Raw genomic sequence first — 288,358 nt, 5'->3', positions numbered from 1 at the left:
AACAGATCTATTTCAGCAAACCTTCCATTTTCTGCCATATGTCTTATAACTGAAGTCCCTATTTAGATTTTCGTTTCTGTACACCCAGATTTAATTTAAAGCCCTCCTAACCAAGCTTGTAGCCCTTTGCCCCAAAACATTTTTAGTCTTTGTGAGGTGCAACCCATTTGATTCTTAGTAGTTCATCACATAACACAAACCAGGATCCCAGCAACTAGATTTCTCCCATAGACCCCATTTGTGTAGGCAGTCATTGATTAGCAGTGTTCTTATTTCCCTTTTAGGTCCTCTTTCATGGACTAGAAAGATGGATGAAAATCCTATCTGTATTCCCAGGCTATTGAACATTAGTTCAAGATTTTCAAGCCTACATTGATATCGTTATCGATGTTCTTTGCAATATTTTTAGTTTCATATGTGTTAGCAATGAAGGGATAATTGTCAAAGGACATGATAAATCTTGAAAATTATGTCAACATCCCTTCTCCTATTTTTTCATTTTATCACTCAATGAATCTGGTCAGCATACATTTGCTTCAGTTCCTTTTAGAAGTGAGTTGTGGATTATCACAACTCTTCCTTTTGTTTGTTATAGCACTCAGTTGTATTCTTTTGCCCTGTAGGAATCCATTGTCCTTTTTCATTCAGCAGCATTTCTTTTTCTTCTCTGAGCACTCAGAGCTAGTTTTATCAGAGTCTGAAAATTGTTTTTCAGTTCCAAGGATGTAAAATATCTTCTATGCCTCTTGCTTCTAGTTATTACTCTCAACTGTTAGGCTTGCTGCTCTATCTGACTGTTTTCCCTACAGAGAGTTGTGTCTACCGACAGCTTCTGTGATAGATCTTTCTTTGTTTGAATTGATAAACTTTTGTTCTTTCTTACCAGCTGAAGTATATCTATTTGCTGCTCCAATCTTTGAATTTTTGTTTAAGGACTGCTACAAATTTCATTATAAATATATCCCAAAATCACCTTCAGACAGAAAAACAAACTTACTATAGGCCTTGCAAGTTACATCTGCTGATGTACTTTCACAAGCTAAAGTTGAATTAAACAGAGAAATAGAAGCCTCAGATTTTCAGATGAGTCAATCATCAAATCTTGAGGGGGAAAAAACAGAGATTTATTTTTAAACTTTTCCAACAAACTCTTGCTTGCTTACTCTCTTTGCTTACTTAGTGAGTTACTCCCTCAGACCTGGCTGTTTTATATTATTCTTTCAGGCTCTGAAAGTCAGAAGTTCCTTCATTTTCAGTGTTAGTTTTGAGACCTTAAAAATCCAAGACAACTTCCATCTTGAACATTGTTTTGTTTTTTTTAAAATCCCATTCAACTTGCCCTTTGAATGATCTCTGCTCCCAGTCAGTGTTAAAAACTAAGAAAATCCTACATGATTGTCATGACCAATACACACAGAAAAGCCCACTTTATCTGTAATATGTGACATTCTCATATATGGTTATCTCAGCCAGTTTACTCAACCCAGTTTTCTGGATGCACATAATATACTTATCACAGGTTAATCATAAGAATTTAAGAAAAACTCTTACCCAATCAAGCCACTAGTCCAGGGGTGTCAAACTTGTGGCCTGTGGACCAGATGCGTCACATGCTGGCCACCGCCATCCCCGGCTTAGCGAAGTGGAAAAAAGTCATTATACATCACATGATGACATGACACCACAAATTTGACACCCCTGCACTAGTCCATCTATTTTTGGTATTCTATGTCAGGGATCCCCAACCTTTTCGGCGCCGCGCCCGGTTCCGACATCAGCTGGGCGCCGCGCCCGGTACCGGCGTCAACTGGGCGCCGCCATCTTTTTATGACGAAAAGCTTCCAGTGACGTCACCGGGCGCTGTTTCGTCATAAAAAGATGGCGGCGCCAGCGCTTCTGGTGAGCTTTTTCGGGTAGAAATGGCTTTCTACCTGGAAAAGCTCACCGGAGCGCTAGCGCCGCCATCTTTTTATGACGAAACAGCGCTTCCGGTGAGCTTTCTACCCGGAAAAGCTCACCAGAAGCGCTTTTTACCAAAAAGATGGCGGCGCCCAGCAACCAGCGGCCCGGTAAGGCTTGTTCGCGACCCGGTACCGGTCCGCGGACCGGCGGTTGGGGGACCCCTGTTCTATGTCATATGGTGGCCATCTGGATGTTTTGGAGAAACTTACAAAGCTGGCTTGGAAAATTATATCCACCCATAAAATGTCTCCCAACAGCCAGTATTTAAGACATACTGCTGTGAAGAACAGCCATAACATTTTAGCAATTGCCAGATAAATCCTCCACAAACTTGTCCATTTACAAACCAAATTGACAAACATTACTGCAGTTATTCGCAACAAAGTCCACAATTGAACAATGTAGTTATGTGAAAATAGCATTTCCATCTGACTGCCCTGGACCTCCTATGACTCTACTGATGGGGCTGGGTTTGGATAACATGTAAGCTAAACTATGTTTGACTAGTTTGTGGCTTGTGCAAAGACAACCATTATTTCTTAAACCAAGAGCCAAGAATAGGAGGAAGATGAGAGATGTACATCACTATTTTTGAACAGAAGTGTTTTTTCCCTTCACATCTGACTCTGCATGTGAGTTTTTATGGTCGTTATCTCATTTCTTTCAGTCCAGGTAGGCTAAGTGCAAAGCAATTTAGTCACATCTCAGGAAAGGGCAAGTTGGCTAAGAATGCCAATGTGATTTTACATGGTGAAAGTTCACAGAGCTGTTAAGGATGGATGCCACTCTAGCCTTTTTTCCCTTATAATCATCCATATTTCACTTCAAATCCTGCAAGGGCATATGACATTATTAATGTTTTTAAACAATCCAGGTGGGTGATATAGCCAAGAAATAAAGTGTTAATGTGGGAAATCATATCTATATGCTTGTTTGCATGGTTGAGTCCTCTGAAACTGATTTCAAAAACTGAGTCCTGCAAACACTCATTTATTCAAACAAATGTGTTATTTACTTTCAAAAGGGAGAGGAAAAAGAGAGATGATGGTTATTTAAATTTTCTGTCTGAAAGCATTGTGTAAAGTAAATCTCCCTTGACTTGTTACTGTCAGTTGCCAATCTCATTATTTTAAGCTCAGACTGCTGAACTCCTGCTGTGGCATGATGAGTGCTAGGAGAGATATTAGGAAAATAAAAGGAAGAGTACAAAAGTCAGCAGGAATCCCAATTCGAGAAGCGTTCAGAGAAACTCCATCTGGTCTCTGCAGCCACAGCTTCAAACCCTGATAGTAGGTTTATAGCACCTCTCTGTGGCCTCTTGTTGAGCTGCCACTTTTATTATGAAATGAAAATATTGGATCTTTTCCTTCCTTTTCTTTAGGAAACAATGTATGTTTTTTTTAAAATCCAGAGGGAAGACTCCTACTCCATCTCAATTTGACTAATGATTTTTATTTAGGGAGGAAGGAAGGAAGGAAGGAAGGAAGGAAGGAAGGAAGGAAGGAAGGAAGGAAGGAAGGAAGGAAGGAAGGAAGGAAGGAAGGAAGGAAGGAAGGAAGGAAGAGATAATGTAACATAGCAAAGCGAGAGAAGATAGTGGGTGTTGTGTTGCTGTATAACTTACTGTCATTGGTTAACTGCACACATTAATGAAAGCAGAGAATAAATCTTTTTTGTCAGGAGACAATGGATGTGTTTTTATCATTATATGATCTTTATCTCCCTGTGCTTTTTCCTTTAGTTATCTATACCAGCGGTCGCCAACTGGTGGGCCACTGCCCACTGGTGGGCTGCAAGAAAATTTTGATGGGTCACAGAGAAATCTCACCCCAGAGCACCCCCGCCAAAAGCAATTAATCCAGGTTGCACAGAAACACAAGGCTGCGCTGCCCACATGGCCCGTGGGAACCCTCCCCGCCCACTCACTCCTTACCTGGCAAACTTGCCTGTTAAATTGCTATTTTTCTGACCATCAGCTGTGCTGCTGTGCCAGGAGATTTAGATTAGCGAGGAAGCAGGAAATGGTTCGATTTCTTGCTTTCTAGCTAGTCTTTAGATTTTTGGCTCTGATTTTAAGCACAGCCGAACCTCCCTTAGGTCTGAAGGTTCTATTATTCAGTGCAGACTCACAGCAAGCAAATTTTATGTGACAGACTGAGCTAGCCAATGGCAGATAGGTAGATCTCTGAATGAATCTATGATTCTGTGAGTAACTCAATCTGCCTGCCTATTTTGCCTGATTTTGGGTAAAAGTTGCTCTTTTTTATTAAAAAATTCAATATTTACATAAATATTTATAATATTTACATACAAGCCATGCCCAGCCAGTCACATGACCACCAAGCCACACCCACAAATTAGGCCACATCCACAGAACCAGTTAGTGGTCCCTGGGATTTAAAATTATGAGTTTGGTGGTCCCTGAAGTCCAAAAGGTTGGCAACCCCTGGTCTATACAGTCTGGCGTGCTGATATGGAATAGACTATTCAGGTTGTGTGATAAAGCCTTGAGTAACAGCCTTATATAGGACTGATAGAAATTGCAGCTAATGGGAATATTCTGGAAATGGCCAAATGCACTCTAGAACTCAATATGGAAAGAGTAGTTTCATGACAAAATCTCTAATGCTAACCATCATGCTCCAAGTACCATCAATACCCTTGCTCTAAGGCAGCTTAAATTATTATGACCAGGAGGAAGTTGGATGGCACAATTTGCTGGGAACAGAACAACAACTTTGATCCTTAAACATCATGGCCAAGGAGGTTCAATACCTCCATTAGATTGAAATGTCCAACCCATCACAGCCCCATGGACAACATTCCTCCAGGCCTTCCTCTCATCTACTGTCCTCTGGAGTCCATTTAAACTTACTTACACCTACTGATTCAGTCACTCCATCCAGCTGCTTCATTCTCTGTCATCCTCTTCTTCTTTTGCCCTCAATCTTTCCCAGCATTAGGCTCTTCTCCAGTGAGTCCTTCTCATTAGGTGGCCAAAGTATTTGAGTTTCATCTTCAGGGTCTGGCCTTCTAAAGAATAGTCAGGGTTGATCTCCTCTAGGACTGACCTGTTTGATTGCCTTGCAGTCCAAGGGACCCTCAGGAGTCTTCTCCAGCACCGTAGTTCAAATGCCTCGATTCTTTGGCACTCAGCCTTTTTTATGGTCCAGCTTTCTAGATTGAAATAGAATGCTCCTAATTGGTCCAGCTCGAAACAATGGATTTTTAAAGATTATGCTGTGTAATTCTAATACTGCAACTCAAATTTGAAGTCTTCCAGAAACTATTCCACATTAGGTCACCTCAACTGAATTCAGAAATAAATAGAGTTGGCATTTTATATTCAGCTATGTTTTTTTCAAAAATTGCACTTGTCTAGCTTCATGTGACATATCATAAGTATAGCTTACCAACCACAATGGCTGAATCCACTCAACTTTGGATAGTTAGGCACCATTAATCTGACTTGAATCCTAACACCTAAGAAATGGACAAATATTTGTCATTTCAATCTGCTACAGCAATAGCCTATAGCTCCTCCAAGGATATTTCAATAACATCTTTGATCCCTTATATTCAACTTATTCATTTCTTGTCCCTACTATCCTTAATCTTGCCAAACATAATATTTTTCTCTAAACCATTATGTGCTCAATGTATGTGACTTTTGTTTGCTTCAGGGAAGCAATCAGTCCCGCTTTGGTCCACAACTGACTGATTAATTCATCTTGCTGTCCATGGTATTCTTAAAAACTATTTCCAGATCCATAATTCAAGATCATAATTCCAGATCCATAATTCCAGATTTTCTCAATCTTATTACTTAATTTTCCTATAACTATCACTGCATGAGCTATACTGAACTTGTTATCAGTGAAATATCCTTTATGTTATTGTTTAAGCTTGTTATTGCCTTCTTTCTTAAGATTAATCTCCTCTTTAATTCTCTAACACACTTCCAGCTTTATTCTTGAGCTCCAGGAAATAAAATTTTCTACAACCATCATTTCTTTATCATCAATTCTATATCACTAAGCATGCAGGCTGATATGAACTTGGATTTTTTTTTCAGTTTCCAGTTTCATAATGAGTTGCTTTTAATTCTTCTTTGCTGCTAATTAATGGTGGTATTATCTGCATACTATCTCAGATTGTTAATAGAATTTTGATTTCAGCATTTCTTTCAATCCTATCATTTTTATAATGTTTCCAATATAAACTATATAAGTACAGAAGCCAAGTGCCATCATGTCCCACTTCCTTTTCTATTGCTATTTTAGATTCTTCACATTTTATATCTCATAAGTTTAACATTATTGGAATGAGCATAATTTTTCTAATCTTATGCCAATCTATAATCAGAATAAGATTTGAACTCTAAACTACTTTGTTTTTCAACATTAAGTTGTTACAGATACTTCTTATTCATTCTACAGAAGAATTCATATAATATACTATGACAAAAACGAAAGAAATCACTGATTATTCAGCACAAAATGTGAAGTAGGTCAACATGAAGTGATGAAATTGGGAAATAACCTCTAGAAAGGGTTTATTTGAAATTTTTGAAATGGTTTCTGAGAATGCCCTAGGGAATCATGTCAAAGGACAAGGAATATATTAAGTACAGGAAGACTATTATGTTTTGTTCACTGTAGTTCTTCAGACAATGAAAACTCCAGAGGTACAAACATTTCACCCAGGGGTTAATTTCCTAGAATTGAGTTACTGAAAGCTTATGTTATTAAAAACTCTATCATTTATTTATACAGGGGTTCTCTCCCTCTCTCTCTCTCTCTCTGTTTAAGAAACTGTAGTTGGTTTTTTGGTATTGAATTTATTGTATTGTAAGCCACCCAGAGTTACTTTGGATTGTGAGGTGGGTGGCATATAAATTTAATAATGTTGGAGAGAGACTGGCCAAGCCAGAGGAAAGAGTCAAATGAGGAATTAGTTTGGAATCCCTATGTGGCCACAAGAGGACAATATCTGACCTTCCCTTGAATGCCACAAAACTTATCTAACCTTACCCAGATGCAAACTGTCAGTCTGAGAAGATTCCTATCCATACTCTTCAGTAATAAAACAGCTAATCAAACTTTTTATATGTGGATCTGGTTGTTTGAACCTAACAAATAAACAAACAACTTTAGGCTTTGTACTAGAACATTTGACTAGATGAGAATACAGATGGGCAAAAAGATGTCCATTCAAATATTGCTTGTGAGTTATTTATGAATCATTTTTGTAACACAATGAGCTATCTGCACTGCTAAACTTTTTTCAACCAGTTTAGGTTACTATTGCTCCTAGATCTTTTACAATCAGATGTCTCAAATTTCTTTGAAAATTCAATATCAGTAATTTGATCAGGATAAAATTGTCCTTATTGTGATAATTATTGTGATTTAATGCAGCCTATCCCAACCTGATAGCTTCCACATTTATTTCTGGCTTGGAATTAACAAAGTTGCAGGTCCAACATACGGAGAAGTAAATGAATGTTTAGATTATGCCCAGTACTGGGCTTCTTTGAAGTAATGCTTCTTACTTCTTATTAGTACATCTAACTCTTTCTTTGTCATATGCCTTTTCAAAAAGAAGATGATACATGGCGGCTATCTCTAAGTAAGCATTACTGCCTCTACTGACATTTACTAGGAACAATTTATGACAGAATCTGAATAAGGACTTAATGCATAGAAAATAGAGTAGAAGTAATATCTGGAATTGTTTAATAATCCTTCCTTCCATCCTACCTGCCTTCCTTCTTCTATATAGTATGAGTACCATCTTGTAATTGTCAAAATTCAAATGAGTTTAATATTGTAAGAAACAGCACCAAACTGGATCTTTGTGTATATATAAAAATTATACTCAACAAAGTTAAAATAATTCACTTTAAAAGTTCATATGTTCATGATTAATTTAAAAAGAAAACCTCCTGGAATTTCAAGATTATAAAGTTAAATAGTTCAGAATATGTCAAGGACCATTAAGAAAAGCTCCCTCACCTTGAGTTTAAAAAGATTATACAGAAACCTTTGTACAAAGACAAGGAGCATAGGTCAGTGACCTCAAAGACCCCAAGTCCTTTTTCTAATAATGAAACATTCCTACTGAAAGTTCCTGCAATTCTGATGAAAAATTATCGTTTTAAATGCTCAGAAGTTCCACTAATTTAGTAGAATTAGTTCTAACTCTTATGAGTTCTTTTTTGCCTGCCACCTCTAGTTTCCTCTGTTTCTGCAGAGGTCACTCTTCAAGGAGTATAGCAAATGACTACTGTAATATGAACAGATAAGAGATTTTTGTATTTATTTTAAAGCTGAAATCAGCTTCTCCATTCTTTGAACTGTAAGCTCCTTTATGAATTTCATCCAGACAATTTATGTTAGAATGACTTATAAAAGCAAAGAGCTGTGATATGACCATAGAATCCAAATGGTATTTACTGCCCATTGGGAATTTTCTGAATGGTATGGTGGAGGGGAGAGAAGACTTCAGCTTAATAAGTCATTCTAAAAACGGATTGTAGGATAAGCTGTTTCCTAGTTTTATTGGTACTGTACTTCTTTTATCTAGAAACAAAGTCCTTGATATGTTCCATTTTTTACCAAGGACTAGGACTGGAGACTAATTTTAATTCTCTAAGGCAAGTGAGTGACAATGAGTATTGAAACATTAAGCCAAATGTTGCATCTTCCTTCCTACAGAATGTCCTTGTTGCCCTGGAAATGTGGTATATAAGAAGCTAAACCATTAAGGAGTTATCTCAGCTTGCCAAGGCTCAATCCTTCCCTATGTTAAATGGTTTTCTTTTCCCTTAGCAATCTAAATCAAATGCTTAAAAGCAGTTATTGGAGAATGCTAACCAAAATGTAAGTGAGCCATGTAAGACAGATTGATGATACCTCAGTGCAATTGTGCAAATAACCATAAGCAAATGGCCTCATTTGAGGAGACACAAAAAATTTAAAATGTTACTCTATTCTTTGCAAAAAATACCATGGGAAAAGTTTTAATTTTCTTTGTAAGCAACTGACAGAATCTTTGTTTTTCAATCTAAAGTTACAGTACAGTAGGAAGAAGGTTATCTTGACCTGCTTAAAAGATAGAAATATCAAGTAAGTCAGGGCAAAGGTGAAGAGAAGGAGCTAGAAGTCAATAAAGAGTTAGCTAGAATGGAGCAAGGAAGGATTATTTTGCATCACGGTTGTAAGAAAAAAATACGTCTCTATTAAAGTTTTGTGAGAGAAGCAGAAGTTTAAAAGAGGACATAGGAAAAATAGAGAACTAATTGAAGAGATCCTTTTCTAGCCATAAGACAGTGGCCCTAGGAGTAAAAAAAGATGTAACTAGAACAGATCTAAGAATTTACCTGCATAACCAAGAATGTCAGCCCCCTCATCCCAATCCAGAAAGGCACGTTTTGGATATGGGATAGCTTTAGAAAGATGGCAGAAATTATGGTCTCGAAACTATAAATTAACAATGTTGACAGCATATAAAGAGAATTTGTATAAGATGTTTTACAGGTAGCATCTACCCCCAGCAAGAATAGCAAGGATGTTCAAGGATAAATCGGTGAAATGTTGGAAATGTCATCAGATACCTGGATCATATTACCATATGTGGTGGACATGTGTGGAAGTCAAAAGATGACTGGACTACAATTCATACATGGCTGGAAAAAATGACAAAACAGCATATAGACTTGAAACCAGATATATTTTTATTGGGTATCTTACCTGAAGGATACAGTAGAGAATTGATATATTTGATTATTAATGTTTTAACAGCAGCTAGAATTGCATTTGCTCAAAACTGGAAAAATGAAAAAATTCCGATAGAAGAGGAGGAGTTGAAGAAAATAATGGAATGTGCAGAGATGAGTAGATTGACATTGGCAATTAGAGAGCAAGAAGAAAAAGAATATTATAAAATATGGGATTTATTTTATCAATGGTTAGATAGAAAAATAGGAAAATGAAATATATTATAAATATAATATAATAGTAAATATAATACAATAATAATGATATGTTATAATTGATTGTTATAGAAGGAATTATAATATGAATTAGAACTTGTAAAAATTGAAGTTTACTCGAAAAGAATGTGAATTTGCAATTAAAGTCTAATGATGATGTAATAATAGTATAATATGACATGGAAAGTTGATTAATATAATATGAATATAAATTTAAATTTAAGAGTGAAAGACTATTGATGTTGTGCACAAGAAAAATATACCAACTGACACACTGTACAACTGAAAGAGGGTTTTATTTGTTGTTTTGTGTTTGTGTTTGTGTGAGTGACATGCATGCATGCCCACTGGTCTTGCATGCGCACCAGCCCACTACTCATGTGGCCCAGTTTTGAATAGGCCACAGCCTGGTAGTGGGCCGTGGTCCACAAGTTGGGGACCCCTGGTCTAGATAGCCTCTCTCTGCAGTTAGTCACATTTTTCCTAAGATCCTAGTGCAGCTGTGGAGGTCAGAGGGGATCAACATATTCTCCAAAGCACCTGAAAGCAGGACAAGAAGCAACTAATCAAGGAGTGAACCAACCTACAACTAAGAAGACATTTCATGACAAACATTTAATCATGAAAGAATTTGTCTCCAGAAACTTCCAACAGTATAGGTTTTTAAGAAGAGATTGGACAACCATTTGTCTGAAATGATATATGGGTTTCTGTTTGAGCTGGGGGTTGAAGGCCTCCAAGGTCCCTTCAAACACTGTTATTCTGTCTTCTCTGTGATCCTTGGACAAGACACAGTTGTTTTAGCAATTTGTAGGAAGGTGTTACCTGTGTACTACCACACACTCCAAAGCATCCTATTTACCCTCCAAAGTGCTACATAAATCTGAAATAATTTCTCTTGGAGGATGGAATAAACAAATTGTATATCCAGCAACTCCATTTATTTAGGGAACTTTTGGAAATGTTCCTTAGAAATTAGAGATGAATGAAATAATATGCATGCACATTGGGCTTTTACTTACCTAATATAAAATAGTATTCAGCTAAGCAAAATCTAAATTTATCCAGTGTAGCCTTTCTGTAGTTATAACTTATTATTATACCGCACCTCCATCATTTCCGGGGGGTGGGGGAGAATACCTTTGTATAGTTGGGCTTAGAAAAAGGAAGTATGTGCTAGACATTTCCAAGAACATCATAGCCGTGCTCAGTTCATTGTACCTCATTACCTGTATATTTTAATGTTTTGTTCCCAAAATGCTGAAGCAGCATGCAACTTTCCATCTGACCTTTTAGCTACATCTGCTAATTAAGTGCTCTTTGGGGATATTTTTATGACAATATCTTTCTGTGTGCAAAGCTAAAAGATCTTGGCTGTTCACATATTGATTGTGAGCTATAATCTTCATTTGCCAAAACAGGTTTTTCTGAAGTGTGATTTTCCCCCCTCAAGAGTTACGGGGGGTGGGGGGGGATGGAATCCTCAATAATGAAAATTGTCTAGTATCATGGTTAATATTCTGGGTCGAAGCACATAGAAATCAGAATGAAGCATTGTTAGCTCTTCTACTGTAATATGTTGTTGCAAAGGGGCTGGGTTCATACACAACTGAATTGCACAGAAGGCGTGGGGAATGAAGGCTGCCTTAATATACCTCAGGGCTATCTTTTGTTCCTTTTCTTAGATTCAAGGACATGATATATAAAGAAATAACTCTAATGCTCTTTCCCATAATTTAAGCAGCCTATATAACAGTACCTGTGCTTCAGTTTCAGAGACTAAACAAAACCAAGAGGTGCTTGAGGAAATATCTCAATTTGCTCCAGATCACTCCAGAGGCAGTCTTGTTTAATTCAGTGCTTGAACCAGGAATATGATTGGGAAAAATTGAGCTTTGTTCTGCTATAATCTGGCACGAAGGAAAAGGAAGAGACTACTTTCCAGCACAACTGAATCATATTTGCAGGCAAATTAGAACTTTTAGTGAGATAAAACTATAAAATTGTTTTTCATCCTAGGAGAATTTTTCCACCCAAAGCCAAGAGTTCTCTTTTTCTCCAAAGTGAGATTAAGTTACAAATGATGCTAGGATCAGATGCTAGAATTACTTTGGTTTAACGACAGTTCACTCACTGCTAGAACCAAGAACATCACCACAACTACCACTACCACCATCACATTTTCCTTCAGTGGATTTCTTTTACATGACTACGCCAAAATTTACCAACAGGGACTTTCTAAGGGGATGAAGTAACAGACATGAGGTCTTCCTAATCTTTTCAACTAGAGCAGGGGTGTAAAACTCGTGTCGTCACAGAGGCGTCAAATGACATATCAGGACTTTTTTCCCCTTTGCTAAACTGGGTGTGGGCGTGGCCAGCGTGTGACACATCCAGCCTACGGGCTGGGAGTTTGACACCCCTGATCTAGGGTCTTGAACTTGTTTCTGTCTGGAAACTGACTCATGTTTATTGTTTCCACTAACTTGCCTGAGTAGTTTCAGATCACATTTACAATAGTCCTCTTTTCTAAGCATGCCTTTTCTCTGTTGCCTTGAATTCTAAAGATATAGAACAATTCTTTAAGAATAATTCTAAGAAAATTCTAGGCATTTTCATTTCTTTTTGCAAGAAAAAGTATATTTAATTGTTAAAAATATATATTATACAAACGCTATTCCCAAAACATGTTTAACTTGACCACTGCAAAAGGGCTTTAGCTTGCTGTGGGAGTACATTTGACTTATGCTACTAAGTCCCAGGGCTTACATATAGCATAAAACAGATTCTGTCTTGCTTAGAGTTAGTAAAATTCATTGCGTTATAGAAATACCAAATCCCAACCTGCTATTCTGTGTAGACTACCTAGTCCTACAAGAAAAGGGTCTTGAAAGTAAAAACCAGATGAAAAAGCAAATGTCTCATTATATTTTTATTATATCCCACATTTATTCTTTTCATAAATAATACATATAATGCTGCTGCTTCCTTCTGTTTTTCCTAAGGAGGAACTATAACTCACCGCCTCCTGGTTTCTAGCCTGGAAACTGGCTCATAGTGAAGCTGTTGGGAAGGAACGAGAAATGCAGTGAAGACATGCACTTTTTCTGGATTAAGGAATCATGGGATGGATACTAAGCAGTTTCCTGGTAAAAGTGGATGAAGGTTTTATTCTCCAAAAGGTAATAAAGCAGATTTTATCAGGTTACCAACCTGGCTTGCTAAATGTTTGATGAGAATATAGCCACAGAGTTGAGGGATGTTTAAAAAATACATTGAATCAATAAGAGCTTCCAAGCTTAATGAGGTTTTCTACGCACATACAAGGTGGCAGTGCATCGGCATATCAATAATCCAGCAAGCAGCATCACACGCATGGGTAAGCTTCATATGGAATTAAAGGAATTGCAAATTATCACACTTAAAACAGAGTACTAAATCATTCAGAATTAATTCTTCTGATACAGCAATCATTTTGTTCTTCCTATTGCCCCCAACCTCCTTATTCTGAAGAAATTAAAACTATAGAGATATTTTTAAATAGAGTATAGATTTTATTAATGGGTTCCATCCCTCCCGTCCCCACTCCAAGTATTATAAATGTTTTTAAGAAGAATGCTTGTTATAGAAATGATAAGGAGAAGTAAAGAATAAGTCATGCTGGTTGGTGCTCTCCTTAAAACTAATTACCATAAGCTGCAGAGTACAGGTAGCCTTGACTTATGGTCATACATTTAGTTGACTGCTTAAAGTTACCACAGTGCTGAAAAAAGCAACTTATGACTAATCCTTGTAGTTATGAGTGTCACAACACCTCCGTGGGGACGCATAGGGGCCACGGTGGTGCAGTTGTTAGAATGCAGTACTGCAAACTACTTCTGCTGACTGCCAGCTGCCTGCAGCCTTCCATCCTTTCAAGGTCAGTGAAACGAGGACCCATTGTTAGTGGTATATGTCTAACACAACAAAAAAGGTTGCAAAGTCAGGGACAACTCCCTTAACAGACACCTTGCTTAGTGATGGATATCCATCAGTACCAGTCTATCACTTGTGGTAATTGTGGTAATAAGCTGAGAACTACCCGTATTGTTGCTGCTACAAAATCGGTAGAATCAGGCTTGACTACTGATGACTTCACGAATACGTCTGTGCAATATTCTTAACCCAGAAAGCATTTGTCATTGTTGTCTCCAAGAATATTTTTAAACCTTGAGCCTAGCCACAAACTTTGGTACTTCTTGAAACTCACCAATCCAAATATTAATCATATCTGACTCTGCTTAGTTTCCATATCCAGAAAATGTCAGCCATATACAACTGCCTGCTGAGGTTGCTGCAGATATGGATTAATGTATTTTTTTCCTGGACAGATTACTTTTGCTTATTTTTATTTATTATTCCATTTCTTTCCATTTCATTTCATTTTCTGCATTAATTTGTGATTTTAAAAAGAGCCTCTCAATATAGCATTTCAGTTCATGGTATAAAAACTTATCAAGATTGCTATCTCTAACCTGAAGAGGTTCTCCTGACTACTAATATGTACTAATGTTCATCAGCTTGAGATCACAGGTCTACCTGAATCTCTCAAATATGCATACAACTCCATTATAAAGATAAGCCATTTTGAAAACATGGATTCCATGTTAATCGGTGTTTGAAATTTCACTGCAGGTATTGGAGCGAAGGTTCAAGATTCTAAATGAAATGCATTAGTTTATTGATTCACAATGTTCAATAGAGAGAACAGAAACAGTTTTAGGTCTAAAGGAACAAAGAACATAAAGGACAATATATACAGGCAGTACAGTGGAAAAATCAACAGTTCAGAGCAGTTTTCTTAACCTTGGCCACTTTAAGATGTACGGACCTCTACTTCTGGCGGGAGAATTCTGGAAATTGAAGTTCTACACATCTTTAACTGGCTAAGTTTGAGAAACACTGACCTAGAGGTATAACAAATGAATAGAAAAACATTACTGCAACAATGTGAATTAGAAAATCAGCATAAGAATGGCATAAGAACACAAGCTAAACAGCTAATAAAAGCTAGAAGAATATATTTATGTTCTATGCTATCACACCTTCTGCTGCCTGTTACTATTAAATATGTCCAGCCCAATTAATTCAATGTATCCTAAACTGCCTATGTTGTTCTAATAATATATCACTTTACTATTAAGCCCAAATAAATTCATAACTGTTTGATCAGTGTCACTTGAACAGGAGGCCCCATGGACTATGTAGGCTGGAGCACTTTTGTCTTCTGTTATGTCAGTGTAGCACTTAACAGATAACAGATAATCAGAGTTGGAAGGGACCTTGTAGGTCATCTAGTCCAATCCCCTGCCCAAGTGGGAGACCCTACACCATTTCTGACAAATGGCAGTCCAATCTCTTCTTGAAAGTCTCAAGTGATAGTGCTCCCACAACTTCTGAGGGCAAGCTGTTCCATTGGTTGATTGTTCTGTCAGAAAGTTTCTCTATATTTCCAGGTTAAATATCTCCTTGTTCAATTTCCATCCATTATTCCTTGTCTGGCCTACAGGTGCTTTAGAAAATAGCTTGACCCCTTCCTCCCTTTGGCAGCCCCTCAAATATTGGAAGACCATGTTTCCCCTGGTCCTTCTCTTTACTCGACTAGCCAAGCCCAGTTCCTGCAATCGTTCATTGTATGTTTTAGCCTCCAGTCCCCTAATCATCCTGGTTGCTCTTCTCTGTACTTTTTCTAGAGTCTCAACATCTTTTTTATAATGTGGTGAACAAAACTGAATGCAGTACTCTAGGTGTGGTCTTACTAAAGCTTTATAGACTGGTATTAGTACTTCTCTTGATCTTGACTGTATCCATCTGTTAATACAACTTAGGATTGCATTAGCTTTTTTGGCTGCTGCTGCACACTGCTGGCTCATATTTAGCTGGTTGTCCACTAGGACTCTAAGATCCCTCTCACAGTTACTGCTATTGTGCCTGGTTTCACCCAGTCTATATGTGTACTTTTGGTTTTTCTTGCCTAAGTGAAGGATTTTTCTTTTTTCTACATTGAATTTCATTTTGTTAGATACGACCCAGTGTTCTAGTTTGTCAAGATCCATCTGACAAATTGAGCCTATCTTCTTGGGTGTTAGCTATTCCTGCCAGCTTAGTATCATCTGCAAATTTGGTAAGTTCCCCTTCTATTCTCTCATCTAAGTTGTTAATCAAGATATTGAAGAGTACTGGGCCTGACACAGAACCCTGTGGCACCCCACTGCTTACTTCCCTCCATGTAGACTTAGACCCATTAAGGACTACTCGTTGAGTGCGGTTTGCCAGCCAGTTGTGAGTCCATCTAGTGGTGGTGCTATCTATTCCATTTTTTTCTAGCTTACTAAGAAGTAGGTTGTGGTCTACTTTGTCGAATGCTTTGCTGAACTCTAAATATATTATGTCCACAGTATTTTGCTGGTCTCCTAATTTAGTCACTGTGTTGAAGAATGAAATAAGATTGGTTTGGCATGATCTGTTCTTAACAAACCCATGCTGACTGCTAGTTATTACTTTACTTGTTTCTAGATGTTGGCAGATCTGTTTTTTTATTATCTTTTCCAGTATCTTCCTGGGTATTGATGTTAGGCTGATTGATCTATAGTTTCCTGGGTCTGTTTTTTTTCCCCTTTTTTAAAGATGGGAACTACATCAGCTTTTTTCCAATCCTCTGGTAGTTCTCCGGTGCTCCAGGATTTTTGAAAGATATGGTGCAGTGGTTCTGAGATGACCTCTGCCAGCTCCTTTAAAACTCTGGGATGTAATCCATCAGGCTCCAGTGATTTGTTTTCATCAAGATCAGACAGGTGTTCTCTTTCTATTTTTTTGCTTATTTGAACTTTTATTTCTGGTCTGTCTTTTACAGTTATGTTTTTGGTGGGTTGAGCTATAGTTTCTTTTTGCATAAAGACGGATGCAAAGAATGAGTTAAGCAGTTCTGCTTTCTTTCTGTTGCTTGTTACTTCCTTGCCATCTTCTCTCTTTAGTGGACCAACTGTTTCCTTGATTTTTTTCTTGTTATTGATATGTTGGAAGAAACTTTTATTATTATTTTTGACTTTTATTGCAAGTCTTTGTTTGTTCTGAGCCTTTGCTATCCTGACTTCGTCTTTGCAGATTCTGGCTATCTGCTGATATTCTGCCTTAGTTGTATGTCCTTCATTCCATTTTTTGTACTTGTCCTTTTTTTCTTTCAATTTGCCAGAGAGATCTTTGTGCAGCCATGCTGGTTTCTTCTTGGATTTCTTGTTTTTCTTTCTTAGTGGTATTGTGCTGGTCTGGACTTCTGTTATCATACTTTTTAGAGTTTCAAAAGATTCTTGAGTTGTTTTCCCCTTCAGGATTTTCATCTATGGAATCTTTCCCAAGTTCTCTCTGAGTTTATTGAAATCAGCTCTTTTAAAATCCAAGACTCTGGTGTCATTATGTTCTGTTGCTTGTGTTTATGTTATGTTGAATTCTAGTATGACATGGTCACTCTCACTCTGCAGTTTCAACTCCCTTTATCACTTCTTCTCTGTTTGTAAGAATTAAGTCCAGTATGACTGTCCCTCTAGTTTCACCTTCTACCTTTTGGAGAACAAAGTTGTCAGCTAGGTTGGTTAGGAACTTATTTGATTTCTCACTTGGTGCAGAATTAGTTTTCCAATTGATATCAGGATAATTGAAGTCTCCCATTACTATTGTTGTGTGTTTCCTGCATATATTTGTTAGTTGGCTGGCAAAAAGGACATCTATTTTTTCTGCTTGATTGGGTGGCCTATAATATACATCTATGGCCATGTCATTCTTTTTTTTTCTTTTATATTGACCCATATGCATTCTAGGAGGTTTTCATCTTTGGTTTCATGATTTCTGTAGCAATATAGTGGTCCTTTACATACAGTGCAACTCTACCTCCTCTTTTATTGGGTCTGTTTTGTTTTTTGTTCTTTTGTTACAAAAATATGCAGGGACACAGCAGTTGCAGCCTGCTTATCTTATTGAACAAAAGGGTTTATAAAAGATTCTTCCCAGGATTAAAAGCAGATATCAGTTAGCAAAAGATGGCAATTGAATTGAAGCTTTCAGCTGATGTAATAAACCTCAAAGGAGGTGGAGGCAAGATGGTACAAGTCAGCAAAACCCACAAATTTAATTACTGTCAAGTAATTGCAAGAAGAACCATGCATTCTTTCCAATATACTGGAAAGAGAAAGTTCATAGCCTTAAACTATTTATGGCAAGTAATAGACTTTTCATTAGGTCTGAGAAATGAAACGGGTATCTTCAGTCTTTTCAAAATAATCAAAGCAACATAAATGTGGAACACAAACATTAGTAGGGAAGGATTATGTAATAGATTATTCTTTTCTTATTCTTACACAAAACATTTAGCACTGATAACTAAACTTAAGAAGAAAGTGCCATGATCAAAAACAAAACAAATGTTACTTATCCCTTTCTCCTATCCCTCTTCTTGTTTACTTTTTGAAGGCTACAAAAATGCAGAAGGAATAACTTGATATATTTTCTAAGTCAACAGACTTCTGTTCTGTTCACAAGGGGAGAGTAACAGGGAAGACACAAGTAGTAAAGAGGATCGCTCTAGTCTATTAAGCAAATAAAACAAAATTTAATTTAACCAGATCTCTACTAGAGAGCTAAGATTTGAGAATGATTTTGATCAAATGAGGTCCCTGAGATCCCAGTAAAAAGCGAAGACATTGTCACCACACACAGTCCTTGTTCAACAACTGGTCACTTAGCAACTGTTCAAAGTTATAGTGGACCTCCCTGTAGCTACTTATGACTCATTTGACTGCAATTTTTGGTGTATCCTGCATGTTTCTGGTATTTGATTCCAACTTCCAGGGAAAAAAACCCACTTATTGGAGAAAACAGGTTTGCTTAACAACCACCATATTCATGTGGTGACCCACTTACAGACTGCCACAATACACATCATAACTCTGGGTTCAATTATGATCATAATTCGAGGATTACCTGTACCTGAAAACACTGCAGATGGGATTTGGTTTGTAGTATAACTATTCAGTCAAAGGAAATGGAACCCAAAGATCTAGCATCCCACACATAGCATATTGTTTGTTAGATGACTTCTTCTCTATTTGTAAATATGAATTAGACTAATATTTTTTTTCTAATTTCCATGTTCGTATTAGGATTTTTGTAAACTAGTGCATAGTTTTCCCATTCCTATTCCCATTAGAAATAATTTTGGGCTCTCATAAAGATATATATTTTGATAGAGAATTCCACTGAACAATATGCAACTTGACTTTCACTTGCTGTCCTTTCAGCTTTTGGCATCCTGCACAGACCCGATTGAGGATTTACTTGAAAGAATCTCCAATCCTCTGGAGCAGATATGGAGTCTTCCAAGGGAATCTATTTGACCTACAGTGCCTGATCTTGTCCAGATAGTCACAATTGGACACATATTCACTAATCATCCTGGCTCCCAAATGATGCCCATTTTTTTTTTATCTTTCAAGGTAACCCATTCTGCTTTTAAAAGTAGAGATGGAGCCAGAGTTCTCTGCTGGTGTATGTTATTTGCAACCATTAATTATTTTCTGTAGAGATATGAAAGGTAGTAATCTGCCTTCAAGGATTAATGTAAGGATTTTTAAAAATTTGCTTTTGAATCACATTTTATATAATATTTTGCTCAATGTGACAAGTATGATCAGCATATATGCCCATCATGTTATCCCTTCTAATCTTCTTGGCTAAACAAATTGAAGAAGTGGAAAAGTAAAGAAAAAAGGCATAAAATAAGAAGAAAAAATACAACTTAATCTAGTTTATACCAATACCATTCCCTATACACCACTATAAGCTTTAGCCATTAAAATGATTCTTGCTTCTTCTATGTTCAAATATCATTTCAGATATTTTCTTATGTTCTTTTCATTTCTTACTTCTCTCTTTTTGAGGATTTCATAAATTCCATCCAGCACAACTTTCTCTTCTGTGTCCTCTCACCCTCTGCATTAATTCTTCATGTATTTATTTTGGGAGTCATTTCTCCTTTGTTTTCTGACAACCTCTGTACTGTATATATCTTTCATTCTGGTTACTCATTTTGATATTCAGTTCACATTTTCTCAACACCCATTCATTCTTGACCCTATCTCTTCTTGTTTAATTTCAGGGAGACCCCAAAGAATGTTAGGCATAGATCATCATGTTAAAAATCTATCTATGTGGTCTCTAGGAGGTGAAAACAACTTGATGGAACATAATCCATCATATCTACCAATTTGGTGCTGTACTGATACTCAGATCAATATAGGTGTAACATAAGGGATGAGTGATTACAAACATATAAAGCTAACAGACAGGATACAAATCTAGTAAGTAAATAAAAATTCCCCCTTCCCAGCAAGATCAGTTAATGGCCAGAAGCATCCCATAAAAACTCAGATAAGTACCAGACAAGGTTAGATCCAAATTATAGAAGCAATATACTGAATATGAAACACTTTTGAACATTTGAATTTCAGTGGACAAATGTGAACCAGGATTAGCATTACTCAATGGCAGTGGGTAGGAGAGAGACTAGTGACCCAGCAGTATCAGAGTTTGCAAAAGATAAATTGGAGAAATGATTTGTAGCTATGAAGTTGGATGTCTTTCAAAAAAGCATAATAAAGAAATGGAAGGCATCCTAATGAGAAACCTGCAGGTAAAAAAGAGAAAAAGCAGCATCCCAAGACCTTATAATTACCAACTTTGACAATATGCTCCTTTAGACTCTCTCTTCCATATAAAAAGATGGTTCTCCTTTACTGCTTCCTTTATTGTTGTGATTGCCTATATTTATTATTCAAGAATGGCTGCCAAAAATACTCTCCTCCTCCCCCTCTCCCCGCCACTGCCATTTTTAAAAAAGAAAGAGAGAAATGGCCAAGAAACTTAGAATGGTTTAGTTTCATTCATAGTTTGTTTGGAAGAAGTGGGAAGAAAAATTGCATTTGTTTGGTCCTGTCTTATAACTATGAAAACTGGTGTTCATAATACCTAATCGCATGAGTAGCACTCCAAAATATGGTGTCAGTAAACACCATGCAAATTATTTGCATGCGTGAAGGTATTGCAGCTCCTGAACGTTTGTGTCATAACTATTAGGATTTTGGGAGAATTGTTTAAAAATGAGATAAAAATAGAATATTATAATGAGTTGCTTTGTTTAGCTAGTATTATTTATCCTCAGGAACATGTCCCAGTTTCCCCAAAAAGGAATAGGTATTGTAGGCACCTTAATTCTTGAGCAAAATGAAATAAAACTCAACTGAAATTACTTATTGTTTCATATATGTCTTGTTTAAAGAAAACATTTGCTCCCATTTATATTAAGGAAGAGGTGAAAATGGTTTAGCTTTTTTTTTTTAAGTGACCTAAATCCTAATTCCAGAGCCTATGTATATGACTTGGTACCTAATTAAATGACTCTTAAAATTAAATTAAATTCTGCTCTTTAAAAAAAGTATAATGTGTTCATATCTTTAAAATGTGTATGTGAGGGGGAAATGTGAAATTTCCAGTAACAGTTTTTTTTTCTTTAAAAATATCTATCACCATTATAGAACAGTGTTTCTTAATCCTGCAAGATTTAAGATTTGTGGACTTCAGTCCCCAAAATTCCCAAACCAGCATGCTGACTGTGAAATGCTAGGAATTGAAGCCGCCACTTCTTGAAATTCCCAAGGTTGATTTAAACACTGATATAGAATATAATCTAGAAAACATCTGTGTGAACTTTGAATTTTTTCAGCCCAAGGGTGCCGTTTGTCTTTGTGTTCTGCCAAAAGGTAGGTGGCATAACTGATGACTTGACAACATCATTAGAATATAGATAGGATTACAGTGAGAAAAAAAACCCATATTGATGTATACCGGATGCATCAAAGAATATTCTAGAGGGCTTCAATTATGCAATTTCATTCACTACTTTGATTTTTTTGAACCCCTAGAACATTTCTAGTTAGCTACAATACTCTACTGCAGAAGAAATAACTTATAAGTAGGAACTCCAACCTGAATAGATGAATCTTCTCCTATTGCTGCATTTTAGGATCACATTGGCATGGTTTCCTCATCTGTTGACTAGCAGTTACGCTTTAAGATACTGGTTATATCTCCAGTATTTGGAATAATCCAAATAATAGGTTTTAAAGCATGAGATTAACAAAAACAATGAAAGAGAAGTTTACACTTCATTTGCAATCATGATTGTTGATATATGTTGTTTGTCAGTACTTGAAATAAGGTTTGGGGGGGAGTGTTTGTTTTTGTTTTGCTTTTTGATAAAGGAACAATGAGGAAGACTTTTGAGCAACATGGCTAAGATTTTTTAGATTTTTACACACACACATGCATACATAATTACCAAACCCTTTTCCTTTTTTCCTTTTTTAAATAATTGCTAGTCCTAACCAATTCTGAGATTGTATTGATAGATAGATGATAGATAATAGATGATAGATGTCCCAAACATGCTTTTTTTTTTCAAAAGGCAACTGAACTTTCTAGTTTCACTTCTCAAGCAAGAATCTTCTTCAGCTCTGACTGGATGGTGGGCAATGGAAGGATTTATACTCCTTGCAGACAGCTGGTCATTTGCACTCTTTCAAAGTCATTAAGGCTACCTGAAGGTTTATCTCTGTCATCAGGATCACCTGTTGGGTGTGGAGCCTTCTTGGAACTGTTGAAAGGGCTGTCTTGTAGACTGGAGATGGATGTTGTCATATTCCCCACCCCCCCCCCCCCCCCCACCCCCGTTGAGAGATGGCTGTTCAATTTTGACATAGATGGCCTCTTTTACCCCTCTTTCAAACCAGTGGTCCTTTCTATCCAAAATGTGGACTTTGCTGTCTTCAAAAGATGATAGATAGATAGATAGATAGATAGATAGATAGATAGATAGATAGATAGATAGATAGATAGATAGACAGACAGACAGACAGACAGACAGAACACAAATAGGCATGGTATATTTATATGTTTATTTTGTTGATTAGTTTAGTATAATACAATAAAAGTTTTTTTTACAAAAAGAACAGAGTTGAGAAAAGCAGCTTATTTTTTACAAATTCCAAAGAAAAACATTATCAAAAGAATCAGCTGTAAATTTCTAGGACTCTTTCCATGAAAGGGATGCTTCATGTAATTGGACAAAGAGAAATAAATGCTGAGTACTGAGGAGTTTGAGGAACATTTGCCCCTAGGAATGAAGAAAAGCAAGATGGTGATCTGTGCAAAACAAAGATCAGCCATCGATTTTCAGACGCTGTGACATTTTCAACCGTTTAACCTATTGCATCTCTCAACTCTGTGTCACATAAATAACATAGGTTATTAGTACAGAGGCAGAGAAAGGAAAAGGAAGCACATGATGCAATTTATAAACGATTATCTGATGTGACCAAATGATGATTTTCTGAAGGGTTAGTGCTGCATGGAAATCAATGAAATAAGAGGTTTCTGTATGCGCTTGAGAATTGGATTTTGAGCTGATTAATTTTAAATGGGCAGAGGGCAATCTATAAACATATAGGAGATCATTTGTTTGCCTAATCAACATTTCCAAAGCAAAAATGCAAGCCAAAGCATAGTGATACCAGAATCTCCCCATGAATTTCTCAATCTGAAAATTGATGGCTACAAAAAATTGTACAGCATGTATACATTCAGAATGTCCATAAAAAAGACTGCATGTGCACGTTTGACTGTTAGCTGAGCCCACTATCATTGTAATTCATTACTATAACTCATCTTCTTCTGTTTCCTTCCACCTTTACCAATATTAGATCCTTCTCCAGAGAGCTAGGTCTTTGCGTATTATATTCAAAATAGTATAACTTAAACCTGGTCACTCTAGGTTGATTTTTTTTCAGTGGTCCATTTTTTGTTTTCTTGGCTATCCACAATATTCTCAGGAATCTTCTCCAACACCATTCTTCAAAAGCATCAAGATTCTTCCTATTCTTGCTTATACGAAGTCCAAGTTTTGATTCCTCTGAGTATTAAAAGGAATACTATGGCTTGCACAACTCTCATGTTTATAAGTATCTGAATATCTTTTCCAAGGCCTATCAATAGCTAATCCATGGTGTATTTCTTGATTGCTCATTCCTTTACTGTTAATCATGAGACACAATTAAGTTGCAGTTGAAAAATGAGTAAAGAAAGAGAAACAGAGCAAAGCCAATACAGATAGATTTATCCATCATCAGTGATTGTATGCTCCTAACATAAGAAATTTCAGAATTACAAGCGCAGTGGCTAGGGAACTGTGATAAATGAAATAGGTTAGGTTTGCAACATTTGATGTGCATTGAATAATAAGAATAATAACCATTATTCAATGCACTGTGTCCTCTATATGCAGAAAACTATGCATGTGACACACAAGAACTGAAGAAGCCATAAAGTGTCTGGCAGAAAGTGAAACACTACAATATTTAGAAACTAGAGAATCATACACATTAAGGTAAAAATTACTTTAAAATGGCCAAAATTAGGATTGAGGTATGTGAAATAACATGATAAGGAAAATGAAGTTGGCATTAGTCCTTTATAATTGCTAACCAAAATCAAATCAACAGTCAAGCAAAACAGCAACAGCAAGAGAATCGACTGTCTTGGCATTGCAAAGAGAGGGGGTGGGAAGAGGAAGAGGAAGAGAAGAGATGACAAGACAAGACAAACTTGAGTTTAGATCTTTGCTCTATGGTAAAGTAAATCATTCATGGTAGAAACCTTAAGATCCTACAACTTAGTATTTAGTGATATGTTCCAAATTGCTCACCCAGCATGTCTATGTTCCCACCCAGCACAAATCTTTTCCAAAGCCAATAGGTACTGCAGCTTCAAGGGAACATAATATCTGTGATACCATTTTTGTAGACATCATTGTCAAATAAGGCAGTAAATTTGGTTTCAAGACAGTGGAGCAGAGTGGAGAAATGCCACTATGGGACAGATATGTACACAATATTATGATAAATGATCTCACTTGTAAGCCAATGAGGAACAAGAAGAAACCTTACAGAGTTACACAGCATCATGGAAACATGAAGATGACTTTTTGATATTTAATCTAGTTTTATTTTCTCTATTTCTCAGAGATTCTCAAAGTGCTCAACCAGAGACTTTTCCCATTATTGTTTCATTTTGTTTTTAAGTGGACTTACCAAAGGTTGAACTTGAGACTTTCTGAAGAAAAGCATAGATTCTGTGTCATAACTATGACCATTTTTCTACCTAATTTGAATGTCTCTTTATGTCTTCTAAGTCCACAAAGTTTATAGACCTTACACAATTTTGCCAGTTGCTTCAGTTTACTCAGCTCTTATGTATATAAGTCCATGTACTTTTATTTTTATTGTCCAACCATCCATCCTTGCACTAATTTTAAAAACAAAATAAGCACTGTCACTTATTAACCTTCATTTCATATAGAATCTTAAAAACCAAGGTTGCATTTTTAAAATTTAATGCCTCCCTTTCATACATACTCCTAAATAGAATTCCACTCATTCCACTAGAATTCTAATATGAAATCTCATGGTACACTATTATAATTACATTGTAATGACCTCTGAGGGGCCTTTATTCTGATTTCCCCAGTAGAGAAAAAAGAATGATTCTGTGCAGTTTGTGTATGGCTAATAAACACTCAGCTGCTGGGAACATATTTTGTTGGTATTTAGTGTGGACATTATTTTAGCAAAATTAATTGTGATATCTTGTTTTGCATGAGACTATCACTGATTGAAGATAGAGGGAGAAAATCCATGCATACCTTCACCAAAGCCACAGTTACTGAATCGCATCAAATACCGGTATATATGCAATACTTGCAAAGCAAGAGTTTCTCCACTAGAGGGAGGTTATATGTACAATCTTTACATTTTGTCTATGTACAGAAGAAGCTTACTTGAAACAGATCACACTTCTTAAGTGAGCTCTTAAAACTACAGTAAATATATTCAGGGTTGGTATCAAATTTAAATGGACAACACAGACCTAGTTTTGGTTGCCTTATTGCTGCTTCACACATACCAACAAATTTCTGCTATGGAGTCCTATGGTTCTATGATTACTGTTTCAAGTGTCCACCACTACCTGGGTGTCCAGTAATAAAGGTCCCGCCTCATCATTTGCAGTCACATCACTCTGCACACTGAAATATTTCAGCTATTTAGCTATATATCATCTATCTATCTATCTATCTATCTATCTATCTATCTATCTATCTATCTATCTATCTATCTATCTATCTATCTATCTATCCTGTCATCTACTTATCTATTCAATTTATATATAGTTGATCTCACCTTTGTGACTTTGGATAGTTTACAATTGAAAAAGAGTAGCAAAACAAAACAAAACAAAAACCCCTCAATACAAACTGTTAAAAGAATTAAAAATAATTAAAAACCAAACAATGCAGAAACTGGAACAGCATAGACATTTAACAAGAGTACAGCCATTATATTATAACATCTATCCCATTGTAATTCTATGCCACCATAGTATGGTGATTTTATTATAGTTTTATCTTAATATATTATGTCCTTGTATTGTTTTGAATTGCATTGCATTGCATTGTGTATGTATATATGCTGACACTTTAAACTAAATCTGTATATTAATGATTGCATGTCCCCTGTAGACACCATATAATACATACATACATACATACATACAAACACACACACACACACACACACATACATACATACATACATACATATGCAAGCAAGCAAGCTCCATGCCACATTCTAATTCCCAGGTGAGATGGCAAAGCCAGTCTTTAGAAGGGCAGTAAAATCAGACTAAGCCTGACCTTGAGGGGAATGATGTTCCATAGGGCAAGTGCAGCAGCAGAAAAGGCCTTCCCCATAGACCCCATCAGTTGACACTCGCTAATTGACAGCCTAATGGGATAAATAGCTGTCACCAGGGAGAGGCAGTTCCTTAAATTTCACCCCATGTTATGCAGAACTTTATATTATCACCAGCACCATGAATTGAACCCAGAAGCAAATTGGTAGCCAATGTAGCTTGAAGAGCAGAGCTGTTGTAGGTGCACATCCGAAGGAATATTATGGTTGGTGGTATCAAAGGCTGCTGAGAGGTCAAGAAGAAAACAAATTTATGCGCCATCCTCACCCCACACCCCCACCCCACCCACTATAGGTCATCAAAAAGTATGATCAATGCTGTATTATCATGCTGGATACCATCTTAGTTTTCAGTCTCTAAGGCACTTTAAAATAAATACTTTAACATAGCACACAAGAATGTATCCAAAAGAGCCTTATATTCACAAGATTACTGCAACACCTTCCTCTTTCTTTCTCAGAAGGACCATCGTAACCCCACTCTTCAGTCTTTAGAAGCTCAATAGAAAAACAGCTTTGTAACAGCCTTCCTAAAATCTACCCTGGGGCATTCTCTTCTCAGGACATTCAAAAAAGTAGAGCCATCCTATCCAATAATTCGTTCAGAATTTCTTCCTGTGTTACCTCTCCCTGCTAGATCATACATGATGGGCAAATTCCACCTAGACCAGAAAACACTCAGGCCTGAGGCTTAGTGCATTTTATAACCAGCATCTTGAATTGTATCGAGAAAAAAAACCTGACAGATGTAGCAGCTCTCTCAACTGAGGTGTTATATGGATGAAACAACTCTCACAATCAGTTAAAAGGCCGAGAAAAACAGAAGCAAGAGATTGTTTTTTTAAAAAAAATCCTTGTGAACAAATCTTGGTGCTGTTGCACCTCACAATCCCTGTATTTTGAGTTCAGCAACGTGCATGCCATCTGTGAAGATTGCTTTGTGTGTGCTGCAATGGCTGACAATTCTCTTGAACCATCCAAGTACAGTTTCAGATTCTGAATCTACACTGCTCAAAAAAATAAAGGGAACACTTAAACAACACAATGTAACTTCAAGTCAATCATACTTCGGTGAAATCAAACTTAGGTAGCAACACTGATTGACAATCAATTTCACATGCTGTTGTGCAAATGGAATAGACAACAGGTGGAAAGCATAGGCAGTTAGCAAGACATCCCTAATAAAGGAGTGGTTCTGCAGGTGGTGACCACAGACCACTTCTCAGTTCCTATGCTTTCTGGCTGATGGTTTGGTCACTTTTGAATGCTGGCGGTGCTTTCACTCTAGTGGTAGCATGAGACGGAGTCTACAACCCACACAAGTGGCTCAGGTAGTGCAGCTCATCCAGGATGGCACATCAATGCGAGCTGTGGCAAGAAGGTTTGCTGTGTCTTTCAGCGTAGTGTCAAGAGCATGGAGGCACTACCAGGAGAAAGGCCAGTACATCAGGAGACGTGGAGGAGGCCATAGGAGGGCAACAACATCAGGACCGCTATCTCCACCTTTGTGCAAGGAGGGACAGGAAGAGCACTGCCAGAGCCCTGCAAAATGACCTCCAGCAGACCACAAATGTGCATGTGGCTGCTCAAACGGTCAGAAACAGAATCCATGAGGGTGGTATGAGGGCCCGACATCCACAGGTGGGGGTTGTGCTTACAGCCCAACACCGTGCAGGACATTTGGCATTTGCCAAAGAATACCAAGATTGGCAAATTTGCCACTGGCGCCCTGTGCTCTTCACAGATGAAAGCAGGTTCACACTGAGCACATGTGACAGACGTGACAGGGTCTGGAGATGCCGTGGAGAACGTTCTGCTGCCTGCAACATGACCGGTTTGGCAGTGGGTCAGTAATGGTATGGGGTGGCATTTCTTTAGGGGGCCGCACAGCCCTCCATGTGCTCGCCAGAGGTAGCCAGACTGCCATTAGGTACCGAGATGAGATCCTCAGACCCCTTATGAGACCATATGCTGGTGCGGTTGGCCCTAGGTTCCTCCTAATGCAAGACAATGCTAGACCTCATGTGGCTGGAGTGTATCAGCAGTTCCTGCAAGATGAAGGCATTGATGCTATGGACTGGTCCGCCCGTTCCCCAGACCTGAATCCAATTGAGCACATCTGGGACATCATGTCTCGCTCCATCCACCAATGCCATGTTGCACCACAGACTGTCAAGGAGTTGGGGGATGCTTTAGTCCAGGTGTGGGAGGAGATCCCTCAGGAGACCATCTGCCACCTCATCAGGAGCATGCCCAGGTGTTGTAGGGAGGTCATACAGGCACGTGGAGGCCACACACACTACTGAGCCACATTTTGACTTGTTTTAAGGACATTACATCAAAGTTGGATCAGCCTGTAGTGTTTTTTCCACTTTAATTTTGAGTGTAACTCCAAATCCAGACCTCCATGGGTTGCTAAATTTGATTTCCATTGATAATTTTTGTGTGATTTTGTTGTCAGCACATTCAACTATGTAATGAACAAAGTATTTAATAAGAATATTTCATTCATTCAGATCTAGGATGTCTTATTTTTGTGTTCCCTTTATTTTTTTGAGCAGTATATTTGGCCTTTGTGGTTCTAGTGTCTGCAGGACTTAAACTCTGATGAGAGGCTGACAGACTTTTAGATGATTCTTTAACTGTAACTTTTGCTGGATGTTGATTGTCTAGAAGAGGTGTCTGCCTATTCAGCTTAAAATAGATTTTAGTTTTATGAAGGGCAGCTCTGCGAATGTTTTAAATAAGTAAATAAAATGACATTTGCCTCAACTATATTGAGCCCACTGGCTGAGGCAGGAGGACCAATGACCTTAATGACTGAGTAATAATTGAACAGTGGCAGATATGAATCAAATTATATGGAAATTAAACTCAAATGAAAATGTAACATTTTAGTAATCAACATGGGATACCATTTCATTCAATTAGCACTGCTGTGTGTATACAGGGTATCCATTTGGAATTCCATAGACACAAATACCCTTTCCAAAGCTCATCTTTTAATGTAGAATGTTCATATCCTTGAGTCAAGATAAGGAATAGAATAGAATAGAACAGCAGAGTTGGAGGCCTTCTAGTCCAACCCTGCTCATTTCAGACAAATGGTTGTCCAATCTCTTCTTAAAAACTTCTATTGTTGGAGCATTCACAACTTCTGGAGGCAAGTTGTTCCACTGATAGGTTGCTTCTCTCCTTGATTAGTTTCCACCCATTGTCTTGCCCATTGTCCTGCCTTCAGGTGCTTTGGAGAATAGCTTGACTTCCTCTTCTTTGTGGCAGCACCTGAGATAGTGGAACACTGCTATCATGTCAGTCCTAACCCTTCTTTTCATTAAACTAGATATAGCCTAATAGCAACCATTATTTATATGCTTTAGCCTCCATTCTCCTCTTTCTAGAGTCTCAATATCTTTTTTATATCGCGGTGACCACAACTGGATGTAATATTCCAAGTGTGGTCTTAGCAAAGCATTCTAAAGTGATATTAATACTTCTCGTGATCCTGATTCTATCCTTCTGTTAATGCAGTCTAGAACTGTGTTGGCTTTTTTGGCAGCTACAGCATACTGCTGGCTCATATTTAAGTGATTTTCCACTAGGATTCCAAGATCCCTCTTAAAGGAAAAGACTTTCACTTGGTCTTTCCAAGGAACACAGATGTTCCCAGCCTCTGCTCAACTTTATCTTCCTTACCTTCCCTGGGAGGTGAAGCTGATGAGGAAGAGGAGAATCTACTGACATATTTTCCAAAGATTCCCCAGATTTGGAGCTAATGATATTTTTCATTGCTCTTGTGGCCTTCTTACAAGTTGCTCAAAGTTGAATCTAAGTTTTTCTCTAATACTTTGCAAAGAAATTTTCTTGAACCCATTTTTAGTTCCTTCTATCTGATTAACAAACATAGCACTCCTAAAAGATCCAATAACCTGAGAAACAGAAAAAGGAAAATCAAGATCAAAATCAAAATTGTCCTATGGGTTCTTAATCTTGGAACACTGAGGTATAAATATGGAAAGTATCTGAAGAGTTTGAAAAATGTAATCTCTGTCTCTGAGATTCTTTAGGCGAAAGAATTAGGCATTATTTCCAGACAGATCTAAATTCCAGATGATAGCTTTTATTTGAAGATATGGTTGTGGAATAAAGATGTTTTTCCACTAGAGGGAACTAAAACCCTTTCTTTAGCAATATTGAAGCTCTTTCTGAATAAATAAAAAAATCCTATTTCCTTTTTTATCCAAGTCCAAAGTTATGGACAGTCTTTACAAGCAGAAATCAAGCAGAAACATGAAGTACATAGCAGATTTTACACTTTTAAAGAAACAGGTGAATTTAGTGTAGTTTCAATAAGCCCAGATCTGACACAAAAAGATCAGTCCATCTCTCAGGTGAAGCAAGGGTGCCCACCTGTAGATCTGTATAAATGGTTAATGCTCCAAATTTATTTGAACCAGTTCAGTTGCTTTCAGTGCAAGCAGGGCTGCAGTTTAAAGATCCAGATCAAAATTGGTTGGCATGGAATTTCAGTTCAAATTGAATCAGATCTCCATATCCAATTGATTTTCTAAATTGATTAGATCTTGCAGGAGTAACTAATGTAGCCCATTTGAATGGAACTGAGCATGGTTTGTAAACGCCTCTGCTCTTCTCAGTCAAATGAAGTGTAGTGCGAACTGAATGGATGGTGCTTGAAAAGCACATTTGTTGTTAGCCAAATTCAGTTTATTAAAAATATTATTCCTCTTTGAATAAATTTAGAAGTTTATCCTTCTATCATAATAACATGATAAAAATAGTTTGAGACTTTTTGGGGACAGAGGTGACAGCTCCATGCATTTCTTTTTTAAAAAAAAAAAAAAAAAGTATTTTTGCAATGGGAACCAGTTTGGTTTATAGAGTAAGGCATAGGCTGAAAATTAGGAGACTGTAAATTCTAGTCCTGATTTAGGCCCAAGGTGACTTTGGGCCAATCACTCTCTTTCAACCCTAGGAAGAAGGCAATGGCAAACCACTTCCAAAATCGTGCCAAGAAAACTGCAGGGACTTGTCCAGGAAGTCACCAAGAATTAACACCAATATTGTAGAAAGATAGCACCCATCCCTCTCCTAGAAGAATGAAATGTTTGTGAGAAATATTAAAAAGGTAGAATGTTATATTTCTCTGGATGAGAAATGGAGAAAAATGTTCTTGGAAAGCAGCCCCCACCTTTCTTAATAGCCCTCAGCAAATGTCAGCACTTAAGAGATAAAGAGATAGCTAGCTCTATTCATAAGCAAATACCCTCACCCAAGATCCAACAAGGGTAGGATTAGCCCTCAACCACAATAGGAATTGCCCAAAGCCTCTTCATTACATCATCTCAGTTGCACCAACCCAGCAGTTCAAACTTCAACCAAACTTAGCTCAGACCAACCCCTAGGATTTGTACATGGCCTCATGGAAGTCTGACAACAGCCAATAGAATACATGTTCTTGCATAGGAACAGGAAGTTCAAGTGCAAAGCCCAATAGAAGGTATAAATACCCTCCACTCTCAATTCCATGTGGTCAGTTGCACCAAAACTACAAACAATAAATGGACTCTTTTTCAAATCAGCCTCCAGCCTCCATTTTGTCTACAGTGCCTTTCTCCCAGCTTGGAACTGAACCAGATGGATATTTATTCCAACAATTGATATATACAGATGTCTGTCTGTCTTCTACCATCTCTTCTAAGTATTAGAATCCACTGATCCTTTATTTCAGAAATCTACATAAGGCTTCCAACTTCTAGATCAGTGGTTCCCAAACTTTTTCAGTCCACTGCCCCCTTTGTGTTACAAACTCATCTTCGTCGCCCCCCCGCACCCAGGGGTGGGATTTAAATTTCTATGGGCATGGCCTAATTTGAGGGTGTGGCTTGCTGGTCACATGACTGGGTGGGCGTGGCTCGCTGGTCATGTGACCGGATGGGTGTGGTTTGGTGGTCATGTGACTGGGTGGGCGAGGCCAGGTGACTGGCAAACCAAATACAAGTAGTCCTCACTTAATGGCCAGTTGTTTAGCAAGTGTTCTAATTTATGACTGGCCTCCCCAAAGATATTTCACCTGTTTTTGGAGTTTTGACAGCCATGCACACACATACACACATACTCCCTTCCAATCCTGCTGGAGTAGGTCATTGGACTAGAATCGGCAAAGCATCTCTGATTAGATTCTACTAGTGAATAGAATCTAATCAGAGATGCTTTGCCGATTCTTGTTGATTTGTTTTATTTTTATTTCTTTATTTGATGTTGCTGAATTGCATTGACATGTGTGTCCCTTCTTGTGCACAACCCAGAAGCTTTTGTGATTCTTTGCAGCAAAAATTACCAACCTCTGGCTTTGCTCGACTTTTCAAACGTGCCACCACTGCCGCATTTTAGGTGCCAGCCCTGCAGGTCCACCCCATTGAGCACGCTGCACCGGAGGGACCTGCCAAGCAAGTCCGAGTGAAGCAGTGCACCAAATCAATGGGGTGAGCCTGAGAGAGGGGAAAAGAGAGAGAGAAAAGAAAGAGAGAGAGAAAGAGAGAAGAAAAGAAAGAGAAAAGGGAAAGAAAGAAAAAGGGACAGATGAAGAAAGGGGGGGTGGAAGGAAGGGACAGAAAGAAAAAGAAATAAAGAAGGAGGGGGGAGGGAGGGAGGAGGAAGATAATGAGATATCTATTCTAGTCCAATCACCTGCTCCAGTAGGGTTAGAAGGGAGTGTGTGTGTGTGTGTGTGTGTGTGTGTGTGTGTGTGTGTGTGTGTGTTCTCGTAATTTACCAGTACATTTTGGTTTTGCCTTCTTCAGAATTGGCACTTTAAAATATTGGGGAAAAGTAATTTTTAGGGTGGAGATCTGGTCCAATGGATCCTGTTTAAAACATCAACAAAATGTGAGAGCTTCCTGATAGTCTTGACCATGTTTCATCCACAAAACCTTTAATAGAAGCCAAAGATGTTTCAATGTGCTGGCAAAGATGTTTCAATGTGGAAAAGGGCCTCAGTCTAAAGTAGGCCTCATTTCAATCTGAAGCATCAGGTCTCTCTCTCTCTCTCCCTCCCCTCCCTCCCTTCCTCCCCCCCAGACTGGCTTTGCTCTACTTTCCCAATGTGCCTGTGGGGCCGGAGCTTCGAACATGGATGGATGTATGGATGGATGGATGGATGGATGGATGGATGGATGGATGGATGGATGGATGGATGGATAGAGAGAGAGAGACAGAGAGAGATAGGTAGGTAGGTAGGTAAGTAGGTAGGTAGGTAGGCAGGCAGGAAGACAGACAGACAGATCTTTTGGATGGATGGATGGATGGATGGATGGATGGATGGATGGATGGATGGATGGATGGATGGATGGATGGATGGATGGATGGATAGGTAGATAGATAGGTAGGTAGATAGATATATTGGTAGATAGCTAGCTAGGTAGGTAGGCATGCAGGCAAGCAGGCAGGAAGACAGACAGACAGACAGACCTTTTGGATGGATGGATAGGTAGGTAGGTAGACAGGTAGATAAGTAGGTAGGTAGGTAGATAGATATATAGATAGATATTGATAGATAGATGGATAGGTAGGTAGGTAGACAGAAAGACAGGCAGGTAGGCAGGAAGGCAGGCAGACAGACAAACAGACCTTTTGGATGGATGGATGGACGGACGGACAGACAGACAGAACACAACAGCGGTGGCACTTTGGGAAAGTAAAGCAAAGCCGCCGTCACCGCATTTGAGGTGCTGGCTCCGGAGCAGTGCAACAGTCAATGGGGTGACCCTGCAGTGCTGGTGCCTCGAATGCCCCTCTGCTGCCTTTCAGCGCCCCTCTGCCAGCCCTTTTGGGGCTGCTAAGAGGCGGCAGGGGGGCGTTCGAGGCGCGGGCACTGCAGGCTCACCCCATTGACTGTTGTACCGGAGAGGTGCAAGGGGCTCAATGGGGTGAGCCTGCGGAGCCGGCACATTGAACGCAGCAGCAGCACATTGCGAAAGTAGAGTAAAGCTGCCTGCCCTGCCTTCCTCAACCCTGCCCTACTCCAGGAAGGAGGGAACAGCACCATCCTCTATGACATGAGTGCCCCGAGGGGGGGCAGCTTGGGAGGCTGATCTTTGGCAGGAGGGGCACCCTGTGAACTTGCTGTCAGGCATGGCAAATACAAAGGGGGACAGGCTTGGCTGAGCAGGATCCTGGATATTGGGCATGTGGTCAAAGCCCCCCTTTCTCTGCCTTCAGGACTTCGAACGCCACCTGCCACCTCTTAGCACCCCCCTGCCGCCCCCCTAGCCTCTTAGCACCCCCCTAAGTCATCCCACCACTGCCCAGGTGGCGGTACCGCTCACTTTGGGAATCACTGTTCTAGATCTTCCCCAATTTGTTTCCCATCATCTTGTGCAGCTCAACAACAGGAATCACAGTTCTAAAGTTTGGAAGGACCTCAGGTTAGAGAAGGTACCTTACACTGTAAATGTATGCCTGGCTGAATATTAACCACCAAAACTAGTGTGGAACTTACATAAACCTGAAAACAGTGTATAATAATCTGCAGAATCAAAATGCTGTACTGCTGATTGTATAAAAGGATGATAGAAGGTGGGTCTTGATTAAAACATTCTTCTGTACATACAGAGCAGAGGTGATATCCAGCAGGTTCTGACTGGTTCTGGAGAACCCTAGCAGACATTTTGGGTAGTTCAGAGAACCAGCAAATACCACATCTGAATGGCCCCGCCCCCATCTATTCTCTGCCTCCCGAGTCCCAGCTGGTTGGCTGGGTCTTTTGTTGCTCTGCACAGGAGAATGGAACTGGAAAGCAGGTTAGTGGGGTGGGGAGGGAATGGGGATTTTACAGTATCCTTCCCCTGCCACGCCCACCAAGCCACGCCATGCCCACCAAGTCACACCCACAGAACCGGTAGTAAAAAAATTTGAATCCCACCACTGATACAGAGAAGTGTTTGCCAGAGTTTGATGTGTAGCAAGAAAGCAAGAAAAAGGGAGAGACCAGAAGAGATGTACATAAGCATTTTTAAAGAGAATTTGGAATGTTGGCATTTTTCAGTAATGCTTCAAGGCTTTGTGTCATATTCAAATTCTAACAAATATCCATTCCAAAACTTGGTAGAAATGAGAATATTAAAATGAAAAAAGTACCGCATATACAACACATAATGGTCAAATTGGTTGAAAACAAGCTAACTATTTAAAAACAAATAAAATATACATTCATTCATTCATTCATGTAATAAATAATCAGTAATATGTAATAGTAACAATAAGACTTTTTTATTATCATCAATTATTCCAGACCAGTTTATATTGAGGAGGAAGAGGAGGAGGAGGAGGAGGAGGAGGAGGAAGAGGAGGAGGAGGAGACTGGTGATTGTTATTTTAAATGGACTAACTATCACAAAATCCTTTGAAAGAACCTGAATTCCTGCTAACAATGCCTATTCATTCTCCCAGTGCTACTGTGCCAAACCTGTTATGGGACCAACATTTTAAAAGCAATTTATTTTTTGTTGCATTTTTAAAAGCAATTTACTTTTAGTTCTGAAACAACCTGCAGGTTCTGTTTTTTTTTCTTCCAGATTAAAATGAAGGGCTGGCATTTAAAGCAAATTAACAAAGCAGTATGTTCTGTGATAAAGTAGGAAAGGGAAGCCTAACATTCCGTTGTTCCCTGCGAAGCTAGTTAGAAGAAACGTCTCAGAAGAGTTCATCAGACCAGGCACAGCCATATTGTGTAATGCTATCTAAACTTTTCCTTAAAATAAATATCTGGCATCTGTGATAGGTTTTGTAGGCATCACTCTAGCATCCTTTCTAATCTGTATATTGCTATGAGCAAAGGGATGCTAAATGCAATAAACTCCTAATGCTAAGTTTTGAAAATCTCAATGGTTATGGGAGAAAACAGCAGCAAAAGACTTTCCAAACTTTATCAAGACAGAATTAAGAAGGAGTAACTATGTCAAGGAATTATCTTTTGGTGACTAACTGATTATTTAAATCTCTGATTGTAAATGCATGCCAATATACAAATAATAGCATTTTGAGAATTAGTAGGCACAGATAGAATTTGCTTCTTTAAAAAAATCCTTGGGTCTAACTGCAAAGCTGCAAGATCAATCTAATCAGCCTAGTAACTACCATTCCCCCTCCCCAATAACCTTCTAGCTTTCTAAAATATGTACTACAATAAATGGAGAAGTATTTCTTTTCCCCATTCCTTGACCGTGCTGTGATTATGTATCCAAATATTAACAAATGGTATGTTTCAGCAAAGACAATTAAGGGCATTAACTCAAATATTTACCAGAATTCCAGAAATAGCAAAGATTGTAAAGTACTTGGAATGACAAAACATAGCCAAAGGAACCTGAAACATTTTGATTAAGAAAGCTAAGAGAGTAACTCCGGAGACTGCAATCATGATAAAAATATATCTCCCTTCCCTGGAGCCTGCACATAAGTGATTTCACCTTTAAAGAAAATTAATCACTCCTCAGTTCCTTAAATGTTTCCAGTGATAAATCAGACCAAGATCAAATTAGTGAGTGGGATAGAACAGCTCTTTATATGGACTGAGCATTGCAATGTTTAGTTTTCTTGGATAATATCACATTTCCCTGAAACCAGTGGTGGGCTGCTGCCAGTTTGGGCCAGTTCGGACCGGTTCATCCGTACCGGTAGTTACAACCACCGGCTGGGCCCACCCACCCAGGCGCTATACCGTCCTATAAATCTCATGTTTTTGCTTGTTTGCCCTGCCCTTGCAGCCCAGCTGCTTTCCACACCTTGCCCTAACTACTCACCCTGGCTTCCATGCGCAGGAAATCCCCTTGTTTTTGCAGCCGTGTGCAAGAGTGAAGGGGGCGTGCATGCTTACATTGTTAGTTCTACACTAGGTGAAACGGTTGTTAAAGTATGTGCAGCCCACCTCTGCCTGAAACCTTTCTTCACCAATTCAAAAGTGTTCATCCACCACTGAATTTGTCTATTGGAAATGTTTATGGACAGTTTAACATGCTTCCCACTGAGTATTTGAATGAAAATACTCAAAAGACAACAACCTCTAGGTTTTAAGATGCTCACTTTAAAGTCCAGGGTGATTACAGAAAAGGGAGGTGCCCTTTGTCATTTTTATTAGCATCTGTATTTAATTTCTGTTAGAGCAAAACAGTCACAACTGCACAAACTGCAGCCCTGACTTTCATCTTCAGCCAAAAATGAGGTGCGGAGTGCAAGGGGAAGTGAAGGATCCTTATGCACATTCCAGTGCAGTTATGCACATTTGTAGATGTGAAGTAGCATTTTCACAAATTGTTATGCAAACGTAAATGCGTAAATGTAACTCATGAGCTGGCACCCATGTCAAGATAATCATATTTTATGTGAAGTTTTGGTATCAGCCACACAGGCAAGCTAGGACCCAGATTATACGCCTGCATAATATACAACCATGACATGGGCAAATGTCATCACTGTATTATTAGAGATTTCTAAAATGAATAATATCCTGAATTTGTGCTAAACACTCACTCTCACTCCCCCTCCCCCCCTCTCCCTCTCTGTGTGCATCATTTTATTAACAGTGTTACTGGTTCCCTTTGCTTTGTTTTAGTATGTTTTTTCTTCATCAACAGAAAATTGGGTTGGCCCTTGCTCAGGCCAACCCAATTTAGCTTCTAATGAGCTCAAATCATGAGGGTGTTTTAATGTATCAGTGTAGTATATATGCAGATCCAAGCAGAGTGGCCTTTTGTAACTGACAGGTGGGATTTCATCAGTGTCAGTGTGCCCTATCTCACAATATTTTAATTTGCTGCTGATTTTTTTTTACTACTTTTTCAATTCAGTGTTCCCACCAATTTTTCATTATTGGCACATGATGATTTTCATACATGTTCCAATCAGTCATTTTGGTGATTGTGTTATGTCATTGTTTGTAATCACTTATCATTGTTGTGGTGGTTGGTCACACGATCAGACATTTAAATTGGATTTGTCATTTTTATCCACCTAGCGAGTCCTTCTCAAGAATCTAGAATGGGGAGATGTTTTGTCATTATGTTGGAGGTATCGTCACAGTCTGTAAGCTGTTTCAAATAAAGCTGCCTTTTGTAGTTGACTCATTGTGATTCTGTCAATACCAATAATGGTCAGGTAGTGCTCCAGATGTTTTGGTACTACCTTCACTTTCTTTTGCCACAATCATTCTACTCCTATTGGCAGGTCTTTATATTGTGTGACTTTCTCCAGTTCTTTCTCTTTTTTTCTGCTGTCTCCAAGTATTGTAATATCTACCATCCAGAGTTTTTTATTTTTCTTATCAATAATTGTTAAGTCTGGAGTGTTTTGCAGCATGTATTTGTCTATTTGAATTCTAAGGTAATTATGACTATTTTCATTATTATTACATACCTACCATGACAACCTTCTGAAAACAGGTGAAAATGAAGCTGTTCCAGAGGGATTTTTAGCAATAACACTTAAAATTGTATACCACTTCACAGTGCTTTACAGCCCTCTCTAAGTAGTTTACAGAGTCAGCATATTGACCCAACAATCTGAGTCCGAATTTTACCAACCTTAGAAGGATGGAAGGCTGAATCAGCCTTGATCCGGGGAGACTCAAAGTACTGAATTGCTGGAAGCTGGCAGTCAGCAAAAGTAACCTGCAGTACTGCATTCTAACCACTGCGCCACCATAGTTCAGGTTACTTAGAACATCATAAGAATTGCATTGTTGTATGCCTTGCTTTCCTAGTTTATTTATTTATGCCACTGTGGCAATCCCTGCAGTTTTCTTGGCAACATCTTTCAGAGTAGATTGCAGTTTTCTTCCTAAGTTAGAATAATTAACCAAAAGTCACAAAGCTAACTTCATGCATAAGGCAAGACTACCAATCACAGTCCTCATTTTATGACATTCTTAAACCAAGCACATTTAATTTCCTGTCAATATATTTTTAAAAACATCTGTTTTAAATGTTAACAATGACTATAATGCACCATACTTGTTTTCAATTTATTCTTGTATGCTGGCTACAATGACTGGGAGACAACTTTTCTAAATAAATAAACTTCTGAGAACTCATATGATTGAAACAGCCTAGAAATCTAATAAAGAAAGAAACAGCATGGGTAGCAGAGCCAAGTCCCAGGGCATGTGTGTGTGTGAGTGTGTGTGTGTGTGTGTGTGTGTGTGTGTGTGTGTGTGTAGATAGATAGATAGATAGATAGATAGATAGATAGATAGATAGATAGATGATAGATAGATAGAGTTACAGATACAGATACAGATACATAGATATAGATATAGATATAGATATAGATATAGATATAGATATAGATATAGATATAGATATAGATATAGATATAGATATAGATATAGATAGATAGTAGGTGCCATGACCCTGGTGGAGACTGACTCTGAGGAAGAGGAGGAACAGCCAACAGGGAGTGGGAGTGTGGCTCCAGAGGTGGTAGAGGAGGCTGGGGAAGGGCAGAGGCTGGCTGAGCAGTCAGAGGAGGATCAGGCCCATCCCCTATCCATCCTAGGTCATGCAGGGAGGAGAGGATCAGGGAAAAGCGAGGTCTACTCAAGAGGAGATTACCATGATCCTCCTTGTGGCTTGCAGCTGGGAGCTATGTATATAAGTTTGTAACTGCGCAGTCAGAATTGCTGGAGTCAAAGTTTAGAATTTTCTTTGAAAGAGGTTTATCTTTGCTGGAGTTCTTCCCATGGACTCTCCTCGGTTATTTCCTGGAGTTTAATGATTAGTTATCTTGGAACTCTCGTCAATGCGGTTTGTTTTGGTTTTCTTTTTGCCTCATTATTTACTTTTGTGACTTTAAACTGTGCCTAATAAAACAGTGAAGTTAAGTTGAAGGCATTACCAGACTTTAATGTTTGTTTTGGGTTATTTTGAGAGACTACGGGTCATCACAGTAGGACACAATTTACCACTTAAGAAATAATAACAATAATAATATTAATAATATAAAATATATATATATATATATATATATATATATATATATATATATATATATATATATATATATATATATATATATATATATATATATATATTTGTTTTCTGAGGTTCTCGCGGGTATTTGTATGTGGATCTTTGGTTATTCGGGTTTCTCCCGCGTAAGATTGGAAGTATCTAGGCAGCGTTTGATGAAGTCTCATTCATCATCTTCAGGCTTCTGTCTTCAGCTCTGTGCTTCTCAGAGTGATGTGAGCTTGCAGCTGCTTCTTCCTTTTAACTGCTAGTGGGGTGTGACTTGATTGGTTGGGGGCTTGGCTGTGTTCTGATTGGGTGGGGGTGTTTCTCATTGGTTGGGGTTTGGCTGTGTTCTGATTGGTTGGGGGTTGGCCATGTTCTGATTGGCTGGAGGTGTGTTCTGTTCAGGTGGGGGCTTGGTTGTGCTCAGGTTGGTCTTAGTTACTGGGGATTTGAGCTGGTGAGCTGTGATCTTGCTGTTTGGCTTGAGTTTGTGGTGGTGCTGCATCTTCATGGTGGGGGTCAGTTCGCTTCATGTATGGCTCAGGGGGTTGAAGTGGGTAGTGATGCAGCTGCAGTGCGGCTTCTGGTCTGTGGTCGTGTCTCATCTTCTGTGTGGGTGTGAGTCTGCTTTTTACGTGGAAGTGTGGTGGTGGCATCTTGTGTGGCCCTCGTGGGTGTGGGTCTGGTGTCATTCATCATGTTAGGTACTCGTCTGTTCATGAGGCGGGTTTCCAAATGGCTGGTAAGCGGGAGGTGTCATCTCTTTTATTCATGCTGTGTGGGCGTTTTTCTATCTCTATGGCTTCTCTGATTATTCTGTTGTTGAAGTGTTCGGTTTTGGCGATAGTTCTGGTATTTTTAAAGTCAATCTCATGTCCTGTGGCTTTGAGGTGTTGGACCAGGGAAGAGGTCGGTTCTTCTTTTTGATCGAGTTCTTATGTTCTTCAACGCGTGCACTTATTCTCCTGTTAGTTTGTCCAATGTATGTGGTGGGGCAGGCGGTGCAAGGGATTTCGTATACTCCTTGGTTTTCTAACTCGATTTTGTCTTTAGGGTTTCTTAGGATGGTGGATATTTTTCTGTTTGTGCAGAATGCTGTTTTAATGTTGTGTTTTTGGAGGATCTTGCTGATTTTGTCTGTAGTGCCTTTTATATATGGGAGGAGGGCTTTGCCGTTCTCTTTGTTCTCTGTCTTGGATTTTGGTTGGGGTTTCTTTTTGGATTAGGTGGGGAATCTTCTTTCTTTGGAATCCATTGGCTGTTATACGTTGGTGAGAGTGTTTAGTTCGGTTTTTAGGTGTTGTTCATCAGCTAAGCATTTTGTTCTGGAGATGAGTGTCTCAGCTACGGAATTGATCTGTGCTGGGTGGTGGTGTGAGAGTGCATGTAGATAGCGGTTTGTATGTGTTTTATTCGGGTAGATGGTGTGTCCTAGGGAGCCATTGGGTTTTTGTATACCAAGACATCTAGGAAGGGAAGTTGATTGTTAGCTTCTGTTTCCATGGTGAATTGTATTTTGGGGTGTAGGCTGTTGAGGTGTGTGAGGAAGTTGTTCAGTTTTTCTTTCCCGTGTGGCCAGATTATGAAGGTGTCATCTACTTATCTGAGCCAGAGTTTGGGTTTGTGATCATATTTTTCTAGAGCTTGTGTTTCAAAGTGTTCCATGTAGAGGTTTGCGATGACAGGTGAGAGGGGTGATCCCATGGGTGCTCCTTCTATTTGTTTGTATTTTTGTCCATTGTAGGTGAAGTATGTATTGGATAGACAGTGGTTGGTCAGATCTAGGATGTGCTGAGGGGGTTGTATTTGTTTTGGATGGCTGTCAAGGCTTCTTTTATTGGCACTTGGGTGAAGAGGGATATGACATCGAAGCTCACTAGTAGGTCGCTGGGTTGTAAGTTTTGTTTCTTTATGATCTCGATGAACTGGAATGAGTTTCTTACATGAGAGTTGATAGATTCTGCATAGGGCTGTAGTTGTTTGGCGAGAAATTTGGCTAGGTTTTGTAGAGGTGAGCCTATGGAGCTGACTATTGGTCGAAGTGGAGTTCCTTCTTTGTGTATCTTGGGAGACCATAAAGCTTCGGGCATCTGGATGATTTCTCTCTGGGTATGATTCTTTGCTGGATTTCTTCACTGATGGGGAAGGCTTTTATTTTGGATCTGGTGGTTTTTTCTAGGTAGGTGGTGGGGTCTGTCTTTAGGGGTTTGTATGTGGGGTCTAGGAGTAGGTTGGTTAACTTGGTTTGGTAGTCAGATGTGTTCATAACCACTGTCGCGTTGCCCTTGTCTGCTGGTAGGATTATTATGCTGGTGTCTTCTTTCAGGTTACGTAGTGCAGTTTGTTCTTCTTTGGATAAGTTGCTTTTGGGTGGTTTGCTAGTGCAGAGGATGTTGGTGATTTCGAGTCTGATTCTATTAGCATCATCAGGGTTGGTTTTGGTCAGGCTGGTTTCAACTCCGCATATGATGGTTTCTGTGGGGATGTGTTTGGGAGCGACAGGAAAGTTGAATCCTTTTGAAAGGACCTTGGTTTCGGCTTCGGTGAGGATCTTGTCTGAGATGTTGTGCACTGTTTGTTTCATGTGTGGCTGTGAGGGGAGGAGTTGGTTTCTGGCGTTGTTGTAGTTTTCTGAGTTTGTTGGTGTGTGTGTCTGTCTTGAGGGTGGTCTGTGTTTCGGCTCTCCAGACAGCGAGTTGTTGGATTTGTCCCAAAGTAAGGGGTGAATCTTGTTGCTGAGTCTGAGGTGAAGTGTGAGGAGATCTTTGTTGATTTGGTCTAGGAGACACCTAAAAACCGAACTAAACACTCTCACCAACGTACTAACAGCCAATGGATTCCAAAGAAAGAAGATTCCCCACCTAATCCAAAAAGAAACCCCAACCAAAATCCAAGACAGAGAACAAGAGAACGGCAAAGCCCTCCTCCCATATATAAAAGGCACTACAGACAAAATCAGCAAGATCCTCCAAAACACAACATTAAAACAGCATTCTGCACAAACAGAAAATATCCACCATCCTAAGAAACCCTAAAGACAAAATCGAGTTAGAAAACCAAGGAGTATACGAAATCCCTTGCACCGCCTGCCCCACCACATACATTGGACAAACTAACAGGAGAATAAGTGCACGCGTTGAAGAACATAAGAACTCGATCAAAAAGAAGAACCGACCTCTTCCCTGGTCCAACACCTCAAAGCCACAGGACATGAGATTGACTTTAAAAATACCAGAACTATCGCCAAAACCGAACACTTCAACAACAGAATAATCAGAGAAGCCATAGAGATAGAAAAACGCCCACACAGCATGAATAAAAGAGATGACACCTCCCGCTTACCAGCCATTTGGAAACCCGCCCTCATGAACAGACGAGTACCTAACATGATGAATGACACCAGACCCACACCCACGAGGGCCACACAAGATGCCACCACCACACTTCCACGTAAAAAGCAGACTCACACCCACACAGAAGATGAGACACGACCACAGACCAGAAGCCGCACTGCAGCTGCATCACTACCCACTTCAACCCCCTGAGCCATACATGAAGCGAACTGACCCCCACCATGAAGATGCAGCACGACCACAAACTCGAAGCCAAACAGCAAGATCACAGCTCACCAGCTCAAATCCCCAGTAACTAAGACCAACCTGAGCACAACCAAGCCCCCACCTGAACAGAACACACCTCCAGCCAATCAGAACATGGCCAACCCCCAACCAATCAGAACACAGCCAAACCCCCAACCAATGAGAACACACTCCCACCCAATCAGAACACAGCCAAGCCCCCAACCAATCAAGTCACACCCCACTAGCAGTTAAAAGGAAGAAGCAGCTGCAAGCTCACATCACTCTGAGAAGCACAGAGCTGAAGACAGAAGCCTGAAGATGATGAATGAGACTTCATCGAAACGTTGCCTAGATACTTCCAATCTTACGTGGGAGAAAACCCGAATAACCAAAGATCCATATATATATATATATATATATATATATATATATATATATATATATATATATATATATATATATATATATATATATATATATATATCTTAAGTTTTCACGGGTATTTATATGTATGGTATTCAGCTTTGTTTGGGTATTTTTCCACATCATTATAGTTGTGCTTTTAAAGTTGTAGCGATGTTTAAAGTTGTAGCGACGTTTCGGCAGAATCTCATCTGCCATCATCAGGCTTGTGTATTGTGTTCGTCTGTGAGTCAGACTTTCACAGCCGTTTCTGTTTTAAATTTGATGCTAGCCTACTGCTGTGCCAGAATGGTTTTTTCTTCATCCTGATTAATTTGGGAGTCTTGGACTGTGTTTATTGGTCTTGGAGTTTGCTTTGTTCTGCTTGAACAGAAGTTTGCTTTGAGTTTGCTGTGTTCTGCATGATTGGTGTTTCTAATATCTTCTGTATGTTTTTTGGAGGTTTTTTTGTCTTGATTGGCTGGCAACATTGTGTTTCCTGTATTGGAGGCTTTTAGTGCGGCTTGGCTTTGGGTAAACAGATGGCTATCATTTATTAGGAAGCTAGGTTTCATCTGGGTGCCTGGTTGGGGTGTATTTGAGCTGGAGGTATCAGTGGGGGTCTGTTTGTGCCCAGGTGGTTGCTTGGCTTGTGGTGTGGAGATTTTTTTGTTTGTGAGTGCAGGCTTCCAGATAATTCACAGTTTGGTGGAGTCATCTCTTCTATTCATGCTTTCAGGTCTTTTTTTCAATCTCTATGGCTTCTCTGATAATTCTGTAGCTGCGGTTTTCTATAGTGGCTAGGGTTTTAGTGCCATTGAAGTCGATGCTATGACCTGTGGCTTTCATGTGTTGGACTAGTGAGGAAGTGTGTTCCAGCTTTTTTACTGCATTTTTGTGTTCATCCAGGCGGGTACTTATTCTTCTATTCTTCAGGCGGGTCCTTATTCTTCTGTCCAATGTATGTGGCAGGGCATGATGCACAGGGGACTTCATATATGCCTTGGTTTTCCAGGTCAATTTTATCTTTGGGCTTTCTTGGGATGGCTGCTATTTTTCTGTCTGTTTTGAAGGCAGTTTTGATGTGATGCCTGTGTAGTATCTTGCTGATTTTGTCTGTCGTACCTCTTATGTAGGGCAGGACAGCTGTTCCATAGGTCTGTTCATCTTCTAGGTCTCCATTATGTCTCAGTGTATTTTTGTGGTACAGGCCTGTGATTTTGCTTTTGTGGAAGCTGTTGGCTGTCAGTACTTTAGTCAGGGTACATAGTTCAGTCTTTATGTGTGTCCTGTCTGCCAGGCATTTGGTTCTGGCAATTAGTGTTTTGGCCATGGAGTTTATCTGTGCTGGGTGGTGGTGGGATTGGACATTGAGGTAGTGGTTGGTGTGTGTTTTCTTCTGGTATATGGTGTGTCCTAGTGTGCCATCTGTTTTTTTTTTTTTTTTTGTAGATTAGTACATCTAGGAATGGTAGTTGTTTGTTTGTTTCCATTTCCATTTCCATGGTGAATTTGATTTTGGGGTGTGTATTGTTTAGGTGTGTTAGGGAATTGTTTAGGTTTTCTTTTCCAAGGGGCCAAATAACAAATGTGTAATCGATGTATCTTAACCATAGTTTGGGTTTGTGGGTGGCATTGGCTAGGGCTCTGGATTCGAATTCTTCCATGAACAGGTTTGCAATAATGGGTGACAGTAGTGATCCCATAGGGGCTCCTTCAATTTGCTTCTATCTTTGTCCTTTGTATATGAAATATGTGTTGGTTAAGCAGTGTTCTGCTAGTTCCATGAGGTGTTTGGGTGGTTGGTATTTATTTTTGATGATTTCAAGAGTTTCTTTTATCAGGACTTGAGTGAATAGTGAAACCACGTCAAAACTTACAAGCAGATCTTTTTGTTCCATGTGTAGATCTTTGATCATTTCCAAGAGGTGGTATGAGTTTTGTACATGTATAAAATGTTGGAATAAATTGTTTAGTCATGAATGATTAATAACTGATACATATATAAGCACATGTTAGTTTGAGAATGTGAAAATTGACATAAATTGTGAGTAAATTACTACAAAAGGATAGCACAAAAGATTTGCAACCAACTGACACACTGTATGTATATAAAATGGAAGATGGTTTTATGTTTTTATGTTTTGTATGTGTATGCTTGTTTTTAAAAATAAAAATTCTTTATAATAAAAAAAAAATCATACATTGCAATGTCCTATCTGTCAATGAATACTTCAGCTTGAACCATAGCAATACAAGAGCACACAATTGATACAAACTCAAGGTAAACCGCACCAAACTTGATTGCAGGAAATACGACTTCAGCAACAGAGTGGTCAATGTCTGGAATACTCTACCTGACTCTGTGGTTGCTTCCCCAAACCCCAAAAACTGTAACCTTAGACTGTCTATTATTGACCTCAACCCCCTTCCTAAGAGGTCTGTAGGGGGCTTGCATAAGCGCACCAACCTGCCTACCGTCCCTGTCCTATTGTTTCTTTTTTATTTTTCTTATATGTATCCATTTCATGGATTCATAACTGTTTATACTTATACCTATTATCTTGTAAGCAATTGACAAATCAAACAAATAAATAAATAAATTAGATATTTATTTGTATTTAATTACAACCACAAGTTTTTAGTTATATCTGCATTTAATGATAAGTCTATTTGTACAAGCCAGTGAAATGGTAGTACCTAAGTATAGAAGTACATTTTTAAAAATAAAAATAGGAAACTAGCACACCAAGAGAAAAATAGAAATACGTTTGGGATCTGAAAGATGAGATGGTTTGCCTTATAAGGGAACATTTATTGGTTATGATATTTTTTTAAAGTTGTTTTTGTTGATTAAATGCTATTTTCCATTTTTATTGTTGAAGTTGAAACTTTTTAACCTGCATAAGATATATGTGCCACTTAATGATATATAAACCTAGTAAATAAACTGAAGTATACCTTAAATGGTCAGTGACATCTGCAAGGGTGTCAACAAAATTGAGACGGAGCTATGCTCATGTAATCAAAGTGATGCTTCTTTTTTACATCTGTTGTAAGAGCAACATAAAAACATCAGCATAAACATTTAAAAGGGATGGGAATTCAATCCCAAGGTCATGGATGCTACTTTGATGTTTTTAACAGCCTTGCCAATGGATGATGCTGACAGTGACCTTGACAATTTCAGCACCTAACAACCTACCGACTGCAAAATTAAGGATTGCCTTTGTGTCTCCTTTTTTATATCTTTCCCTTTAAGATTGCTAACCCCAAATTCTTGCTTTCTGGCCAATCTTCTAGTAGGATGCAATTGCGTAGGTTCACATGGGCCTATTCCTTTCCTGTATTTCCTTAAATAAATCTTCTTTGTGTTATAGTTATATAACCTCACTATTCATCGCTCAGGATAGATGCCTACTAACCAGAACATTCATCCCCGTGTACAAAGGCTTCTCTCCAACTCCAAAAGCTGGCTATTTGCAGACATTTGATTATAGGGAACCATTTTGAAATGTGACCTTCACTTTCTCAACCCACAGTATTTTAATCTTTTTTCTTTTTTGCAAAGTAAGAGATCAGGGAGCTCTCTGATCAAGGCATTGATCATGTCTACAAAGTGGTACTTTCAACATTGTTATAAGCACTGTGTACTACTGAGCTGTTCACAGCCTCTTCTTGTCTTTCATCTTCTTCTTTACATTAGCAAAAAGAAGAATTAATTGCTTGAACTTTTGCTTTTCCAAATAAAGGTGTAATGAAGTGATGCCTTACAACATATATTTTTCCCTTTGTGGTCAAATTCGTGCATATAAATTGCCTATTTATATTCACCTATTTATAATGCCTACATTATTCATTATTGTAAGTAATTAACCTGAAAAAGGGAAATGAGTCAAACTTTCCTTAGAGCCCAAAGTTCCCCAAATAAGGTTCTGATTGCTCAGAACATACTATGACCATTTTTTTCCTTGTATAATAACATAGATTAATAGATTCTTTCTTCATATGAATAATAATGAGAAGAGGGTTTTTCCCCTTTTTCTCCATGCTTTTCCAGTACTGTTTAGGAACCAAGTATGCTTAGCAAGGAGAACATGCTCTTTATTAGACTGGAATCAAAAATTACATGTGGAGTCCATGCATTATGGGGAGAACTGGCAATTTTGGCTGTACTTTTCTCTACGTAGTATTGGCATTGTGGAAAATGAGATTGACAAGATTTCAGTCCCCCGATATAGGTTACTGTCAAGCCAGGATCATTATGTATAATGCCAGGACTCCACTCAACAGAATAAGCAGAACTATCCAAAAATCAAGGCAGAAGAAAGTCAAGACCCATTCTCTATCGTTCCAGAAAACAGAACAATGGAACAATGGCATTAGATTATATGCCATCAAATCCTTTTTGACTCTCAGAAAGCACACAGATAAATTTTCTCCTTGATGAGCTGTCCCTGACAGTGCCCTCATCTTCACTGTAACTGAATCCATTCATCTTGCTGCTGATCATCCTGTTCTTCTCTTTCCTTCCACTTTTCCCAGTATTAGAACCTTCTTTAGAGAGCTGGGTGTCACACAGGGGGTTAAGGGGACAATGCGTTTTGTTAATTGTATTTTTCAGGATGTGATTTTTTTCAAGGGGGGACGCCTGTCAGCTTTGGAAGTCATATTGAGACCAGACACTTCCACTCTGCCACATTCTTGAGCCTGGGCAAATAGGACGGGGAAATTTCTTGGAGTGTATGTGGTTAGACATAATAGCATTCTTCTTCTAAGTCAAGGTCATGTTATTTTGCACCTGGGTGAAGGGATGTCTCAAGTTGGGACAGATGGTGATTGGGGCATGGGATGCAATGATGGGTGCAGGGGGTGGATTTGTAGCTTTTACTTATTGCAAGGAAACCCAGAACTTTCAGATTCGGGATTCCCCAGATGTGCCAATTTACTAATCCAGATAAAATGGAACTTTTGAGAAGATGTCAGTCTCAGAGTTATTGTTTGGAGTGGAGGTTTTCTGGAATGCTGACACTGGGTCTTTGCATAATGTACCTGAAGTAGGATAATTAGAGCTGATCTTGTGTGCTTCTAGATCAATTTGTGTGATGATCCATAGGTTGCTTTCTTGGCTGTCCTGATGTTCTCAGGATACCTCTTCAATGCTAAAATATTCAAAGATAGCAATACTCTTCCTGTCCTACTACTCTAAAGTCCAATTTTCATACATGATTTGTTTTTCATTTTAATTGCCAAAGAAATATTTCCTTCTTTTCCTAATCATTGGGCAGATGCTATGATAAATACCTTCTGCTGACAGTTTTTTTCCCCTTTAATCATTTTTATTTCAATTTTTATTTTAGCATATGTGATTTTCCTGGTGGTATTCAAACTTTTGTTCTTTTCATTTTGGGTGATAGATTTTTTTTGGCTTTTGATCTTTTTTCAGGCCACTGCAGGGCCCTGATTGGTGTTTATAACAAAATGTCGTTGGTGCAAATACAACAGAGTTTATCTAAAAAGGTTCTTATTTTTATTTTTGCCTCTTTAAACTTGTTCTGATTTTATAACTTAAACTATTTTCCTAATTAAATTAGAGAGGAAGGTGGATAGGCAGTAAATATTTTTTTACTGTTTTCCTATTTTATCTTCTTTACTAATTGGCAACAGAATTATTAGAATCTACTATGAATCAGGAAAATTGCCTTTCTCTTTTATGAGACTTATATAAATTTTAAAATCCAGTAAGGTTCTAAATTTGGTACAAGGTACATTTTTTTTTTGAACAGATTTTATTAATTTTTAAAGACATACAAAACATAAAACATAAGAACATAAAACCTCTTTTCTGAAAGTTATTTATAAATTTTAAACAAATAAAACATTTTATACATCATTAACACATCTCCTTATAAACACATAAATATCCTTTCAAATTCCTCATTATTTCTCCCTATACTTTTATTATATTACAGTTATATTTCTTTTCTATATTTATCTATTTTATATGTTTTTATTCACTATACTTATTTTCCCTTTCTGGCTTGCTTTATTCTCTTCTATTTTTTATTCTCCATTGTCCTTTTCTAACATTCCTCCAAGGTTTTATTAGCTCAATCAATCATAAACACACAAAAACACAAAACATAAAAACATTAAAAAAAAAACTCTTTTCTGGAAGTTGCTTAGTCCCGGGTTAAAACTCTTTGTACAGACACAAATTCAAATTCATATTCATTTTATATACCATTCCATATCTTATTAGCATTTTCAATTTTCTATATAGCTTCTCCTCTCTTTTAAATTTTCTTAATTTTATTTTATTTATCTCATCTCAATTCAAATCATAATATTTATTATTCTTTGTCTGTTCTATTTCCAGCTATCCATTTATCTTTCTTCTTTGAAAAAAACTTCTCCTGTACACTAATTGGAGTATGACGCCTTTATCTCTTTCCCCTACATTTATAATACTTAATATAGAATACATAGCTTACATTGGGATTCTGTTTGGTACATTCTAAAATTATACAATATTATCAATACCAATACAAATCTATTCATTAATATTAATATTCATTTATATCTTAAACACTTAGCACTACTTTTCAATGAAATCGCATACTTTTATGGGAGCACCTACTTTCCATAGTTATTCCCCCCCATCACATATTTTAAATCATTATTTCATTAGAATGTTCCCCCTTCTCCTACTCCAAATCTCTCATTTCACAAAAAAATTCACTAGGGTAACATAGTCTAATCATTAATATTAACAATCATTTATATCTTAAACATTTTACCCATTTCAGTTAAATATCATGCCTTTATGGGAACACTTATGCTTTCCATAATTATTCCCCCCCCCCCACATCACATATCTTAAATCATTGTTTCATTAAAGTGTTCCCCTTTTCTTGACAAAAATTTCAGTAAATTATACTAAATATTTTATCACATTTTAAATTGCATATTGTTTCCAATTTTCTATGATTATTTCTAAGTACAAATGTGAAAATACAATCTTGTGTACCTTTCCAGAATCCCTTTTTCAATAAATTTTACCCATTATCTTTAAAAGACTTTTGTTTCTTTGCATCTTGCTCCCCACCATTGAGGCTTCTCGTCCCTTCCTTTCTCCCTTGCTTATTCTTCTCCTTGTCCTCTTTACCCCCTTGTCTCTCCCCCTCCCTTTTATTCTGCTTTCCTCCTTTCTGTTGTTTTCTAGCATAGTATCCCCTTTTCACCTTATTCTTCTCTTTTTTGGTTATTTTTCCAAGTCTTAAAGTCTTCTTTTCCTTTTTCTCTTTCTCCTTTCCTTCCCCAACCAAAGTCACTTGTTCATCAAAAATGGCTTCTTCTTTGTCCCAGTCATCCTGTTGCGCATTCAGCTTTACATAAGTACAAACCGCCATTTCTAAAAATTGAAAAAGAGTGCCAAGAGAATCCTTCCTTTCTTGCTTTTCTTTTTCATATTTTTGGTATACAAGTTTCAATCCATCCACAAGTGATGCCATTGTAGAGAGAAAAAGTTTTTCCAAACAACCACCCAAGTGCTTTTAATCAGAGATAATTCTCAGAAGTTCCAAAATCACCAAACAATCCAAACAAGCTGTTTCTTTTAAATACTTTCTCCTTCTTCACTTTCTCTTTCTGGGGTTAAAGTTTAGTCACAAAGTTCCATTTAAAATATATCTTTTAGAAGTCTTATTAATGTTTAATAACTCTTTAGAGTTCTAGGCAGTCTTCTCCTTATTTTCAAGTTCTGCTCCAATTTTTTTTCCTCTCCCTTCCCACTCACAGCAAAAAAGATTCTTTTTTTTTTAAATGTTCAGAAATCCTTATCCCTTCAGCATTTAATTACCTCCAATGCAGGTTTTCCGATTTCTCTTATGGTTCCATCTGCTGTCACGTTAGGAAGGAGAGTGAAAAGAAAAAGAAAAAACTTTCCCTTTTAGAGTTCCATTCACCGCTTGTAACTCTCTCTGGAAACAATGTGTTTTTAGCAACTTTCAAAATTCCAGGGTACTTTCACTTGCTTTGTCTCGGTCAAAAACCACTTTCACAGCTCTTCCGACTTTCTTCCTCCTGCACAATCTTGTCCAGCTGCAGGTTGCTTCGTGGCGGCCATTGCTGACCGCCGCTCCTCCGCCTTGGGAAAAGGGGGTTTTGCCGGCTGGGGAGGGGGTCTGCGACACCCCCAAACCCCTATCCGGATCCCCCCTATCTTCAGCTGCCTCTACGGGGCAGCTATATCCCCCAAATCCAAGCGGATCGGGGGAACCTTGGCAGCGAGCGCAGCAGGGATCGCGCAGTATCATGAATCCCTGCCGCCGCCGAAGCCTTGCAAACTGGAAGACAGTACAAGGTACACTTTTCTAGATAAAGTTGGTATTAAACTGTTAACTTCTCTATTGGCTAAGAAAATGCAGTGTTACCATTAATATCAGTCTCACTCTGGATTTATTAAAACTATGGAAGCATCGGCAAATACATGTTACTGAAAAAGAGGAGTATTTGTAGCTCAGGGTTGAAATTGAGGGGTCCTTGGTGGTCTCTGATCTCATGGAGCACTAAGGACTCCTCAAACACGTTAAAATCCAAATGCTGCAGTCCTTAAAAATTGGGGCTTGAGCTATCTAAGAGGAGCTGAACATCAATCCCCAAACGTAAAAAAAAAAAAATACAACTGGATTTAATTCCAATGTACTCTTCCTTATCTACTGAACTTAGACAATATTTTAAAACAACTGATTGCTTTCTTTGGTGTTATATAATATGGAACAACAGAGCTAAGACAGTATCGTCAGTTAAACATCATTATACTGATTATTGCTAAGGTTACATCTCTTAGGACAAGGATAGAGTCAAACTCAATTTCATTGAGGGCGTCATCAGGGTTGTGACTGACCTCAGAGGGGGCAGGTTATGTGGCCAAGGTGGTTATGGCCAGCTCAATGTCTGTTTTTAGCTGCAACAGCCTCTTGCAACCCTCTGCCAGTGAAAACTGAGCTCGGGAGGGCTGCGTGCGGCTCTCCCAAGCTCCATTTTTGACTGTGACAGCCTCCTGCAGCCCTCTGCCAGTGAAAACAGAGCTCGGGGGGGGACGGATGCCAGTTCTTTGTTGTTTCCAGGGCGGCCCTGTGAGCCAGATCTAAACACCCTGTACCCACGGACCTTGAATTTGACGCTCCTGTCTTAGAAGTTGAAATCCATGTCAAGATGGATTCATTCGATCTTGTCAGCATGGAACAATGCAGATTCCTAGAACAATGTTCTGGTTCCCACCCATGGAGGCAATACCAAGTATGTCCCAACCTGTATGCAGACCTACTGAGGGAGCACCATCACTGGCAACTTGATTCTCTTGTTTAGATTGCAATATAAAAGTAAGGGAACTCAGTCATTAGTCTGTTCTCCTTTCCTCTAAACCAGGGGTCCCCAACCGCCGGTCCGCAGACCGGTACCGGTCCGCGGAACAAGTCTTACCGGGCCGCTGGTTGCTGGCGCCGCCATCTTTTTGGTAAAAAGTGCTTCCGGTGAGCTTTTCCGGGTAGAAAGCTCACCGGAAGCACTTTTTCATCAAAAAGATGGCGGCGCTACTGTCTCGATGAGCTTTTCCGGTAGAAAGCCATTTCTACCGAAAAGCTCACGAGCATGCGCCGCCATCTTTTTGACGAAAAAGTGCTTCCGGTGAGGTCACCGGAAGCACTTTTTCGTCAAAAAAAGATGGCGGCGCCCAGTTGATGCCGGTACCGGGCCGCGGCGCCCAGCTGATGCCGGTACCGGGCCGCGGTGTCAAAAAGGTTGGGGATCACTGCTCTAAACCACCAGGTTGCACTTTTCTTTCATATTTATCTCTGCTGTTTACAGTATTTCTGCCCATATTAATTCCCATTCTCCACTTCCACAATTTTCTGATAGATGTTTTAATGATAGGCCACAACCCATTAGAGACTAAACATAAGGTCCTTTGTTAAGAGATTTTAGCTAAAGCAGGAATCAAAGAAAAACATTGCTGAGCCACAATAAAGAGTTTTCTCAATATGTTACTCTTACTAATCAGTGTGTGCAGCAGTCACAATTTAAAATCTATATTTTTCTTTGATGTTTACCACTAATAGTTCCATTAATACTACATCTCTAAAGCTAAATACTTTCACATCCCTATGACAAATTCCAAGGAGCTGATGAACCTGTATGTATCCTTCTTTTGCATCTGTTCACTATCACCCACAAACAAAACATCCTGTTTCTTTTCCATGATTTAATCTCTTCATTCATACATCTATGTACAAATGTAATTAGATTCCAAAAGCAACATTTAATTAGATTGCTTGCTGCTTGTCTCCAGATAAACAATATTTTTTAATTTCCTCTGATTTGCATAGGTGTCTACTGGTTACTTTCTTAAGGTAAACTCATTTAAGAAAGATACTCAGACTTTTTTCCTGTAAAATCTAATTAGGCAGAGCAGAAAAATTTCCCCTGCTAAGCTATTCATTTAGCCTCTAAATTAATATCCAGTAATTTTATTAATGTTTTTGTGTAAAACTCTTTGGCTTCACGTTTTTAGATGAGACAAACTCATTCCTACCAAAGTTGATTTATTTGTATATTTGTTTATCCTCAGGTCCACATTTCAAATAAACTGGAAATCAGCAATGGCCAACTACCGTATTTGCCGGCGTATAAGACGACTGGGCGTATAAGACGACCCCCAACATTTCCACTCAAAATATAGAGTTTGTTATATACTCGCCGTATAAGACTACCCCTCTTCCGCACACCTTCCACATACCAAATAAAAGGTAAAAGAACATCAGATTTGATTTCAACATGTTAATTTATATTCAAATGCTTATGACATGCAGGAAAACTCACAAGGCTGTGAAAGTATGCCAAATAATAGAACATAAGTAATTTTCCGATTCAGAGCAGGTTATAGTTCATAGTTTTATAAAATGTGTGTGTGTGCCTAAATTTCAAATTACCCATTTACCATGACTTGTCATGGACAGGCAACTTTATTAAAAGAATTCTATTTCAGCTAAGCCGGAAAGACACAAATATGGCCTGCAGAAGCATAATTTTCACTCTGATATTAATTGTGGCAATGTTGCATTTAAACTAGCCATGATTAATTATATCCAAATTTTCACTCCCACACTCCCCTTCCTTTAGCTTTCTGAAAACCCCACATTTGCAGATCCCATTTTAGCAATGCATCTAAGATTTGACTTGCCAGCCACTATCATTAAATTATGCTTGCTAAAATATGAACTGAAATATGAACTGAAATATGAACTACCCTGCAAAGCTGCCCATAATGAAGATAAGTTGATCTTGATGTGAATCCTCCTCAGCCTTTCACTTGTCTTTTACTTGATACCGCTGCCAAACCTGCTTTTCCATCGATACCAGAGTAAAAAGGTGACATTGCTCCCCGCAGCAAGAGAAGACAATGTGGGATGTGAGAAAGAGGAGAAATCGCAGTGAAATTAAGGAAATTAGGCGTTTGTGTTTTTTCCTTTCCCCCTTCGGGACTGGATCTAGAAAGTTGTCATTTTAACATGATCGCTCCCTTCTTCTCTTCCCACCCCCAACCTCTGTTTCGTCTTTAAAGAGAAAAAAGACACCCATTCTGCTTTATTGTATCTGACATAGTGGGCTTTAGTTCAGAAGCTGATGTCACTCAACGGGCAAGTCCTTTCGAAAACGCCAGGCCCTGCCTGGTCTTACCTACGCTGCTTGCCAGGGATCTGGCAGGAAAGAAGGAGTTCCAGATCCTTTTTCTTTCTAGCCTCTCCACCTGCCTTTCCCGAGTCCATCCAAGGACGCGCCTGAAAACCAGGTTGATTCTGGGTAACGTCTAAGCCCCAGAGGCGGGGTCCAATCAGTCCCTTCGCCCAGCTCCACAAAAGGTGAAATCGCCAGCGAAGCAAAACAAACGGAAGGAAGAAACCGAGCAAGCCGGGTCAAGAGCTGCGCTACCTCTAGCTGAGCCTTAGCGGTAGTAGGGACCCACATCCCACCTCCGCCCCACCTCAGCGAGAGGGAGCCGGCCGGATTGCGGGCGTAATCCCTCCCTGGCAGAGCTACGGGTAACCCGCGCTCAAGGCTACAACTGAATGCAAAGTCCCGCTCTGAGATCTGCAGCTAATTTACGAGGAACCCTTTGCAATTCGCCAGCGCCTGCTATGACCTCAAGGAGAGGGAGAATCGAGCCTCCTCACCAACAAGGCGAAGAATATACCCGTGTTGCCGGCGTATAAGCGACCCCCCACTTGGAGGCATGTTTTTCAGGGCAAAAAGTCGTCTTATCCGGCAAATACGGTAATCTTTGCACTGGACTACAGCCAATCACACTGTTGCACTATTTAGAGCAGGGATGGGAAACTATGGCCATTCTATGACTTGCTCAGCAATTCTGGGAGTTGAAGTCCACAAGTCATAAAGGGACCATATTTTCCCACCTCTGATTTAGAGAAAAGCACTTTATTGAAACAAGTATCTGCTGCATTCATTCTTTATTCATTTATCCATATTATGTTTACCTAAATTAGAAACATAGTGCCATGTTCCAAATAAATTCTTGGGTTATCTTTTTTTATCTTTATTAAATAGTACATGGGTGTCAAACTTGCCACGTCACGTTGCTACCATGTGGTTTTCGTAATGTTTTCCCATTTGCAGAGCTGGGGTGGGTGTAGCCTGCATGTGATACATCCACCCTGCAGGTTTCCAGTTTGACAACCCTGAAATAGGAATTTGTATGAGTAATTGTGAGAAGACATGACAATTTTTAAGAAGCCATATTCAATATTTCAGTCCAAGAATATATTTCCATTGATAATTTAATATTGTTGGTTAATAAAAATGGTGAATAAAAATAAGAAAATTGTCACTAAAGGATTCTTTGAGGCATTTGCTATTGTGTTAACCTTGGGAGAAAGAGCACAGACAAGGGAACTGACAGATAAAAACAGCTGCGCCTACAGTAGCACTGTGGGAGGGCAAAAGACTTAGAACAGGCACTCTCAGAAACATCTGCAAGATAGCAACCAAGTTCAGAGAGCACCAAACACCTCACTGCATCTTTTGAGCTACAAATATTATCCTCGATTGAAACCTTCCCTAGTTTCTTAGATTGCAATGGAGATGGCAGCGAGAGAGAGACTTGCAAGATTCTGCTAATGTAGCATTAAAATAAAAGAGAATTAGCTTATCTTGTCATGTTCCTGTCTGATCTACCCTATCAGCCAGGCAATCTGGTACTGATTAACAACAACAAATCATTTTGAACCATTTAATGAGCTTTAGGGGAAATGATTACTCTAATTATACAAGTTTGGGGAATTTTTCTAATTTCCTCAAACTTTCAATCAAAAGCTAGATGAACTAAATGATTTATAATCATGGGGGATAGTATCAATTCAATTCAGATTGCTCCAACATAGTTATTTATTTTATTTTATTTATTTATTTGATTTGTTAATCATTTACAAGATAATAGATATAAGTATAAACATGAGTAAGAATGCAGGAAATAGGTACGAATAAATGGGAACAATAGGACAGGGATGGTAGGCACAATTGTGCACTTATGCACGCCTAGGAAGATTTTGATAAATATAATTTTAAAGGGTGCATGTACCAGTGGTGGGATTCAAAAATTTTTACTACAGGTTCTGTGGACGTGGCTTGGTGGGCGTGGCAGGGGAAGGATACTGTAAAATATCTAGTCAGAGGTGGTATTTGCTGGTTCTCTGAACTACTCAAAATTTCCGCTACCAGTTTTCTAGAACTGGTCAGAACCTGCTGAATACCACCTCTGGTGTGTACCATCTATGGATTGTTTTTAATATTCTATTCTTGCTTAGCCAATATGAATGAAGTTTCATACCATGAAATGTTTGAGGCTGATGTATCAAGTTCAAATCCTAAGGTTTCCTCTAATGCTTTTGAAAGATTGTTAAGAGAACGTGTTCCATCTGATAATGAAATAACCATACTCATGTCATTTGAAATGTTTCCAGCAGCATAAATTAAAGTCCACAGATTGTAAAATTAAGAGTAATATTTCATAATTCTATCCTACACAGTTGAAGTAGAAATGGGAAAATCAAGGAGCTTTAATTCCAATTATTTTACCAAACTGTTTTATAATTTTGAGCTAAGCATGCTGATCCTGTCACATAAATGGCTGCAAGGATAACTTTGGAGACTAGGTTCCAAGCCCCCTGAAGTTGAACCTTAATAAATAAATGCATTTCCCAGAGAATACTAAATTAATTATGTCTGCATGCTCATTCACTTATTCTTCTATGGATGCCTGACATACCCCTTTGTCCAACTGTATTGTCACCAGGGACCACAACATAAAACATAGCTAAAGAAATTGAGTGATTCTAACAGTATATATGAGAACCAATTTAGTTTCTGATTAAAGGCACTGGTCTAGAAAACAAAAGACTGTGAGTTCTAGTTTTGCCTTGGACACGAATGCAATTGGCTGACTTTGAGCTAGTCTCTCTCTCTCTCCCTCCTCTCCCTCTCTCTCTCTGCCCAAGGAAAAAGACATTGGTAAACTGCTTCTAGAATATATTGCAAATTGTCCAGGCACTCACCAGCAATTATTCACTTGACTCGAAAGCACAAAATAAAAATAGTGTAGTTTTCCCAGACAAATTTGAAAAGCCTATACATTTTGATCTCTGTTATCTTTCATGAGGCAAAATTCATATCCTGTTCACTGAGATGACAAATAGAATTGCATGACACAATACATTTAAAAGAGTTCATTTTGCACTTTCAGTCTCTGCAGGAAACTATAAAATCTATCCTTATTGTGACTGAAGAAATACATGGTAAACGCAAATCCATTGTGTGTAACAACTGCAAGTCAATTGCTTTAAATATGTGTTTTTATAGTTTAGTGACTGATTCTTACTTGACCACTTTATAACAATTCTCTGGTGCTATTTGTTAGGTATGAAACTTGAAACTTAAACTTTATTATAGCCAAAGATCAGCATAGAATAATATAATATAAAAATCAGATAATAAAATCCAGGAAAATGTACAAAAACAGGTAGGATATAACCAAACCTGCCACAGTTGGTACTAAAAATGAAAATCATAAAAAGTCAAAGCTATAGGAATATATAATAGGCAGACAAATCCTAGAGAAATATAAAATGAATAAAATATGCCACCACAATGCATAAAACAGGAAAATATTACTGTATGAAATAAATGAGTCCGCAAATCCCTGACCAAAAATAAAAAGCATATATGTGAATAGCAATTAATTATTCCCAAAAAGTGACTCAAAGGAGCTTAGAAATAAAAAAGGAGGGGAAAGCAAAAACAGTTATTGGTAACATTTTTGAGGAACTAAATTCTTTCAGATTGTCTATGCCACCATACAAAATTGTGCCATGTTGTATGCTGTTGTAGATAGAATTTCCATATAAATACTTGGGATGACCTAGAAATGGAACTGGTTGATATAAATACTTTCTATGTGTCATGCCCCTGGTGGAGACTGACTCTGAGGAAGAGAAGGAACAGCCAACAGGGAGTGTGAGTGTGGCTCCAGAGGTGGTGGAGGAAGCTGGGGAAGGACAGAGGCTGGCAGAGCAGTCAGAGGAGGATACAGGCCCATCCCCTATCCATCCTAGTTCACGCAGGGAGGAGAGGATCAGGGAAAAGTGAGGTCTACTCAAGAGGAGATTACCATGATCCTCCTCATGGCTTGCAGCTGGGAGCTATGTATATAAGTTTGTAACTACGAGTTAGAATTGCTGGAGTCAAAGTTTAGTGTTTACTTTGAAAGAGGTTTATCTTTGCTGGCATTCTTCCCATGGAGTCTCCTCGGTTATTTTCATGGAGTTTATGATTAGTTATCTTGGAACTCTCGTCAATGCGGTTTGTTTTGGTTTTCTTTTTGCCTCATTATTTACTTTTGTGACTTTAAACTGTGCCTAATAAAATAGTGAAGTTAAATTGAAGGCCTTACTGGACTTTAATGTATGTTTTGGGTTATTTTGAGAGACTATGGGTCATCACACTATGTGGCTATAAAATCAAGAAGCAAGTAGCACAAACTCAGTTGTATCTACTCCCCTCCGCCCCCATCCACATAGACATTCTGGATAAGAAATTCCCTATCATCCATCCATCCATCCACCCATCCATCCATCCATCCATCCATCCATCCATCCATCTATCATCTACAATATCTATCTACCTATTTGTCTATCTAGCTCCTCTTTAGCAACACTGAAGAAAGGGCATCACCTTGTTAGGGTAAAGAATGTACCTTATATGTATATTATGAGCTTGTCTAAATCACCTTGGTACTCCGCATAGTATAATTAACATATTGTCTAATAAGTGCCATTGCCTAATCATGGCCTCTTTTTATTAGTTCTTAAAGTGGGAGACTTTTCAGAGCTGTAGAACTGATTCTGAAGCATTGTTCAAAAATTGTAAATATTTCCAACTCCTCTTTTTAGTGATGTGGTTAATGGGTCAACCATTAATGCAGTGAAGAGAAAGGAGGTAACAAAGAACTTAATCTTCCATATACATCTAATAACTGTAAGTAACTGCACTGTCTTTATTACAATTGCACATGTAGGAGAAGGAGTGGCAGAACTGAGAGGTCAAAAGAGGGATCAACTCTAGAATCCCTACATAGTCAAAAGAGAACTAAGTTCAACCTCCCTTGAATTCTGTTGGTCCTTATCTAACTCCAAGTAGGTGTAATTAGTTGAGAAGATTCCTGCTTATAGGCATGATTAGCAATAAATTAGCTTAATTGAACCTCCACTAGTGGATCTAATGTTTCACACCAGACAGCATAGCCAAGTCCCATTGCACTCTATTTTCAGATTATGCTGATAATTCTTATTAAAGGTTTTTTTTTTAGAAAAGCTGAATATTCAAAATATTTGTTGGTGTAATGTTAATGTAATAAACACAATAAGTACTGTGCTGTGTTCAACAGGCCATAAAATAACAATTGAATTTGAGAGAGAAGAGAAAGAGAGAGAATGGTTTATAACTTGAATATTAAAATGAATTATTTTTATTATCTTAGGTAATAACATTAATCTTTTTCACATGTTTCCAAGACAACAAATGTTACATGCATACTCCATTGACTTTTAAAAGTATAACACACTATAATACATTTCATTGTCTTAAATTAGTTGATCTACATTAAACAGCAAGGATAGGCAAGTGTTTTTTATATATTAGAAATGTAACAATAGAAGATACTGAAGAATTGAAGGAAAAATGTAAGAGGTATTAGATAAAACATCAAGAAAGGATGAAGAACTCTTAGTAACTGTTTGGAATGCAAAACATGAAGATTCAGAGAAATCTGGAATTACACAAACATTTTGTCAGAATATGTATGAAGGAGATATGTAGGTTATTAAAGTTTTTCAGAGAGAATTGTTTATTATCTGTTTCAAACTTTATAGAAGCAAATTCCTCTCAGTGATATTTCTATATTTTTTTAAAATCAGAATTACTGCATACTACATTAAAGAAGGTAAAGAAGAATATTTCTATCGGCCAAGATACTTTAACTACAGATTGTGGAAAAGACTGAATTATTTATGTCAATTACCCAAGCTAATTATACAAAATTAAAAAAAGGTAAGTGTGCCCCCCAAAATGGACCAGTAATATGTGCAGGCAGAATTTAAGAACAATGTAAGGAACAGATTTAATATACAGTATATTTAGCTTATGCAAAAAAAAGAGCTTAAGGAGCTTTTTAAAAGGAAATTGTTTGAGTGACCTTCAAAACAACATTCTATAACTTCACAATTAAGAATATCAAGAAACAAGAAAATAACAAGAAAATGAAAAAAAATTCCAGTGGTTATGCGTTTTTGAGCCAGTAGATCATAATCTAATTATTTGGTATCCTGATGTTTTGCCAGCAATTGTGACTGATATCTTCAGATGTTGTTGCTTAAGTAATTAGAACATGGTCTATTAACCTGGAAGCTCATCACCATGGCACTAATGGTGGCTGTGAAAAATATGTATATCAACAAATGTTGCATCCAACAAGTGTTTGGACTAGATGATCTCATAAGTTTGTTCCAATGTTGTGATTCCAAGTTCAGAGAACTTACAGGAAAAGTTCTCAAAATGTACTCAGACGTAATCTCAGAAGAGCTCTAACAGAAGGAAATGAAGTTAAACGTTGATAAAAGACTATATTCCAATCTTTTACAACTGGGATCACAAAATGTGGAAATATTTTCAGAGAAAAAGTACACTCATGAGTGCAATTTTAAAAAGTGACAGCTGTCAATAGGAAAACATCAAATACAAATGAAACATCAATTGAACTGTGTAAAGCTACAGGAGGAAAGGTGGCTCTTTGGATTCTACCTCATTTGTGGGTCCTTGGAACTCTCTGAGCTTGCTGGTTTTCTTGAAAACATTTCATTACTAAACTAGCTAACATCACCAGTGCTATGTTACCTAGTTTAGTAATGAAATGCCTTCAAGAAAACCAGCAAACTCAGATAGTTCCAAAGTCCTCACAGTTCAACGAGCTACAAATATTGTCTTCTACTTGTTCCCCATTTACCTTCTTTGCAGCACAAACATCTGGTCAAATCTTTTCTGACTGGGTCCCCATTAGATTGTCCTTATCTCATCTCCAACCCATAGGTAAAAGGACAACCTAGGCATATATAAAATCAGTTTGATTTTGCCACCCAGTATTTCAGACAAAAATCAAATGATTGCAGTCACTTAACAACAGGCAACAGAAGCAAGATCAGGATTGGCAATGGAGACATCAGATTTCATGCCAGTATAGTTTTCAAGGATGGGTGAATAACATTAGCTCGGTGATGAGGAAAGCTTGCATGTCAACAATATGGTATGGGAAAGACTATAGCCAAGACAAAAATCAGAGTATAGAAAGAAAGGAAATGCAAGGATATTTCCTTAGTAAGTAATAGACTTCTTGAACTACTTCCCCACACAGCAACACTTTGCTTAATAGGTAACAGTAAAGACCTATACATGGAAATAGTAATGTAAGATCAATAGACAGGAACATAAGATCAGAAGGCAAACTTAAGAGGTAAACTAAGGAGGAAATTTACTTTTGTTTTACTACAATAACCATAGCAAGGCTAATGCTACAATAGGAATATATTTGTTTTTTTAAATCAAAATTAATTTCTCACAATAAATCACATACTATCTATCACATTTTGCTTGCATTTTCATTATTAAGAGTTCTCTATTTTACCACTGTTATAAACATTTTACTAAGATACACAAAAATCATGTACTTGCTTTAATGTTTCATCATTTATGTATAACTCCATTCTGTTTATTAAATAGAAATACCATATTCTTAGATGCCCACTACTTACTGTATCTTAGTCTTTCAAACATTTGCTGAAAATCATCCAAGATCTTAGCAAATAATATAATACAGGTTGTCCTCAATTTACAACTCTAATTGACTCCAGAATTATGGTTGTAAGTTTTGGTCATTAAGTGGGTGATCACAGGCCCTTACCTGATTTTATAACTTATTTTGCAGTGGTCATTAAACAAATGCCATTGTTATTAAATGAATCCATTGTCTGTAATGAAAAACCAGAAATAAATACCCGTTTCTAGCAAAAGAAATCACAAATCATGGTCATGAATGTCCAAAATATGATAATGTGATGGGGGGGGAGGTAGTTGTCATAAGTTTGAATTCAGATTATAAGTAACCCCAGGGAGGTCCATCATATTTTCAAATGCTCATTAATGGTTGCACCCTAATCTGTCATAAGATGAGGTATATCTGTGTCAGAGGTAGTATTCAGCAGGTTCTGACCAGTTCTGGAGAACCGGTAGTGGAAATTTTGAGTAGTTCAAAGAACTGGCCAATACCACCTCTGACTGGAGATTTTACAGTATCCTTCCCTTGCCACGCCCACCAAGCCACTCCCACAGAACCGGTAGTAAAAAAAATTGAATCCCACCACTGATCTGCACATAAAAGCATAAAAACTATACATTCCTGATCAACACAATTGTAACCTCACTACAAGAGTTCCTTACACACTTATCCAGAAACACATGAAGCAAGTGTGAAAACATCATATAAGAGCCATGATGGTGCAGTGATTAGAATGCAGTGTTGCACTAAATCCTAACGGGCTCAAGGTTGACTCAGCCTTTCATCCTTCTGTTGGTAAAATGAAGACCCAGACTGTTGGGGGGCAATACATTGACTCTATAAACTGCTTTAAAGCACTGTAAAGCACTGTGAACCAGTATATAAGTCTAAGTGCTATTGGTAAGTGCTATATATCATTATTTTATTTCCTGATCTATGTTGAAACACTCAAATATTTTCATCTATGCTTTACTTACATTGCCTTTCCCAATCAGCAAACAGCCTCCAACTCAAAGATTATTCCAAAGCTGAATCCCATTTGTTTTATCCTATGCTTTCACAAGATCAAGAAACATGCAACAACCTTTCTTTCTCTTTTTTATCCAGGCCCATCCCCTATCCATCCTAGGTCACACAGGGAGGAGAGGATCAGGGAAAAGCATAGTCTACTCGGGAGGAGAGGGCCATGATCCTCCTCATGGGTTGCAGCTGTGAGCTCTGTATAAGAGTTTGGAACTGCGTGTTCACAGACGCTGGAGTCAAAGTAGTGCTTTCCTTGGATGAGGTTTATCTTTGTTGGTGTTCTTCCCATGGTCTCTCCCCGGTTATCTTCCTGGAATGTGTGATTAATTATCTTGGTATGCCTTGGAACTCTCATCAATGTGGTTTGTTTTTGGTTTCCTTTTGCTTCATTATCTGCTTTTTGAATTTAAACTGTGACTAATAATACAGCAAATCTAAGTTGAAGGTTTTACAAGACCTTGATTCATGTTTTAGTTTTTGTGTTATTTTTGAGACACTACGGGTCATCACAGTTATGGGATTCTTCTAATCATTAGACAAGATGCAGTTTTCACACACAGGCACTCTATTGGCAAAGCAGATCCATATTTTAACATTCCTCCAGGCACTGACATCTGAAGCCTTATCATTTTTCAAAATTATTATGACATATTTTCTGTTCATCAACCATTCCTTGCAAGCTTACATTTATTGCATTGTTTCAGTTCCATTCGCTGCCACTGTGCAAATCTCTAAAATACTTCTTCCAGTATTCTCCCTTATTATAGAATAATAATTAATTTGTCTCATATAATTAATTCAGATTTACTCTTAATTACGTTCACTGTGCTGGAAGTCCCTTGTTAGCCCTCCCAACTTTACACAATTTTCTATTTCCATCAAAATCACTTTGCATTTTCTGTATGTCTTTTAACCTCATTTGTTTCTTGACCCATATCTTCAATTTATGGCTCACCTTATATAGCAAATATACCCATATTATTAAAATTGTAAGAGATGGTGTAAGAGATGAGAGGTAAATTAAAACGGGAGGAAAACATTAATAATATGAGATACAGCAGTAAAAACTGAGTAACAATACTTTGTAGAAAATGAAGATATGTAAAAGTTTTTATTAAAATAAGAATGGAAAGCTTAATCTCAAGCTTAATTTTAAATAGTAAAATGACGGGCTTAATGAATTTATAGTTGATTATGAAGCAGCAAAGGTGATGGATTATTTTATTTTTTTGGTTCAAGAATAAGTAAAGATGGACAGTAGAAAGAAATTAATCCTAGAGATGAAGGGATGACAAATTTGGACAAGATTATGAAAAATAAGGATACTTCTATGACAATAAAGATAGAATTAGACTGTTCTTTTTTACCTTAGTGGTAATGTATCACTTTGACAGTTGGATACAGAAAGTACAAGGGAAAGGCAATAGATGCTTTTGAATTATAGATGTGGAGGTGGTTACAATGACTATCACAGATGGCAAAAAGAGGTAATCAATCCAGGACTAGGCTATGCAGAGCCTCTGATTCAAAGGAAAGAGCTGCACTCAGGTCTTTCTGCCAAAGCTATATTTTCTTGGGATCACAAAGAAGCTTCTGAGGAAAGCTGAATAGCTATAATCAAGACTTACTGCTCCCTTGTGGCAATGAACACAAAGCAGGGAGTCACATATTTCAAGTGGCTTAGATAATGAATGAGAAATAAAGATGGATTTGGAAAATAAGACAGGCTAAGTAAGTGAGTGTGCACCCATACAGTCATTAGCCATTGAACTCAGCTGAGCGGCATTTAATGACCTAACTCGATATGTGCTGGATGAACATTAAATATTTGGTTGCTTATCAGCCAGTAATGAAATTTTAATCCAACCTGATGCTTTCTAAATATGTTTGGATTACTACTCAAAAAATTCTCAGTCAATATAGCCATTCTGAGTATTATGCCAAATTTTAATTATACCCCCCAACCCCCATACAGATATACATAGCACACACACACACACACACACACACAAACATCATTCTGATTGGTCTAAAGGGAAACCCATTTCTTTCCATTTATTTTTCCAAAGGAAAGCATTTCAGCAAACATTTTGTGGTGGAATATGGAAAATACTGAAAGATTCTTATATAAATGAAATAACACAAAGGAAAGTTTTTGAATATTGGAACAGAAATCTAAACATTGGGGGGGGTTAAGAGTCCAAACTGTCTAATATTAGAGAAATCCCATGAATATTCTAGAATAGTTTCCATTAGAATTATGACACCAAGAACGATTATCCTTTTATAACATTTGAGCACAATTATAAATTTTCAATTTGGCTTATATAGGGTAGTGATGTTTATAATTTTTAACATTTAACTGATTTCCAGTGTCCAATACTACTTTTTCAGAGCTCTAGAGCAACTAGAAAAAATTCACAGCCACAGATGATTCTGGTTTTATTTATTTTGATTTTCAAGCTGCCAAACTAAGCCTTTCTAACCACCTAACTTGAATAGTATCTTACTGATAAAAGGAAGGGAGACACAAGCCATCTTCTAAAAAAGCCCATTCTTACTTTTGTAATAGCATTAATACACATTCATCAAGCTCAGTTTACATTTTCTTGGGGCCATTTTTATGAACATTTATTAACATGATATTTCTCCCAGTAATTGCCTTCTGACCCTACTCATCGAAAATTTTATTCACTATTACGTAGAATCATTTCAATAAAGTACACTTTTTAAATTATCTTATAATTTACTTATTTATTTTATGTATTTGTTGGATTTATCTCCACTACAATTGAAAAGACCCCAGTTTACATTGATAAATTCCATCCATCAGTGCAAAAGGAATAAACTGCCCATTGTAAAAATAAATCAAATGATACAATAAATAAACTAGCCCTAATATGTTACATCTGATGTTGTGAGCTCATTTTTCAGACTTACTGAACAAGAATCCTGTTTTTAGTGACTTAGATGATGTAAGGTCAGCTCAAATTCCAAAATTAATGGGTACGTATCACGAAAAATAGTCACTTATGTTACCCTAAAGTGATTGAATGTAGGCTTAGTAAAATAGGTTAGCATTTTTACTTCCACATCACCAATGAGTTGCTCAAACTAAGAGATAATCCCTCAGCACAGAATACTACCACTGTATAGTTCATGATCAAAATGAATAAAGTCTTCCATTTTACAAGTCATTTGTATTGGCTGCATGTTGATACAGGATTTATCTGTAAGAAAATGGGTTTTACCTATTTTACCTAAATGCATACCACATTTAGTTGCTTTCCAATTCTGTCCAACTCTATACTTAACTGAATGTTCAAATTAAAATGGTCTCCTCTGGCCACCATTACCTATTCAGTCTGTTTCTGACTGAGACTAGCTGGATAGGAGAGTTTCCCAATTATTTCAGGTTTCCTGTGGATTAGCATTTTGCTCCTTGCCCTATCCTCAGTGAAAGATGCGAACAATAGCTTCTTTTCATTCTCCCTTTTTGACATACCTTTACAGATCTGAAAAAATGCTGGGTATTATTTTTCCCAGCCTTCTGTCTTTTGAGCAAAAATACTTTTGCTTCAGCCTCCTTAGTATGTCAATATATGGTACTTTTGTGAGAGAACAAATTCTGACATAATATTTCTTCCTATTTGTATAGGAAACCTATATGAATCTCTGCATTAGAATAGAGAATCAATTTGGTCCAATAAGAAAGTCTTCACGGCTAATCTTTCACAGTGCATAAAAGAAAAGAAGTTAGAGATAGTTTATCTGCACTATTATAGAGGCCTGTGTACATATCAAGGAAGCTTATCCTATAAAATATAATCAATTATATTTTAATGGCATCGTCTATTAAATCCAGAGCAGTCTTGATGATGCTAGAAGTAGGTATAATGGCTCCAAGATTAAATATTTCTCATCGTGTCTTTTCTGACTTCAAGAATTCATCCTTTATCAAAATACTATAAAAATGATATCAACGCAGTTCCTTCTCTCTACAGGATTAATAACATTCTGGAGGAGTCCATTTGGATTACTTTACAAAGATTTATGGAAAAAGCTCTTTTTAAGGACAAGACAAAGATCAATAGAGGGAATCAGATTTTGCTTTTTAATGAAAAGACCCCATGTACAATCCTTGGCATCTCCATGCTGGAGTCAGAAAGATCTCTTGTCTGATACTTTAAAACTCAGGGAGTTGCTATCAGCTGCTGTAGAAAATCACATTGAATGTGTCAAGTAAATCACTGCCCTCCTCAAATACACTTTGGGGGGGGGGGAAATGCTGCTAGTTCATCCATAAAACTTTTAGACACAAAGAATGTTAAATGTTGAAAGGCTGCTAGAAAATAACATCTAGAGAAAATAACATATTGAAGCAACTTTTCTCAGAGAAGACAGCCTTTGTTTAAATCAGTAAGCTATTGTAGTACCACCCACATTATTATCCTGAGCCCAACCTCATTATGCTGCTATAACCTATCAATTAGTCTGCAGTACAGATTATATGAATATTGCAATTAGCACAAATCTATCTAATAACGGGATTACAACCCCACCCCTCCTTAGGTTAGCCTCACCTGCTTCTGGTGCCATAATTAAACAATTTGTGCATGAGTGAAAAAGTGGGTTTGATCCCCATTATAAAACAATTTCTCCTACATGCTATACAAATGATAGTATAGACCAGCGGTCTCCAACCTTTCCAGCTCAGGGGACCAGTGGAGGCAGTAGCAACAGTTGGGGGGGGGGATGGTTTTATATGTATGCACCTATTTCACAAATGCAGCTTCACGTGCACACACTCATCCACCACTTCTGCAACCCAGTTCCAAACAGGTTGTAGTCCAGCACCGGGCCACAGACCAGGGTTTGAGGATCCCTGGTATAAATTATAAGTCTGTAAACTATACAGGCTTCAACACTGAGATATACTTGCAGATAAAACATTGCAATGTTTTAATTGTAAATTAAAAATAACTTCAAATAATAATATCAGGTGGCAGCAGAGACTGTAATGTGTGCCGGTAGAAATATTCATGGGCATTGTATTGCTTTTTGCTATGCTATTAAAAAAAATTGGATTGTTTGTTTAGCTGTTTAGCAACTGTTTGAAGTTATGACGATGCTGAAAAAGGAACTTTTCAACTAGTTCCAGCACTCATGACCTTTACAGCACACCCATAGCAATAAGATTCAGGTGTTTTACAACTGACAGGTGTTCACAACCATCCCAGTGTTCTGTGGTCACCTGATCACTGTTTGTGCATTCCACATTCAGGTTCTGATAAGCAATGGAGAAGCTGGCAGTAAAATTATAAGTCACAGTCATATAATGTCCCATTATGATAACTGTGGCAGAAGGTCCACTGAAATCATGTGATATCTTGCTAACAGCCATGTCACTTAACAATGGGTTTCCAGTCCCAATCCTCACAGTTAAAGGAGGACTACCCAAATAGAATAGGATAGGAAGAAAATAGGTAGAAGCTTCCTCCTCGACTCCCGCCTTTGATTTTTTCCCTCTACCACATATTTCCCCGTCTTTCATTCTCTCAGCCTTCCAATCTGTACATATACCATACTCTGTGATCACACAATCTGATCTACAGCCATCTCCATTAATACCCATTCCTTGAATGCAAAATGTAAAACTTCCTCCTCTGCCATGAGCCACCATGTATTACTGTAAACTCTTCCACAGTTCAACTGATCAGCAGAAGACTATTGCCAAGAAAATCAGAAATATATTTGAAACAATGCTCTCTGCTTCTTACTGCTCAGATGTTTCTGCTGATTAATGTGGAAGATTCAATGAGGAATAAAATTTTCATCTGAGTGGCAGAATTTTACGACCATGCCTTCTTTTTCTGCCAAGGATTTGGGGCTAGATTATTTCAAAGACCATCCTTTTCCCAGTTACATCTACTTGACCAATCAGAACAGGGAGGCAAGATACGTTATGGGTTCCTCCCTCTCCCCCCGCCCCAAATTAAGGAAGTCCTTCTAATGAGACAAGAAAAAGGACCTTCTCCATGGTAGCTCCCTTCTGTGGGACATCATCCTCACAGAGATCAGGCTGGCCACCACCATAATAACCTTTCTAAAGGCCCTGAAGTCATGATTTTGCCAGAGGCCTGAGGACACCAGGATGATATGGAACAGATCAAGTGGTTTGTCTGATTGTTGTTAACAAGAGATGAGAATTGATCGTATTTTGCATTGGAGTTTTATTTCTGGAAGCTGTGCAGAGTTCCCATGAGTGAGTTGGATGGCCATATATATTTTCTTAATGAATGAATAATAAATAAAAGTTGTCCAAATCTATGAACTGAGAAGCAACTTGTGTGGGGAGATTATCTCCTCCTGCTCCACTGATTGGCAGGAAGTCTAGAACAGGGGTCTTCAGACTTGACAGCTTTAAGGCTTGTGGACTTCAACTCCCAGAATTCCTCCTCCAGTCATGTTAGCTTATGAATTCTGGGAGTTGAAGTCCACAAGTCTTAAACTTGCCAAGTTTGAAGACCCTTGGTCTAGAACAAAGAGACTTTGGACCACATGATCAGCCCAGGAGTTGCTGGTTTCTCAACTCTGCTTAAAAACAACTTGCAGTTAGAGAAACAATCTGAATTACCGTTCACAGGTTTCACATGTAACTGACAACAAACTTTATATAAAAAGACAGACCCAGTAATGCCTGCCATGCTGGCTATCAAAGAATGATTCTGCCACTATGAGACACAGACTGGAGGTTTTGTTGCCATCCATCCCTCCAGGTTCTTATTCAAATGTAAGGAATAATGTGAAAGCAACTGTTTTAGTACTAGCAGTATCTTGTCCTTAGCATGTTTTTTTTTCTTTCCTGTTTTTGAAAGATTGGATTAACTCATTATACAGCAAAACAGAGGCATTGATTGTGACTCTTGCAAATATTCAAGAACTTGATTCTTACTCAGACAGTACCCCTGGAGTTAGACAGCCAACACTGTCTTTGGCAATAGATAACTAGTAATTACTTTTTCCAGAAACCATATTAATGTCCTAAATAATGCAGCAGTTTCTGTGTTAAAATTTCATGAGGTTGGTTGTAATTATTATTCAGTATGTGACACTCTGTGGTGCTTTAGCATATTATTCCTTAAAATGAGCTCTATAACATTCTAAAAATAACTTCAGCTGTGCCTATGCTTTTTTCCTTTTCCCTTTTTTTAATTCAGTACTAAAAGGACAGAAATATGGATGCTGAATCCAATTTAAACACTATTAAAAAGTCCTCAGTTCTGCTACTAACAGCAGTTTATTTAATTCAGTCCATGCACAGCCAATGAAAAGAGCTTTTACCAATGTTACCCACTGTTGCAAATAATATTTCATTAGAAATATTAATAATAAAAGAGACAACATTTGCTATATTATGATGGTTGTCATTGCTATGCAATATACGACAAAGAATAAAAGAATCCACCTTCCCCCCAAAAAAACTGGGCCACAATTCCAAAATAGATACAGAAGAAATGAGAGTGGAACAAAAGGAGAAAGGACAAACAAGGAAAGCTTGTTTAGTCAGGTTCAATTAAAGTTAGTGATTAGGTTTATGGCTGCTAATTGTAATGGATGATGCTGATGATGATATCTGCATATTTTTATTTTTTGTGCTTCAAGTCCGTTGCCTTCTGGTGACTGCTTGGACTTGTCCTTGCAATTTTTTGGCAAGGTTTCAAAAGTGGTTTGGCCTTGCCTTTTCTCTAACAGTGAGTCTAAGTGACTGATCAAAGGTCACAGATCTGGTTCTATACCTAAGGCAGGAGTACAACTCTTGGTGTCCTGGTTTCTAGGCCAATGTCTTAACCGCTACACCAAACTGGTTCTCAAGAAGATTTAGCAGTTGACTAAAAAAGGCAATACTGCACTCATTAATCCTTTTGATGTCATAATTGCCTTCCTAGCCAAAATGATTTAATCATCAGCAACAATAAAAGCATTTTTCTGGCTTGGATACTCTGTCCTAGAAAATATGCAATATTATCTGTTTCTTTAAAATCATGGAATATGAAATAACTAAAGGGAGAATATAAAATGTAAGGGGAAAGACTATTGGGGTGGTTGTAGGTATTAAGGCTAAAGAGAGTTCAGGAATGAGAAAAGTTTCTTAATTTATAGAAATTTTAAAAACTGGAAGTACTTGAAGTTGCTGAAATTGAATGCAATCCACACAGCACTTCTCGTATGTTAAAGATTAATAGTTTAATTGTACTACATTTTTTTCATGGATTACAATCTATCAGATTTATAACAGTTTTTCCTTAGCAGGCATGTACATATTCATATTCATTTTTGGTATGGCACCTAGGGTACCTATAACCACTGTGACTACCATGACATTGGTGTATGTATTTCTTTTTTAAGCAAAATAAAATGTGTGATATCTAACATTTATTTTTACCCAGAAAGAAAAAGTGGAAAATATGGTGCTATTTTCTGCCAGCTTTGGTAACATAACAGCTTGGTGGGCCAGAAGGATGCAAAAAAATGGCTCTGGAAAATAGCATGCAATCTATGGGGCAGAGAATGCCCACATACACACACACACATTTAAAAAGCTGGGCCTTATTAAAAGGCAAAAGGCAAGTTATTGATAAAGTTACATCTCACTTGCTGATCAAAATGTTTCAAAAGCAACTTCATTAACTATTCATTATTAGGAATGAAATTCCCTGTCTACAAAGGTTTTTTTTTTCTTTTTCTACTGACATTCAATTCTGTCCGATTCTTAGAGACTGCCTGAACATGTCCCTGAAGGTTTTTCAGAAGTGGTTTGCCATTGCCTCTTTCCTAGGCTGGGAGAGAATGACTGGCCCAAAGTCACCCAGCTGGTTTGTGCCCATGGAGAGGACTAGAACTCAAGGTCTGCCAGTTTTTAGTTTGGTGAACCACTGTACTAAACTGTCTCTTTAAAAAGTTTAGCCTGCATTAAATTAATGCAAGTCAAACCATCCAGCTAACACCATTTATCATTCTTCATTAATTATGACAAGTTTGAATTTTTAAGGATTTTTTGGTATCTTCTTCATGCTGTGCTTATTCAACACTGCAGTACTAAAGAATTACTTTCCCCTGAAATGGCTTATTAGATATTCCCAATAACTAGTCAAAATTCTATTACAGTATTTACATTCCAATACCTGCTGCTTACCATTTTTATTGCTTACTTTTCTGCCTGTTACATTTCAGATGACAGGTATATTTTACCTAGAGGTAAATGGAGGAGAATATTTGTAATCCGGGGTTGCTATCTAGGAAAATTCTATGGTTTAAGTTCTTTGCACTTTTTTTACTTGTCGGTACTCTACACTCCAATATCAACTCTTCTGCTAATGACAGCTTATGCCAGAAATGAAACTAATACTGCATGGATTTCTTCAGAGAAGTCCAGCTCTTTTCACATTACCTAGCAAGGGAAAATCAACACCAAAGGATTCCCATATAACCTAGATAGCAAAAGAGCTAGGCCCATATTGTTGTATATAGATTGTACTATGGGAGATTTATTACTATAGTAGGATCTTCTGAGCTTGGTTGTTTTCTTGCAGACATTTCATTACCTTGCTAAGTAGCATCATCAGTGCCAGAAGGATTTGCTCTCATTTTATATCCTAGTAATATTAATCTTATTGGTTCCTTGATTAGGCTGTTGTTTACTGTTAGCTTCAGGGGTGGTATTCAGCAGGTTCTGACTAGTTCTGGAGAACCGGTAGTGGAAATTTTGAGTAGTTTGGAGAACCAGCAAATACCACCTCTGACTGGAGATTTTACAGTATCCTTCCCCTGCCATGTCTACCAAGCCACAGAACCGGTAGTAAAAAACTTTGAATTCCACCACTAGTTAGCTTGTCTGACTCTGTTGGCAGTTCCTTGATAGCATCTTGATAGTTAGTCTAATGTTAATCTTGAGGTCAATATCTGTTCAACTGAATGTTGATTGCTCATGAGGAAGTGTTTTGGTCTTTCTGTTTCCTTTTTGGCTTTTGAATGATATGTAGATGTTGTTTAACTTTATGTGCCTGTTGATGGCTGATTTGTCTGAGTGCCAAATTTCTCAGTAGACAAGCACTCTGTAGAGTTGTAGAAGCCTATTTCTTATAATAAGATAGTACCAAACAAAAATATATTACTAGAAGATCGTTTAATCAGAAACACAGAAAAAAATAAATCTGTTTTGTTTTCAAGTTGAAATGAATGTTTCAGAAAAGCATTTAGTTACCAATAACCAGGAATGTATACACAGATTTCATTTTGATAAAGAACAAAATATATAATTAAAACTTTAATTGCATTAAACTTCTATATGCGAGGAGTCTACTCTGTGCCACTTTCTTACATCACATTTTCAATGTGCAATTTACACATTTCTGGAAAATATAAAGGACCATCCATTTGTTCCATCCCAATATCTTTATCTTAAAAAGTTGCCATTCAGGAATAGTTACTATATCATAAAAATCATTGAATTGAAAGGAGCTATTTCAGTTATTAACTCTAATCCCATTCAGCAAAGAAAACAAATTAAAATATATCAGACAGATAGCTATCTAACTGCCACTTCAACACGTCTAATGAAGAGGAGTACACTACTGTCACATTAATTTCATTGTTATAAATATTTTTTTTCTAGCCTTTTCTCTTTGTAACCAAAATCCATTATTCTGTATTCTTTACTTTGGAAGAACAAAGAGTGCTGACCTTTTTTTTTCTTTTTCTTTTTTTGATATCTTTCCAGATATTTTAAGAATACGATCTTGTCCCCACTCAGCTGTTTTTCTGAAGATTAAAAAATTCTTACTTCCTTCATCTCTCTTCATACTAGATGTTCATCTCTTTCCTATAACTACAATATAAGAAACTGGAAATAAATAGTAGCTTTTCACTGTTGAAACTTGTCGCAAAACTAAATACATTAATTGATAGTAATTTATTCTAAATGGATTGACGTTAACTGTTATTTACTGAAGAGTAACTTACTGTATATGTCCTATATAAAGCTCAGTTCAAATGTTTTTACTCAACAATCACAATAAGACTATTTATATTTCTGAGTAATACACTGAAAAATAGGTTAGACACCTCTTCTTCAATCTAGTGCCATCCAAATATATTAAAATTACCACTCCAATGATGATTTAATTTTAGTGTAATGATTTTAATTTTAATTTGAGAGCCAGTTTGATCTAGTAATTAAGGCACCAGGAGATTGTGTGTTCTAATTCTGCCTTTGTCATGAAGGACTCCTGGATCACTTTGGGCCAGTCATTCTGTCTTAGCCCATGATGTCAAGCTTGGCTTGGGTGACAAGAAGATTAGTCAATTCCTATTGTAACCAAATATCTGAAGGATCCAAAACTGGGAAAATTTGAGTTGGACAATTTGAAAATATCATTGCTTTATTACATTTAGAAAGAATTATACATTATGTTGTGGTCCATCCACATCTATGTACTGATGGGACTTCAAAATAAATCTTGCTTACTTGTAATTACTAAAGGAAGAAGACTGGATTGTTATATATTGGAAAGTATATTGATATATAAATAATTCATTTTGAAATGAGTTTATTTTATGCTTACCAATTTTACTAATTTGCAAACTGTTGATCCTCCTTTCTGTATTTCTCTACTTAGAAATAAACTCCATTGAAAACTGTGGCCCTTATTTTCAAACAACTATATTACTTTTTAAAATAGATTTTTTTTCTATGTTTTGTAATTCATTGATTTTTACAGCCTTCCACTTACATTGTTTACTAGTTGGTGCTAGAGTCTATTGATATTATATTTTCATAAATGGGGCATAAGATTGTAATACAAAATGAATTTGAATGATACAAGTTACAATCTGAATAAGTGAGCATTCTTCTATGTTTCTTTTAAATTCTTTTAAATCTATTTTTATACCATACACTCATTTCTGTGCTGGTCTCTGTTAGCTTTTGCTGAGTATATTCCTGTCCTCTTGCTTATTGTATTTTAATAGTGACAGACCTTTTAATACTGAGATATACTCAAATTCAACTCAAATTTGTAACAGTGGGATCTAATGAATAGTAATGATAATCTTTTTCTCAGGTTATGTTCCATACTATGCTCATTAATCTTAGTCAAAGACTTGATAATTCCACTTCATATTCTAGTACAAAAGTAATCTTCTAGACAGAATTATGAACCTGAATTTGAAAATGAATAACAGAAATGCTGCCATGGATTTCCACTGTATTTGGTTTCAATAAAATTAATTTAAGGGTCTTGTATGTTTTCTCCAGGCAGGAGGAATCTCTATGCTAATAGCGCGTATCACCATTCATTTATTTCATACTCACTTACATTTGCAACATTCTGGTTTGTTAGAATGTGATGATTTAATTATAGTCAGATGAAACTTTATGTAAGGTAATATTTCTGTACAAGGTCTAAGTTGGTGGAATGCATTCAGTCACAGATCTACTTGTGGATTGCACTAGGTCTCACTTTTGTCTGATAAATTAGACTCAATTTTTTGACTCAAAAATACTTTTCAGAATTTTCATACAAATACATATTTCTTTTTAGGTTTATATTAACTTGATGGGAAATGATGTTGATGTTCCTAAGTGTTAAAATATTGTAAAATATGGAATAAGGATCACACTAATCTGTTAACTTAGCTTTTCCTGTCCTAAAGTAGAGGCATGTTTCAGGCAAGCTGTGCTAGTTGCATAGCTCACTGCTGTCAATATGCCTAATCTTTGTAGGATAAAGTGGTACAAACCTATCATAGATATCTAATAATTTATTTTCACAAGGTAATAAACACCAAGGTGTTCTATATATTCCTTGTATTGCCTAGAATGCAACAAGATTAAAAGCTTTATGAATAATTAAATCAGTGTGAATTGAATTTTATATAGAATCAGGCACAAAGTTCCTCCTATCTTCTATAACACACTAAGCCAGGGGTGTCAAACTCAATTTCGTTGAGGGCTGCATCAGGGTTGTGTTTTATCTTGGGGGGGGGGCATGGCCAGGGTGGGCATGGCCAGCTCAACCTCGTGTCAGGGACACCTGTGGTGGTCCGAGTGCTTTGCCAGCAAAACGGGCTCCAATGCTCCATTTTCAGCTGTGATGGCCTCCTACAATCCTCTGCCAGTGAAAACAGAGCTCAAGAGGGCTGCAAGTGACCCTCCTGAGTGACATTTTTGCTAGCAGAGGCACTGTGGGTTAGTCCTTCCCTGTTTCCAGGGTAGCCCTGCAGACCACATTTAACCATCTCGCAGGCTGGATCCGGCCCACAGGCCTTGAGTGACACCCCTGCACTAACCTATAGCGAGCATATATTCATCTTCATGTATCTAAAAAAAAGATTAGTAATGATGCCTTTCACTGCATAGAAGTTTTGATGGATATAGGTAGTTCTCAATTTACAATCATTTATTTAGTGACTAGTTGAAGTTATGATAGCACTGGAAAAAGTGACTTACAACCAGTTTTTACACTCATGACCATTGCACAAAACCCATGATCATGTGATTAAAATTAGGTACCTGGCAACTGGTGTGTATTTATGACAGTTGCACTGTCCTGGTGTCATGTAATCACAATTTGTCAACTTCCAACAAGCAAAATCTAGAAGACTGAGCATCTATACTGAGCATCTCTTAAGTGAAGAGAGTGACACATCTAGGTGTCTATGGAGATTCTCAGTCATCTAGGTTGTCCCCAAAGGTGCTTTTCAAAAGGCAACTGGACTTTCTTGTTTTTTTCCATTAAAAACATTTCATTTCTCATCCAAAAAACTTCTTCAGTTCTGAACTGAACTGGAAAAAGCTTCTTAGATAAGAAGTGAAACTTTTTCAAAGAAAAAAAAACAAGTAAGTTCAGGTGCCTTTTGAAAAGCACCTTTCGATATCACATCCAGGAATCTACTTACTAATTTTCCAAAAAATTGCTTCCGTAGTATTTATTTATCTTCTCAGACTGAGATATTAACAAAAGTATACATGTTTCATAGACATCCAGATCTTAAAATTATTTTATTTCTTGTTGTAAAATATGAGGATTATTCAAATTAAAGTGATTGGAGAGATAATATGGAAGTAAAAATAAAAAAGATATCCATTATAAATTTATAAGACTCTTTATCTAAAACCCTTTATAAGAATTTCTATTTCTTCATCTTTTATTAGAAATATAAATTTATATTTTAAATCATCCCTTGCATTGATATCTCTTGAAATTACCCTTTAGATCTGTTTAGTTTCTATTCTGCCTTTAAGTTAATTCTGCATTTCTCATGGTTTATATAATCTTTTTTTTTTAAACTGGGTATCACCGGTCCAGCGGGTCTTTGGACTGAAGAGCAATAATGGATAAGAAATAAATATGAACCTTCCTGCATGAAGAGTGATTTAAAAGAAAAGTTCCAAATATGGAAATCAAATGGGAGAAGCTGGGGTATTCATTGGTGGAGATACTGCTGATGTCACAAAGCATCCAGTTCTCATATACTGTCCTGATACATCAGTATGTCTCTTCATCTAGATAACAATGGTGCTGCATTACTGAAGTTGAAGGAAAGAAGAAATTATGTCAGTCACTGCAACATGTGAATATCACATCTGAGGTAATATTATGAGCCAAGTAGCATATTATATTAAGTCTACAACTTTGAGACTACATTAACTCAAACAATCATTAGATATGAGCAGTGATGGGATCCGACCGGCATAACTACCAGTTCTGTCGCTCTGCGAGTTGCACGAGTGCAATTTACGACCCGCTGAGCTACCCAGACAGCTGAGCAGCGCTGCGTGCAAGTGCGCAGCGGTTGGAAAAGCCCTTTTTTCCTGCTTTTTCAACTGCAGCTATGTTGCGCAAAGCAGCTGCAGTTGAAAAAGCAGGAAATAAAGGTCAGGAAAGAACCAAGGCGGGCAGGTGGGCCAAAACAGCAGCAAACATAGAACCAGTTCTATGTATGCTCTCTGTTTGCTGCTCTTCAGAGCAACCGGTTCTACAGAAGTGGACAGAACCGGTAGAATCCCACCCCTGGGTATGAGTAAAAAGCTACAGAAAACTATCTCTTTGCTACCTTCTAATAGTCATTCACATGTTTATACCCAGATATGGTAACCCTTTCCCAAATATGTAATAAGTCAGACTGTAAAACTATGTATATTTATTTTGGAGATTATTACTTTTAAATTCTGAAAAGTTACATTCATTTTTTTCTTAAGCAGGAAAACACTAAGATCAGATCATTCCATTTTCTTAAGCTCTTTAAGATGAGTAAAATAACTATGTTATGCTGCAAACAAATGTATTAATTATCTGAATGACCACAGACAAAAAAAATTAAAGATAAGGAGTAACTAAACAATAATTAAGAAAAAGATGTATAATGTGTTGTGTTTTATAGGCAACATACATTGGAGGCTAAATATGGTATGAAACAAGCCTAACAAAAACTAATACAGATTTTTATGGCTAACAAATTGTTCTACAAAGGGTAATATAAGAAACTGATACAAAATGGTAAAGATAGTAAATGAAGGACTTGCTCAACATTCCTCCATTATAGATAATAAGTTGCCTCATGTGTCCCATAAATGTAATTCAACACTGGACTGCAAACAGAAGATGACAGTAATGAAGCCATCATTCCTAGCATCAATTTTTGAATATTTCTTATTAATCGAATCAATATGATCGATATACATAATAATCCAATGCTGTAAAATCCAACACAATACTGTAAGATATCTATTGCACTTAAAATGTTAAATGCAATAGATATCTTACAGTATTGTGTTGCATTACTTAAAGTGTCAGTGCATGGTTGAGGGCTCTCAATTCAACAAATGGAAGAAAGTGGTAGCACTAGAAAGCTGGTTGGACAGCCTCATAGCACCTGTAATGAATGCACAACAATATCAGAAGTAAGTCAGTCTATTCACTCTTCTCAAAGCCAGAGACCAGAGTCTGAACATCCAGCCATGGAATCTTCTTTGCTGCCCCAAGGACCCATAGGTGAAAATCCAAATGGAGAGCGGGTCCAATATTCTGCAAGAGGAGAACCAGCAATACACATTTCAGCACCCACTCAAGATTCAACACTTGCAACTTGTCAGTACATTGCTGGCCTCCTCGGGAGGATCACTGAACAACGTAAGTATTAGATGATTGAATCGGATATAACACAAATTGTCCTCCATGTCTACTGCTGCTTTGTTGAGGTTTTGCAGCAAAGACAGAGGTGGTATTCAACCGTTCTCACTGGTTCTGGAGAACCTGTGTGGGTGATTGGGCATGGGTCGCGGAACCGTTAGTAACTTCTGGCTGGCCATGCCCCTGAACCGGTTCTCTGGTTGCTGGTCACTCAGTTGCCCCACCCACCTGATGCTTGCTCATGCTGCTCGCCCGCCCACCCTCAACTGAGCAGCCCTGATCTGCCTGCCCTGCTCACAAGTAAGACTGTGAGTCATGCTAGGCCCTCACCCACTGCGCAGGGCCTTTCTGTGCCTCCCCACCACTACCAGGGACCTTTCTGGGTGGGAGGAGGCCAAGGTGGAGTGCCAGGCCAGTCCAGAGGATGGGGGGCAGCGGTGGCGGCAGCACGGCTATGGGAAGCAGCCCCAGGAATTCCTGGCTTCCCTTTCGGGGTGCGTCTGCTGCCCTCCTAGCCCAGCAGAGCAGGGAAAGCAGAGGAAAAGCAAAGGGAAAGATTTTGCTTTCCCCCTCCCTTTCGGGGCACGTCCGCCACCCTCCTAGCCCAGCAGAGCAGAGAAAGCAGAGGAAAAGCAAAGGGAAAGGTTTTGCTTTTCCCTCCCTTTGGCACGTCTGCCGCCCTCCTAGCCCAGCAGAGCAGAGAAAGCAGAGGAAAAGCAAAGGGAAAGGTTTTGCTTTTCCCCTCCCTTTCAGGCACATCCGCCTGCCCTCCCAGCCCAGCAGAGCAGGAAAAGCAGAGGAAAAGCAAAGGGAAAGCTTTTGCGGATTTGAAACAGGGGACAAAGAATTAGCAAGACCAGCTCCACTTTTTGATGCAAAGCACCTCAAGCATCCAGTAACATGATCATGCAGTTGATAGGTGACCATCTCCAAGCAGATTGCATCATCTAGTAACCCAGACCCTACAGGAGTCTTCTAACTAAGAGTCTTACCAAGAGTCTTCTTGGTAAGGTGATTTTGGCTCAATTCACAGCATGCCAAACCAACATTCACATTGTCCCCCCGCTCGCTGCTCATAAGTTCTTCCCAGAAAAGGAAGGAAGGGAAGGGAGGGAGGGAGGGAGGAAGGAAGGAAGCAAGAAGGAAAGAGAAGAAAGGAAGAAAGAGTAAGAAAGAAAGAGGAAGAGAGAGAAAGAAATGAAGAGGAAAAAAGAAAGAGGAAGAAAGAAAAAAGGAAGAAAGAAAAAAAGAGAAAGGGAGGAAGGGCAAGAAGGAAAGAGAAAGAAAGAAAGAAAGAAAGAAAGAAAGAAAGAAAGAAAGAAAGAAAGAAAGAAAGAAAGAAAGAAAGAAAGAAAGAAAGAAAGAAAGAAAGAGGAAGAAAGAAAGAAAGAAAGAAAGAAAGAAAGAGGAAGGGAGAGAAAGGAGAAAGAAAGAAAGAGAAAGGAAAGAAAGAAAAAAAAAGGAAGAAGGGGGGAGAGAGAATACTCTGTAGTATTATTTTTAATTGTTCCATTATTTATCATATATTAATATTTTGCACTGTCCCTACACCTAAAGTGATTTTACTGCCTTTCTTTTGCCAAGGTATTTTTCAGGGTTTACATGTCAATAGTCCAGAGAATAAATACAAGTGGTTTAACAGAGTTGAAAGGGACTATGGAGGTCTTCTAGTCCAACCCCCTGCTCAGGCAGGAAAACTCTGAGGAATCCAAAATCTGAATAGAGGTCCTGGGAAAGGTGTCAGAATAACATAATAACACTTAGAAAGGGACCTTGGGGGAACTCTATACCATTTCAGAGAAATGGCTGTCCAGTCTTTTGTTAAAAACGTCCAGTGTTGGAGCACCCAGAACTTCTGGTGGCAAGCAATTCCACTGGTTAATTGTTCTCACTGTCAGGAAGTTTCTCCTTACTTTTAGGTTGCTTCTCTCTTTGTTCAGTTTCCATCCTTCTGGTGCTTTGGAAAATACATTGCCCCCCCCCCTCTTTCTGGCAGCCCCCTAAAAGCCTGTTGCCTATCATCCTCTTGGGCAAAGCATGTGAGCCATTTCCTCCTTTCAGGGGTCCATGAAAGTACATCTATAGATAGATAATAAAGTCAAAAAAAGGTGAACAACATTTTTACAGAACTATAGATACGTTGAGGCTGGGTGTGACAAGGAATGGCTGGGAGGGGAGGGGCCAGGTGAGGCACCCCTTGATGTGAGTGACATTGAGTTGGCCACACCCACCCAGTCACATGACCACCCAGTCACATGACCATCCTAGTCACATGTCCACCAAGCCACAGCTGTCCAGTCATGTGACCCTAAGCCATGCCCACCAAATAAGCCATGGCCACAGAACTGGTAGTAAAAAAATTTGAATTCCACCACTGAGCAAAGAGATATCACAAATTGCTAAAAAAAATTATAGAAAATGGGTGAATGACTTATGTTGAGGTAATTCCCCGTTAGGAGAATGAGCGCATACAGGGAGACGTAGTGAGAGTAGGGAAGAATAACACACACACAGCACACAGATACACTGTACAGTAAATGTACAGTAAACGCTTAAGCAAAGTCCAGAACAAGCAGTCCAAGTCATTCACAGGTAAAGCAGTCAGTTGTCAGTTCAGGGATAATCCAAATATCAAAGTCCAGTATCTAAAAACAGTTCAGTAACAGACTTACATCAACAATCAGTAACAGTCATTAGGAGGAACGGCAACTCTCTCCAACAGAAAGGAACAGATACTCACTGAGACACACACTCTTCTGAGACTAAACAACCCAGGTTTCTGGCTCCATCTTATGGCCGTTTGAGAAACCACAATAATTACAGTTTTAGGATTCTCTTAAAGACATAGTATTAAAATGTCTATCCTAGTTTATATATTTCCAACCCAAATAACTGTTAGGTGACTTACATTCCTAACATTCTCCCCTTTGGGTAGGACAATATAAACAACCTTACATTCTAAGTCCATAATCACAGCTAACCTTATGCTTTATAGAGCCTTGGGCCTTTGTAAAATGATCTGCTATATTGTTTTCTGACATACAGTATTCCAGCTTAATCATTTTATTTTGCACATATTGTCTCACATTTAAATATCTTAAATCTGTGTGTTTAGTTCTTGTTTTAACAGCAATATTTGAAGCCATCTGTATTGCTGATTGATTATCTTTGTAAACAACAATAGAATCTGTTACATCAATTCCCATGTCAATTAGTAGTTGCTTATACAAAACTAAATCTGTACAGAATAAAGACAAGCATGAGAATTCAGCCTTCATTGTTGACAAACTTAGATGTTTCTGTCTAATAGACCTCCATCCAATCAACACCTTTCCAAATAATACAACAATACCCGATGTAGATTTACGTGTATTTATGGCTGTAGCAAAACTTGCATCGGCATATGCAGTTAAACTCAGTTCATCTTAACACACATTTAGCAGCTTGCCAGTGCCTCTCAGTCAGCTCAGCGTAAAATCTCGCTAATTGATTAACACTGTATGCTATATCTGGCCTTGACCAATTACTGAGATAAGATAAACTACCAATCAAGGACTGATAAATGTTCTTATCAAAAATAGGACTTTGAACATCACTATGGCTAAACTCCTGGCTCATCAGTGTTTTAGCTGGCTTACAAAGTTCCATTTTAAAACTTTTTAGTAATTGGTTAATTTTACCTGCCTGCGAGATTTTGTACCCTCCCCTAGTTCTATCTATCTTTAAACCAAGATATTGTTTGATTTCTCCTAACTGTTTTATCTCAAATTTCTTCTCTAACATTGAGATTATTTTAGTAGCTTCTTGTTCAGTTTTGGTGATTAATGCTATGTCATCAGTAAACAATAGCAACAATGAAATTACACCATTACTTTCTTTTTTAAACAAACATGGATCAGCTATGACAGCTACAAAACCTATCTTAGTTAATTCTTTAACTATATATTGGTTCCACTCATATCCTGATTGCTTCAAACCATAAAGACTCTTTTTCAATCTCCAGCAATCAGTTGTATTATCATGTTTTATACCTAAAGGTTTCTTTAAATATATAGTGTGTTGCAACGGTGCATGCAGATATGCTGTCTCTACATCCAAATGATTTACAATATATTTCTCCTTAGCTGCCCACACTAATGCTGCTCTTAATGTAGTTGCCTTCAGACTAGGTGCAAACACCTCATCGTAGTCATTTGCTGTCTGATTGAACCCTTGTGCTATTAACCTGGCTTTATGGGTAACAGTCCCATCTACACCTGTCTTTAGCTTATATATCCATTTACATCCTATGGCATGTTTACCTGGTGGTAACTTAACATTTTCGTATACCTCCAACTTTTTTAATGATTCCAGTTCCTTATCCATTGCTTTCTGCCAAGCAGCCTGATCCTTAGCAGGATACAATTTCAGTTCACTATAGTTACTTGGAACTGTATTCACTTGGCATACAACACTAGCCTGATATCTATCAGGTGGTTGTGTTACTCGGGTTGAATGTCTTGGTAACACAGGGCTTACTGGTGGACTTACCTGTGCCACCTGCTCCTGTTCTTCTACCTCCTCCTGTGCCTGTTCTACTACTTCCTCCTGTGCCTGTTCTTCCTCTTTAATGGCTATTCGTGGTTTACTTATTTCATCTTTAGGGACTATTTGGGTGTCAATAATAATATCATTGCTGGATTCCTGTTCCAGTTTATCCCACCCAATGTGCTCAAGAAATTTTGCACTAGCACTACAATAAACATGAGCTGTGCCTTGATCCCAGAATCTAAACGATCTATGGTTGGCTTCGTAACCTACAAAAAATAACTTCTTAGCTCTATGTTGCCCTTTCAGTCTTACTTGTGAGGGAATATGCACCCATTCTGGAGCTCCAAATGTGTGTAGGTAACTTAAATTTGGTTTTCTGCCATGCCAATGAGTGAATGGCAATTCTCCAGTTGTTGTGTTAACTACATTGTTTAAAACATGGTTGCTACACATTATGGCCTCACCCCACAGTGTTTCAGGCAAACCTGAATCAGACAACATAGTGCGAGCCATGGCTTGTAATGTTCGCCCTCTTCGTTCTACAAACAAGTTATGTTGTGGTCTGTAAGGTGCAGAATGTTTATGCTCAACACCAGCCAATTTCAACATTGTTTGGAATCTCTTGTTAACAAACTCAGTACCATTATCAGTAACTAAAGCAATTACTTTACTCCTCATTTTTCTCTCAGCAAACCTTAGCCAGTTAAAGAAATGTTGGAATGTTTCTGTTTTGTTTTTCATGAGATAGCAGAAACCGTATCGTGAGTAATGGTCCATTGTACTCAAAACATAGCAGGCACCTCCCAAACTGGGTTTTTTAGGACCAATTATGTCAACAAACACAACCTCTAAAGGTTCTTTGGTCTTGGCTACAGGCATTACAGTTTAAATACTTGCTACAGGGTTTTAATTTTACTCCCTCTGCCAATTTAATAGTTTGTTTGAGCATTTTGAAATTAATGTGCCCCAGACATCTATGCAGTAAATGTATGCATTCATCATGTGGTATAACATTGTTATAAACTGAGTTAGCCATCTTCAACTGGTCATCATGTATCACATATAAATCGTTCTCTAAATTAGCAGTAACACTTTTACTCTCTTTCTCTATTATACAGTTATCTCCTCTAAAGGTTACTACATAACAAAGATTAACTAAAGCCCTTACTGATAACAAATTAAATTTCAGTTTAGGTACATATAACATAGTTAAATGCTCGTTTATACAAGAACAATATGCAATACCTTTACCAGAAGCTTTCATCTTCCATCCATTTGCCAATGATACATGTTGTTTACTCGTAGACATCTTTATAAACCTCTCCCTATTTTTAGTAATGCATTGCGATGCTCCACTATCAACAACCCACAAATCATGTTTTACAGTTGAATTGCTAGACATAACTAAACTAACACTCTTCTTAGCCTTCTGGTGACTACCAGTATTCTGTCTTTTTCTCTTCTTACAGAATCTAGCTATATATCCCCTAGCACCGCAAGAAAAACATTTCCTAACAGTATAGGCAGTTGAAGACAAATCCTCTTCTTGTGGTTGTTCCTTTCTCAGTTGGTCCCTAACCAGCCGTCTTCTTGCTTCTTCTAACAACCTTCTGGTTATGTCAGTCAATGTCAGTTTATCTCTGGGCAGGACTTCCAGTGAAGATACATAATCATCATAACTTTCATCCAATGAGGAAAGAATGATGTAAACTTGATGCAACTCTGAAAATATCAGTTCCTTTTCATGTAGCTCTTGAAAAGTTCTTTTCATGAAGTTCAAATGAGCTAACGTATCTCCACCTTTCAGGAGACGTGCTCTAAACAGTTTACGTGTAAGATGTATGTGTGCATCTACACTGTCACGAACATAAATCCTCTTCAAATTCTTCCAACACCTAGCAGCAGACTCTTCTCCACGAGAATGGACTAGCTGCTGGTCACTCAATGTTAGTCCAATTATACAAAGAGCTCGTTCGTTGTTCTGTTTAAAGTCAGCAAGCTTCTTGGCATCATCCTCATTTTCTGGATCCCAAGCATTTACATCTGGTGGATCTTGAACTGCATTCCATAAACCTTCTCTACACAGAAGTAGACTGCATTTCATAGACCAGGAAACATAGTTTGTTCCATCCAACCAGGTTATCAGTGATAGACTTGTTGAAGGGTCTTGTGCCATCTTTACCAGGATAGTAACCCACAATTAAACAGTAAACATCTGTCTGTATACGGTACTGTGCATTCACACTAACTCTCAGTTATCTGAGCCTGGTATGGCCTGGGTCCATAACCAATGTTGAGGTAATTCCCCGTTAGAAGAATGACCGCATACAGGGAGATGTAGTGAGAGTAGGGAAGAATAACACACACACAACACACAGATACACTGTACAGTAAATGTAGGTTTTTACTTCCAATAAACATTTAAGCAAAGTCCAGAATGGTCCAAGTCATTCATAGGTAAAGCAAATATCAAAGTCCAGTGTCAAAAAACAGTTCAGTAACAGACTTACATCAACAATCAGTAACAGTCATTAGGAGGAACAGCAACTCTCTCCAACAGAAAGGAACAGATACTCACTGAGACACACTCTCTTCTGAGACTAAACAACCCAGGTTTCTGGCTCCATCTTATGGCCGTTTGAGAAACCACACCCAATTACAGTTTTAGGATTCTCTTAAAGACATAGTATTAAAATGTCTATCCTAGTTGATATATTTCCAATCCAAATAACTGTTAGGTGACTTACATTCCTAATAGGGTGCAAATTCTACACTGAGCCCTGCAAACTCCTGTGAGAATCCTCAAAAATAAGCAGAAGTAGAGGGATTTCTATACATGAATTATCCATGCATACTTTTAGATTTATCTATTCACAACACACATGAAAAAGATGAGCAGGAAGGGTTTTCACTCCCTGTTCAACACAGGGAAATCAATGGAAACAGATGAATTTAAAGCCACTTTACCCTCCCCAAGAACATATAGTTCTATTTCCCTGTTGCTAATTGTATTGGAGAAACAACCTAGCCCTGTTTATCGGAGATCACTGGAGGAGATGTTTAACTACATCCATTTCTAAAGCTACAGTATATTGGGGAACTAGGCATTTAGGATGACATTCTACATATATCAATAGCAATAGAAATAGCACATAGACTTATATACTGCCCCATAGTCCTTTACAGCACTCTCTAGGCAGTTTACAGTGTAAGCATTATTTGCATATTGCCCTCAACAATTTGGGTCCTCATTTTACCAATCTTAGAAGGATGGATGGTTGAGTCAACCCTGAGCCCCATCAGGATTGAACTCCAGGTTGTGGGTAGCGTTTGCCCACAATACTACTATGCCACCATAGCTTCTACTAACCCTCTAATTAGCAAAATTGTACTACAAAGAGCCTATAGAAAGCTGTATCTTTATGGCAATATTACTGGAGAAGAGAGTCTCAAGGAGAATAATCATTTATACCCTCTTTTCCAAGCCAATAAATATACAGCAAGTGCTTCACAGAGCCATTCACAGTGGGCCCCATCAGACAGGTACACTGCAGCCTGCTTTTTTTTCCATACAGGTTTCATATAAGCCACAAACTGGCAGAAAGCACACAACATGTAAAATGGGAAGTAGTCTTTGTACTGTGCCCTCAACCACTAGCCTCCATGCTTTATTTGGTGCACCTATAAGTAGGGCATGAAATAGAGATATGAAATGAAATGCTGCTCTATTCTACTGGGATCTTTTTACTACCACTTCTCAGCCAACTGAATGAGCTGAATTTATTATGCTATATATTTCTTTTTGACAGAAGATGGCATCATGCGAGAACTACGGGCAATGCGCAGAGAAATGAGGCTTATGAAAGGTGAACAGCGCCGGACTAATGCCAGAGTGATCTCTTTGGCACAGGAACTTGTAGCGTTCAAGGAATGTTAACAGTGGCAATAAAAGTTGACGTCATTCCTCCTTCTCACCAGGACACTTTCTGTCAGTGTTTGTGTTCCACCTTGGGAATAGTTGTCTGTTTCTAATGAAGTGTTCCCACATAAGCTACAGTCCATCCACATTACATTTCAGCCAGATAGTCAAAATAGCAATAGCACTTAGTGCTTTATAGCACTCTCTCAGCGGTTTACAGATCCAGCCTATTGCCCCCAACAATCTGGGTCCTCGTTTTACCAACTTCGAAAGGATGGAAGGCTGAGTCAACCTTGAGCCGGTCAAGACTGAACTCCTAGCAATGGACAGTTTGCCTGCAATACTGCATTCTAACCACTGTGCCACCACAGCTCTTTCAAGAGTCACAAGAGTGTGCATCTCTGTTTGTAGATGAATTAGATGGATCAAGCTGGTGGCCCATGGGCTGGATACATCACATGAAGGCCATGGCTCCACAAAGGCAAAAAACCATCATGATACATCATGATCCATCCCATTATGCAATCAAGTTTGACACCCATGGGATGGATGGATGTATATATAGACAGATGAAAATTTTAATTACCCGAATTTGGGGTTTTCATATGGTTCTTTTTCTATCAAGATAGGAATGGCCAGCATGTCCATTTTTTAACATTTCTGCTAAAGATATTGGGTAGTTTGACAGTAAACCAGAGGGAGAGCAATATCTGAAATGTTTTTTATATAATTTGCCATATTTAAATGTTCTACCATACATTCCCTAATTATTTTTAAAGGACCAGCAAAATTATTTTATTTTATACCAGGCAAAATAGATGCATTCAAAATTTATTTGCTTCATTTGTTTCAGATCTTTGCACTCTTGATTTTGTCCACATTTCTGCAAGAAAGGATATAATCTTGAAAGCATTTTTTTAAAATAAATTTTGATGGGGAGATGCACAGAAACAACTCTGTTATTCTATTCTATTCTATTCTATTCTATTCTATTCTATTCTATTCTATTCTATTCTATTCTATTCTATTCTATTCTAACTTCTTTTAATATCCCTCTGGAGAGTAAGTTCCTGACAGGTTAGTAATATAATATACTTGTTCTAGGCAATTCAGAACAACTGTTGTATCTGCAGAGACTCTGATTAAGTATCAGTAGCTCTAGATATCTCTTCTGTAATTGGAAGATATAAACATTGGATTCTTTTCAAAGATTTATTATGTTCATTAAAATGAACACAGAAAGCTTTGTTACATTTGACATTAAAATTAAAAATGTTTTACAAATAGCTACTTAGTGCTCACAGATAGTATATTAATATTTAATGGGCAAGAAAAGTGGGGGGAAATATATATCAGGCTCCTAGCCTTTGCTAATAGTCTCACACTGGGACAGTTTGAAACAGTATGTTTAAATATCTTATTTATTTTGATATATAGTCCCCTAAACCAACAGAGACAATCTGTGGGTGCAAACTGATGTCATTTTAGGTTGTGATTCTATTGTGGTTAGTACAGTTTCTTAGAGAAACCCCTGAGTTCAATAAGGGAGGTTTAAGGAGAGATTCATCCTTGAGCAGCAGCAGCTACTGACTGGGCCTCCATTGAAAATAACATTATGAAGTGGACATAGTATAGCTGCATTAAGTTAGGCTTTGAGTTTATAAAATTCATAGTTCACCCATGACTTCAATTCAGTCTCCCAATCCTCCAACCCATGTGTGATGGAAGAGAGCTTCCCAACTCCAGAGGAACTATTCTTTTCACCCTAGGGGGAGGATAATTTTTCTTTAACCTCCCCCCTTTTGGTGTGTGTGTGTATGTATGTAAATTGTTAAATGGTGTCCAAGATTGGCTTAAAAAGTATAATGATATTTTGGAGGGTAATGCTATAGTTATGGGCTTGCTATGAGACTAATTCTTAATTATTTTAATTTTTGAGTAACCAACAACTTTGCATTTGATTTTTAAGTTTCATAAGAGAGAAAGAGAGAATTGAAAAAAAACCTATTTTTGTCTCAGATGTAAATTATCAAGAAAACCACTAAGAAATGTTCCTATCAATATTTCCTATACTTTGAACCTTCCAGGGAGAAAGTAGAACTTCTATAAGAAGTAATGAGAATGTCCTCACTCTTTTCTTGTAAGAATAGTGGCAGTTTTAATCTGAGTCTTACATTTACTCTAAATCCAATTAAGACCTATGAATATCTACTTTAATAAGGAATCAAAGCATTTGGAGATAGATGAAGCAAAATATCTTTTATTGATATGTACAATTACAGTGATCACTTGGTTCCCAGCCCAAAGAATGCAAAAGAATCACGAACTAAACAAAATTAGTAATATATTCGTATGTATGTATGTATCTCTCACACACATACATATATACACGTGTGTGTGTGTGTGTGTATATATATATATATATATATATATATATATATATATATATATATATATATATATATATATATATATATATGGATCTTTGGTTATTCGGGTTTTCTCCCGCGTAAGATTGGAAGTATCTAGGCAACGTTTCGATGAAGTCTCATTCATCATCTTCAGGCTTCTGTCTTCAGCTCTGTGCTTCTCAGAGTGATGTGAGCTTGCAGCTGCTTCTTCCTTTTAACTGCTAGTGGGGGTGTGACTTGATTGGGTGGGGGCTTGGCTGTGTTCTGATTGGGTGGGGGTGTGTTCTCATTGGTTGGGGGTTTGGCTGTGTTCTGATTGGTTGGAGGGTTGGCCATGTTCTGATTGGCTGGAGGTGTGTTCTGTTCAGGTGGGGGCTTGGTTGTGCTCAGGTTGGTCTTAGTTACTGGGGATTTGAGCTGGTGAGCTGTGAGCTTGCTGTTTGGCTTCGAGTTCGTGGTCGTGCTGCATCTTCGTGGTGGGGGTCAGTTCGCCGTGTATGGCTCAGGGGGTTTGAAGTGGGTAGTGATGCAGCTGCAGTGCGGCTTCTGGTCTGTGGTCGTGTCTCATCTTCTGTGTGGGGGTGAGTCTGCTTTTTACGTGGAAGTGTGGTAGTGGCATCTTGTGTGGCCCTCGTGGGTGTGGGTCTGGTGTCATTCATCATGTTAGGTACTTGTCTGTTCATGAGGGCGGGTTTCCAAATGGCTGGTAAGCGGGAGGTGTCATCTCTTTTATTCATGCTGTGTGGGCGTTTTTCTATCTCTATGGCTTCTCTGATTATTCTGTTGTTGAAGTGTTCAGTTTTGGCGATAGTTCTGGTATTTTTAAAGTCAATCTCATGTCCTGTGGCTTTGAGGTGTTGGACCAGGGAAGAGGTCGGTTCTTCTTTTTGATTGAGTTCTTATGTTCTTCAACGCGTGCACTTATTCTCCTGTTAGTTTGTCCAATGTATGTGGTGGGGCAGGCGGTGCAAGGGATTTTGTATACTCCTTGGTTTTCTAACTCGATTTTGTCTTTAGGGTTTCTTAGGATGGTGGATATTTTTCTGTTTGTGCAGAATGCTGTTTTAATGTTGTGTTTTTGGAGGATCTTGCTGATTTTGTCTGTAGTGCCTTTTATATATGGGAGGAGGGCTTTGCCATTCTCTTGTTCTCTGTCTTGGATTTTGGTTGGGGTTTCTTTTTGGATTAGGTGGGTAATCTTCTTTCTTTGGAATCCATTGGCTGTTAGTACGTTGGTGAGAGTGTTTAGTTCGGTTTTTAGGTGTTGTTCATCAGCTAAGCATTTTGTTCTGGAGATAAGTGTCTCAGCTACGGAATTGATCTGTGCTGGGTGGTGGTGTGAGAGTGCATGTAGATAGCGGTTTGTATGTGTTTTCTTCTCGTAGATGGTGTGTCCTAGGGAGCCATTGGGTTTTTTATATACCAAGACATCTAGGAAGGGAAGTTGATTGTTAGCTTCTGTTTCCATGGTGAATTGTATTTTGGGGTGTAGGCTGTTGAGGTGTGTGAGGAAGTTGTTCAGTTTTTCTTTCCCGTGTGGCCAGATTATGAAGGTGTCATCTACGTATCTGAGCCAGAGTTTGGGTTTGTGATCATATTTTTCTAGAGCTTGTGTTTCAAAGTGTTCCATGTAGAGGTTTGCGATGACAGGTGAGAGGGGTGATCCCATGGGTGCTCCTTCTATTTGTTTGTATTTTTGTCCGTTGTAGGTGAAGTATGTATTGGATAGACAGTGGTTGGTCAGATCTAGGATGTGCTGAGGGGGTTGTATTTGTTTTGGATGGCTGTCAAGGCTTCTTTTATTGGCACTTGGGTGAAGAGGATATGACATCGAAGCTCACTAGTAGGTCGCTGGGTTGTAACTTTTGTTTCTTTATGATCTCGATGAACTGGAATGAGTTTCTTATATGTGAGTTGATGGATTCTGCATAGGGCTGTAGTTGTTTGGCGAGAAATTTGGCTAGGTTTTGTAGAGGTGAGCCTATGGAGCTGACTATTGGTCTAAGTGGAGTTCCTTCTTTGTGTATCTTGGGGAGACCATAAAGCTTCGGGCATCTGGATGATTTCTCTCTGGGTATGATTCTTTGCTGGATTTCTTCACTTATGGGGAGGCTTTTATTTTGGATCTGGTGGTTTTTTTCTAGGTAGGTGGTGGGGTCTGTCTTTAGGGGTTTGTATGTGGGGTCTAGGAGTAGGTTGGTTAACTTGGTTTGGTAGTCAGATGTGTTCATAACCACTGTCGTGTTGCCCTTGTCTGCTGGTAGGATTATTATGCTGGTGTCTTCTTTCAGGTTACGTAGTGCAGTTTGTTCTTCTTTGGATAAGTTGCTTTTGGGTGGTTTGCTAGTGCAGAGGATGTTGGTGATTTCGAGTCTGATTCTATTAGCATCCTCAGGGTTGGTTCTGGTCAGGCTGGTTTCAACTCCGCATATGATGGTTTCTGTGGGGATGTGTTTGGGAGCGACAGCAAAGTTGAATCCCAAATTTAAATCTGAAACCACTGTAAAAGTCTGACTCACAGACGGACACAATACAGAAGCCTGATGATGGCAGATGAGATTCTGCTGAAAGCGTTGCTACAACTTTAAAAGCACCACTACTATGACGTGGGAAAATACCGAACAAAGCTGAAGGCCATACATGTAAGTACCGCGAAACTTAAGAAAATATATATATATATATATATATATATATATATATATATATATATATATATATATATAAAGTTTTCGCGGTACTTACATGTATGGTATTCAGCTTTGTTCGGGTATTTTCCCATGTCATTATAGTTGTGCTTTTAAAGTTGTAGCAACGTTCGGCAGAATCTCATCTGCCATCATCAGGCTTCTATTGTGTTCGTCTGTGAGTCAGACTTCCACAGCCGTTCTGTTTTAAATTTGGGGCTAGCCTATTGCTGTGCCAGAATGGTTTTTTCTTCATCCTGATTGGTTGGGAGTCTTGGTCTGTGTTTATTGGTCTTGGAGTTTGCTGTGTTCTGCTTGATTGGTGTTTCTAATATCTTCTGTCTGTTTTGTAGCTTTTTTTGTCTTGATTGGCTGGCAACATTGTGTTTCCTGTATTGGAGGCTTTTAGTGCGGAGCCAAGCTGCCTGATGATGGCAGATGAGATTCTGCCGAAACGTTGCTACAACTTTAAAAGCACAACTATAATGACATGGGAAAATACCCGAACAAAGCTGAATACCATACATACATACACATACATACATACATACATACACACACACACACACACACATACATATACGTATACGTATACGTATACATATACATATATACACATACATACATACATACACTCACATACACGTATATAATCCTTCCTCCAAAAAATATTACATAGGAATGGTGTAAATCATACTACAACCTTATAAATACTGAGAGTATTTACACGAAGACAAATTCCTTGTGTGTCCAATCACACTTGGCCAATAAAGTATTCTATTCTATTCTATTCTATTCTATTCTATTCTATTCTATTCTATTCTATTCTATTCTACTCTACTCTACTCTACTCTACTCTATTCTATTCTATTCTATTCTTCACAGTTGAGATGTAACATCTGATAACATTGTAAAATCTTACTATGGTTATCTCAGGAACTCTACATTCTTTTGTATGTACTAATGGGATTTTAACTTGGTCGAATTGCAGATACTTACACTACATTCCATAAATAGTGGTATTCATTGTGCCCATACACTGTCCTCCTTCAAATAAACAAGAGATAAGGGTCTGTTTCTATGACTTGTCTCCTTTCTCTCCAGGATCATTGGGTAGCTTTGGTTTTCCTCCTTTGTATTTCAGAGCTTTTTCTCATGTTTATATCATGAACAAGCCATCATACATGATAATCCTCCACACCAAGAAGGTTCAATCAAATGTTATTTACTTCTTTATAGAGGCTAAAGTAGTTAGGAATTCTTCCTAATTACATATAAAGAAGTATTCTTCAGCCACTAGATGGCAGGGCAGTTTTCACAGATTAGTGATTTCATTTCAGATCTGGCTTCACTCAAACTACCTAACAATTCATACTACAATTAGATTTTTGTTGTATAATTATAATGAAGTTAGAGGACTTATATGCCTTGTTTCTGTCTCTGAAGACAGCCCTAATTATTAGAGATCTATTTGACAAAAATACAGGTAGTCCTCACTTTATGACCACAACTGAGCCCAAAATTTATGTTGTTAAGTAAGAAATTTGTTAAGTAAGTTTTGCCCCATTTTACGACGTTTCTTGCCACATTTATTAAGTGGATCACTGCAATTGTTAAATTAGTAACACGGTTGTTAAGTGAATCTGGTTTCCTCATTGACTTTTCTTATCAGAAGGCTGCAAAAGGGAATAACATGACTCTGGGACACTACAACTGTCATAAATGTGAGTCAGTTGTCAAGCATATGAATGTAAATCACATGACCATGGAGATGCTACAGCAGTCATAAGTCACTTTTTTCCAGTGCTGTTGTTACTTTGAACAGTCGCTAAACAAACTATTGTAAGTTGAGGACTACCTGTATGCATCTTCTACATAAGATCAAATTGAGATTTTTAAGCCATGATTTGTTGAATAAATCTTACCTAATCCTCATATATAACCTTGAGATGTAATAGGAATTTCACACATGATACTAGGTCAAAAGTTGAGTGTTAGAAAATGAATGTTCCTGATGTCTTTCTTCAGGCTGGTATTATTGTCGAGAGTGATTGGCAGCTATGTGCCTCTTCAACTTGTCATTGAGTACAGGGGGGGGAGGTGTTGATTACGAATAGGTTAATTGGCAAAACGAAACGTCTATAGTTCCACTGAAGCTTGTGAGAGTCTGAAAACTTTTCAAGGATATATCAACAGGTGTGAAGACGAAGGCAGATGGTTCCCATAACAGAGAACTTGTTTACATGATCAACATGGAAGCCTGGGGGTTGGGCTGGGAACCTAACCATAACCTTTATTAATCTGAAACTCAATGAACAGTTATTCATATAATTTATTGAATTTTAATTTCATTTCTATGGTGTGCCCCTCCATGGGAGAGAAACTGCGCTCCCAGCCTGCCCTGTGCATGTGCCACTCTGCCCTGCCACCTCTATGGCACACCGCTCTCTGTGGAAGAGGGCGCTCCTGGCCTGCCCCATGTGCACGGCCAGGCCCGGCCTTGCCAGTGCCATGAAGACCCCGGCTGAGGAGGTGGCTGTGCCACCACCCTCAGGTGGGTGCTCCTGGCCATATTAGTCTTGTTCCAGCACTTAATAATCCTCTTGGCGGCCCTGTTAACAATGATAGATTATGAAGAAGTTCCAAATGGACTATCTAAGACCTTTTGTGATTTGTGGAGAATTTTGAATATGTGGCATCACCTTTAAACATAACATCACATATAGAAAAATCTCAGCTTATGTGCAATAATATTTATTTGGATAATGTTTTCATTAGAATTGTAACTGTTTACTGATGTAACAACATATAGTCTATCTTTTTATTTTGTTTTTCCCCCGCATATATAACTTTTAAAAGCATTTGTTATATATATTTAGTTTATATTTTTGTGTTTTGTTCTTTTTTATTTTTCTGATTTTACAAGCAATTAAAAATAAATAAATAAATAATGTTCGTGCCTGAAAAATCGGCATAGGATTGGCCATTATTTAAAAAGCAAACAATCTGAAATGTGCATATAAATAAATGATGCTCTTCCTATGGTGAAAAATAAATATGGCATCTAACCATTTAAAGGGTAGCCAATTAAACATTTCAAATATAAAAGGAGGTATTAAATATTTGATGTTTAGTGCGGCACAGCATGAAAAAAATTATAATTTTCATGGTCCAACAATTAAGAATAGAAGACTAAAAGGCTTCATTTATTACGTGTTAAATTTAAAAAGCAGACAAAGCTCCACATATAATTTTGATTAATATTTAATCATTAGGACTATTAGTGTAGTTTAAAATACTGAAAAATTTCACGCTCCCAAAAAATGTTTCATGCCCCAACAATTTAGAATAGAAGACTAAAAGAACACTTCATGTATTACATGTTAAATTTAAAAAGCAAACCCAAGCTCCTAATATAATTTTTGTTAATATTTAATCATGGTTATGTTGTATTTTAAAAATATTGAAAAATACATGGGTTTATTTGCTAAATTGTCTAATTGGCTCTAGTGGTTATTTTTTCTCTCTAAGCACCTTGCGTTATTTTTTTTTTCAACAACAGATCAGCATCAGCTGTATTATGCCATCTTGATTAGTTATGTAAATTAACTTCCAAATTCAGAGAATGAAGAAAAGGAAAATAATACACCCTCTGAGGATTCCATTTTAATATTCATAACATATTTTCACTTTAATCAAAAGATAAGTTGCTTCAGCTTGCTAAAAATGGAATCTTTGTAATTCAAGAGCAGTATACCTGAAGGTTATTGGTCTCCACAAATACTTAAAGATATTTTTCAATCACTTTGAGAAATATTTTTTGCTAGCACCCCTCTTGAGCTAAATTCATTGAAGAACAACCAAGAAGATAACCTTTTAAATGTGTGAAAAGCCTGATAAAGATGGTATCAGTTTGGAAGGTAACCAAGTTCAGCATTTCTGTAACTTGATGGGACTTTTTTCAAGAGCTAAAGAAGCTTCTTGTATGACAAGCAAAATGACAAGCAGAAATGACAAGTGGTGCCTCTTTTACAACTTTCTGGCACGCAAAGTCAATGGGGCAGCCAGATTCACTTAACAACCATGTTACTAACTTAACTGCAATGATTCACTTAACAACTGTGGCAAGAAAAGTGGTAAAATAGGGCAAAAATCACTTAACAACATAAATTCTGGACTCAGTTGTGATTGTAAGTCAAAGACTAGCTGTATTCTATTGACCTCCTATTCATTTCCAAAGGATCAAACTATAATTCAAGAGTATACAGATCTATAAAAACCAGTGTGTCCTCTATCACAAAAGCACTAAGTAAAATAACTTCCACCCAAAAGGTAGCTATTGTGGTATAAGGCCACATAATAGGAACCAATACTGTACTTTGAAAATATATTTGAAAAAATTAAATGTAGCCACCAATTTCTCTCTTTAAAAGATGTCAAATACATATAGAAATATTTTAGCTGACTTAATTGTAATTTTAAATTGTGATGTAAATTCCAGAAAACTCTTGCACTGGAGTTCATGTACCAAATAGTTTGGGTCTTTTATTTTCTATTCCCCTAAATCCCCAAACACTTAACTGAGCATTTCCTAAACTTCTGCTCCTGTATTAATGTTATATAACTAGGCTGTTGTCAGTATTCAAGACTGTGTTTGTTAAGTCCTGAGCATGGGCGCAAGGAACGGAGACGAGGCATTGAACTGTGACTTCAACTCTTTATTAGTGACTTCAGAACAGAGCAAAATATTTGGGCAGCAGCAGCTCTTTTATAGAGCTGGCTGCTGTCAAAACAACCAATGATTTGAGTTTACCGCTCTAAGAAACGTCCAATCAGAGTCGACCCGCTGTCAGCCAATCAGATCAGCCAGAAACGACCAATCACGACTCGCTATTCGCGGGCCAATCAGAAGTGCAGGATTACGAGCCTGCTGTTGAAGTAAAACTATTAGGGTTGTTAATAACGCGTTAGCTTAGTTTGTAACACCCCTCCCCCTAGGTTCCGTCTTAGGGGTGGGGTGACGTATTCTCGCAAGTAGGCAGGTCGCTTCACCTGTCTGCTTGACCTGCGCTGTTCCACCGGTTTCTCTGGTTCCGTGGGCTGCTTGCTGAGCTGGATGGCGAAGACGGTCCCGCTGCTCCGTTGTGTGACTCGGGGCTGTCCTCACCACTCTCGCCAATGCTGTCATCGGGGTTCCTTGGATTCGCTTGCATTGCGGTGCTGCTACATGGTGAGGCAATCACCCGGTTCGGTTCTCCTTCTGGAGGTGAGTATCCCATGGTTGTTTGTGTAGGCTGCTGAGTTCCAATTGTTAGGTCGTCTGCTATTTCTTCTTCGGCCTCCTCGATGTCCCTTCCCCCCGCCCAGTTTGAGATTCAGGGGACGAGATGGACGTAGGTGCCAGTCTGGAGCGAAGCTGGTCTATGTGGTGCTTCCATAATTTTCCATCATCAGTTAGCAAACGGTAGGATCTGGGCCCGGTGAGTTGAGTTATGGTAGCAGGGACCCATAGTGGATCACCTGAGAAGTTTTTGCAAAGACTAAGTCGCCTACCTTGAACGCATCGACACTTGCTGCTGGATCCCAAAGGCTTTTCTGGCGTGTAGGTAGGGTGTGGCGATCAAGGTGTGAGCGAAGTTTCCGGCCCATCAGGAGTTCGGCCGGAGTTCTGTTGGTGGTGCTATGTGGGGTGATGTGCTGGAGGAGAAGCATTCTGGTTATCTTGTCGTCAATGTCCCCATGTTCCATTTTGTGTAAGGTCTTCTTCACGAATTGGACCATTCGCTCAGCCCTGCCATTGGCCACAGGGTGAGCTGGCGATGTTAAAGCGTGGCGGATGCCCCTGTCTGCTAGATACTGTTCAAATGCCAGGGCAGTGAACTGGGGGCCGTTATCTGAGACTAAACGTCCGGCAATCCGTGCGTAGCAAATAATTTATTCAATTTTTAATGACTGCTTCTGTGGTGGTGCTCTTCATTTTGTGGACCTCGAGCCAGTTGGAATAGGCATCCACTGTTATAAGAAAAGTGTGCCCTTTTGTGGGTCCCGCAAAATCGATGTGGATGCGGGACCAGGGACGCGAGGTGCTTCCCACTCAGTTGGAGTTGCTTTTGGTGGGGCAGCGCGAATTTCCTGGCACTTGCTACATGTGGCCAGCCAGGCTTCTATCTGCTTATCTATACCTGGCCACTATGCATAGCTTCGCACGATGCCTGGATGACCATTGTGCAATAGTTTTAAAACTTTATGTTGTAGCTTCTCTGGGATGATGACTCTGTCTCCCCACAAAATGCAGCTCTTTTGAGAGAATAGTTCTGTCTGCCGATGTTTGAAAGGCGCAAAGGTGTCATTGAACTCGTTGTCAGGCCAACCTCGTTCTACCCAGCTGAGGACTCGTGCCAATACAGGATCCCATTTTGTTTCTGTGGCGATGTCTCGTGCAGTCAGCGGTGGTGAGGAAGAGTTTCAATTTGGAGTGCAGTTAAGGTTGGAGCTGGATCGTCGATGGCTTCAGGTAGCGGGAGCGACTCAAAGCGTCAGCGTGGGGAATGGCTTTCCCGGGCGGTGTCGCAGTTGATAATCGTATGCAGCTAGAAACTCTGACCAACGTGTCATTCTTGGCGATAAAATGTGGGGAGTTGGTTTGTCTCCACTAAAATGCCAAGCAATGGTTTGTGATCGGTGATTATAGTAAATGGTCTTCCATATACATACTCATGGAAACGCTTAATGGCAGACACAATAGCGAGAGCCTCTTTATCGAGTTGGCTATAGTTTCTTTCAGTCTTTGATAAGGTCCTTGAGAAAAATGCAATAGGTGCCTCATTGCCGTTTGGCAGGACGTGGCTCAAGATGGCTCCCACTCCAAATGGTGAGGCATCGCAGGTGACAGTTAAAGGCAAAGTCTCGTTATACTGCATTAATACAGCATCTGAGGTTAAGAGGTCTTTTACTTGTTGGAATGCTCATTCTTCCCGATGTCCCCAGACCCAGGAAGCCTTCCTGTCGAGTAGCCTGTGTAGGGGCTCAGCTACAGTCGCCTTCTGGGGCAAGAAGATGTTATAAAAGTTAATGAGTCCCAGGAAGGCTTGGAGGTCTGTCTTATTTCTAGGTCTTGGGGCGTTTTTGATAGCAGTTAGTTTTTTTCAGTGGGGTGGATTCCCTGTCTGTCAAGAAGGTATCCAAGGAACTCCACCCTCTCCGTACAAAGTTGACACTTGTCTTTTTTTACCTTCAGGCCAGCGTCTTTAAATTTTTGGAGAACCATTCTGAGTCGTTTTTCTAATACTTCTCTAGTAGGGGCAGCTATTAAGGCGTCATCAAAATAAGGCACGACCCCTTTTATGCCTTGTAATAGTCTCTCCATCAGACTTTGGAAAATGCCCAGTGCCACGCTTACTCCGAATTGAGTCTATTGCACTTAAAGGCACCTCTGTGTGTGACTATAGTCTGGGCTTCTGCAGTCTTCGGCGTCTACGGGTAGCTGTTGGTACGCCTGAGCTAAGTCCAATTTCGCAAATATTTTTCCGCCACCCAGGGAGTGAAGAAGGTGTTGAACCACAGGTACCGGGTAAGCGCTCTGCTGAAGCGTGTGATTTAGGGTGGCCTGGTAATCCCCACAAATTCTTAACGATCCATCTGGCTTTATGGGTGTTACTATTGGTGTCTCCCATCGGGCGTGGTCAATCGGTTCCAACACACCCTGGGCTATTAATTTGTCCAGTTGCTCATCAATCGTTGGCTTGAGTGCAAAGGGCACCCGACGAGGCTTAAGGCGGATAGGAGCTACATCGGGGCTGAGGTTAAATGATATAGGGGTCCCCTGTACTTGCCTAGCTTCTCTGTGAAAACGTCCTGGAATTCCTGGACGAGGGCCTCTTCCCAGTCATCGCTTCCGGTTTGGTGGATGCCAGCTAGTTCAATTCCGAGTGGGGTGAACCACTGTAACCCTAGCAAACTGGGCGGTCACGATCAACGACGGTCAGAGGTAGCGATGCGGTGCGGTCTTTGAAGGATACTTGGATGTGGCTGGAGCCAACAACCGAATTCTGTTTCCTTGGTAGTCCTTTAGTATGATTTTTTGAGTGCTGAGGTCCTGGCGACGGATGGCAGGGATCAGCTGTTTGAGGGTTTTCCAGGAGACCATCGATAGGGACGACCCAGTCGACTTCCATCACGCAAGGTCGATTCTCAATAGCGACCTTTACTCGGATCTTCCTTGCATCCAGGGACGAAGCGTGGCCGATGGTGATGGTTTGGTGTGCCTCTTCTTGTCTAGTTGAAGCGGCAGGTGCTCGATTTCTGTAGTAGTGGTGGTTCAGGCGTTCCCGATTTACAGGTGGGTTGCCTGTAGCCTGGCGGAGATTATTCTCCCTCCTGATTGGACTGGACCCTCGCTTGCTTCTACAGACCTTTGCGATGTGGCCTCTCTTTCCACAGGAACGGCAGAGTGCGTCGAGGAATTTGCAGTCTGATCGCGGGTGGTTTGCCCTGCAACCAGCGCATTGGCACGGCAGTCTTTGGTTCCGTTGGTCTCGTTGGTCGCATTCGGACCGGAGTCGATTGACTTCCTCTTCCTCGCTGTCTGATGAGAATTCGAGGTCTTCATGATGGGCGGTAGTAGTGTGCCTCTCAGAGGAAGGCGTACTGTCCCTCGCGAGTTGGCGGGCGGTGCGTTCGCTCGGCGCATTCGAGCGGCTGACTTCCTGGTTGCTTCTGCTACAGTAGCGCGGTGATGACATCTGTGAGGCTGATGTCTCCCTTCGCCATAATCTTGCTCTGTACCGTGTGGTCATGTAATCCCAGAACTATTCGGTCTCTCATGGCTTCCTCGAGGTTTGCGAAACCGCAGAGTCCTCCCAGGTTCCGGAGGTCCGCGATAAAGTCTCCAACACTCTCATTTTTCCGTTGGTCCCTCTGGTAAAACTCGTGTCTTCGTATGAGTGTTGGCACCGCGGGTGCATAATGGGCCCGGAGGATCGGCGCGAGGGTATCCCAATCCATTGTCTTCACCTCCGCGGGTTTTGCAAGCGCCTTAGCCATTTTAAAAACGGCGGGCTCGCAATGGGTCAGGAATACTGCTCGTTTCTTGCCAGGCGTAGCGTCTTTCAGATTGTTGGTCTCCAGGAACATCTGGAAATGGTCCATATACGAGTCCCAGTCTTCGTTTGCCGGGTCAAATGGAGCGGGTGGTATGGCGCCGCTGGTCATCCTGCCATTTGTTGCTTGCGCCCTTAGCCACGTGCTCTGTATTGTTCGATGAGTGCTCAGTCAGCTCTATCGTCTCCATATCCCATCCTCATCGCCAGTGTTAAGTCCTGAGCATGGGCGCAAGGAACGGAGACGAGGCATTGAACTGTGACTTCAACTCTTTATTAGTGACTTCAGAACAGAGCAAAATACTTGGGCAGCAGCAGCTCTTTTATAGAGCTGGCTGCTGTCAAAACAACCAATGATTTGAGTTTACCGCTCTAAGAAACGTCCAATCAGAGTCGACCCGCTGTCAGCCAATCAGATCAGCCAGAAATGACCAATCACGACTCGCTATTCGCGGGCCAATCAGAAGTGCAGGATTACGCGCCTGCTGTTGAAGTAAAACTATTAGGGTTGTTAATAACGCATTAGCTTAGTTCGTAACAGTGTTCATTTTTAAATTCAGTGTAAATATCTGAAAAAGATCTATAAGCATCCTTAGTGCAGAATGTTATTGTCTCTGAACACCCTTAATATTGTTCATATAAATCTGGTTTTGAAAACATAGCCACCCAAAGTCTTCTGGTCAGATGAAGATCATCTTATGTACTTAAAGTTCCAAAACCATCAATTTTATGAAAGGTGATCTAAAAAAATTAAACTATCTATAAATACTACGATAACATGTGCATACAGGACGTTTTATATTCTCTATCTATTACGTCAAACAATTAAACTCATTGCTCTAATTGTATTATGGGAGAAAAGATGCATAGCGAAGATAATGCTTTCATCCTTCTTCTCCCATTGCCTTTTAAAAGTCCTGACCTTCTCTTGTTTGGCATGTCATCCTTTTTTTTTAAAGGTCTCATTGAAGAAAAAAATGGGGTGATGAAACAAAGAAGAATGGTGGCATCAAGAAGAGCTGAGGAAGGGAAGCAGAATAAATTAGGAGAAGATGAACAACAGGCTGAGAAGCACAGAAGAACAAAGAAAGACTCCAAAAAAGAGCTAAAGGCAACTGGAGGAGGGGGGGTGGGGAGAGAAGGAGAGGGAGGGGGAGGAGGAGAGGGAGGGAGAAGCAGAGGAGGAGACAACTGGAACTTATAGGAACAGCATTCTTTTCTCCTCCTTGTCATTCAATTGAAAATTTCTGTAGAACTGACATTGTCAAAAACCCAGTTTAATTAATTGTGATATTTTGTTACCAAACATTCATTATATAGTGCCTCATAGGTTGGAATATTATAGTGCAACTGAATATGACTAAGGGAGGATATGTGAAGACAGCAACAGATCCTGGAAACAGAGATAGAAAAGAACCATAACAAATGTGCTAAACCTTAAAATCTTGGTATTTAACGAACAATAATGTGCCATCTGTCCGTGCATAGCCAGAGACAATTTGAACATCAAACATCAAATGCCTTCATGGTTAACAGTTAGGTATAGCGAATATGATTTAGCTTTTTGATGCTGTGATCTTTCATTCAGTTCATTTTATACTTTCCGGGATCTAGCATATGATTTTTTTTCCCCCACTTACTTTATAGAGGCAAAGAAATGTTCACACACATTTTAGAAAGTGTGTGATGAGAATGGAAGATGAAGACCTTGGGCTGAGAGAATCTACTGCATAAATTCTAAGGATAAGGGAATTATATAGGAAGAAGCAAAATACCAGAAATATTATGATATTATATTTCTTGAGACAGCCAGTTTGAAGTAGTGGTTAAGACATCTGGCTAGAAACTAGGAGTGGGAGTTCTATTCCCACTTTAGGCACAAAACCAGCTGGGTGCCCTTTATTCAGTCAGTCACTCTCAACCCTGGGATACCGGCAATGGCAAACCATTTCTGAACTTTGGTTAAAAAAAACTGCAGTGATTCGAAGCCATAAAAAAATAAGCATATTTTGAAACCCTGGCTTAAGGGCTGATTTCCAGAACTGGAAAAATTCCTAGAACCAGACAATGAAGCTTGGTTTTAAGAATGTGACATAGCCCACCCATGACCTAGCAAGGGAATCAGCGGTGAACCAGGGTGTGTGGACATAGTGTCAGAAGGAACAGTTCTTTAGGAACAGTTGCTTAGTAAGCTATTATTCCCCCCTCCCCAAGTATCCATTTACAATAACCACCCTGGTTAGAGTGCAGTGCCTTTATTTCTCAAGCTTACTTGCAATCCCAAATTCACTTCTAGAGTAAGCATGTATAGGATACTTATTCAGACAGATAAACCTGTCTTCCTCCATTAATATTGCTTTATATTGCAATTCTGCATTCCCAGAAGGAAGTCAAGGACATCTAAATTTTGACAGAGACTGGCAGGGATTATCCTAAACAAGGCTAGGCTAAGCACTGTATATGTGATAAGAACAGAATAAGCACCACTAACAGAATGCTAAAATACATTTCATTTTTTTCAATTCCTGTTACTGAATAGCAATTAATAAAAGCTGCATTAAAGGAGATTTTGGTAGCTCAGTGTCTAATTCCTATGCAGAAGTCATGCAAAGTTATGATAATGTCATAAACATTAATGCCTAAGTACATTTCTCTTGTATGAATCATGGTCTTTAACTGACTTTGAAACACAGCTATGGTCATAATACAGTACAGACCCTTTTCAGTTCTTTTCTTTTTGGAATTTTTACTTAGTATTGTTTCTTTTTCAAAGTAGTTCATTACCAAAGTTAAAAGAAACCATATAATGACAGAGTTTAATATCTGTAGGTATGCAGGAAAAGAGTTAGAAAAAAATTGAGAGAGACAAAGGTGTAAGAACTAGTTTAAGCCAGTTTTCTGGGGCTATCAGATTTTATGTTCTTTTCACTGAAGTTAAGATATGATCTGCTATATTTCTATACAATCTGACACATTTATGAATAACTTAGTCTGGAGTGAATACAGTTGTGACAGGTTCTGCAGTCTGAATCTAGTTAATTTTAAATTGCCCTGCTCCTCAATTCCACAAATACACAAGGAGAACAAGAGGAGGAAAAGAGAGTGATTTTCTCTTGAGGAATTACTATCCATTAAACTCACCATGGCATCTTTCAGAGTCACAGTGTCATACTTGCTAGTATTGCAGCAATTCTAAACATTCAAGTGTACCAAACTTACAATGAGGTGAAAATGCAATTTTTTAAAACAAACAAACAAACAAAAATAGTTAGAAACAAATCAAAAGAAGAAACCTAATTGCATTTGTGTGGTGCTTCATACATATATGGTTGTAATGATTTACCGGTATTTTTTCAATACTGTAGCCCCACATTGGTTGTGATGCATTTTAATTCTTAAAAATAACTAGACAGTTCTGTTTTCATATATCCTACTTTGTACAACTCTCTAATTCACAAAGTCCCCAACACGAAAGACTCTTTGCTTTAAGATGTGATCTTAGGAATATAATAGATTTAGAAGCTATCTAGGCCAATTGTTTATGCAGGAGTTTATTTATATCTCTACATTATACTTGCACACACTTTTGTTGATCTATTGCTTTTTATTATTATTAATTCCTAGAAACCCCCTTAATAATGCAGAAATCCACTTATTGCAATGGGTCATTTTTAACTCTTAAACCTTTAAAGTTATTGTCATTCCTTATATTCTCTCCTATTTTATACTCTGCCCTTATAGTTCTTATAAGTAGAATATTGATATTGAATATAGTTTAGCAGTACATTTTGATGATATATGATTTCATATTTTATTTTAGCTATTTTTATTTATCTTCAGTTACTATTCTATAGTTTCGCCCAAATTGTAAAAATCATTTTTACATTTACTTTGGTTTTAAATCCTTAAACTTACAATCTTAAGTGATTTTGGTTTTGCAATATTAATGTTTGTGTTAATTATCAACATTTTAATCATTTTATAATCTACACTGATGGCTAGACTATTACCACAGTGGGACAGCTGTAATTTTATTCTTAATATTCAGCTATGCTGGTATTGAATGAAATAAAGAGATTTGCTATTTGAGCTATCAAGAGACACCCCCTCCTCAGTGCAGATGTCTAGATAAAAGTATCTAGCTTCCAACAGCTGGTGATGAGAAGCCTACCATTTCTCTATATAATTCATTCTACTGACAAACCACTGTTAATACTAGGAAGTTTTTCTGAACAATCTGTCAGAATCTACTTTCTTACAACTTAAATCGATTAGTCTGCATAATGGACTCTAGAGCAATCTTCTTTGTTATATCCATACAGATATATGAACCATTCTATCAAATATCCCATTCATTTTCTTTTCTCAGAAATAAATATTCATAGTTCCCTCAGTCTTTCTTTTCATAAGACTTCATAAGTACATTTATTGGCCTTTTAAAAAAATTACATTTTGTCTCAGTCTTTCTAAAAGGATGATATCCAGAATTGGGCATAATACTTAAGGTGAGGATCTAATAGATGCAGAACATACTCACCATGATTTAAAAACTATACAACCTAAATAAGGATTAAGATTTTTCTATTTTCAATGCCATACAAAATGTCATGCAAGCATCAAGATACCTCGTCTAATTAGGATATCTATGAACAAACACTTCTGCCTTTTGCCAAACATACATAAAAGCTCTGTCAGGTTTTTCTGATCCTCTGATATTGGCTCAGCTGAATCAGTGAAATATCAGCCACAGCAGACACCAAGCCAGTAATCACTCAAGAATGATCATACACAGGCACTATCAGAACAGCTGGAGCAGTCCCAGCCTTCACCCTTGGACTTGGTATTGCAGAGAGTAAAGCTCGGTGAGGATACTTGCTAAGCAAGGGAGTAATCATCCTAATTAAAGATAACCAGCTATCACCTGACTTAAGAGGCACCCTTGGCCCATTTCTCTAGAAATGACCATCTAATGGTGTGACAAATTGAAGGTGGCTCTGCGAAAGTGGAGGTGATGACTGCAGCACAGACCAAGGAAGTAGTGAGTAGACCAGTTCCTTGGAACCTCTACAGATAAGAGAATGGATCCCAGATGTGCTCCAGATATCTGCTTGTCATGAGAAGAATGTAAGACAACGGTTTTCCCTCAGGTTTGAGACCTGTGAAATGACAAGATTAGCCAACTTGCTCATGGTTGTGGAGCCTAAATTAGAACTAAGTGGAGACAAGTTAGACACTACGTTTAGCAACCTCACTTTCTATCACTTTGGAAATTGCTGATTAACTATTTCTAACTTATTATACTCCTTCAGACTGACAAGTTTGAAAATGCTGGATGGGTCTGCCTATAATCCTGAAATGAAAGAAAATTTTATTAATAAGCCTAAAATTTAAAAGTATCTGGACAGCAAAACAGCAAAAAGCTAAACTGGATGTAAATCTTATAAAGTAAATGGTCCTGATAAAATTGGAATATTAAAACTTTTACAATAATGGAATGAATTATAAAGTACAAACAGCTTCTCATGGGAAATAGACTTTTTTTGGTTTTTAAAAGACAAAAGTTAAGGAATTGCCTGATTCCAAACTGAACACTAAAAAGGAATAGAATGTTTAGGAAGAGGAAAGATTTATAAGCCTGTAAAATGTTGCAAAGTAGTATGACAATAAAAAGGAGACACTGAGACTTTTGGAGAATGGAATCAGGAAATAGTAGCAATAATATCAACAATCCCAGTAATTATGTCTGCTTCCATTGATAGATTGTGTCCCAAAGAAATTATTGAAGAAATGACAAATATAGAATAAATTTTATTTAACAAAATAGAGATGGTATTCAATGTGGATTTACAATTGACAGTGTAAAATAATGATTTAGAAAAAATGTTTCATTGGAGCTGCAAAAAGGAACTGGCTGAGATTTTAAAATTAAACAGGAAATACAAATAGCATCCTAAGAGAGTGACCTGGATACTTTTTTCCTACTAGATTTACAAAAGAGGTTTCTAAAAGCCTTGAACAACTCTGTATGATGAGAAATGGGGGGAAAGAGGGGAAATCAAATCCCATGAGAATACTTGAATGAATTAAAGATAAAAACTTAGAACTAAAAGGAACAAAAAGAAAGTTGGTTTATTTGATCCAGGTTAAAACAAATTATGTTGTTACTTCTGATAATCCTTTATGGACTTTCTGCTGACACTAGGACTGAAGTTTATTTATTTATTTATTTATTTGATTTGCCAATTGTTTACAAGATAATAAGTATAAGTGTATACATAGTTGTGAATACATGAAATGGGTACATATAAGAAAAATAAAAGAAGAATAAGAGAAACAATAGGACAGGGACGGTAGGCACGTTGGTGCGCTTATGCACGCCCCCTACAGACCTCTTAGGAAAGGGGTGAGGTCAATAGTAGTCTAAGGTTAAAGTTTTTGGGGTTTGGGGAAGAAACTACAGAGTCGGGTAGAGTATTCCAGACATTGACCACTCTATTGCTGAAGTCGTATTTCCTGCAATCAAGTTTGGTGCGGTTAACTTTGAGTTTGTATCTATTGTGTGCTCTTGTGTTGTTATGGTTGAAGCTGAAGTATTCATTGACAGGACATTGGAATGTATGATTTTATATACCATGCTTAAATCAGACCGAAGACGGCGTAATTCAAGGTTTTCTAGTTCTAGAATTTCAAGTCTGGTGGCATAAGGTATTCTACAACGAGTAGAGGAGTGGAGAACTCTTCTTGTGAAATATTTCTGGACTTTCTCAATTGTGCTAATATCAGATACGTAATGTGGGTTCCAGACTGATGAACTGTATTCGAGTATTGGTCTAGCAAATGTTTTGTATGCTCTGGTTAGTAGTGTGATATTACCAGAGAAAAAGCTACGTAGGATTAGGTTAACAACTCTTAATGCCTTTTTGGCTATGTAGTTGCAGTGGGCTCTAGCACTTAGATCATTAGAGGTGAGTATTCCAAGGTCCTTTACAGAGCTTGGGTCATCAACAAGATCTTGACTATTCAGCTTGTATTTTATTTTCTGATTTTTTTTTGCCAATATGTAAGACAGAGCATTTATTTGTTGAGATTTGAAGTTGCCATTTGTTTGACCATTCTGATACATAGTCAAGATCTTTTTGTAGGGTAGCAGTATTGTCTGTGGTATTGAACAATATTTTATTTGCAAAAATTAACACATTTATCTAGCTATTATACAGTATATTCCCACAGCCTACTGTAAGATCATGGATTTAAAAATTGTGATACAGTTAATCTAATAAGACTTTTGTGTCTAAGAAATGTAAGCCAAGTGATGTAATTACCATCATGTTTTTAAAGTACTTAAAATGATAGGCACATTTTCCCTTTTTTAGGTCAAATTCTTTCAGATTTCTCAAAGATACAGGTAGTCCTTGACTTAGGATCATTTCTTTAATCAATGTAATCAATGGATGACTACTTGAAACTTTTCATTGCTACTATTACTTCCTATGCCTGCAACTACAAATTGATACTATATATTAGGAGAGGTAGAAAAGCCAAGAAGATTGGAAAAGAGAAGAATACAGAAGTTCATAATAGTCTGCAGAGTGACATTTTTAAAAATAGTTCCACCTTTCTATCTCATACATACATAAACACACATCATTTTATATTGGTTCTGGTGAATGATATTCTTTTCTTACAGTGCAGGATACAGTAATTTATGCTTTTAAAATAATATAACTGTACCAACTTGAGTAATGTTTCCATTGGGAAAGTCAGTGAAAAATATAGCTACAGTTTTTATCTGTGTAATAATTGCACCATGTCTTTCTTTTATACTCCCATGGTGATACATAATTAAAAAGTAAAAAATTAATCACTTTTGGAAAACATAAGCTTTTATCGAAGAACCATTTTGTGCATTCACCCCCTTGCCCCTTCCTTTCTTTTTAAAGGAACTGATAGTATATTACAAGACTATTTTTAAAAAAATAAGATAAATCCTCAACTATTTTCTAATGAAGGTTATGATTTTAGAGGACAACTTGTGTTGAACCATGCAGCAGATTGGAATTTCTTTGGTCTAACAATTTTGTTATTTTATGAATGAGTGCTAAGATATCAACCCTTCAAGATTGTCCTGACCAGGAATGCATTCTTGCACAGATTAAAGCAACATGGATTAGGGTTTCATTTGTTTAATTTTTGTTAATTTTAAGCTTTATTGTAGGATCTAGATTTGGAATAATTAAATCATTGAGATGCACTCTTAATAATGGGGATAGTGCAGGGGTGGAATTCTACCAGTTCTATCCAGTTCTATAGAACCCCTTGTTAACTTTCTAAGTAGTTTGGAGAACTGGTAGTTAGAAGCAATCTCCCTTTGTTTCCCCACCCCCCACCCCCATTACATTCTTGGCAGACAGTCTAGACTTCCTGTCTCCGGAGCTTCTGAGACTTTCTTAAAGGGGAAGGGTTGTTTTAAGATTTTTACGCTGCTGTTGGGAGGAAATACTTCCCTGGACAATCAGCACTTTGAAGAAATAATTGAATAATGAAGCAAAGCTTTTAGTGACAGGGAATCAAGAAGAGTGACATTCAGCAAGGCTACTTGGCTAGCTAGAGGGATTGACATTCAAATGTGAGTTTACATATTCTTTCTGAGTTTTGGTCTAAAACTGTTTTTTGGTGAAGGTTAATTCTGTGCTTGATGAAGTTTAATCCTGTGTTAATTGATGGGATAATTTTCCCTATTGAGCTTCAACAAGCAACAGCTACTGTTGTGATTTTAATTATTTGTATTGTGTTTGAATTTTTTCTTGCCTCATGGTTTCTTTTCCTATTTGGGGAGGGAGGTCTTCACTCACTGCTTTAATACTATTTGGCACTGTCCTTTTGGGGCACAAGACCAGTTTTTCTGGTCTGCCTGCTTTAATTTAATTGACTGACCCTAGTTCTTATTTCAGGCATAATTTCTGTTTTCCATTTTCTCCACATTGCCCTAGTCTAGCTACATCAGCTCTTCACATATTAGGCAGATCTTACCATTTCCTTCCTTCTCCCTGTTGAACAGCAGTGGAAAGCAGGTCAAAATGAAGTGATGATCACCACTTTTTTGCCAACATCCTAAGATACCTTTAAGAATCATGGAATCCAGAGGCAAAGGATATCAGACAGGTACAGATCAAGAATTTGTTTCTAAAATCGGGCATTTCCTTTATTAATACATTATAGGCACAGGGAGCGATATAATAGGGCAGCAGCCTCTGTGTTTTCATTCTCAGAAATTTTAAAAGAAAACTCTTGGATTTATTGTCCTTATAAGCTTTATTTTTTGAACACCCAACCCTTGTTGAGTTCTTGATGTTGAGCTTAGTCATTTTCTTGCAGAGCTTTCATTGCCAGGCTAGGTAACATCAATGCAATGCAATGAAGAACCTGATAGTCAACCCCGAGCGACATATATATTCCCTACTATTGAAACAGCTCTTTAGTACAAAGACAGAGGAATATAAGTAAGTGCCCTGAAATAAGTCAAAAACATTGAACATACCAGGAAACAAGGGATTGAATCTTTGCTAATTTACATGTAAAGTAGTTCATCAGTTCTATTGATCTGAGAATGGAATGAAATTGATCATGCCAAATATTTTGATACATGTTGATTTTCTATGGAAAAAAATATTCAAATCCCTATTGGATTGGAAGTTCCATCTATAATTGTTCTTTGTGCTAAATGAAAAAAAATACTTGTCAAGAAGTCATTCTTGTAATTTCCTTTACTCAGTTCTGATTGCTGACTAAAGAAATGTTCTTTAAAATAAGCAATATTATTGCATATTATCAGTAATTTTTGGCAGCACGTTATAAATGGTCTGTAAGCAAAATTCAGAAACATCAAATAAACGCATTTAATTGCCATTGCAATTAATTAATAATTAATATCAATTGACAATGATATAATAATGAAGCTGTAGGGTAGAGTTACTTATTGAAAGTGTTGCTATTTACAGTATGAATATTATCTATCTTTTCTGGCATCTAATTAAGACTACTGTAACCCAGAAGCACTGTTCTGAGTGCTTTACATGGTAACTGCAATTGTTTTTTGGAGATTTTGTTTTGTTTCTCTTGAGATTAGTAGAACATTTTGTTCTATATTAGAACCCTCTGAAAAGCATTCTCTTTAAATGGATGTTTGTGTATGCAACAGTTGCTAATTTTGGTCCCTCAATATCAGTTCTGAACATGAAGGTGCACATTTTTAAAAGCCCAAATAAACAGCCCAACACACAAACAACTGCAAACTTCTGCATGGTTCAGAAAGCAAGGACTGAATTTTGCACCTGGCAGTGAAGAAAAATGATTACCAATCTTGATAAAAATCCTATTATATTTGATTTTATTTTTAATTTAAATTAAAAAAAATGTTTTTATCTTGACCATTACTGTTGCTTTCTTACTTTGATACCACTCAAAGGCCACTGACATTCCTTATCTCCACCCCCCCCCATCACCATGTGGAGGAGATGGGCAACATAAAAGTTAGATAGATAAATAAATAAATAAATAAATAAATAAATAAATCATACATACATACATACATACATACATACATACATACATACATACACACACACACACACACACACACACACACACAAGATTTTCCCCAAGGATTGTTTTTGATTTCTCATAGAAAGGCTGCTTGAAGTGATATGTTCTACCATTTGGCTATTTCATCAGCACCTAATTTGCCTTGTAATTTCTAGGTAAGGATATTTGGGGGGATGGACGGTCCATTTGAGTCTTGACTGCTAGCAATTGCCTGTAGTGGTATGTTGGAAAGATCTGGGAGACTGGGCCAAGAGACCTGACTATGGGAACTGCTAGGTAAAAGACATCATAGCATGCTGTTGGATAGTGGGCAGGGCAAGGACTCAGAAGATTTTGTCAAAGTAGTCTTACAATAAAGTAGAATTATCTCATCTGGTTATGATTCTCATCAGCTTTGCTCTGCTATGCTGACATTCCCAGTTTTTCTTGGCAAGACCTCAGAAGTAGCTTGCCATTGCTTTCTTCCTGGGATTGAGAAAGGCTGATCACCCATTAGCTTTTTGCCAAACTATATCCCAGTTTCTAGCCTGATGCCTTAACCACTGCTTCAAAGTGGGTAGGTTATCAGAAACATCTTAATGTCACAAATAGCTTCATATCATAAATATTTAGAGAAGTACATTGTAAGATGAAATAACATTGTTGGATGCTTCAGAGATGGAGAGTTGTATGGGCCATTGGTGGCTTCACAACTGCAGCTGGTCCTGGGGGAAGCAGATTATCTTGTTCTATTCCAAACATAGTTCAGATAAGTTTTGTGGTCCAGGTTGCCTTGGTTAACTGAAGGATGATCTTTATCTAGGGTTCAACAAATAAAGAGCATGCCTGTCAGTAGACTGAAAGTATTATTGAAGGTCATAAGGGGAACAAGAGGTCCCAGAGGTGGGATATATCACATTTTACAATGGTCAAAGCTTCACCTTGGGTGAAAATGGACATGGAAGAAATGGAAAGAAGAAATTATTACTGTAATAGAATGAACAGAATGTGAAGCAGCTACTTAAAGAAGAACAATGAATGGTGTTGGTATAACTTAGATTTAGTTATGTTTCCTGTTTTTTTTTTATTTCATACATTTAAGTTCTTTGGCTTCCTATTCCTTCTTCTTTTTTGATCTGCATAAAGTTGCTTGCCCAAAGAAAATAGCATGATGTACTATTTATTGGCTAGATAGATGGATAGAAATGTACAGGTTCGCATACAGAAATGTGGTCAACTTTCTCATCATTATAAAAGCAAGTTATTCTGAGAATATCTTTAAAACACTAAAAATACCCAGGTTTCTATGCTGGTAAATGCTAACTTAGACACATTAGATTGGTCCGATCTAAGTATAATATATAAAATCATACATTGCAATGTCCTACCTGTCAATGAATACTTCAACTTCAACCATAACAACACTAGAGCAAACAATAGGTACAAACTCAAGGTTAATTGCACCAAACTTGATTGCAGGAAATACGACTTCAGCAACAGAGTGGTCAATGTCTGGAATACTCTACCTAACTCCATGGTTTTTTCCCCAAACCCCAAAACCTTTAACCTTAGACTTTCTACTATTGACCTCACCCCTTTCCTAAGAGGTCTGTAGGGGGCGTGCATAAGCACACCAACGTGCCTACCGTCCCTATCCTACTGTTTCTTTTATTTTATTTTTCTTATATGTATCCATGTATTCATAACTATGTTTTTACTTATACCTATTATCTTGTAAGCAATTGACAAATAAAAATAAATAAAATAAATAAAACATTAAGTTACATTTATCGGAAAATAAGATGGAGAACAAGTGATAGCACTAAGCATACCTACAGCTGCTGAAAATGGGCAACAAAGCTAAAATGCAAATGCCTTGCAAACTCAAATGCCTTGCCTGGCCAATATTTTAACAATGGTCTACTTAAACTGCACAGTTATCTCTATAAAAGGGATAGTGTAGGAGGACATGACTCACTGCTTCTATATTTCACATCCCACAAAAGCAGCAATGTTGGACAACTGAGAAGTTATGGTGATCTGCCCATCAACAGTGCTGAAGGAGAGATGTTTTACAGGGCCAACATGAAAGCTTGGAATTGTTCCAATGCTGCCATATTATAAAAGTATGCAAGCAATTGTTAAATTTTAACACACTGCAGAAAAATAGCTGTGGGACAAACTTGTATCTGTTAGTAAATCCATGTTGCAATTAAATTTGTATAAAACTGTGTGATGATGTACTGGAGTTTAATGTACACAGTTAAATTTGTATTAAACTGTGTGACAATGTACTGGAGAGACAAACCATAGAACTGATATAATTTCCCCACAATCTCCTTCCAGTATTAATGAGGCCAAATCTACCAGTAAAAGAATGAGATTTGGCTCTAGATTGGAAAAAAGAAAACCCTAGATTTCACCAAAAGTAGCCTTTTTTCTTTTTAAAAGTAGTATTACCTCTATACCCCATTCCCGTGAAATATCACCCAAGATTTGTATGACCCTAACTTTGATGGCCTTTTCTAAAGCATTAAAAACTTGTCTTTTCCCCCAAGATTTGGGCTTTACAGCATTATAGTCAGTATGCATTGTACAGTGCCTAACCTGTTTTTTTTCCTCTCCTTGCAGAGAAATTGGAGAGGAAAGGATTACAAAGAGTAACCTGGCACACAGTGAGGAATGCACATTGAAAGCAATGAACTGAACTGGCAGCCATGAGCACACTATGCTAACAGTCAGGTGCATTTCTCATTATATGTTTCTTTACTCTCTTGTAATTCCTCCTTTCCAATCTCTCTGTGGGAGGGAGAAAAAAATCAAGTAACTTCGGTAGGCAAACTCCTCTCTATATGATTCAGTTTTTCTCCCCCTATGCCCCCATTGACCAGAGAGATTGGAGTGGAAGGGATTAATAGAGAATAAGCAGGCAGTCAATGAGGAATGCATCGGACTGTTTGTGTAACACACGAGTTGCAAGTGCTGCCACATTGCTTTTTACATTCTATCTCCAATGAATGTAAATGCAAGCATTAATTCTCTTATTGCCTATTATTCTGGTGTTGAAGTTGTCAGCCCCAACTGTGGTCGTGAAACAAAAACTACCTTTATAGATCTTTATATTGTTAATACAGAATTAGGCTTTTATTTTAGTAGCTTAAAGGTTATAATGTTTTCTCCTTGTCTTAGTAAAATAACACTTGTGTAGAATAATTGTTCACATCTTCAGTATTCCTTAACCTTGGGATGGTCTCATCATGATAAACAAATGCTCATCAGTTGTGGAAGGCTCTCAACTTTGGCATGAGTAGGTGAAACATCCCAAGAGCATGAAAAGATAAACTTCTCTTTGTCCTTGGTGAAACCAAGTGAGATGAAGTCATTGGAAAGAGGTGAGATTAATTATGATGTGGAGTTTAATTAAGCTGGTTAGACAACCCCATGAGATGGGGCTTTAATGCAGACCCAGCCTATTGTCTTTAAAGTGGTGTACTTACCATCAAATGTGACTTTAGCAGAAGGTTATAAAGTCTTTTTCTTTTTCTTACTTTTATTCTTTAGTGTTTCTGAATGCTATATTATTTTTAGTGCTTCTGAATGTTATTCTGTTATTCTTTCATAGAACCTTGGAATAAAGCCTTAAGTACTCATTTTGATGTGATCACTACTTCTAGATCCAAAAATACTTGTAACCCAGCCAGGTTGGAGGGCAAAGTAATACACTTATTCAACAGGGTTCCAATTTATTGCCACATAGAAAATATATTTTCCCTTAAACTTACAGTTTTGGTCTTTCACTAACTAACCAAACTTTACAATAAGTGGAAAGTGCACACAAAGTTCTTTTGACATCAACTACTTTAGAGTAGGCTTTAAGCTTTAGAGAAGCTTACATTTTTGTCCATATCTTGAGCAGACACACGCAAAAGAAAACATTCAAAGCCTAAAATTTAAATTATATAGAAATGCTTTTGCTACTCTTAAGGAAAAATATTTTAAAAGCTTATTGACAGGGTACTACAGAAAATAGGCTTTTCAATAAGTTTTTTTCCCCTGCAACAGAGGACTTGGATATACTGACTCTCTATTCAGATGTATTTTGATGGGGTGTTTTCTGTCAGCAAAATATGTAAATGTTGTTTTGAAAAAGGCAATTCAACTAGCAGTAATTTGAAGAAATTACCAGGAAGAAAAATATGATTGCTACTGTCCATGTACTGTATCTCTACTGTTGGGTGAATTAAGATGTGATTTACACTGCTTTTCAAAAAACTAAAATTTGTAAACTTTTCAAACCTTTCGATCTTTAATTCTGACAAAACAATTCTTCCCACTTGCTTCTAAGTGTTGTGACGGGGAATGCCACCAATTGAGAGATCTCCGGATTTGTGGCGGGAGTGGGACCTTGATGGATGAGTGGCTGGTTCCTGCTCGTTGGTAGGGAAGCAGGAACCACTGGAGGGGTCGGGAGTGGAGCCGAGCCCACGGGACGATGCCAATACAGGAGAAAGGATGCCTGATAAACCATTTATCAGATAGTAAATTTCTAGTTAGTAATTTTCTGCCTGTATTTACTCATGGAATAACTTAATATCTCATTAAATAATTCTGGGTTGCAGGTCTAAGTAGATTTTATAGTGGTGAATAGCCACTGGTGGTCTGGAGAAAAAGCAATGGCTTCATCTTTTGTGATTTAAACAATGTGCAATAAGTAATATAGAGTAATATTTTAATTGCATACAGTCTCTTCCACAACATATGGAAATAACACATTGTCAAAACATTATGTACAGTATTTGCACATTATTACATTAGCAGGTATTAGCATAAATATTATGTTAACAGTAACAGAAGAATGCTATGTGTAGCAGTAAAGGCAAAGAGTGCTGATTCCATTTTTAACAGCAGCCTGTATCACGCATAATGCCACTCTTCATATGTGATTTTCCCTTAGATTATTGCCAATAAATAAATAAACTCCAGATTCTTTTCTTATGTTGACCAAGAAAGTAATCTGCTAAAAGTTCTGTCTTTTGAACTCTAATGCTCCGGCACCTTAAGTATTTGCATTCATATAGCTTTCCTTTGAAGATGCACAAACCAAAATCCAGACCTCTACAGTACATTTTCTGTAACCTGTAAAGGAACATTAGAGTCAAAAAGATATTTTGCAACTCTTTAAAAGTTTTACCAATATTAATAGCAGCACAAGAACTCCCCTTTTATAAATTCTCTTTTAATTCAACCTTGACTATGTCTATGATTTAGAGGGGACATGTTTAATTAATTCCCTTAGAACTATCATCACTGCACAGACTGACTTAAGATTAAATATTTTGACTTTCAGGAGTTTTGAAGTTCACAAGCCTTTTTTAGGTAGTAAATGTAATTATAAAGCTGCAGTGTAAACTGGAACAAGTGAAAGGACAGTGTTTCTTTTGTTTTAATATACTATTTCTCTGCTATCAAAATCAGATGAACTTGGGCAAATTGCAATAAATAAACACAAACAGAACTGCAATAAAATAATAAAATATGCAACACTTAGTTAATAAGACATAGTAGTACAAGTTGTTCTTGGCTTATTATAGCAATTGGGACAGGAATTCTGTTTCTAAGTGATGTGGTCTCAGTTTTTTTCCTTGTAAAGGGCCAGCAATTGCCAGCATGCTAAAGTTTGTGAAACAGTTCTCCAATTCTCTGGTGCATGTTTTGCAGTTCATGTTGGAAGCAACTGATTGTTTGTGATGTTTTGCAGGTTGAGCTGAAAATAAACAGAGGGCCTGCAGGTAGGCTGGTTTTCCAGGAATGCTTTTAGTACCAGCTATAGAGTATACACTGTGCCTCTAGGAAGATCGTGTCTTTCCATTTCTTCTAGTTCTGCTGTCATTCCAAACAATGGCTCTTACTCAACTTCTACCTTTGCCTAAGGAGCTGCCATTAACTCTCTCCCCCCCACTCAGTGACTGAGAACACTATGCCTTGCTGTTTCACTGACTTCTCCTCAGCCTGGCCTGGCAAACTCCCTTCAGCAGATAAGGTGCCGTTCTTGCAAAGTTAATAATAATAGGAGCTGCCCTTTTTTTGGAATGTTGCATAAGCAATAAACATCTAGACCTCCAAAGTAAAAGCTGAAGACAAAGTGGGGCAGAGGAAACCCCATAGGAATAGTTCCAAAACAGCAGGCAAGGAATCATTTTATATCTGCAAGTAAATTAATTATTTTCAAATGCCTGCATGTTGCATCTTGTATTCTTATGAGCTCTCTCTTGCTTAATTAATATTAGTAGACATTTGAATTTTAGAGTTAGCTGGTTTTATTCTAGGCCCATGAGTGTGAGCTGTAATGTTTTCAGATGTTCCAGCTCTTCTGAAAACTTAACAATTCAGGTCTGAATTATCACAAAGGGATTTCAAATTGCTATCCACACTAATTATGTTCTTATCCAATATATTACCCATTTCTTTATGAATAATAACTATCTTTCGGGGGGGGGGGGGGGGCTCTCCAGGGGGGGGGGGGGGGGGGGGGGGGGGGGGGGGGGGGGGGGGGGGGGGGGGGGGGGGGGGGGGGGGGGGGGGGGGGGGGGGGGGGGGGGGGGGGGCCGGGGGGGGGGGGGGGGGGGGGGGGGGGGCTGGGGGCCGGGGGGGGGGGGCGGGGGGGGGGGGGGGGGGGGGGGGGGGGGGGGGGCCCCCGGGGGGGGGGGCGGGGGGGGGGGGGGGGGGGTGGGGGGGGGGGGGGGGGGGGGGGGGGGGGGGGGGGCGCCCCGGGGGGCCCCCCCCGGGGGTCGGGGGGGGCCTCCGCGGGGGGGGGGGGGGGGGGGGGGGGGCTGGTGCTGTGGTGGGGGGGGGCCGGGCCGGGGGGGGGGGCCGGCCTTTTGGGGGGGGGGCGGGGGGGGGGGGGCCCCCCCGGGGGACGGGGCCCCCCAAATTTTGCCATGATTTTGGCTCAATTAGATTGCACAAAGATTGCAATTTCACCATCATCTGGATTACAAACTGCTCCTTAGTAGAATCCACTTGAATATTTTCTTAGATTTTTCCAACTGGGTATCAAAAATGTCTGCTGCAGAAACATCATTTTCCTTTAGAAACTTAGCAGACTGAATTAGTTCTTTTATAAGGTATAGAGTAGCTTAATGTACATCATATGAGACTTTTTTGTCTTCTCGATAAAGATTAGGTATAATTAATCCTTTTTCAAGATGGAGGAATCTAACATAGCTTAAAACTATTCAACTACAAACTCATCAAAATTCGATCCAATTACAGTGAGAGCATTCACCAGAAAATAAAGAAAAAGTACAAAACGGATATCTAACTATGTCTCTATTTTACCAGGTTGTGTTTTTTTTTGCTAAGTTCAAATGTACTATCCAAATATCTTAAATACAGATTTAAATACAAAACAACTCTTTAATATGGCAGTTATCCAAATTTATTTCCATTAAGTGATGAAGATGTGAAAGTTGATGAGTTTTTCAGTTAAGTTCAGTCTCTAATCAACAAACAAGATGGACTGCTTGTGGTTGGCTAATGGAATGCTAAAATTGGAAATAGCAAAGATAAAAATGTAATTGCCTTGTATGGCCCAGAGAGTAAAAATGAAGTAGGAGAATGACTTATACTTTTCTGCCATTACAATCGTATTATTGCCAACAATCTTCAAATCAAAATCTCCAATATATACTGTATATGGACATCACCAAATGGAAGATACAGATATATTATTGCTATAAGGAAGTGGATGAACTCAGTTATAACAGCAAAAACATAATTAGGGACTAAAAACGGAACAGTTCATACTCTTAATCAAGCTAAAGCAAAAGAACAAAGCCAATCAGTTTCCTCAATATGATCTTACACATATATATAGCATTTTCAAGATCTGTATCAATTTCAAGTCCTGCACTTCATTGACATAGGTCAGAGGAACTGTGGAAAGAAATCCAAGAAACTGTTAAGAATGAATGTGAAAAGAGACAGCCAAATATCAAGAAACGGAAGAAAGCAAATTGGATGTCATAACAAACAGTGAAAATTGCAAAGAAGAGAAGAGGAGCCACAGCCAAGAAAGACAAAAAATGTGAAGAGATTCTTAATCAAGAATTTCTGGTAGCTGTTAGAAGGAACAAGAAGCAATATTACAAATATACTTAAAATGCAAAAGCAATACAATCAATGTATACCATACATAGTTACAATCACAAGAAGAATACTTATACATTTATAAAATCCTAAATCTACTTATCAGTTAATTTTGCCAATAAGAATTAGAAAATATCCATTCAGCAACTGCTCACAATCACTTCTACTAATTGGTCAATTTCATTTAATAAAATAGTTTTCAAATCTTTCTTATATGCATTCCAATACTATAGTTCATGCCAACGCTTGTGATGAGATAAAAGATTAATGCAAGCATACCCAGTTATATGCACAAATGTAGGCACTGTTAGACAAATTGTACATTCCAATGAATCTCTAAACGAATTGAATATTACCTCTATCTGGTATAAATACTGTCTCTTTGAATACATTCTTACTATTTATTGCAGTTGTTTGCAGATACAAAATATGAAATGGGTAAGCCTGCAGGGCCGGCTGGTGCCTCAAATGCCCCCCTGCCGCCTCTTTGCACCCCTCTGCCGGCCCTCTTGGGGATGCTAAGAGGTGGCAGGGGGTGGCACGTCGAATGCAGCTGCACATAACATGCCACAGCTTCCACATTGGAGGCGCCGACTCCAGAGCATTATGAGTCAGTGGGTGAACCTGCAGGGCCGGCACCTCAAACACCCCCCTGCCACCTCTTAATGTCCCCAAGGGGGCCAGCATAGGGGCACTAAGAGGCAGCAGGGGGCGGCGCATCAAATGCAGCTGTGGCGGCACATGTGCCACCGCTTTCGCATTGGAGGTGCTGGCTCCAGAGCGGTGCTACAGTCAATGGGTGAACCTGCAGGGCCAGCGCCTTGAATGCCCCCCTGCTGCCTCTTAGTGTCCCCAAGGGGCCAGCAGACGGGCGCTAAGAGGGGGTGGTGCATCAAACGCGGCAGCATGTAACGTGCCACCGCTTCCGCATTGGAGGCTCCGGCTCCGGAGCACTGCTAGTCAATGGGTGAACCTGTAGGGCCTGCGCCTCGAACACCCCCCCCCTTGCCTCTTAGCACCCCCCCCTGCCAGCCCCCTTGCCTCTTAGTGCCCCCCTAAAGCATCCCACCGCCCCCCAGGGGGCAGTACCATCCACTTTGGGAACCACTACTGTAAATTCTGTTCATTTGAGAATTCATGTAATATGATCTGAGAAGTGTAATGGAGTCTGGGTGGCATTATCAAGAGGAGCATTTTTGTCCATTTCTATTGCTGATATGTTTTTAAAAAACATACTTGGGTAACAAATGGGTCAGCATATCAAAGGACTGGCTAAACCAGTTGTTGGCTGAAACATGTTTCATTAACTGAATCTGCCATGGAAAAATGGTCCTTGAAGAGAAACAACATTTCTCAATTAGCGATGGGACTATATATATTTTCTTTTGAAATTTCACCCTAAAGTTAAATGTATTTTCTGTGTGCTACAAAACCCAACAGTTCCAGTTATCTGGATGCAGCTAAGAAAAATATACCAGATAGGCAGCTTTCACACATTCTACCACTATTTCAATTTTTGGTAAGCTATAATGTGCAAAACACTGACATTACCAAAATGTATATTGATTTGTATTACGTTAAAGATGTGCTACGAGCCTGAGGAAGAGAGAAAGCTGAAGTGCTAAACCAGGCTGTCTTGTTTTTTACATCCCACAGCCTCGGATATCTCCAATAAACATCCATCAGAGGGCTTTATTCTTAGTCACATAGATATCCCCAGTTCCTTTCTCTACTAGAGAAAAATAGGCTGGTCTTTTGAGAACAAAGCACAGCTGCATTGAGAAGAGGGTGGGAGAAGGAGTCTAGACAATAGTAGTGTATTCCTATGTCCTCGGCAACCCAATTAAAGTGAAATGCCATTCCCCCCCCCCCAGCATTCCAGATAAATGAACCAAATTTTTGCTTCAGAAAACTGATGGTGGTTGTTGTTGTTTTGCAAAGATAGCCAGGAACTATCCACTAGATTCTTGATCTGATGTCATATAAGATTCTTTTTTTTTTTCTGTACAAATTATGTATTAAGTATATCCTGTACTTCAGCCTTGACTTCCATTGTTCAGATTGGGCAGGAAGAAATTACTTTTATTTATGCTTTTGGGGGAATCTATGTCATATCAAAATGCAGTCTTCCCTTCTCAGTGGGAGAAAACACTCACTGATAGCATCTTGTGGTCTGGCTGAAACACATCTACTTTAAAGTGTATCTTCAAAAAAAACCAAACCCCTAACGTTTAATTTGGTTTTTCTTGTGAAATTGACCTATTACCCAAGAGGGTTGAACTCTTTAGCCATACATCTCTAACCTTCATGATTAAGTTGTGAAATTATTTCATTCCTGCTCTCTGTGATAGTTAACTTTTAAGAGCCAGAAAAGTAACATGTGGTGATGGCCTTAATGTATTTCTCTGCACCAGATGCGTCCCCTGGAAGGTAGGTAGTGTCAGCAAGAACAATCAAGCTGCCACCCAAGGCGGGAAAGAGGACTTTGTCCTCAAAAGAAATCAGAATTTCTTGAAAAGAGGTTTGAGACCTCTAGACTACCACCCACAGGTTCAGTTGAGAGTCTGATACACAAAGGGAGATTCCATCTTTCTGTAGTGGGTTATTTTCAGATTGGGACTTATCAGCTGCTCTTTCAAAATATCAAGCAAGAGTCTGATAAGGCAATCCCTTGGTTTACAAAAACCCCTCCAAGGATAAACATGGCTTCAAAATGACACAGAAACCTTGGTTTTGAATCAAGGGCTTGCTTAAGCTTGGGATAATTAAGTTATTTCTATGACACTTTTAGGATTACCAGTATGTCCTGAAAAAACTGTGAGGCTTGCTGACTTGGTTCCGTTGTATTGGTCTAGACGGACACACCAGGCAGACACAGGAGCTGAAGAATAACGTTTCTTTATTTGAAGCAGTAACAGATTAATGTGGCTGCCCAGCTGGGCTGGCAGCCGGCTGGCTGGAGCCGGAGCCCCAACTGCCCCAGCTGATGCCGTTTGACAGCTCCTTATATAGTCTGCTGTCAAACGGCACCAACCAATGGGAACAGTAAGATGGTCCCGCTCAAAATGCGGACCAGGTTGAAGACTTAGCTAGTCAGGGACACAACACCCCTTTCCCCTAGCTAAGGACATGCGCTGCCCAGCCTTTTGGGAATACAATGGTATAACCAGGAAATTGAACTAGTGAGGAAATTGAACTAGTGGCCAGGGAAGAGCACCTGGCCTGGGAAGGAGACCCTGACAAACGTGGCAAGCAACCCTGCCCAGGTGACCTCCCGCCTGTGGCGGAGTAGGGCCCCACATCCCAAGGGTTGTGGGTCAAATACTGACAGCTGCCTGCCTTGGAACCAACGCTGCAGAGATGGCAGGTCTAGCTGTGGCTTGCACAAAAATTGGCACCCCACCTGTCACAAGGCAGGAGCCTGAGAAGGGGAACCAGATAAGATGGTGAATAAACCTGTCTGGTGACTGCCTGCATGGGGTAGGGCAGAGGTGCCTGAACCCTAAGGCTGGAGGCTCGTTGTGCTCTCCTGGCCCCCCTTGGGACAAGAACATCCAACCTCCCACCTACCTAGCTTTCGCCCCCCCTGGGGAGTGTAGTGCTAATGACAAGGGAGACAAGCCAAGGTGGGAGAGACCCTGGAGGTGGGTGCATGGAACCTCCTTGTTCAACGCCTGACACCCCCCTCCCCCTAAATACCGGATCCATCCCCCCAGAGCCATTGGAAAGGGGGGGGGGGCAGAGAGAATTTTTATTTAACAACCCGACAGAACGAAGAAAAGGACTCAACAGTTCAGTGAATCATGGAAACGCACACCAGCCATGCTCAACCCCGGAGGGGCTGCATCTCTGCAGAGCCAGTGGCTGCACCCAGTCCACAATGGTGAAAAGCTGCACCGGCAGTGGCCCATCGCTCGGCAGCCGGTGGGAGTCGGGCGCTCGGGCTGTCGGCGGCCACGGCGGGCGGCGGCGGCGGCCGGGACGGGAGGCGACTGCAGCGGAGGTCGCGCGGCGGCTGCGGAGAGAGGCGACACTGCGGAGGCGCGGCGGCGGCGGCAGAAGAAACGGAGGCGCGGGCGGCGCGCTGGCGGGCCGCAGTAGCGGCAGAAGAACGGAGGCCGCGGCGGCGGCAGCGAAGGCCGCAGCGGCGCAGAAGAACGGAGGCCGCGGGCGGCGGGCGAGCCGCAGTGGCGGCAGAAGAACGGAGGCAGCGGCAGCGGCAGCGGAGCGCGCGCGGCGGAGGCGGCGGCGGCTGCGGAGGCCGCGGAGGCTCGGCGGCGGCGAAGAAACGGAGGCGCGGCGGCAGCAGCGAAGCGGCGGCAGAACGGAGGCGCGCGGCTGAAGAGCGGAGGCGCGGCGGCGGCAGAAGAGCGGAGGCGCGGCGGCGGCGGTAGCGGAGGCCGCAGCGGCGGCGAAGCGGAGGCGCGGCGGCGCTCAAGCGGAGGCGCGGCGGCGCTGAAGAGCGGAGGCGCGGCGGCGGCAGCGGAGGCACGCAGCGGCTGAAGAGCGGAGGCCGCGGCGAAGGCGGCGGCAGAACGGAGGCGCGGCGGCGGCTGAAAGCGGAGGCGCGGCGGCGGCAGAAGAGCGGAGGCGCGGCGGCGGCAGCGGAGGCACGCAGCGGCGGCTGAAGCGGAGGCCGCCGCGGCGGCAGCGGAGGCGCGGCAGCGGCTGAAGCGGAGGCCGCAGCGGCGGCTGAAGAGCGAGGCGCGGGCGGCGGCAGAAGCGGAGGCCGCGGCGCGCGTAGCGGAGGCCGCGTGGCGGCTGAAGAGCGGAGGCGCGCGGCGGCTGAAGAAGGAGGCAGCGGAGGCTGCAGCGGCGTCCTCGGCGGGAACGGCTGCAGCGAGGCGCTCGGCGTCCTTGGCGGGAGCGGCTGTCGGGGTCGCGCGGCGGCGGCAGCGAGCGTAACGCGGCCGGATCGGTGTGGGGGTGGAAGTGTAGTCTCGCCGGCCTTCACGGCCTTGAGGCGAAGTCTGGACCTCTGCTAGAGGCTGTAGGCTTTTGCGCTCTTGTAGCGCCCACGGGTGGGGGTTTTTCGCCAGCCTTCACGGGCCTTGAGGCGACGTCAGTTCCTCGACTGGGGGGCTTTTCAGACTTCTGCGCTTTGGTAGCGCCAACGGGGTTTCGCCAGCCTTCACGGGCCTTGAGGCGACGTCTGTTCCTCGACTGGGAGGCTTTTCAGACTTCTGCGCTTTTGGTAGCGCTAACAGGGGTGCCTTTCGCACGGAGGCTAGAGTGCCTGTCAGGCAGTAACTTTCTCCTCAGCTCAGGGAGACTTTCTTTTCCTCAGCTCAGAGAGACTTTTCCTCAGCTCAGAGAGACTTTTTCTCCTCAGCTCAGGAGACTTCTTTCCTCAGCTCAGGAGACTTTCTTCTCAGCTCAGGGAGACTTCTTTTCCTCAGCTCAGGGAGACTTCTTTTCCTCAGCTCAGGAGGCTCTTTAAATTTGGCGCGCGCAGAGACTGTCTGCGGCTCCAGACATTCTGTGGCTTCAGCTCTTTCTTCAGTGACTTAGCTTCTTGCCTGGGTGTCTCTTCTGACATCCCACCCTCGTCGCCAGTGTTGTATTAGTCTAGACGGACACACCAGGCAGACACAGGAGCTGAAGAATAACGTTTCTTTATTTGAAGCAGTAACAGATTAACGTGGCTGCCCAGCTGGGCTGGCAGCCGGCTGGCTGGAGCCGGGCCCCAACTGCCCCCAGCTGATGCCGTTTGACAGCTCCTTATATAGTCTGCTGTCAAACGGCACCAACCAATGGGAACAGTAAGATGGTCCCGCTCAAAATGCGGACCAGGTTGAAGACTTAGCTAGTCAGGGACACAACAGTTCCGTTAAACAGAGAAAATTCACCTGCATGTTTCTTTAGATACATCCAGTAGAATTGAATACTTAAAAAAGCAGCATGATGATTTAAATTTAAAAGAAAAAAAAGTACATTGTTAAATACTGGTTTTCGCTGAAGGGAACTGACTTCTCTATCTGCAAATACAGGATTGTATTAGAAATGAAGGTAATTCCAAGAGATACTTGGACTATTTATGCACAAATAAGCAAAATGTTCTAATTTTTAAAAGACACTGGACTAGAATAATAAACGCTTCCTATTATAATGTAGCCTCTCAATAAATTATTCATTATCGGTTTGGGATTTTGGAATATGAATCTTCACAGCCAAAACTGGACAAAAATATCTAATAACGGGGCTATTGTGGGCAAATATTCTTATGAAGTCATGCTGCCTTGGGCCAATACTGTGGCTTTAAATCGATGTCCTATATTATGTGCTGTAATGAAGTTTAAACTGAGTACTAATAACAAGTAATTGGCCATGAACACGGCATTAATTAGTACATGAAGAGCAGGATTAATTACTATCTTGTCGTGTCACACCATGCACCAAAGGAGAAGCAGCTGATATCCAAGTGAGCCCTATTAATGAAGGATATTGATATAACTTCAAAGATCTTAATATGATTCATATTCAGGACTGTCAGATCGCTAAGAGGTGTTGTTCAATGATAGGAAAGTTTAATTTATAGCTAAGAACATTTTCTGTAGCTGAGGGAATATGTTACCCTTCAGGAGTTGCAGCTAACTTTGCTTCTCATATTTTGAAGTGCATTTTGTGCCAGTATCACAAGAGAGGTTATAAAAGCTTTACATAACACTCTAGATAGCAACATAGTTCCATGCACATCCTTTCAACGCCAATAAACGCACATTCTATCCTGTTAACAGAGCTTGCCTGCTGCTAAGTGCTTAGGGAGTTTATTATTTATTTAGTCCATTTAGTCCATTTATATGCCACTGTGTGTGTGTGTGTGTGTGTGTGTAAGTGTAAGTGTAAGTGTAAAAGAAAGGAAGGTCAAAGCACAATTATCTCACTATGCACTGAAGTATATCTAGAGGTGAATTTCCTTCTTTGGAAAATGGGGAAAGAATGGAGAATGGGAGACAGGAAATTTTTCCCACATAATTAGTTTATTACAAATTATAAGCATTTTCATAATGAAGACATACAGGAGATCAAAAATGGAAACAGAAACAAAAGAGTAAAACATATATACAAATAAATACAGTAATCAGTTTAAAACCAAATTTAACCTTCTACGTAGTTTCTGGCTACATTTTCATATCAGAAATTTAGCTACTGCTTCTGAGTATCCTTTTCATTGTCCAACAGATGTTTTCAATATTACTTCAAAAAAACTGCCAGGTTGTTTTGCTGTAATCAGAGCTATGAAGCTGGCACATTTATTCTTGCAAAAGTTACAAAAAAAATGCAAATGAATTATTGCACTCTAATTCTCTACAAGAGCAGATGTTCTGTTCTGGGTATGTCTACTGTACCTTGCCTGCAGATGGCAGAATATTATATTGGGGCCTAGTGAAAAGATCTTATAATTGTGTACTGTATAAAGTGATTTTTCAAATAGCTAGGACATCCAACATAGATAATAAATAATCGAGCTTTGCTGTTCTTCAAGAGATCTTCACTTCTACAAAGGTTCAAGCAAAACATCCCCCAAAACAACACGAAATTGTAAAGCAACATGTCCCGCCCGATCCTACTTGTTCTGTTTTATATCTATGATATTCTCTTGCAATTGCTAAAATAATTTTTGTATTAGAATGTGTGTGTGTGTGTGTGTGTGTGTGTGTGTGTGTGTAATAAACAAATACAATATATAGTTTGCATTGCTTCTTCACTTTGATGGGGAAAGTGCTTCACTGGGAAGAATCAAAGCTGTTTTGCACAGGTGTACAAATCCAAAACAAACAGATTAAACTGACTGCACCACCATCACATGGAAAAAAATCAAATACCATGGCAAAGTATCAGTTATTCACGCATTCCTGAGCACATTTTCTTAAAAATAATTCAAACAGTTATTACTAACCTCAGGCGGGACTTCTTAGAACTAAAAACCAGTCTTGCATGTTAATATAAGCTCCCCAAAGTGCATCTGAACTTCTGGATGATTACTGTCATAGCTCATTTAAAGGCCCGCAGAAAAATATTTAGCTCTGCTAAAGATATGACATCCCCATCCTCCTAAATAACAGACACACAGAGTAGAAAAGTGAAAGTATGGTTATTAAAATATACACTAGCTAGAGTTTGATTTGTAGAACAGCAATATTATTAATGATCCACCAAGTCTTCCAGCATTTTTCCAAGTGGTCTGTGAAATAAAATTGAGCTGAGTTATTTTCTCAAATGACTATGTGACATTATCTATTACTTTCCATGGGATTCAATGAGCCACATTCAAATAAGACAATTCTCAACTTTATAGTCTAATGTATTAGTTTGCTTTAAAAGAGTAATACTGTCTGTGATGGAAAAAAATATGTTCATTAACATGCCATATCATTAAAATTAAATACTAGGAAAGAGAAATAATGTTTAAAAGAACATTATTTCATAGTAATTGGGATTGAGTGTTATCAAGTAAGATCAATGCCTAATTTCTATCTGGTCCTTTCTCCTGGAAATCTGTAGAAAGTATCACACAGGCCAGAATATATTATATGTACCAGGATTCTCTGATGTGAAGAAAACCCAGAACTACAGTCTCATCCTGACTAGAAAGGGAAAATGGGATACTCAAATACAGGTGAATTTCTGAACACAAGGACTTAATCAAGTTGAAGCTTCAAGTAAAATGTCTGCTAATTTGGGAGAGAAAGTAATTAGGTAAAGCGTGATTTCCATATTTAATATACAGAAAACTACCCTCTGGTTATATCAAAAGGTTGCGACTGCTCTCATTGTACCTATTTATATATTACTCTACCCTGCTTGCTTCTTTGCCTAAACAGAAAAAACCCTTCTCTGATTATTGTCTGAGGTAGTTTTATTGGACAGTGTGATATTTACATTTTATTGATGATATTGCTAGCTGTGACAAATGTGAGTCCACAATATACCTATAGGAAGAAAGGTACAAAGGAGTTAAGACACACTGAGAGACACTCCATAAAAGTGGGGTGTAAATGTAACTATCTAAGCCAAATGCAGAAGTAATGAACTATGAAATGTGAATATAAATGGAAACACTAATAAAAATTAATTTGAAATTATATAAGCACAAAATAAACACTGAAGTTGACTTTGTGTGTTGAGTTCTTGATTCTGGAATTTTCACTGATGTTGCATATAAATGAATACAGCTAAACCTTACAGACCTCTTAGGAATGGGGTGAGATCAATAGAGGTTAGTTTGAGAGTATGGGAGTGAGGATTTAAGCATGTCACAACAGAGTCTAGACATTGACCACTTTGTTGCTGAAATCGTACTTCCTGCAATCAAGTTTGGAGTGGTTTACATTAAGTTTATATCTGTTGTGTGCTCTTGTGCTGTGGTTAAAGCTGAAATATTCATTAACTGGTAAGACGTAACAGATAATTTTATGTACTATGCTTAAATCCAATCTTAGCCGGCATAGTCCAAGGTTGTCTAAGCCTAGAATCTCAAGTCTGGTAGTGTAGAGTATTCAGTTGCGAACAGAGGAGTGTAGTACTCTTCTTGTATTCTCAGCAATGTACATCCTAATATTTGTACATTAACTAAAATCAAAATACAATAATACCCAAACAAATCTATACAATACAATATAGAATGATTTTGTAAAGTGAATTACAATAAGAATGAATGCCATAGAGTAGACAAATGACCTGCCGGTCAGTTTTCTAGTGCAAATGATGTCCATTCATACCTCCATTCATATTAACCAGAAAACATCCATTTCAAAATTGTGTTTGCTATATATTGCAATTCTGGTTTGAATAACAGATTGTAGCTGCACAGGAACACTTTTGCAGAATTAGAGATATGTGGGCATCTTCTAATGCATGATTGTTTCCCCAAAGAGGCCTGATTATAGGGGAAACTACAGGCCTTTAATATTATGTGATGCTGAAAGAATAGGAAACAACAGAAAATCCAGAGTACTGAAATGTATTAAAGCAAATGTACAGCAGTAGTAAATGAATTATCTTTCCCCTTCATTTAAGTATCTTTTTGATTGAACTGGACAGAAACACTATATTCTTTGGAATAGCAAAAAATAGTTAAGGATAAACTTGATCAAAAATAATCTATTTCTCTGTGAGTTAAGTTTTTCATGAAGTGAATAGGTTGAATGAACAACACTAGCTATATCAGACTGTCAGCTCTTGCCTTCAAAAGCTAAAATTAGATCTTTTACGTTTGCAAACAAACAGTATCCTGAGTATTTCAACAAATTCAACGTGTTTCATAGGGCAATATTATGGTGTCCTGCAAAGCGTATGTATTTTTAGTCAATCTATTTCAGATGGGTTTTGTTGAGGTGTTAATTTTTAAAAAATTCTCTTTTAAGTCACTCTAAATTCCTGAAGGAAAGGTGGGATATGCTATTTACTCACAAGGTTTAGAGCAGTGATGGCTAACCTTGTTGTCACATGCTGAAAGCGCACACATGTGCCTGCACCCATAATGCAATGTGCATGCACCCTCTCCCCCTCCGCATGAATGCACGACCTCCCCACACTCCCCAGCACATGCCCGCGCAACCATGTGCGTCCCACGCCTCTGCACATGTGCGCACATCTCCCCCGCATGCCCCACCCCCTGTGCATATGCGGCAGATACCCGACAATCAGCTGGCTGGCAGGAGGCACATGCACATGTGCAGTGAATCTGATCTGGGGCGACAGCTCGTGTGCTGGCAGAAATGGCTCTGTGTGCCACTTCTAGCACACATGGCATAGATTCGCCATCATGGGTTTTGAGGCTGTTCCAATCATAATTGAATTTGAGAAGTATACCTCTTTCATAAAAAAAATACAACCAATGTATCAAATTTGTTTGATGGAAATCTAATAAACAGAAAATCAAATTTGACATTTGCTTAATATTAATTATTGTACATATTACTTTAATTAATAGTTAAGAATTATGCTTTAAACATTTGTTAACAGATGGCATTGGTTTCCAATTGAATAACAGAGTAAGAGAGTTGGAAGGGACCTTCTAGTCCAACTCGCTGCTCAAGCAATAAACCCTATACCATTTCAGACAAATGGTTGTTCAATCTCTTCTTTAAAAACCTCTAGTGTTGGAGTACCCACAACTTCTGGAGGCAAGTTGTTCCATTGATTAATTGTTCTCACTTCTCTCCTTTATTAGTTTCTATCCATTGCTTGTCTTGCCAGATGCTTTGGAGAATGGGCGTTGGTAAATTTACCTGTGAATTGCCCTTTCTATCTATGCTGCAAGAGAGCCCAGGATGGGTAGACTCCCTCTTATGATGTCATTAAGCTGAGCCTGTTCTTGTATATAGAAGCCACCTCTGGGAGTATCCCCAGCTTTAGCGAAGATACTTGACAGGCTGAAGAAGTGTCTCTGAAAGCAAACAATCTATTACATTAACATGTCTTACCATCTCCGGACGAACCAAGGGAGGCACTGGACTCTCTTGCAGCATAGCTAGAAAGGGTGTTCACAGGTAAATTTACCAACGCCCATTCTCCTCCATGCTGCAGCGAGAGCCCAGGATGGGACATACCAAAGCTTGCATGTCAACGGGTCTTTGTCCGGCCAATCACTCTGACTGTGGAACCACTCACTGAAGTACCCGTCTGCTGAAGGCCATAGTCGCCGAGGCAAAGGAATCCAGACGGTAGTGTCTGATGAAGGGAGACAGGGATGTTCACGTGGCCGCTCTGCAAATCTCTTCCAAGGATGCCTGGGTGGCCCAGGCAGCTGAAGTGGCTGCACTTCTGGTAGAGTGCGCCGTTAGACCACGGGGTACAAGAAGAGCCACCGCTTTATAGGCTTGTGCGATGCACATCCTGACCCATATGCTAATAGTAGGGGAAGAGGCCTTGCTCCCCAAGTGAGAAGGGGAAAAGGAGACAAACATGGCTTCTGTCTTTCTAAAAGAGGAAATGCGCTTGATGTAAATTCTAAGAGCCCTTCTGACATCTAGAGTGTGCCACTTGTACTCTAAATCATGGTGCGGAAGGGGACAGAAATCAGGCAACACCATGTCCTGGGATCGGTGGAACCAGGTGTTAACCTTTGGGATAAAGGAGGGGTCGAAACGGAGAACTACCCTATCATTGTGAAAGGTGCAGAGATCCTGCCTGATTGAAAGAGCGGCCAGCTCTGACATCCTTCTGGCCGAAGTGATAGAAACGAGAAAAACTACCTTTAGAGTTAAGAATTGGAGAGACACTGTTCGAAGGGGTTCAAAGGGGGCTTTGTAAGGTCCCATGAAGGTCCCATGAAGGATACCTGTGTACCACAGGTGGGTGTAGGTTGGAAGCCCCTTTCAAAAAACTCCTGACTGAAGGGTGATGGAACAAGGATAGAAACGATCCCCATGAAAGAACTGAGAGAGCTACTACCTGGTGACGTAAGGTGTTGGGGGCCAAACCTTTCTCCAAGCCATCCTGAAGGAATCTAAGAACCTCTGCTAACTGGGCTGAGGAAGGAGAGAGACCCTCCTTGATGCACCATTGGCAGAAAACCCTCCAGGTGGCATCATAGATGTGCCTCGTCAATGGCTTACAAGACGCCTGGATAGTGAGAATAACCCTCTCTGGGAGATTAGCCTCCCCTAGCCATTGCCACTCAAGCACCACATGGTCAGCTTGAGCCACTGGGGATCTGGATGGATCAGGGTCCCCCTGATGCAGAGAGATCAGATGGGCTGGGATCCTCCAAGGAGTGGCCACAGACAGATTGACCAGGTCTGCAAACCACGGGTCTCCGTGGCCAATAGGATGTAAGGAGAATTAGCTCTGCTCATTCCTCCAACAACTTCCGTATGACAGCCAGAATGATGGGAAGAGAGGGAAAGGCATAGAGGAGACCTGTGGGCCATCTGCACCGAAGAGCACTGGTCCCCTCCACTCCCTGGCAAGAAAACCTGGTGAAAAATCTGTTGACTTGGGCATTTTGAGGGGTGGAGAAGAGATCCACCTCCGGAGTTCCAAATCCGAGGGAAAGACTCCTGAATAGGGACGGGTGAATGGACCATTCTGCCTGGTCGACTGAACTCCTACTTAGCCAGTCGGCTTGGGAGTTGTCAACTCCAGAGATGTGATCTACTGAGATCAACAACAAGTGTTTCTCTGCCCATAGCCCCACACATTCTGCCTCCTCATAAGTGCCTTGGATCTCGTCCTCCCCTGCCTGTTGACGTGTGCCTTCGTGGACATATTGTCAATCAACACGAGAACATGGGAGATGGTCACCGAGGTTCTGAAATGCCTGAGAGCCAGGGATATAGCTCTGAGCTCTAACCAATTTATGGGACGGGTTCTGTCTAACTTGGACCAAACCCCTTGAGCTATCTGACCCTCCATATGGGAGCCCCAACCCCTAGAAGGCTGGCATCTGTGATTACTAGCCTGTCTGGTTCCTTGAACTGGAGCCCCTTCCAGAGGGATGGAGAGACCCACCAATTGAGGGACCACCGGGCCTGTGAAGAGAGCAGGACCCTGATTGACGAGTGGCTGGTTCCTGCTCGTTGAAAGGGGAGCAGGAACCATTGGGGCGATTGGGAGTGAAGCCGTGCCCAGGGGATGATGCTGATACAGGAGACCATCTTTCCCAATAGTATGGACAGCAGCAACAGGGGAACAGTTTGTTGCTGTTGAATCTGGTTGATGATCTCTGCAAGGCTTTTTCCATGATCTGGAGAGAGGAAAACCTGGCACAAAACCTGGTTGTATTGATAACTGCTCCCAAGTGCAGCAATTTGGTCATGGGCGAGAGATGGCTCTTGGTGTTGATGGAAAAGCCGTGGCTTTGGAGGCAGGACAGGATAACCTGTAGATCTCGATGGTCAGAGTGGATGGAGGAGGACAGTATTAACATGTCATCCAAGTAGCATTGGATCCTCACTGGAACAGAACATAGCGAAGCCACCAACGCTGCTAGAATCTTTGTGAAGACCCTTGGAGCCGAGGAGAGGCCGAAGGGAAGGGCTCAATACTGGTAGTGGGCATTCTGATAAAATGGAGAAACTGGCAATGATGAGGCCAGATGGGAATGTGGAGGTAAGCCTCCGTGCGATCAATGGAAGAGAGGAGGTCATCCTCCCGAACGCTCTCGAGAATAGAATGCAGTGTCTGCATTTTAAAACACCCCCCTGAGGCTTTGGGAACAATGAAAAGTCGAGAGTAAAATCCATGTTCCCATTGTAAGGTGGGGACTGGTTGGATAGCCCTTATGTCGACTAGGTGTTGAATGGCTGAATTCATAAGGGCTCTCTTTGAAGTGTCCCGTGAAATGGGGCAAATCAAAAAAAATTCTGGGAGTGACGATAGAAATTCCAATTGTAGCCCTGACCTAACAGTGTTGAGCATCCAGGCGTCTGTCATTGACACCTCCCATGTGGAGATGAAGAAGGCTAAACAACCTACGATGGGTGGGGAGAACGAGATATTACTTAGAGCGACGGAAGGAACAACCACCTCCCCCCCGAAAGGGCCGTTTGCCAGCAGAAGGTTGTTGTTTGCCAGGTGCTTCTGGGCATTGTTCTTGGCATTGAAAATACGCCCTCTGTGGCCGAGTAAAGTGGAAGGTGGTCTCTTCCCGGAAAGGAGGTGGGCAATAAGGAGCTGGGAGATAGTCACTTTTTTCCCCGAGGAGGAAAGAATTTTCTGTTTATCTCTGGTCTCAATGAGATACAGCTCTAGAGCCTCGCTGAAAAGCTTGTCTTCTGCGCAGGGGGCAGAAGCCAGCTTCCATTTTCTGCGTCACAAAAGCCTTCTCGCCGCCACCAAAGATGCCATGGCCTTTGATGAAAATTTGGTGGAATTGGAATCTGCAGTGAATTCCGCAGCTGCTATAATTTTGTTAAGGTCCTGATGAGACCTGACGTCAGAGGCTGGCAATTGGTCCTGCAGTTGGTGCAGCCATTGTACAGAATGCCCTCGTGAAAAATGATGCAGCGGTCAAAGCCCGGACAGCCCACACAGCTGCTTGGTGGTTGCGTTTGAGGGTCTGTTCGGAATGCTTATCTTCTGCTTTAAGTACATCTTCTGGCTTGGTGGGAGTGCCAGAAGAGAGTGAGGTCACAACCGGAGTGTCTACAGAGGGCACTGCAAGGGCACTGGCTAGGGATGTGCTGACATTGTAGAACCGCTTGTCGAGAGATGATGGGCGAGGACCTGCCGAAGGGGAGGAGCACTGCTCCTTGATCATATCGAGAAACAAAAGGAGGGAAGGTAAAACCTCCGTGTGTACTACAGGCTTGGAGAAGAGGGAGTCTCCTTGCCCGGAGGGTTCTCCTTGTGGTTCAGGAGCCACTTCCTCGGGTGACAGCTTGGCAGTGATCAGGGCCTTACTGAGTAAGGGTTTAAAGAGGGCTGGTTTAAAGACCAGCACAGAGGAAGGCTGATCTGGATGAGTCTTCTTCCTCTGAAAGATTGCAATCACAGATTTCGCCCTCTTCACGCTCTGAACGAGGAGCAACTGTGTTCAGATGGGGAGGCAACCTCTTTCCCTTCATAATCCTCCCATTCATCCTGTGAAGAATGGGCCCTGAGGTCCTGAGGCCTGTGGAAATCTCACTGAGGAGGTAAGGAGCCTATGGACTGAGGAGGGAGAAGGGCCTGAACCCTTTCCAGAGGCTGAAGAATCTGTTGAAACCCTTCAGCCAATCCCTGTCTAATGGCCAAGGAAATGACATATTGGATCTCCCTGGGCCTGTTAGCAAAGGTAGGGTTGGAGGGCTGAAGGCCAGTTGCCGTGGGTGTGAAGGTAGCTTCCGGCTTGATTTGGGAGGAGGCCTGAACTCTAGAGTGAAGAGAGGGGGCATAGGGCCCAGAGGCTTGCTGGAAATAGGACCCAGATCTTCCTCAAATTCCTCAGGAGACTGGGGGGGGGGGGGTGTCCAAAGACTCCATGAATAACTTCCCCTCCCCCTGGGGGGGCTTCCCTGGGAACCCTGATGTTCACCTGGTTGGGAAGCTTGTTGCAGTTTCCCTCTCATTTGTTGAATTGTTTTGTTAAATTGCTTCTCTAGAGCCGCATGTCTGCGTTTCTCTGTCCTCAACTCAGCCTGAGTTGTCTTCTTTGGGGCTAGAGCCTTAGCTCTGAGTTTTGCAGCCACTTCCCTCTGAGTAGTACGCTGTCTGCGTCTTTTCCTTTTAGTGGGTTGGAGGGTCTGTTCCACTGACGGAGAAAGCTCCGCATGAGCCTTGTCCAGATCCATATTAATATATGAAAAGCTCAAGCGTAGTGAGAATGGCTCTCAAATTGAGCTTAAGGCTGGCAGAAAGTCCAATTGAGTCTTTTTTGGCCTGAAAATGGCCGCCAGGCCACTTAAAATGGCCGCTCACCTCATGGTCTGAAGAATCTGCACTCCAAATTGGCCACTGCGTGCGTCAAGGGCTCCAAAAGGCGATGTCGCTCCTTAGGCTATTGCGAGCCCTGAACGATAGTATCAGTTGGAGAAGGTAACAAGCTGCCACCTGAACGATCACCTGGCTGGCACTGTTATCGGTTTGCTGATCGGATTTACGATCACGCAAATCGCAGGCTATGGGGAAGGTAGCTCAGACGCTTCCCAGCTTGCCTTCACAGCACGTGGGCAACGTTGATCCCAACATTGCAGGAGAATGGAGCCCCGTTCTCCTGAAGGTGCAGCTACCCGGATCCCCAGGAGCTGATTGAAGCAAGGATAGCTTTGTTTGAAAATTGCTGAAACTAATCACTAATGCTTTCAGAGACCCAGCTTGTGACTTAAAGAAGCTGAGTCAAAGCTGGGGATACTCCCGGGGGCTGGCTTTTATATACAAGAACAGACCCAGCTTAATGATGTCATAAGGAGTCTACCCATCCTGGGCTCTCGCTGCAGCATGGAGGAGAATAGGTTGACCTCCTCTTCTTTGTGTCACCCCCACAGATAATGGAACACTGCTATTGTATCACTCCCAATCCTTCTTTTTATTAAACCAGACAACCTAATTCCTGCAAACATTCTTCATGTTTTAGCTCCAATCCCATAGTCATCTTTGTTGCTCTTCTGTGCACTCTTTCCAGAGTCTCAACATTTTTTATATAGTGGCAAATAAAAATGGGTGCAATATTCTAAGTGTGGTCTTACTAAGGAAGCAGCATTCCTGAATTGTATTTCATGCAGAGAGTATGTAATAGCATTTCCAGCATAACAGAGCAACTCAATGCATCTTTTCTCAAAAGTAAAATGCATAATTATGAGATTGCAACCAATATTGAATGGTAATATTGAATGACAGATCATGGGGCTTTTGCTTACACCTTCCTTGGGAACACTTTTGTTTTTTCAGGTTATAAAGGACACTTCTTTATTGCCAACCATTAACCAATTTTAAGAGCTGTCCTACGAGCATGACTTTTAAGAAATTGATTTTCTCTCTCTATAGTGAGCCAAATATTGCCAAGACTGGAGTAGCATTGCTTTAGCTGAATGAGTAAACAAATATAAAATTTCAATCATCCCACCATCATGGCATATAGTAGCCTGTAATTGATAAAATAGATTTTGATTATAGTTTTTCAAATTAAGTAAGTATTCACAAATAATGGTTTTATGGTCAAATGCTCAAAACATTGTTTGAATTTGAATATTTCATCTGAACTAGCCTATTTTAGCTGATGTCTTCACTAGTGTAGCTTTTTTCATCTTACTTTAAAAATAACTAAGGGCAGACCGATGTATATATGATCAAGCTGGACTGTTATCACAATATAAGCAATATAATACAATAGTCTTGCTGATGGATATGAAACATTCAAAAGAATATCATCTCAAAAGTGAAAAAAGGGTGCTTACTACTGGAAGGATATTAAAACATAATGTAAGCTTGATTCTTGGTAAATCACGTAGTTTGCCACAGCATAGCAATGATGTTCCATTGCATTCTTTGCAGAAGTTTTTTTTCCCTATTTTTCAGTCTAGCCTATAATTCTGGGATATCCCATCTAACAACTGAATTTACTCATATCTTGCTTAGTTTTTATGCATGTTGTTCAATGTAGTTATATTTAATGTGCAGATTTTAATTTTACAAATAGTATAATTACAATACTGTGAGTTGGTAATTATTGGGAGTCCGGTAGGTATAAGCAGGAAATTTAATAAAAACTTTCCCAGAAAAAAAGTATAATTTGTCACTAATAAAGATTCTCCTAGAAAGCAAAAGGTTTCTAAAGAACAAAAAACATTTATTTCATGGCTACTAGAGTTGAAATTTACTTTTGCCATTCTGATAATTATTACTTTATCTTTCCAGTGGATGTTACTTGCATTGTTTAAAAAACATGTTCCTTGCAAATATACATTTAATTTCAACACTGTTTGTACTGGAGATCTTCCTAACAGATTGTTCTCAATTATTAATTTTTGCTTTTAAAAATAAGTAGGGACCTGACCCGTTCTTTTTAAATTCAACAGAATAAAATATGTGTTTGGATTGTGACACATGATATTCTTGAGCTGTCACTCAATTAGCAGGATCTCTTGAACCTATGTTGTCTGTTTTTCCTTCCTTCCTTTCTCCTGCTGACTGCAGCATGGAGTGTTAATGAACTGCAAACATGCAGAAGCTTAAACAAAGACAAAAATCTTTCAGTCAGCCATTTGTTTTCTTTACAATTCTAAAGGGCATAAATGCCATTTAATATCTGGAGACTGTGTATGTGAACTCTATTCACTTAAAATTGAGGTATTACTTAACTATTATTGAACTTAACTTTAGAAGACACATTAGTTATATTGGACTATGGTTATACAGTACATATTTTAAAATACTAATGAAGATTAGAATTAAGTTCAACAAAATGTTCTACGAAAAAAAAGTGTGGCACATTGTGATATCTTTTGTAACAAATGCAAACTGTTTTCTTACTTATGGTTTATTTCAATAGATAAACGTCTATAACAAACTTTTCTTTGAAAACATTACATAATCAGTACCAAAATCTACTCCAGGACTCAGACTTCCTAGGTTAAATAGAATCTGACTGTTTGATGGAATACATTTTTTCCATACAATTTATATTGTTAATGAATGATTTAAACTGCATTCACCAAATCTCTTTCCAATCTCTGTTTCAATTTTTCCATGACTCTCTAGAAAGACTGGGTTGGGAGGCAACCCCACATTCTCTTCAGTATGCATATAACAGTATGTATATTAACAGTATGCAAAATCTATATAAGCCTTGTGCATTTTGGCTTCCCTACCCACTCATATATAATGGGCAACCCTGGAATACTAATTCAGGTTCAAGCACTGCCTTCTCAAGATTTGAGATCCTGGTTTACAGAAAATGCATCAATTAGCTTAAATGGCATAGCAAAACAACCTAGTTTACCAAAACTGCAAGTTTTCAATTAAGGAAGTAAAAAGAAAATGGAGTTGTGGGCACATGTATCAATTGTGTAAGTAATGTATCAATTATACATTACTTTAACATTACGTATTTATTACCACTTGCTGTTCTGACGCAGGTCACATAGGCACATGCAGGCACCAATAAAGTGTTTTATTGCATTGCTAAACCATAAATGTGTTGGTAAACCTCCACTCCACCTTTCCCCACAAAACAACCACTCACAGTCAATGTAACCCAGCACCAGCTGGTCCACTAGTCACCAGAACCAACTCCCCCAAACAGAAAGAAAGTCTAAGTCCACAAACCAGATGCAGAGTTTGCAAAACAAGCCAAAATCCAGAGTCGGAAACTGCAAAGCAAAGTATGCAAATCCAAAGGCTGAAATTCAAGTCAAAGTCCACAAGTTAAGTTTTCCAAAAGTCAGGGAAGCATTGCCAAGACAAATGGTTGTTCCTAATGAACACCCTCTCCAATTTCTGGTTAAATCATCCTGAACCAGGTGTTTCTTATGAGAAGGGGTGAGGCAGCCTCCTTGCAAGCAGCTTCACAGTCATCCTCTGTGCTTCCCTCTGTGCCCATGGATTGGATGGGGGAGACAAATGTTTCTCATCAGGGGAATTCTCCTCCATGCTGCATCGAGAGCCCAGGATGGGTTGACTCCTTCCTATGACATCATTTAGCTGAGTCTGTACTAAGATATAAAAGCCAGCCCCCAGGACAGACACCAGCTTTTGACTCAGCTCCTTTCAGTCCGTAGCTGTGTCTCTGAAAGCATTCTGTTAGAGTGCACTCACCAGCGATCTTCAGTATTTTTTCCTCGCTTCAAGCAGCTCCCAGGGATCTGGGCAGCTGCTCTTCCAGGAGGGCAGGGCTCTCTCTCCTGCAACGTTGGGAGCAGTGTTACCAGAGCTCTATGCAGGCAAGCTGGGCAGCATCTGTAGACCTCCCCCATGCCTGCAGTTTGGAGTGATCGTAAAAGCAATCGGCAAACTGATAAGAGCACAAGTCAGATGATCGTGTGGCTGGTTGCTGCGTTTTTCCCTTGCTGACTTCGCTCGGGGCTCTGTATAGCCTAAGGAGCGATTCTTCAATCTTGGAGCCTGTTTTCCTGTAGTCAGAGGCCATCTTGGATTCAAGCCTTCCACCATGAGGTGAGCGGCCATTTTGTAAGCCCGGGGGCCATTTATACCCTAAGGGGCTTAATAGAAAAATTTCTAAACAGCTTCCTTCCCACGCAAGAGCCTTTATTCTACAAATGGAGCAAGATAAGGCTCAGGCAGAGCTTTCCCCCCCAGTGGAACAGTCTCTTAAGCCCAATAAGAGAAAAAGACGTAGGCAACACACCCAATCAGTCGAGAGGGAGGTGGCTGCTAAAATCAAAGCTAAGGCTCTAGCCCCTAAGAAGGCAACTCAGGCTGAGTTGAGGGCAGAGAAGCACAGACATGCAGCCCTAGAGAGGCAGTTCAACAGAACTATTCAACAGAAGGGAGTGCAACTACAGCATGTTTCAGGTGATACTCGTGGGCCCCAACCAAGCCCTCCCAGGGGAGGAGAAGTTATCTATGAGCCTTTCCATCCTCCATCCTGGTCTCCTGAGGCTCTTGCAGTACAATCAGATCCTCAGGATCTAAGCAGATTTGGGCCTTATTTCCAACAGGCTTCTGGGCCCTATGCTCCTCCCCCTCCCTCCAGGCCTCGAACCTTTCCTCAATCTGGGCCTGAAGCCACCTTCACTCCCACAGCAGTGGGCCTTCAGCCTCTACCTTTAAGCATAGACCAGGGGATATCCAAGATGTTATCTCATTGGCCATTAGGCAGGGATTGGCTGAAGGCTTCAAGCAAATTCTTCAACCTCTGGAAAGGGTTCAGCCCTTCTCCCTTCTCAATCTATCGGTTCCTTGCCTCATCACCCTGATTTACACAGGCCCCAGGGCCTCAGGGTCCATTCTTCTCTACCAGAGGAGGTTGATGAGGAAGGAAGGGCTTCATCATCTGAACACAGTTACTCTTCTCATTCAGAGCGTGAAGAGGGCGAGATTTTTGACCAAAATCTTTCAGAGGAAGAGGATTCTCGCCCAGAGCAGACATCCTCTGCATTGGTCTTCAAACCTACTCTCTTCAGGCCACTACTCAGCAAGGCGTTGGTCACTGCCAACCTGTCGCCAGAGGAAGTGGCTCCTGAGCCACAAGGAAATCCCTCTAGCCAAGGGGATTCGCTCTTCTCCAAGCCTGTAGTGCATGCAGAGGTTTTGCCTTCTCCCATTTTGTTCCTGGACATGGTCAAGGAACAGTGCACTTCTCCTTTGGCAGGTCCTTGCCCATCTTCTCTGGATAAGCATTTCTACAATGTCAGCACAGCTCTGGACAATGCCCTGGCAGTGCCTTCTGTTGACATTCCGGTTCTGGCCTCGTTCTCATCTTCTGGCACTCCCACAGAGCCAGAAGATATACTGAAACTGGATGATAAATGTTCCAAACAGACCCTCAAGCGCAATCACCAGGCCGCTGCTTGGGCTGTTCGGGCTTCAACAGCAGCATCCTTTTTCACGAGGGCATCCATACGGTGGCTGCGCCAACTCCAGAATAGATTGCCTGTTTCTGACCTTTGGTCTCATCAAGACCTTAATAAGATTATCGCAGTGGCGGAATTCACTGTGGATGCCACTCTCAATTCCACCAAATTTGCATCCAAGGCCATTGCATTTTCTGTAGCAGCAAGAAGACTTTTATGGATCCGAAATTGGCAGGCGGAGTCATGCCGAAAATGGAAGCTGGAGTCAGTCCCATTCGCAGGCGATAAGCTTTTTGGCGATGCTCAAAAAGAAACCAGAGATAAACGTAAAATTCTCTCTTCTTCTGGGAAGAAAGCCAACAATCGCCCTGCTCATTATCGCCCTCCTGCCTTCCAAGTGGAGACCTCATCTCGCTTCCCCCACTCTCAAAGGCCATACTCCCAACACCAAGACCAATGGGCAGAAGCATCTGGCAGGCAACAACCTTCTACTGGTAAATGGCCCTTTCGGGGGGGAGGGGGTCGTTCCTTCCATCGCTCTAAGTAATCCCTCATTCTCTCCACCCATCTAGCCTTCTTTGCCTCCAAATGGGAGGAGTCAACGACGGACGCCTGGGTGCTCAGCACTATTAGGTCAGGGTTACAAGTGGACTTCCTAACGCCACACCCCAAAATTTTTTTTGTCTGTCTCTCGGGACATTTCAAGGCAAGCCCTCATGAATCAGGCCATTCAGCACCTTCTTGAAATCAGGGCTATTCAACCTGTTCCCCCTTCTCAACAGGGACGTGGGTTTTACTCTCGCCTTTTCATTGTTCCCAAAGCCTCAGGGGGGTGGCGAGCCATCCTTGATCTAAAATTTCTCAACCAATTTGTAAAATACCGGCGATTTAAAATGCAGACTCTGCATTCTATTTTAGAGAGCGTTCGGGAGGGCGACCTCCTCTCTTCCATTGATCTCACTGAGGCTTACCTCCACATCCCAATTTGGCCTCATCATCACCAGTTTCTCCGTTTCTGTTATCAGAATACCCATTACCAGAATCGAGCACTTCCCTTCGGCCTTTCATCGGCTCCAAGGGTCTTTACAAAGGTTCTGGCAGCATTGATGGCATCTCTGCATTCTATTCCATGAGGATCCAATGCTACTTGGATGACATTTTGATTCTGTCCTCTTCCATCCATGCGGCCCATCGGGATCTGCAAATTACCCTGTCATATCTCCAGAGCCACGGATTTTCCATCAACACCAAAAAGAGCCAGCTCTCTCCCACAACCAAATTGCAACACTTGGGAGCAGTCATCGATTGTGCCAGGTTTTCCTGCCCCCAGCTCGTGGAAAGAGCCTGGCAGAGATCATCAGCCAGGTCCAGCAACATCAAATTGTCCCCCTGTCACTGTTGTCCAAACAGTGTCTGGGGAAGATAGTCTCCTGTATTGGCATTGTCCCGTGGGCTCGGTTCCACTCCTGACCCCTCCAATGGTTCCTGCTTCCCTACCAATGAGCAGGAACCAGCCACTCATCCATCAAGGTCCCGCTCCCACCACAAATCCAGAGATCTCTCAATTGGTGGCATTCCCCGTCAATCTGGAGGGGACTCCTGTTCAGAGACCCAGGCAGGCTAGTGATAACCACTGATGCCAGCCTCCTGGGTTGGGGTTCCCATATGCAGGGCCAGATAGCTCATGGCATTTGGTCCAGATCAGAGCAGACCCTTCCCATAAATTGGCTAGAGCTCAGAGCCATTTTTCTGGCTCTCAAGCATTTCAGGCAATCAGTGACTGGCTCTCATGTTCTAGTCCTGACAGACAACATGGCCGCAAAGGCTCATGTCAACCATCAAGGGGGGACGAGATCCAAAGCCCTCATGAGAGAGACTCTACGGTTGGGGTTATGGGCAGAGAAACACCTGTTGTTGATCTTGGCGGATCACATCTCCGGGGTCGACAACTTCCAGGCCGACTGGCTCAGCAGGAGCCTAGTTGACCAGGCAGAATGGTCCATTCCTCCGTCTCTATTCAGGGACCTTTCCCTCAGATTCGGAACACCGGAGGTGGATCTCTTCTCCACTCCTCAAAATGCCCAAGTCTTCACCAGATTTCCTTGCCAGGGAGCAGAGGGGACCAATGCTCTTCGGTGCAGATGGCCCAAGGGTCTCCTCTACGCCTTTCCCCTGCTTCCCATCATTCCGGCAGTAATTCGGAAGATGTTGGAGGAATGAGCGGAGCTCCTCCTCCTGGCACCCTATTGGCCAAGGAGGACCTGGTCAACCTATTGGTGGCTTCAACTTGGAGGATCCCAGCCCATCTAATCTCCCTTCACCAAGGGGCCCTGCTCCACCCAGAGCCCCAGTGGTTCAAGCTGATCATGTGGCACTTGAGCGGCAGTGGCTAGAGGAGACTGATCTTCCAGAAAGGGTCATCCTCACTATCCTGGCTTCTCGCAAACCTTCTACAAGGTGCATCTATGATGCCACCTGGAAGGCTTTTTCCCGATGGTGCCTCAGGGAGGGTCTTTCCCCTGCTTCAGCCCAGTTGGCAGAAGTTCTTAGCTTCCTTCAGCATGGGCTGGAGAAAGGTTTGGCCCCCAACACCTTATGCAGGCAGGTTGCGGGCCTCTCCTCGGTCCTTTCATGGGGTTCACTTCCTTCCTTATGCCATCACCCTTCAGTCAGGAGGCTTTTGAAAGGGGCTTCCAACCTGCACCCTCCGGTGGTTCACAGGTATCCTTCCTGGGACCTTCATATGGTCTTTAATGCCCTTACAAAGCCCCCCTTTGATCCCCTTAGAACAGTGTCTCTCTGTTTCCTGACTCTGAAGGTAGTGTTCCTTGTTGCCATCACTTCTGCCAGGAGGGTTTCTGAGCTTGCTGCTCTTTCCATCAGACAGGACCTTTGTACCTTTCACGATGATAGGGTTGTTCTTCGTCTGGACCCATTTATTCTGAAGGTTAACACCTGGTTTCACAGGTCCCAGGACATTGTTTTGCCTGACTTCTGTCCTCTCCCGCACCATGACTTAGAGAGGCAGTGGCACACGCTAGACATAAGAAGGGCTCTTAGAATATACATTAGCGCACTTCCTCCTTCAGAAAGTCGGAAGCCATGTTTGTTTCCTTTTTCCCTTCTCACTTGGAGCACAAGGCCTCTTCTCCTACTATTAGCAGGTCGGTCAGGTCTTGCATTGAACAGGCCTATAAAGCTGCGGCCCTTCCGGTTCCCCGAGGTCTGATGGCACACTCTACCAGAAGCGCGGCCACTTCTGCTGCCTGGGCGACCCAAGCATCCTTGGAAGAGATTTGTCATGCGGCCACGTGGACATCCCCATCTCCTTTCATCAGACACTACCGTCTGGATGCCTTTGCCTTGGCGACTGCAGCCTTCGGAAGATGGGTGCTTCAACAAGTGGTTCCATAGTCGGTGTGATGAGCCGGACGAGGACCCGCCCGTGGACATGCAAGCTTTGGTATGTCCCATCCTGGGCTCTTGATGCAGCATGGAGGAGAATGGGCATTGGTAGAAGTTACCGTGAACGCCCTTTCTATCTATGCTGCAAGAGAGCCCAGCCCCTCCCTTGATTCGTCCGGAGAGGGTAAGACATATTTCTGTATTCATTTTGGGCTTTCAAAAACACCTTTCAGTCTGTCAAGTATCTTCGCCAAAGCTGGGGTCTCTCCTGGGGGCTGGCTTTTATATCTTAGTACAGACTCAGCTACATGACGTCATAGGAAGGAGTCAACCCATCCTGGGCTCTCTTGCAGCATAGATAGAAAGGGCGTTCATGGTAACTTCTACCAACACCCAATCTGTTACCTCTCATCACAGCTGCCCATCTGCAACCAATCTTCCCCTGCATCTGTGAAGGCACAAGGCTCCCTGTCCGGCTGACTACTTTCTCCAATGCCATAGGGGTCTGGGACAGCATCGTTTCCTCAGCCCCTGGGCTCTCTGAACATTTCAGGGGAGATGTGCCAATCTGTATCAGATAGTTCTAGTTCCAACTCCTCCTCCTCTGAATTGGGATCTGATGGAGCCATGACACTTGGTTCCTGGTTGCAATTCAACCTGTATATTCAAGATCATAATTTTTATGTCTCTGCATAGCTCTGGATCTGGTTATCTGAGGGGTAGCCTTTGCTACCTCTGTTCATCCAATGAAATCAAGTAGCATTAATTCTTTCCAATTTCTGTGTCTATGGGATTCTCACCTGACAGAGCTTCAAAAATAAGCATTTTCAGTAGCTGCCCTCCGCCTTTGGAACCCACTACCAGTAGAGACCTGATAAGTTTTACCTACTTTGGACTTCAGAAAAATGTTGAAGACTTGGCAAAGAAGGTTTCTATTACTTAAGGTAAGATTCACAGCTGCCTGACAATTTGCATTCTTCAATTTAACATATTTATTTTTTTAGAATACTTTGTATTTTGGATTACTTTGTTTTATTTCCCCCCTTGAGACTCTGGGGGAATTGGTAGTATACAAAAATAAAATAAAATAAAAATAGGAAATAAGTATATGTTTCCTGGTCCAACCAAGCCTGGTTCTGACGCATAAATTTTTTTATACCTTTGGTCCCTTTGAATAACATCTCTTCTGAAGTTATTCCAGTGTCATGAGAGAAGTCAGAGGAATGTGGACCAGGAAACAATCTATTCTGTGATAGCCCCAATGCTGTGGAATGTCACAATTCCAGAGGTTTAATCAGTGCCTTCTTTATGTGCTTTTCAAAAGGCTATCAAGGAAAATTGTACATTTGTGGGGCTAATAAATTGATTCAGTTTCATAAAAGATGTGTTTATTGGGTTTTTATTGCAATTAGGTTTAAGTATTGCAAACCTCTTAAATCCTGAGCTCCCACAGAGTACTGGCTCCTACAGAGCAAAACCTGGCAGGACAGTGATAATCCTATAATTCCTTTTTTCAAACTCGCATTGAAGAATTGGATAGAAAGTTTAACTTGATTTCAAATATTTGCAACCATAGTTTTAGTAAAACCATAGTTTAATTTTTTATGTATCCCTTCTTTTAGGCACACAGGTTTAACTGAACACTATTTAGAATAACTTAATGATATACTGAAATGCTACTTTATCTTTTTCTTAGCTGGCATCCTCCAGATGTCTGGGACTTCCTGTCATTGTAGCCACTAATCACACTGTCTGGGATACACAGTCCCAGCACACCTGCAGTATGCTGATTGGAGAAGGTTGCTATAGGCTGTTATAAAGGAACAAATTCAATTTACACCTGAATAAATATGCAAATAACTAATTAAATATTTCAACTTCTTTGACATTTATCTACTTTCCTACCACTTCTGTGGATGGATGGAAGATTTCTATTTCCAATTCAGTAGTTTGTTCCCTGCTGCCTTTAACATGCAAACATAGAACTTTCTGAAAAGTTGAAAAATCTATTCACAATGGCTCCCAGCTGAAATTAGTTAAAAGAAAATTGTGGATAGAACTGCCTTTTTTTTCACTAATTCATACTTTTTGTGAGCAAAAGGTCTTGCCTCTAAGACAGAACCCTGGAGAGAAAATTAATGAGCCCTTAGCAGTCCCTGAGTGTAAATGGCAATATTTTTCAGCTATTCATCTTTGTTACAAAGGACTGCAAAAAAAGAAACTTTAGAAATTATGGTCATGTAATTTAAGCATAATTTGGCCAGGAAAGTCTTTGATCATCTAAAAAGATAGATACCCAGGGGAATTCTTGGAATTCTGATATATAAATGACTTTGATGTTTCCAGATTTCAGACTATACATATAGCTTTTCAATTCTAATTAGTCTGCAATTATTTTTTCCTGCTAATACTGAACCCAGGAATCCAATTATGCAATATAGTTCAATCAAACAGTAAACTACCAATGACAGTGACCAGGCAAACCATGGTATAGAAACAGAGAGCAAGCCCCACTCTCTTTTAGCACTGTAGATGTTACCTTGCTGGGTGATGAAATATGTACAGGAAAATAACCAATCTCGGAGAGCACCAAGGACTTCTCATTTTTACCCTGAGCTACATATATTATCTTCTATTCAAAGAACAACTTATCAAGCTATGTAAAAGCTTGAAAATAAAAGTCTGAAACCCTTGGATAAGTAACCCAAAATAGAATCCTTTTTTGCAGAACTTCTGGACCTCAGGGAGAAATTTCAGCCCATTGTCACTATATTGGTTTGGGACTTAAAAAAAAAAAGCATATACACACACCTAAGCAAAAATGGGAACTCACTCCACTAAGGCCTACATAACTGATGACCCAGGCAAATTGTACTATTCACTATTAGAAGTCTGAAACTTCCCACTTTATAATCCCATAAGGGAAAAGCAGAATATTATGTAGTTCATTTTAACTTACTACAGATGTCCTTTCAATTATGCGACAATCTCTCCATCGTCCTTCTTTCTACATCACTAATTGAAGACTATTACTGCATGTCAGGAATACATTTCCATTCCATTTAAGCCAACCTTTGTAAACTGTCTGACCTAGTTTTAAGCTTTTCCTTAAACTCAAGATAATTACATTTTATATACACTGCTCAAAAAAAAGGGAACACAAAAATAAGGCATCCTAGATCTGAATGAATGAAATATTCTTATTAAATACTTTGTTCATTACATAGTTGAATGTGCTGACAACATATTCACACAAAAATTATCAATGGAAATCAAATTTAGCAACCCATAGAGGTCTGGATTTGGAGTTACACTCAAAATTAAAGTGGAAAAAAACACTACAAGCTGATCCAACTTTGATGTAATATCCTTAAAACAAGTCAAAATGAGGCTCAGTAGTGTGTGTGGCCTCCATGTGCCTGTATGACCTCCCTACAACACCTGGGCATGCTCCTGATGAGGTGGTGGATGGTCTCCTGAAGGATCTCCTCCCACAATGGGATTAAAGCATCCCCCAACTCCTGGACAGTCTGTGGTGCAATGTGGCGTTGGTGGATGTTGGTGATGTCCCAGATGTGCTCAGTTGGTTTCAGGTCTGGGGAATGGGCGGGCCAGTCCATAGCATCAATGCCTTCGTCTTGCAGGAACTGCTGACACACTCCAGCCACATGAGGTCTAGCATTGTCTTGCATTAGGAGGAACCCAGGGCCAACCGCACCAGCATATGGTCTCACAAGGGGTCTGAGAATCTCATCTCGGTACCTAATGGTAGTCAGGCTACCTCTGGCGAGCACATGGAGGACTGTGCGGCCCCCTAAAGAAATGCCACCCCACACCCACTGCCAAAAGAAATGCCACCCCACTGACCCACTGCCAAACCGGTCATGCTGGAGGATGTTGCAGGCAGCAGAACGTTCTCCATGGCGTCTCCAGACCCTGTCACGTCTGTCACATGTGCTCAGTGTGAACCTGCTTTCATCTGTGAAGAGCACAGGGCACCAGTGGCAAATTTGCCAATCTTGGTGTTCTCTGGCAAATGCCAAACATCCTGCATGGTGTTGGGCTGTAAGCTCAACCCCCACCTGTGGAGGTTGGGCCCTCATACCACCCTCATGGAGTCTGTTTCTGACCGTTTGAGCAGCCACATGCACATTTGTGGCCTGCTGGAGGTCATTTTGCAGGGCTCTGGCAGTGCTCCTCCTGTCCCTCCTTGCACAAAGGTGGAGGTAGCGGTCCTGATGCTGGGTTGTTGCCCTCCTATGGCCTCCTCCACGTCTCCTGATGTACTGGCCTGTCTCCTGGTAGCGCCTCCATGCTCTGGACACTACGCTGACAGACACAGCAAGCCTTCTTGCCACAGCTCGTATTGATGTGCCATCTTGGATGAGCTGCACTACCTGAGCCACTTGTGTGGGTTGTAGACTCCGTCTCATGCTACGACTAGAGTGAAAGCACTGCCAGCATTCAAAAGTGACCAAACCATCAGTCAGAAAGCATAGGAACTGAGAAGTGGTCTGTGGTCACCACAGAACCACTCCTTTATTGGGGATGTCTGGCTAACTGCCTATGCTTTCCACCTGTTGCATACTCCATTTGCACAACAGCATGTGAAATTGATTGTCAATCAGCTACCTAAGTGGACAGTTTGATTTCACAGAAGTGTGATTGACTTGGAGTTACATTGTGTTGTTTAAGTGTTCCCTTTATTTTGAGCAGTGTAGTTCTCTATAAGCTCTTATGTAACTAAAACAGCATTCTTGAAAGAGAAGTTACATCTCCTATATGCGACATAATGAATAGATGACAACTATGGCAAAACATCTATTATATATGAAGCTTTTAAAGTTATTACAGTTCAAAAACACCATTTTCCAATTCTCTTTAAAATATATTTTATAATAATCTGGAAATTTATCTAACTTTACTCCGTATGTTAGATCAGTCAAACCCAACTTGCAGTATTATCTAGCTAGTAGGTCCCCAAAATTCCCACCACTATGGCTGTTCTCACTGGGAATTCTGGGAATTGTACTCCAACACATCAGTAGAGGACTCGGCAGAGAGAGCTGTGTTAAATGAACATTTTTCCCCTTTTCTTCCCACTTAAAGCTTTATACTTCTTTGAGATTTTACCTATCAGGGCTGTTTTTAGGACTTTGAGCTAATTTAACAGGTAATGATATATAATTTATTACACAATATGCTTACCTTTTAAGCATGAACTGATAATTGCCTTATTTATATGACTAATATAAGAACTATTGATTCTAATATAACTGGCTGTAATTAACAATGTAGATGGACAAATAGCACATGATGTTTTATGTTGTGCTTCCTTGTTTTATTACGGATCACATTTGAATTTATGTGGTCAGGTCAGGTTGGCATTAGTCACACCCAAAGTAAATGCAGCCCCTTCAGCTGTGAATTGTGATCTTTTCAATTACAGAACAAATGTTCCTTCACCCTGCATTTTTAATTCTGTAATGCTAGGCAGGAAGTAAAACCAAACTTATTAAGCCTCATTTGCTGCTAACACACCACATTCCTTCAATGGTTAAAAAATATGGCTTAATCTTAAGAAGGTATAATTGTCACTGCAGTAATAAGAAAATGCTGAAAAACCATAACAAAGGGTATGGAATTTAATATCTAGGTATTAAATACCTAAACAGAATTTAATACCTAGGTATTTAACACCTAAACAGACTTTGGATCTGACGTGGACTGAAGAAGCACTTCAAGCATCCTCTGAATATGCCTCCCCTGTCCACTGAAGAAATCTAAAAAAATTAGGCTCCGCATGGATATGAAAAATATTTCTGCTGGTTTAAGAAATCCCATCATTAAAGGCATTACAGCTTTTGAAAGCAGTCACACCTTTTTCAGGCTTCTGCAGACACATCTGAAAAAAAAATCAACCTGTAGTCCTCGACTTATGATCACAACTGAGCCCGAATTTATCTTGCTAAATGAGGCAGTTGTTAAGTGAAATTTGCCCCACGTTATGACCTTTCTTGCCATAGTTGTTAAATGAATCACTGCAGTTGTTCAGTTAGTAACATGGTTGTTAAGTGAATATGGCTTCCTCATGGACTTTGCTTGTTAGAAGGTTGCAAAAGATGATTACGTGACCCTGGGACACTGCAACTACCATAAATATGAACCAGTTGCCAAGCATCTGAATTTTGATCACATGACCATGGGGATGCTGCAGCAGTCATGTGAAAAACGGTCATAAATCATTTTTTTTCAGTGCCACTGTAACTTCGAACAGTCACTAAATCAACTGCTATAAATCGAGTACCACCCACACGTTAATAAATAGCAGAGATGTGCTGTGTTTACACAAAATCCAAATCACTTCTTCAAAATAATTTTCAAGTATCAAATGGTTGGAATGAAATATAACTGAGCAATTTGCTTTGCTAGTTTTTTGAACAGCAAAGAAATTATAAAACAAAACTTGATTACATCCAGCTGCCAGCTATTTGCCACAATTCTCCCAGGTCCATACCCCTATGGAAGTTTTATTTTCAGAGTTTTCATCTGTAAGACTGTCAAAGACTTATAAAGAGTTTTGTATAGCCATGTCAGCAGTTTATAAGGAACTACATCACTCTAAAACAAAGGATAAAGTGTGCATCTGCAACCAATATCCAGGTGTCTCAGTATATCACCTACTCGCTGCATTGAACATTGAGTTGGTTCTGTCTTTTCCTGCTGAATATTTAAATTGGAAAACATTTTTTTTTATTTCAAGACATAATATTTTTGTATTTTATCTCACTTTTGTAGTAGTTTGTATAACCACGGAAAGACCACTAGAAGTGGAATATCGGTAGCAGTAATGATAAAAGAGAAAAGCACTCCCTTGCTAGGTGAGAGTCTACAAATTCAGCACTATTTTCTTCCTGGGCTACCTGGTCAACCCTGAAAAATATTCAGTCACATATTCAGTCAAGAAAAGGACAACTGTCCAACCAAGGAGACATAATGTTACAAACCTGAGGGAAAGATGAATCTCTGCCCCATAATATTTTTGTATGAGAGTACAAATTTAAAAAAAATTACCAAAATACCCCCAAAGAAAACCCAAAAGAAAAATAGCTTCCTTCATTTCAAAAAAATATTTTAGGAAAAGCTCTACTTTTAAGTTCCGTCATCTGTCCACTGTTTCTTTTTGAAAATGTTTAAACCGCCAGCCAAGAGTATCTCAATTTCTAAACACACAAGAGACTTTTTAGGTGGACTCGGAGGAAAGATATTGTGGCAGTGATTTACCATCACGAAAAGACAAAACAAATAAACATTTGAGTTATAATTGTATTTCTTTATATGCTCCATGAATACCTTAGGAAAAAAAACAATTGTATCTCAAATGTTCTTAGGTATATTAAACTTTTGTTGAGACTGAAAATTACTTTAAGCTACTGTTTTATTATGCTGTCATGGTAGATTCCCTCATGAACAAGAGTTTTGTTTTACATGGCTGTTTATTGGTTACTGACTCTGATTCAGAACTGAACAAAATGCCTTTTGTTATATTATAACATGTTTGTGAATATGTCTCCTTTAGGTGTCACTTCCTGAAATAATAAAACTGAGAGGATAAGGCTGCAGTGCATTTGCATAGAAATAATCTGAGAAATTTATTAAACTTCTTTGCAGAATAGATATGATGCAGCCACAGCGATGTATTTGTGCAATGATATATTATTGGTTTTAGTTGGGATTTAGTGCAAGCCACATGAGTGCAGAAGCATAACTTTTGATATGCACTTCCTACCCTTGCTAATGAACAGTATACAATGTTGGAACTATAAAGCCCAGTAAAGATAAGGTTAAAACTAGAACAGGATCCTTTCAGCTTACGTTTGAAAAAAATAGGATAAGTCTTTGAATATTCATTACTATGACATTTAAATTTTGAAGTCAATAACAAGTATTCTGAATAAAAAGAATCTGTTGTATTACTAAACTTTGATCTTAGCACCAGGGCCAAAGAAGATAACTCCTTCTTGCATAAAAGTCTGTGCTGACCAATTGGCCCCCATCTTCACCCGAATCTTCAATAGATCACTAGAGATGTGCTATGTTCCTTCCTGCTTCAAACGTTTTACCATCATCCCAATGCCAAAGAAGCTCTCCATCAAGGAACTGAATTACTACAAACCAGTTGCTCTAACATCTGTAGTTATGAAAACCTTTGAATGGCTAGTGCTGTTCCACCTGAAAACCATCACGGATCCGCTGTTAGATCCCATGCAGTTTGCACACCGAGCAAATAGATCAACAGATGATGTTGTTAATATGGCTCTGCATTACATCCTACAACACCTTGAATGTCCAAATACCTACGTAAGGGTCCTCTTGGTAGACTTCAGTTCAGCATTCAATACCATCATTCCAGACATTTTTCTAACTAAATTAAACCAACTAGCGGTACCTGAACACACTTATAAGTGGATCATAAGCTTCCTAACAGACAGGAAGCAGCAGGTGAAGCTAGGCAGAATCACATCTGATACCTGTACAATTAGCACAGCCCCCCCCCAAGGCTGTGTGCTTTCTCCACTTCTCTTCTCCCTATATACCAATGACTGTATCTCAAACGATCCATCTGTTAAAATACTGAAGCTTGCAGATGACACAACAATGATTGCTCATTCGAGACAACAACAAATCTGCATAGACACCACTTGCCTCGTGGTGTAACTGGAACAATCTGGAACTGAACACACTCACAAGCGTAGAAATGGTGGTAGACTTTAGAAGAAACCATCCCATAATACCACCTCTTACAATACTAGACAACACATTATCAACAGTAGAGATCTTCAAATTTCTAGGTTCTACTATATCACATGACTTAAAATGGACACCTAACATCAAAAACGTCATCAAAAAAGCACAACAAAGAATGTTCTTTCTGTGCCAACTTAGGAAGCTCAAACCGCCCAAGGAGCTGCTGATACAGTTCTACAGAGGAATTACTGAGTCTGTCATCTGCACCTCTATAACTGTCTGGTTTGGTTCTGCAACCCAACAGGACAGACCCAGACTTCAGAGGATAATTAGGACTGCAGAAAAAACAATTACTACCTGCCTTCAATCGAGGACCTGTATACTGCACAAGTCAAAAAGAGGGCTGTGATAATATTTACAGACCCCTCATATCCCAGATATAAACTGTTTCAACTCCTACCCTCAAAACGATGCTAGAGCACTGCACATCAGAACTAGACACAATAACAGTTTTCCCCAAAAGCCATCACTCTGCTAAACAAATAATTCTCTCAACACTGTTCAACTATTTACAAAGTCTGCACTATTACTATTAATCTTCTAATCACTCCTTATCACCCACCCCCTCCCACTTGTGACTATATGACTGTAAGTTTGTCACTTGTACCCTTAGAATTTATATTGACCTTTTCCTAGTATGATGATTGCTTATTGTACGCTATATTATTATTAAGTGTTGTACCTTATGATTCTTGACTCTTGACAAATGTATCTTTTCTTTTATGTATACTGAGCATTTGCACCAAGACAAATTCCTTGTGTGTCCAATCATACTTGGCCAATAAAGAATTCTATTCTATTCTATTTCAAAACAAGCAAGTAAATAATATTAAGGTAGCCTTGTCTCACTTACAGGTAGTTCTCCACTTATGACAATAGAGCCCCAAATTCTGTTGCTAATCAAGGCAGCTGTCGAGTGAGTTGTGCCTCATTTTACAATGTTTTTTGCCACAGTTGTTAAATGAATCATTGTAGTTAAGTGAATCATGTACTCATTAAATGAATCTGTTTTCCCCCATTGACTTTGCTTGTTGAAAGCTGGCTGGGAAGGTTAAAAATGGTAATCACATGAGTCTGGGACAATGCAAGTGTCATAAGTACATGCCAGTTGCCAAGCACCCAAGCTATGATCACGTGACTATAAGGATACTGCAATTTTTTTTCAGAGCTGTTGTAACTTTGAATGGTCACTAAATAAATGGTTATAAGTTGATGACTACCTGTATTCTAAATATCAGTAAATCTAGCAAAAAAGAAAAAGAGTCTCTTGTAATACCAAAATGCCATGCCTTTGAATAAAAGCAAACAACAAAACAGTTATAGTTTTTCAGTGTGTACAATAATTCTATTTTTGTAATTATACAAATGATAAGTTAGTAAAGTCAAATCTCTATAAAATCTTGGAAATAATCCTCTTTTTCTCATTACTCAATATTAGTTACATTTTAAGATGTAACATGTAGGCAATATATGAACAATAATCTTAATTCCTATCTAAATCACAGTTTGGGATGTTCTTTCTAAGAAATATTATTTAGCTTATTAGCTCTTATCTGCAAATTACTATATTTTCACTATACGGCTATCTTAAAAACAAAAATGTTCCTTTTAATGATTATAGAGAATACTATTGGTATATAATATAGTGACACTAATATAAATGGATTATACAAGGTTTCCAAATATTCATATCTTAGTAACACCTGGAATTAAACTTGATCCATAGTAATTATATGGCAATGTTCTTCAAACTTGAAAATGTTTAAGATGTGTGTGGACTTCAGTTCCCAGAATTCTCCACCAAGCAGGTCTACATGCTTAAGTTGTTACATAGCATGGTTGTGTTTTAATTAACCATATACAGGTAGTCTTAGAGCCATTTATTTAGTGACCATTCAAAGATACAAAAGCACTGAAAAAAGTAACTCATGAACCATTTTTCACACTTACAACTGTTGCAACATCCTCATGGTGGTGTGATCAAAGTTCAGACACTTGGCAACTGGCATGTATTTATAGTGGTTGCATGTATTTATAGTGGTTGGGCTCTTGGGTCACCCTTTGCAAACTTCTGAAAAGCCAAGTCAATGGGGAAGCCAGATTTACTTAACCTAGGCCTATCAAACTGGCAGCCCACGGGCCGTATAGGGCCCAGGCAGGCCATGCCCAACCTGCTTCACGAAGGCAAAAAACTTCAGATATGTCACAATCTGGCATGTGATACGATTGAGTTTGACACCCCTGACTTAACCATTTCACTAACTTAACTGCTGTGATTCATTTTAGAACTATGGCGACAAAGGTTGTAAACTGGGGAAACTGTCTTGCTTAGCAAAGAATAGAATAGAATACTTTATTGGCCAAGTGTGATTGGACACACAAGGAATTTGTCTTGGTGTAAATACTCTCAGTATACATAAAGAAAAGGTACATTCGTTAAGAATCAAGAATCATAACGTACAACACTTAATGATAGTCGTAGGGTATAATCAACAACCAAATCATACTAGGAAACAGTCAATATAAATCGTAAGGATACAAGCAACAATGTTACAGTCCTACAATCACAAGTGGGAGGGGATGGGTGATAAGAAGTGATGAGAAGATTAACAGTAATAATAGTGTACACTTTGTAAATAGTTGAACAGTGTTGAGGGAATTATTTGTTTAGTAGAGTTATGGCTTTCGGGGAAAAACTGTTCTTGTGTCTAGTTGTTCTGGTGTACAGTGCTCTATAGCGTCATTTTGAGGGAAAATGTTGGGTTCCATTGTGGTCATACATTGAGGACTATCTTTAAAGCATTTTGCCTTTGTTTTATTCTGATAAGTTCCACCCCTCAAGTTATTACAATAGTTGAGCCTACAATCCTAAAATTTCCTAATGAACTCCCATTCAAGTATTCACTAAATCCAACTTTACTTAGCTTTTTCAAGATCAAAATTGGTACTATGGCTTCTATGTATAATACAAAGCAAAATTAACCAAACAGCATAACAAATTCCATGAAACTAAAATAAACTACCAATAAATATCTTATTTAGCAATAGAGGCTGGATATTTGTTTGGAAGTATAGATATATATATAGAATTTTTGAGAGAAATCCCTGGAGCATAGTCTAAAGCTATAAAGAGTTATCACACTGTTATAGTTGGATGACTATTATATTTAAAAGGATATTTCCCTACGTATCTATACTTGCATATATAGAATCTAACTAAACAGATTTGCAGAAACTAAAGTCTGGCAGATTTTAGCTAACTCGGTTTAGTATCCTAACTATAAATGTGTTCCTTGGAAGTTGGAATTGTTCTAATGTGCAAGCAATTTTTTAAGTTTTCCCAGTCTTTTGACATATTTTACCTATGTATATCACTTTTATCCTGTCTTGCAGGGGTTTATTTTCCTCTGCAAATTGATTTTTACTCCATTTTAGAATAGTACCATTTAATGCTGTTTTAACTTTCTGCCTTTATAATTTGTATTCATTATAAGATTTTCTGAATTATTTCTAGATTTTATTTTATCTTTGTATTTTATAACCCTCACGTGAAACATGTTGTTCTTCAGTTAATCAATTATTTAATAATTTATTTCATATCTCAAAGCCTAGAATACTTTTCACAAGCTATATTTTTATGAATAAAACTAGATACACAGACTAGATACATGAGAATAGAAAAACTACTTAGCCACAATAAGCATCACACATTTGAGAACTGAGCAGGTCTGCATTTCTGCTATTAATAAACAATATTTTCAGAGTTTTCTGAAAAACTCTTAATGTTGTGCAGGTTTATGTGACATGCCAAGTAGTAAATGATTAACAAGATCACCATATTAAGTCTGCCCAATTGCCTTTAATATTACTATTGTTGGTTACATAAGCTTTGTGTCAAGTCCACTTGGAAACCTGACACTTTTTACACAAACCTGGAACAGCAACCAGTCGCTATCAGTACCAAGCAGAATTTGAAATCTTAATTTCTTAACAGAAATATACACTAAGTTATATTGTGTAAATTGTGTTAGAAGGTTTTATTTAAAGTGAGTGACTTACATGTACAGGTAGTCCTCAATTTACAATAATTCATTTAGTGACCATTCAAAGTTACAACAGCATTGAAAAAAGTGATTTATGACCGCTTTTCACACAACCGTTGTAAGCATCCTTATGACATGATCAAAATTCAGCTGCTTGGCAACGGATTAGTATTGATGACAGTTGCAGTGTCCCAGGGCTATGTGATCACCTTTTGTGACCTTTTTACAAGCAGAGTCAATGGGGAAGCTAGGTTCACTCAACTGTGTTACTTAATAACTGCATTTTTCACTTAACTGTGGCAAGAAAAGTCATAAAATGGAGCAAAATTGATTTAACAAATGTTTCACTTAGTAACATAAATGTTGGGCTCAACAACAACTACACCTGTATAAAAGTCAGGTAATTTTCATTCTTATGCCTTCTTTTCACCTACAATTAAAATTGCCCAACTTCCCCCCATCAGAGAAGAATCTTGCAAATCCGGTTTGTGGACAGAGTAAGGAGCTGCCCCATTTGCAACTCTTTGAAGAGCCTTCTCCTCACCTACTCATTTCAACACACACTTGATAGGGAAGTAGTAGTACTTCAAGCAGGCTTGCAGTAGTAGAACTCCAATCTTCACGCACTCCTATATTTTAAGTAAATTAAAGATACATAATGAGGCATAAAGCCAGAATTGCAGCAAACTCCTACAATTTGAATATGATAATATGCCAAAAGATTTTGGCGTTCACAAACAATCTAGTACTCCTCAGGTGGGGCGGACCGCAACTTCTCTTAATTCCCAGACCTTTGATCACACACTGGAAATCACATAAACTTCTTCCCTCCCTTTCTTAACCCACCCTCCATTCACCTCCTCTTCCACCTCCTTTCTTGTTCCAAGGGTCCTTCTCACTCGCGAGGAGAACCAACCACCCGCAACAACTCCCGCGGATATTGCTAACTCATCCCACACTTCCTCCTCCTCCTCCAGGTCGGTGCCCAAACCTGAACTTAAGCTGTCGAGGTTGATCACATGGGACGGCAGAAGAAGGGCAGGGCAGAGCTAGGAAGGTTCCGCGGCTGCCTCTTTCCATTGGCTCCGCGCAGGCACGTGGCGCTCCTCTTCCCACCGCTGGCTCACAGCTGGGTAGCCCCACTCTGCTGGCAGGGAAAGAGCAATAAGAAGCCGCTCCCGCTAAAGTGCCTTAAGAGGAGCGTTGAAGAAGAGGAGGAGGAGGAGGAAGAAGAAGGCGGCGGCAAAGAGTTTTTTTTCCCCTGCTCATGGGTCTGACTGATTAATTACTGTTTGTTTTGTGGGCGAGCCCCTCGTGTGCTGGTCTCGTCGTTTCCCTTGGAACCATAGAAGGCAAGAGTCCGGAGCTGCGGAACGGGGCGTTGGGAAGGTAGGTCTCGCTGAAGGTAGTTTCGACATACGGCGGTTTCTCTTCCCCCGCTGGTGGAGCCTTTCTGTTCTTTTCCCGCGCAACTCGCCCCCAAGTTGGGAGCTGGTGCCGAAAGAACCGGGCTAGGTTCGCCGAGGCGGGGAACTGCGAGCATTAGGTGGGCGAGACGTGCCCGCGTCTCCTTCGGCGACTTTTCCGTTCGCTTCTCCGGGGCCGGTTCTCTCGTGGAGCGAGTGAAGAGAGCGCGGGTTTTGGAGTAAGACCGACCGTGGGCTGTCGACGCGCGGAGAAAAGGGAGGGGAGTGTCTTGCGTCTGAAGCCTGGCGCGAAAGCTCGTCCCGTCGCCTCCTGAGAAGGAGAGACCTGCACGGGATGATACTCTGGAGGAGGGAGAGATCTAATCGTTTTCCCGGGTTTGCTTTATTATACTGGTGCATAAAGACATTCATACACGCATCTGTGCTGCATCGGAATCTCAATACATTTTGCGTTGGGGGAGAAAAAAAACAAAGTTCACCGGGCATGGCACACATTCATTAAATAGCTTTCAAATGGCCGGAGAGATGTTCGGTTCCGTACTGCGTAAAATATGAGTTGCACGGCGATGGAGGAGGAGAAGGTAAAACAAAAACAAACAAAAAAAACCCTCCAGGACTGAAGCTTGAATCGCCTCCATTTTACTAAGCGCTCGGGGCAAACTCAGCGGAGGCTGCCTTCGGAAAGACTAAACAGCGAGCGGCTTCATCGCCGGATTGGAAAACGGGGCAGCTCATGCCCTGGACGCGCCTCTTGGCGCTTCGCCTCTTCTCCTTCCCTTCCGACTTCTTCGTTTATTGCAGAGCGCTGCTGAATTGAACAGTTTGGCCACGCGAGCTTCATTCAGTTTAATGGGAGAAGTTGCACTCCTTTCTGTCTTGTCCGCATTGTTTCTGTCCCCTGGCTCTCTCTTTCGTCCTTCTCCAAAAATCTATTAGCCAGTTTGCCTGATGCTGGACTTGTGGGGTTTAAAAGCCTGTATAGTGGGAAATGGTCCAAGCGTTCTTATGCAGTCCAGAAATGGATGCTCCTTGCACCCACTCGCTCCTCTAGTGGCTAGATTTTTCATTCTTGTAATGTTTTATTTTAAGCCCGAGATCAAAACACACTTAACTTGATGGAAGCAGTAGAATTTGTTTTGAAATAATAATCAAGATGGGGTAGAAATCCATCAGTAATTCTAGTACTCCAAAGCCTATGCTTCAATTCTTCTAATGACTGCAGTTGTAATTAGTGCTAGCAGATACATCCTAATGTGTTAACTATAAATGTCCATTTTTTAAATATATCCCATCATGGCACAGTTAACAGTCAAGAGTAATTTGGCCATAGATTGCACTTAAATATTTTTTCAAAGATTTAAAAAAAGCATATACATTGAAAAGCAGAAAAGCTCTGGTAGCTTTTCTATCAAAACAGAATTTATCATCATGAATCTCTCAGTCTTAAGTTTTCAGTTTTTTTACAATTTAATTCTTTTACTTCCCTCAGTAACAGGTTGCTATTATTTTATAATTTTTTATTCAAATATATATTTCTTAAAATTTTCCCAAGAATTCTAGTTGAAGTGCGAGAATAATCCTGAGAATATTTCCTGACATATAGTTTCTTTGCTTTAGTATGAAGATTGGATCTCCCTAAAATTGTGTGTGTGTGTGTGTATCTGTTTTTCTTATCAAAGCCTAGTCAGCAACTATAAAAGTAATTTATTTTAATAATATTAAATATATATTTAGATAGAACTTTAGAATATTTAAGCTCTATCAACATACAAGAGTTGCAATGAGTATCTTGAAGTTAATAGTAAAAATCATACCCAATGATTTCGATCCATCAATAAAAGGATAACAGATTAAAGTCTTGAACTTTTTAATGATTTTTTTTTCTTGTCTGACAAGTTTCAGATCTATTGCCTGTGGATTCTTGAAAATAATTTCAGCAACTGATTGCCATTTGATGTAATTACCAATTGCTATCATTTTCCCCTAATTTTCTGTGTATTGTTTTCTATTGCTTAAACAGGCAAATCAGTTTTGTACCCCTAATCTATTCCACCCTTATGGTTGTATTTCATATTTCTTAAGTCAGCATCTTAGCTGGGAAACCTTTAAAAAAGGCTGTTATTTTTTTAAAAATTTACAAGTTTCTTAAGAAAAAAAAACAAGTACACATTTTAGGAAGGTAGCCTCTAAAAGATCAAAAAAAGTTCCAGTTAAAGTACAGGAAAAGGCCTCTTTTCAATGCATTCAATTGTTAATACAGTTGGAATTTAGCCTAAACTGTGCAAACCTTTTGCAGGAAAACTTTGTATTTTCCTATTCTCAGGCAATGTTTATTTTAATACAAAAAAGAACCAATAGTTGGTGGAAAGTCTATGGCCTATATTTCTACATCAATATTATTTAGTAATTTTAGGAGCCCTAAAGGTTCTATGAATATCTCATGATGTAAACTTTGTGAGTTGCATCCAGTTAGTATTGTATCAGTAGGTGCAGGAACAATTTACTATCCAAACCCTGCTGGGAAATCATCCAGAGCACATCTGGGAAATAAAGGAAGGGAAAAGTCCTCTGCACGGGCAGACATCTGTTCAATATGGTTAGATTTTAGTCTGTATTTGGTTCTTCAGATAAAATAGTTCTAGTGGAATGTGACTATTGATTTTTCATGTGGTTGAGAAACATTTGAACGTTTAAAATATAAGTGAATACCTAGAAGGCTGTATGCATAAGGTATAGTTGACATTTTTAAAGTGATTTGAATAATGGTGCATTTTCCTTGATCAGACCTTGTGTTGAGTGCTGTGAGTTTATTCTAGATAATGGCTGTTCTAGCACAAAAGTTGCATCAGACTCTTTCTGTTGTGTTTTGTTTATCCTCCATTCAAACCAATCCTAACATTGTTGGAAATGTTTTATTGTTGCTTTTATAAATTTTTTTTTAAAAAAAGTTTATTTGTTTGCATTTCAGTTAATCTGCCTTCTGAAACTAGCCATTTGACAGTATTCTTACAGTTTAGTATTATAACTATGCCATGTTCCATATTCAATTCCAAAAATATGCTTTGGAGTGTATGATAATGTGAAACCAATACTTGTCATAATTATTTTTAAAATAATTACATAACAAGTTTGAAGCAATGCATAGGCCTCTGAAGTCCCATAAGCTGAGCTAACCAAATCAGCACTATAAAATCATCTGCCAAATTATAGGTGCACTGTACTGTATTTGTTACAGACAATTGATAAGCAACTCTTAAACACACTCACACACACACTTTAGAACCATCCTAGGGCAAGAACAATAGAAGCACTGTTGAGAGGTAGTGAAAGAGAAGAATAACATGCACACCTTTTAAAATATATTTTGTTGTATCCTCCTGGCATGTTCTCCTTTGTAGTTAGAAAGTCCTAGAGTTTTATACAATTCTAATTCTTGAGCATTTCAAGGGTAGGAGCAGACAGGAGGTCCTAGACAGCAATAGCTTCTTCCATTTTAGGTTGTTCCTGGAATGAATTTAGAACAGCCCCCTTTCCCCCTCCTTCCCTTCCTCCATTTCTATCTTTCTGTATGTGTGTGAAATATAGTATCATACCTACTATGTTTCTGGACTGATCAATTTTCCTTTTGAAGTGTTAGATTTGGGAACTGTTTTGTTGCTTGGAAGGAATTATTTGTATGGCGTAGTCTTGTAATGGTTTTTGTGTTAATACATCTCAAAGCAGTTTACAATATATCAGCCACAACTATAAAAACAAATTGTTTGCCCCTGGAATTTTATGTTGTCAGTCTGGATTAGTATGTTGTGTAAACTCAGTCAGAAACCTTATATCAAGTTGTACATTTCAACCATGTTTTTATGCTTTTGATTAGAGAAACTATTTTAATTCATATAAATCATAACATTTGGAGCAAGCTGGTATCTTGGAAGACTTTATAAATCCCACTTAATATCTCCTGAATGTTATCTAATTTAATTTAATTCGGATATTATTGATAGTAAGTTTATGCTTCTAGTAAATCTGCAAATCCATGCCTTTTGATCAGACAAAGAAAAGGTATTTTGGATATAAAGCAGTCACCACTTAAACAGGACAAAATCAGAATAATTTGCTATGTTGTGATGTCAGAAGCTCCAACATTATACTGCAGCAGGATAGATGAACACGTGATTTCCTGTCCTCAAAGGATTGCAAGGAATGTTAATTACTTTTAATTTCCTTGTTTTATAAAATCTCATGGTATTCAGTCACTGTCTCAATACTCCCATCATGCACCTGAGCAAAAAAAAAAATATTTGTACAGTATTTAATTTGACACTAGCAAATAACTAATTTTTAAATGAAGTCAGCTTCTTGATTTATGCAAGATACAAATTCTTAGTCTTCACTTTAATCTTTTTGATAACTTTTCTCTTACAGTATGGAAAGCCTTCATTCTGAGTTATGGGGAAAAAAGCTTATTGAATGTGCTAATATCTTAGACAGCCAATAGTGATGCTTACTTTTTTACTATTAAATAAAAATATTTAATTTTCTATGGGATTTCTGATGTGATGCATGGTCATAATTATGCTGTATGGGTAACTTTCAATTAGACTGAATGGTGGTATTATTTTTTTCAACCTGAAAGTCATTGATATTTTTAACCTTTTCTTTTTTACCAATATTGCCTAATTCAGTACAATAAAACTTCTAATTTGGAAGCATAAAGTTGTTAAGTTTGTATTTCTCTTACATCTTGGAAAACTTAAGTGTAGCCAATTATTCTTTCTTGCTTTTCTGCAGAAGCTCCCAAAGTATTGTATAAAGATCTAGGCAGTATCTGTACCTTTAGTATCTGTCCCCTTATCAGGTAGACCAGACAAGCAACATAACCAGATAAGCAAATTCGACTTTATTGTAAAGCTACATTAACAGAATCTTCCAAGTCTTGGCAATACTAAATTTATTTAAATGATAAATTAAATAACTTAATTATTTAATAAAGGTAGTTTCCCTTGCACATACATGCTTGTCATTTCCAGCTCTAGGGGGTGGTGCTCATCTCCTTTACAAAGCCAAAGAACCCATGCTGTCCGAAGATGTCTCTGTGATCATGTGGCCAGCATGACTAAATGCCGAAGGCTCATGGAACGCTGTTACCTTTCCACCAAAGGGAAATGGTCCCTATTTTTCTACTTGCATTTTTACATGTTTTCGAACTGCTAGGTTGGCAGAAGCTGGGACAAGTAACAGCTCACTCCGTTACACAGCGCTAGGGATTCAAACCTTCGAACTAATCGTTAATGTTTAATAATATTTAATAATAATAATCCTCTGATATCCTTTACAATCAGAGAAGCTAAGGAGAGTCCTTTCTGAACCTCTTTCTCCATCCATTATCCAGCTCTGGGCCATGCCTTCTTTTATCTGACCTTTCCCTGGCAGTATTTCTTTAACCCATCTCCCAAGGTCTTTCTCACATAGCATTATAGTTTCCTAGGATTTAGTTCATCTGGCCCTGGATATTTAAATTCATTCAGAGTAAGTATTCCAAAAATTTGCTTCTATTACCTTAGTCCTTGCTGCTTTATCCAGCTCTTTACAGTTGCCTGGGATAACACAGGCTCTTTGTGAAGAGCTTAGTTTTTCCGATTATCTTAGTAATAACGGGTTACCTAAATGTTTTTGGAGATCTGATATATTCTTTATTAATATATGACTTTTATTAAAACTTTTAAAGAGAAAGATAAAAATTAAAACAAAGGAATATACACTAAGGAAGAAAGATGAAAAAGGGAAAGCAAAGAAAGCAAAAAGTGCAAGGAAAAAACACTAAAGAAAAAGAAAAAACAAAGAAGTGATTTCCAATATTCTTCTGCGGAGTTATAAGTATAATTATATTTTAACCACCTCTTAATTTCATGCTCCTGTTTGTATAATCTGTCTTATCTAATCATCAAAATCATATTCATTTTTTTAATTTTACACAAAAGCTGTAAAGGGTTAATGGTTCCAATAAATGTAAATGATGAGAGTTTTTTTCCTAATCAACAAAATTGTTTTATTCATCCTGGCAAGATCTGTCAATTTCACCAACCATTCCTCCATAGTGTATAGTGCCAAATTTCCTTTTGTGCATATAATCCAACCACAGTAGTCATATATTGAAATAATCTATCATTATGTTGTATTTGTTATGATTATATATTTTTATTCTATAAGAAAAAGTCTGACTTCAATTGAATATTAATCTTTAAAATCTTCTGTATCAATGTATTATTTGAATCTAAATTTTTCTAGTTGCTCTACCTGGCATACTAAAAATTTCCTGGTTCACATTTCCATTATACATTTGAATTGCCTTTATACATTCCAGATAATTCTCTAGCACATGGACCAATAATATATTGTTTTATAATAATTATCTTTGAGGTAACAAAAATTAAATTTCAACACTTTTAGCCATATTTTTCTCATTAATCCATCTGTATATTATAACCAAAAGAAACCCCTCTTAGCCTACTTTATCATAGATTCTTTAACAAATTCTTTCTGTTTCAAATTTCAAACAAAGTTAGCATTTTTAGCTACAACAAAAAAAGTTAGCAATTGTATGTTCATCATGAATGTACAATTGTACTTCAAATTCTTACTTTGTTCTATACTATAAATCTTTTTGTCCATTCTGGATCTTACCCCTGGCTTCATGTAGATGCCAAAAAGAAGCAGAGAAAACACTGAACCCTATGGTACCACAAAGCAGGGGCCACAGAATGGACCTCTTTGCCCCAGTCAACAGTGATTGATCACAAAACCATACCCCCCAGCTCCTGAAGACAAGACAAAAGAATATGATGTGTTATCTCCACCTCACTCTTCTCAGAGGTAATTCAAAAGCGTCATCAATGCTGTTTTTATCCCATATTCCTGCCTGAAATCTGAGTGGAAGGAGTCCAGATAATTACGTTATCCAGGATTCAGTAGAGTAGGGGTCCCCCAATCTCTGGCCATGGCCACATTCACAAAGTGCTACTTGCATGAGCGGCAAGCATGCATGAAGTGTTATTCGTGCAAGCAGAGGATGTACTTGCCGGTAGCTTGCACAAATGGAACTGTGCACCCGCCTGCCATTCTCTCTCTCACACACACACCGGCATGCTGAGCCACCAAGCTGGGAAGGTTAGGGACTGCTACTCTAGAACCATAGAATGACTTATCTCACTTCTAGAAAGGGGAGATGGGTGACTGGATGAAAATTACCGTATTTGCGGATAAGGCGACCCGGCGATAAGAGGCGAAGGGAGAGCAGGGGCGAGGCCAGGGCCGTGGGAAGGCAGGAGGCTGCAGCCTCGGGCGAGCGAGGCGGGGGATGAAGCAAGGAGGGGATCCGGGCCAGGGCGCCTGCGGCAAAGCATCCAAGCCGGTGGATATACCGGGGACGACCCCCACTTGGAGGCTGGGGCAAAAGTGCCTTGAAACGGTATCCAGAACAGTGGAGTCCAGAAATGACTTCTTGAGAAAAGGGCACACCAGTACCTCTTTAAATAGTGCTAGAAATACCCCCTCTCTCAAGATCAATTGACCATTACTAGGACCCACCCACATGCCACTTCCTAGGTGCCTTGACTCTGTTCACACTTCCTTGGGTCCAACAGGATCAAAATGTTCCCAGATAACTGGGTAAGTTCTGCTCTCCAGACACCCTTGAAGGACCTGCAACATGCTTGGTCTCCAACTAAGAACAGATCTGAGCAATTTTATTTGTTAGACGAACGTAATTGTTGCTCTAGGGTTATTGAAATAAGTTCTTTGAAGTTTAAGATACATATTTGACTATACAATATTCAGTTTTATTTTCCCTTAAAATCAAGAATTCTAGCACTGTATGTACTCATCTAAAGTCCAAGGATCAATAAGTTCAATTCCCATTAGAGGGTTTGAATCTATAAACTAATATCTGGCTATCCAAATCTGAGAAATCCCAATTCATATAGTGCTTTTTGGTGGTATAACCCAAAATACTTGTGTAAAATAGAGAAATTCTCCTCAAGAATGGGATGCTGAATGTCATATAAAACCCTGTATACATGACATAATGCAATATCCATACCTCCTTGCTCTGAGGCTATAAGGGAAAGTAGGCTGGTACATGGATAAAGTTTTTAAGAAATGAATAATATACTTTATAAGTACAGTGTATAACAGTAATAGAACCTAGTAAGATTTGAAGTTTTGTAGTAATCAACTACTTAAAGTTTCAAGCTTTCAGTAGTGTAACTATGGGGCTATAAATGTGTCAGGCTATTTACTTTTAAATATAAACTGGTTTTTAAGTTCAGTATTATGGTTCAGTGATTATGATGTTTTTAGAGGTTGATGGTTTGGGCTTTTTGACCAGTTATGGTACTATTGGCCTACTTTAGTCAAGGCTTTAATGTTAATTTTTGTAGGGCAGTGATTTGGTAGCTCAGAACTAAACTTTCAATATTCACCAGGCCAAAATGGTTATATCAAGATAATTGGAATTGTGACTCATTCATTTATTTTCTAAAGCTATCCAGTTGCTTATATCTTTGGGCAACTTATTAGGGGTTTAAACATTTGGCCTAGCATGATGTCTGAATATAGTCAAAGGTAAGCAGAAACTTTTAACATGCAATCACATGTTCTGTTTTGAGAATCTTGGAAACCAAACAGCATTAATTATCTAGCAATTCTCTAAAGTTTCACAGTAATATGAGCAATGTTTTCTCCATAATAATTAAACATTATTGCTTTGTGTTTATGTTTTACTTTGTTCCTATCCAGACTTCTTTTACGGCTTTCACATATTTGCTATTATATTTTTATGTGATAGTGTATGAAATGAACTATTTGAGATGTCAAAAATATTCTCCTTTTTGCTTCTGCAATAATTAGAATTATGATTCCAGTATAGAAAACAGCCATCAAGCCATCAAATGGCATTAATATATGCATGACATTAATATATGCGTACATTGTATATAGATTCACATGTGCACCTTTCCATAATGGAAATTATGGTTACACATTCTGTAACTGCGTATTTTGAATGTGCTTCTCAATACTTAAAAAAAATAGAATTGTTTCTTTATTTTGAATTTAGCTAATAAAAATATTGCCACAAGGCATGTTAGGAAAGGAGGAATGCTAAAGTTGTATTACAAAGGTTCAGGTACAATTCACCAGGTTTGTTCAACAGCCAATTCTACACTAAGATAAAATGTGTCTTGTTTTAAAATTCCTGTGTTGGCTTGCTGTCTCATCTGAGTTGAAGGATGGTAGTGTTAGCTTTACATATTTATTTATTTATTTATTTGATTTGCCAATTGTTTACAAGATAATAAGTATAAGTGTATACATAGTTGTGAATACATGAAATGGGTACATATAAGAAAAATAAAAGAATAAGAGAAACAATAGGACAGGGACGGTAGGCACGTTGGTGCTCTTATGCACGCCCCCTACAGACCTCTTAGGAAAGGGGTGAGGTCAATAGTAGACAGTCTAAGGTTAAAGTTTTTGGGGTTTGGGGAAGAAACTACAGAGTCAGGTAGAGTATTCCAGACATTGACCACTCTATTGCTGAAGTCGTATTTCCTGCAATCAAGTTTGGTGCGGTTTACTTTGAGTTTGTATCTATTGTGTGCTCTTGTGTTGTTATGGTTGAAGCTGAAGTATTCACTGACAGGTAGGACATTGCAATGTATGATTTTATATACCATGCTTAAGTCAGACCGAAGACGGCGTAATTCAAGGTTTTCTAGTTCTAGAATTTCAAGTCTGGTGGCATAAGGTATTCTACAACGTAGAGGAGTGGAGAACTCTTCTTGTGAAATATTTCTGGACTTTCTCAATTGTGCTAATATCAGATACGTAATGTGGATTCCAGACTGATGAACTGTATTCGAGTATTGGTCTAGCAAATGTTTTGTATGCTCTGGTTAGTAGTGTGATATTACCAGAGAAAAAGCTACGTAGGATTAGGTTAACAACTCTTAATGCCTTTTTGGCTATGTAGTTGCAGTGGGCTCTAGCACTTAGATCATTAGAGGTGAGTATTCCAAGGTCCTTTACAGAGCTTGGGTCATCAACAAGTTCTTGACTATTCAGCTTGTATTTTATTTTCTGATTTTTTTTGCCAATATGTAAGACAGAGCATTTATTTGTTGAGATTTGAAGTTGCCATTTGTTTGACCATTCTGATACATAGTCAAGATCTTTTTGTAGGGTAGCAGTATTGTCTGTGGTATTGAACAGCTTTACGTCATCAGCGAAGAGAACGCAATTGCTCTTAATATGATCACAGAGGTCGTTTATGTAGAGTATGAAGAGAGTTGGTCCTAGAACACTGCCTTGGGGGACACCACTATTGACAGGTACTGGATTTGATAGGACGCTCCCGATTTTGACCATTTGTTGTCTGTTTGACAGGAATGCTTCTATCCAGCTTCTATTCAGTTGTCCAGAGATACCATAGGATTTTATTTTTAGGAGTAGTTTATCGTGTACCACTGAATCAAAGGCTTTACAGAAGTCTATGTAGATTGCGTCTATTGCTTTGCCCTGGTCGAGTTGTGTTGTCCATATGTTTTTGCAGTGTAAGAGTTGTAGATTACAGGATAGTTTTTTTCTGAAACCAAATTGTTTATTGGAGAGTAGGTTATTTGTCTCTAAGTGGAGGATGATGGATTGGTTAATAATTGATTCCATGACTTTACAGGTGACGCAGCATAAGGAGATTGGCCTGTAATTTTCAACTAGGCTTGGGTCTCCCTTTTTGAAGATGGGGATGACTGTGGCTTGTGACCATAGGTTAGGCAAGGAGCTGGTCCTGAAAGATTTTTCAAAGATTATGCTTAGAGGTTTGGCTATTGCAGTGGATAGCTTTCTTAAGAAGTAGGCACATATTCCATCCGGTCCAATAGATAGAGATGGTTTTAGATTGCGTAGTGATTTTTCAACATTGTCTTCTGTGAAATCGATATGTATTAGATCATTATTGTTATCTGTGGTACGGCTAGGAAACATTGGGCATGATCCATTGCTGTTTACAAATACTGAGCCGAAGAATGTGTTAAAGATGTTGGCTTTAATGGTGTCGTCGTTGCAGTCTTTACCATCAGGTCCTAACAAGGGAGGGATGGACCTTGAGTCTTTTAGTTTGTTGTTTACAAAATTGTAAAAAGCACGGGTGGAATTGGTGCTTAGAAGGTTTTCCTCTTGTTTAATGTGATAATTGGTGCATTCGGTCTTTATCTGGTGGCATAAATTTTTGTATCGGTTTTTGAAATTGGCAACGTGACCAGATTTGTTTTTCCTCCAGAGTGATCTCTTTTTGGATTGAAGTTTCCTTATTGATATGGGTAATCTGCTTTTTTTTTTTTTTTTATGTTAGATCAGCTTGGCTGTTTTTTGTTCATTTTGTCAAGGTATATCTTTTAATGAAAAGTAAATGGCAGTTCAATCCTTGGTTCTGAAAGACAGGACTTACTATTATATAATCAAAACTTTTGACTTACGTTCTTTAATAATACCCATTCACCTTCATGTTGCTTCACCATATAATTGTTACCTTTACAGGAATTTGTTAATAATTTCATATTCCAAAATAAGCTTTCTAATAAATCTAGTTATGTGTCAAGAAATGCTGTTGAGCACAAATATTCTTAAAAGAATAACCGTGTGATCTCATATTTATTTTTATAATTTTTAAAAATACCCTTTGTAACTTTTCAAGCTAGGGAAACACAAACACACACACACACACACACACATTTTCTCTCTCTCTCTCTCTCTCTCTCTCTCTCTCTCTGTGTGTGTGTGTGTGTAGTAATAATGTTAAAGATAAGTCATCTTTATTCAATGGGACCCAGGCAAGCCAATGCATTAGAGACTTTATTGCAGTAGAATTGAAATCTTTACTTCTGCAAGTGCTTAAATTTAGACTACTGTGTTTCTTTCTTCTAGAATGCTAGCACATTCTTAAATCAATATGTGAATCCAGAGATTATATGAAGGTTTTGAAATTTTTTTGGGGACTGGCAGAATCCTTTAGCTTTTCTTTTGAACAATCTAAATGTTGATTCAAAAAGGCTCTAAGTAGTTAAGAAAACAGTATCTTAAAAAACAAGTTGATTGATGTATTATTTCCTGGAACATTTTTTTACAACATCATCAAACTAGTTGTGGAGAGGAGAGATGGGGGGAAAATACAAGGATGTTGATTTATGTTTCATCTGTTAGCATGCTTATAGTTTAATGTTTCACCACATGAGGTAAGGAAAACCTAGTATATAATTATTCACAAGGTTCTACTTAATTTAATAGCCTACTTTAAGAATAAAACAAAGAACAGCATGGATTCCTCAGACTTCTGTTTTTTTCCAACAACAACTAAGCTGTACATGTGAAAACAAAAAGAAGAAATTACACCAATATTTTGTTCCAATATGTGGAGTATATTTCCTCATAAAAGGAAACTTGTCACAGTCTCACCAAGAAAAACCTGACAATGTCAATTGTCTTCCTTCTTTTCTTTCTGCTTAGCTTCCATTGTACAGTTTGCCTTTTGGAAATGAAAAGGAGAGCTGATAGAGAAAACATTCCTTCTAGCAGTTCATATTATACTCGATAATATTAAGAAACATTTCCTGATTTAGCTAATTGTGCAATATTTTTCTGCAGAAGTAGCTGATCTCTACAGCAGCCTGGCTCATTTTTCATTTTAACACCTATGTATGTTAAGATGGGATAACCAGACATTGTTTTTTTGCAACTGCTTACTATTTAGAATTTGACAGGTGCCTTATATATTGCTTCTAAATAAATATGATTTAATTAGTATGTGATTGCTTTCCGAGACTGGATTTTTGGAGTTAAATCAGATGAAGTTACCCTTACTGAGAGTAATGGAGAACTGTATAGCAACTTGAATTAGATTTTCAATCAAGTGGGATACTGAACGTATTTTGAATTCTTTGGTCATTAAGAACTCATTTTCAAAATAAAAAAGATTTGTGTGCATTAACAGTGTTTAGTGATACTGAAAATATGCAGTTATTGCATACAGGTATAACAGAAAACTTAGAATTACAACTTGTAATTTTTCTCTTCACACATCCTCCTTTAGAAAACAGTTTAACATGTTGTCTATTTGTTGTTTCAGCTTTAGTGTTTAATTGGTTTTTAAAAACAAGCCTATATTTTATTCAGAGACGTCTAAGTTGAATATGAGGAAGCTATATGTCACAGTAGCTGCATCTGATATATCCATGAAATGTCAGTGTCTGTATCTGACATCTCCATGAAATGTCACAGTTGGCACATTATTTATGTATTAACCAGATATCTTCCTTGCCGCAATCCAGTGTCTCTCAGTGCCTTGCATAAAGCATAATACCAAATACAAATCAGTGTAATTTAACAACAAAATAATCCAAAACAAACAAGAAAACCTTTGTAGCTTCAGACTACTTCTATGTTGAGCAAACATGTTGAAATTCTTTAATTTTTTATTTGAATCTGTAAACCACTAAATTTCTCCTTCTTTTCCTCTCTCACAGACACATGCACAGCCAGTACTAGACACCAGTTGGATGTCTTCCAAAGTATGACCTCACACTTAATTCATATGAAGTTTTGGACAATAAAGTATATCTTCCCAAAAGATTATTTTCAAAAGATGTTGTTGTACACTGAGACATTGATTTTTATCAGACAATGGATCTTTCTGCCTTCTATGGAATAGCTTCTAGATTTCTGTGCCTATTCATTTAATATATGTACATATAGTACTAAGATAAAAAGGAATTAAAATAATTTTCTTCCTTTGCAGTTAGCAAATCATGTAATGCATCTGCTCTTCTTTTAGGCATTTGGGAAGCATAGTGGTCACTATGTTCGTGCTCTTATTCAAGATCAGTTACGCATGATTATTGAAAATTCATATTTTACTTCAGTGATGCGCAACCTTTGCAGCTTGGAAGCCCAGCTGGGGGGGAGGAGAGGAATTGGGCTCTGCGAGTGGTGGGCTGATGCATGCATGTGATACAGCCTTTGCATGAGGGGTGGGTTGACGTGCATGCACCCAGCTCAATTTGTACAAGCGGTGGGCTGGTGTGTGAAGTGCCCACTACCACGCCGCTCATGCAAGTTGAGCTGCATGCACATGCATGCATGTTCCAGCCAGCCACTCACATGGGCCAATATTCTGAATAGTCCATGGCCTGGTAGTAGCTAGTGGCCCAGGGGTGACTGATCTGTGAAGTTGCAGCTGGCACAGTCTCCCCACACCTGGTTCTGATCTGGATGCTCAGGCACCTGGCTTGTGATTACAGTGTCACAGTGAATTGCAATCATGTGATTGCCATTTATGCCATTGCAACCTTCTTTGTCAGCTTCCCACAAGCAAAGTCAATGACAAGGTTGACAAGACGGAAAGTCACAAGTCTGCGCCTCTAAGTCTGTTGCAAATATCTCATACTCTATAGTGTGAACCTGCCCTCAGTACTCCATAGTGTCCATCCATCCAGATATACTCATATAGTATTGCAGCAACCCCTTCACTTGCTCACTTCCCTTTCCAGCCAATCCATTCTTCCCACCAGCCTGCCTGCCTGCAGTACCCTCCCATCCCTGCCCACAAGCTCTTTAACCTGGGACTTCTGCCTCTTACCATTTAATAATGTGTTACAATGACAGACAGAACTGTTGGGATTGTTATTTCTAAGCAATGCATTCATATGATATTGTGCTTTATGATAGCATCACTTAGCGACAGCAATCCTTGTACCAATTGCTGTTGTAATCTGAGGATTATCATAAGCCAATAAAACCTTGGTTTTTTTAAAAAAGTATCAAATTTTCTTAGGTCGATTGGCTTCTTGTTTGTTGCAGTTTGCATTCTGATGTAGGACCATTTTGGAAAGAGTTTAAGAAGTCACAGCAAAAACTGCTTTGGATAATAAAGCAAGATGATGGCTTCATGCTTCTAATATTTACTTAGTGAATTATGCTCATGTGCTAATCTGTCATCATTTATTAGTCTTTCTCAATTGTTTGTATGAACTATTACTTCTGACCTACTGAATTCAGCTTCTGTGTCATACACTGTATGTGACTTGAGAAATAGCTGGATGCATTGTATCCACATGAAATCATATTCATTACTCATCAAAATATGCTGCAAGCAAAATACATCTACCTCATGACTGATGCAACAGAATGACCAAATATTCTGTAAACAATGTGTAAGTTAACAGCAGCTAAATCTAAGTATTGTATGGTCAGGCTTCCATTCCAACTTCATCTTCTTTAGAAGGATTTATTAACACCACTGTAGATAAAAGACATTCTGAGCCCTTTATTTAAAAATGAATAAGTTTAATGTCAATTGATTGCTGTCACCATAAATTCATGGAACGAAATAAGAATATTGTCTTCCCATGCTCATTGGGTTTCTTTAAACCGTTCCCTACCCTCATCCTTCAGAATAAGGAGATGCTTGAATTCTGTGTTGCAGTTGGGTTTTCCCCCATGTTTGGCTTCCTGCCATTTCTAGAAACTGAGATATTGGTGTTTTATCTCAGTTTCATGCTTGGGATGTTGGGAGAAAGCCAAGTAAATGCCATGGCTGTGATGCTTTAGTAGCATCTCACAAAGCAGTAATAGAAAAGGTACTTGCTCGTTATTCATTCTGCAGTGAAGAATCTTTCACACCATAGGAATAATATCTGTAATATAAAATGGTCTTTATTACATATGTGAACAATTATTCCTTTTTTTGCACATTATCCGTTTAAGTAATGGAATGATTTATAGATGATTCTATAAGTCCTCTTTTTAGTAACTTTACATTCTACGTTTATGTCCTGATCCTCTTAGTTTGTCTTGAAATACCTTTAACTGAAACTGAGCTTGGATGTGACTAGATAGATAAAAAAGAAACAGCTGCTATCTTTACTCTTGTTACTTCTTTAAATGTATTAGCCTTACAAAACACCCATAAAGGCATAAATAAAAATCCAGATACATGAAAAAACACATTTTATTATAGTGTCAGATGGTTCTCATGAAGCAGCTAAAATTCCTTTGGCTGTTCATTCCTTACTGCATTGTGTGAAAGAAGTAGCCTAGCTCATAAAGCAGAGATGGGTATGTATACATGTTTCAATATTCTTATAATTGTGTTGCACATTTCATGATATGAATTACATTTCATAAAGTTTTATTGTAAGAGTTAAGGTTATATCTGGCCACTATTGACTATCTTAACGAGAGAAATTTCTCATGCCTGAAATAAAATCTACAAGCAACGTGGAATCTTATTTGCTACATAATTCAATTTCTGATAAATATAGAATAGTTTTTCTTTAATGCAAAAATCTTACACTGTTAATAATTGTTCTTGATTGTATTTAACATTGCCTCTTATTTTGGAAACTGCTCTTATTCCACTATGTTCTTCCTTATTATGCTCACACAAAAATATCAGGGTTTTTAAATCAAAGCTTACTGCAAAAGTTATGATGGCCTACTTTGTATATACTATTAACATACAGTTGAACAATTGACATCCTGCACTACTTGAAAACAAATTTTTGGTAAAGCTGTCAACCAGGGTGGATAAAAATGATGATATTTTTTTTTGAAAAAATATCAGATTTTTTTAAAATTTAAACGTTATTTTTATCAAATTTATTTTAATATAGTTTTCTATTTAAGATACATTGATAATTTAGTTTATTCAGCATGAAATGGAGCTTAGTTATGTGGCTGCAATATTTACATTTTTGGTAAACTCATTCAGTGAATCCAAGCTCTGCAAGCTGAGATAACATGCACTGAATTGATGCATTCACACAATTTCACAGTAACCATGAGATAAATCATAAAACAAAGTTCAGGAATATTCCTTTATCCCATCGTTTTGCAAATCTATGTACATTACAAACTGTATGATTGTTTGAAGAGAGATGCATCTGTACCACCAGGCTCTAACTGTGAGGAGGAAGGGCAAGCAGTAAAAATGAAGGTGAAACCTTCTAAGCAGCTTATAAATAAAATATCAAAAAGCACCTTTCATTTCAGATCCATAATGGAAGCACCTGTTAGTGGGCATCCACTCATCTGCTGCCTGCCATGTCCCTCACCTTGTTGCGTCGCTACTGCATCACTAGCTATCCCATTAAAGTGAATGGGACTATTGGTGAACTGCAAGTCAGAGGAGGAACCACTGTGGGACAGAGATGATAGTTGCTCTTTAAAAATTATGATTTAAATCAAGTTGATTTAAATCAAGCCTTTTTACTAGTGATTTAAATCATAATTTAATGCAAGGGTCTTCAAATTTGGCAAGTTAAAGAGTTGCGGACTTCAACTCCAGAATTTCTGAGCTAACATGACTGGAGGAAGAATTCTGGGAATTGAAGTCCACAAGTCTTAAAGCTGTCAAGTTTGAAGCCCCCTGCTTTAATGGAACGGCTGATGATGTGGTAGTGTTACAACAAGGTGAGGGATGTGCTTTTCTAAAAAAAAATGTATTTAGCAAATTTATATGGCCGTCTAACTCACTGGACATGATTCTGGGCGATGAACAACTAGTAACAATTAAAACAACTATACTGCTGTGTAATTGAAACTATAATGTTTCTGTGAATTGCCTTGTTATCAGTTTGCAAAAGCAACAATGAACTGGCATCTTTGTGACTTTTAATATAGTGAGAATGTTTATATAAGACAAGAAATACAGTATGTAAATAGTTTTTGTGTGTGAAATGCTGATGGAGCTGCTGATGAAACATTTTCCAAGGTTTTAATGGTTAACCTTGCACTATGAATACTTTTTTTTCCTGTTTAAGTTCAAAACCATGGATTACAGCAACTTTCCTTACATTGTGTTAATGACTTTTCTTGCATAATAATGCAAGAGTACCACAATATTTCACCTTTTCCTGCATTTTGTAAAACCAGCTAGTAAAAAATGCAGTTTTATACAGTGGTGAATTATTGCTTTGTATTATGAAAGCTGCAATCTTATAAATTCTCTTTGAAACCCTCTTAGCAAATCCATTGTGGATGTAGGTAAAATAATGGTGTATGATCTGGGAGAGTCAGGTTTCAATCCAGCCACAGAAGCTCACTCAGAAATCTTTTGTGGAAATGATAATCACTTACTATATTGTCCATTACAGTACAGGTGGCAACTTCAGGGCATGCTGGGATATGTCCAGCTGAAAGTAGTGCAGCTGGTGATGACAAACTGCACTCAGTGAACTGTATCTATTCATGCTGCTTTGATCCAGCACTTTATATCCCATGTCACCCATCCAATTGAATCTAAAAACAGTATATGCCATGGTCAATTGGACTATGCAAAACCATTCATAAGGATTTATGAAGCAGGTAGAGTGCTCCTCTGAACATGTTTAAAGTTTAGAACCTCTGTCTAATAAAGACTTGGAAAAAACTGTTTTGAGCAGCTTAGCGCATTGGCCAGGTATATGTGAATATACAGATGGCAAACAGAAGTTCTCAAAGTAGCTGCTCCAAAACTTTGAGAGAATGTGGCTGCTGAACACTTTGATCCTCAGTGGGTGGGGGGATAGGGAAAAAAGCCTCCCTTGAAGGTTGTGCACACCTGCAATGACATGTGCCTGTTGCTATATTGACTAGGGTGAGAAAAAGTTGCAATAAATCATGGCCTAAGCACAAACCACAGAACAGCTCAATGGCAGATCTTAGAACCAGGTGAAGTTTTCAAGATGAAATCGCTGTATTTTTGTTCTAATTTTAATGCTAAATTCCTAGAACTTGTGTATTTTGTTTCAAACTTGTGGTTGAAACATTTGTAGATCCATACAGATTTCTGTATCATGGCAGGTAACTGATAATTAGATATTGTTGTCTTAAAAAAACCTAAGTAGGGTCAGACTTGGTTAGTACTTGGAAGGAGATATTCCTTGGCTATTAGGTATAAATCAGATAAAAAGTTAAAATCTTATCTGAGTTCAAGTGAGACATTGAGCAATTAAAAGAACCCTAATTTAAACATTGCATTGAAGACTTTCTGCACATGCCATAATTGTCACATTGGACAATTATAAATTGTCCAAATACTGGATTACAAGGAACTTTAAATATACTATATATCTGGATTGTTGCATCATTTGTATTTTTCAAAAACCCATAATAACAACAGTAACAGAATAAAATAAGAAAAGAAACAACAATAATAAAATCATCCCAGGGCTACAAGTTAAAAAAAAAAAAAGATCCTGAAGGTATAGCAACCATTTCCATTTAGTTGCCCAGAAAACTACAGGTACCACTAAGAGCCAAGGATGACTTCATATTCTACCTTTTTGTGTTCTATAATTTCTCAGAAGTAAGAGTTTAAGAAAAATTATTTGCAATCAAGTATATATAGGATTGTAACATGAGGCCAACATTTATATGATGTGCTTTATTATAGACTTAGTGAGTAAAACCGCTTTTCATAGATTTAATGCATCTTTTTTTTAATTCCCTCCCTCCTCCCAACCCCCTCAATTGCTGGTCTCTTTGGTACTTAATGTTAGGGATAACATTGTTTACCCTAACTGGTTTGGGTAAAAATAATAAATAAGTTATCATGTTTGTTGGTTGAAGTGTGTGTAACTTTAACTACAAGAATGTAATTAAGGGTGTGGTAGTAAAAGCACCATAAAAGAAGCAAGTCAATTGCAGCTCTCTCTCTCTGGCTTAATGCTCCCTAATTACTGGATGGATTGATGACTGCGTTTTTCCTTACTGGAACGGAGGAGAGAAAAGAGTGTTTATTTCTCAACGGAGAGAAGAGAAAATACGGACTGATTTATTGTAAGTGAACTGACATTGGCTATTCAACATGGACTTTGTAAATTGAGTGTCCTCGACTGGACGGACTGAAATGATACATGACTAATGGACCATTTATTTTGACTATGCTATAATTCCTAATGGAATAAACTATATTTTTGATAGCACAAGCGTATCTGCTTTTTACTGCGTGTTAACTAAAATACAAACTTATCTCACACATTTACCTGTCTGCCTATCTGACTACGCTACACATTCTGTTTAGTTTGTTTTCCTTAACACTCGTTGGGGAATTCAGGCTTAACACTGGTTATGGGCCCAGAGACTGCAAAGTCAGTTTAACTAGGATAAAAAACAGGTTTATGTAAAAAGTGAGATTTTGTGTTGTTACACGTTACAGTAAACAGACAGCTGTGTTTTTATTAATTATAGTTTTATATCCATATATTGAAACATGGCACAAGTCAGTCTACAAAGTTTGTCCCTTATATCCAAGCTGGATGGAACAAACTATGTTTCATGGTCTATGAAATGTAGTCTACTTCTATGAAAAGAAGGTCTGTGGAACATAATTGAAAACCCACCAAACGTAGAGGAATGGGATCCTGAAAAAGAGGAAGATAATCAAAAGATAGAAGACTTTAAACAGAAAAATGAACAAGCTCTTTGCATCATAGGACTAACACTATCTGATCAGCAACTTGTTCATATACAGGAGAGCAAACAGCTGTTGGGTGTTGGCAAAAACTGAAGAGGATTTATGTCCGAGATAACGTTGGTGCTCACATAAATCTAACACGGAAGCTTTTCCAGACGCATCTCCAAAAGAATGGTGATATGCTGAGTCATTTGAATACTATGAAAAGAATTTTTCAAGAACTGCACGAGAAGGAGCTTATTTTCTCTGAACTACACCAGGTCTACATAATTCTATCTTCATTAGACGAAAGTTTTGATGACTACGTAACTTCCCTTGAAATTTTACCTAAAGAAAGCCTAACTTTAACTGATATCACTGGCAGATTGATTGAAGAGGCCAGAAGAAGGCTTGAAAGAGATCAGTTAAGGAGGGAGCAACCTCAAAAGGAAGATAATGAACCTACTGCATACGCAATTAAAAAGTGTTTTAATTGTGGAGGAAGAGGACATTTGGCAAGATTTTGTAAGAAAGCAAAGCGCCAGATTGCAAGTCAGAATACTGGAAGTCATCAAAGAAAAAAATGAAAATTTTGAGTTAGCCATGTATAGTAATGGAGTTGTAAAAAATAATTTATGGGTGGTTGACAGTGGAGCATCCCGCTGTATAACAAATGATAACAAAAAAATTGTAAAAATGTCCATGAGTTCACAGCATATCTCATTGGCAAACGGATGGAAAATGAAAGCAAAAGGTGAAGGTATTGCACATTGTTCTTATATAAAAGAGAACATAAAAATGTTATATGTACCTCAACTTAAATTTAATTTGCTTTCAGTTAGAATGTTGGTTAGATTAGGATACGTAGTTACCTTTAGGGGAGACACTTGCTTAATTGAAAAATAAGGTAAGAAAATTACTGCATCTTTAAGAGGTGAATTGTATGTGTTAAATGATAATGGTTTAGAGATGGCTAACACGGTTTATGATAATAAGAAACCTCATGATGAATGTATTCACTTGTTACACCGATGGCTAGGTCATTTAAATTTTAAAATGATTAAGAGAACTGTTCAACTATCTAAAGGAATAAGTTTGAAACCTTGTAATAAGTATTTGCAATGTTCTGCTTGCAATCAAAGCAAAAGCAAAGTCATACCGGCAAATAGAGTTGATGGATTTACTACCAAAGAGCCTTTAGAGGTAGTATTTGCCGATATAATAGGTCCTAAAAAACCAAGTGTAGGTGGTGCTAGATACATATTAAGCATAATGGACCACTATTCTAGGTATGGTTTCTGTTTTCTAATGAAGAGAAAAACTGAAACGTATCTAAATTTCTTTAATTGGTTAAAATTTGCAGAGAGGAAAACTAAAAAGAAATTAGTAACTCTTATAACAGATAATGGTGCGGAATTTACAAATAATAAATTCCAGAGTAGACTTAGGATGGCAGGTATTCAACATAAAAAGTCTGCACCATATAGGCCTCAACATAATGCCTTTATAGAGAGACGAGGCCAAACACTGCAATCAATGGGACGGACTATGTTGTCTGATTCAGGATTACCTGACAATTTGTGGGGAGAAGCTATAATGTGTGGTAATCACATATTAAATAATGTTATTAATTCAACAACAGGTGAATTACCATTCACACTGTGGCATGGTAGGAAACCTGATTTAAGTTACATTCACACATTTGGTGCACCAGCATGGGTGCATATCCCTACACAACTCAGAAACAAAGGACAGCATAGAGCTAAAAGATTATTTTTTGGTGGATATCAATCAAACCATAGATCTTATAGATTCTGGGAACCAGGTACATCTAAAGTATACTGCAGTGCTAGTGCACAATTCCTAGAACATATAGGATGGAATAGATTAGAGCAAGATTCAGATAATGATGTAATTATAGAACCCTACAAGAGGCAGAAAGAAAAGACTAGTTATAAGAAAAGTCCAATTAAAGAAGAAGTCCACGAAGAGCAAATAGAACCAGAAGAAGAGGAAATAATTGATCAAGAAGAGATAGATAATCAAGAACAGGAAATAAAGGAAAGTCCACCTGTAAGTCCTGTAATACCTAGACGCACAACACGTATAACCAGACCACCTGAAAGGTATCAGGCAAGTATAGTTTGCCAAGTAAATAAAGTTCCTAATAGTATAGATGAACTTAGGATGTATCCTGTAAAGGATCAGGAGAATTTGGCAAAAGGCAATGGAAAAAGAGTTAAATTCATTAAAGGAAATGAAAGTATATGAAGATACTAAATTACCTCCAGGAGAAAAATCCATTGGGTGCAAATGGATATTCAAAGTAAAGACTGGAAATAATGGGACAGTTACTTATAAGGCTAGGTTAGTAGCTCAAGGATTTAATCAAAATGCATTTGATTATGATGAGGTATTTGCACCAAATTTAAAGGCTACAACTTTAAGAGCAGCATTAGTGTGGGCAGCTAAGAAGAATTATATAGTTAACCATTTAGACGTAGAAACTGCCTATCTACATGCACCATTGCAGCATACAATATATTTGAAAAAACCAGTTGGTATAAATGATAATAAAGCAAATAGCAATGATTGTTGGAAACTCAAAAAGAGTCTATATGGATTGAAACAATCTGGCTATGAATGGAACCAATATATTGTGAAAGAATTAAACAATATAGGGTTTAAATCTGGTTTAGCAGATCCATGTATGTTTAAAAGAGAAAATAATGGAACGGTGTCATTATTGTTATTATTTACAGATGATATTGCTTTGATTACTAAGACCAATAATGAAGCTACTGAGATTATTTCATTATTAGCCAAAAAGATAAAATTAAAGCATTTAGGTGAAATTAAAAAGTATCTAGGATTGACAATTAACAAAACCACTAATGGATTTAAGATATCTCAAGAAGATAAAATTTGCCAATTAATTAAAATGTATAAAATGGAACTTTGTAAGCCGGCAAAGACTCCAATGAGTCAGGAAGTTTGCCAAACTGATGCTCAAAGTCCCAAATTCAATAAGACCATCTATCAATCTTTGATTGGTAGCTTATCATATATAAGCAATTGGTCAAGGCCAGATATTGCTTATAGTGTTAATCAACTGGCACGATTTAATAATGATCCACATCAATGTCATTGGCAAGCATTAAAGAGAATTTTAAGATATCTTAAAGGAACAATGCACCATGCATTGTATCTAGAGCCAAAAGGTGATTTGATTCTTAGTGCCTATGCAGATGCAAGTTTTGCAACTGACATAAACACTAAAAAATCAACATCTGGGATGGCTATATTATTTGGTAAGACACTAATAGGGTGGAGGTCAATCAGACAACAGCATATCAGCTTGTCCACGATAGAAGCAGAATTTTCATGTCTGTCATTACTATGCACTGAGTTAATTCTGTACAAACAGTTATTATTAGACATGGGTATAACTGTTAAAGATTCCATTATTGTGTACGAGGACAACCAGGCAGCCATACAGTTAGCTACTAATATTGCTGTAAAGACTAGATCAAAGCATACTGATTTAAGATACTTAAATGTTAGAGAATCTGTGAAAAATGGTCTAATTAAACTAGAGTACTGCATGACGGAAGAAAACATTGCAGACCAGTTTACAAAAGCTCAAGGTGTAGTAAAATTTAAAGAGAGTTGTAACAATTATGATTTAAAGGTGTAAATGGTTATATTATTATAATATTATTATTATTACCCAAAAGGGGAGAATGTTAGGGATAACATTGTTTACCCTAACTGGTTTGGGTAAAAATAATAAATAAGTTATCATGGTTTGTTGGTTGAAGTGTGTGTAACTTTAACTACAAGAATGTAATTAAGGGTGTGGTAGTAAAAGCACCATAAAAGAAGCAAGTCAATTGCAGCTCTCTCTCTCTGGCTTAATGATCCCTAATTACTGGATGGATTGATGACTGCGTTTTTCCTTACTGGAACGGAGGAGAGAAAAGAGTGTTTATTTCTCAACGGAGAGAAGAGAAAATACGGACTGATTTATTGTAAGTGAACTGACATTGGCTATTCAACACGGACTTTGTAAATTGAGTATCCTCGACTGGACTGACTGAAATGATACATGACTAATGGACCGTTTATTTTGACTATGCTATAATTCCTAATGGAATAAACTATATTTTTGATAGCACAAGCGTATCTGCTTTTTACTGCGTGTTAACTAAAATACAAACTTATCTCACACATTTACCTGTCTGCCTATCTGACTACGCTACACATTCTGTTTAGTTTGTTTTCCTTAACACTCGTTGGGGAATTCAGGCTTAACACTTATGACATATGTAATGCCTTAAAACATATGTACTTAAGCAATTGTTTCCTGAAATGCTTAAAATATCTGGATGTTTACATACCCATGATTTTGAATGCATTGTGTTTACTTTCCAGTGGGAAAAAAAAGGGTTGGCTGAAATGCAAACATCTGGGCTTTCCTGGAAAGATATCAAGAGATAAGAGGAAAAAAGAGCAATGTATTTAAAACCAGTTGAATACTTTTTTGATACCACTGGAAGTGTAGCTTACTTCTTGTATATTTGTATGTTTCTTGCTGAGAAATGCCATGCTGTATTAAGGTTGCTATTGTAATTAGGTAGAACTTTATCTTTTCCATCAGCATGTGATGTACTTCCAAAAAGAGTCATTTGAAACAAATCAGTGGTGAATGAAAGGAAGGAAGGAAGGAAGGAAGGAAGGAAGGAAGGAAGGAAGGAAGGAAGGAAAGAAAGAAAGAAAGAAAGAAAGAAAGAAAGAAAGAAAGAAAGAAAGAAAGAAAGAAAGAAAGAAAGATAGATGATAGATAGATGATAGATAGATAGATAGATAGATATAAAGGGAGGACCCACTTTTGATAAAGCCATTCTGGGCAACAAAGTATTATGTCTAGAACAAGAAGCACCTGAGTAGCAATAAACTGGTTTTTTGTGCTGCTGTATCAAAAAATAAACAGATTCATAATGAAATTAATAAACTTTTTATGATTATTTTCATATCCTATGGCACTTTGCAAGCTTTCTAAAACAGGGGTCTCCAACCTTGGCAACTTTAAGCTTGGCAGACTTCAACTCCCAGAATTTCCCAGCCAGCTTTGGGGAATTCTGGGAGTTGAAGTGTGCCAGGCTTAAAGTTGCCAAGGTTGGAGACCCCTGTCCTAAAAGATGTATGTCAACTCGTAAAGCATTCCTAGCCAGTTCTTGAGATGCCATAGGCAGGAGGGAACAGAACTGATGGAGAAGCTCAGTTGCTATGACCAGAAGCACATTCCATGCATATTGCATGTATCCCATGTTACTAGAGCAAGCCGGAGAGGTGTGTTTTCTACAACCTGCAAAAGTGCTCCGTTGGCAAATGTGATTTATGACACACCCTCAGAGGAGGGGGGAAACAAGGTCATAGGTGGGCAGTAAATTATGTGGGGCAGAGCGAACTGCACTTGGGAAAGTGCCAACATGTTGCTCCTAATAAATAATTGGATTTCTTTTTAAACTTGGCTCGAGGCTCATGAATTAATTAGGGCATCCATCGGAACCCTGACAATGTATTTGGTTAACCTAGCTATCTAATAATATTTATGATTTGAGTGCTGTTACATTTCAAGGTGATCAATGGTTTCATTGCTAGGCACATCTGTTTAAATGTTGATAACAAATGAAAGAATGACCCAACATATTAGTAAAATAGGCAATACAGGTTGCTTAGAATGGAAGTGTGACTACAGTTTTGGATCAAATTGTACCAGAATAGCCTCTCCATGCCCATAGTTCCCACAACTCTTATGTTATGTGAAAGGGCTGAAGGAACTAAAAAGGTCTAAGAGATGGTAGAGAACTACTAGCAAAAGACAGGAGTTGAAAATGATTGAACAGCTGCTAGAACTGCTATTAGAGCCTGTCTCATGATGATAAGGGGGCAAAATGTAATTGTGCCTCCACAGATAGTGACTCAATGAATGTTTCAGATGACTTGATTCTTCCTTGAAAGAAATTATACTGAGATTGGGGGAGGGGGAGTCTCTGTAAGGAATATGCTGTCCATCTAGCAGATAAAGTTGCTCATATTTGGTCTAGATTGACCTTTGGCAGAACCAGTAGAGGTTATGGGAGCTAAGGCTGCCATACTTTGAGGGGAGTTTGATCTTGTTGGACCTAAGGAAATGAACAAGCAGTTGCAACTGCTAGCTCAGCCACATCTGTGTTAGATTTCTGCTCTTCCTGGCTGGTTAAGGCTGCCTGCATGATTGGGTCTGGTTAGTGATTAATTCTTTCTGAGGGAGAAAGTGGTCTTACTGGCTCTTAAGGAGGCCTTGATGAACCCTCTCCTCAAGGAACTTGACCTATCTCTCCTCAAGGAACTTGACCTATCTAATCAGGACAGTTTTTATCTGATCTCCAACCTTCCCTTTTTAAGGAAAGTTGTGGAGAAAGTAATCACTTCGTAGCTTCAAAAAACCCTGAATGAAGCAAATTATCTGGACTCTTTCAATCAGGATTTAAGATGTATTATGGAAAGACAGCAACATTGATTTCATTTTTAGATGCATTCTGGTGGGAGCTGTCTAGGAGTAATGCCATTCATTCTTATTCTTTCTGACCTCTCAGAGCCTTTGATACCATCAGTGATCATATCCTTCTGAATCAGTTCTAGGAGTTGGGCAGCACTGTATTCCATTGATTCTCCTGCTTCTTCAACTATTTATTCATGGTAACAGCTGTACCATGTTTCTTGCAATGCTTGTACATAGAATGGAATAGTTCACACACTTTTCTCTGGTACCATAGCCATTACCTCATGCTGGTGATTGCAATTTTGATAATTCTGATTTCTTGGTCATAGAAAACTTTAATATGGGGCTGTTTTCTAAATTACCCTATTCTGAAGCTCTAACTGTGGAAGCAAACTTACTGGAAGGAAATGTTTATGAAAACTTCTGTAATTGATGTTTTGTGCTGAGAAAGACCTGAATTTAATTAAAAATTAAAAGCCAATTAAAAAAAAAATTTGTTGTGCCATAATCAACCTCCTCATCTTGTCAGGAATTGCTAATTCCAGTTGAAGCCAGCCCTGAAAATTCTCCTCACTGTTCCCCAACAAATGTACCTATATATGGGGCAAGAGTAGTGCAAAGAACCTTTGAATATTGAATACTTGTTTATTAGTTTACTTTATCCCTTTTTATTATTTTTTATAAATAATTTTGTAAATAATCCAAGATAGACAATATACCTAATATTTCTTCATTCTGTTTTCCCTATAACAACAATCCTATGAGGTGGCTTGGGTTGAGAGAGTGTGACTGGCTCAGTGGCCCAAAATTACTCAGCCAGTTTTCATGCCTAAGGTGGGACTAGAATTCTAGCCTGGTGCCTTAATCAATATATCAAACTGATTCTGAAGATCCATATTGTAAGCAATGGAACATTCTTCTGTATATTAAGTATTTCAGCTTTCTTGAAAATCTACAAATAATCTAGGTGATGGTTTGAGTTTTCAACTTTATGAATCATGTTGAACACTTTTCAGTATAGTTCTTTAAAATCTATTTCAAATAACCATCAATAAAAGGCGATAAAGATAATATATACATGGCACTATACCTCAGTGAGTTGTAAACAGATTGGCACATATAACCATCTTGGGTCATAATGACCAATTTAGTCTTTTAGGTTAAATGTTTTAAAGCATTAGAAAAGTCACCACTCTTTCATCATGAATCCTTTTGGCTTAATGCTCATGTTCCCTAAGTCACATAGATTGATGCATCAGTAAAAATCAATAATTATGGTTTTTGCTAGGTCCCAGATTTGTCATTGTATTACAATAGAAAATCAAAGTATAGTTTCACAGAACCAGTGGTATTTCGAAGTGTACAAATTGTTCTGAGAAATTAATACCAAATAACAAAACCCCTGTTTAAGAGTTCCTTTCATGTATTCAGCTCAACATGAAAGGAACAGGGACAGGAAGGAAGAAAGCAGAGAAGGAAAGAAATGCAAATTAACAAACATCTCTTGGAAAGAAAGCTGGCTTGATTGATTTCACTTTCAACAGGACAGGCAGAAGAGTAATCAAACTTCAGTCCAAAGTTCAGAGTCGGGTTTGTCAGCCAGTCACAGATCAGAGTTCTGCAGGAATGCCACACCCCAAAGCAGGAAACAGTTGCTTTCAATAAAGAAGTATGGCTCCAGGCTGCTTTTTAAATCAGGCTGCAGCCAGCTGCCTTTAATCAAGAGAGCTACTCCTTTACTTGGCAAGGAGCTTCATTGAGTATCTTTGATCTATTCACTGGATACAAGGGGTTTGGAGGCCTTATCTCATCATCTGACTGCTCCAGCTGTTCTGATAGAGCCTGTGTTAGATTACTCTCAAGTGATTCATGACTTGATATCTCTTGAGGTGGACATTCCACTGGGTTAGTTGTATCAGGATTTTGGGGAGGATTTGCATTCCGGGCCATGACACTGGGTCTCATCAGGCTCACATGAGAATTTGACTCCTGAAATATTGGAAAAGGCTAATGTCAGAGGTCCAAGTAGTCCTCCCAACAATTTTACCTCCTCTGCAGAAAAGAATATCCTTGGATGTCTTCCTTTCAGTCAATCTCTGCTATTGATTGGATCAGAAAAATGTATATGGTAGAGCTCAAGAGTCCTTGAGCTGGATCTGCAGAAAGACAGATCCAAGGTATGAAATTATTATGAAAGCTTCTGTAGCTCTTTCTGGGTTTTCCATCATTCTCTCTGTTGCACATAAGAAGTGCCTCCACTGACAATCTTTAGTGCTTTACCTTCAAACATTTTGGAAGGGAGGCTGAGCAACAAGCTATACTTGGAGCACCACTATCCATGCATGGACATGGCTATCAAGATAGGTCTACCTCTTTTTCTGTTCTTCTTGTAGACATATTTTGCACTTTGTGCTTTTAATTAATATTTTTACTAAATACGCAGAGTAGCCTGAAATGAAATTTGATGCTTTTTACCAGTGGATCAGCCTACCAAGATTTCTATGAAGTTGCTCAGTTATGATTGTTCAAAGGTATTACATCTGAATTCACTTCATGTTTAGATACTCTGGAGGGGTTTATGCCATGTGTGAATGTTCAACATTTATTGCTAATATCTGGCCCTCTAATTTGCTAATTTCTCATATCATTGAATTGAAAACCCTTATTGCTTCATCTTTTACTGTAAACTATTTATTTTTTAAAAAAGGCCCTTCCCTTCAATATTAGCACTTACTTTCATCCTTTCATATTGAAGATAATAACCATCCAGGCAAGTTGTTCAAGCTGACTCTGAAGCTCTTTCTGTTGTTTAAAATGGCAGATTATTATAGACTTAAATAAGTTATTTGCTATTTTGGTTCTATGTGTGAATGCAAGTATGTACTTTTATTAGGGGGAGGGACAGAAAGCCAGTTTGTTATATAAATATTTCTTCAAAAATATAATACTTGCTGTACAAATTCATTTTAGGAACATCTTCCATCTGTATCTGATTTATAATGAGTGCCAAATCTGCTATCAATAAAGAGATTTTTGCACCACATGATGAAAGGATGCTGGGTGCAGTCCAAGTAAAAAGGAGAACGAAGAAAAAGATTCCTTTCCTGGCAACTGGGGGTCAGGGTGAATACTTAACCTACATTTGCTTGTCAGGTATGCAAATCATTTTGAAATCCAGCTATGCTTTCAGTTTGTTTGTAAAAATTGATTGATGTTGTCTGGATAAAAATAATGTGGCATCTTGAATTTTAATTAGACAATTAGATGAAAAATCAGAGCATAAACTTTCAGTATTCCTATATTTAAATTATAAAGGGAACGTATGGACAGAGTTATGTCATGTGATGGAGTCAGTAATATATTTATAGACTTTAAAATATTTCTCAATATTTGGCCATATTCTTCACAAGATCTATTCTTTCAGGCGTTAATGTGGCCTGAAAAGCCCTGGAACCACAGTGGTTAAAAGTGTAGTATTGCAAGCAAATTTGCCCACAGTCTGAAGTTCAATACTGACAGGGCTCAAGGTTGACTCAGTCTTCCATCCTTCCAAGGTTGGTAAAATGAAGAGCCAGATTGTTGGGGGGCAATATGGTATAAAGCACTATGAGGCTATACATAAGGCCAATTGTCATTGCTAATGTGCCAGTGAAAGAATGGACCTAGATTTTTGGTATTGCATAAAGAAATTTCTGTATGTATATTTCCTATGTTCTTAAAGGAGACATGATCATACAACATACCTGTAGATCAACCAAGAATTTTGGGTGCCTAAATAGACAAAAAAATGAGTTCATCCTATCTGCATGAATAGATGGCACAGGTATTCCTCAACCTACGACCATAATTGAGCCCAAAATTTCCATAATGGAAATAACCAATTTTCATAATGGTTATAAAGCAGGCCATCATGTGACTGGATAGGCACCTCTTTTGTGGCGGTTGTTAAGCAAATGCCATAGCCATTAAGCGAATCCATTGTTTGCTATGGGACATGTGTTGCTGGAAACTGGAAGTAAGGAACAGTTTCTGGCAAAAAACGTGTTGTAAATTGTGATCATCTGACCACAAGGCACTGCAAAGGCACCAAAAGGGATTGAGTTTGTAGATTGTATAGTAGGCAAATTCAAATGACCCAATGCAGTGTGCTGTTGAGATTTCCAGATTATAAATGATAAATTCCAACATTGTATTGTTGATTTTGTTTGTGTGTGTGCTAGTGTGCAACCTTTAAGCAACCGGACCATTACAGTATGTTCCACAGTATATTTAAATACATAGAGTACTCTATTGTATTGGTTTTGTTGGCTTGTTGAGTTTTAGTAAGTATGTGTTGTACATGGTTTCTACATGGTCTTTTTTGTTGTTGATAACTGGGTTTTTCTAGGTAGATTTGCAAGTTAAGAGTAGCTGACAATAGATGAAATTATCACTTTTGGAAAAAGCAAAGAAAGAATATTGCTTATCCTAATTCAAAAAGAGTGCAGGCAGTTTACTCTGATTTTTCCATATATTTCTAAGCTGTGAGGTTTACTGAATTGTCCATATCAAGGATATTTTCCTACCTTAAAGATGGAATTTTCTCCTCTGGCCCCTTTGCTATTGTTGAAATATGTATGTATTGAAGTTGTTAAAGCTCACTAACTTGTAAAACTATAATGGTAGAAGATTCTCCTCTACTTTTCTATACCAGTAATATTGAAAACTAAAATTTATATCTAAGCATACATTTAGGTAGTTAATAACATTTCATGCATTTGCTGCTCTGATGAATATCACTTCATTCCATTGCATCAGTGCTTATGTTGCTTGTAGTTTAAGCCTCATTGCTTTTTCCTAATCAATTTGTATTTAATCTTTCAAAAGCTTGGGGCTGCTAAATGTTTTTGGGAGACTTGGCTACCAAAGCAAAACAAAATCAAAGTTACCTTATCTACTTGTATACCCGTCAGCTTGACATCTGTGTACCAGGCAAGTCCTCATATTATTTTTCAGCACTTCTGGAAACTCTCAGATGTAGTTGCTTCAATTAAAAAGAGCCAATAAGAGTGATTTGCAAACAAATGATGCAGAACCAACTTTATCTTCTTCAGATTAATTTAATATATCAAGGGAATGAGATAGACAGTGTAACTGTATCTCAGAAAAGTCTTGGAGATATCTTATGTATCGTGATATCATCCTTAGCAAAACAAAAAAATACATGCCGGATCCTAGATGAACTTACAGTTGGCTGAATGACTATTCCAAATAAAGCTTGTTAATGGTTTCATTTCAGCACAATGGGACATAACAAGTAGAAGTCATTTTAGCAATGATTTTGATGAGAACGTGGAGGAAATATTTAACAAATTTGCAGATTACACAGCAAGAACAGAAAAATCTAGATAGGCTTCAGCAATGGACTGAAATTAACAGGGATAGAATTTAACAAGAAGAAATATAATGTTCTACATCAGGCAAGGAAGAATATATGTATACAATGGAATTAAAGGATGGAGAGTACCTGCCTTGGCAGATGTATATAGTTAAAGGGACTTTGGAGTTCTTGTTGTCCACATATTAACCAAGAGCCAGTATTGTTATGCATTAATTGTTCCACTTTACTCTGTCTTCAGGTCAGATCCTACTTGTAATATTGTGTTCATTTCTAGATGCCACCGCCATTCAGAAAGGAGAATTAGAGAAGTCACTCCCCAAGGTGGGCAGTCTGGAAACAAAGCCAATGAGAACCAGTTAAAGGATCTGGTGGATATATCTAACCTACAAAATATGATAACAGTCTTTAGCTATCTAAAGGGCAGTCATAAAGAAATGATTTTCTATTGTCCTGGAAGGCAGGACTAGAATAAGTGGGTTGTAACTACAAAGAGGGTGAGATTACAGGTCTAAAGAAACTTCTTAATGTATGAATTGTCAGTCAGAGGAATTGACTTCTGGACAGAGTGGTGGTGAGTTCTCTTTTGCTGAAGATCTTCAAACAGAAACTGCATGTCATTTGTTAGATATATTCTGGTAAATCCTAAACTGATTGGGGAACTTAAATAACAGCAAGGTCATTTCCAGATCTATGATTCTTTGATAGAATCTGCTCTGCTCTTAAGAACTCTGGCTCTTGACTAATTTTTCACCCAGTTTATGTTATGATCTTTTTTTAAATGACACTTCATTTTTATAAGCTCCTTTGTAGACTCACTTGAAGAGAAAAGAAATACCTTAAATGTAAAAATAATAGTATAAGTATAAACAATACATTAAATGGATACATATAAGAAAAATAAAAAGAATCAATAGGACAGGGACGGTAGGCACGATGGTGCGCTTATGCATGCCCCCTATAGACCTCTTAGGAAAGGGGTGAGGTCAATAGTAGACAGTCTAAGGTTAAAGTTTTTGGGGGTTTGGGGAAGAAACCACAGAGTTAGGTAGAATATTCCAGACATTGACTACTTAGTATGCTAATTGTTTCAAATTATATAGATTTATAGATTGTGTACCCAGTTCTAAGACAGGAGATTAACCCTAAAAAAGAACAAGTTGCCAAAGGTCTCTGTATTTAATGTGTATGTTTTCCACAAAAAAATATAGTGGTGCAATCTGTTGCATAAATTCTTTTACTTTATTTTATAGTGCTCATAATCTTCCCCAGTTACGAAGTACTTTGAATGGTATACACTACAGCATCAACAAACAGAAACTCAAAGACATAATAACAAAGAAGGCAGTCAGAATAATCATGGAAACAAAAACAGCAAATATAAAAGCCAAATAAAAGCCAAGATAGATAGCCACAGTTAGTCAGCTAGGACTGAAAGTGCTTTTAAATAAAACTATTTCAACAGGTTTCTGGGATTGCAACAAAGTGTGAGCTGTACTTTCTTCTGGAAAGAGTGTGCTGTTGTACAGAAGACTTGCCGTTTCATTCATGCTCTGGGACCTTAAAGATTAGAGGGAATTTTCAGCAGATGTGCTCTCCATGATCAGAATAGACATGCCAATTCAATTCTAGCACGGCATTGCCTGATGTATCCTGATGCTATTCTTTTTAGGGCATTAAAAATAATAGCCAGCACTTGGTCTTAGAAGCCTAGTGTCAGCTGGTGCTCCATTCAAAATCCAAGAAAGAAATACTTAGACTCCTTTGATCAGAGAAAAGATATCTTTTACTGGAAATCAAGTGGTAGCAACAAAAGAATTCTGAATCTGAGAAAATGGGCGCGTAAATCACATATACAAAGTAATGGCAACTTTCCCACCCCCAATAGTTCAAATGGTTCATCCAATTAAAAGTTGTGTATATCATCATGTGGGCATCTCCAGGTGGTGATGAGGCTTCTGTCCGTTGACCTTGACATAGTTTGATAAAAAGTTGCAGCTGCGCATAGCATAGAATAGAAACCTAAGCAAGAATGTACCCCCCAGTTTATACAGTTCTAGTTTGTAACACCTCCGGCTCACTTCCCATAACCATTCTCCCCATCCTCCCCCCCGTTACTTATGACAGCCAAAAGATGCAAAGCAAAAGGAGAAAATCTTGAAGGCTGACACCTAGTGGCAAACTAATGCCACAGCTTTAATATTAGTGATAATTCTTTAATCGACAGGGCTGTCTTACCTATGATCTCGTTTACCATGTTTTGTATCAGCTGCAGCTTCTAGGTTGTCCCCAAAACCAGTTTTGGTGACCTTCCAATATTTTAGTTGTAGTTTTTCTAATGGAAAGTAAACAGTAGTAGGATAAAAGAGGAAAGTTTATGATCAAGGAGAAAAAAAATATATGAGGAGGGAGAAAAGTTACTAAGCCATTTTTTTATCTTGATCGTGGCTGATTCTGGAAAAAGATTGGAAAGCTCTGGATCTGCAATTGTGAAATCTTATCACTTTCTAGGAAAGAAATTTGGAAAACCAGAGAAGACTAAAGCTTTACTTTTTAACTTATAAATTCATATTCTGCAGTTGAGCATTTGCCTTTTAAATATTTTTATAAATTTATTTTGGACATAGAGTTTGCTTTAGAAATCACCGCTACATGGTGAAAAAAAAAAATTAGATTTTGTTTTGCCATTTTGAAATGGTGCCCACAATTATGCATATATAATTTGTTAGTTATCAAATCAGTAGAGTAGCTTTTTTAATGCAAAAACTTAGCTGTCTCTCACCTATTAATTGGTTTCAGTCATAACATGAGTCATGAAAAACTAGCAGTATTCTATTCATGCTGTGAGCAGTATCTAGTTCAGTAGAGGTGGACTTAAGAACAGCAGAAAGAGACTGACTGCTGCTTGGAGGCACGTCAATCAAAACCTGTAGCACTTGCCAAAAAAATTTCTGTCATCATCATCCACTCTCACAGCTGATTAGCAGCAGGATATTCATTCACTGTTTAAGTATGCCTATTCTTAATTTGTCCTTACTGCGAAATTTAATTTTCTACTTCCCATTTGTCATGCTTATTAGAGGAAAGGAAATCTACATCTACAAAGATCAGGATCATGTAGGGAATGTTTTTTTGGGGGGGGGCGGGCGCTTGGACAATCTAGGAAGTGAAAGTTAGACTTTTGAAAAAAAAAAAAAAAAAAAGGACAAATAGAAAATTCAGGAGAATATTATCAATAATTAAAAAAACAAACAGATGGTTCGGAGAACAGTTGAGTCCAGAATTCCCAGCCAAGGCACAAAGCCTCTCATAACTTCTGGACACATTTTGCAAAGATCTAGCTCTTTGGAGAAATCTATGATGCTGAGAAAACTGGAAAAATTGAGCAGGATACTGGGCAGGAAGGTGGATGGACAGTTGTTCTGTCTCGCCTTTCCTCTTTCCCAAAAGATGAAAGAGTACAAACTCACCCAAACATAGGCAGGCAAGCTGGCTCGGACTTCACAGAGTTAATTCTTTGGAACTGATAATATTCTTGGCATTCCAACACGTCCTGCCTGCCAAGTCCGAACTGATAGCAAATAAAATTTTACTCACAGAAAATCACAAGGCAGTCCACAAAGAAAATCTGAAGTAAGGTTAAACTTTGTCCCGTGCAAAGTTTAAGGAGAAAACACCCCCCCCTTTTATCCCCTGTGGGGTGTGGCTCAATGACTCAGCTCACTCCCTGACCCTCCCATGCCTCCTACGTTGCTGCTCACGTTTCTCCCTACGACGCTGCTTAGGATCGAGCCAACACTCTTCCTCTTTACTCCCTGTCAGGGGCTGCTCCGATATGCCTTCCTCCTGATTAATCTCAGGCTGTTCCTCTTGGTTGTCTGGTGGAACCTGAGGCATTACCAGGGAGGAAGGTCCTGGGGAGGAAGGCATTCCCAGTTCCTCCTCCTCATCTTCCAGGTCCTCTTCCTCTGACAGCATAGGCTCGGGAATCGGGGCCACAACAGACAGTCATGAGTGGACTTGAAAGACCTGAAGGGCTGGATTTGGGATAGATCATCCTGGAGAAGGTCTACTATGTGACTTCTAAGAGTCAGAACTGACTTAATAGCGCATAATCTAAAGAAAATGAAATTCAAGTTTCAGTTTTGTGAAAATGCTGAGTTAGTCATCTTAAAGTCCAACTGTTTTTATAAGTTAATTCAGGTAAGTATGAAGCAAATACCTATGAATAATTGTCAAGGAATTTGGCCACATCCCTTGACTTGGAAGAAAGCAAAGTGCTATCCACTACACCTGAAACAGTTATGCTTTTCAAGCCAGTACAGAGGCTATTTTATTTGTAGACCCTGTATAAATTGGACTTTATGTGGTTATTTCTTGTGACCTAAAATTTAATACCCCTTTGTTTGATATTCAATAACTAGGATGGATCCCAATTTGGATCCTAGAAATAGCATATATGGCTCTGAATGTATGGGATAACCTTGTTTTTAATATCAGACTTGCCTCAGTTGTGATGGCCTTTTCATCACAATGTTTCATCAGAGTTCCGTGAAAAGCCTTCCCAGGATCATTTAAAAATTTCTCTTGAAATCTTGCATTTGCTCTGACTACCATTTTCTTTATAATAGTGATTTTAGTAAATATTTTGTTTAATGACTGAATTGCCTATCACAATTGTGATTGCTAAAAGAGGACTATCTACTATAAATAAATTCCCATATATCCTTCCTTCCTCCCTCCCTCCCTTTTCAAATGTCCCTCATACTCAGGCCTGTTTTTTCCATTATCACCATTCACTGAAGCATAACATGTAACTATAACCAACCTGTGGATTCCTATTTTTACACACACCAAGAACAGCCTAAGTGACATAGATTAATAACTTCTGACATATAGTTTAGTTATTCAGAATTAAATCTACAGCTTTAGTTCATGTATGTCTTCCACAATTACACTCCTGAAGATCAGGCCATTTCCATTCAGTTTTATTATAGCCTGCTGTTTTATTTTAGCTTCACAATCACAAAATATATGTTTTCTTTCATTCATTCCATTTGTTAATTCATGATCTGTACTATTTACGTTTTGTATAGTTCAAGTTTTAGATGTAAAGAATCTAAACCTAGGACTTGGCTTAATCAGCCTCTGTCCTGGTATCTATTAATCTTTAAATGGAAAGACATGAAATACTATCCATAAAGTAAAAAACTTAGATTTATTGAAAATCTGTTGTATAGCCAATCTCAGTTATCTGAGATGAAAATTTCTCTCAAATCTCCTTCCTTTCATAGACAAAATTAAGAATAGTTTGGTGTAATTTCTCCAATATTTTTTCAACCAGTATTTCTACCTATTATCTAATTTTCAGTAGCTTATGTCATTACCAATATTTCTGAGATTGTATTTACTCTGAATTACAATATTGTTAATATTATACATACTTGGTAATCATGGCTTAAGGATTATTGGAATTTTAAGAAGTCAATACTTGACTCAGCTATATTAAGCAATCCTGTCTTTAACATTCTGCTTTGTTTTGTTTTGTTTTTTAAGTTAATAACAATGGCGGCAGGGCTGCAGTTACAAAGGACATTGGATGAAGTGAGATTATTTGGATCCCATCCAATTGGGATTCACACCTGAGCATGGGATAAAAACTTTGTTGATCACTTTTCTGGATGATTGGTTGAAGGTGGTTGGTTCTGTTAAGTCTCTTCATTTCTATCCACAGTAGTATCCTTTTTTTATCACCTCTGAGGATTGACTTTCCTTTTTAGAGTGTTTCTGCTCCTTCTTCAGCAAGCAGTTCTATTCACTGTTGATAGGATAGTAGACATTAAGTCTTTGAGTATTTCATTGTGATGTGCCACAGGGCTCCTCTTTAACACCTTTATGAAGTTGCTAGGAGAGATGCATCACACTGGATTGAAATGGCATTAATATGTTGATGATACCCAATTATATATCATCATCCCAAGTCAAACAGAAGATCTACTGGAAGTCTTTAATACAGGACCTACAGGCTGTGAAAGACTAGATCAGTTATGGCTAATCTTTTCGGCACCAAGTGCCCAAAGAACTCACATATCCTCAAAATGCAATGCGTGCACATAGCATGCATGCGCACATGACCCCACACATATGCCCCACCCCCCGAGTATGCACACTCAGCCCCATGTGTGCACCCCGCTCCGGTGTATGTGCACCAGCTGGCCGGCTGGAGGCATGCATGTGGTGGAAGTGAGCTGGGACGACAGCCTGCGTGCCCAGAAAGAGCTCTGCATGCCACCTCTGGCACACGTGCCATAGGTTTCCCATCATGGGACTAGATGGCAGGAATGAAACTTCTCCCTGATTCCAGCAAATTGGAATTGTTAATGCAGATGTCTTCAGGTATAGAGTTACATGAAAAAACCTTGCATTTCCCTTACAGAGCAGGTTTGTAGTGTAGACGTTTTGTTAGATTCATGGTCCTCACAAATTTATTTATTATGCAAGGACAATATCTAAAGTAGTAATATTCCTGTCACTGATCGGAAGCATTTGTTCATGTTTTCATTAGAATCATCTAGTAACTGGACAAACACGTACCTACCATCTTGGTCTTTCTTTCATAATAGTTGTGTGATTTGTTTAATCTCTTTCATCACCTTGACAAGCATATTTTCTCCTAATCTATCATCTGCTCACATCCACATATTCAATGTGTGTGAGTTATATTAGTAAATGAGCTTAGTGATCAAAATTTTAAGGGAATATTTGTTTTTATTTGTCCCAGGATTGTTCAATTATTTTTATTAGTCCATGGTACTCCTTCTGTACCAGTTGCACAGCCATATAAATGTGTTTAATAAATACGAAATCCTTTTCACTACAAAGGTGACATTTATTGTTTATTGCATAATGACTGTCTATTTTCATACAGTTGGCAAAGCTGGTTCTTAGGTCACTAAACTGGAGCCTTCAGTTTCTTTAACATTTCTGATCTTAATCAGCTTCATATGAAGCTTTTATCAGCTTTTCTTTCTATATCCTTCAAGCATTTACCATGAATTGGCTTCTCTCAGTTGACAGATTGATTTTCTATTGTTTCTTTTCAGTACGTCGCTTTAGTTGTTTTCAAAAGCTTCCCTTAATTGACTTCTTCAACAAGCATTCTTCACTTTTCTTAATATATTCCATGCAAGCCTTTTTACTTCCTCCAAAAATTATGTCACCTGCAGGAGTCCTATCCCCTTGTTATTATTGTATTAGCTACCTGATTCATTACCTACCTTTTTAGAAACCATTCAATTCATTCAACATATTTTCTCCATGTCTAGTTCTTTTCTCCTTGATAAGAAATCCACTATACTAATTTTTCATTGGTGGTCTTGATGTTGAAGAAGAAGCTTTGAATCAACCCAATCAAGAAAGACTGTGTGAAATTACTGTATTGATTTCATAATAGATATATCTCCTTTTTCAATAAGTATCCTTGCATCTCCTTTTTCAATGTGTATACATACATACACCAATCTTTTCTGCTGTATTGGCCACATAGCTCTGTTTCATATTAGTTGGAATTTTATGTTGTGGCCCACCAGCGACTGACGGAGCTGGCAACAGAGTTGGACAGTAGTGAGGAGGTTGGGAAGGAACCTGGACCAGTCTTGGAGGCTGAGGAGGGTCCAGACAAGGGCTCTGCATTGGAGGCAGGGATGGGGCCAGGGCAGGCTGGCAGTCATCAGTTGCCTTCAGACTCAGACAGCAGTGAGGCGGGGGAGTGTCTGGAACCAGTTCCCAGCCTGCGCATGCGTAGGGCTACCAGAAGACAAGAACAAATGAGAAAGCAGGGTCGACTCAGGAGTAAGGCCACACCTCAGAGATGATTGGCCCCTCCCATAGGACATAAGAGGAGCGAATAGGACGTGAGCTTTTGCAGGAAGCAATTAGTTTGTCTGGTCAATTCAAGCTGTTAGACTCTGTGTCAAGTTTGCCCTTGCCCTGCGTTTGGCAATTAGTTTTCTGGCAGCATTCCAAGTGCGATAAAGACTGTGAAGCCTTGCAGGCTGTGAATGAATGTAATTCATACCCATGGAAATAAAAGAGGTTTTGCCGGGACTAAGATTGTGTTTTATACTTTCTAAGGAAGCTTAGGTCAGAACACTTTAACTGATGCTTCTCCTACAGGTTTGAACAGTCAATGAATATTTGATTTCAAAGTGCATATCCTATAGGTCCTGTGTTTTATTCTATAGAAAGTTCAGAACTATGTGCATGAAATTCTGCAAATCTGAAGGAAACAGTTTTGTTGGTTGAGGATCCATATCTTTTATCCTTTCTCCGTTATCATTCAGTCACAGCATAGTTCTCATATAATTTAGCAAAAGTTCATGGAATATGAGTTTTGTTCTGGAATTTACTTTGTGATGTGCAAATACCTAAGTTATAAATTAGTGCTGTGTTGAGTCCAGAGTAATGTAATGAAAAAGGCACAATATATGTGGAAAAGGCTTGCTCTTTTATTAAAGGTCATTTTTGGATCCTAGACAGGGATTTATAGCAAATTAGAAGGTTGTCTTGTTGAAGCCTGTTCACAGAAATGTGATATGATTAGAGGCAGGGTAAGTGGTGAGTGGTGTGAGATTTATTCTTTCAGTATTTTAGCTATATCCATTTGAAATGTAGCTTCAACAGTTCTTGGACTAGTGATTTGGAATTAATAGCTTACATTAGATTTGCATCTGACATTCTTCTTGAATTGCAATAGTGGCAATATCTGTAGCTCAGTTATGGGATGAGGATGAGAAAGTTTGTTCTCTTGAAGATGTTACCTAGGCTGGTAATGAAACGTTTGGAAAAACAACCTACAAGCTCGGAGAACAAACCTTCACCCTCACTTTTCTTGAATGTTTGTTATTATTTGGGAATACATTAGAATAGATCAACCTGTGTCTGACTTTTATAAGACTAAAAATAGAACTGTGTGAGTGTTACCATTTATCAGAAAAATCTCCTGAAGGCTTTCTGCATCAGCAAATCCAAAGTTGCATTATCAATATAAATCTCAGTTTCCTATATATACAGTAGGTGGAAATTTCATTAAAACTTAAATGATGAAACACAAAAATAAAATTGTGAAGAATTTCTATAATGATTATGCTATTCTCCTGGAAGCCGTTCGGATCATCCAGTGTGTGGGAGGTGCTTCAGTCTGCGTCGTTGTAGGCTGAGCTTAATTACTGAGGATTGCTCCGCCCTTCACCACGTGGCTGCCTTGCAATCCCCAGTTTACGCTCAGCCTTCGTCAGATTAGGCTGTGTATCTCCCACTCTTTGGCGATTCAAGCAGATTCCTTATTATTCAGGTTTGCCCTTTATTTCCTGGTTCTCCCTTAGCCTCTGCGCAATTGGGGTGGCTGTAGAGGGGCGCGTTTCTTCGCCCCAGGGATAGAGCGGGCGGTTTTGCGCTCCGGCGCCAATCCTCCCCCTTGCAATTCGGCTCCTTGCCTGCCGCCTGTTCGCGCCGCTCTCATAGCGTCTCTATCGATCGCGCTGATAAGCGCCAGCTGGTGTTCCCCCCACCAAACGCGCCGATCGCCCCAGCAAAGCGAAAAATTACTGGCTGCCTCGCTCGGCTCCTAGGTGTGCCGGAGAGGCTTATGTAGCTCTGAGCGGCCCGGGATTAAAGAGTAGGTGGCGGCCGCCATTTTGGGCGCCGCCGCGTGTATAACGGGCGTCATTCTAATAGGCCTCGTTGGGCTGCGAAGGGCTAGCTCCTGTTGTAGGCCTGCCAGCCTATGAGAGCTACTGCAGATTCAATTTAATTGGCTATCTTGTTGGCTTTCACAGCATGCTCAGAGCAGAAAATCGCAGCCTATCCCTCCCGGTTTGTGCCTGGGAGCTCCAGCTGCCAGAGGCCTCACTCCAGCCTCAGGCGTTTATTTGGCCAATTGGAGATTTTTAGCATTATATCTGAGGTCGCTCCCTCCTGGGAGCACTGAACAGATCCCTGCTCATTTCTTGTATATGAAAAATAATAATAATAATAATAATAATAATAATAATAATAATAATAATAATAATAATAATAATAATGAAATATTATATAGAGATATACATATATATCTATTGGTACATGGCAATAACATTACCAACACTGATTGGATTACATATACAGTGCTTATAAGCAGGTATATATATTTATATTAATAATTATAACAATAATAATATTGTAGAACTTACATATCTAAATTCCAAAGGGGTGCGGGCCAGCTGAAAGGACACCCGGCCTTTGTTGTAGGCCGAACCCTTGGCGAGCCAACCGCCTTAAATTGGAGCTATAGTCCTTTCTTCTATAATGGCAGATGACAATTCCACTAGAGGCCCTTCGTTGAAGGCCAGATCTCAGTCCTACCACCTGCGCAGACAGGCTAAGGAAGCCTCTAAGGAAACTTCCAAGGCTTCTCAGAGAGACACCCTAAGGCGCCATAGGGCACTGGAGAAAGAATTTGACAGGTGATCTAGAGAGGCACAACCAGTGCCCCAGCCCCCTTCCTTCTACCTCCAGGCACACCCCCCCTCCTCCAGATTCCTCTTCCCTCTCCAGGCGCAGCTTACAGGGACTCAGGTGCCGAACCAATGACCAGACGAATGCTCGAAGCCACTTTCACGCCCGACGCTGGCCTGCGCCAGGAGGAGGCCGCCTATGTCGAGATTCCTGCGCACATGCAAGCATGGATGGAACAGGCTATCCGCCAGGGGATAGCAGAGGGCCTTTAACAGATGTCCAGGTCCAGTCCCCACTCGATGGCGCCCGAACACGACTCGCGATCAGTCAGGTCCTTACCTAGATTGGACCCCACTCATGGTCAGGTACCTTTATAGGGGGACAGCCCCCTCCCAGAAGGGAAATGGAGAAGGCTATAGAGGACTTGGTTCGGTTCGGGAAGGAGGAAGATCTTGAATGGGGTCCATACACCAAGGGGTATGGATAGACCCGATGGAAGGGGACATGTCCGAGGACGAGGCCTCACTCCCGATCAACCCACCTTGTGGGTTTGTTCAAGCCATGTTTAAATCCCGGATATTTAAGGCCAAGAGCATTTCTGGCCTATCTGTTCAGTCCTCCTCACTCTCCCCCTCCGGCAGAGGGACAAGAGGATGCCGTTTTTAGGCAACCCGTGGTGGAGGCGGAAGTTATTCAGTCCCACCCATATTCCGACCTAGTCTCAGACCAGTGGACTCTATAAGAGCTCCCCCTGCCCCACCAGTCAGGACAAGAGGTTCTTAACCTCGATTCGAGCTTCTGCAACTTGCTTAACACCCCGAGGTAGTCGAACCCATCGTTGGCTTAGTATCCTCGTCCTCCCCAGTGACCCCTTGGGCTCTAAAACCCGAGGCGTCCGAACTGCCGTTGAGTAGGGCTCATCAGGCTGACACCTGGGCTATCAGATTGGCCACGGCCGCTTCCTTTTTCACCAGGCCCTCGATCCGGTGGCTCTGCCAACTGAAACAGCATGTTCCCCCTCTCTAACACTAGGGCACATCAGCACATCGCCAAGTTAACGGCCAGCAGAATTCTCGGCCGGCGCCACCTACCATGCGGTTAAGTTCCCGCCCGAGCAATAACCTCTCACGTTACAGCTGCCGCCTGCTCCAGCTCAAGCACGGGCAGGCGGACATAAACTACAACATTAAGCTGGCCACTGTCCCCATTAAGGGGACAGACTATTTGGCTCCGCCCTTGGGCCATTGCTATCCAAAACCGAAACAAGAAAAATTTCTTCCCCTCATTTTTTTCGGAGGTCAGAGTCAAGAACCCCTCAAGCCTTTTGGAGAGGTTCCTCCCGACCCTCCTACCAGTCCCTTTCCAGCCCAGGTATCTGAGACCCCCTCCTTCCGGCCACTTCAGCCCCTGGATCAAGCCGATCCAGATGACAGGAACAGGAGGGGCGGCAGCCTGAGCGGCCCTTCAGGGGTCCCGGAGAAGCCTTCCAGTGCACCAGATAGGCCCTGTTCCTCCCTTCCCATCGGCGGACGCCTCAGGCATTTAAGCTGACCTATGGGACCCCTCCACTTCTGATACCTGGGCCCGTGACACCATCAGACTTGGTCTCGCTTGAATTCCAGCGCGTCCCCCTGACTTCCTTATGGCATCCCCCTTGAGGATCCCACAACGCAACTTAATGGATTCAGCCATTCAGCATCTCCTCAACGTACAGGCCATTCAACCCGTCCCAACATCCCAGCGGGAGAGTGGTTTACCCCACCTCTTCGTGATCCCCAATCCTCAGGGGATGGAGGGCTATTCTAGACCTGAAACGCCTGAACCGTTACCTGATCTACATGGTTCAAGATGCACCCTACAGTCCATTCTACGGGGCATCAGGCAGGGGGACCGGCTAGCCTCTATAGATCTTTCAGGCGTATCTTCACATCCCAATCCGGCCCTCCCATTCCAAATTCCTCAGATTCTGCTACAACCACTGCCTCTTACAATATGTGGCTCTCCCCTTGGGTTGGCCTCTGCCCGAGGACCTTCACTAGGGTCCTCGCGGCTCTGTGATCCACCTCGGGAACCTCCCGGTTCGTCTCCATCGTTACCTGGATGACATTCTCATCCTTTTCCACTCAGACTCCAAGCAGAGAAGGATGTCAGAGCTACCCTCTCTGCCCTCCAAGACCATGGGTTCCTGGTAAACTGGCAAAAGAGCCGACTGTTCCATCTACACGGATCACCCACTTGGGGTCCGTCATTGACTCAGTTCGAGGAAGGTTTCCCTTCCTCGGAAACATTCCTTAACATTCAGGAAACCGTCATACATCAGGCGTTCAGGAAGGGTGACACTTTTGGAATTGTCTAAGATACTAGGTAAAATGGTCTCATGTATTTCCTTTGTTCCCTGGGCCCGGTTACACACTAGGTCCCTACAGTGGTTCCTGCTCCCGTTCCAACGGTCCGGCAAGAGTAATTCAAAGACCACGGTCAAGGTGCCTCCAAAGGTCCTCAAGTCTCTCCTCTGGTGGACCAGTCCCGCCATCTACAAGGGACATGGCTTCCAAGGAGCCCCAGCACCTCACCCTCACCACAGATGCCAGCCTGTCCAGAGGGGCGCTCACATCCACTCGCTCTCGCAACAGGGCAGATGGTCTCAGGTAGACGGGCATGCAGTATAAACTGGTTGGGCGCCACGCCATCCACCTGGCCCTGCGCAACTCCTCCCTCAGGAGCGCGGGCGGCATGTCCTCATACTCATGGCCATCATCACCGCCAGGCCCTTGTCAACTGACAAGGGGGCACCCAGTCCATCCGTTGATGAGAGGGCCGAGCGCCTCTTCCGTTGAGCGGAGCGCAATCTCCTCTCTCTCAAAGTCGAGCACATCTCAGGGGTCTTAAACACCCTAGCTGACTGGTCGAGCAGGACCATGGTGGACCAGGCCAAATGGCGCCTCCACCCATCACTGGTCAGGGGAAGCGACCAAGCCTTTCGGTCTCCCGTTAGTGGGCCTCTTCGCATCCCCCTCAACACACAACTCCTCAGGTTCTTTCTCGAGGTCCCTCTCCCACGGGCTGAGAACTTCAACGCCCTCTGTTGCCCCCTGGCCCTCAGGGTTTCTATATGCATTCCCTCCCTTAGCCCTGGTCCCCAGAGTTATCCAGTAGCTCATCTCCGAGAAAGCAGAACTGATTCTGGTGGCACCCTACTGGCCCAGGCGCCCATGGTTCGCGGACCTCCGCAGCCTATCGGTGGCCCCTCCCTGGAAAATCCCTCAATCAGGATATCCCTTTCTCAGGGTCCCCTCCAGCACCGGATCCTCAGTGGCTCCTGTTAGCAGTTTGGAGGTTGAGCGGGAGCGTCTAAGAAAGGAGCAGTTTCTGACCACGTTATCGATACTATTCTAGCCGCCAGGCGACCTCCACAACCCGGATATACAATGCCACTTGGAATGGTTCTTGCAAGTGGTGCCAGGGTTTCCAGGTCAACCCGCTTTCACCCTCCATTGCTCAAGTGTTGACATTCCTCCAAGAGGGTCTGAGGAAAGGTCTTCTCCGAACTCCCTGAGGCATCGGTTGCTTGCCCTTTCAACCGTCATTGTGTTGACAATCTGGGGTCCCTTTCCCCTCCACCCTCGCATTAGGGCATTCCTCAGGGGAGCCACTAACTTTGTCCCCAACGGTTCACAGATACCTACCTGGGACCTCAATAAGGTCCTGGTGGCCCTTATTAAACACCCCTTGAGCCTCTCAGGGAATCCTCTCTCCAGTTCCTAACATACATAGTCGCGTTCCTGGTGGCCCATTACCTCGGCTCGCCGAATATCAGAGAAAGCAGCCTTGTCGGTGAGGAAGGACCTTTGCATCTTCCATGCCGACCCGGGTAGTTCTCCGGCCGGACCTTACCTTCTTGCCCGAGTCAACTCAGCCTTCCACAGGGCACAGGAACTTACACTTCCGAACTTCCTGCCCCAATCCCTCGCGGAAGGAGAAGCTCTGGTACACTCCGGACGTAAGACGGGCCTTCCACATTTACATTAAACGTATCCCAACCCTCCAGGAGATCCGAATCCCTATTCCTCTCCTTTCAGCCCACATCATTAGGCCACAAAAGTGTCCCCGTCAACCATCGGCCGCTGGATTGGAGCTACTATTTCCCAGGCGTACTTGTCCCAGGCCCTGCCGGTTCCCAGCGGAATAACGGCACACTCCACCAGAAGTGCTGCTACTACCTCTGCAGCTGGGGCCACCCAGGCTCCAATTGCTGATGGCCGTCTGGACGGCCACTTGGGCCTTCCCATCTCCCTTCATTAGACACTATAAGATCGACATATTTGCCTCGTGGAGGCTTCAGTTGTGTAGACGAGTCCTCCAGCGAGTCCTCGAGAACCACAGGGATCACAGAACCCAGACGGAGTCCCCCGTAGGACAGCCAAGCTTTGGTATGTCCCACACACTGGATGATCCGAACGGCTTCCAGGAGAATGGGCGTTGGTTCTTACCTGACCGCCATTTCTCTGGGGCCGTGAGGACTCATCCAGCCCCACCCTTGGTAGTTTCCGTCTGGTGGGGTCTTGTTTTCCATGCCAATGAACCCTTTAGCATAGTAAGAGGAGAGCAGGTTTTTTTTATTCACTCTCGACTTCGGCGTAAACTGGGGATTGCAAGGCAGCCACGTGGTGAAGGGCGGAGCAATCCTCAGTAATTAAGCTCAGCCTACAACGACGCAGACTGAAGCACCTCCCACACACTGGATGATCCTCACGGCTCCCAGAGAAATGGCGTGTCAGGTAAGAACCAACGCCCATTTTTGAAAGGTTGATCATTTGTAAAGTGTTACTGGATTCAATAGTATTCTATATTCAACATTAAATACACGTCCTCTCATATTTCATAACTGCCTTAGATTTTTTCCCTCCTTCCTGCCTGTTTGTTAGATCTTTTTCCATACTATAGTTTAAGGTCCTTCAGAAAGAAAATATGGCATATCACTTTAGACTCTCATCTGATGTGCACATTAGTTCTAAGTATATAAAAAGATTCAACTTGTTTTCTAATTCTGACAAATCAGATTTATAATTTGCTGCCGTGTATGACAGGAAAATTATAGAGATTATATTATGCAGGTTATAATTATACAGCCACTGAATGTGCTTCAGAGCTGGTGATTTTCAGTTATGGATGTACAGCATTATATAATCATCCAGGTTTATATCTGCAAAAGTAATTCCACATATAATATATTATATAATGTCTATCAAAATTGAATTAATCAGTGTGCATGCATACATGCACCCACACTATATACATTGGGCCTTTTTTATCTAGTCATTCCCAGATTGACTGAACTGACAGAAACCTCCCATTACCGTGTTCCTATTTTATCAGAATTCATCTTAAATGTTTGCTATATGAACATAATCTCCTCCCCCCACTCCCCGAGTCCTGCTTTGCTATTTCAACATGGCAGTGGGAGGTGTTCCTGAGTGGAATGAGCAAAAAAAACATCAGGAGCCAAGAATATATATTCCTACCACCCAAGATGTTAAGGTCATCCCAGCTTTCCAGCTAAATCAAGCAAGCACCTATATTGGGCAGCAGCAATTCAAAAAGACAGTAATAACAATAGCATTTAGACTTATATACCACTTCACAGTGCAATACAGCTCTCTCTAAGTGGTTTACAGTGTCAGCATATTGCCCCTAACAATCTGGGTCTTCATGATGGAAACATATCACTTTAGTGACAATGACAAAGGGGTGAATTCATACTGTACAGGAGAAGGCAATGGTAAACCATTCCTATATTTGTGCCAAGAAAAACCCATGGATATAACATGATTGATGATATAGTGCTGGATGATGGGATGGCAGTTCATATCCTCTGGTTGGATGGCACGCAACATGCTGAGGATGAGCTTAGGAACTTTCAGATTACTAATGGTGTTTATGATGTGGCTAGATTAAAATAATCAATGCTGATGCTGCCAGGAAAAAGAAAATTCGAAGCTACAAACATAGAATTGCAGTGGGAAGTAAGAAGCATGAAAGCACAACACACTGAAAGATGAAATAAAACAACTACAAATTGACATCTTAGGCATCAGCAAATTGAGGTGGACCAGATTGGATACTTTCAGTCAGGAGATCACTATGTTTATTACTCAGGACATGAAAAAACAAGAAATGAGGTTACTTCTGTAGTTAAGAAGCATATAAGAAGAAGCTACAATGCTATCAAATGATTAAATAATATTGATTAGACTTCATGGACAACCCTTTAATATGACAATCATTCACGTTTATGCTCTAATCACCAATGCAGAAGGGAGGATGGTGACTTCTATGATCTGGTTCAATTCAAAATCAATAGCACATGCAAGCAAGATGGTATTGTACGTGTTGGTGAGTGGAATGCTATAGTTTCAAATTCAGAAATGTGAAAAGAGGAAAATGTAGTCGGATTTTATGATTTAAGAAAACAATGTGGAACAGAAGACCAGTTTACCAGTTTTTACCACTCCAGTTATTTCCTCATAGTTAACACTATCGTCAATTATCTAAAATGGAGTCTCTATATATGGACATCACAAGATAGGGTATATAGAATAAAATTTATTTATTTATTTTATTTGTATGCCATCCATCTCACCAAGGGGTTACTATATTATTGATAAAAGGAGATGGAGGGCCATAATTATTGCATCAAACACATGGCAAGGTGCTGGCCATGGTACAGACCACAAACTGCTCAGATGCAAGCTCCAAGTTAAGCTAAAGAAGAAGAAAATCAGTTTCCACAATATGATCTTGAACATAATACCCACCATTTTTGAGGAGAACATCAGGAATCACTTTGAAGTCCTAAGGCTCAATGCTAGACAACCAGAGGATTCATTAAGATGATCAAGTCTTTAAAAATGAATGTGAAAATAGGCTACCAAAAATAGAGAAGAAAGCAAACTAATGTCAGAACAGCATGTGCAAATTGCAAAGAAGAGAAGGGAAGCCAATGCCAAGAAAGACAAAATTCTCAGAAAGCAACAGATAACAGATAATCAGAGTTAGAAGGGACCTTATAGGTCATCTAGTCCAACCCCCGCCCAAGCGGGAGACCCTACACCATTTCTGACAAATGGCAGTCCAATCTCTTCTTGAGGTCTCAAGTGATGGCGCTCCCACAACTTCCGAAAGCAGGTGTTCCATTGGTTGATTGTTTTCACTGTCAGAAAGTTTCTCCTTATTTCCAGGTTGAATCTCTCCTTGTTCAGTTTCCATCCATTATTCCTTGTCTGGCCTACAGGCACTTTAGAAAATAGATTGACCACTTCCTCTCTGTGGCAGCCCCTCAAATATTGGAAGACCTCTATCATGTGTCCCCTGGTCCTTCTCTTCACTAGACTAGCCAAGCCCAGTTCTTGTAACTGTTCTTCGTATGTTTTAGTCTCCAGTCCCCTAATCATCCTGGTTGCTCTACTCTGTACTTTTTTAGAGTCTCAACATCTTTTTTATAATGTGGTGAACAAAACTGGATGCAGTACTCTAGGTGTGGTCTTACTAAGGCTTTATAGAGTGGTAATAGTACCTCCCTTGATCTTGATTGTATCCCTCTGTTAATGTAACTTAGGATTGCATTAGCTTTTTTGGCTGCTGATGCACACTGCTGGCTCATATTTAGCTGGTTGTCCACTAAGTCTCCAAGATCCCTCTCACAGTTACTGCTATTGAGCCTGGTTTCACCCAGTCTATACGTGTACCTTTGGTTTTTCTTGCCTTAGTGTAGGACTTTACTTTTTTCTACATTGAATTTCATTTTGTTAGATATGGCCCAGTGTTCTAGTCTGTCAAGATCCATCTGGATCTTGAGCCTATCTTCTTGGGTGTTAGCTATTCCTGCTAGCTTAGTATTATCTGCAAATTTGGTAAGTTTCCCTTCTATTCCCTCATCTAAGTCGTTAATGAAGATATTGAAGAGTACTGGGCATAAGATGGAACATTGTGGCACCCCACTGCTTACTTCCCTCCATGTAGACTTAAATCCATTAAGGACTACTCATTGAGTACGATTTGTCAGCCAGTTGCAAGTCCATCTAATGGTGGTGCTATCTATTCCACTTTTTTCTAGCTTACTAAGAAGTAGGTTGTGGTCTAGTTTGTTGAATGCCTTGCTGAAATCTAAATATGTTAGGTCCACAGTATTTTTCTGGTCTACTAATTTAGTCACTGTGTTGAAGAATGAAATAAGATTGGTTTGGCATGATCTGTTTTTAACAAACCCTTGCTGGCTGCTAGTTATTACTTTACTTGTTTCTAGATATTGGCAGATCTGTTTTTTTATTATCTTTTCCAGTATCTTCCCGGGTATTCATGTTTGGCTGATTGGTCTATGGTTTCCTGGGTGTTTTTTTTCCCTTTTTTGAAGATGGGAACCACATCAGCTCTTTTTCCAGTCCTCTGGTAGTTCCCCGGTGCTCCAGGATTTTTGAAAGATGTAGTGCAATGGTTCTGAGATGACCTCTGCCAGCTCCTTTAAAAACAAAAACATTACAAAGAGTTTCAGAGAGCTGTTAAAAGAGATGTAAAAGAGCTATTAAAAACACATTGAGGATTGAAGCAATCCTGGAAAAACAAGGAAAGTCTTTCAAAATATCTCCGCAATCAGAAGGAAGTTCCATCCTTGAATTGGAATATTAATGATGCCAACTGTTGGAGAGTAACCAATTCAAAGGAAGATGCAAGGAGTATACTGCAACACTATGTAATAGAGATGTCAATATCCAAAATACCTTACTGTAGAACAAGGGTGTCAAACTCGTGTTGTTACAGCAGAGTCACATGACATACTGCAACTTTTTCCCCCTTCACTCAACCAGGCAAGGGTGTGGACAGCATGTGACACATCCGCGAGTTTGACAGCCCTGCCTTAACAAGATATTCCTAATAAGAACCTCTAGTATTAGAAAATGAAGTTACATCACCACTCCATTGCCAGTTCAGAAAACTATACGAACTAATGGAATACCCACTTATGTTTGGCAAGCAACAGAAGAAAAATCAGTCAAGATTCCAATCAACTTATGCCAGCAATTTTGGAGAATGACATAGTAACCAACCGATCGGAAATCTACATTCCAATATCAAAAACAGAGTCTTATAGAATATGCAAATTAACATGGAATATCCTTGTGCAGACTGGCTCTAGGTTGGTAAAAAAGTGCGAAAAGGCTGCATATTCTCCCTTTATTTATTCAATGTATATGCAGAATATATATTAAGGGAAGATTGATTAGAAAATGATAAGTATAGTTTTGAAATTGGAGAAAGAAACTTCAATAATCTGCACTATGCTGATAACACTATTTGAAAGCTGAAAATGCAAAGGATCTGCAAGCCATAGTACCAAAACAAAGAGCACAGTGAAAAAATGGAACTAAAATTAAATATAAAGAAATCCATTTTTTTCATTCTAAAATGTGGGTTCTGAGCTAAAATCATCTTGCTGCCTTATTCCCCCCGAGTATAGGTTCAGGTTCCCAGCAATAAAAATGCCACTTCTTCTGTAGAGTTTTGCAATTTATAGTATTTCTTGCAGCCAATATTAAAAGCTCCTATGGTTTGTCAAAATCCTTCTTAAAAAGCAAGGGAAATAGCATTCCAAATAGGTGGAAGCTGAAAGAAAGTATAGTTAAGTAGGAAAAATTTTAGTAGACAGCTTAGTAACCTTTAATTTCTGTAAAAATGCCTTACTACCTATGGCAATAGCGAAAGAAATAATAAAAGCTGTAGATTATGAATTTCAAGGATTCAAACAGGAACTTCTGTGATATAAAGTATGCCAATTTATTTGCTGTGGATTATTTTCAGTAAAAAAAATATACACACTAAATAAAAGCATATTTTACGTGCACTGAATAGACTCTTAATAACTTGATAAAACTAAAAATGTATTCTACTTTTCTTTTCAAACTGTATGTTTCAAAGCTTTGGGGTTTATAAAAAATATGTTATGCATTTGAAATACTCTTGAAACAGAGATTAATACTAATATGGCTTTGTAATTGTAAATAGGTACCCCAGTAGGTAATGCCTAAACCATAGTGAAAACATCAACAAATGTAATGTTTAATTTATGAAGAAATTTCTGTGCATCAAAATAATGCATTCTGAGTTTGACTTATTGCTGAAATTATATAAGATCCAGAAAGCAAGCAACTAGATATGTATACTGTAGAATTAAACCCAGTGAATCTATGTGTGATAAATAGTTTTCAGAATCAGAATAGAGCTGGAAGGACCCTTGGAGGTCCTCTAGTCCAGCTCCTATATCTTTTCAGACAAATGACTGTGCTGTCTCTTTTTAAAACACTCCGGTAATGAAGCACCCGCAACGTCTAAAGGTAGATATTTTGGGAGGCTTTTGAGTTAAAGGTTGAATTAAACATGATATAAATAAATAAAAAATTACTAAGGACCAGACGATTCTCAAGCAAAATAAGTTTACAATGTTTTAATACTTGTTTCTATGCAGTTGGACTTTATTTTTTTAAATCCCTAGAGTTCCATCCTACATAATACATAATGCAAATGGACTATATGTGGTCTTTAGCTTAACAACTATTTGTTTAACAGTCATTCAAATTTCCAGGGGCACTGAAAAAAGTGACTTATTGGTCCTCAGACTTACAACCATTAGAGCATTCCCATGGTTACATGGTCAAAATTTGGGTGCATGGCAATCAACATGTATTATGATGGCTGCGGCATTCCAGAGTCGTGTGATCACATTTCCAACTTTTCCAACTGGATTCTGACAAGCAAAGTCAATGGGGGCAGCTGGATTTGCTTAACAGCTGTGGCAAAAAGGTCATACAATCAGGTGCAACTCATTTAAATACCTTGGTTAGCAATGCAAATTCTGGTGCCAAATGTGGTTGTAAGTCAAGGACTACCTGTATTTTTTTCTTTATTACTTGCAATTCTGGAATCTGCCTGAAAGAATCTGCAACAATGAAGTAAAAATCTGGTGAATTAAAATGCATTACCCTGCAAAATGCGAATAGCTATATACAGCTCTGGAATTTTATAACATTTATGCCCCATATTAAATTATAAGAAATAATGGAGAAATGAACTTTTTAAAAAAAATCTGTGCAGAAAAAAAATTAGTACCCTTTAGTTTAACCATAATATTATTACTCCAATTCTGTTTGAGATCCTGTGAAATCATATGATCAGGATCATTATGATCATTAATTATAGTTCAGCATTATTTTTAATAGCTTTATTAATGGCCTCTCTGCTTGAAAAGGCCTTTAAATTGTATTTTGTAATAGGACAGCAGGAGAGGACAAAGTTGGCTCTCTTTTAGGAAATTATTGCTGCTCATTTTTTCTGGCATCCTTGTAAAAAGTTTGACAGTATTTAAGAGAGATTTATTGCTTCCCTGGATGCAAGGACTAATTGAAATTATTTCCCTTTTTCCCCTAATGCATATCCAGCATTAGTTAATAAACATACCAAAGCTTAAAGGTGATTATTATCTCACAAAGGATGCTAAAGTCTCTCTACAGTAACAATACTGTATTGTTTTGCCTTTGTTTGTGGACCTACTAATTAAAATAAATTTCATCTGGACAAAACACTACAAATTATATGGAAAAAGAAGACTATTTCTTTACTAGAACTTTAGCGCTATAGTTATTTTTAAATTAAAACAGCAAGACGTGTGGAAACTAAACCTAGATGGATCGGAATAAAGGGGAATGTTGTTTAGTGAAAAATCAGTCTGTTGGATATATGTGGAATCAAGTGTTAACAATATTTAGTCTTTTGAGTAGGTATGCAGATGATCTTTGTCTGGAACAGATATTTGATTTAAGATGAAAATTTGGCCAGAAACCTGAGCCTATTCCTTCTGTTTCTTTAATGGTTTTTCAATAAGGAACAAGCTGCTTTATAGTTGGTATAGTGTTGGATTGGGTTCAACAACTTAATGACATGTTAGAAATTGTTATCGTAGAAAAAATAATGGCTGTATTCGTAGACCTTTCTGAAACTTTTCTGAAAGAATGTTAGTATCACATTTGCAGTCTTATAAGAGTTCCAGGAGATAAGATTTTCAGTTCAGTAAAGTGCAGAATATATTTTTTTTCTTCTGAGTTAGTTGCCATAGAATTAAAAAATTCTGATACACCAAGACTCTACATAACCAGAAACATTCTTGATGAAGTTTTTGAAATGTATTAGACCTTAATGCCATTATGTGGGGTAATGTAGGTAGCAATTGTTGAAGTGCTGAATTAGGTTGGGGATATCTAATACTGAGCTTTGGCATTCATTGGATGACTTTAGCCAAATTATTAGCCTTAGAAACTTCAAAAGGCTGTGTTTGAATAAAATGGAACAGAGAATAACTCTATATACTCCTCACAATTTGTGGACAAAAGGTTAAATAAAAATGAAAGATTGAACACTGAAAACTTCAAACATCACAGCATAATACAGGTGCTCCTTAACTTAGTGACTATTCAAAGATACAACAGTCCTGAAAAAAATGACTTATGAGCATTTTTCACACTTATAACCGCTGCAGCATCTCTATGGTCACATCATCAAAATTTAGACGCTTGGAAAATGACTCATATTTATGATGGTTGCAGTGTCTTGGGGTCACATGATCACTTTTGTGACCTCATAAAGCAAAGTCAATGGGGTTCCCTTAACAACTGTATTATTAACTTTACTTCAGTGATTCACTTAACAACTGTGACAAGAAAGGTGGTAAAATGGTGCAAATTCACTTAACAAATGTTTCGCTTAGCAACAGAAATGTTAGGTCAATTATGGTCATAAGTTGAGGATTACCTGTAGTAAGATAACAACAATGTTTTTTGTTGTGATTGGATACATAATGAGACCTCAGTGATACATAGGTGCTGCATTTTATGTCAGTCATCCTTACATTGGTTATTTGATGGTAAAAACAAGCTTGTTTGAATTATATTTCAGATGTGTGCAATCCGAAAACTATCTAGAAAGGTTCTTGCAATTTGGTAAAGCATAGAAAGTAAATCATTTGATAGGACGAGTAGGTTTGAAAGACCAGGGTTTATTTCTAATCACCTTTTTGTATGTTTGTGTACCCTTATTTTTATTTTTTTTAAAAGCTTACCTTATCTTGTTCCTTGTTGAAAAGCACTCCCACCTTCCATACAAGCTAGGTTTTTCTTGTTAATAAAGTCTTCATTGTAAAACCATACATAATCATTTCATAGAAAATTAAGTCTGCTTCACATTATCCTAGTAGGAAGACTATTTCTTTAGTGTTTCCTTTTCATGTTTTCAGTGGACTAAATTATTTAAAAGCTCTGGAACCACCACCTCAGTTCCAGCATGTATGTAGAGTGCATGCATATATTTAAGTATTAGAATACTAAATAATGCAGTTCAGTTTAATACATTTGCTTTGAGGTGAAATCATAATAGCCCAGCTTTGAAAATACACATTACCTATTTTTTTTAATTGCACTTTACTCCTTTTTTTTAAAGTAGGAAAAAAGAACCCTTGCAATAAACTAGCAAGTGGAGGAGGATGCTATTTAAGGCTAGAAAGAATTGTGTCAAGCCTCCTTGTCTCGTATTGTTCTTTTCTCCTCCGTGCTGCTGCGAGAGCCCAGGATGGGTATGACTCCTCCTGATGACATCATCAAGCTGAGTCCGTCTAGTATAAAAGTAGCAGCCTGTTGGAGAAACCCCCCAGCTTTGACTCAGCTTCTTTCGATGACCATAAACTGGTGTCTCTGAAAGCAGTTTAGTTAGCAGCAAAAGCGAAAGCTATCTTCATCATTGGCATAGCTCCCAGGAACCGGTGCAGCTGTACCTTCAGGAGAGTGGGGCTCCACTCTCCTGCAACACCAAGGACTTGACATTTCTCATCCAAGGGAGACTGTAAGTAGGGAGCAACCCTTGATTCTCCACAATCTTCCCTTAGTGATTTTGGCCTCCAGGATCGTTAAGATTGCATCGGCGATAACAGCGCCTCTCAGCTGATCGTTAAAACCGCAGTTTTCACTTTATTGCCGATTTCGCCATTAGGGGCTGTTTACAGCCTAGGGAGCGATTTAACCCCTGAGTAGCCTGTAGCTCTTGTGAGTGGCCAATTTGGAGGCTTCTTCTTCAACTGCAGGTGGCGAGCGGCCATTTTGAAAGCCTCTTTTTCTAAAGAAAGTAGCGAGTGGCCATTTTAGATGGCATCATCTTCAGGCCTTCAGACAGACCTCAGCCTTCCTTCCCAGCTTTTCCTCTAGCTCAGATTCCCCAAAGGGGACTACCTCACCATGTAGAATAAAGGATTCATCTTACCTATGCGGAAGGAGTGGACCTCACTCAGGAGAGTATGAGGAATCATCTGAGTGCAGCCCCTCCCTTGATTCTGATCTGGAAGAGGGAGAAATCTGGGACCCCAATCTCTCGGAGGGAGAGGGAGATCTGGGGCCTGATCAGCCTCCTTTAGCTTCTGTATTCAAATCCGCTTTATTCAAACCTCTCCTACACAAGGCACTGGTAACAGCCCAGTTGTCAGCAGAGGAAATTGCCCCGAGCATCAAGTGGTACAATCAGGGCATGGGGATTTCCTGTTCTCCAAACCCATTGTTCATTTGGAGGTCCTTCCTTCCCCATCATCTTTCTTGACTTAGTCAAGGAACAATTTGCCTTCCCCACTGCAGGCCCCTGCCCATTGTCCCAAGATAGGCAGTTCTACAACGTGGGTCCTTCCTTAGCTATGGCTCTGGCAGTTCCCCCAGTAGATGCCCCAGTTGTGGCCTCCTTCTCCTCAAGCACTCCAACTGAGCCTGAGGACGTACTAAAGGCAGAGGACAAATGCTCTGAACAAACATTGAAGTGTAACCATCCGGGCCTCGATTGCTGCATCATTTTTTACAAGGTCTTCCATCCACCGGCTATGCCAACTTCAAGGCTGCATACCTCCAGCAGACTGTAGGTGGCATCAAGACCTCAATATGATCATAGCAGCAGCAGAGTTCTCGGTGGATGCCACCCTCAACGCCACCAAGTTCTCTTCCAGGGCCATGGCGTCATCAGTGGCAGCTAGGAGACTGCTATGGCTATGAAATTGGCAAGCGGAGCCTCGACGGAAGTGGAAATTAGCTACTGCCCCATGTACCAGTGAGAAGCTGTTTGGAGATGCCCTTGACCCATTTGTTGTTGAAACAAAAGACAAAAGGAAAGTCCTTTCATCAACAGGAAAGAGAGCAGACTTCTGTCCTACCCCATACTGGCCTCCTCATTCAGGCCCGAAAACGCTTCTCACTTCTCCAGACCTCAGATAGCGTATTCTCAGTGTCAAGATCAACACCATGAGGCTACCGGCAGACATCAAGCTGCAGGTAAACATCCCTTTCGTGGGGAGGGGGTCGCTCCTTCCATCGCTCTAAATAATCTCTCGTTCTCCTCTCCCATCGAAGGTCATTTGGCATCCTTTCTTCCAGATGGGAGGAGTCAACGACAGACGCCTGGGTACTCAATACAGTAAGGTCGGGTTACAATTAGAATTTTTATCACCACACCCAGAAAAATTTCTACTCTGCCCCGTTTCCCAAGACAGTTCACGAAAGGCACTTATGGAATTGGCCATTAGTCATCTGGTCGATATAAGGGCCATTCAACCAGTCCCTGAATTACAATGTGGACGTGAGCTTTATTCTCGGCTTTTCGTGGTCCCTAAGGCCTCAGGTTGGCGAGCCATTCTCTACCTAAAATTTCTGAATGAGTTTATCCCATATAGGCGTTTAAAATGCAGACTCTGCATTCTATTCTGGAGAGCGTTCGGGAGGGCGATCTCCTCTCTTCCACTGATCTCAGGAGGCTTACCTCCACATTCCCACCTGGCCTCATCATCGCCAGTTTCTCCGCTTTCTGTAACCAGAATTCCCACTTCCAGTATCGGGCCCTTCCTTTCGGACTCTCATCTGCCCCAAGAGTCTTCACAAAGTTACTGGCGGTATTGGTGGCTTTGCTCCGGTCTGTTCCAGTGAGAATCCAATGCTACTTGGATGACATCTTGATCCTGTCGTCCTCCACCCTCTCTGCCCATCAAGATCTTCAAACCACTCTCCATTGACTCCAGTACCACGGTTTTTCCATCAACTCCAAGAAAAGCCATCTCTTTCCAACAACCAGATTGCTCCATCTAGGGAGCCATCATCGACACAACTCTGTGCCAAGTTTTTGTCTCCAGCCTGAGGGCAGAGCTTTATCGAGATCATTCGACAGGTCCAACGTCAACACACTGTCTCCCTGTCGCTGTTGTCCAAACTTTTGGGCAAAATGATCTCATGCATAGGCATCGTTCCGTGGGCACAGCTACACTCACGGGCTCTACAATGGTTCCTGATCCCCTTTCAATGAGCAGGAACCAGCCACACATCTGCCAAGGTCCTGCTCTCTCCAGAGGTCCACTGTTCCTTCAAGTGGTGGCTTTCCCCAGCCCTTTTGAAGGGTCTCCCATTCAAGGAACCAGACAGACTGATCATCACCACCGATGCAAGTCTCCTGGGTTGGGGAGCCCACATGGAGGGTCTCATGGCTCAAGGGATCTAGTCCCAGTTAGACAGGACTGGGCCCATAAACTGGCTAGAACTCAGAGCCATTTATCTAGCCCTGAAACATTTCAGGGACAGGATAGTGGGGTCCCGTGTGCTAGTGTTGACAGACAACATGGCTGCAAAGGCGCACATCAACTGGCAGGGGGCACAAGGTCCAGAGCCCTCATGAGGGAAGCCATAAGGTTGGTGAGGTGGGCAGAGAAACATCTGCTGTCCATCACAGCAGACCACATCTCAGGAGTCAACAACTCCCAAGCCGATTGGCTGAACAGGAGCCCAGTCGACCACGCAGAATGGTCCCTTCCCCAGTCCATTTTCAGGAATCTCTCCCTCAGGTTTGGGACACCGGACCTAGACCTCTTCGCCTCTCCCCCAAACGTTCAAGTAAATAGATTTTTCACCAGGTTTCCTTGTCAGGAGCGGAGGGGACCAATGCACTTTGGAGCAGATGGCCCACCGGTCTCTTTTACACCTTTCCCTCTTCCCATCATTCCGGTGGTCATTCGGAAGATGTTGGAGGAACGGGCAGAGCTGATTCTCCTAACCCCCCATTGGCCCAGGAGACCCTGGTTTGCAGATCTGGTGAACCTGTCTGTAGGATTCCAGACCACATGATCTCACTACATCAGGGGACACTGCTCCACCCAGATCCCCAGTGGTTCAAATTGACTGTGTGGGCGCTTGAGTGGCAACTGTTAAGAGAAGCCAATCTCCCAGACCAGGTCATCCTTACTCTCCAGGCATCTCACAAATCTTCTACGACGCATATGTACAATGCCACCTGGAGGGTTTTTGTCATTGGTGTCACAGGGAAGGTCTCTCTCTTACAGTAGCGGGGTACCACAGGTCCTCCGTTTCCTCCAGGATGGCCTTGATAAAGGTCTGGCTCCTAACACTTTACGCCGTCAAGTAGCGGCTCTTGCTTCAGTCATCTCCTGGGATTCCTTTCTTTCCTTGTCCCATCATCCTTCAGTTCAGAGATTCTTAAAAGGGGCTTCCAATCTCCGCCCTCCTGTGGTTCACAGGTTCCCATACTGGGACCTTCACAAGGTCCTCCAGGCCCTAGCAGCAGAACCTCCCTTCGAACCCCTCAGAAAGGTGTCCCTTCAATTCTTGACCTTCAAGGTGGTTTTCTTAATAGCCATCACTTCAGCTAGAAGGGTGTCAGAGTTGGCTGCTCTATCTATACGGCAGGACCTCTGCACTTTTCATGACAATAGAGTTGTTCTTCATTTAGATCCTACCTTTGTTCCCAAAATAAATTCTGTATTCCACAGATCCCAAGACATAGTAGTTCCCGATTTTTGTTCCCCTGTCCACACCATTCCTTAGAGCGCAAGTGGCACACCTTAGATGTTAGAAGGGTTCTTATAATTTATATCAAACGCACTTCAATGTTTAGGAAGACAGAGGCTATGTTTGTATCCTTTTCCCCTTCCCACTGGGGGAACAAGGCTCCTCCTGCCACCTTAAGCAGGTGGGTCAGGGCTTGCATTGCACAGGCCTACCAAGCCAAAGCTTTTCGATGACCATAAACTGGTGTCTCTGAAAGCAGTTTAGTTAGCAGCAAAAGCGAAAGCTATCTTCATCATTGGCATAGCTCCCAGGAACCGGTGCAGCTGTACCTTCAGGAGAGTGGGCTCCACTCTCCTGCAACACCAAGGACTTGACATTTCTCATCCAAGGAGACTGTAAGTAGGGAGCAACCCTTGATTCTCCACAATCTTCCCTTAGTGATTTTGGCCTCCAGGATCGTTAAGATTGCATCGGCGATAACAGCGCCTCTCAGCTGATCGTTAAAACCGCAGTTTTCACTTTATTGCCGATTTCGCCATTAGGGGCTGTTTACAGCCTAGGGAGCGATTTAACCCCTGAGTAGCCTGTAGCTCTTGTGAGTGGCCAATTTGGAGGCTTCTTCTTCAACTGCAGGTGGCGAGCGGCCATTTTGAAAGCCTCTTTTTCTAAAGAAAGTAGCGAGTGGCCATTTTAGATGGCATCATCTTCAGGCCTTCAGACAGACCTCAGCCTTCCTTCCCAGCTTTTCCTCTAGCTCAGATTCCCCAAAGGGGACTACCTCACCATGTAGAATAAAGGATTCATCTTACCTATGCGGAAGGAGTGGACCTCACTCAGGGAGAGTATGAGGAATCATCTGAGTGCAGCCCCTCCCTTGATTCTGATCTGGAAGAGGGAGAAATCTGGGACCCCAATCTCTCGGAGGGAGAGGGAGATCTGGGGCCTGATCAGCCTCCTTTAGCTTCTGTATTCAAATCCGCTTTATTCAAACCTCTCCTACACAAGGCACTGGTAACAGCCCAGTTGTCAGCAGAGGAAATTGCCCCCGAGCATCAAGTGGTACAATCAGGGCATGGGGATTTCCTGTTCTCCAAACCCATTGTTCATTTGGAGGTCCTTCCTTCCCCCATCATCTTTCTTGACTTAGTCAAGGAACAATTTGCCTTCCCCACTGCAGGCCCCTGCCCATTGTCCCAAGATAGGCAGTTCTACAACGTGGGTCCTTCCTTAGCTATGGCTCTGGCAGTTCCCCCAGTAGATGCCCCAGTTGTGGCCTCCTTCTCCTCAAGCACTCCAACTGAGCCTGAGGACGTACTAAAGGCAGAGGACAAATGCTCTGAACAAACATTGAAGTGTAACCATCCGGGCCTCGATTGCTGCATCATTTTTTACAAGGTCTTCCATCCACCGGCTATGCCAACTTCAAGGCCGCATACCTCCAGCAGACTGTAGGTGGCATCAAGACCTCAATATGATCATAGCAGCAGCAGAGTTCTCGGTGGATGCCACCCTCAACGCCACCAAGTTCTCTTCCAGGGCCATGGCGTCATCAGTGGCAGCTAGGAGACTGCTATGGCTACGAAATTGGCAAGCGGAGCCTCGACGGAAGTGGAAATTAGCTACTGCCCCATGTACCAGTGAGAAGCTGTTTGGAGATGCCCTTGACCCATTTGTTGTTGAAACAAAAGACAAAAGGAAAGTCCTTTCATCAACAGGAAAGAGAGCAGACTTCTGTCCTACCCCATACTGGCCTCCCTCATTCAGGCCCGAAAACGCTTCTCACTTCTCCAGACCTCAGATAGCGTATTCTCAGTGTCAAGATCAACACCATGAGGCTACCGGCAGACATCAAGCTGCAGGTAAACATCCCTTTCGTGGGGGAGGGGGTCGCTCCTTCCATCGCTCTAAATAATCTCTCGTTCTCCTCTCCCATCGAAGGTCATTTGGCATCCTTTCTTCCAGATGGGAGGAGTCAACGACAGACGCCTGGGTACTCAATACAGTAAGGTCGGGGTTACAATTAGAATTTTTATCACCACACCCAGAAAAATTTCTACTCTGCCCCGTTTCCCAAGACAGTTCACGAAAGGCACTTATGGAATTGGCCATTAGTCATCTGGTCGATATAAGGGCCATTCAACCAGTCCCTGAATTACAATGTGGACGTGAGCTTTATTCTCGGCTTTTCGTGGTCCCTAAGGCCTCAGGTTGGCGAGCCATTCTCTACCTAAAATTTCTGAATGAGTTTATCCCATATAGGCGTTTAAAATGCAGACTCTGCATTCTATTCTGGAGAGCGTTCGGGAGGGCGATCTCCTCTCTTCCACTGATCTCAGGGAGGCTTACCTCCACATTCCCACCTGGCCTCATCATCGCCAGTTTCTCCGTTTCTGTAACCAGAATTCCCACTTCCAGTATCGGGCCCTTCCTTTCGGACTCTCATCTGCCCCAAGAGTCTTCACAAAGTTACTGGCGGTATTGGTGGCTTTGCTCCGGTCTGTTCCAGTGAGAATCCAATGCTACTTGGATGACATCTTGATCCTGTCGTCCTCCACCCTCTCTGCCCATCAAGATCTTCAAACCACTCTCCATTGACTCCAGTACCACGGTTTTTCCATCAACTCCAAGAAAAGCCATCTCTTTCCAACAACCAGATTGCTCCATCTAGGGAGCCATCATCGACACAACTCTGTGCCAAGTTTTTGTCTCCAGCCTGAGGGCAGAGCTTTATCGAGATCATTCGACAGGTCCAACGTCAACACACTGTCTCCCTGTCGCTGTTGTCCAAACTTTTGGGCAAAATGATCTCATGCATAGGCATCGTTCCGTGGGCACAGCTACACTCACGGGCTCTACAATGGTTCCTGATCCCCTTTCAATGAGCAGGAACCAGCCACACATCTGCCAAGGTCCTGCTCTCTCCAGAGGTCCACTGTTCCTTCAAGTGGTGGCTTTCCCCAGCCCTTTTGAAGGGTCTCCCATTCAAGGAACCAGACAGACTGATCATCACCACCGATGCAAGTCTCCTGGGTTGGGGAGACCACATGGAGGGTCTCATGGCTCAAGGGATCTAGTCCCAGTTAGACAGGACTGGGCCCATAAACTGGCTAGAACTCAGAGCCATTTATCTAGCCCTGAAACATTTCAGGGACAGGATAGTGGGGTCCCGTGTGCTAGTGTTGACAGACAACATGGCTGCAAAGGCGCACATCAACTGGCAGGGGGGCACAAGGTCCAGAGCCCTCATGAGGGAAGCCATAAGGTTGGTGAGGTGGGCAGAGAAACATCTGCTGTCCATCACAGCAGACCACATCTCAGGAGTCAACAACTCCCAAGCCGATTGGCTGAACAGGAGCCCAGTCGACCACGCAGAATGGTCCCTTCCCCAGTCCATTTTCAGGAATCTCTCCCTCAGGTTTGGGACACCGGACCTAGACCTCTTCGCCTCTCCCCCAAACGTTCAAGTAAATAGATTTTTCACCAGGTTTCCTTGTCAGGGAGCGGAGGGGACCAATGCACTTTGGAGCAGATGGCCCACCGGTCTCTTTTACACCTTTCCCCCTCTTCCCATCATTCCGGTGGTCATTCGGAAGATGTTGGAGGAACGGGCAGAGCTGATTCTCCTAACCCCCCATTGGCCCAGGAGACCCTGGTTTGCAGATCTGGTGAACCTGTCTGTAGGATTCCAGACCACATGATCTCACTACATCAGGGGACACTGCTCCACCCAGATCCCCAGTGGTTCAAATTGACTGTGTGGCGCTTGAGTGGCAACTGTTAAGAGAAGCCAATCTCCCAGACCAGGTCATCCTTACTCTCCAGGCATCTCACAAATCTTCTACGACGCATATGTACAATGCCACCTGGAGGGTTTTTTGTCATTGGTGTCACAGGGAAGGTCTCTCTCTTACAGTAGCGGGGGTACCACAGGTCCTCCGTTTCCTCCAGGATGGCCTTGATAAAGGTCTGGCTCCTAACACTTTACGCCGTCAAGTAGCGGCTCTTGCTTCAGTCATCTCCTGGGATTCCTTTCCTTCCTTGTCCCATCATCCTTCAGTTCAGAGATTCTTAAAAGGGGCTTCCAATCTCCGCCCTCCTGTGGTTCACAGGTTCCCATACTGGGACCTTCACAAGGTCCTCCAGGCCCTAGCAGAACCTCCCTTCGAACCCCTCAGAAAGGTGTCCCTTCAATTCTTGACCTTCAAGGTGGTTTTCTTAATAGCCATCACTTCAGCTAGAAGGGTGTCAGAGTTGGCTGCTCTATCTATACGGCAGGACCTCTGCACTTTTCATGACAATAGAGTTGTTCTTCATTTAGATCCTACCTTTGTTCCCAAAATAAATTCTGTATTCCACAGATCCCAAGACATAGTAGTTCCTGATTTTTGTTCCCGTCCACACCATTCCTTAGAGCGCAAGTGGCACACCTTAGATGTTAGAAGGGTTCTTATAATTTATATCAAACGCACTTCAATGTTTAGGAAGACAGAGGCTATGTTTGTATCCTTTTCCCCTTCCCACTGGGGGAACAAGGCCCCTCCTGCCACCTTAAGCAGGTGGGTCAGGGCTTGCATTGCACAGGCCTACCAAGCCAAAGCTCTGCCAGTACCACATGGCTTGACAGCACACTCCACTAGAAGTGCTGCAATTTCGGCTGCCTGGGCCACCCAGGCACCCCTAGAGGAGATTTGCAGAGCAGTTCCATGGACATCCCTGTCTCCATTCATCAGACACTACCGCCTGGATTCCTATGCCTCCACAAGCACGGGTTTTGGCAGACAGGTTCTGTTGTAGAGCAGCGGAGATACGAGGCAGACTCAGAGCGTTCGTTTCAAGGCTTTATTCAACGAATAAAGGGTTGCCGCGGCTGCCTAAGGCTAACAAGGCAGATCAGCTGGCGGCAACAGCTGATGCCGTTTGACAGCTCCTTTTATAGCCGGCTGTCAAACGGCATCAGCCAATGGGAGCGATCGGCGCTCCCGCCAGACTGCGGACCTGGTTGAGAACTTCAGTCAGTTCTATGGACACAACAGTTTCTTCAGCGAGTGGTGCCTACTTCGGAGTGAGAGACCGGACGAGGACCCTCCCGAGGACATGAAGGCTTTGGTATGTCCCATCCTGGCTCTCGCAGCAGCATGGAGGAGAATGGGCATTGGTAAATTTACCTGAGAACGCCCTTTCTATCTATGCTGCTACAGAGCTCAGCCCCTCCCTTGTTGCATCCAGATTGCGGTAAGGTATGTTATGGTTCACGATATTTTTTGGCTTTCAGAGACACTCACTAAAGTCTGTCAAGTATCTTCGCCAAAGCTGGGGGGGTTCTCCCACAGGCTGCTACTTTTATACTAGACAAACTCAGCTTGATGATGTCATCAGGAGGAGTCATATCCATCCTAGGCTCTCTAGCAGCATAGATAGAAAGGGCATTCTCAGGTAAATTTACCAACGCCCATTCTTGACTTAGAAAAGACAGTCATGCTGCAGCCTTCTGATAGGAAAGAAGCAAATCCCTAGGCCTGATCTCGGTAGAGAGCTATGGTATGTAATACAGAAGGGCTGCCCAGCCTCAACTCTGACTAGCAATAGAAACAGTAAAATAAAACTATAGAACTGATATATACACATATCCAACAGTGCAGGGGTCACCAACCTTTTGGACCTCAGGGACTACCAAACTCATAATTTCAAATCCCGCGGACCACTCATATGAATTTTGACTGACGGTGGCTCGCTGACGTTGGTGGGAAAGTCAGTCCCATATTCCAGAGCTGCAGTAGTCACAGGACTGGCCTGTGCACCAGCCTGCCATGGATGAACTGCTCCAGGATGACCAAAGGGCCAGTCTTGTGACTACTGCAGCTCTGGAATATGGGACCGACAGTGCATTGGCCTATAATACAATCCCACAGAGCAACTACAGGTATTCCTCGACTTGCAACCACAATGGAGCTCGAAATTTCTGTTGCTAAGTGAGACATTCGTTACGTGACTTTTGCCCCATTTTACAACCTTTCTTGCCACAGTTGTTAAATGAATCATTGCAGCTGTTCAGTTAGCAACATGACTGCTAAGTGAGTCGGGCTTCCCCATTGACTTTGCTGGTCAGAAGGTCACAAAACATGATTGTGTGATCCCAGACATTGCAACTGTCATAGATACGAGCCAATTGCCAAGTGTCTGAATTTTGATCATGTGACAATGAGGATGCTGCAATGGTCATAAGCCTGAAAAATGGTCATAAGTCACTCTTTTCAATGCTGTTGTTACTTTTAACGGTCACTAAATGAACTGATGTAAGTCAAGGACTGCCTGTATTCCCATCCTCCTGCTTCACATGGCATGAAATGCTGTTTCTCGCCATATATAGAAAATATACTGATGTATGTTTTAAAATTTGTTCAAATGTTTAAAAAAAAAGATTGGTAGGAAGAAAATCATATTTTAAATATAACAGTCAATTTTGCTTGACTCAGCAAAATAAAAAGATTTTATTTTAAATATTGTGCACTATTAACTGAGACCTTTTATATATTAAAATAGAATAGAATCATGGACCTGGAAGGGATCTTGGAGGTCTTCTAGTCTAGCCCCATAGCCCAAGGCAGAAGACCTTTAACCAGGGGTGTCAAACTCAAGGTCCCTAGATCCGGCCAGCGGGCCCACCCTAGAAATAGTGAGGGACCAGCTTGCGGTGCCTCTGCCAGCAAAAACACAGCTCAGGTGGGCTGCATGCAGCCCTCTCGAGCTCTGTTTTTGCTGGCAGAGGGTTCCAGGAGGCCGGCAGCCGGAAATGGAGCTTTGGAACCCGTTTTCATTGGCAGACCCATTTTTGTTGGCACAGGCACCACCGACACAAGTGACGTCGAGCTGGCCACTCCAACCCTGGTCACACCCATCCCAGCCCCAAGGTCAAACACAATCCTGATTTGGCCCTCAATGAAATCGTGTTTGATACCCCTGTCTTATACCATCCTAGACAAATGGTTGTCCAGTCTTTTCTTGAAAACCTCCAACAATGGAGCATCCATAACACTGGGAGGCAAGCTGTTCCATGGATGAATTGTTCTCACTGTTGGGAAGTGTTGTCCTTAGTTCCAGATTAGATCTCTTTGACAAGCTTCTACCCATTGCTTCTTGATATATCCTTATTTGGGAGAATAAGTCAAATGCAGTTTCACTTAGAAGGGGTGCATTCTATGTAGACAAAAAGCGAAGGGAGTTTGATAGCACCGTTTTCAGATTAACACATTTTATTGAAAGGCTTATACTTTTAAATTAAAAAAATGTAACAAAGTTCAGATAGAACTGTTGACATATGTCATTTTGGCAGTCTCTTACTCAATTGTGCTGGTAAATTTTCCTTTTTTTCCCAAAATAGCTACAGTACTTTGAGATCTGTAATAGAGTAGTCAGGAGAATAAAATGTTCTAATATTACTTTTTTGTTGTCAAACTTCCATCCACCAGTAATTTTTTTCCCTCTGGATTCTCCGAAGTTTGTACAACATAGGAGCTCTACAGTTGTATAGAAATGACAAATGACACATATAAATTTTTTTATCTTCTAATAATTGAAATTTTGAATTGATTTAATAGCAATATTTGTTCAAATGACAGAACGTCTGATAAATAAAATGCAAGCAAATAATAGTTAATAATTATTCCAAACGATTACAGCTTACATTGTAAATATCCAACATTACAGCAAAGATCTATTTAGCAGTGAAGTTAACTTTACAGAATACACAAATACAACAGACAACACTAATTCTTCCCATAAACCCATCAGTTTAAACATTTTAGTCAAAAGTCTGCATGAAATTTTGGATGAATTTCTTTGAAAATGAACATCTATTTTCCTATACTGGACGTTTTGTATGAAAAATAAAATTTGAAGAAGTGTGTAAAATGAGTGGCAATTAATTTGTAAAATATTTTGGGAGCTGTAAATAAAATTAAACAGTAAAATCTTTTTCAAATTTATCTCAGCTCCTGGTGACTTCTCAGATACTTTCATACAGCTTTCTTGGCAATATACAAACATGGTTTTCCATTGCCTTCTTTGGGAAAGTTTTATGGAATAGCCTCCCTTTGGACATTAGACTGCTTTCCAAAAAGCATTAAAAATCTGAACTACTCCAGAGAGTCTTTTGGAACTAAATGTTCTCAGTGGAGCTGCTGCGAGCATCCAGATAGTGGGAGGTGCTCCAGTCTTCACTCTAACAGGCTGAGCTATAATTGAGGAACACTCCTCCTCCTCCACGTGACTCCTCCATGCGTTCCCCCAGTTTTAGCTCAGCCTCGCTAGAGACAGGCAGCTTGTTCGTTATTCCTTGGCCGATCCAGGTTCCTTTCGCTTTTTTCTTCAATTCAGGTTTGATCACTCCTTTCTCCTTGTCCCCTGCGCTTTTAGTTTTCGTCCCAAATTTAATTTAAGAGCTTTTTCGCTCCTTAAGGGGTGAAATAGGGGGTTTGGAGCCCTTTGCCCCCCCCCCCCACCCCTCCTCCTCTTTCCTCTGCCGTTTTTTTCCTAGCCGCGCTACAGCTGTAAAGCGGCTTGAGATCGCGCTGTTGATAGCGCTGCGTTGCGCCTTCCCCCCAGAACGCTAGAAGAAGGGAGCTTCTTCTCTCAACCCTCATTGCTCTTTCTGCCTTCTTTTCCAGCCGTTGGTGGATTATCTGCAAATCATTAGACTTGTTTTTTTCCAGGCTGCATAGCTTCATACTCTATGCAATAAAATTTATCCTCTTGTAATAATTTCTTGTTACAATGTAAACTATCAAGTAGATCTTTCCCAGAACTGATGCTCTAATGATATTGGTTGCCATACATGAAGAAAGCCTTAGATGGGTTTCTTTGGACAAATGATAATAATATTTTAGTTTAAATTAAACTCATTTTGGCCTTTCAGGTGAATACACAGAGGGAGAAGGAGAGGGAGGCATGCATAAAATGTTATATGTATATGCAGACACATACATATATAGGATTATTATTATAAATATAAGTTTTGACTTGAAAAAGAAACCAAAACCTGTTGTTTAAGTATCCAAACGTGACCTCTATAAAATACAGCTTTTGCGGACCTTAAAGAGATTTGTGTATACTTAGAACTGAATGCTGTGGACATGGAAAATAAAGTTTACAAGGGAAGAATAGAAAAGCCAAAGGGCCAATGAGGACAAAGATTAATAGGAGAGTTGTTTTCATCTATTTTGCTAAAGTTTGTTTTTGGCAGACATTCTAAGCATTACATGGAATTTCCTCCCTCCTTTGCTGCTACTACTTTTTAGTACTTCATACAATTCCATTTTTCCTAAAATAAATATTGGTTACCACAGTGGAACAGCTGTATGAAAACATAGCACCTTGTTAATTTAAAAATTGTATAGTATACTAGAATTTTTATACTAGAATTTTTTTATTTCTACAAATGCTGCTGATTTGCTTGATTCTACACTCAGCTAAACTCCATTGTAACTGTTGCGTTTCCTAATTTGAATGTTAGGAATGTACAGAATTTCAGGGTGGGGACTAAAAGTTACTGAAGTGGTCATTACATAATTTTCCCTACCTAAATGCTTAGCTATTCATTTTCTACTTAACCTCTCAGAGGAATATGATAATTGGCATAGTGCATAGTATTGGCATAGTATTAAACATTTTCAGCAAATTTCATTAGTAGCCACCAAATCAGCAAAGGGTCTGAATTTAAGTGGGCTTTATTCACCACAATTTACAATTCAATTTTCATTTAAACAAAACTCTTCCTTATTTAATCATCAATTGTAGGGGGATAGAGGGAGATCTTCAGCAGCACATTTACTTCAGCTGCAAAGTTTGTATAATCGTCATTTTCTCACAGCCATGTTATTTCTCAGAGTTAGGATTTACTAATGGTGTGCAAACTGTTACACGTAACTATGCCTGAGTATTTCTGATGGTATTTTTGTCATCTATTAGAATATGAATTTGGAAATTACTATTTAACTCTTTAATAGTTTAAGTGGTAGAGAAAAATGATGAAATGCGGGGACATTGATTTATTAATGTAATTATAGAATTTTGAAAACAAAATGAAAGATGGATATGTCTTGGCATTCTGCTGAAAATGTGAAGGCTGTCCAGCATAATCGTATTTGCCACTTTAACATTCCAATTTAGCATTGCAAATTTGTTGTTTATACTTTCCAATTATTATTAAAACGGGAGGCGGAGGCAACAGTTGAAAACTTTAAGCTGAATTTTTGGACAAATGCAGAATAATGATCAAATAAAGGGATTAACTCCCAGGTTCTACCTTCTGATTCAGAGTAAGTTTTTCTAAGTAAAGCTGTAAATTTAATTAAGGAAAGGAATGATGGAACAATAAGGTTTATTGGTTTAATTAATAGATTTGGATATCAATATATAACACCTTCTGGGCTTAAATAAAAATTGAGTAAATAAACAGTAATGTACTGGGATTTGAGAAAGCTTTACAGTCTGTGATTTGATTTGGTATGGCTTTGGGAATTTGAATGTTAAAATTTCAGTCACTGTACTTTCTCTAAGATGCCTCAAAGAAAACTGCATTTATCAGGAGATTAAAACTGCAAATAGATTGATTGATTTACTTGACTTATATTCTTTGGAGGATCATCTGAACAGTGAATGTTTGCTTTAAAATGTGATGTCCTCTTTGTCTTTGTTCAAGATTCTGTATTCTGATAGCCAAATAGACATCATTAGAGAAGGAAAGCAACAAACATACTAATATCTACTTTTCTGTCCGTCCATCCATCCATCCATCCTGAGAATAGCTCAGCAGTTAAGTGAGAATTTACAGTGGATAGGAAAGAAAGGTTCAGAAAAGAAAGGAATGCAGCATCTTACTTATTGTGGTTAGTCGCGAAGTTGTGTCCGACCCATCGTGACCCCATGGACAAGGTTCCTCCAGGCCTTCCTTCCTCTAACATCCCCCAGAGTCAATTTAAGGTCATGCCAACTACTTCAGTGACTCCATCCAGCCACCTCATTCTTTGCCGTCCCCTTCTTCTTTTGCCTTCAATCGTTCCCAGCATTAGGCTCTTCTCTAGTGAAATCCTTCCTTCTCATTAGGTGGCCAAAGTATGCATCATCTTACTAGTTTTGTACAATCTGAACTGCTGATCTATCCTCCTTCAAGGTATAAGTCATGGTGGCGCAGTGATTAAGATGCAGTACTGCAGGCTACTTCTGCTGACTGCCGGTTGCCTGCAATTTGGCAGCTTGATTCTCACCAGGTTCAAGGTTGACTCAACCTTCTATCCTTCCAAGGTTGGTAAAATGAGGACCCAGATTGTTGGGGACAATATGCTGACTCTATAAATCACTTAGAGAGGACTGTGAAGCTGTATATAAGTCTTAAGTGCTGTTGCTATCACTATGCTTAGCCGCAGAAACCAGTTTGCATTAGGAAAATGGCAAAAGGGATTTCATCCTTTATCTCTTTCCACAACCACACATCCAATGACTCCTGCAGCTATGGAACCACTGAATAGCCATTCTAACTGATCTTATATACAGTATATATGAAAAGCGGGGGTCTGCAAGTTGAACAGCTTTGCTCAAACATGTTCTAAGATATTCCATTCTGTTCTCTCTTGTACACATTTCAAAGCTTTCTTCATAAACTAATGCATGCCCAAGTAATATGCTTAGCGCTCATTTAGCTGTTTTGAGCTTCTCCATCCCATGCTTTATTTCTTTTGCATTTCTTATAAACTTTGCAGTTATTTGAGCCTGTTGATTATTCTCTCTCAATGTAAGAGCTCTTTAGATCCAGACTTAGAAAGTAACTTCAATACAGGTAATCCTCAACTCAAAAGTTCGCATAGTGACCATTCAAAGTTGCAACATCGCTGAAAAAACTAATTTAGGACCATTTTTCACTCTTATGACTGTTTCAGCATCCCTATGGTCACGTGATCAAAATTCAGATGCTTGGCAACTGACTCATATTTAGGGCAGTTTAGTGTCCTGGGATCATGTGCTCTTCTTTTGTGACCTTCTAACAAGCATAGTCAATGGAGAAGCCAGATTCACTTAACAACCATGTCACTAACTTAACAACTGCGGTGATTCACTTAACAAATGCAGCAAAAAAGATCATAATATGGGGCAAAATTCACTTAGCCACAGAAAGTTTGGGATCCGTTGTCAAGGACTACCTGAAGTATTCTAGAAATGTTACCCAGAAATCATATTAGTTAACATTTGTGGTTAATACTAAACTGATGCCCTACATATGTTTTCCATGATCATCTCTCTTCTTATTTTTATGGAGATTCTCAGTCATCCAGCTCATGGTTGTCCCAAAGGTGCTTTTTCAAGAGGCAACTGGACTTTCTGGAAAATCCAGTTACCTTTTGAAAAAGCACCTTTGGGACTCTCTTCTTGTTTATACTGGTTGAGATGGCAATTGAAATGTAAAGAATCTAAAGAACATGAAGTTGCTTAACTTTGTTTTCTACCTAGACTTATTATACAGACATATTCTACTTCACTTTGCAATACTTTTTAAATGACATTATTTCAGCACACAACTATTTCAGTCTAACATTACATTCATTACTCAGGACCAGGTGAGAGGAATAAAAATGCAACTAAGAAGATGTATGTGCTGTCATAATTATAAGGTTTGGTGAGATTCTTAATATAGAAGGCTTTATTATAACCATTTTTCAATGCACTAATGTTTCTCCTATATCCTTTCGTTCTGGTCTTTACAAATTAAAAAAAGATTTAAATAGGCAAAAATATGCTCCCCCTTTTCAATTAAGGACGTGCCTTTTTTAGTCTCTGCAGCACTGTTTAAAATTTCAAAATACAGCATTTTTTAAATTTCTGTCTTGCATGAAGTAATGGAAGCTTTTTTAAAGATTTAAACTAACAAGTTGCAGGGTGTTTGTAGTAATGTCGGTATTCGGCTTTTTATGTAAGCAAAGCATTCATGATTTTTCGTTCCCTTGATAACCAATAGGGAAAAATAAAAAGCTAAATGCATAACATACCATGGGAACTTTTCCTGATTTTACAGTTCAACCTAAAGGTCTTTTGGGGAATAAAATGTAAACAATTATAGTCATCATTTCCTTTTTTAACAACTTAGGCATGAAATACTTATGTGCGTCAGTTCATTTTTTTTATGCCATTAGCATTTTATAAATATATAGAAGGCTTTTCTAGGAAAGCAATCAAGCTGTTTGTCAGAAGAGTTATGATGATGAAAAGGGTTTTAAATTTTCTCAATACTATACTGGCTCTTAATTTTTAACAGGCCTTTTATTACAAGTAGTCTTTTGGGGTTGTCAATGGTATTAGACTACAGCTCTCACAATTTGCTGCAAGCACCACACTGGGGAAAACTCATTCTCAGTAGTGCTAAATATCAATCATCTCAAAATCAAAAGTTTATCAGCTCATGCCTACTACACTAGATCCAAAGGTAAAATTTGGGCTGGAAGTTATCAGGCCACCCTTTTTTCCTAGCATGAATCATTAGATCAATACATATCAAGGTTTTTTTTTATTGTCCAATCAGTGGACCCAAATACTGTCTGTCATCCCTGTCATGGCATCTTGCTCATCTTTTCTCTCCAAAAATGGCTTGTGTTAGTATCTGGCCTTTCTTCTGCCCTCGATAGGTAAGGTAGGAAGGTAGGTAGGTAGATGGAGGTAGATGGATGGATGGATGGATGGATGGATGGATGGATGGATGGATGGATGGACAGATAGACAGATAGATAGACAGATCTCACACACAGGGATGACCATGACTTGAATTGTTTCATATATTTCAGATATGCTGCAACACCAATAATATAGTTTTTTCTCTGTTCCACCTGGAGTCACCAGTAGCTGTTTTCAGATAAAAAAAATTTTGGTACTGTTTTCAGATAATCTTGTGTAAGGTATTCAGTTCATGCCTTCTTACATGACGTTTGTCCTCACTACTAAAGCAGACATATCCAGATGGGAAGTTCAGTTCAAGCTCTCTGCATCTGATGTGCCTGTTCAAGCATAAAGCATCAAGACATATTAATAAACTCAAGTTTCTTGCAGTTTGAAAGTATTTCAAGCCTTTCTCTTGAATAGATTCTCTTCATGGTCAGATTACCAAAGTAATATTGGAAGTTATAAACATAATCTGATATATAAACAAAAAGTCAGCCCAAAGGCCATCCTTCTTTTGCAATTTCCATTACAAATATGGCATTGTTGCATCTGTCATTTCATTTTCCTCTTAGAAATCCTTATATCTGGAAGCAGCAGCACGCTTTCTAACCAGCTCCACCATACCAGGTTGAATACCAATAAATGGGAGCTCCCTCTTTCAGCAATGATCCTTGATAGATCCCAAGATCTATCTTTTAATATCATGCCAACAGATAATACCCATTTTGTAGCAAGAGTGAGACAAACTATCCATCTCTTGGTGATACTTTCCTTTTTTTCTTTTAGTAGAACCATTCTCCTCTTGGCTGTTCATTATCAGTCTAACCAACTCAGCACACTTTAGAAGCATCAGGAGCTATAGTTCACCCTATTCTCAGTTTCAATATCCTTTCCATCCATCAGAGAAAAGACTTTTACTCAGAACTTATAGCATTACATCTTGGAGAATTCCACTGCCCTTCAAGGTTAGGTAGGCTTCTCAGAAATCCTGCACAATGACAAGAAACATGAAAATAATCAGTAAGAGATAACAATTCTTTCACATTTTGTAGTAAGTGAGGCAGCATATCTTTTTCTTCTTCTTTTATCATGATGTACTTTTTTTTCCTTTTAACTTACTAATGGAGTTTTTTTTTTTTTTTTAAAGACCAGTAGAGTTTTATCTCCTAGTGCAGGGGTGGGATTCTACCAGTTCGCACCTATTCGGTAGAACCGGTTGTTAACATTCTAAGCAGTTTGGAGAACCGGTTGTTAGAAGAAATTACTGGCCTAATCCTGTAAGGAAGGAAGGAAGGAAACATTCTGGAGTTGCTTACAGAAACTGCCTCTCCATTAACCCTTATTACATTCTTGGCAGGATTAGACTTCCTGTCTCAGGAATGTCTCTGGAGTTTTCTTTCCCTCTTTTGCTGGTACTTTGCTTGTGTGGAGTGACCATTCAAAGTTACAATGGCACTGAAAAAAGTGACTTATCACCATTTTTCACATTTACGACTGTTGCAGCATCCCCGCAGTCATGAGAGGCCAGGCGAGGAGATGCGTGCCTCGATGTGAGTGATATTGAGTTGGCCACGCCCAGCCAGTCACATGACCACCAAGCCACGTCCACCCAGTCACATGACCACCAAGCCACACCCACCAGCTAAGCTATGCCCACAGAACTGGTTGTTAAAAAATTTGAATCCCACCCCTGCCCTAGTGCCCTTGCTGCTTCTGCCCTTGAGCTTCTCCGTTCTTTTGGTTAATCCTTTTTGAACCTATGACTACTTCCCTAATTTACTGCTTATGAAAAGTACTTGATGACCGTGACTTTGGAGATTTGTGTGCCTTACAAAGAAAACCTCCTTTGTTTTTTTCATAGGAGTCAAATATTCCTATGCCCGGATATGCCCTTCTTTCCAGAATCGATTTCAATGTTCTACTTGAATCAGAACATCATACTGTTTTCCCCAGCCCCTTAACATCATTGAAAACATGGCTTCACTCTTTGAGTGTCTGCTGATGTTGCCAGTATTTCTCCAAATGGATGGTGACAAGCAACATGTTTTGCTATGCGCTGGTTAAACCTTCACGCCCACTTCCAATCTGTACTTATCACACTTTAACAACTACAACTTTAACAAATTTTATCAGGAGTAGTGCCCTCTCAGACCTTTGTCATATAGCAACAAGGGCTCAGCCCACAACATTCACAAGTGCTGCAGCCATTGGCCAGTGCTTCCAAAGAAAGTAACATTTGGAAGCGGGGTCCTTTCTTGAGTCTGATTATGACAAGCAGCCATCCTTGTAAAAAGGATAAAGCTCACTACATACTTGCTAGTGTGTGAGTCGAAGAGACAGTGGTGAAGACCTGGTTATCTCCCTGTAACTACAATTTTTCAAATGGTGATGTTCACACAACCCATCCTTTTCTTCTTCTTAGTCTCAAATGACCTTACTCTTTGTACAAATGTACTTTAGCAATCTTAGCAGTTGAAGGAATTTGGCAGGAGACTAATTGAGCTTCTGGGTACAGGTGGAATCTAAGACTTTCTCCAATTCTGTATGCATTAGAAAAATCCAATTAAGGTTTTGCACAAAGGCACAATTTTGCAATGTGAACTCACATTTTGCTTTCCAAAGAATTGCGAATGCAGGTAAATAATATAATGGTGTTTTTGTTTTCTTTCTTTAGCTTAGAAATGATAACTCATTATAGAAGACTCTATAGTGAGACTCATTAGACATTAACATTCAGATTTTTAATTTTTTATTCCCCTCATGTTATTAACTTACAGAGGTTAAGAATGAAAGATGTTACTAGCTTTTTTATGAATTTGTGATTAATTATAAGTTGTTTTAAAATTATAAAGACAATAAATAGCACTTTATAATCCAGAAAATAAGAGTCAAATATAATAAAAAGCGCTATGAAAAATATTTTATGTAAACATAATTAGTTCATTCAGATAGAATTGTATTTAATTGTTTAATATATGCACAAATATAACACTTATGTCCAACTTCTATCCGTTCCCCCAAATAAAAATTACATTGTTATATTTTTAGCTGTATTTGTCATGATTAACTGAACTGATAAAATGTTGCTTCTGTAAGCAAGACTATTTTAAGCTTGTATGCAGTTCTCAAAGACATTTGCAATGCTTTTATACAATCCTTTTTGTTTTATATTTACAGTGACAAACAAGAGACCTGCACAAGCATATATTACAAAAGTTAAACAATTTGAAGGTTCTACATCTTTTGTACGAAGGTCACAATGGATGCTTGAACAGCTTCGCCAGGTTAATGGTTTAGATTCTCATCGGGTAAGTATATGATAATTTAACAAGGTCCTTTGACTTGTCTGTTGTTTCTTGTGATTACTCAGACTGCCTTCATCCTTTCTTTTTTGGGAACAGTTCAGTCATTAGTATATGTGGGAGAGGGGCAGTTGCTTTGATTTTACTTTAAAAAAAATAGGTGCTATAATAGATATTTTGAGATGATAGCCCTAAATCTTCAAGATCCTGAGTAATGATTCCAGATATTCTTGTTTTTTTCTCTAAATCGTTGTAGATTTTACCACTTTATTATATCCAGCAAGCAATTAGTCTAATGGACCATTTGGATAGAAGCTAATAATACATATTTCTACTCTTTGCTGTTTTTAACCAGTTAGTAATCCATAAAAGGATACATCCTCTAATCCTTTGACTGTCCAGTTTACTCAAGATCCTTGGCAAATAATTTTTGAAAGGTTTTTGAACATTCAAGAATGTCTACTCCATTTAATGACAAATGGCACTAAAGTATATTAACGAGACAGAGTTTGCCTTTGCAAAATCCATGCTAATTTTCCTTTAGTAATTTTTTATTCTCCAAATGCTTAGTTATTTTTAATTTGATTACCATTTCTACATATTTGTCTAGAATTGATATCAAAATGACTGGCCTATAGCTTGAAAGATTTTAACTGGTCACTTTAGAAATTGCTGCTACACTGATCTTCTATCCTGGTACTGAGACTTGATTTAAGGTACAAGTTGACTGTTAGAAGATCAATAGTTTCACATCTAAGTTCTTTAAAAACCCTCCATCGAGTGCAATCAGAACCTGGTGGTTTGTAACTGTCTTTCAAGATGTCCTAGAACTGTTCCCTCAGTTTGCTTTAGTTGTTCCAATTACCTCACTGAGAAAATCAATATAAACTCTGATATCTGTCCTATATATTTATAGAAAAGATGGATATAGAAATTAACTTCATTTCTTTGCAATTCTCATAGCCACTTTAAATCCCTTTTGTTGTTATCTAATAATTTCCCTGGGCGCTTCTCTGTTCTGTCTATATTTTTAAAAGTTCTTACTCTGTAATGTTGCTCTGCATCCTTAGGTTCTTCAGTTTGCTGCTTTATACTATGTCAGAACTAATATATCCTTCATAAAAAGAACAGCACCTTCCTTATCATTTTAATAATGCCTGTATCCAGGAATTAATACTATACTCGATTTCATTAAGGGCCACATCAGGGTTGTGTTCGACCTCGGGGAGTGAGGTGGGTGTGGCCTGCTTGACATCACTCATGTCGGGGGCGCCTATAGCAGCCTGAGTGCTATGCCAACGAAAATGGGTTCTCAATCTCCGTTTCAGCTTTGATGGCCTCCTGCAACCCTCTGTCAGCAAAAACAGAGCTCGGGAGTACCGGAGGTCAGGGAGTCTGTTTTTGCTGGCAGAGATACTGCGGGCCGGTCCCTTACTGTTTCCAGGGTGGCCCCACAGGCCAGATGTAAGCACCCTGCAGGACAGATGCGGGCCGCAGGCCTTGAGTTTGACACCCCTGCTATTTACTATTGATTCTCTCCATTGTACAACCATTATGTTGTGCCCATTATATCTGTTCTTTTCAGATTCTCCTATAGACTTTAGAAATTCACATGTATTTCAAGCATTCACATATATTTAGTACTTTTCATATAATGTTGCTGTGAGCTTTTTTCACATCCTCTTTGTCTCCTTTTCATGTCCTGAAAATCATATCCACTTATTAACCACCATCCAACTTTATTTTATCCCTTGTAGTATTATCAAAAATATTTATACTTTCTAAAAGTTGTAATCCTTTTAAAGGAAACCACTTGTCATCTTTTCTATAGAGTCAGCTTAGAAGTTGCTCTGTCACATTTTTGACCAGCAAGTTGACTTCATTTGGGTTCAACAAAGCCCATCTCTATCATATAGGATTGGCCTGTCTTCAAATATTCATAGTGTTTAGCAAATCTGTTATACCAATTTTGTCACTCACTTACTGAAACTTCTCATCTTTGCAGCTGGCCCTATAACAAAGAACATTTTTAAGAATGCTACATTTACAGTTCCAAACATCAGCCTGCTAACAAGCAATCTAGTTCTGGCTTCTAAGATTGGCCAACTTATATTGTACAATGGTATTGATACCAACATGGACTTCGACCATTGTCATTTTTCTCCAGTATCCAGCGGTTTACATATATAGTGTGTGATAGCTTTTTCACAAGCCAGGCAAGCTTCAGGGTCATCTTCATGCCTCCCGCAAACTTACATATTTATGTTTTTGATTAAAAGATGAATTGCCTGCCACTGCCTCCGAAGGAATGTTCTGGAAGCAGAAAATGAACAAAAATGAGCTTATCACCTAAATATCTGATTCCCCTTATCAGAAGAAAGAGTTTAGTGTTATAGTTAAGGCATTAAGCTAGAAACTAGGATGTTTCACTTAAGGCACGAAGCCAGCTGCGTAACTTTGGGCTAGTCACTCTCTTATCAGTCCTAGGAAGAAGGCAATGGCAAATCACTTACAAAAATCTTGCCAAAAAACCTGCAGGAACTAGTCCAGGTAGTCAAGGCACATACAGCATGCACACACATGCACACACCACACACATATGCACACACACACACACACACACTCAGGCAGGCAGACACCCAAACATCTTTATTGGAACATATTTTATCCTTGAAATGATAACCTCATTTCCCAAAGAGATTCTCCATAACAAGGAATATCTGTTAGTAGGTAGTTAGAAATAGACCATCAGGAAACTGACTCCAAGGTTTTAATTATTTCAGCTATCATAAGAGAATCTTGAAAGCTAGTCTGTTTCTTTTCCTCCCTTTACACCCCATTGGATTAGGGATTACACCCCATTGAAACTCCAGTCTGAGTTTCTTTCTCTGTTTCTTGGATTTAACACACATTTTTGTTCCAGTCTACAATTCTCTCCTTGATCATTTCTATGGCTCTCTAAACTAACATTCTGAAAGTTGGACAAAGCTTTCACATGTTGTTTACATGTCTCTCTGATTCTCAATATCTGCAATTCACCCACCTTGGTTTCAATGGAACAGACTTGTTCTGCAAGAATTCATTGTACTGGGTATGAACATTTACCATATACCCAGAAGGCAGGTAGATACAAATGATCTGGAAAGCAGTCTCTCCCGTACTTTTACCTTTATACCAGTTACTTTTAGAAACGTAGTTTTTTTAAGGATTGGTTGACCTAAAAGATAGATAGATGCAACCATGTTTCTCACAAAATAAGGCCAGGCCTTATTTATTTTTTTTGACCCCTGAAAAAACAGCTAGGCCGTCTTTTCGGGGTTGACTTAATTTCATCCCCCACCTAGAGTGGCCCATACGCACGTACCTCTCCACAAGGCCGTTTCTATCGGCCGACGAAAGCTCCCTTGAAGGCAGAGTCCCCAGCCGCTTCGGAGCGAGGCATGGCTGCCTGTGTCCCCTCGCCATTACTCAGTGTCTTTTGGGCGATGGAAGCTCCCCAAGGGCAGCTTCTACCGGCTGATCGAAGTGGCTGGTGACTGCCCTTGGGGAGCTTCCATCACCTGAAAGACACTGCCTAATGGCGAGGGAACACGGGCAGCCACGCCTCGCCCCGAAGTGGCTGGGGACTCTGCCTTCAAGGGAGCTTTCGTCGGCCGATAGAAACGGCCTCGCGGCGAGGGGAGTGTGTGTGTGTGCTCACCCCGAGGCCGCTTCTACCGGCCAATCGAAGTGGCTGGTGACTGCCCTTGGGGAGCTTCCATTGCCCAAAAGACACTGCCTAATGGCGAGGGGACATGGGCAGCCATGCCTCGCCCCGAAGCAGCTGGGAACTCTGCCTTCGGGGAGCTTCTATCGGCTGATGTTCTATCAGTAGATCGGGGTATTCCAGCCTAGGCTACCTGCAGGGCACTCCTAAAGGCAAGTTTTCTCCCCACCCCACCCTTCCCCCCATTTCTCTTTACCTCGTGTAGTTCTAACGGACGATGTGAGAAATGGCGGGGAAACGCATGGATTAAATAGGTCTAAATTTTGGGGATGGGGCTTAATTTCACCTCATGCCTAGAAATCATGCTGGGCCTTCCTATTGGTGGAGGCCGTATTGTTGGAGAAACACGGTACATTTTTACCCAGTTTCAAAGCCTGGCTTTCTGGAGAAGAAAGATCACTGGACTTTTTCTCCATTCTGCTACCATGCAAAGCTTTCTGTCCTTCCTCTGGCAACGTCCCAAATCTTTTTATAAAGAGGCAAAGAGACTTGTTATCTATCCTAAATTTCTTAGCAGGAAACATATTTCATTTCAAATGCAGATTCCTGGAGTTCCAAATGATCAGCGAAAGTAGCATCTAATGTTGACAACCTAAAATTCAAGACTAAAACATTCATCATAACTTGTCAGTATGATCTATGTTTGGAGATTATGGAAACTAATTCAAAAAATATTTCAGGGATCCAGAATAATATAAGACTCTTTATCATGCTGTCTTCCAGCAGCGTGACCATGTGATACATTCTGAAATATACTCTTATAACTTGACAACAGATTATTTCAGAGCCAGATAGATTCAATGTTTGTTTCCATTATTACATTGAGAACAGCTGCCTTCCATCGGTTATTGAATTATCTATTTGTCTTCAAATAGCATTTTATAATAGCATGGAATTAAAAATATTATATAATACAATTATTGTAAAAAGTTGGTCATGAACTTTTGCATAATGTTTTAATGTGTTATTAAAGAAAATCTAATATAGCAAGTAAGACTTTGTAATATTAAAGTATTTCCCTGATAATCTGATCTGTTTCTTTCTAGGATTCCCCAGAATTTGATTTATTGTTTGAAAATGCTTTTGACCAGTGGGTGGCGAGTACAGCCTCTGAGAAATGTACATTTTTTCAAATTCTCCATCATACTTGTCAACGGTATCTTACAGACAAAAAGCCAGAATTTATTAATTGCCAGTCTAAAGTTATTGGAGGTAAGTGCTACATGTTTTAATCGCTGAAGATTTTTGTTTTAGGACATTGCATCGATTATAAATTGAATCTATTTATATTTATTTATAGTTTATTTAAAATCTAGACCAGTTTGCTATGGGAGTCCGTGAGTTCTAGTCCTGCCATAGCCATGAAAGCCAGCAGGGTGACCTTGGGCCAGTCACTGTCTCTCAGCTCACTTCATAAGGTTTTTTTGGGAGAAAATAGGAGGAAAAAAGTGTGTCATATACAGTATGTTTGCAACCTTGAGTTATTTTGGAAAATAATTAAGGCAGGATACAAATACATACATACATACATACATACATACATACATACATACATACATACATACATACATACATTGCTCAAAAAAATAAAGGGAACACAAAAATAAGACATCCTAGATCTGAATGAATGAAATATTCTTATTAAATACTTTGTTCATTACATAGTTGAATGTGCTGACAACAAAATCACACAAAAATTATCAATGGAAATCAAATTTAGCAACCCATGGAGGTCTGGATTTGGAGTTACACTCAAAATTAAAGTGGAAAAAAACACTACAGGCTGATCCAACTTTGATGTAATGTCCTTAAAACAAGTCAAAATGAGGCTCAGTAGTGTGTGTGGCCTCCACGTGCCTGTATGACCTCCCTACAATGCTTGGGCATGCTCCTGATGAGGTGGCGGATGGTCTCCGGAGGGATCTCCTCCCATACCTGGACTAAAGCATTCCCCAACTCCTGGACAGTCTGTGGTACAACGTGGCGTTGGTGGATGGAGCGAGACATGATGTCCCAGATATGCTCAATTAGATTCAGGTCTGGGGAACATCAATGCCTTCGTCTTGCAGGAACTGCTGACACACTCCAGCCACCACATGAGGTCTAGCATTGTCTTGCATTAGGAGGAACCCAGGGCCAACCGCACCAGCATATAGTCTCACAAGGGGTCTGAGGGTCTCATCTCGGTACCTAATGGCAGTCAGGATACCTCTGGCGAGCACATGGAGGGCTGTGCGGCCCCCTAAAGAAATGCCACCCCACACCATTACTGACCCACTGCCAAACCGGTCATGGTGGAGGATGTTGCAGGCAGCAGAACATTCTCCACGGCGTCTCCATAGTCTGTCACGTCTGTCACATGTGCTCAGTGTGAACCTGCTTTCATCTGTGAAGAGCACAGGGCGCCATTGGCGAATTTGCCAATCTTGGTGTTCTCTGGCAAATGCCAAACGTCCTGCACGGTGTTGGGCTATAAGCACAACCCCCACCTGTGGACGTCGGGCCCTCATACCACCCTCATGGAGTCTGTTTCTGACCATTTGAGCAGCCACATGCATATTTGTGGCCCGCTGGAGGTCATTTTGCAGGGCTCTGGCAGTGCTCCTCCTGTCCCTCCTTGCACAAAGGCGGAGGTAGCAGTCCTGATGCTGGGTTGTTGCCCTCCTATGGCCTCCTCCACACCTCCTGACATACTGGCCTGTCTCCTGGTAGCGCCTCCATGCTCTGGACACTACGCTGACAGACACAGCAAACCTTCTTGCCACAGCTCACATTGATGTGCCATCCTGGATGAGTTGCACTACCTGAGCCACTTGTGTGGTTGTAGACTCCGTCTCATGCTACCACTAGAGTGAAAGCACTGCCAGCATTCAAAAGTGACCAAACCATCAGCCAGAAAGCATAGGGACTGAGAAGTGGTCTGTGGTCACCACCTACAGAACCACTCCTTTATTGGGGATGTCTTGCTAACTGCCTATGCTTCCCACCTGTTGTCTATTCCATTTGCACAACAGCATGTGAAATTGATTATCAATCAGTGTTGCTACCTAAGTGGACAGTTTGATTTCACAGAAGTGTGATTGACTTGGAGTTACATTGTGTTGTTTAAGTGTTCCCTTTATTTTTTTGAGCAGTGTACATACTGCTACTATTTTTAAATTTCATCTGGGCTTATTGGTAATATACATATACAAGATTAACTTTGATCCTAATAAAAAGTATTAAAACATTCTTCTGGGCTTTGAAGTGAGATTTATAGACATTCTAATTATTTAACTAAAGCATTATTTAATAAAGCTAGAAGAAGATTTTCCTACATAATCATTTCCTGCCTGGTTTTAATCTATTTTGCTTCACTGCATAAGTATATTCCCTATGGAACATGTGTCACTTTTTAATTCCTTTCTCTATTGGTTTTATTGTTTCCCATTTAGCAATAATTGATTTTACAAGTCTTACTAGAAGAGAAATTTCTAATCTAGACTAGGAGTTGTTGGACAATAATCACTTCTCTTAATGCACTATTTTATTGTACTAAAACATTTTTTCTTTCTGAATCAGCAACATTGGTATCAGCAGATCTTGCAAATGTTAATGTGCATCAGATCTTTTAAGATAAAATCCTTATGTGTGGCCTACTCAGTGTTTGTGATTTCCAGGAAGAAATCCTGCAATTATATTTGTTAGGTCTTCAATTACATTAAGTCTTGAGGGCACAATTTTAGAGCTGGTATAAAGTGTGTAGCTTGTATACTGCGGCAACAAATTTGCTGCTCCAAATTCTTTATTCATGGTCACTTGATCTCTAAAGAGAAGAGGTCTTGCTACATAATTTAAAATTGCTTTGAAACCCTGTAATTTAGAACCAGCTGAAGTTCAGAAATTGGCAAATGCTCTGGTGCACTTCTTCTCCCTGTAGGCCTAAGTGAAGTGAAGTTTATGTTGGTATTTCAGCAGCAAGAAGTAAAATGCCTGACTGAATAATGTTTTATGGTAGTGATGCTTAAAGCGTTCATTTTAATCTCCCAAACCTGTTAATTGGAGTTTCAAAGGGATAATAGATTGATTCTGTACTTATTCCCTATTATTAATATTCATTGTGTGTGCTTGCTGTACTTTTCTTCCTGTAGAATTGCTTAATGTCAAAGCAAAAGAAGGAGGCTGATGATGACATAAGAGACATAGTCTTTTGTATGTTCCCTTAGTTTCTCTTGGCTCTGACAATGCACTTAGATTATAATAGTCCTCAACTTAAGACCATTCATTTAACGACCATTCGAAAGATGTACTGAAAAAAGTGACTTAAAAGAGTTACAGTTTGTAACAAGTTTCAACCATTTCACCAAACCCTGGGATCAGATGATTGTGATTTGGGAGCTGAGCAATTGGTTTCCTTTTACGAAGGTCCTAAGGCCACATGATTCCTATTCGTGATTTTTCAATGATAGAAATGTTCAAAAAAATAGGATCTGGTCATGTGATGACTTGCTTAATGACTGCGTTGGTTAGTAACCAAAATTCCAAACCCAGTTGTGGTCATAAGTTGAAGACTACCTGTATAATCCATAAATGAAAAGTCTTGTACAAGAATTCATGTTGGAGCTTCAAAATGTGGTATAGCAATTAAGATGTTATTCTGGCTGTAGGAGATCTATAGGGTTCAAGTTCATCCTCAGTCACAGAAGCTCACTAGGAGACCTGGGTCAGATGGTCTCTTAGGCTAAGCTACTAATGAGGGCTGTTGGTATGAAGAGAATAAGACAGAGGCTGTTGTTAGAAGAAAAATATGAGGATATATGCTACCTTGAGCCTGTGAATGAAAGGCAAGATAGCTCTTAACATTGTTATTTTGGAATTAAATATTCTATAGTGTTTCATTTTCATTTTTATCGTATTATTGGAATACATAATTCCCATTGAAAGGTATTGTATGTCTGATTTCTGAAGGACAGAGTGACTTTACGTGAAAAAGAGTAATCTGTCTATGGATCATAGTTGTCCTAAAGGTGATTTTTCAAAAAGGCAATTGGTCTTTCTTGAGGGGTTTTCTTTGAAAAGGCTTAGCTTGAAGTTGCTCCAGTTCTAACTGAACTGTTCTAATAGATTTAACTAGGGACTGAAGAAGTTATTTTGGATGAAAAACAAAATCCCTTCAAAGAAAATGACCAAGAAAGTCCAGTTGCCTTTTGGGAAAAACACTTTGGGACAAAAAAAAAAATGATATGATGAAGAGATTTTTGCACTTTTATCAGATCACTGAGAAATTAGTATAGGTAAGAAAGTTAGTTGTACATTTGTTGTTTGAGAGAATACCTTTGATTAAATGAATAGGTCTGAACCGTAGAATATCAAATATGGATTTAAAACCTGGTTGCTAAATCTTCATGAGAACAGTGAATGAATAATGTAAAACACATATAAGAATGAACAGAATGTCAATAATTCAGCCTTCAGCATAAAATTAAACAAGGATGTGTGTTGTTTAAGATATTTACAGATCAATATGTAAAGTATGTTTTTAGTGTTGTTAGAGGTACGATTATATGTACTTTTAGATACAAATAGTGTTATGTTCTTATCTAAAAACTCAGGTAATACACAGACCCTGGATTGATCTTATTTCATATTTTATTGTACTTTCCATAATATTTTCCCCAAAAGGGAATATCACAATGTGCATACATACAATATTGTATAAGTTCTAAAATAATAATCATTGCCATAAAAGATCAGAATTACCTCAATATCTAATATGTGACAGCAGTTTCTCACTTCACAGATGTTTAGCTGTCATATTAAATTCAAAATGCTAAATCTTCCACCTGCATTATTCAGGATTAAAGAGGGAGCTAAAAATATAAATGGGGAAAAGATTGGTTGGTTGATTGATTGATGATTGATTGACTTTTAAATGTCTTTTGAAAGACATTTAAAGAAATACACATTGACATATTTTTTGAAGTACAGATGCTATTATATATGTACAGATTTGACATTTTGTGTAATTTGCACCATGGTAGATTGCAGTCTGATAGAATATCCAGAACTAATTTATAATTTTATAGCTCAATTTCCTATGCATTACATTGGGGAGAGATAATTCACCATATTTAAATGGTTTACTGTGGAGTTGATAACTTATATTAATTAGCCATTACCCCAGGCACCCAACAATATTCATTTATCTCAACAACCAAAAAAGAATCACTGAAAAAATCTTACACTGAACCTATCTTCAGGTCCATCTCTTGGAGCCTTTCAGAATCTATGCCTTCCTGATATATTGGAACTGTGACATATAACATTCACATGATTATTGGAGTGGTATATTTTAATACATGTGGTTGAGAAAAAATGTTGGATGTCAAGAGATCAGGAGACATGATAGCAGTATTCTAGTATTTGAGAGTCTGCCACAAAGAAGAAGAGGTCAATTTGTTTTCTAAGGCACCTGAGGGCAGGATAAGAAACAATGGATGGAAACTAATCAAGGAAAGAAGCAACTTGGAATTAAGGAGAAACTTCCCAACAGTGAGGACAATTAACCAGTGGAACAGCTTGCCTTCAGACGTTGTGGGTGCTTCATCTCTGGAGGGTTTTAAAAAGAGACTGGACAGCCACTTGGCTGAAATAGTATGTCATGCCCCTGTCAGAGTCTGAATCTGAGGAGGAAGATGATCAGCTGACAGGGAGTGGGAGTGTGGCACCTTTGGTGTGGAGAAAACTGGGGAAGGGCAAAGTCTGGCTGGGCAGAGCAGGAGAGAGGTAGAACAAGGGAGAGGGAGTTCAGAGGAAAACCCAGGTCCACGTCCTCTTTATCCTAGGGCATGCAGAGAGGAACGGAGAAGAGAGCAACCTGAGTTGTTTGGCTTATGGGGGGGGAAAGGGCCCTGATTCCCTTCATTAGCCACAGCTGGGAATGAGAGTTTAAAAGAAATGCATGCTGAGTGCAGTAGCTGCTGGGAGCAAACGTGAGTTTATCTTGTGTTGACTTTGCTTATCTGTGCTCCTGGCGGCTTCCCAGCCGTGTTGAGTTATTGCTGTGCCTTTACATCTGGAATTCTTGCTCCTGCCCTGTAGAAATAATTACCTCATTTTGTGTTGATTGGACTTATAGTTACAGTTTTTGTTGACCACGTTTTGGACTTGAATCACTGCAGCCAAAGGCTGTTCCTGGGGGAATTTTTCTCCAGCCAGAAGGTAACCAGGACATTGGGGGGCAAAGTTGGAGCTAATAAAGGGACTCCTACTGATTATCTGACTGTGTTGCCTTTGTGCCATGCTCCGGGTCATCACATATTATAGGAACTCCTGCTTGAGCAGGGGCTGGACTAGAAGATCTCCAAGGTCCCCTGTAGCTCTTTTCTGATTCTGATTCAGTCCCTTTCAGTTGGAATGCTCATTTGAGAATTATTTGACCATTTGCTGTTATTTTAACATAATCTTTTCTCTGTCTGATGCAAATATGAAGAGAGAAATGTATATACAAGTAGTCGTCAACTTACAACTAAGTTGGGTCCAGAAATTTCATTGCTAAGCAATGAGTTAGTTACACTTGATTTTACAGCATTTTTGCCATGGCTGTTAAGCAAATCACTGCAGTTGTTAAGTAACTTTCGCTATCATTAAGCAATTCTGACTTCACCCATTGTCTTGGCATGTCAGAAGATCGTAGGGAAGGTGACAAATGGCAATTGATAGATGTATGGCAATTTTGAAGATGGGCTGTAAGTAGCTTTTGTTACCTTTGTCATAATTTTAAACAGTTGTTAAGTGGCCAGTCATAAGTCAAGGACATACCAGTGGCCAAGCACATAAATTTTGCTCACATGATCATGGGGATGCTGCAGTGGTCATAGGGGTGATGACTGGTCGTAAATCACTTTTTCAATGCCATTGTAATTTTAAGTAGTCACTAAACCAATGCTTCTAAGTCAAGGGCTACCTATAAGATACCTCTCTGGACTTTTGAAAAAAGGGAAGTATAAAAGTACCCCTCAACTTACGACCACAATTGAGCCCAAAATTTCTGTTATGAAGTGAGATGGTTGTTAAGTGAATTTTGCTGCATTTTATGACCTCTCTTGCCATCATTGTTAAGTGAATCACTGCAGTGGTGAAATCGGTAACACTGTGGTTAAGTGAACCGGCTTTCCCCATGGATTTTGCTTGACAGAAGATACTCCCATGACCCTGGGACAATGCAACCATCATAACTATGTGAATTTGGATCATGTGAAAAATGTTCATAAGTCATTTCTTCCGGTGCTGTTGTAACTTGAAACGGTTCTGAATGAACTGTCATAAGTCGAGGACTGCCTGTACAGACATAGATACATATAGTTAATGTCTGTGTAGCTTACTATTTTAAAATTCAGAACAAGAGGTCAAATTCTTTTTGATGAACTTATCCAGTGGTAGAAACTTGGAAAAGAACCAACACACAGCCATTGATGTCTTTAGTGAAGCTATAATGTTTCAGCCACATGCAGAAGTTATGACTGACGCTGTAAATCATTTGACAAACTGAAGTGCTATACAAATACCCAATAGAATGACCATTAAACAGATGGAGCACTGCATATTGAAAAGCCAAGACATGTCTCCCGAATCCACAGACATAGGGCTCCACTTATAATTCTTTGGCATTCAAAGCAAAGTGATCGTGGATCGGGGAACAAAGGAGTAAAATCAACATTATTTTTCAATCGGGCTGGAGCAGTATTTTCATAATGCTTAACACCAAACTTCAACATGAAGGAAGATATTTCTCAACTTGAAATGCATTAGAAAATATGAATAGCTCTCTGCATGAATCATGAAATAAATGAGAAAAGTGATTTCGCTGCAGCTCATTCTTTAACAGCCAAAAAAACATTTCATCACATCTCCCTTATAATAAGACAATTGCAGAGGATTTTTTTGTCACGTTGCCTCATTGTAAGTTGAACGGCCACAAAATAGACATTATACCTTAAGAGGATATAGATCACTGCAGATGTGTTCCTAATATTAAACTTTACTTTTTCCATTGTTGATTCACCTAGTCTACATTAGCGGACAGTTTGTGGTGAAACTGATGGTAGCCCTGGTATCACTTCCCAAGGTGGATATTGATTGCTTCTGAAAGGAGAACGATTGTCTCTCTTTTGCTGTTCCAAACATTTTGCTCTTGGACTTTTTACATGTTCAGGCAATTGGTGACAATTCTGCAAGATACAAAAGTTAGCTATATGGCCAATATATATCACATTGCAGTCTTAACTGAAGGACTCCCTTTGTGGGCGGTTGCAGCATTTCATTCCATTCTGAGAACCATGTTTAGACAGAACCATGACATTTGACTATAGCCACAATATAAGTTTGCTAAATAAATAAATGGAATATTAAATCATTCAGACTCAGCTTAGGTCACAGTCGATGCAATAAATTATTTTACTTTATTTCCAGCCTGATTCTGAAACTACCCGTTATTGTTTATATGATTTATATTATTTTATATGAGTTCTGTGCAATCTAATAATTTGGGCTGATATTAAAACTGGCACACAATCACTGGTAATTTTCCTCTCACAGAGGAGGAGAGCTATAACCTTTTTTTCACTAATATTCTGTAAACCTCTTCTAAATCAATACTTCACAGTTGGAAATAGTATCATTTTCTTTTTTAAAAAAATGAAAAACCTTTTCTGATGTTTTTGCTCATAAAAAAGTGACTGTTTTTTAATCTGGAGGGCTCAGGTGTAAGGTATGAGATTTTTCAAAACGAATATTTCTAGTAGAAAATTCCTCCATAAAATGTTTAGTAAAAAGTCTTGATAAATTCAGGGAGTCTTAGTAAATGTTTATGGGATTTAAATTACAGTTGTTTCTAAAATATATTTTTCCACATCATTCAAGATCAGTTTGTGACTGAGAAAATCTCAAAATTAATAGCAAATTTTATTGGGGAAAGGGAAATATATATTTCATAGGAAAATGACACAGGAATGATCATTTGTGGTCCTGATCTAGATCAGACATTGATTGGCTGTTGTTTATTTAAAAGAAGAAGATCCCAAACAAGATTATTGATCTAAAAACATACATACTACTTTTACTGGAATTCTATGTAAATTCAGAAGTTTACAATAATGATAGTATAATAAACTACTGATGAGAATTATTGGTGGCACCAAGAGGTAAAGATTAGGAATTGCATGTTTTTTTTTAATATAAAAGAAATGAGAAAAAGCAGAAAAAGAACTTGTGAGATAATTGGAATTTTGCATAAGGCATTCTCTGAGGATGAGTTTCCCAGCTAAATTAAAGAATTCCCTGGCTGAGCGTCAGACAAAAAGAAAGAATACATCTGTAATTTTTTTCTCGTATTCTCTTCAGACAATACTTCTTAATCATTTAATCATTTGTTTTTCTCCAGCCAAACACAAGCATGAATCCATATTTTGTTTGTTTATTTCTGAGATTTCTTAAAACAAAGAAGCAGCTTATTTCCTCTTCTGTCCTCGTTGCTGTAGAGATGGATGTGAAAAATAAACTCTGGGTTTCCAGCATAGTTATTTGAAGCAAACCATCTAGCTGACATGGAAGTAAACAAGTATAAAGCTAGGCCTTCGATGATTGTCTCCCAGGACTTTCCCAGTCATTAAAATTAGTAAAATGCTACAGAGTAATGCTGATATGGTGAATAGAACTGTTCTGGTCTAAATGCAGCTGCTGTTATACTAAACTATAAATGCAGCTGCTGTTATACTAAACTATACTAAGAAACCAAATCAAACAAAACAATGCATTAATAGAAGTATCTGTCATGCCCCTGTTGGAGCCTGAATCTGTGGAGGAGGGCGAGCCAGAGCTGGAGCCAACAGAGATAGAGGGGGGGACTTCGGAAGAATGTGGGGAGGAGCAGGACAAGGCAGCCCAGGAACAGTCAGGATTGGGACGGCTTGCTAGCAGGGTGGAACAGGACAGGATGACTGTCATGCCCCTGTTGGAATCTGATTCCGAGGGAGAGGTGGAACAGCTGACAGGGAGTGTGGCTCCGGTGGCTGTGGAGGAAACTGGGGAAGAGCACAGTCTGGCTGGGCATTCAGAGGAAGACCCAGCCCCCCTACTCTTCATCCTATGGCATGCAGGGAGGAACAGATAAGGGAGCAATGTGGGTTACGGTAGGAGAAAAAGATGCTGATTCCCTTCATTAGCTGCAGCTGGGAAAACAGGATAAAGAAAGTGTTTGCACACAGCTCCTTGCTGGAAGCAAAGTGTGAATTATTTTGGTTTGTCAAGTCTTACCTGAGTTCTGAGGTCCTCCCAACTGTGTGTGTTTCGTTATCTTTTGAAGTCTTCAATTCCTTATCCTGCTCTGTCTTGCTAATTGCTGCAACGTGGTTTGTGTTGGTTTTTATTTATAATTTATATGTACTTTGGGTTCGGGCAGAATTTCTTCCCTTAAAAAACTGTTCTTGGGAGAGTTTTTTCTCCAGCCAATGATAACTGGACATTGGGGGCCAGGTTGGAGGTATTAAAGGGACTTTACCTATTTTTGTGATTTTGTTGCTTTTGTGCCATGCCCTGGGTCATCACAATGACTGAGAGAGGGCAAGCAGTGGAAATGAAAAGTGACGGGGCTCAGGCAATGAGCAAGGACTGTCCCCTCATGATCCATGAGCACGGAGAGAGGAGAGAAGGCGGTAACAGCACAGGGTGACCCGACAACTTTGGGAGAAGAGCACCACGCCTCTCTTCACGAGGCATACCTGGGGACTGAGATTAAAGGAGATACTGTGGGGAGAGGCATTTGTCAAGAACAAATGCTGAATTAGTGGAGTTTTGTGTGCCATTGCAGACATCTGGTGTTTGCAGGACTGCTTGCCTTGTTTCCTGCTTTGTGGACTCAGTGCCTTGTTCCTTGCTTCATACTTTCATTTCTTTGTTTTACTGGACTGCTCGCAGCCAGAGGCTGCTCTGTGTGTGTGTGTGTGTGTGTGTGCACGCGCGTGCGTGTGCGCATGTACACGCTTTGCTTTAGGACTTGTCATGAATGTGAGAGCTTTTGGGGAAAAGTTGGAGCATTAAAGGAGAGTTTGAACTCTCAGCTGGCTGTGTGGCCTTCATGCCTTGTCCCGGGTCATCATCCCAGGTATTTATTAATATGAGTATCTTCTATAAACCTCTGGTTGTTGTTTTTTGCCTGCTTTTAAATTACAGGTAGTCCTTGACTTATGACTGGCCACTTAACAACTGTTTAAAATTATGACAAAGGTAACAAACGCTACTTACAGCCCATCTTCAAAATTGCCATGCATCTATCAATAGCATTTAGACTTATATACTACTTCACAGTCTTTACAGCCTTCTCTAAGCCGTTTACAGAGTTAGCATATTGCTCCCAACAATCTGGTTCCTTATTTTACTGACCTTGGAAAGATGAAAGGCTGTGTCAATCTTGAGCCACTCAGAATCGAATTCCTGGAGTGAGCAGTGAATTAGCCCTGTAACCACTGTGCCACTATATACCCCACAATCCCATGATTGCATTTCGGGCTCTTGATAATCAGCTTGTATTTGTGATGGTTGCACATCCCACAATCACATAATCACAATTTGCAACATTTTTGCTGTTTTCCAGTAGAAAATGGCAAAAAAAATCCATTGGATATACTGGATTCATTTAATCATCACATGATTCACTTAACTTGCTCTACAGTTATAAAATCAAGTCTCATCATTTGGTGCCTCAACTTAACCACTGCAATGACTTACAACTGGTATCCACTGTGGTCATAAGTCAAGGACTGCCTCTAGTATAATATGACCATATGAACTCCTGAAGATTTAATTTCTGTTTATCCAAGTAAGGACATTTTTCTTTCCTAGCTCTCTTGAGATTATTACAAGCTTCTAATAATTCCTTGCAGTAAGATTACATTTAAACCTAAATTAACCTTGTGTGAACAGTTTTGCTACTGGAGTCCATGATATATCCTTGATACTGTCTGCTTCCTGATTACATATGATTTTGAGAAAGATCATCTTTGTACCAAAATACTACTTTCACACTGACTAGTGCAGATTATTTGGAAATTTGGTGATTCCTAAATTCTAAATGTTAGAAATCTGCATATTTTTCCTAATAGAGGTCTTGTTTAAACTAGACTTTAATGCCACATGCCTGAATCTAGTACTTACCAGATATACCCCAGGAATGAATGGAAGCTGAAATCCCAACATCTGGAGGACATTACATTGGAGAAGGTTGCTATGTGTACAAAATTCAGTAGTTGCCTATGTATCTGTGCAATGTTGAACTTGATATAGTGAGTCATCATTTCCTATAAAGAATGAATAGAAGTCTGTGGTGTATTAGATGCATGATGTGTAAACATTTCCAGCAGATTCCTCATGTATTAAATCACTACACATTTACTGATTTAGGAGACTGATCGACTGACTTTAACAGTAACCAACTCTTTTCTATCATCAACAATGCATTTCTGTCTTCCAGCAGCTGAAAAACAAACAAGTAAAGACATGGATAGTGATTGTTTTTCTCCCAGGTAGTTGACAATTTTTGTGACTTGCCATATGTTGATCCTACTTAACATTTCTATCCTCCATAGGAGCCGACAGCATCTTCAGAACAGAGAACTCTCTTACACTGCCTGCTTTGTTGTTGTGGTTTTCTACCACTTCAGGAAAGGCAGTCTGTTTTTTAAAAAAACTGCTGCTGAAGAGAGTCAATTTCCCTATTTCCTAATAGGGCTATAATTTCTAATCCCACCCACCCCATTACAAATTTAAGAAGTCCCATATGATGCCAGATAATTCTGGGCATTCACATTTTACAAAGGCTTCCTTTTTGCTGATGCCTGCAAAACAGTCTGGCTGAGAGACAAAAAAGGTTTTGTTTTTTCCTTAATAGGATATTTTTGTAAATATATTTATTTGTTTTAAATTGGTTTGAGGTAAGCACTTTTGACTGCAGAAAGGAGTCATTAGTGTCTATTAAGTTCAGACTACTTAGCTCAGTAATGAAATTAAATATAATTGTATGTTTTTCAAAACTCTTGGGTCCTGTAGTTAAAGAGGGAAGGAAAAGAAGTATAAAAAGCTCACACCATGCTGTTCTGGTACTTAACCTATTATGGTGGTAAATAAAAATGAAATGAAGCAAGCAACTTGGCTACAGTATTTTTGTCACAAAGAGGCTACAAGGTAGTGACAGAGGTGATGGAATAAGCCAGCCTTATTTTTAGGAGTGTGCACGAAAGAGAGGTTTACCAAAATAGGAACAATAAGCTACTAATTGGTTTAATGCAACTGTTTTTCTTCTTTCTTTATCAAATAGAAGATTATGCTATTGTTATTCAGCAATTTGATACCATATTTAACAGCCTTTAATTGGATTCTTGGAATGCAAAATAGGCAGAGGCCATTGATAAGAGCACAAGTTGCTTACCCCTACTCTTGAGAGAAGTTCCAAATGACTGCATTGTGGGAAATCACAATGTATACATCACACATGTATATTTCTTAACTTCAAAGTATAGCACTCAAAATCTGTGACAAAATTAAGGTAGAGGGATAACACCCAGATGCTTGTTAGGATGTACATTGATTGGATTCTACGTGAAAGTGAATCCTCCAGTAATGTAATCAGTATCATGTTCCCATGCATGAGAAACCTAAAAACCATGTCCATGTGTCATAGAAGTTATATTGCCAAAATAACTCAGACATGATTGATTGAGTCAAAGGGAAAGCTACATTTGGGTGGTGCAAGAATCTTAGCTGAAGGGGCTCAGAACAAGATTGAGTGAAATGGGAGTTCTGGTTTGTAGCGCTTCGGCGGCAGGCAGGAATCCGCGATCGTGCACGGTTTCTGCCTGCGCTTGCCGCTGGAGTGCCCCGAGCCAGCCGGCTTCGGGGCTAAGCCACCCCGTAGAGGTGGTGAAGACAGGGGAGACCTGGCAGGGTTGAGGGAATTGCACCTCTCCTCAGCTGGCTAAACTCCCTTTTCCGAAGGCAGTAAGAGCGGCGGTCAGAAATGGCCGCCTCAAAGAAGCACTCAGCCGGAAAAGAAAGTGCAGGAGGAAGTTAAGAAGTGAAAGTTTTGGCTGACTGGGATGAGAAGCAACAATCAAGGTATCCTGGAATTTAATTTTTTTAAAAAGATACATTGTTCCCAGGGAAGTTTCGGAAGCGGCGAACGAAAGTTAAAAGGGAAAGTTTTTTTTTCACTCTCCTTCCTAACATTGACAGCGAACAGAATTGAATGAGAAATCCGAAAAACCCGCTTTGGCATCAATAGGTAATTAAACTGGATAATTAAATGTCAAGGGGATAATAAGGATTTCTGAATACTGAAAAAAAACAAAACTTTTTTTTCTTGTTGTAAGTGGGAAGGGAGAGGAAAAGAATAAGAGTAGGATTCTGAAGGAGGAGACTGCCTAGAATTTAAAAGAATCTGTTTAAATCCTAACAAGACTTCTAAAAGATACATTCTAACTGAAATTTTGTAACTAAACAGTAACCCCAGGAAGAGAAAGTGAAAAAAGAAGAAAGTGTCAAAAGAAACAGCTTGTGTGTATCTGGATTGCTTGGTCTCTTTGGGACTTTTGGAAATTATATTTGAATGACTAAAAACACTTGGGTGGTTGTTTGAAAAAAAATTATTTTTTTTAAAATGGCATCTCTTGTGGATGAGCTGAAAATGGAATTTAAAAAATACAAAGAAGAGGAACAAGAAGGGAAGGACTCTCTTGGCTCTCTTTTTCAATTCTTAGAAATGGCGATTTGTACCTATGAGAAATTACAAGAAAGAACTGCGCAACAAGAGGATTGGGACAAAGAAGAAGCCATCTTTAACGAACAAGTAACTTTATCTGGGGAAGAAAGGGGAAAGAGGGGAAAGAGAATGGAGAATTTAAGACCTAAAAAAACAACCCAAAAAGGGGAAAATAAGGTGAAAAGTGGCTATAATGTTAGAAAGCAACAGAAAGGGGGAATACAGAAGAGGGAAATGGAGGTGGAGAGACAAGGGGGTAAAAAGGGGAGAGAGAAGAAGCAAGGGAGGAAGGATGGGAAGAGAAGTTATAAAGGTTAGGAGCAAAATGTAAAGAAACAGGACTTATTCAGAGATAATGGGTGAAAATTTAACTGAAAAGGCGATTCTGCAAAGGTACATAAGATTGTATTGTTATACTTGTATTAGAAATAATGTTAGAAAATTGGAAACAACATATGATTAAAAAGTGGGATAAAATAATCAGTGTAATTCAGTGAAACTTTTGTGAACAAAATAAATGAAATGAAATAAATGAGAGAATTGAATTAGGAAGGAATGGGGACATTTTAATTACTCAATGTTTTATAAAATATAAGTGAAGTGGGGGGGGAGTAACTATGGAAAGTTTATAAGTGTTCCCATGATACCTATTTGAAAAGTAATGTGTAAAATGTTTAAGATTTAAATGAATATTAATATTAATGATCAAATTGAATTGGTATGGATTGTTGTTTTAATTATATTATATATTCATAATTTTTTCTTTTTTAAAAATACAGTGTGTAGTTTTAGAATGTACCAAGCAGAATCCAAAAGGAAGTTATGTATTATATTAAGTGTTATAATTTTAGGGGAAAGATATAAAGGCGTCATACTCCAATCAGTGATTACAGGAGAAATTTTGTTTAATGAGAAAAGATAATAAACAGCTGAAACAGGACAAAGAATATAAGTATAATGATCTGAATTGAGATGAAATAAATAAAATAAAATTAAGAAAGTTAAAAGAGGGGAGAATATACTAACAATATAGAAAATGTAGAATGGTAATAAGATATGGAATGGTATATAAAAATGAGCATGAACTTGAATTTGTGTCTGTACGAAGAGATGTAACCCGGGATCAAGCTGCTTTCAAAAAAGATGTTTTATGGTTTTATGTTTTGTTTGTTTATTTTTGTCTTTAAAAATCAATAAAATTTTCAAAAAAAAATACTCAGTTAATAAGAGAAAAAGAATATACTAACAAACTCAAGGAGGAATTAAACTATTTTTTTAAAGGAAAATAATAATGGAGCAACTACAAAACAAAACATTTGGGATACAATGAAGGCAGTAATAAGAGGTATAACAATCTCTTATAACGCCAAGAGGAACAAAGAAAAATATGCCCAGCAAAACAAATTACAACAACAAATTAAGGAATTAGAAACTCAATTACAGAGTACCCCAAAGGATTTAAGATTGCAAAATCAGATAACAATAACTAAACATAAATTGAATTTAATTGAACAAGAGAGAATGATTATAAATCTGAATACAACTAGACAAACTCATTTTGAGCCTGCCAACAAGCCAGGAAGATGGCTATCATATCAACTTAAAAAAAGGAGAGAGAAAAGATTGATTTATCAGCTAATAGATGGAAAAGGCAAGGGATATAACAGAAAACAGAAATTGCCCATAAATATTTTGAAGAGTTATATAAAAAGGAAGAAGTTAATGAAGATAGGATAAGAAACTATTTAGATGAAATGAAGGATAAAGCAATTGTGGAAGAAATGGAAAAATTATTAAACAAAGATATTTGGTTTGAATTGAAATCAGCAATAGAGAACCAGAAAAACAACAAATCCCCGTGACCAGATGGGATTCCAGGGGAGCTTTACAAGGCAATAGCAGAACAAATAGGACCTCTTATGGTGGAAGTTTTTAATGACGTCTTATTGGCAGCCAGGATGCCGGACTCATGGAGGGGGGCATTGATTTCGCTGATTCCGAAGGAGGATTTGGACCCCCGATATATACAAAATTATAGGCCGATTTCACTGTTAAATACTGACTACAAAATATTCACTTCTATTATAGCAAGTAGACTAAAAAGAATTTTAAATGAGCATATACATGAAGACCAAAATGGATTTCTCCCGACCAGACAAATCAGGAATAATTTAAAAATAGTATTAGATGTTTTAGAATTTTACGAAGCCCACCCCAAAAAACAAATAGCACTTACGTTTTTAGATGCAGAGAAGGCCTTTGATAACTTAAATTGGTAATTTTTAATCCAAAAAATTTATAATATGAATTTAGGCACCAAATTTGAAAATATTATAACCATTTATGATACACAACAGGCAAATATTATAATAAACGGGGAATATACCCGCCCAATAAAAATAGAAAAAGGAGTCAGACAGGGCTGCCCACTCTCATCCCTGCTCTTCATATTATCACTAGAAGCATTATTAACGCAAATTAGACAGAACCCAGACATAAAAGGATTAAAGATTAAGAAGGAAGAAGATAAGTTGCAAGCGTTTGCGGATGATATGATTTTTTTCATTGAAGAACCAATAGAAAGAGGACAAAAATTGATGAATGAATTAGTACAATTAGGAGCAGAAGCAGGACTAAAAAATAATAGGAAGAAAATGAAATTAATGACTAAAAATTTAACAGGAAAACAGAAATTAGAACTAGAAGAAGTTATGGGACTACAAGTGATAAAGAAAGTTAAATTTTTAGGCATATGGTTGACAGCACACTGTAAGACACTAAAGGAAAACAATTATGACAAATTAATGCAACAGGTAAAGAAGGATTTAGAAACATGGGGCAAACTGCAACTTTCAGTATTAGGCAGGATTGCTGCTATTAAAATGAATATTCTTCCAAAATTCCTCTGTATATTTCAGACGATTCCAATTAAAGTACACAAAAAGTTTTTTTGAAGAACTTAACAAAATAACTGCAAAATTCATCTGGCAAGGGAAAAAACCTAGAATAAACTTAAAAGCAATGCAGGATATGAAGAGCAGGGGGAGGGCTGGCACTTCCAAATTGGGAGTTGTATTATAGTGCAGCCTCTTTAGTATGGTTGAAGGAATGGGTGAATTTAACCAATAAGAGAATATTAGTCTTAGAAGGCCATGACTTACAGAGGGGGTGGCATGCTTTTTTATGGGATATTGGGAAAACTAGCCAGAAATATTTTCATAGACACCTAATCAGAGATTCATTGTTGACTAATTGGAAGAAAGTACGGAAAAAACACTACTTAAAGATACCAATCTGGATCTCAACAATGGAGGTGATGACCCACCCAAATAATCTGGATATTACTAAAATGATTAAATATAAGGACCTATTGGATACACAAGGAAATCTGAAATCGTGCCAAGATCTTCAAGATCAGGGATTAAAAATTGACCGCTGGGCATATCTTCATATTCAAAGCAGATACAAACAGGACAAGAAAGAATTTGGAATTAATAATAAACTCCAGCAATTAGATAAAATTTTATTAGGATCAGGCAAAAAAAAAATTATAATTATTTATTAGAGGTAGAATTAGAGGAAGAAATTGTTAAAGGGAACATGATAGCCTGGAGTAGGAATATAGGACGTAGTATCACCTTAACAGAATGGGACAAGGTCTGGGATAGAAATAACAAAATCACAAAATCAGTAGCATACAAAGAAAGTGTCTATAAAATGTTTTACAGGTGGCACCTTCCTCCTTCGAGATTAGCAAAGATGCACCCCAATATGAGTCTGAACTGCTGGAAATGCAAAAAAAAAAGAGGGAACTTTCTTCCACATGTGGTGGTCTTGTACAGAAGCTCAAAAATATTGGCAGAAAATTAGAAATTGGCTGGAGGAAATGACAAGAGAACAGATCAAATTTAAACCAGAGTCCTTTCTATTAGGGATCTTTGATAAAGAACTACCAAAAAAAGTGAAATATATAATAATACACATTTTGACAGCGGCCAGATTGGCTTTTGCACAGTGTTGGAAACAGCCTCATGTTCCATCAGAGGAGATGATTATTCAAAAAATTTCAAGTTGTGCAGAAATGGACAAATTAACCTTGGCATTAAAAGATAAAGACACTTCAATATATTATGACAGCTGGAACTGCTGGTACAAATGGATAGACCAAAGATAGATTTCACACTAAAAGGCAAAAGAAGATATGATAGAATCGTAGTAGTGATATACAGATATATGTAAGGATTAATTGTGTATATGGCATAAAATAAGGATAAAAAGGAGGTCTCACAAACTGTTGAAGATGAAAATGTTTTTAATTGTTTTCTATCTTTTTCTTTCTATTCTTTTTTTTTCTTGTTTTCTTTTTCTCTCTTGCATTTATATATGTGTTGGTCTATTTTAATTGTAAAATCAATAACGTGTATTTAAAAGAAAAAGAAAGAAAAGAAAAAAATAGAAAGAAACAAAGGAATAGAAGCTTATAGGTGTCAGGCACAAGACACCAGGAGCCAGGCTAGAGTTCATAAGCACTGCGAGTTTATTTCCATGCAACCTAGAGAATCTGAACTCCTAATAATCTGCGAATTAGCCCCAGATAAGAGTCAAGGGGGTCTGAGCTTAGGTAGGGACTCCAGGTTAATGATGCATTTGACCCCCACCCTTGGACTCAATCTAGTCCTCTCCTACATCATGTAGGACATAACCTCTGATTTGCTGAAAGATTTTTTAGTATTTAAAAGCGCACTTTATTCCTTCAATATCTGAGGTGGGCAGCTGTATAAATTAGATTAATAAATAAAATGTAATAAATTATATAATCACAAAACTAATATTTACCTTCAAAAATACAAACTCAGTAGTATTACATTTATTTAGTTGTTATTATTCGTTTATATTTTTTTTTCTGTCAAAGTGTTGGCAGTATAGTTTAGCTGTTAACAGTTGGACTGTAGGGAATTATGTCCTGATATGTTCTTCCCTCTCATCTAATCTGGAAAAGATTAGTAGAAGTTATACCAACAGTAAAAGTTTAGCTTCCCATAAAGCTATTAAAACATATTTTTTTATTTTTTATCAAATTATAGGCTGCCAATCTTACTACCCAAAACTCATGTCAGGCATTTCTGATGATTAGTTCTTTGCAATGTTGTACCTATTGGAAGGCATTAGTTATTGGAATCATTGATACACAATATTTTAATCAATTAAAAATGTCTACTCAAAAGATTGTTTTAAAATACCACATATTGAAATATTGTGTTGCAAGATGTTTGAATGTGCATTAGTCAACCATAGCTACAATTCAACTTCAAATTCCTGTTTAGAATGACTGCATTTCACACACGCACACACGCGCGCACACACACACACACACACACACACACACAGGAAATTAAGTCTTCCATATCCTCAAAGATAAATTGGAGTGGATTGGGCTGAAAATTTCAAGTTACTTGCCAAGAAATAAAGAATATTCATTTGGTAATAAATGAATATCTATCTTTGGCAAAAGAGTTTACAACAATTTCTTTGGCCAGGAGTATTCTGTGGTATTCTTTCCTATTGAGAATTAAAAACAAGATGTCAAGATGGTCACATAAAAATCGTTAAGTTGATTCTAAAGCAAAATCAAATATAATACTAATGGGAATTTTTTTTTTCAAATTAACTATCATGTATACAATCTTATTTTTTATTGCATTTTACCTTTATACCAACAGACTATTTATTAGGAAAAAGAAGAAGCAATTTAACTTGTCCCCAAATTTAAACATTCTCAAAGAATGTATACAATTTTATCTATTGCCTACCAAAACGGGGCAAATTTTATCTATAGCCTACTGAAACGGGGCAAATTAATAATATTAATAGCATGTGCCTCCTTCAGATTTGAAAATGCACAGTAAGATAGACTATCTACAGCTCAAATCTTGCAGAAGTTCTAACTATCAATGAAAGTTAACATAATAAGGGTTAACAGAGAGGCAGTTTCTGTAAAGTACCTTTGTTGGAAGTATGTGTTTCAGTAGAGAATGTTTCGCAGAGACATTGGGTTTACAGAAACTGATTATTACCTGATATAAAGATTCAATGGAAAATTAATTATATTTTCAGACAAATACAAATAAAATAAAAAAGACCTCTTTATATAGTTTTGAAACTGAACCCAGGATCATTTTTCTGGAAACTTTTCTGTCTACAAATCTAATTTAATCTAAGATGATTAAAATAAAATACCACTGTTGATGGAGCAGGATGGAATTTTATTTGATTCCTTATTCATTCTTCATTTCTCTCCTGAAGCTCTGCTTTGGGGAGTTGATGGATCCTACAGAACACTGGAGGAAGTACTATTAGGGACAAAAGACTTAAAATACAGGCAGAAAATGATTTTTTTCCCTTCATTTTCACAGAGAAAAGCATTCCATTCTGCTCATACCATGCTGCCATTAAGCAGTCTAACCTCCAACCCGGCACTTGGAAATTAGAAGGGATTAGTTTGTATAAGAAATAATAATAAAGATAAAACTGTATATACAGTCCACTAAGCTCCTTATTTAAAAATAAACATTAAAAGTAAATGATTATTTAAAAAGTAAATATTCTGAAGTAGTTTGCATTAGCTTGAAAAAATTGAAATCAAAAAGGGATCTTTTCAACACATAATAATAACTCAAAATGGCACTTTACAGATATAAAGATTAGCTCCAATTTTAACTTTATAGAAATAATTCTATATTTACTTATCTTGGGGTAAATCTTATTTTGCATATTTGGGGTTCTGCATAGAAATGTACTGTGCTGGGGAATTGTATGAAGAAAAATTTGAAAAAAATGTTGGAAGATGGAAAATATATGATTATTGGATACAATGCAGTAGTACAATTTAGAAAAGAATAGAGATATTTTACTGATAAAAATCCATAATCCCTCTTATGACTTGGTTTGGTTTAGTTTAGTTTAGTTTAGTTTAGTTTAGTTTAGTTTAGTTTAGTTTAGTTTAGTTTAGTTTATTTGGAGGTCAGCCAATATGATTTCATTTTACAGAGTGGGAAACAAATATTTTCTCCCTAGATCAGGAGTGTCAAACCTTGGCAATTTAAAAACCTGTGGACTTCAACTCCCAGAATTCCCCAGCCAAGTTTTTTTAGAGTCCACAGGTCTTAATGTTACCAAGGTTGGATACCCTTGCCTTGGAGCTTAAAGACATCTTTGTTAGAATTACTGCCAACAAAGTCACTTGCATCAGGTGAAGTAAAAAAAAAATGTTTTATTTTTCATCCATAATTCTCACAAAGGTTTTGCTACGCTACATGTTTCAGAAAATAAGACATTCCATTCCAACCAAGTGTGATGTGTTTCAGGAAACAGCATATTACATTCAGCAGCAGACAGTGTGACAAGCGCAGTACAGAAAGCAAGCCAGGCTTTGAATGAGCGCGGTGAAAGATTAAGTCGAACTGAAGAAAAGACAGAGGACATGAAACACAGTGCTCAGCAGTTTGCAGAAACTGCACACAAGGTATTACTTATGTTTTTATTATATATTCTTTTTCTGTTGTATAAACACTCATGAAAACAAATAACATTTAACTTAAAACAATACTATCGGTATAGATCAGCTTGCAAGGAGATACTTAATATGGATAGGAAATATTTTCAAATATTGTCTTTATTTTTTCTTATAATTTCGGAGAGTGCCAAGCAGATGTATAAAAGAGCCGTAACAGGTTCAAAGTCCAACTATTAGCTAAATTAGCACTGAAGGAAACATAATATTGTATTAGATATTGCTCCCTCAGTATTAAGATCAGCTGACAAGGCCCCACATCAAATCAAATTGCTTTTCTTTTTCAAAGTAAATTTTTATTAATCATATTTCTACCATTTTCACTCATTACAGCATTCCGGTATCGGTATTCACTCATATTGACATAGTTTCTAATTATATAGATTACTATTTTATGTATTTTATAGTTATTTCTACATTTAACTTGTAACTGTATTTACAGGTGTGTGTGTGTGTGTGTGTGTGTGTGTGTGTAGATTTTCACGGGTGTAGGTTTGCACGTTTTAGCGTGTTCGGGTCTTTTCCCATGTAAGATTGAGAGTGTGTGTGTGTGTGTGTGTGTGTTTTCTTAAGTTTTCGTGGGTACTTACATGTATTCAGCTTGGTTCGGGTAATTTCCCACGTCATTATAGTGGAAGACACTTCCTCACTAGTCCAACACATGAAAGCAACAGGTCATAGCATCGACTTCAATGGCACCAAAACCCTAGCCACTATAGAAAACCCCAGCCACACAATTATCAGAGAAGCCATAGAGATTGAAAAAAGACCTGAAAGCATGAATAGAAGAGAGGATTCCACCAGACTGTCAATTATTTGGAAGCCTGCACTCACAAACAAAAAAATCTCCACACCACAAGCCAGGCAAACACCTGGGCACAAACAGATCCCCCCTGATACCTCCAGCTCAAACACACCCCAACCAGGCACCCAGATGAAACCTAGCTTCCTAATAAATGATAGCTGTCCATTTACTCAGAGCCAAGCTGCACTAAAAGCCTCCAATACAGGAACACAATGTTGCCAGCCAATCAAGACAAAAAAAGCCACAATACACACACACACACACACACACACACACACACACATACATACTATTTCCCCATTTTGCTATAGCTCCTACATACTCTTCATGTAACAACTTTTCTAACCACTTATACCATATATTCGAGATCTTATAGTATTCTATAATTCAAGAACATTCAAGAACCTTTTTTATTATCATTACATCAGAAGGACTGTTGTCTTTTTTCCAATTTTGAGCAAAAGTAATTCTGGCCGCCGTTATTATATGAAGTATAATGCATTGAAGTTTTTTGCAGGTATTTTGTCTTAAAATGCCAATAAAAATAGTTCTGGTTTCATCTCAATTTTTTATAACAAATCAAATTGCTTTTAAGAATTTCCACCTTGACACAAAATACAATTGAGCCTATGGATTCATTGAATCTATTCTTACATGTAGTTGTCAACTGAAAATGGATGGGCTCTTGGATTTAAAGTTGTCCTATTTCAAATGAGAATTTAACCTGAAAGCCATTGGGTAGCAGCTGATTGCTCTAAGGAAAACTGATTGCTGTTGAACATGCTTTCTTTTAAGAAAACTTATCCACTCTTGTTTATATGTCATTTAAGCAGCCACTCATATAATCCTGAGATTCCTCAGAGAACACTTTAAAAGTCACTGCTTCATAATGAATAATAAGAGTCCTAAAGAATGGGGCAATAGCAAGAACAGTTTGTAGACTTTATGAAATATTGAGAACATTTTTATGGAGTAACTTGAATTATGGATATGTCTGGATTTAAGGTGCTGTTTTATAGCATTTTTCTTCATTTAACTTATTGTTATATTGTTTTCTATGCTGCATTCAAGTAGAATATTATAAGCTACAACCCAGGAACTCCACTGATCAAAGAAAATTTCTTTTATTATGATTCTAGATCGCCCCTTCTTTTAGGATATCCTTGGCACCGGAGGTTGCCATTACAAGATAATTATTTTGGATTACAAACAATTAAAATAGCATCTTCCTACTGTTTTCATGATCTAATGCTGATAGGGCATTAGAATTATTTAAAGCAATTCTTGCATCTTATATTATTAATAAAGAATGTATCTAACACTGCTGACAAATATCAAGCATTTCATTTCACTGCATTTTATTTTCATAGAATCATAAAGTTGGAAGATAACTCAATGAAAATCTATTTCAACCCCATGCCTAGTACAGGATCAAGTAAAGCATCTCTCACAATTGACTATTTCCATAGGTTTGAAAATCTGTAGCAATAAAGACCTTACCGTCATACACAGTTGGCAGGACAATTCTGATGGCTAGCTTGAATCTATTCTCTCTTACTTTTAACTCATTGGTTAACTTTTAACTCCTGACATCTGAGTCAATACAGAAGAAGTCCACTGCCTCCTCTGTGTGATGATTCTTCAGATATTTGAAACTATTGTTATATCTCTCCCCAGTCATCATTTCTGTAGCTTAAACCTATATGTTGTATATGCTTTAACTGTTCTTCATAGGACTTGGTTTATGATTCACAGTAGCTGTCTTCTGAACTTGTTGCAACTGATCACTGTCCTTTTTGAACCATGGTTGCAGAGTTAGACACAATGGATCAACTACATATGGTGGAAAGGTTTCTATTGCTAGATATTTTCACAAGAGGTCATACCATGATAAAGCAAAATGGAACAATTACTTCTCATGATCTCAGTGTTAATAGCATTTTTAAGTAGCTGCATCATATTACCAACTTATATTTGATTTGCAACCACCCCAAACACCCAGAGTCCTTTGACACATTACTATCAAGCCAGATTTTCCCTATTCTATATTTATGCCTTACATTTTTTCACTCTGATATATAACATTGCATTTCTACCTTTAAGAATATAAGCAGCGCCCTCTGCTGGATTGGATCCCTGGCCAATTTGGTCCAGCTGTCTGTGTTCACAGTAGCCAACCTGCACAAAAGTACCCAACAGTCTCCTCACAGAGGCCATCACACTTCCATCAGGGCTAATAACATTGATTTCCATGAATAGATCCAACTCATTTTTGAAGCCGGCCAATCTGGTAGTGAGTGTGCATCTTATAGTACTAAATTCCAAAGTTGAATTATATGTTGTGTAAATTTCATCCTAATTCATTCCAACCCACTGTTCAAACCTGTGTAGATTGGTTTGTATTTTTACTTTGTGTAGTAAAGTATTAACTATCTCTTCCAGCATTGTGCCATTGGCATTGTCCATTTATCTTCATCATTCATTATAATATTACAGTATAGAACCTAGGTCAGGGACGTGTGGTACTCTGATAATTCCATCCGAACTGAAGTGAAGGCATTAACAAGCACATTGGGGGTAGTCCATTCAGCTAACTCTGAGTCAAATGACACAAGTATCATCTAACCCATATTTTACAGTTTTACTAAGAAGGGTATCGGTAAGGTGCTCTGTTGGAGGCTTTGCTGAGATCCAGATACACTATCTCCAGAGTAATTTCATGATCTACTAAGCCAGCAACAAAGAAGGAGGTAAGGTTAATCTGGTGCAATTTCTTTGCAACAAGCCTTTTCTTTCTCTTGCTTGATAACTTGTTCAAAGATCTTATGTAGTCTTCAAATCTATAGTTTCCTATTTTCCCCTTTCCCTTTTTTAAAATAAGAATATTTGCTCTCTTCCAGTCTTCTAGGAACTCTCAAAGGCATCAAGAGTCACTCTGCTCTGCTAATTCCTTTCGTGTATATTTCTAACATATCCTCAGAACTCAATTTTTCCTTTCCTTGATCTTGCATATAAAATTGTTTCTAAGAACAGACATTATTGAAGAGCATACTGGCCTTATGAAACTTCATAACTTTGGATAGTATTAATTAAAATTTCCTGTCCTCAATGATGGGAATTTCTCGACACACGAAGTGGTAAAAGAGGAAGTAAAGAATAAAAGAGATCCTCAATAAATAAGTGCTGTGCTTTTCTTGAATCTTTAATATTTACAGCCAAGTCTGAATCATAAACATTGATGATGAGATGACAGCTCCTCAAGCAATATGGCATGTGTTTAGATGGTTAGAGATAGAATTGGCATTCACTGGCAAATGTCAACATTTTATTAATAGAATTAACATTATGAAAAAGTAGCCAATTTTCAAAGTGTGTCATTTGATATTCTTCAAGCATCTAAAATTACTGGTTATTCGCATCACAAAATACAGTAAATAAACTGAATCCTACTGAAGTGCAAGATCATGGGTCTGTTTTCCCTTTATAGCCCTGTATGTCCTTATACTTTATATTTCATTGCCGTGTGTCAAGGGCCGGGGAAATCAGGAAATACAGTCAGTTCAAATGAATACAAAGGTTTATTGCAAACTTAAGTTCTCTACAAGAATCTGAACTACTAACAGGCAAATTAAATTGGCAATAGATAAAGAGTCTATGGAACTCAAAGTGGGCTCTCTTGTGGGTGCGAAGAGACTCAAGATGATGCATTTGATCCCTTCCTCAAGCTCAGTCTAGTTATCTGCTATAATCTGTATGATAAGGCCACCCTTTCAGAGAAGAAAAGACTTATCTCTGACTATCTTCTCTAGTTTATTTGTTTAATGATGAGTTTCATTAGTTTTGTTCTTCCCATTCTTTATTCCCATTTCTTCTTGAGCACTTAGAGTAGAACCCAACTATATCTTTCCATTAGCAGAAGCAATTTCAGTTACCAGAATGGGACATTATTTTGCCCTTTCTTCTTCCTTTTTTGAAATAATGTCATAAAAGTGGAAAGCTGTCTGGAGAGTTCTGAATTCATCTGGAGAGATATAAAGAAAAAACCTATTGAATTAATGGAAATGTGATGTACAGTGTAACACAGATTCAAAGTGTAACCCAATCCACTTTGTTGTTTCCAACCTATAATCATGTTTGACATATCTTAGCTTTTCCCCATATTGTTGGTTTCTTCACTAGGCAATTGTTCTTGCATACATTCTTTGATAGTTTTGCTCAGATGTATCAAAATACACGTCAGTACTATTCCCTGGATGCTCCCAGAGTTATATTAATTGCAATGTAAATCATATTTAAGTAACTCCAAATATCATAGTTTGAATAATCATAATCAAAACAGGAGTAGAAAAAACTTGGGAGGCTGTAGATAGTAAAGAAAAGTTGTGGTTGTTCAGTAGCTAAGTTGTATATCTGACTCTTCATGACCCCATAAACCATAAAGCACCAAGCTCCTCTGTCCTCCATTGTCTCCCAAAGTTTTCCCTGATTCATAGTTCATTGGGTTGATGACATTATCTAACCATCTTATCCTCTGCCATCTCCTTCTCTTTTGTCTTCTGTTCTTCTCAACATCAGTGAGTCTTGTCTTGTCATTTGATGGCCAAATTATTTGAACTTCAGATCTGTCCTTTCAAAGAACAGTCAGGGTTGGTTTCTTTTAGGATTGACTGATATATTTCCTTTCAATCCAAGGAACTCTTAAGAGTTTTCTCCAGCACCACAATTCAAAAGCATCAATTTCTTCATGGCTTAACCTTCATTATGATCCAACTCTCACAGTCATACATTACTACCAGGAAAGCCTTAGCTTTGACTATAGGGACTTTCATCAGCAAGGTGATGTCTCTGCTTTTTAGTAATCTGTCTAGGATTGCTTTTTTCCCAAAGAGCAAGCATCTTTTAATTTCATCACCATGTGATGATAATACTGATATAAAATACGTATATTGGCAACTGAAATACATCATTACAAAGCAAGCTTGCTGTTTCCAAATAAACACCTATTTGCTTCTTATAATTATATTTCTATAATTTAGCTATGGATATGTATTGAAGAAAAATATTCAAGAACTCCAAATACTTTAGAACATTTTTGAAATGCAGATTGAGACACATGACACAATTCATAATTAAAATAACAGAGTTACATTTTTCCTAGTTCATTTTATAATCATAGAATATAAAAAAGAAGAAAAATCCATTTTAGACCAACTTGATGTCTCACTAATAATCAGGCTTCTGGCACGAAAACTAGAGCAGAAATGTGAACAGGATTCAAGCTGTGCCTGTATCTTATACTGCCTTAGAGAATTCTATAGACAAAATTAATAATCTTCAAATACAAATGTCAAGCTGCAACTAGGATTTCCCCCAAATTTATGGTAGGGATCCCCAAAATTTATGTAGGTAATACTATAACTGACCTAGCTATGCTTGAACACAAGCCTTTTTCCTATTTGTGTGCTTTTCTGTGTCTGTCTGTCTGTCTGTTGTCTGTGCGTGCCTAGCAAAGAGTTCTTGAAATTAAAATGTTTGCATATTATGACATTGACATTACTTGGCTTAATGAACATTTCCAAGAATAATTTTATTTTATTTTTGAGTTTTTCTATACCTAACAACCTGAATGATATTTTTAAAAATATAGAAAAGAAAAAATGTAGTCCAATGCTTCATTATATTCTACCTCCTACCTGCTTCTGATGAAAAAAAACCCCTAATTATTCCAGCTCTTGCTTATTTTTGAACACTTTAAAATGACTTCAGAATCACTGTTCCAGAAGTCAATTATTTATACAAATTATTGGCTTGTATGTGGTATGAAATATTTATCTGTGAAGTGCCTGAAAGTAAACCTATACTGGAAAAAGACACTGGAAATTGTATGTTATTTTTTTTAAAGAATGTAAGTAATTGTTTTAATACTATGTCTATTAAAAAGCCTTGCTTCAAAAGAAATGGCAACATGCTATGAGACATCCTTGACTCCTAATCATGCTCTCTCAATGCTGTAATGAGATCTTAGATTGCTTTATACTAGGTGGCTGCATGTCAAGTTAATTTTGCAGTTAAGCAGGGGAGATGCAGTGAGAGATATTTCCTGGCACCTCTCAAGAATAAGCTGTGCTGTGTGGATCTAAAATAGCCAGACGATCCCTTGACAATATAACAGAGACTGATAATTGAAAGATGCAGCTGTTTACTTGCCATCTACTCTGGTTTTTCAAATATTTTCCAAGTAGAAGAAAAGAAAAACATCCTGGTAGATAGAAATGGCTCTTCTTTGGCCTACAAATGACCCAGTTTCATTCTCAAAACACCTGAAATTGGAGCCAACAGGACAAAAAAAAGGATTGACTTCACCTACTGCAAGTAAATGCAAGGGTTGATTTCTGATAGTTTCAGGAATTGATACAAGGATTCTGCTTTTTAAAACATATATCAGGCAACACAGCTAATGCTGAATTATATGGAAACATGTATTACACACAGCCTTTGGTAATTATAAGAAGGATCCCTTCATCTTTTAGTGTTGCTTTGAAAAGACTCCAGGCCTATTCTCAAGGCCAAATATTAAAATATGTGAACACTAATATTTCCCTCACTACTGCTTTCAACACTGGCAACTTTGCTAAGAATTTGTCCGTGTTTTGGATTCTTTGGGGTGACTGCATTCATAACATTCTGCAAAGGATAGTTTGGAAAAATATGATTATGACAAAATGGTTTTTTTAATCTTTCCTTGACCCAAAGGATTGAATCAGAATAACAATAACAGAACTGGAAGGGACCTTGGAGGTCTTCTAGTCCAACCCCTGCTCAGACAGGAGACCTATACCATTTCAGACAAATTGCTGTCCAAACTCTTCTTAAAAACCTCCAGTGTTGGAGCACCCAGAACTTCTGAAGGCGAGCCATTCCTCTGGTTAATTTCTAACAGTTCTAACTGTCAGGAAAATTCTCCTTAGTTCTGCGTTGGTTCTCTCCTTGATTAGCTTCTATCCATTGCTTTTTGTTCTGCTTTCAGATGCTTTGGAGAATAGGTTGCCCCCCTCTTCTTTATAGCAGACTCTTAGTGGAACATAGATATCACGTCCCCCCCCAATTCTTCCTTTCATTAAACTAGACATACTTAATTCTTGCAAGCGTTCTTCTTTATTTCTTATATTAATCAATCTGATTCCTGAAGCATCCTGACCTTGAAACTATGGTTTGTACTAAGTTTGCACCATAGAGTCAGATGTAGTTTGCATTAGCTCTGTGCTTGTACAGGAGAGAAGAAAATGTACGCTTTCTTGCTTCAGTACAGTGTTTCTTTAAATTAGAATTGGATGTAAAATATTTAGAAGCCAATGTTTTTTTAAACAGCACTTGAGATTGGTATAATTCAGTATTGTTTAGCACTAATAATGTATCTTTCTTTGTTTATCCTAATTAATTTTCAGCTTATTTGAACTGCCATTCAAACAGAGTACAGGTAGTCCTCAACTTATGACCACAATTGAGCCCAAAACTTATGTTGCTAATTGAAACATTTGTTAAGTGAATTTTGCTCCATTTTATGACCTGCCTTGCCAAAGTTGTTAAGTGAATCACTGCAGATGTTACTTTGTTAAGTGAATCTGGTTTCCCCATTGATTTTGCTCGTCAGAAGGTTACAAAAGGTGATCACATGGCCCAGGGACACCGTAAGCATCATAAATATGAGTCAGCTGCCAAGCATCTGAATTTTGATCACGTAACCATGGAGATGCTACAAAGGTAGTAAGTGTGAAAAACGGTCATAAGTCACTTTTTTCAATTGTTGTAACTTTGGGGCACTAAATGAACTGTTGTAAGTCGAGGATTACCTGTAAACCAAATTAGATGCCTTACTTTTATTTTAGTAACATCAGCTCTTAATATTCCATAACAAGAGAAAGTTTAATTTTCATTGCAGTTCTGCAGACACGGTTCTATTTTGCTTTCTATTTTCAGTATTTTCAAATCCTAAGAATCAGAGCTGTGGCTAGAATTGCAAATAAGTATCTTAATATGTTCTCTTCTTTTTCCTCTCTGCAGCTTGCCATGAAACACAAGTGTTGAAAACGATTGCGTGGAGATCTTTCTAAATGGAACTGAAAAAATAGGATTGTCCGTTTTTAGTGAAAATGCAAGTCTATGTCTCTTTTTTTCCAACGATTGGTAATCAGTTCCAATTACCATGTAGGAAATTAGTATTCCTACTTTTTCTATTGCTAGGCCATTCAATGTCTGTCTTTTTTTAATATTTAAAATGAGATGGTGTTAATATGTAAATTGGACCAAAGGATATATTGAACTGCACTGATCTGCAAGAATCTATTGTTCCCATTATTGTGTAAGAATACAGTATTTTAGCTGCAAGAAAGGTGATCAAGTCACAGTGAAATCCAGTAATTGTTATAAAGTTGTTTCTTAGAGCAAATTTTGAAGTAAACATGTTCAGAAGTTATATTATGAAGTGTTCACAACTTCTATAACAGGGCAACAAAAATAGGTTGCTATGAAAAACAGCTTGACTTCTCAGTTCTACCATTTTTAGCCAACTTATTTTGCACGTGTCATCACTAGCATGGAGAATTTGAATTTGAATTGTCCATCATGTTGTCAACACTGTTTTTTTAAAAAAATCTTTTTCTTATGGTCTGAGTTTATTTTAATGTTACCAAAGCACATTAAAAATGTTAAGGAAAGGCTGATTAAATTGATAAATATGTCAATATTTTTTCTGGAATCTAACTCTTACCTTTATAAATGGAAAAACTGTCCCTCTAAATAAACATTATACTGAAACTGTTTCAAGAAATAATACATGCACAAGCACTATTGTAAGTTTTTGGAATTCTTCTATTGATAAAATAAGACTTGCTAGAGTTTTCCTTTAATACTGTAATCTGGACCTGTGAAGATCAAAATTCAGTCTAATCTTTCCAATCATTATATTTGCAGTCACTGGATCATAATTATACATTCATTATAATTAACATTATTTACAATCAAATATACATTTTCACTTTTCAAGTTATAAAACACAAATGTTTTCTTGTTTGCCAAAATATCCCTAAAAACAGATTTTTACATGCAGTAAAGCCTTCTGGATTATTCCTGGTTTTCATTCTTCCAATGCTATTCTGGAGACCTGACATTGGACATTGAGTCTAGTTCAGGGGTGTCAAGCTCGATTTCATTGAGGGCCGCTTCAGGGTTGTGTTTGACCTCAGGGGGCTGGGGTGGGCCTGGCCAGCATGACATCACTTGTGTCAGGGGCGCCTGTGACGGCCCAAGCACTCTGCCAGCAAAAATTGGCTCCTGAGCTCCATTTTCAGCTGCAATGGCCTTCTACAACCCTCTGCCAGAAAAAAAAGAGAGCTTGGGGGCCCCACACACAGCCCTCGTGGACTCCATTTTCACTGGCAGAGGCACCACGGGCCAGTCCTTTGCTATTTTCAGGGCAGCCCTTTGGTCCAGTTCTAAGCACCCTGCGGGCCAGATCCAGCCCCCGGGCCTTGAGTTTGACACCCCTGGTCTAGATGGTTATGTCAGATTTTCCAGCACCCAGTAATTGGAGTGGTAATGTAGAACCATTAATTTCCAACATTTTGGGAGGAGATGAGCTGATTAGGAAGCTTTTTTTCTCCTGTTAGCACTGAATTTATGTCAGACCTAAAAAGATGAATGCACAAACAATGCTTAAACAGCCCCATAATGAATCTATAAAATTCTGGATAGAATCATGCGCTTGCATAGGCTGTTACATTCCCAGAAAACTTTGAAAAGCTTGAAATTTTCAGTGTTTGAAATTCAAATGTCTAGGTCCAAACAAACTCACCATCTTATCTATAGGGTCTAATATTTTTTTCATGAGTGACAATTAGAACAACAATATAAGCCAGTCTGGGGATACTTTGAATAGAGTGGTAATTCTTATGGGAAGGCACTTTTATATTCTATCATGTTTGTATAATTATGAACCAAGCGAAAAAAGCAGTTTTAGTATAGCTAAAGAACTAAATTGTTATGGAGAGAAGGCATCCAGTTAATTGCATATTGTATGGTATCATAACATAAACATTTTATAGGCTGTATTTATCTTTGTGGGTAATTTACTGACTGATCAGCCCAGGTTTGACAACTGCACGGACTTCCACCAATATGGTCTCTATAGTATTTTGTGGGCTATATTCGATTATAAGTTTACATAGAAGTTGTTTTTATTTCCTTTGTTAAATCATATTCAATGTATTGTCATTATTTATTTTGCACATTTTAAAAAAATTCATCTCAGTGATGAAACTGGCTTTTTGTCAATGCAGGGATTTTTTTTTTCACATGCCAAAAAAATAAAACCCTCAAGTCATTTCATCAACTTGATAATTCAGAAACTAAAACCTAATTTCAGTTTCTGCTATTAAGTAAATTTAAGTTATGTGATGTTTTCTTAGGATAACTAGAAACAAGTATGCTTATTCTGAAAATAAATGTGATTGTATTAAAAAATGTCCTCCTGGAAAATTGATGTAGTAGTCAATTATAGTGTTAGATATTTGTGTACATAAATTATACAGTAATTCAGATTAATATTTCATATTAAAATGTATTTGTAAAATGTAGCAAGATCAATAGTTTCATTATCACCTTTTTAAAGTTCTGCAAAGAATAAAAATCACAAGTTATTAGACCTAAGATAATCATATCTGCAAGACTAGCCTCATTCTGTGGCTAGCAACATGTTGTACATTAATGTGAAAATATTTAGCAGAATTGGCTCTAAATGAGTGAACCTAAAACACCTTTTATTTTAGAATGCCAAAATTGCCAATATTTTCTGTTGTCCTGAAGCCATTTAATTTTTATGCCACTCTAAAATAAAATGAAGGTACTTTGCTCCATTGCTATATTTCATAGACAGTATTTTTGTCACTTAAAGTTTTAGCCATTACCGGTAATTAAAATATACTTTTGTATCAGTGATAGACAACCTTAAGGCAGTATATAATTCCCATCCTATTTTTGCAGCCACCTAGAAGGACCCCTACCTTTGAAATTCACTTTTGATAATCTACCAAGTTAAGTTTTAAAATAGACGTATTAATGCTTTGGGAGGCTCTTGTACCACTTCTGCAATGCTCCCTTCCAGGATTACCATCCTCCCCATTTGAAAAAGGGCTGAACATTTCTTACAGACTCCGCTGTTGTCCCCGCACTACTATCACATTCCCTGTGACCCTCAGATGCCAGGAAACAGATACAGCTCTTAGTGAAAGGGGAGAAAAATACTCCTTCTCTATATTATTTGAAGAGATAGGATGGATGTACATTATAGCTACACATGTTGAATCCACATGCATTCATTTTTTTGGCTTGCATTATTTTGGGAAAAGGCAGCTTTAGTGAGTTTTATATAAAAGTATATCTTGAATGCATACTTTAGCTATCATTACTGCTAGGTCTTATTGCCATAATTTACCTTAAGATGGCCATTGCAACAATTGATCTTATTGGTTTCAAGTAGCTTCCAACTCACCCTAATGCACAAAACTACATGAAGTGTGTGGCTGATTCAGCTTTTTCTTTGCCTTAGATCCAGTAGGGCCAAGATTTCTTTCTGAGTGTGATCCTGTGTTACATTTCTGATTTAAAGTGGACATGGACCATTTACCTGGACCTCTAAATAATCTATATGGACCATGTGCAAAAGTGACCCTCTTCTGCTTTTCATGACTTACACTCTGTGCATAGGCTACAATGTCACCATGATTTTCTTTTACCTACATAGTATATAGAAGGCAACTTATATGAGGAGGGCCTCATATAATGCAAACTGAGGCATAGCTGAACCTTAGCAAACATCACATGTGCAAATTGCCAGTGTGTTTTTATGTTGTACACACGTATATATATACTTGCATACCATGTAGCTTTTCTCAGTTTCATCTGTCCTATTTACAGATGTTGCCTCTTGTGGAACCTTAGCTTTAATCCTTCCTTCCTTCTTTCCTTCCTTCCTTCCGGCAGAAGTGCCTAATAAAATATTAACATATTAAAGGCCCATAAGGAATCAGCCATTCAAACTGAAGATTTCATGGCTCAACTTATTGTATATATGCCTTAACAAAATGATTTACACAATACTGGCCATGGGTTTTAATCATTACTTCAGAAAGATGACTGACTATGAAGAATGTAATTATATTCTGTGGCCTGATAATGTGTGCAGTTTCTTGTAGAACAACTTCGTTGTTCAGCATTGTCATATCTTGCTTTGCTTTGTTCAGGATTATTTTGTTTTTCTTGTATCTGTATTGTAAATATTCACTTTGCTAAAAGTATATTTAGCCATATGCTACAGGCACGTTATTAAGTTGTTTCAGCCATATACTCTCTCAGAAGTTAAAAACACTGTAGCTATAATTGTTCCCAGGACCTACATCACATTGCTGAATGTTGAGAATGCAAGTTAGCCTCTTAGTTTAAGACTATCTGGACTCATGGATTGAGATGCTGGTTGTATACAATTTATATTTTGGCAACATTATAATTTATTATATGCAATATTTTGGTTTTCATTGTACTGTATGTAATTCATATCAAATTGTACAGTTACAATTCAGTTTTCATAATAAATATTTTATCAAGTATGTGAATTTTCAATTTTACTTATAAATGTGTTATTAAATTTGTTTAAATTGTGAACTGGATTATTTGGGGAAATGGTAATTGTAAATTACCGTTTATACAATGCATTGCAATCATCCACAAAAACAACTTTCTAGGCTGAAGGTCACACATGGCTTTTGAATGTCATGATAGGAGACACATTCCCAAGGATATCGGTAGTCTTGGTAGGATGAAAACTAGAAACTAGTAGAATAAAATTATAAAATATAATTTATGTAAGTTCTCCACTATGTTCAGTTCCATTAACAATTTTCATGAAATTAAAAAAAACTTCAGTTAATGCTCTTGATATTCCCAATAAAAGTTTTAAGACTTTGTAAACATGGGGGCCTGCAGAGCAATCAAAATGGCTATAACAGCAGTCGAAGCCCCTGTGCAGCACACACATTGCACACAGGCAAAAAGAGGAATGGAGTTCCCATCTGTCATGTGATCACATGCAACATTCCCACATTTTTTTTGACACCCTACAGATGACAGTGGACATAAAACTTCTATTTCTGCAACCCTGAATATGGCAGGTTATGGGACAGGGTCCTTTTTAAGTATTCAGGATTCTTCTGGACCAGTAACAAGCACTTTCAATCTTTGAAAACTTTTTATATCGTTAGCTCTGATAACCATACTCTATAACAGAATATATTTTCGTTAATTGTTATTTATATGGATGTTTTTAAAACATGTTTGCTGGCCAGACATAGTGATAATAGTAACTATATTAATAGAATGCAATAAATACATACATATATAAATAGGCTTCCATAACATAATCTGCAGTCCTCACAGTCTTCGTCTAAGGATTTGTGGCATTTTTCATTGTTCTTTCTTAAAATGATAGAATCTACACAGGCTAGCTTCTTAGACCATGGGGTCAGGGGAGGGAGACCAGAGGTGGTATCCAGCAGGTTCTGACCAGTTCTAGAGAACCGGTAGCGGAAATTTTGAGTAGCTCGAAGAACCGGCAAATACCACCTCTGCCTGAAGATTTTACAGTATCCTTCCTTCCACGCCCACCAAGCCACACCCACAAAACCAGTAGTAAAAAAATTTGAATCCCATCATTGAGGGAGACCACAGTTATATATCTAAGGTTTTGTAATAGAGTTTTTGCATTTTGATTGAAAAATACAATTCTAGAAAAATAATCAAACCCCATCCTTCCCCCCAAAAAAAAAAAAAGAATTAAGTGAACACTGACAAGGAGGTTGTTTGACACAGGAACCAGAACATTTTATCATTTTGAGTCCATTACTAAAAGGACCTGATGAATTATTTTCTGGCACAACACAAAGCATAAAAGACCACAGAGAGAAAAATGTGTGATTTGACAATTACACATAACTTTTTTTTTCTTCTTTCAAAGTAATTCATCCTTCCACAAATTTGTTCACTTTCTTCTTCTGTTGTTTTAATTGATTTGGAATTTGCACATGAGCAATTTGTGATTTGTTCTGCCGTCAGGCCCTGGCTATGTTTTTACTGTTATAATTGAGTTCCTCTGCTTTCTTGTTCCAATTCTGTAGTCAATTTGATTTCTATATACTCCACCTGATGACATCCATTTATTTAAGCATACTGTTGTTAGAAGACTGTTAGCAATTAAGAAATCATTGGACTGTCAGAACTTGATAAGTCATTCTTTATTTCAGCTTCCAAAGCCATAGAATCCAAATACATTTTCTCCCTTAATATCTCTGTTAATATCTTAATATCTCACAAACTGTTTCAACTCCTTCCCTCAAAACGACGCTATAGAGCACTGCACACCAGAACAACTAGACACAAGAACAGTTTTTTCCCGAATGCCATCACTCTGCTAAACAAATAATTCCCTCAACACTGTTCAACTGTTACAAAGTCTGCACTACTATTACTGTTAATCTTCTCATCACTCCTTATCACCCATCCCCTTCCACTTGTGACTGTATGACTGTAACTTTGTTGCTTGTATCCTTACGATTTATATTGACTGTTTCCTAGTATGATTTGATTGCTTATTGTACCCTATAACTATCATTAAGTGTTGTACCTATGATTCTTGACTCTTGACAAATGTATCTTTTCCTTTATGTATACAGAGAGTATTTGCACCAAGACAAATTCCTTGTGTGTCCAATCACATTTGGCCAATAAAGAATTCTATTCTATTTTATTGTTAATATTCCATGTTCTTAACCACAAGCAGCACAACTTGTTTGTATGTTCTATCAGTTTCATCCTACCCTCCCTGGAAAATGCACACTGAGTAGTGAAAATCAGAAAACAGTTGTATGCTTCCTTCTAACTCATATTTCTCCAGCATCCATGAAAATAGGATAACCAGCAGAGGAGCAGCCAGCAAGGCATTTCTGCTATTTGGATTTCTGGAAAAGGCTTCTATTGTTAGTAGTGTAATGTAACAATCTTAAAAGCCTGTGAAAGCAATTTTTCAGATCATCTTATATATAGCAAAGCTAAAGTGGAGTTATTCTGCATCTCTTTCTCACCCTTCACCCCTCGTCTGGGTTGAGGTGTCTGTTTTGCAGTGACATCGTTATGTTCCCCATGTTTGACATTCCAATGACAGTGCCTCTCTTCACAAGAAACCATTTGCTGCATAGTTCTTTTGGTAATGTGCCAAATTGGAAACTGCCCTTCAAACTCCATACCATATATTAGCAGGAGCTGATTTTGATGGCTTTTAGCAGAGTTGCTTATTCAAAAGAAACATGAGATGACTAGTGCCTGTTATGAGTCTATAATATATGCATTAACAGTAGAAGCTCAGTGGGCCATATGGAGGGATTATACAATACTTCTGTGCTTTTGTGCCTCAGAGATAACCAAGAACTTCCTCCTTTATTCAGTCAACCCGTCTATAGTACTAGCTACTTTGTAATCTCACTTGCATTGTTTAATTGATGAACTCCATGAAGAAACCCTTTTAGTTTGTACAAGAAGACACAGAGCCAAGCAAATTAAAAGAAAAACCCTGAGGGTATTTCCAGCCAAGTCTTTTCATTCTGCAACTATAATGCTGTCCAGATGTCACCTTCCATTGTTACCTATCATATATTTGCCCTTCTTCCTTTCTGCAAAATAAATACATATATAGAATGTGTTATGGAAAAAAACATGGAATTGCCATATAATCCCTTAATTTGTTGTAGTAGACTTTTCCATCTAGAAACATCACATCATTCTATTACATAGAATCTGTTCTCCTTAAATAGAAATACATGTCTAAGTGGAATGTGAAATGTTTAATGTGACATGTTGCCCAGCGAGCAAAAATATATATCTTGCTTTTAAACACTATGGATCTTTCATTAATGTGTCATTCTTTCCAGGTATAAATAAAATTTACTTAGGAAATTATTAAATAAAACTTCAGGAATTAGGAAGTCAGTAACATGCAAGTGAAATGGGCAACAGCAGTAGCCCTTAGACATACTACTTCATGGTGCTTTACAGCCCTCTCTTAGCGGCTTACAGGGTCAGCATATTGCCCCCAAAATCTGGGTCTTCATTTTACCAATTTCAGAAGGATGGAAGGCTGATTCAACCTTGAGCCAGTCAGGATCGAACTGACAGTGATCAGTAAGTTAGCCTGCAGCACTGCATTTTAACCACTGGGCCGCCACCACGGCTCATAAATTCAGCTACATAAATTCAGTGAACAAGTAAATCTTGCCAGAAACTTTTGAGGCCATATATATGATGATTGTGGCCTTGCATTGCAATACATGTTTACTTAAAAGAAACCAGCCTTACTGACTTCATTCGGGCTTATTAGGTAAGTGGATGTACAATTTCATCTTTAATTACATTGAAGCAAGAAATAAATTAATCCCACAATGCTAAAATAACTCCGTGCCGCTAGCTAGGACAACCTTTTTTTTTTTTCTTCTTGTCCTGTAAAAATTTCATCTACCTTCAAATGAGGCTTTTTACTGAAGCTGTAGTTGGGTTATCACCTTTCCCTTTTAAACCCACTTTTTTTTAAATTCACTGATCTGTTCTCCATTGAAGTTTTCTGAAAATATGGCATAGTAATTTTAATTGTTGTGAATGGCTCCTGAAACTAGTGCGGTAGCAAAACTGCTGTCAGGAAAGTCAAGTAACCAAAATGCAATTTATAGCTCAATTATAAACATTTAGACACAAAGAACATTCATTGGGGCACCAAGAGATGGGAATAGCTCTAGGAAGCAAGGCCATCAGTAGATAATGGAAAATAATATGTTAGTATTAACTCTTATTCAGAGAACATAACCTCTCTAACGCAGTGACCTATTTTCTCCATAGTGCCAAACTTATTTCATTATTCGTACCTCATTATCATGCATATCCAATCAAACTATGTTGCTGTAACTATTACTATATATATAGTATGTATACTATGTATAGTACAATCAGCGAAAGTCTGTAACAGCTTTCCATATCTGCCTTTACGTTTTGCTTCTGCTCCCTCTGGTGCCATAATAAACAATTTGTGCTTCAAAGGAAGTATATGCTGATCTCCCAATATAAACTGATGAGTTATGAAGCAAGTTTGTGAGAGATTTCTCCTACATTGCTTTCATTAGTGATAGGGCTGTGTCATCCTCATATCTCACTTGAATTTGCTTCTGCACCAAATTCAATATCAATTTTTCATGAAAGAGTGCTAACAAAACTCAGAAGTGAGAGGTTTTCCCTGCAGACTCATTTATTCAGAATAGACTTTTGCTTGAGAAAAGAATATATGAAAAGACTGGTTGTAGAATATAAACAACACGCGTGGTATACAGTATATCCAGAGAAGTTTGAAAGCATGCTAACATTAGAGATAATACCTAATTCCTTCATCTGTGTTTTATCATTTTTATTATTCCCTAGTTAAAATGTGGAATAATACATTGTTAAGGAAATGGGGAATTCAGTAACTAAAATACTAAGGAGTTGTAGCCAAAACATCAAAATGACACCAGATTGAGAAAGATTGTGGTATAATTATTCTTCAGTTTAAAAACAGATGAAGGCAAGGATCAGAATGAAAAGTTGTACCACTGTCATCAACCCAGTAACTATCACGCAAGTTCACAAGTTTCAAAGTTTTTCAGTTCTGAAACTGATTTTGTCATAAGTTAAAATGTCCTGTCCCATTTACATGTGAAACAAATACATTTATTTCGATCCCAAAACCTGATTCTAACCATGTTTTAACACTTCGTTATATTTATCTATTTCATCTCTTCCCTGCTTGGACCCTGATTCCACTCAGTGGCTGTCCAATCTACAACTTTCCGTTCTTCCTTGCGAGCTAAATTCTTCTATGTGGGTTTTAAGAATGGGCAATCTTTTCACTCTGATCCTAAATCTGATTTTATTTACTCTTGCCCCAGGGCATCTCTGACCTGGAACTATCCCAGGTACAGGAGGACATTGTTCATCCTGATCAGCTACAGAAGATTTGTCCTTTATTTTCCTCCCAATGACTGTTTAGACCAATCCAAGTGCTGTTCTCTCTAGCAGGAGATAATACCTGATCAGGTAGCACATTGGCAATTACATCCTTTTAATGATCTCACCATATTCTCATGAAACATTGCTGTATGGGCTTCAAAGCAAACAAACTGATTTCCTTGGGGTTTTGTCCTCATTTGTTGTTTGTTTGCAGGAGACATGGATGCTAGCAGAAGGGTCCCCAACCCAGGGGCTGCAGACCACTACCAGGCTGCTGACCATTGGGAAATGGCCACCAAAGTGTCAGGCAAGTGCATAAAGCATCATTTGCGCGTGGGCAGGATTTAGGTTGTGTGCACAAAACCACTCCTCTACAGCCACTGAAACTACCGAAGCTGCAGCTGCCAGTCCATGGAATCAAAAAAGTTGGGGACCCCTTGTGCTAGAGGAATATTCAATCCTTCCCTACTCTTGTGCAAACTAGAGATAACATACCCAAAGAAGGGACTTGATATCGTTAGAGCTTTCAACTTTCACATTGCTTTTTAATATATTAATTTTCTGATTAAAACTGTCCAAAGTGTTGACAGCCAAGTGGCCAAACTAACTGACACCACCTCCCAATCCTACTTTATTTAGAAGAAGCAATTTTTTTCTCTCTCTCTTATGTAGGGCTCTAAAACCCCCAGCACCCTACTTTAAAGAGAAACAGTTGGTCATTAATTACAATAAATCTAAACTTTTAATTTTCTCTAACAAAAGGCATGTGGAATTGACTCTCAAAACTACGGCAAATTAAATGTTGTAAATATTTGGGCACAGTCTTTCAGGATTCTGGGAAATGCAAGGAAATTAATAGCTCAGATTAATTCTCACACTTCTGTTACCCAAAGGATTGCTTTAGCTACTATTAAATTTTATAGACAACAAGGACAAATTACATTCTAGAGGCAAGTAATTTGTTTATGGCCGTTGCTCAACTACTACAATCCTAAGGGCACATAAAATTAATCCAGCTTCCTTTGGACTCTGTCACTTTTCCAAAATATGTCCCTAGTGTACTTTAGAAGCTTGAAGCTCCTGTTTAAGCCTCAGGCTTGGGCCCAGATTTAAACATTATGGCTCAGAATCAAATTTGAACCTATGGAGCTGTAATCTCTACTGTTGAGAGACAGCTATCAATCTCATTAGTATTCAATTTATATGGAGGAATTACATAGTCTTGGCTTTCTCAATACTCCTCAATTTAACAATGGGTTGTTTAATGACTCTTCAAAGTTATGAAAGACTTTGAAAAAGCTACTTACAACCTCAAACTTATTCAACTGATGCGCCCCTCTGCAGTCATGTGATTGCATTTATTCCTTATTATTATCTGCAATTCACTACGGATTTCATACGAGACGATCTGCTAAGAATTAAGCAATGTTTCCTTAAGGAGCAGCTTTCTGATTCCCCACCCCCACCTGTCTTTGCAAACGCAGAGGAGATTCTAACCAATTCCTTGGTGCTATGGATTACAACAAAGAAAGCAAAGAAGCGACCACGCCAGAAGAGGAGACGAGGTAAACGAGCGGGAATTTTAAACAGACTAAGGAATAGTGGGGGGGGGACTCCTCCCTTCAATCTTTCTGACTAATTTACGCTCACTGGCTAACAAGATGGATGAAATTAATCTCTTAAATAGATGGAATTCTGATTTTCATAATTCAGCTGTTCTTTGTTTTACTGAAACTTGGCTTAATCCACAAATTCATGGGGACAACACCATATACATCCCAGAATTTCAGACATTTAGATCAGACAGAATTGAAGAGACATCAGGTAAAACAAAGGGTGGAGGATTATGTTTATATATCAACAACAGCTGGTCTCAGGATATAACTATAATATATAAGTTTTGTGATGAAAACTTAGAGTCTTTACACATCAACTGCAAGCCATTTTACTCTCCATGTGAGT

General features: G+C 39.0%; 1 protein-coding gene across 2 annotated transcripts; it reads left to right on the top strand.

Annotated features, from left to right (window-relative positions):
- The first annotated feature begins 162,218 nt into the window (after positions 1–162,218).
- Positions 162,219–280,929, top strand: STXBP6 (syntaxin binding protein 6). 2 transcript variants are annotated; one of them, XM_026664534.2, is made up of 6 exons: positions 162,219–162,498; positions 192,533–192,715; positions 240,218–240,348; positions 245,155–245,320; positions 267,260–267,417; positions 276,332–280,929. In XM_026664534.2, the coding sequence occupies exons 2-6, from the start codon at positions 192,562–192,564 to the stop codon at positions 276,353–276,355; spliced, it is 633 nt and encodes a 210-aa protein (XP_026520319.1). In that variant the 5' UTR covers positions 162,219–162,498; positions 192,533–192,561; the 3' UTR covers positions 276,356–280,929. The 2 variants fall into 2 exon arrangements, with proteins under 2 accessions (XP_026520319.1, XP_087807883.1); XM_087951757.1 differs by lacking the exon at positions 192,533–192,715 and having other exon boundaries at positions 162,251–162,498; positions 276,332–277,091.
- Positions 280,930–288,358: the final 7,429 nt, after the last annotated feature.

Source organism: Notechis scutatus, chromosome 1 (assembly GCF_049901735.1).
Source record: "Notechis scutatus isolate UNSWTSFEM ecotype Mainland chromosome 1, rNotScu1.2, whole genome shotgun sequence".
Lineage (NCBI taxonomy): Eukaryota > Metazoa > Chordata > Lepidosauria > Squamata > Elapidae > Notechis > Notechis scutatus.
The sequence above is the reverse complement of the archived record's forward strand: the minus strand, read 5'-3'. Positions and strand labels throughout refer to the sequence as shown.

What these genes read in the sequence shown, in the direction of transcription:
- STXBP6 (XM_026664534.2), top strand. Translation starts at nt 192,562, where the DNA reads ATGAGTGCCAAATCTGCTATCAATAAAGAGATTTTTGCACCACATGAT. An exon ending in CCAGTCTAAAGTTATTGGAG is followed by an intron (nt 245,321 to 267,259) that starts GTAAGTGCTACA and finishes GATGTGTTTCAG; the next exon opens with GAAACAGCATATTACATTCA. An exon ending in TTGCAGAAACTGCACACAAG is followed by an intron (nt 267,418 to 276,331) that starts GTATTACTTATG and finishes TCCTCTCTGCAG; the next exon opens with CTTGCCATGAAACACAAGTG.